The sequence below is a fragment of the Ctenopharyngodon idella genome, chromosome 7 (genome assembly GCF_019924925.1).
Source record: "Ctenopharyngodon idella isolate HZGC_01 chromosome 7, HZGC01, whole genome shotgun sequence".
NCBI classification, from domain to species: domain Eukaryota; kingdom Metazoa; phylum Chordata; class Actinopteri; order Cypriniformes; family Xenocyprididae; genus Ctenopharyngodon; species Ctenopharyngodon idella.
In genome coordinates, this window is record NC_067226.1 from 12,635,872 (window position 1) to 12,885,000 (window position 249,129).

The following is a 249,129-nucleotide window of genomic DNA, read 5'->3' on the forward strand; positions in this document are numbered from 1 at the left end:
AAAGTGCTGGAAAAAGCTCTGATCAGAGGTTTTACTGCTTGTTGATGAAATATTTATCATGAAGTGGTCTGATTCACTGAAATCACATGTTTTTTTTTCACAGAGACATCAGTAATCAACATATGAATCTCAACAATGGTGACAATCAATTAAGCTTTTTTTGTGACTTTTGTGAGTTGATCTGAATTTTTTATTTTTTTTGTCACCATTGTTGAGTTTCATACACTGATTCTTGATGTCTGTGTAAGTCTGCATGACCTTGACAAAACATTTTCTGCACCCAAAACATAACTATTAAGTGTCTAGCAAGGGACATTGGCAGTATGTAAAGTATTATACGATACTGTAAAGAAATCATGCCATCTGATGCACCAGGAAGTATCAAGTTTGGGGTAATATTAAATAGCTATTTTAATTTAAAAAATAGCACTAATCCATGAAATAACATGTTGAACAATAAAGTCAGAAATCAAGTAAGGGGCAATATTTGCCCTATTAAAAATTTACTTTCAGGGTCATTTTTTACCTTTATACATGCATTTTTTTTCTAGCTCTGTCACAAACGGTCTGGGAATGTTAGATTAACGTTAGAATAACGTTATGAGAACGTTAAATTAACTTTAGAATAATGTTATACAAACCAAAACATTCTGGGAACGTTAGATTAACAATAGAATAACGTTCTGGGAACCAAAAACTAACATTCTGGGAACGTTAGATTAACGATAGAATAACGTTCTGGGAACGTTAGATTAATGTTAGAATAACGTTATGCAAACCAAAAACGAACGTTCTGGGAATGTTAGATTAACATTATGAGAATGTTAGATTAACTTTAGAATAACGTTGAACAAACCAAAAACTAACGTTCTGGGAACGTTAGATTAACGTTAGAATAACGTTCTGGGAATGTTAGATTAACTTTAGAATAACGTTATACAAACGTTAGATTAAATGATTAAATTAAATTAAATCAGTACCAACAAATCTTTGCAACATAAAAGTGGTACAGAAGCTCTCATCTGAAGTGGCATTAGATGTAAGATTTGTGCAATTTCAATTGCAGTGTATGCCACCTCTGAGCTGTATTAAACAGTCCAGGTTGTTTAATACAGCTCAGAGGTGGCATACACTGCAATTGAAATTGCACAAATAATATAATATTTAAATATAAAATTGCTATATTTGCTGATAATGCTGATTCATTCAGAAACAATGAAACAAAAGATAATAATAACTGTGCCAGAGCAACCTACAGTAAACCTACTTTTTCCCTATACACTGATGGCCTATCAATATTATTTTTGCCAGAATATCGTTTACGCCATGTCAGAATTACCCCACGGGATTCCAAATTTTTAAAAAAAGTTCTTGTAGAACTTGTAATTACACTTTTCTGAGAGATGTTTTTTTTTTTTTTTTATCCTTACCTTTGTTTTATCTGTTAATAGTTTTTTAATGAATTGTTAATAAATTTACATTTCAAACTTTCGATAAAAATATTTGTAAAATGTTGTTTGTCAGTGTTATTGTCTTATGTTCAGATATTTGTATTATATACATATATATATATATATATATATATATATACTGTATATATATATACTGTATATATATACTGTTTATATATATATATTATCAGGATTAATGCTTCACAAATGAATTGTAGAAATGTGAAAAACACTTTAAACAATCATTACTCAGGAATTCAAAAAAAGATAACTAGATGTAGTATTACAATTAAAATTATTATTATAAGCATTACTTATGGAAATTTTGGGTAAAAGTGGGTAAAATTTACTTGAAAAAGAGTATTTTTAATTAAAGCCACCAAGAATTGTGTTTAGTCCTAAACACATTTACTTGAACCAACAGTTTTTTTTAGATAAGAATGCAGCAAATGACTGATGAAAAAAAGCTCAACACATACATGTGGCAGGACAAAAATATTGGAGTCACTGCCTGTCTTTTTTCATCTGATTGCTCTGATGTTGACCTGATAATAAAGGTTTCTTAAACTCAGTGGCCTAGTTAACATGGCTATAAATAGATTTATGTACTTTCTGCAAAGTCTCGCGATGAGTAAAAAAAGACTAACCATAATATCTTCTCTAACAGACATGCCATGTTTTGAAGAATAAAAGCGTATTATTATGACAATTACAAAGCAACTGTAAGGTTTATATGTAGTATGTGATCTAAATGTCTGCAGAATGTGCTGAGTGATATTCCTGTAATACATTTGGAGTTGCCACCTGTTTTATTGCTGAACACTGTTGCTAGAGAGCACAACAGGTGACAAAACACAGATTTCAGTGACAAAAGTGATAGTAAAGAATCAAATTAATTCTTAATTTCTGTAAGTTCTTGCACTTTAAATAAAGGCCTATAAGTGAAAGAGTTATATTTCTCTGCCTGTTTCAGGGACATGATTTAGTGAAAGATGTGTGTTTATGTCAGGTTTTGCATACTACATTGTTGGGACCAAATGTCCCCAAAAGGACAGGACACAAAACTGAAATCACCTACATTGTAGGGACCAATCAACATACAAAATTTATTTTAATTAAAATTATATTTCTGTGGTAGGTAGGTTGTGTAAGAGTGTAGAAAACATCATCAGTTCAATATAAAAACAATAAAACTTGATAGAAAGTCCACATTATAGAAAAACAAATGTGTGTGTGTGTGTGTTTATTTTGGGGGAGGGGAGGGGAGAGTCTCATTGGCTTAAGAAAATATCTGCTTCCTTAAAGAGAACAGAGAAGCTGTACGGGAAACCTATATAAACTCAACTAATGTTATAGACTGACACTCTTTCCCTCTAATTTCATTTGAACGTTCTGCTGCACACGGTAAGGTGAGTCTCTATCATTCTATCCATCTCTAGGGTTTAGCACTCTAACATTTGAGCATGCCATAGATCTTCAAAAGATCTCGCTCATGCTGAGCAGCCAGACACAGCCAAGAAATCAGAGCAATAAGCTCGATAATATGCTTGTGTACTGGAGGAAGGTCCTAGAGATAAAACTAACAGGCTAAGTGGCTTTTGCCTATGATATAATGCTGTTTTTGTTATTGTAGAGATTATGAATATGTTTTGATGTCTTCTTTATGGATGATCAATTTTAACTTTTTAAACCATTGTAATGTCAAATGCTAAAAAGTTTTTATTAGGCCCCTAATTTGATTTTTTATATAGTCTATATATCATTAAGCACATTTTTTTATACATTCAAAGCATACACTTTTAAAAATAAAGGTTATTTATTTGCATCTATGGTTCCATGAAGAAGCTTTAACATTCATGGAACCTTTCCATTACACAATAAGTTCTTTATAGTGGAAAAAGGTTCTTTAGATTTTTAAAATGTTCTTCACACTAAGAAAAAAAAAAACAGTAACACTTTAGTATGGGGAACACATATTCACTATTATGAATATAACTTTTCCCTCAGTAAGCTCCTAATTTACTGCTTATTTAATAGTTAGTAAGGTAGTTGTTGAAGTGGTTAAGTTCAGGTATTGGGTAGGATAAAGGGATGTAGAATATGGTCAAGCAGAATAAGGCATTAATATGTGCTTTATAAGTACTAACAAACAGCCAATGCACAGGCTAATAAGCAACTAGTTAAAAGTGATAATTGCTCCCCATACTGAAGTGTTACCTCTTTTCTTTTAAGAACTGAAAGGTTCTTTGCAGATCTAAAAATTGTTCTTCTATGCTTTTGGAACCTTTATTAGTGTATCACTAATAAAGTGTGAGTGTATCACCACATATTGCAGATTACCTTCATACATCTGATGATATATGCATGTATGGAGACCACAACTCATTTTAGAAAACAGAACGTCCTAACTGAGTCCACGTTCAATCCAAAATCTTTTTTTTTGGCAGGAAAAGTATAGAACTAATATAGTTCTTCAGACTAGCAGAAAGTATTTTTACAGTTGTGGAGGGTTTCAGCTGTTAGGTGTTGAAGCCGAGGAGATTCTTCAAGAGGCAGCAAGTTGACTGTCAGCTGTCTCATCTTCTGTTTTGGGTGCAGACCACTTCCTACAAAGGAACACTAAAAAAAGAGCACAAGACAACTGCTTCTCAAATTCAAACCCTTAAACACCTAACATTTCTGTGGGTACTGACACTTACACACACCCATGTACACCAGCCGTCTCTCTTTCACATTATCCCAAGACAAATTTAGACCTGCTACAGGAACAGTGACTGAATACAAATTGTTTCCATTAGATTGAAGGCAGCGACACCCCCTCCTGCCACCCACAGGCATCTTCACCTTCACAGGGGTCGCCACAAAGAGACCAGCAAGATGTCTGAGTATGTATTGAGTTACAACATCATGATGTTTGTGTGCTGTGAAAATGATTGTATCAATCAGTCATCGATCACTAAACTTATCAAATACATTTAGCGTCAAGCTCCAATCAAATGATCATTTTGTATTTATTATGATACACACTAGAATACATGCCTAAATAATACAATTATCAAAAGCACAGTGCTTTTTCTGGAGTTCCATCTCTCAGCCATAATCATCCCAGTCACTGAATGATTCTTTCTGTGCTCTCTGAAATTGTAAACATTTGCTTTCTGATAGGAAAAAGATGACGTCCAGCCGTAGGCACCATTTGAAGGTATGGTCATCTCTTTCTTCATGAGATCTGAGCTATATGAACTGTCAGTGACTCACTTGTTGATTACTGTCTATGCTTCTTCTCGGACTTTGTGCTTCAGAGCTTGTTGCTTCAGATCGCTCATGGGCTTTTGGAGGAAGAGGCAGCTGAGGCAGAACAAGAAAAACAACAATACATGGAAGAGAACTGCCCTGCTCTCTCACTGCCTGGAAGCATGCAGGAACTACAGGTACACACACACACACACCACCAGATGTGGTGTCATCGACCACAGAATCGACCAAGAATCACAAGATTACAGTACGTCACTTCTCAGACTTTCCACAATCCGTCAATTGAATATGTTCAGTCAGTGAATACAAGCACCAACCAATGGCAACAGATGTAGAATGGAGTAACACACTGATCCAAGAAATAAAATGTCAAAGTGTCACTACAAAGTTGCCATTAGACGGCTAATGTCGGTGCAGTGTGAATTGGCCTGACAATCACACCATCTTATTCTATTGCAGGTATTGCTGTGTGATGTGTAAATGTGCAAAAGTTCAGATGAATAGGCTATGTGTAAAAATGTGTGGAAAAATCTGCATGTATCTTTGTGTAAAGGAACTGTGTAGGAAGTTGCACCAGCAGATTGATGCCATTGATGAACAAAGATACGATATGGAGACCAAAGTGGCCAAGTCAAACAAGGAGGTACTTAATTGTTCTGTTCTACTTCTAGAAATGTATTTAACTTCTGTAACTTCTACAACCTAAACTTTTTTTTTGTTCTCTTGAGATTGATGATCTGAAGATAAAGGTTCAGGACCTGAAAGGTAAATTTAAGAAACCCGTTCTGAAGAAAGTGCGTATGTCTGCTGATGCCATGCTGCAGGCCCTGCTGGGCTCCAAACACAAAGTGTCTCTGGACCTGAGAGCCAACCTTAAACAGGTCAAGAAAGAGGTCAAGGAGGAGGTGAGCATTAAAAGCCTTTTAACAGAGACATTTTACAGCAAAGGTAGTCAGTTGTAAAACATGCAGTATAAGATAATGAATGACAAAGTAGAAAAATAAAATTTTCTGTATGCTAAAAGTTAAGAAAAAAGCTAATAACATGAGAAGGCTTGTAGTTTTGAAACATTGTACTTTTTCTGCTGCTGCAGGAGAAGGAGGCAGTGGGAGACTGGCGTAAAAACATCGAGGATAAGGCCGGTATGGATGGCAGGAAGAAGATGTTTGAGTCTGAGGCCTAAATCTATTTTTCTTCAACAATTTTACATTTCCATTCAATGATTTATTCGGTTAGGTTGTCTTAATTAGGCTGTCTTAATTCTTGTGGTCTTCAGGGTTTTGAGAGATAAAAGTGGTAATGTTACAGTATCTATTGTGTGACGTTATGTTACAGATGGTAAAAGTAATGTACCGTATGAAGGAGGTTTTGATGTATGTGATGGTTGGTTTTGCAGCTGAGGCTTTAAATTGGTAAAAATTTATAAACAATCTGATTTTGGCCCTTTGCAATTAGAATGTATAAATTGACTTTGGTCAGTAAAACGCATTTAAATACTCAAAACAGTATTGAGAGGAGCTGCTGTAAAAATAAAAATAAAGTACAAATCAAAGAATCAAAGTTTTACGTTCTGCTATTTTTATACCAAACATTATTTCATCTTCACCAGTCAAATGTACATTTACTGGCCCCTTTATTAGCTACACCTTGCTAGTACCAGGATGGACCCCCCTTTTGCCTTCCGAACTGCCTTAATTCTTCGTGACATAAATTCAACAAGGTGCTGGAAACATTCCTCAGAGATTTTGGTCCATATTGACATGATAGCATTAAGGAGCTCTAGTGGATTGAGAGCTGGTGACTGTGGTGTGGAGGCCATTTGAGTATAGTGAACTCATTATCATGCCCACAGATCTGCCACAGACCATTCTCTGTAAACCCTAGAGATGGTTGTGCATGAAAATCCCAGTAGATCAGCTGTTTCTGAAATACTCAGACCAGCCCCACTATGTCATGTTCAAAGTCACTTAAATCAAATTTCTTTCCATTCTGATGCACAGTTTCAACTTCAGCAAATCATCGTGACCATGTCTACATGTCTAAATGCACTGAGTTGCTGCCATCCATGTGATTGGCTGATTAGATGTACCTAATAAAGTGGCCAGTGAGTGTATGGCTCAGTGAGACTGAAGTACAACAGCAACCCATGACCCCTTGTGGTCACAAAGGAAAATGGCCAGACTATCATATCAGTAGTCTATCACTATAGACTATCACTATCAGTAATCACACTACTTTATATTTTCAAAAGATAAAAGTGTGTGCTTGCGATAGAGTATGTGTCTGATGAGTTAAACATACTGAATCCATAGTGTTTAAAGTAACTATTAAACTATCAATATTACATAAACTAGGTGTCCACCTATGATACTGCTGGAGTGTGATGTATAGACTACATCTGAACAATGGCATAATCTGATGACATCTTCACATCACACCCTCTAAAATATATACATTATTTTGACTCAGCGTGAAGTGGTAATTAAATTATTGTCATTATAATGATATAATTATTAGGCAGTTAGGCAGTTTAATTTGCAATTAAAACTGAGATTTATCTCCACTTATGTACTTAGCCAGGCTACCTGTATATTATCTTTAGGCAGGTAAACAAAGCATGTGGATATATTGGTTCTGAAAAGTGTCTGACAACACATGGACTATTAGTAGCCCTGTAATGCTATTGTTTAGGGGTGTGGATGTGTATGTGTGTGTGTGGTATCATCTTACTTTCCCAAGGGACCATCACATGACTGGTTAGCTTTCTGCTGATTGGAAGAGAGAACTGGAAAAGACAGGAGCCAGAGTTTCAAAGCTCTGAATGAAAAACACATGGAGAGAGACAGAGGAAGGGAGTGAGTGGAACAGAGAGAGAGAGAGAGAGAGAGATTGACTAAATCCTGCTCAGTAAAAGAGGGGGAGCACATTCACACCCTTTAGGGGACTCACAGGAAAGGAGAGAGAATCAGAGAAACACTCAGTCAAATATTGTCTTCAGTCAGTGAAACACATAAACATGTCCAGCTCAATCCTACGAAGACATTCCAGCAAAAGGGGATTGGAGAACCTCCAGAGGTGAGATGTTCTTCATTTGTATGCATGTGTGTGTGTGTGTGTGTGTGTTTGTTTGTTTGCGGCCATTTGGTTGGAGGTGTAGCCTTTGATCTACAGTCACACCGGTTTCTTTGCCTTTAAATGGAGTATGCTGCAGTTCATTAAATCCTGTTTCATGAATCTTGACTTTCATAACCTAAATCATGACTTTTAAACCATTATCATACTGATAGTGATTATCTGTTTTATCTAGAAATGCTGAGTAGCACCAGACATTGTCATTGGGACAGTTTATCAGGCAGAACAGAGGGGTCAAGAGGGGAAACACAGAGCATGAGTTGTTCAAGAGGACGGGTTAAAGTTCTTGTCTGTTGTTTTGTGGTCATTCTGTATTTCATACAAAGTCTATGGTCAAAGAATCCATGGATGTAGATGAAATGAGACCCAAATCATCAAGGCTTCCCAGGTGTTTTGAGGTTATAATTGTGTTGTTACATAGTTTTGAGTGATGTCATGAAATGATAGTGTGTCTGTCTTTGAGGATGTGTCTGTAGTTAAAGTAAAATCTGTCCCAAAGCCGTCCCACATGGCTGTTGTTCACACGGCACATGGTGAGTCAATTCATGACATCATATGAAATGGCAATGACAGGCTTCAATAGCTTCTTTTATTACTGGAATTTTCCTGAGGGTGGTGACATCATCAGATCACCCCCTGCTCAAAATCTGTTGGTTCTGTGATACAGAGCGGCCCCCTCCCACTCTGCCCTAAGGACCTGGAGATCCTCTAAACTGTGCTGGAAAATTTGAGCCGTTCCACCACCCAGCCACTCACACTGGTTTTATTAAACAAAGGAAAGAGTGCACTTATTATTGATGTTATTGATTTAGGCTGTACTTTAGTGCTTGCCATGTTCATTGACTCAATATGATATGTTTTGTAACAGAATCAGATGTGTAAGCAGAATTTGAGTGGTTGGACAATTTTACTAAGTAATCTGTTTTTAACCACAACAGTCTAGAGAGATTTATGTGTTTTTCTTCTTCTGTGTATCCATGTGTAACATAATGTGATCATGGAATTAAGATTTCCTAAACTACTGTTTACTTAGAGAAGGACATTGAGAATGTTTGTTTGATAAGCGCAGTAGAGTTAAAATATGTAAAGTTGCAATGAGTTGCAACACCTTAGTTGCTCATTTAGGACATGTTATTAGCAAACAGTGCATCATTTCCCAGAGGCCTGTGTAATGTGTATAGCGGGAGAGACTTTAGTAAAACTTGTGATTTAATGGATGATTGTGGAAACTACCTGGCAATCACCCACCTCTGCACAATTATTGTAAATATTTAGTAAAAGTTGTTGTTCCAGTTGTTTTGTTTAGTTCCTGTAATGTCAGCCCCCATAAAGGAAGCCAGTGAGCCATTTCCTGTCAGTGTGAACCCTGCACTTCCTGTTCATGTTTAACTTACTTCCTGTCCATCTTTGACCCTACCTTCTGTCAGATGACCCCTATCGCTGTCATAGTAATGATGATGCGCTGTTGTTCTTAAGATATATCTTGATTTAGTGATCTTAATTTTTTTTCTGGTTTACAATAAGGTTAATTAGTTAAACATTACTTAATGTATTAACTAACATGAACTAACCATGAGCAATACATTTGTTACTGTATTTACTAATCTTCGTTAACGTTAGTTAATGAAAATACAGTTGTTCATTGTTTGTTCATGTTAGTTCACAGTGCATTAACTAATGTTAACAAGATTTTAATAATGTATTAGTAAATGTTGAAATTAACATTAACAAAGATTAATAAATTCTGTATAAGTGCAGTTCATTATTAGTTCATGTTAAAGGATTAGTACACTTTGAAATTAACATTTCCTGATAATTTACTCACCCCCATGTCATCTAAGATGTCCATGTCCTTCTTTCTTCAGTCGAAAAGAAATGAAGGTTTTTGAGTAAAACATTCCAGGATTTTTCTCCATATAGTGGACTTCAATGGTCTCCAAACGGTTTAAGGTAAAAATTACAGTGCAGTGCAGCTTCAAAGGGCTTTAAACGATACCAGACGAGGAATAAGGGTCTTATTTAGCGAAACGATCGGTCATTTTCTAAAAACATACAAATGTATTTGCTTTATAAACACAAATGATCGCCTTGCACGTGCTTCCGCTTTCCGCATTCTTCAAAAAGCTTACGCTGTATGTCCTACGCCTTCCCAATTCTACTTACGGAAAAAACGGAACTGGCGCGCGTTCGTTCCGTAAGTTGAATAGGGAAGGTGTAGGACATGCAGCGTAAGCTTTTTGAAGAATGCGGAAGTGCGGTTTTGGCGATCATTTATTTATATAAAGCGCATACATTTAATTTTTTTTTAGAAAATGACCGATCGTTTCGCTAGATAAGACACTTATTAATCGTCTGGTATCGTTTAAAGCCATTTGAAGCTCCAATAAAACTGTAATTTTTACCTTTGAAGTCCACTATATGGAGAAAAATCCTGGAATGTTTTCCTCAAAAACCTTCATTTCTTTTCGACTGAAGAAAGAAATGCATAAGTATCTTGGATGACATGGGGGTGAGTAAATTATCATGAAATTTTAATTGGAAAGTAAACTAACTCTTAAATAATGTAGTTAACTAACGTTAACTAATGAACATTATTGTAAAGTGTTACTTTTTTCTTAAACAGATATTATGAATATTATACGGTTATCCCTCCAGCGTGAGGAAGATACATTTATATCCGCTCTGATGGATAGATCCGTTTAGATCCGCTCTGACGGACAACAAAAAACTCCCTGAAACTTCCTAACTCTTCCATCCAGATAGTGGTATTCTCTGTTTTTACTGTTGTTTTTATTTCTTACGCATTCCATTTTTATTCTTATGTATTTGGTTCTTCTTTATGTAAAGCACTTTGAATTACCATTGTGTATGAAATGTATACAAATAAAATTGCCTTGCCTCGCCTATTAATTTGTCATTATTCATTACATTAATTGCTTTTGTGTATACAGGATCACTGCTCAGCGCAGTCTGGAGGATGCAGAAGAAATAGAGAGAGAACGACGACGACGTGCAAGAGCCAGTACCTCTTCTGAGGCTTCTCAAGCTACTGGGACCCCACAGGACAGCCCTTGCACTGCACAGGCTCTGGACAACCAGTTAGTGTCAAAAACCTAAAAGCATACTCCAGTCTTCATCAAATACATAGAAGAAACTCTGTTGTGTGTATTTGTTTTGTTTCCATGGAATCTCAACCCCCAGATTGTGGCTCAAGCCAACTTTCTCTGTCTTACTCTTTGTGTTGTGTTAATCTGTTTGTGAGTTTGTGTGATATATGTGACAAGACCACACCTGTTCTTTTGATTCAGTTACAGAATATTCTATTCTATTCTATTCTATTATCGGACTCAACTGTTGTAAATAGACTAGGTATTCTTATATTGATATCTGAGTTATAGGCAATTCTGAAAGTGTTTCACTGTTTGTTAGGGGTCAGAATGATCTGGTTCCAAGCTGTCAATCCTCTTTGGAAGAGGACGAAGGCTTCAGTGATTGGACACATCTGAGCAGGCGCAAACAGGGACAAACGGAACATAAAGATATAGAAACACATCTCAACGGCTCTCGTCACTCAAAACTTCAGCTCTGTTCCAGCTCTGCTCAACATAGCATAAACATTGATGACAGCACCCCATTTATACAGACTCAACCCCCCTTTTCAAATCAGCAAAACCTGGATGAGGATGGTGATGATGAAGACTGGGGAGCCAGAGAGCGGGAAAGAAGGGCTAACATTAAGGCAGCAGAGAGGGAGGAAGGAGAGATCAGACGGTGGTGTGCAGAGGAGGACGATCCAAGAAGGATGAAAGGTCATGAATCATCTTTCTGGAAAAAACAAAATCAGAGGAGTGATATGGATGAGAAGGTACAATATTTAAGAAGGCATTTAATCTCAACTCAGTCATGCATCAAAGTCAGTCTTTCAAAGGTGCCATGCAGCGAATATACAAGCTTCTGAATCTGTTGTTTTCACAGAGAGAAAAGAAGGTAGCGATGAAGATATCCTACACCTCCACAGTCCTCCTCCAACAGAATGGGAGACAGCACAGCACAAATGGACAAGAGGGGAGGAGAATAAATGACAGGTACAGGCATAGACAGGCACACACTTCATAACAATACAGCTAAGAAAAAAAATGTAATTACTTTACTGTTTGTAAAAGACACTGCCGTTATTTTCAAAACTTTAGACACATGAATGTATTCTAGGTCATCCATGGTATGCAGTACTTCTTGAGCTTTTAAAACTCAAACTTTACACATACTTTAGAAAGTGAATATGTTTGTGTCATAGGCTGTTATTGTGTAAATATGCTATAAAAGGCTTTTAGAAATATGCTCAGCTCAAGTTTAAGCTATTAAACTTTATTCATTATACTTATAATTATTTACTGTTGTAGCCCTCTGTAAAAAATTGTGCTGTAAAATAACAGTAAAATACTGTTGATTTGCAGCTTATTACTCTTCAGCACTATGGTAACCCCCAAAACTCAGACAATAGAAACCCTTTTAAATTCCAACAGAAACGCTAACACTAACTTCTATATTATCTTGTACAAAAACATAAAATAACACTTCAGTTCAGCATTTACTCTCCTTATCAGTTATTGACTTCACATAACCTATTTCTGTTATCGTTCACTAATATTTCAGTGAAATTAACTTGTTCCGTTTATTGAATTTGACTGTTAGGTTTTACAGTACATTGCTGTTTTTTTCTTGATTTTACAGTAAACTACTGGCAACAGAGTTGTAGAGCTTTTCTACATGAAGACCAAACATATACTCCGAGAGTTGTCATGACAGAACTTGAAGTCATGACAACCAAGTCATGAATCATTTTTAAACTGAGCTCTAAATGACAGTTTGGGAGGAGCCTATTAATCTAATCCTGTCAATCACAATTTTAAAGCAATATGTGACTGCTTACCTCACTCATCACTCCTGTGACCATTTTGCCGGTATACCCTCTACCACCCAAACTCACCTGTTTTAATCTCTACTAGGTGGGCAAAAATATCTGTAGAAATGTGTGAACCAGCGTAGTTTGTTGATTATGCCAGTTTCCTGCACTGCTTTTCCTCTGTTGAATCTCAAGCCCCACAACAAAAGAAATAATATTTTACCTGATGTATAAATGCATTTTTAATTGATTGTTGTGATATTTAAAGACTGTTTATGAAATAAAGTCAAGAATACACGTCTTTAAGTCGAGTTGTCCTCTTGAGCAGCACAAAAATACAAATAAACACTTGAGATGTAATCCGATTGCCAACAAATGACTGTACTGAGCTGATTCTTTGAACAAATCGCTCAAAAAGAGCAATTCAGGAGTTTGAATCAGTATGACGAATCCTTCACTGAATTAACACAATAATTCAGAGAGGTTATGAAAAAAACATCTGACATGCACTATGGAGACATAACAATGCAGAAGAACAGTTTGAAATGTGCCAATGATTGGGCAGCAATAGAGTTTGTTGTCTGTGTTGAGAAATGACATGATAAAATCACATGAGTTTCACAACTTCCCCAGAACAAATATCCTTCCTGACTTCAACTCATTTAATCTTACTCAGAGAACTGAAGATACAGAGTAACATGGATTCAGCAGCTCTCAGCAGACCAGATAGGTAAAAACAAAACAAACAAAAAAACAAATGCATTTGCAGAAGAATACTTTGTTCATGAATCATTTCCCTTTCTCAATCTTGTTGTATTTAGTGTGTCAGAGGAAGTGTTTATAAACAACAGTGAGGAGAACCATCAGCACAGAGAAATGGGGGATCAGACTCATGAGGAGGTCCAGCACAGAGAAACAGAAGATCAGACTCATGAGGAGGTCCAGCACAGAGAAACGGGGGATCAGACTCATGAGGAGGTCCAGAGGATGAGAGAGGAGGAGAGAGAGAGGAAGAGGAGGGGTGTGATGGAGAAGTTAAAGAGGTTGAGCATATCCAGCGGAGATCCAGAGGAGCCCTTCAGTCCTCTCAGCCCCAGGAGCCCCTCCTACATGGTATGACATCATCACTATCAGACACCTCACACCTCAAAATCACATCATAATTAAAGATTTGTTACAATATGTCCACTCATGCTTGTTAAACAGTATTCAGATTAACATTAACACAGTTTTACTAATTAAATCCTGATGACCTGGCATCATTAACTAACTCACAATGTTGAGCTGCAAAACAAATGACAACATCTGGAATAATTTGTTTTATAGAGTGTCAGTGACGTGTACATAAATGCTTTTTCGCATGTGTTGGTCTAGTTAGTGGTGTCCTGCAGAGTTTAGCTCCAACCCTTATTAAACACCTGAACCAGCAAATCAAGGTCTTCAGGGCCCGTATTTATCAAGTTTCTCAAAGTGCCATTTTAGTTTTAAGTGCTGAGAATTCATGAAATTTACTCCTACTTTCAAACTTAAAGGGATAGTTCACCCAAAAATGAAAATTCTGTCATCATTTACTCACCCTCAAGTTGTTCCAAATCTGTATAAATTTCTTTGTTCTGCTGAACACAAAGGAAGATATTTTGAAGAACGTTTGTAACCAGGCCGCTTTGGGGCACCATTGACTTCCAAAAAAAAACTATGGAAGTCAATGGTGCCCCAAAACTGTTCAGTTTCCTACATTCTTCAAAATATCTTCCTTTGTGTTCAACAGAACTAAGAAATTTATACAGGTTTGGAACAACTTGAGGGTGTGTAAATGATGACAGAACTTTCATTTTTGGGTGAACTATCCCTTTAAGTATAAAATCAAGTTATCAAATTTCTTAAAGCTAAGAATCACTCTTACTCTCCCAGTTATTTAAGACAGCTCGAGAGGTCTCTCAAGTGGTTAGGAGTTGCCAGTAGGGGCTTGTGATAGCACTGAGGAGACAGAGACATGTGTGAATCTTTCAGGAGAGCAAGAATGTTTTTGAAATGTTTGACGACGAGCAGTTAATCAAACGGTATAATGGTTAATGTTGAGCTGAACTTGTTTGACTAATTCAGCAAGCAGTAGCTCTTCTTCCTCACACCAGTTCAGTTTTCTTTTGTAATCCATGGTGGCTGATTATATCATAAAATCTATTTATAGGCAGGTTAGTTAACAGCACACCGGTTTAAAATTTGCAATTAAGACATGGTGGAAAATGTGTTTATCTTTCATTTCCAATGTGTATATCATAATGTATTCTCTTGAAAATTCGTTATTGTCAAATGTGTGTTGAATGTAAACTCCTCTTAGAATTTGAAAGGAGTTTTGAATTTATCTGAGAATATTCTTAAATAAGGAAATCTGTTCAGTGATTGGTCCATGCCTATGTCGTCATCCAAAATCCCATTTGTGGAACAGCAAAGTGTCGTGAATCATCTCTAAGACTGACACTTAAGATTTAGTCCTACACTTCACTTAAATTATGACTGAGATGCTTGATAACTAACTTTTAAGTGCAGCTTTGAGCCAAGAATTGTTTTACTCTTAAGTCAGTTCTTAGCAGTGTTCTTGTGAGTAATTCTCAGAGGTTTGATAAATACGGGCCCAGATATGTATCTGATTTAAAACCAATATTGAAAATGAAAAACCTATATTTTAGGGATCTATTATGAGGAAATACATTGATGATAAAGACATGTTTGTAAAGGGAATAAATATTTGGCTCATTTGTTTGTTATAATGTGATAATTATGTGATGTGTGTATTTGTTTTTGCTCCTTAAACAATTGTTGCACATGAGATTGGGGGCGGGTCTATGTCTGGGCTTTTGGGGGGGGGGGTTACAGGAAAAGAGTTTTTTTTTTTTTTGCAGTACAGTTTTTTTGCTATACAGTTTGGTGGTGTTTGCAGTGCAGAAATGGCACAAATCACCTTATTAATAACAGATAATGGTTTGATAATGGTAGGTCCTAAGCCTGATACTATAAAACATGACATAGTGTACAAAACATGTGTTTTGTGTATTGTGCTCAGTGGTGTTTTCACTCTGTAATTGGATCTGGTATCTTCCATGTGCTGTTTTCGTGACTCTGACATCTTTCATGTGCTGTGTGTGGTTCTGATCTTTTCCTTGCAATGGTGGTGTGCTTTACATTGCTGAGGTGCTTTGTATGTGTGTGTTGTCTTTGCTTGCTGGTTTCAGGCTGAGGGTGAGGATTGGCAATCAGAAGGTACAAGCTCGGTGAGTTGCTTCCTACGTGCATGTGCATGACAGAATTGAATTACGTACATTAGAGTCTGCTAGTACTGTGCACCTTACGCTTGCTTTATAAAGTTGTGGTTATAATTGCTTTGCGTTTGTTCTGTTTATGTTTGTGATCATATTCCTTTCCATCTTACTTTTGCAATGTTCTGATAAAACTAATCCTGATTAAGTTTAGCATTAAGTGAACCATTTTTTCATGTAAGAACATTTATGATGACAAATATATCAGTGTGGAAGGCTTATTTTGAAGGCAACAGATCAGTTCTTAACAGCACATATGGTGATGACATTTTAAAAACACAGGAAATGGGTGGCAGGAAGACATTTTGGGAACGAAAATTGTGGAAGAAAGAAAGGGCAACCAGCTACAGGGATTTACAGTATCAACAAAGCCAGATACAAGGCCCCCAGCAAAGAAATTATGAAATATATCTGCTTACAACATAAATAGAGTGTGACAGAGTCAACAACATCTTGACAGAGTATGGTTTTAATTTTTGCAATCTTCATCTGTTACCCAATGAAGTTGCACTGCATTTCATTTGTTCCCTTTTGCCTGGACACGTTGCACAAAATATCATAAACGTTTTCATGCTTAGGACTGTAAAGATTCACATACTTTGAATCCATTTACAAATAAATGTTGCTTTACTGTTTAATCTACAGATTACTGAGAGGACTGAGTCTCTAAACCGCTCCATTAAAAAAAAGTAAGTAGACTTCAAACACACGTACACATTGAGATGAATGGATACAAGTGATTTACTATAGAATTGTAAAAAAAAATCCCCCTCATAATATGGAGTGTGAGAAGAAGCAGGGGCAGGATTGTTGTTTTTTTGTGCTGACATCATGGGTTCATCAGTATTTTCTGTTTAATCTAATCATGACATGAATGATTAATTCATGAATGAACAACTGTTTGAAACATGGTTCACCTTTCAGGCAGGCAGGCATACATGACATGACACGTTTCTCTCTGTATCCTTCTCCTATTCACTAAATATGAAATGATGAAAGATTGTTTAGTTGTTTTTCACATGTATCTCAGAAGCCTGGCTATTCTTTTCCACATTGTTTTGTCCTTTGTTTGTATCTCACAGTACTTTATCAGTCATGGTCCTCTTCATGTCACTTCTTGTTCTGACATGATGTTTCTTGGAAAAACAGTGGTGCTTTAGGTAATATTTCACCTGTTTGTGAAAACAGGAACAGCATAAAGAAGACCCAGCCTCCCACGATCATCTCGAAGTTAGATGGTAGATTGGAGCAGTACAACCATGCCATTGAGGTGAATTACCTTCACATGCGCTTGTATAATGTCAATTTAGGCTTTTTGCATATATTCCTGTAAATGCACCTGCACAGTTATACATGAATTTCTCTGCACATACAGCTCTTATTACCACAGCCAGTGCTTACGTACACCTGCTTTGATGTTTACCACTCTGATCTCACTGCCGGGGTGCTTTCGGACACCCTGCATGCCCAGGCACCTCATGCTGACTCACTCAAACATGTTCTTAGCTTAGGTCCTCTGTTTTCCTGTTACATGTCAGGAAATGTGTAAAAGCCCCATGGCAAATGTGTGTAATGTGGATCCAGGTGTTACTTTGCTTTTGTTGCTGAGAGTTAAACAGGTGTTTTCACATAGTCTCTGCTGTGAATCAGATATTCCGTAATATTTCCAGTCATATAGTGTGTTTTTGTGTGTGTACAGGAGTGCTATAAAGAGGGGAACGTAGTCAAGCCAATGGATGTCCCAACACCACCAGAGCCCGTATCTGCTAAGAAGACCCTCTTTGAGGCGGGAGAAGCCTGGAATCAGAATTCAGCGAAGGCTGTGTCCTCTAAGGTTCATATGGTCATAATCATCATCTAGTTTATCAACACATTATTATGTATATTGAGTTCACCCAAAATGAAAATTCTGTCACCATTTTCACACCCTCATGTTGTGCCAAACCTGTATAATTTTTGTTCTTCTGTGGAACATAAAAGAAGAAGATTTTGAACAATGTTTTATTTATTTATTTATAAATAAATAAATATTTATTTACCCCTACACAATGAAAGTCACAAGGGTTCAGTGTTGTTTTAGACCCCTCTGACTTTCACTGTATGGACAAAAACATTTTTTTATTATGTTCCACAAAAGACAGTCATATAGGTATAGAACAATGTGAGAGTAAATAATGACAAAATTTTCATTTTCTGCGAGAACAAGTGAGAAGTGCCAGTACGCAAAAAAAAAGAAAGAAAAAAAAAGTGATGGTAAGCTACAGATTAAAATATAGATGTTCCTACTGCGTACTGGTGCGTATCGGCCCATTTCGAGCACTGGATTTACTGCACATTCATCAGTCTGGCAGAGAGAGATCAACGCACTGCAAATGAAGAAAATACATGCAAATACAAAAAACACCAGCAAATTAAGAAAACATCAGTTTGACAACACATGTGCTGCAAATACAATGCAACCAAATACAGAAACACACTATAAATAGCACAAAGCTCAATGCGCTGCAACTGAAGAAAACACATGTAAATAGAAAAAACACCAGCAAATTAAGAAAATATCTTCATCAGTTTATCACGTGCTGCAAATGCTCACAACGCAACCAAATACAGAAATGCGCTGCAAATAGCACAGACCACAAAGGAAATGTTTCAAGAGGACCCAAAAAGTGATGAACCTGCACTGTAAAAAATTAAAGTTGAGAAAACTTAAAAGTTTAAGGCAACCAGCTAGAGGAGATTTTTGAGTTTTCTCAACTTGTTGTTGTATAACAAGTTCAATTTACAACAAATTGAGAAAACTCAAAAATCTCCTGCAGCTGGTTGCCTAAAACTTTTAAGTTTTCTCAACTTTTGATTTTTTAGAGTGTGGCTGAGATGACTGTTCAATGTCTACTCGTCAGTGGTGTTGTCGATGACCTGAAAGGTGATTTTTTTTGTTTTGTTTATTTTTTAACATACTCATACTCAATTTTTTAACAACGTGTTGTATTTATGAGCAGCACGTTTCTGTATTAGGTTGCGTTGTATTTGCAGCAATTGTGATGTCAAACTGATGAAGATGTTTTCTTAATTTGCTGTTTTTTTCTTCAGTTGCAGCACGCCGAGCTCTCTCGGCCACCATAGGTTTAATAAAAAGTGAGGGAGTGAGTAAATTAATGAATAAATAATTACTACTTACTTTGATTCAGGATACAGAGGGAATGAAGGTGGGCGTGGCAGATCTAATTAACCAGTGGGTGAAAGGAAACTCTGATGTTAACACCAAGAGCCCCTCCTCCAAAGCAGCTGTAAGTTTATATGGGTCTCTGAATTGCAGTTTCTTTACTAAATGCTGCTAATAGTTAATTTCCTTCTGAATCTTTTGTATCCTCTATGTTCCTTTTCTTCAACTTTAGTTCTCTTTCCACTTTTCTTATGTCTGCTGTTCTTCTCATCCTTTTCAAAAAGGTAAACAATTCCTATCTCTCTTTTTCTCCATACATACTTAATAGTTGAGTGGGTGGATTTAGGTGGTTTTTCACTCCTTCAAAATGTCAATGGGGTCCACTGGGTTAAAGTCCTGCAATGGCATTAAACTATTGTGAAAGAGCTTTAGAAGATGTCAGCAATTTTAAAATATCTGATGTCTGCTTTGTTTTGTGACCTTTTTTGTTTTGGACTCCTGCTGTGTATGTGTTTTCTGTATATAATTTTGTAAGGATAAAGTTCATGGTGTGGCACGTCATGTGATGAGAGAGATCCCTGAAACAAGCCTGTTGTTCAATGACGCCATCTAGTGGTTAAGGCTTGAACCAATGTTAAAAAAACAATCTTATCTCTGGCATTTCTTATCTTTCTTTGTGTCTTAGTGTCAAGATGTTAAGGCTGGTGAGGTGCGCAACATAAAATCCATGTGGGAGAATCTGGGAGATGCTTCTTCACAGGATAAACCATGCACAAAGGTACATCAAGACTCATGACACTAAACCATGACCAATCCTACAGAAACCTTCTTCTAAACTTCTGTTAGGTTTTAATTGGGTTCAAAAACAACCCATAAACAACAATCAACATCAGTTCTTTTATTTAAGGCCCAGTTTCACAGACAGGGCTTAGGATCAAGTCAGGATTAAGCCTTAGTTCAATTAGGACATTTAAGTAGCTTTTATAAATGGCCTTAGAAAACACATTACTGGTGTGCATCTTGAGACAAAACAATAGCACTGACATATTTTAAGAAATATCAGTGCAAGTTACTTTCATTTATAACATCTCAAACATGCATTTTAGTCTAAGACTAGCTTAAGCCTTGTCTGTGAAACCAGGGGTAAATGTGTCTGTTCACATTTGTAAAGTGCATTTGTATTTCTCTTGCATTTGTAAAGTGTTATTTTAGATTAAGCAGTACTTAAGTTCTCTTCAATTGGTTTTGGAGATGTAAAGGTTGTAATTTGATCTTTACCTTGTCAGGGATCGGCTGGCAAAAGGTACAAATTTGTTGAGAATGGGCACGGGAAGTATGAGAAGGTCTTCATTGATAACGACACAAACTAAGGATCAAGTAAGAAATTCTTTATTCAAATCTTTTATTTAAAATAACAAAATATAAATTCAGCATGTTCATTACTACATACATAGACATAATTCATGCTTTATTAAAATTATTGTACATTAGCTTGGTTGTATACCACTGGTTATCTACAGAAACAAACACACTTAGCAATATTAAAATAACTTATGGGTGTACAGGGTAGGGCGCATGTATAATGATTAATTGTTTAATTAAGTGTTTATTGTGGTTTCTCTCTGTTATCATGCGTACAATCTGTGATGGTTTTATTTGAAGTGTTTAGGATATATCTAATCCATTCTCTCCTGTTATGCAGAAGTAAGTCTCAGAATCATGCTGAAGCTGAACTATTATGTGCATGTGGAGTGAGTAAAGGGCATGACATTGCAGTCAGCTGGATTTTGCAACAGAGATCCCTGAAGTACAAGGGCTGCCATAATTACCAGCTTATTTTTTATATTTATTTATATATTTTTTCTTGCAGCCCTGGGTAGTATTCTGTAAATGTCACATGCCTGTTGTTACATCAGTCTAATGAATATTTGTGACACCGAACAACAAATGAATCCATAAGCATGAAATCACTTGCAACATTTCACTAGAAATGTGTAAGAAAACATTCAAAACTCAAATGGTTTTAAACTAAAAACAAAAGTGAAAAATAACACATCTGAAACTAGTTTTTAAGATCATATTTTATGATCAACAAATTGAGATTTTTTTTTTTTTTTTTTCAATTTCCATCCTTCATGTTCTAGTTATACCTTTCCACTTTCCCCTTTGACCTTTTTGAAATGAACAACACGGCCATAACTCATTCTGAGCAGGGCTCTTGACACCGTTTAGGACGTCACATTCTAAAACTCTCTATTCAAAACACGTCTGCTCACACCATCCAGCTCAGCTGATGTGAGCAAACTTAAACCCAGGATCCATCCACATTGCTCTCTGAGCCACTTTCCTTGTTTGATCATTCTCACCATTACATTTTCAGCCCTTGCTCACTTCCTCACTCACCACATCCCGAACAGCTGCACCCATCAGTCGCCCTTCTCAATGAAGGAATGCACTTGGCCTCAATTTCTGCTGACCAGCCCCCTACTGCACTGCTCAGAGCGGAGCGCAGTGCATAGTTTGTTTGTCTCGTCATTGATTTCATAAAGAAAAAGGAAGTTACATTTACAGCACTACAATACTACATAATTGGGTAATTTTGTAGTTGAAATCAACTTTGCACTGTACATTTGAAATTCAATCAAACATCTGCCATTTTTCCTGTAGATGTACCGAATCCTTTGGCTGTTCTGTTGAAGTCTTTCGGCTCTTCACCTTTCTGTTTGCGATTTAGCAGTCCTCTTTCAAAGGCTGTAGCTATTTTGTTGAGAGGTTTTGCAGCTGCCTCCTTCAGCTTCCGGGCATTGAAGCGGGGGCTGTACAGAAGGATGGGCAGACGGTGGACGAAGGATGGGACTAACTGGCCATCCTTCTCTATTTTTTTCCGCTCTTCCTCGGTTTTGTTGCCATGTATCTGCTTCATAATGTTCTCCTTTGTGGCAAACATATGAAAAAGTACAGCATCCCACATTTTTGTTACCCTGGGCTCATCTTTCTTTTTCACCATATCCTGCCCACTCGTTGACTCTTCTTTGGCCCTTGCAGACTTGTCTTCACCACTTATTTTTATATCTGCTTTCTGAGCATTTTTCTCTTCATCAGGCTCTGGAAAACTGGGGGCATCAGGTTCAACAACCATGTGCTTTTTCAGCCTTGTCCAGCCACTGAGTTTGGCCTTCAGGCCTTTGGGTTTCTGAGCACCCTTGGGTTCATTTAGTCTCTTCTGATCATCTGGTGTAGGTTCAGAGGAAGTCTCTTTGCTAAACTTGACATCTTCAGTGTCTTCAGCCTCATTTTGTCTTTCAGTGGCTAATGAATCTTTTGAACACTTTTGAGGTTTTGAGGTATCAGACTTTAACACTTGAACTTCAGCATCTTTGATGCAATCCTGAGCAGTTATAGGTTGCGCCTTTAAATCCATATTAGATGCTTTGGCTTCTGTCTGGGATTTAGCACAGTTTTCCTCAGATGAAGAGAGTGGTAGAGATTTGGCGGCCTTTAGAAGCATGGCAGCAAGACTATTTTCTGCACTTGGAGCTTTTTGAAAAGTCTTGACATTTGAACACGGTAAAGCCTTTTGAGTGTCAGATTTTAAGGATTTGGACTGTATGCTATCCATATTCGATTTGGTGTCTTGGTGTACGTTATTTGATGGTTTGATCGCTGCTTTTGAATTGCTTTGTAGTGCTGTTGGATTTATTGATTTAGATTCAACTTTAACTTTAGCTGCAGCTTTGAAATCAGTGTTGGTTTTATTGGAGTCCTGCATGGCTGATTCCAAATCTATAGATGGGTCTTTTATAACACCACTGAGGGGTATTAAGTCTTCATTGCCATTGTCTTGTTTAGAAGATTTATCCATTGCCAAGTGGGTGACTAGAGCCTCACTGTAAGGTGCAGGTGAAAATATCTGTACATCTGAGGGAATTTTGGATGATGTATTTGAAGGGCTTAGAATAGATTCCATGTTGTTGTCATGTTTCTGCATCGGCTGACCTTTGGTTTCTTCTCTGTTTTGGTTAATTTTAGTAGTGGATTTCAAGGAAGGAGGTGTTGAATTTGGGTTTAATAAAACTTCAGTTTTATTTGCTCCTGGTTTAGAGTAAACTGCATCTGATTTTAATGTATTTGCAAGTTGATATGCCTCTGGTTTAGAGGGACTTGCAGTTTTAAATATATCAGTTTTAGGGGGACTTGGACGGTTAAATATATCTGATTTGGGCAAAACTACAGGATTGGCTGCATTAGACATATATGAGGCTTCATGTCTGGTTATTTCTGTCTTTGATGGGGCTGTAAAGATAGATGAACCTAACCTTGAGTGAGCTGTAGATTCAGTTTCCTCTGGCTTTGAGAGGGCTGCAGGTTTAATATCTGGAGGGACTTTAGTGTAACTTCTGGTGTCTGCAGATGGCATTCTAGAGTCTGTGATATTGGTTGATTTTGTTGTGATTTTATTTACAGTAAAACCTTCATTGTTGGTGTTCATGATATTGAGTTGATTGCCTGTAATGATGGCACTAGAAGAATCACAGATGGCAGAATAAGTTTCTAAAGAACATTTGGAAAAACATGGGATTGTTTTCTGCTCTTGATTTGCAGAAACGTGTGACTGCATCATTTTCACTGATGCAGGATTAAAACTTTCTGTTGGATATATAGATCTGTGTGCATTCTCTGACTGCACTGTTTGCAGTGGGATATTTTGAACCGACAAGAAATTCTTTGTTAACAATCCGGTTATATTTGAGTTCGGAATATTTGATTGCACCAGGGGAAAAGGGTAAATAGGCATTTTTTTCCCCTCTGCTGCAAAAGGAGGGGTGGAGATGTCTGTAGATCCTGAATTTAGTTGTCTAGGAGCCTCTGCTACAGCAGTAGGGTTTACAACCATTCTTAAAGGTGTATTTTGAAGCCCATGGTACATTGCATCTTCAGGATTTAAAGCTAGAGGCCTTGGTTGTACTCCAGGCATTGTCTCATGCTCCTTTAAACTTGGATCTGCTATTTCCAAAGTGGGATTATTAATAGTTTCTATTTCAGCTTTGTCAGTTACTAGTACCTTTGCTTGGTTTGTCATTGCGATTTGCGAGGGCAGCACTGCCACTGAAGTTTGTAAAGGCTCTGAATCCGCAGAGGATTTCTCTGCATTGACATCAGATATAATGCTAAGCATTTCTTGAGATGTCTTGGTTGGAGTTTTGGACATGTAATTCTCATATGTCATGTTCTTTATATCTTCTGGTACTTCAGGCTTAGAGACAGATGGATCACCATGCGAATTCACCTTGATTCCGCCATAAGCAATATATTCAGCAGGTGTCAAACCGTAGTATGTTGACTTTCGTTTCGAGATGTTAGTTTCATTTTGCAATGGCTTCTGGTTGCCTACAAACCGTGCTGGTGGTCTTGGTGACCAGTATACAGGAGTACTGGGTGTTTGGTAGTTTCGGGAGGGTGCAGGCATGGATGTTTCCTGACTTACATCTGTTGGAACAGACTTGGCTGGTGTCATTATACAGGTTTCTGAAGTTTCAGTTTTAGTCATTGGATACTCCTGTGGAACTGTAGATGTCAGCACCTCACATGCTCTAGAGCTGGACTTACTAGCCTCAGCAAGGGTCTTAGATAAGGAAACTTCACATTTAGAAATCTTTGGTGTCAAGCATTCCTCAGAATAGGCATGAGAAATTAATGGTTTGAGTCCTGTGGCGAACACAACACCATTTGGAATGGAATTCATTATTTTATCCACAGCAATTTTTTTAAGGCCATCATCACGATCATCTGCTGCACTCTGAGCTTTTTCACTAAATGATGAGGGAGGTTGGAGCCAGTGATTTTGAGGTATGGGTCCCTGATGGTTTTCTGTAGAGACTGCTGCCTCCATTGTGGAGGATAATGTAGAGTTGAATGCAAACAAGTGTTGATTATCTGCAGAAGCTTTAAAAACATGTGTATTCATCTGACTAGAAGGTTTTTGAACTTCATATCTTGTCCCTGAATTTTGTTTAACATCTATCACTGGACGTTTTGCATTAGATGGTACTTCTCCTTGAAAAGCTGAACCACAAGCCCAGGAGTCTTGAATAGGTGGCTTTGATATCTCATAAAATGAAGTTTTTGGAGTATAAATCCTTGTTTGTGGAAAAGCAGCTATTTTCTCCATTGTGAAAGTCTTGAATTGTGACCCAGCTGTTTCCATGACGTGACTATTTGTGAGAGGTGTGTGAGTAATGAGTGCAGGTGCAACATTTTTATATCCTTCCACATTGGATTGGCTCACTGGAACTTGAGAGATTGATGGTTGTGTCTGGGATTCCGGTGCACAGGATGATGTCAAATTTGGAGCAGGAGGTCGAACTGGAGCCAAAGGGGGAGCTTGTATTTGCACTGAGTCTTGATAGGTCTGTTGTTCACCGAATGTGCCATGCGTCATCCTTACTCTTGAGGAACTGGACTGAAGCGTTTGACTAAAGGCTATCTCAAAGGATGTATCTGGGTCTGTGTCTGTGGCCTGCTCTGAGTCATCATCAAAAAGGATAGATGAGCATGTGTATAGAGGTGCTATCTGGTGCTCCAGCGATCGGGCAGGGTACGAGTACGACTGCGCAGACAGTGTAGGTGTGGAACTGTAGTATGAGCTGTTGGCAGGGTATAGGTATGGGGAGGGGGAGTGACTGCAGAAAGGGTTGCTGGAGGAATATCGAGACTCGAGGGTCTTGCTAAAGAGAGGGGTTTCTGGAGTCCTTGGAGGTGTAGAGTGGTCACTGTGCTCTAGGTCAGGGCTGGCCTCATTTACTGGTGACAGGTTTGACCGGAATGGGATGGGTGTCTGAGAGGAAGAGCCGACTTTCTTTTTGCCACTTTTCTTCAGGAGTTTCTGCAGACGGGCATTGTCTCGCCCTGGTTTTGGCAGTAAAGGGGGAGGGTACTGCTGTGGAAGCAGATTAGGCTGACTACCATAACTTAAAGCCATCAGCATTTCAACACCTGTATTAAAAACAAGCCACAAATACATGTCTGGTATTAAAAATAAAACTTCAATTCAGGCTGAATACTGACTTTAATACTGGTTTTAAACTTGATCTCTCTTTCTCCATATGAACTGTGAATTTCACTCCATCGTCATGTTTAATATATGCTTTAAAAATTCAAACACCTGGATTCCATTTTTTGGGATTACATACATTTGGGGCATATATACTGTAAAAAAAGTTTTTTTTTTTTTACAATAAGTTGTAAATAAAACAAATATTTTTAGAGTATGTTTTACAAGAAAATACTATTTCAGTCTTTCTACTTAATTTCAATTTCTGAGTGAAAATTGTTTCAAAGTCCTACACATATTTGTAGATAGCTTAGTTCATTAAAAAATGAAAATTTTGTCATTAATTACTCACCCTCATGTCGTTCCACACCCGTAAGACCTTCATTCATCTTCAGAACACAAATTAAGATATTTTTGGTGAAATCCGAGAGGTTTTTTTATCTGCCATATAGACAGCAATTTAACCACCACTAAAGACAACGTTAAAATAGTCCATGTGACTGCAGTGGTTCAAACTTAATTTTATGAGGCGACAAGAATACTTTATGTGCCCAAAAACAAAAAAATAAAGACTTTATCTTCTCTTCTATGTCATTCTCCTACATTGTTTACGTTCAGCACTTACGTCTTCTACGTCAGAACGCTGACTCAGTATTGGCCGGCTCCTACATCAGCATCACACGCATGCATTGTGCTGCTCACATAAGTAGCATCGGCCAATATTGAGCCAGCGTTCTGATGTAGAACACGGAAATGCTGAAAGTAAACAGCGTAGGACAATGACATAGAAGAGAAGATATTTTTGAATAAAGTTATTATTTTTGTTTTGTTTTTGCACACAAAAAGTGTTCTCGTCGCTTCATAAAATTAAGTTTGAACCACTGCATTCACGTAGACTATTTTAGTATTTTAGTTATTTTGTCTTTGGTACCTTTCTGGACTTGAAAGTGGTGGTTAAATTGCTGTCTATGGGGTATAAAAAACCTCTCTGATTTCATCAAAATATCTTAATTTGTGTTCTGAAGATGAACAAAGGTCTTTCGGGTGTGGAACGACATGAGGGTGAGTACTTAATGACTGAATTTTCATTTTTGGGTGGATTAACCCTTTAAATAACAATTTAATGAATTTGAAGCCCATTGTACCCAGAAGCTAATTTGATATTTGCATTTTTACTTGAGGGTTACTTGCAGGGTTTACTTATAACTCTTAAATCTATGGGATTTATGATTGAAGGAGTTGTGTGTTTGTATATATTTTCATTGTTGTGGTTAATGTAAAATAACTACCAACTCTAAAAGTTTTTAAACAAAAAGAAATTCTCTCTCTCTCTCTCTCTCTTTAGCTGGCTGCTAGAAACAAAGATGTCTGAAGACAGGATGCTGATGTGATCACCGTCCTTCAATTATTGCACTGTAAAAAAAAAAAAAAATTAAACCAACTAAAATAGAAAACTTTTACATTTTAATTGCTGCCTGTCTAATTTTACTTAAAATCAAAATGGTGCCAAGGCCACAATCACTTTGAGTGACTTTACTGATGAAGAAAATCAAGTTGAAACTTTAAAAACTTGTTTAATTGGGTAAAAGTTATTTTAACAAGTTCATATTATACATATTTACAGAATGTGTGTGTATATATATATATATATATATATATATATACACACACATACTTTTTGAATGATTTCTGATAAAAACTTTCTTTTGGTTTAATTAGCATTTTCATTCTAAGCATTCTTACTCTCGCCGTCCTGCTCTCATTTAATTTTCTTTCATCTCTCAAGATTGTTCTAGAATATTGTCTCCATATAAGTGAATAACATTCTGTTAAGTAGCCTTACACAGTCAACACATGTAAACCAATCTACCAAACAAGTGTAAGGTGTATTTGTCACAAATAAAACTTTCAGGTCAATTTTCAGGTGAATGTTTTGTCTCTTTGTCCATACTCTTATAAATCTGTCCTCTTCAATTCTATACTTTTATAAGAATATACATAGTAAGTACATGACCTTTACATGTGACAGAATTTATCAGATTGACCATTATACAGAATATCACTAAATTCTGATTAATACTGTAATATTCTTGCATGTACATACAGTCTGTGACTCCCTCTGTATCTGGGTTACTTTAGTATCTGTGTGTATTCTTGTGCCTGTGTGGCAGTAGTGTCCCTGAAATGTGATCATGAGCTGCCCTACGTTTTATTTTTGCTCACTGAGAGACTGCACATCCTGCAACGACAATAAGATAAACACCCCAGACTCAATTCTGACACAACAGCAACAGCACAGAGGTGGAAATGACACTAATAACTACTTTGATTAGAAAGCGTTTAATTATCTTAAATATTTAAGATAGATAATTATCTTTTTTATCTTGTATTACTCTGTATCTGGTTGTCAAACATGTTTACCTCAGTGACCTCAGTGAATTCCCTGTCTGATTAATGAACTGTTCTGAGGTCTGTTGTGAGTGTGTGCTTTCCTTAGACCTGTGTAAGATGTCTGAGTGCTGAAGACCTGAGACATGCCTGTTTGATTTAGCATAACGCCTCTGTTCCCTTTACAGACTTCATGCTAAACCATTGTACTGGTTGTTATTGTGTTTTCTAACCCATGCAACTGCAGTATTTTTAATTAAATACTTCCAGGTATGATGATAGTATTAAGAGCATTCATGAGACTTACAGTGAGGCCAGAAGAGAGAGATGATGCTGATCTGCAAGAGATGAACAGACAGATATGAAATTAATATCAGGTAATAAGTACTGCGAAATACAAATACAAGGTGCACAAATGCCACACACTGGCTATTCATATTATATATGCCAAACAAAGATGTTAAATGACAAAAGCAGCTTTCAGTGGTTTTAAAGCAGGCACTTTGACACTTGTAGTGCTAGTTAGCACAATAAGCAAAGGCCTATTGTCTCTCACAGTGCCATGCACCAGATACCCACTAACAGATCACAGTCAACTTGTCAATGAAAGCTAAACTGTGCGGATTTTGTTTTTACCTGTGCAAGTATTGCTGTGCAATTAAGTGTGCGTCTTGCAGGGTCCAACTCCGTGTGAGTGCGGTGGGGTAAGATTAGTAGAACAGAGCAACAGGACATGGTGACCTACCCCTTTTCCATGCCAAAAATAAAACTCCTCGCCCTGAATTCAAGCTGCGCTCTGACAGCCAGTGCAGGGGCTTTCCACTTCACCTGAAACTTATGCCGCGGCCCAGTGCATGTGTTAGGTTATCACAAGTCTTTCTCATTTGCTGTCGTTGCATAAGAGCTGCACCACTAATCGCTAAAAGATCGCGATCTCGATTCAAACACCCACAAGATCTAATTCTTAAATGACAACGATGTCGTCTGTCTATTAAACCTTTGACAAAATCACATCGGAGCATTCCGTATTAATCCGCGTTGGCGCTGCCGCTGCCTGAAAGAGCAGATGTCACGAATAGGTATGAACAGCTTCACAAACAGTTTTCAACCACACGGTATCATTATTTCTGTCTTACAAATACTCAAATTATCACAGAACTAATGTGATAAAAGTTTATAGTTTGGATATGAATTGATATCTACAGAAGAGATCAAAATAGAGCAGTCGTCGCTTCAAATCATGACTGTATTGATTACATCGACTAGGTGGCGACAAAGTGACGGTTAAAAAAAATATGTATTTGATTCGTTCAAAAACGCTGATTCATCCAGTAATGAAACAAGTATTTATGAGTGAGTCATTGAATCATTCATTTTTTAAAATAAGTCTTATTATCGGATTACGTCAAACCGTGCAAATTACTGTTATATTTTGTTCTCAAATTGTTAATGTTAACAACATTAGCATTGCGTGACTGTGTATTTAGTGTGTATTAGCGTTACCTGTAGATTTAAATTTCTGTAGCCACTCCGCAGTTCGAAGTCTTTTGCTTTTGACTACGGGTGAATCTCCAGTTGTCACTGATGATTGTCATTTGGATATTTCTAGATTACAGTCCGGCATCAAAATGATAAGTTTAATTATTTCAGCTGGCTGTGAGAAAAGTCTATTGCCACCTGCAGCATCCTCACATGCCATATAGCCTACTAGCTGGGACTCTTTCTTTATGTAAACAGACTGCATGGCTGCATGCTCGAATTTCCCGTGGAAACCCACCAGTACCATTTGAATTAGAAAACATTATTACAAGCTTACAGTTGTGAATGGAGATAGTTTTGAACACTGGCTGGTTATGTACTCGCTCAAAAATTGGAAAAAAGATAAGGACAGCAGCTTTGAACATTTTTAAATAGACGGCAACAATTAACATTTTGTCAGAACATTTAGTAAATTACTTGTTATTTGTTTACTTGTCTGTTCAGAATCGTGGGAGAATTGTGATCTCTATTTGAAACAAACAAACAAAAAATTGATTAGTGATGAGAGAAACTAAACTTTTCTAAGCTTTGAATCAATTTAACCAATTGCTTTGCAAAATGATTCTCTGTTTTGAAGCGTTCGAAACACCACATGCTGGTGATGCCTGCTGGTCAAAGCAGAGTAAATGCAACAAAAACTCAGGCCAAACATGCATAAAAGCAACATTTACAAACTTTATTGAAAGTATAATCTATCAAATGCAATTCAAATGCTAATCATCTGTATAATATGTGTCCTTTTATCAAGTTTCATGACGGGGCCATTTAGGATACTATATAGGATGGATAGTATGCGAATTGGAATGCAGCATGAGTTTTGTGTTCTATGGATGGCTCAGCTAAACAGGCCAATAAGAATATTAACTACTATTATTTCTCATCCTCTGAGGTCATTTTGACCAAAATTAATTTTTAATTTTTTTTAAAAAATTGAGTGTTCATCGAAGTGGTCCAAGACCTTAGGACTTTTGTTGCACTTGAACTTGGAATACACACAGAAAATTGACTGGATTCAAGGAGTTTATGTGGTTGTAATAAAAATAGTAACAATCCTTCCCCCATAGGAATGAAGAGAATGTGAGGATTTTTTTTTTTTAATTTGTCAAAAAAATATAAAAAATCTGGCACAATCCAGAACAAACACGCAAATGAACACATGAGACTATAGAACATCCCCAATGCAGAACACACTCACACACACACACACAGTCACGATCACCAGTGAGAGTGTCCATCATTGCCACCAGAGGGCACTCCATCCTGGACAACACACATCATTTGGACTCCATTTCCCATCTACCCTCATACCCTGGACTGATCACCCTGCACCTGCTACCCATTATACAATCACTCACTCACACACACACACATAAAAGACACTTGCACCCACACCTCCATGTGAAGTCTTGTTTAGCCCCGTCTGACATTTCTGAGCATTTCCCCTGGATTCTGTATTCTTGTGTTTGACCTTGGACTGTTACTCGTTTCTGATTCTCTGTTGCCTGCCTTGACCCTTGCCTGTTCCTGGATTGTGTATGTTTGCTGCCTGCCCTGATCTCTGCCTGCCTTGGGAATCTGATTGTTTGCTGCCTACCCAGATCACTGCCTGTCACTGTTTCTGCTACTGGCTCATCCTTACTATCATTGTGTCTATCAACTTAAATTCAATAAAAGCTGCAGATGGATCCTCATTCCGTTGACCCAATCATTACACACACACACACTTAGGAATTCCTGTTAAAATGAATGGAGGGTCATATAAGTTTTTTTTTTTTTTTTTTCTCAAATAAAAATCAAACAGTCACAATGCAGACTGCACACAGATATGAAGTGGTTAGATTTGAACACATTTAACATTGCAGAACAACCCAGCCGCCAGCCCAATCCCACAACCCTGACCCCACACAAATGCAAAATAGGCCTAAATGGTGAAATTATAACAACATTTTTTGAAGCTGTAACAGATTTTTTATTCTGAATTAAAATTCAAAATTCATTTTCAAAATATTTTTCAAGGTTTTACTATTTATTATTTTTTTCCCTGCTGTCCACCTTACCTTACTTGAATTATTACAAATAATCTTCAGTATATATAGAAAAACCTAAAAATGCTAAAACTTTACCAAAAATGATTTTATAATGCATACTGAAGAAAAAAACAGAAGAAAAATGACTTTAAGACCCAGGGCAAAGTTTATTTGCTAGTGGCAAGAATCATGAAATATTGTGTTTTATATATTTTTTCTCCACAAGATGTCGGCAGAGACACCCAATGTGAGACTGTTTTTTTTTTTTTTTTGACTTTTCGAGTTGTTTTAACAAGTTTGTGAAGAATGTGAAGAATGTGCTTAAATTATATTATTAAATTAAATTATTATTATTAAATAATATAATTTATTTAATTATAATAATATAATTTATTATTAAATTTAGATTTAAATAAAATAAAATATTAAATATCTCCAAAAAAATGCAATAAAAATAGAAAAAAAATATTATAAAAATGAAATGATGTAAGTTTTCTGGATAAAAAAAAAAATGAATACGTATAATTTTAGGGATTCTGGTCATTTTGACCCACGAGGGGAGGATTTGTTACATAAACGGGAGGAGAGGATGAGGGTATACAAATGCCTCATTCAAATGTCTACAAATTTATGAAACTTATAAGAGATCAGGTAAAAACCATAGACACTTGTTCAATGGTTCACCGCTAGGGGTGATCTCAGTGAATCCACATGATTCATGGGTTCATAGAGATTACCCCTCAGCAGTGAACCATTGAAATTCTGAAACATTTCGAAAGAGTTACGATGTAATGAAGCCTTGTTTACTGAAATCACATGACTTTAGTAGTTTGATACGTGCTCCGAACCACTGATTCGAAACAAAAGATTTGTAAATGTTTCATGAAACTGTGTTTCGAAAGTAGGAAGGCATCAAGGCATGTCTGAATCCAGTGTTCGCTTCACTTCCTGTCTTCTGTGATACTTTCATCTGATCGATTTTTGAAGGCAGCATAGACGTATCCTTCACTATACCCTCATTCACTATTCCCTATATTACTCCACTAATATAGTCCACTTGAAGGAGTGGATTAAAACGAGTGAATTCAGATACTGAGTGCACTGGAAGGGCTGCTGCTTTTACATAGTTTGTGCTTGCTGTTTAATAATCATTAGAAACTTAGCAAACTGGCAGCTCCAGTAGTAAGATGAAAATATTTATCTTGAACTCTGTCTTGGAAACCATATATAAACCTTAATTAATTTAGCAATCATTCAAAAATGAATTTATACCAGCTTGATATTACGCTGTAGCCACATTGGACCAGCGCAGTTTGGAAAATGGATGGATGAATGATTCAGCTGCGGGCGCCATCTTCTGGCGAGACGCAGGAATTCATTCGGCATGTGACTCTCACAGTGCATTATAGGTATTCTCTAGCCGTTGAGCGTGCATCAGTTGTACACTAGTTATTGCGGTGCATTGTGGGATTGAATGAGTGCACTCGATATCGTCCACTATGGTTTCGGACAGCACTAAAAATGGCTGTCCCCTCAAATAGTGCCCAATTTAAGGAAATAGGGGGCGATATCGGACACAGCCATGGTGTCTGAAAGTTGCTGTTTCTGGTCAGTTTGTGTTTAAATGTACGGCTTAGACCAACGTTTTACACTTCTGATGTCATTTCTAGTGAGAAATTACTACTAAGTAATTAAATATTTATTTAGTTCTCACCAAAGCTCGCACTATTTTGCTGTAGATCATTAAACTGTTACGCTGCCTCAGAAGTCTGTACGAAATCAGTTTTGTGAGGTGCCTTCGTGCGCAAACGCTGCCTGCAGTCATCGCCTATAAGGCAGCGAGGCAACAAGTCAGCGGCCTAAGTTTTCAGGATGCAACCATTGTCTCTTGTGCAGGAGTTGTAGTTATAGCCATTCCCCCAGGTTCACCATCTGTTCTGCTGATTCACTAATTGTTACCGGTAATAGTTTAACCCTCTACTGCACACATGTTGATGGCACATGAAAAAAAATATCATTTTTTGGTTCATTTGGGAACATTTTATTGATTTTTTTTTTTAACCCCCACACCAAAATATTTTTTCGTTGCCCTGTGCAACAATGGTACAGAATCATAGAGAAAATTATCATCAAAATCACATTTTTTTTTTTTTAATGTCAAGAAATCATTAAATAAAAAGGGAAAAACACTTGAAAGACATTGATATATTGAATTTGACAGATGCATAGGTCTGTATCATGTAGTGTGTCATGCCATATAATGTACTTCATGTAATAAGATTTCACTCCATTCGAAACTTCAAAAAGCACTTCTTCTCTGCTGTGAAATAGTGGTGTATGTTACAATTTTTGCACATCACTTTGGGTGTTCCTGCACACCCAGGAACCCTGCAGCTTCCCTTCTTATAACATTATGGCCAATGTGAGGTATTGTCCAAAACATCCTCGAAAAGTACCTCTTATCGCACAACGTTGCCCTAAGGCAACGAAAAGAAAAACTGAATTTCTAAACATGCAAAATAAAAAAAAATCATAAAACCTGACAAAAGTCTTCTCTACACCTTCATAAAACACACAAATTATTACATACAGTTCATGTCATTTTAAATAAGATTACTAAAGCAAATAATCTTGCCTTCTTCTCACACCATGTGCTCCTGTGACCATGTGTCAGAACAGGATGTCCCACCTTTAAATGGTGCTTGATATTGTGACTCCCACACCTTACTGCACTGTTCTTTGGTACTTTCTCGACCTTTCTAATTGGTTGTAATCATTTAAAGAAAAATTTACTAAACATAGGGCTTAAGAAAACTTTCCGTTGCCTGAGGGGAACGCTGTGCTGTAGAGAGTTAAGAATGTTTGAGTGAACAATGGATGTGCATCCTGAAGAGGGCTTTGTAGTCAAAACGCGTTGATCAAACTTTTTTATTGTTTTAATGAGTTAGCCCAGTGTATTAAAGGCTTTTTAGTTTAAACACGTGAGTGCCTTAGAATATTTTGTTGCATCAACTTTCAATGTATTGTTTGAACATTTTATTATATATATATAAATTTTCTTTCAAAACAAGAACAACTGAAGTGCTGTAACAAGCAAATTCACAATGTAGGTAAAAATCTGTATAGTTTGGTATTAAAATCTCCTACCAGTTATTTAAGGTCCACTTAGTAATTTTTTTACTCATTAAAGTTTCAAACATAAAAAAATACTAAATATTGATATTATTTTAAATATTTAATGTTAATGATCTGTTTAAAATTGTATACAATAACATGAGAATAGTCTAGTCAGTGGCCAAATATAAGCTGTTTTATTTGACATGGAGCCGGCCACCTCAAGGGGGCAGACATGTTGAGATCACATGACCAGCTGAATAATCCTACCTTTATTTTGGTCCCTCCTGTAATTGGACCCTTTCACTTGTGGAATAAATGAATTGTGCCTCACTGTGAATATCCCCTTTTTTTTTTTTTTTTTTTTACAATGGCATCATTTGCTTCAAACTTTTGTTATTGTGTGATGCTGCATCAGGCAAAACATTACTGCACCTTTAAACCCAAACCTACACTTTAGATAGTTGCTGGTCTTACCTTCTTTAAAAGCAGCTGCTCAGTTGGTACTTCAAAAACATACTTGACACTGAAGGATTAGTTAGTATTAGTTCAATAATTGATGAGTATTTTTTATTATAAAGAAAATGTACTTATTAACATGCTTCAAGTTTTAATTAACATTAAAGCTTAATAACATGCTTCAGAAGTTCACTGATTGGTGTGCACATTGTAGCTATTCACTTCAGGCAGCTTGTTTTACTGTATTACAGTGTATTCTTGCTGTGATCAAACTTGCCCTACAGTGAAACACAACAACGTGGGCGTGTACAATAATCATCTGCCTAAACATGGAGAAAGAATTCAACTTTTTTTTTAACATGTATTACCATCAATCCATTAAGTCAGTTTTCAGTTTGTGACGTCTACCCCATGCCCTGCTCCCAACAAAACCCACAAAGACATTTTGCGCCCCTCTGTTAACCACAGCCAGATTTCTAAAAGAGCATTAGGCATTCTCTCTTTCTTAACTTGGGCTTATTTTTGCTTGCCTTGTGCTATGACAGATATAGCGATTGGGTGCCTCAGCTTTCCAAATCTGATCGTCCTTTCATCCAGCACATTCTGTGGGTCTCCTTATGGTCCAGATTCCCTCCCCCCCAACATTAGCTCCCCAGCCAATGAGACTCCTTAGAAGATCAAGTATCAGTATAAGTCAAGGACTTAAGAAGTTTCAAGGTTTGCAGAACCTTACAGCCCGTCTTCGACATCAAGACACTCTCTTCTTTCGGCTTTTCTGAGGTAAGAGTTTAAAGATTTGGTATCTTCAGAAAATGTTCTCTCCCTCTGCTTACAGCAGATGGTGCTTTTTTCGTCATTCCATTATTTTCTGTCTCACATGTCGTAGTAAATTGTTGTAAATGATGAACTTTGGCTATGCTGAATGGGATATGCTAACAGATTTTACTTCAGTTGATGGCTTAAATGAATACAACTTAACCATTTGAGGGTGGGTGTTGGCACCTCTGTAGATGGGATGGTTCTGCCTCAGTGTGCCACTCTAGATAACACACTAAGGCTATTATCAACCAGCACAATGCAATTTAAGATTTACACATTGTTGGCTTCCTCTTTGTCCTATCCTGTAGATCATCACTAATGACACCACTATGACAATAGAGGCTTAACAAAGAACAGCTGTCAACAGATAATAGCACAAACAGGGTGGAAGTATTAGAACAATCCTCTAATGATTTCTCAAACGCTAACTAGATGGTTGTCATTTTGATGCTAATACAATGCATATCATAATCGTATACTATATTCATTCTGTTGTGATATTGCATTCATTTTTTGTTTCATGTCAGAAGAGAAACATAAATAATCCAGCATTCCTTTAATGGCTCATAATAATTTAAGCACACAGTCATGCCCACATAAGGCAGGGCTGACAGGACCAGAGACTCACTGTCAAAAAAGAGAGAGAGCTGATGCTGGGAAATATGATCATGTGTTAATCTCCAAACGCTTCTGCAGCTGTGCTAGTGATATGAGTCACAGCACACACACAGAGAGAGAGGGGGAGAGAGAGAGATTTTGAAGCGGTATTAGTGCAATAGTTTTTAAACTAAGATTGTAATATTTATTTTATCATACCTGAAAGCTAACCATTACAGAAACGAATTAACATTATTAGCCATTATTTATGTTGGTTTTCATCATGTTTTATTTGTGAAGACATTTTCATAAATATGGCGCTAACAAACACACACACACACACACACACACACTTTTCATTTACTATATCTGTTTTTATACTGAGCTAATATGGTAGATTTTTGATGCTTTTAGACATTACACATAAACTTAACCATCGCATTTTTAGAATGAGGACATTATTTAGCAGGTTTGCTATTCTTTTGAAGATGTGATCTAAGCTTTAATTCATGCCCTACTTTGATCATTAATTACATTATAATTTCTTTAAAGTGCTGAAGTCAGACATGTTCAGCATATCCAGCATATTCAAAGATACAGCTGTTTTTTATAGTTGACTAGATGAAAAGATGTCATAAAATGTTACAAGCTTCCTAAAATATTTTACATGGTGAGGTGCCTTTCACACCTGTCAAGTCTGCAGTTAACTCTGTCACAGTGGTACAAATAATCTCCCTGTCTGTTTCGTTCAGGTCTAAAGCTCTCTGTCATCATGTCCGACACAGAGGACGTGTAAGTATTCTGACATAATCTCCATTGTTCAGCATGCTAATTATTATTATACATTCTCTCAAGACAAAATAATGATAACTCTTCTTTCTCTCTCTTCATTCAGTGGGGTTGAGGGTAAGTACTAAATTTGAATTATTCTTTTTCTTCTTCTTATTATTATTATTATTGCAGTTGTTGTAGAAATGCCGAAGCCATGAATTCTGTTATATGTGTATTCAGTATATGTACACATTTTTCCACTCAATATCTATTTCTGTTTTTGTTTTTATTTATAAAAAAATATATATATGTATATATATTTCATTTTTTCAGTCAGCATCAATGTTTTCTTGGTATGTCAGCAGTTACTCTAATTACTTTATTTATAGAGAGCCTTGATGATATATCTGTGCAGGTTTGGCTTTGCTCTATCCAGCATTAAAATTTAATTGATAAAAAAAAAAAAAAAAAAAAAAAAAATACATCTTTCAAATATAAATATATATCCAATGCTAGAGTGGTGCCCTGAATTTGCCTGTAGTGACTGATATTGTGCCACCTGCTGTCTTGGCAGCTGTTTTATGAATCTCATGCCAGCAAACTGCTTTCTGCCACTGCCACGGAGAGCTTTTTTAGGAACATCTCTGGAGGCTGACATGTCAAACACATGCAGTGGTTGAAGGCAGTATTAATGATGCTCATGTTACTGGTGTTCTCTAAGGTGAATGCTCATGTGAGGCTAGAAAGGCCAGAGATCAGACCAAATTATTCATTTACTGGAATTCCTTATTGGCTACTGTGGCTCTGTACTGAACTGAAGAGCACTGACTTCACAGAACACCATAAAAAAGGCTCAGCATGTGTTTAATGTATGATGCAATTACAATGGTACCAAAAAAAAAAGAAAGAAAAGCATTTTGTAATTTATGTATTCCTTTACTGTTTTTTTTTCTGGCATATGAAGAGTACGAAGGAGAAGGTAAAATAAGCAACAATAAACAAACAAATAATTAAACACCATAACTACAACAAAACAAACCAAATGGATTTGAAAATTAACTAGTCTTTCAACATACTAATTCAACACAATTTCCCCTTATTCATTTAAAACTGCCTGACACTGTCTGCAGTAAGTCTGTAACTAAGTTAACTGAAAATAATTAACCGAAAGCAGAAAATGAAAATGATTTGCTTGAATAATTTTTGCCTAATTCAAGGTTCTTTCAAACGTCAACCTTTTCATTTAACTCATCATAAGGAAAAACAAAACAATACGCATATTAATCATGTTCATGCTAGGAAAACTTATGAGAGCTAACCAGCATGTGCTGCCACCCTCAGCTTGAAGGGTGCCATGACCTTTGATGACCTTTTAGGCAGAATCCATGAAAGGGATTGGAAATTTCCAGTATCTGGAAACCTGAAGTTCTAAATTGTGTTACTGTTGAAAAGGTCATTGAAGTAATGTGTTGTTTGATGCCTTGTCTTTGTTTAAGAGATGGTAGTATGTGAATTTTGTCAGTGCACAAGGTGTGAAATTTATTCTAGTTTATTTTCCTATCAAAAACAAAGTAGTTAGAGTTGACTTTAGATTATTTGAATTAATGGCTTTGGCAAACAGGGAAAAACAAAGGCATTTCGTGTTGGTATTTTATTCGGCATGGTGTCTCAAGGTCTCGTCATTTCACAACAGGTTCTCCCGCTATGTGCATCCTCTTAGCCACCTCCTATGCCATCCCTATTTTTATACATTTCACAAATGACTCTTTCTCTTTCTCTCTCACACTTTAACCAGTACTTAATCTCCCATTTCTGAATGCTCCCTCCTCTGCAACGCATTAACTGTTGACAACCTTCCTTCTCCTGGTTGCTTGCTGCATGTATTATTAGCTGAAGAGATAGTAGAGGTAGAGGTAGCTCCAGAGGCAGCTCCTGAACCGGAGCCTGAGCCTGAGCAAGAACCAGTGCCAGAGCCAGAACCACAGCCAGAGCCAGAAAAAGAGCCAGAGCCAGAGCCAGAGCCAGAACCAGAGCCAGAACCAGAGGTGCATGAGGAAGGTATGTGGCATGAATATTCATTCATCCTTCCCATTTTCACCAAAACAACTAAAAACAGGCAGCGCACTTCACTTACTACTTAAAAATCAGTCATATTAATGTAGCTGTAGTTCCCCAGTACTTCACCCCAACCCAACAAAACTTTAACAACTACTGGCGGTACCTCCTCTTCGTTCAGGCCCATTATGAGACTGGTGTAGCAACACCAGATGTTGACAGAGCTTCGATTCATGCCATTTCAGTCCCTTATGGTGCATTTGAATTATTTTTCAGAATTGGACAATTTCCCAATTTATAAACAAGGAATATTTTCCAATTCTAATTCACTTGCAGACCGATGGGGAGTGAACTGCAATGATTAAACTCTGACAGACATGGCGCTCATCACACCTAAAATGCAGCTTTCTTTAGAGTGGATGCAGGAGGCCTGCAGTGTTGGGAAGCAAATAAGATTAACAATGCTTCTAAAATATATTTCTTTATGTCAAAAGTCAATAATCAAACACACTTCCTAAATTGTCCTCCTTCTCATGTCGTTCAAACTGCTCCTGTAAATTAACCATGTAAATTTTTCATGCTAAACGATTCACAGATTCAGTAAATGATTGACAATAAAAGATTCATTAATTAAATAAATGATTCAGTATTTAGCTGTACTAAATACTGCTGTTCTTCACTGTTTTTGATTCAGTTAGGGTGTTTAAAAAAAACACTAACACTAGGTCCTCTAGTGTAGTTAGATCCTTTTAGGGTAGCCAGCTATTTAAAGTAGCTTGACTGTAGATGAACTACTGTACATCAGAAGTAGCTCGGCAAACAACAGTTTCAAAGTAGCTTCCCCAACACTGGTGGCCTGAGCTGATATTAAATCACATTCCAGCTCCTGCTCTTGCCAATTATGCTGCAGCAATGATGCTTATATCAGATTGTGACCGAAAACTCATTGCACTCTTCTGCATTCAGAACTGTCTCTGAGTTGCCGCCAGCATAATGCTACTCTAGGCTGCATCTTGAGGAAAAAATCGATTCTGTTGCATGTGTTTAATATAATTCTGCAACAAATGCAACTGTTTCGGTTGCTATGGTGTTTCATAATATTCATGTGATGCTGATATTAATGTATAAATTCCAATTCCACAATAAATGATCAGTATTTTTGATGAAATTTTCAAAGGGACAAAAAGGCCTACTGTTCATATGTTGTATAGTAACTTCTCTCTAATTTCACTGGCTTAACACTGGAAAGGCTCTCTTTGGCACATTGAACTATATTGATTATTGAATGTTAAAATTAAATATTACAGTCTAAATTGTAACTCTCCTTTAAGTTTAAATATTGAATTAAAAAGCAAAATGCTTTAAGTGTCAAACCAGATGCCATCCATTATTAAGATTCTTTTTGTCCACTTTGAAATACCAAGCAATGTTTTATGATAATATGTATGCTAATATAAATTGATCATCAATATAAATGTTGTTATATTTAGTTTGTTATATAGCTTGCTCATATTGAGGTGTCTCACTGAAAATGATAACCTAATTCATTCGTTCTTTTTTTATTGTGATTTTTTATGTTTAATTAATTTTTATGTTTACTTGATACAAACTGATACCTCAATTTGAGTGTCCGCTCAGCTGAATTCTGCATCTGAGCACGCAGCCCTGCTTGGGGCAGCAAAAAGCACACAAAGCAACATTAATGTTCTCTATTTTACTCTTGCTTTCAACGCTTGATGCATGCAGAGGCCTATGAAGAGGAAGGTATGTTTGTCATTTTCTTGTATTTGTTATTTCTGATTAGAAAAAAGGCATGGGGGAGGGGTTAATGCCTGCAAGGTGCACAGGGAAATCAGGTCCAAATCCTTACAACATAATATTCTGAATAGGGGGACACAGAAAACTGGCCTATAGTGTCGGGTGAAACTGACACTGGCTTACAATAAGTCAATAACAAGGGTGAAAGAATATGAAATGCTGACATTGCTCTGTGCTTTGCTTCTTTTTGCATGAATCTGCCACACCAGTAGAAGAAGGAGGACAAGATGGTAGTTTTTATTTCCTTCTGGAAAATGTCTGGACTGGGTGTGGCTTATTGCTTGTGTTTTTGGTGTGAAAGTCAAGCCAAATGGTTACAATAGATTGCATTGGCTCAAACATCTTATCTAGCCCACTTGCAGAGTCTAGTCAGAGGTCCATGATGACCAGAGATATAATAAACCCAGATTTAGATGCTATTAATCAAAAGAGATGGGAAAATGAATGAAGGATAAAAAGCTGAATCTTTTCCACAAGGCTTTTTTTGTTGTTGTGTTAATTCCTGGAAGATTGAGAATGGTCTACTTGTCAGGAGTTTTCTGTCTGTTTGTACTCATGTACTTATAAGCATCATATGATCTGATTTCTAATGCAATGATTCTTCTATATTTGTTTTGATCAACTATTTGTTTCACAACTTTCTAACTAACCCAGTTTATTAACATTACTGAAACGATTGAAATGAATGTATGTACTTAACTTCGTAAATATACTTTCAAAAGTTACATATATAATTCCTAAACCTTAGGTTAACAGAAACCAGCACTGAGTTGTTACTAAGAGTAACTTTAAACTGAAATTGAATTGAGTAACTCCATGTTCATGGATATGGCTAACAGAATTCCCACTGATTGTTGACTAAGCTTGTTTAAAACATCTCTAACCATGTTACATATCCCTCTCCCTTTTATTTTATTTTTCATAACAGAGGAGAAGCCCAAGTTCAAGTAAGTAGAATTGCCCACTAAGCACTTTTTTACAGCTGAGCAGCCCAATTCAATGCTGCGATGCAATACAACATAGTTTTCCTGAGGAGCTGGTGAAGTTATGAGATACCCAGACTGCCACTAAAACACATTTTGCTTTCATTACCTTCAGACCAAGTGCACCAAAGATCCCTGATGGGGAAAAGGTGGACTTTGATGTAAGCAAGTACTGCATATCACTGTTGGTTACATTGTGTTATGTATTAAACATTGCTTGAATACATGTTTGAGGTCATATTTACATTTGCAAACAGGATATCCAGAAGAAGCGTCAAAACAAGGATCTCGTTGAGCTGCAGGCCCTGATTGATGCCCACTTTGAGTGCAGGAAGAAGGAAGAGGAGGAGCTTATCGCTCTGAAAGAGAGAATTGTGAGTGTCGGTCGTCTGTTAGCTCCCTGATTACTCAACAATTAAATTCAATAAGTTTGTGGACTTTAAATATTGGTTTTGAGTTAAAATTAATTTATAGTCTTACCTGTATATTATCTTTAAGCTTCATTTAAGAAAAAAATAATCCATTACAATGTACAACACAATCAGCCATTCAAAAATTTTTCAGTAATATTAATACTGAAGTCCTGAGCTCATTTTCACTACAGCAGATGAATGATATATTACATATATATATAAATATATATAATAGCTAATTCAAAATATCAATAAATACTATAATAATATAAAATGATACTAAAATAACACTGACCTGGATAAGCAGAATGATACAGCATTGCCTTGGACAATGACAAATTTAAGGAAATGCTGTGACTGACCAATCGGAATTGAGTAATCTAAAGCGCTGTGTATCAGGATATTATAATGGACATATTTGATATCTGTGTGTGCAGGAGAAACGTAGGGCTGAGAGGGCAGATCAGCAGAGGATCCGCGCTGAGAAGGACAAGGAGCGTCAGGCAAGACGTGAGGAAGAGAGGCTGAGGAAGGAGGAGGCTGATGCTAAGAAGAAAGCAGATGAAGATGCCAAGAAGAAGTCTGCCCTGACCAGCATGGGCTCCCAGTACAGCAGCTACCTGCAGAAGGTGCAGAGTTTTCTATCAACCCCAACTCTGATTCTGTTCATCTTCACTCTGAGTACAGTATATGATTGTGAAATGTAAACAAGCCTAAGTTTTGTGTTTGTGTACTGATAAAAACAGGCTGACTCAAAGAGAGGAGGTAAGAAGCAAACTGAAAGGGAGAAGAAGAAGAAGATTCTGGCAGACAGACGCAAGCCTCTGAATATTGACCATCTGAATGAGGACAAGCTGAGGTCAGCACAAATACCTGACAACTCTAGGCCTGTACAGGCAGTGAGGCTTGTTCTTATGAAACATAGTTAGTGTCTGAATTCTAAATGTGTTTTGGTGTATATGTGTGTTTACAGGGAGAAAGCTAAAGAGCTGTGGGACTGGTTGTACTCCCTGGAGGCTGAGAAGTTTGAGCACATGGAGAAACTCAAGAGGCAGAAGTATGAGGTGAGGGAACAGTCTAATGACCATTTACACAATACAATTTCTATAAACTTATTTTATTTGACATATTTCATTATGACCTACATCTGTTTTACTAGGGCAGAATCACTACTTTGTCAGCTGCATCCTGGACACGCGATAAGCTTAAAGTGATAGTTGACCCAAAAATGAAAATCATTTATTGGCGTCTGTAATTCCATGATTACCCATTAACATCCATGGAACCTTTGCTTTGCACAAATGGTTCTTCGTAGCCGAAAAGGGTTTTTTAGTTTATTAAAATGCCCCTTAGACTAAGAAAAAACAAATGGTTCTTTTAAGATCTGTTCACTGAAAGGTTCTTTGGGCAACCCAAAATGGTTCTTCTATGGCATCTCTGCAAAAACACTCTTTTGGAACCGTTAATTTTTTACGGTGTATGTAAAAAAGATGCATTGAAAGTCATTGAGTCTCAGCCTCAGACGTCATGCCCATAAACCGCCCACACCCTGTTCATGTCTGATGCATACAGTATGCAACACAAAATTGGAAACAACTTTTGCGAAGGCAAATGTCTGAATCTGATTGGCTGACTTTGATTGGCACATTTTCCGGGAGCCTAGTGTGCAGAAAGCTTTAACGGTCCGACTTGAAAAAAAGCCAGATACTGCAGCAATGAACTGTATTCTGGATTTTAAAAAGTTTGCGGCATAGAAAACTTAAGACATTAAGCATTTTGTTTGAGGCACTTAGTTGAATTTAAAAGAGTTCACATGTTTACTGACAGAAATGGAAAAAGTATTATTTTCTGAGCTTGGCCAACCCATTTTATTAGTTGTGTGCCCTCTCACATCTATAATGGAAGATCAGGTGAAGTACGTTAAATATGAAAATATTGTCTGTTATTGTAGCGACCCACCCCTAAGCATGATGTTAAATGAGACAAAACGTTGATTGGTCACTTTACATGTCAGTCAGACATCCTCTTCCTGACTTTGTGGGCGGTACTTTGCAGTGTCTATAGAGCCCCAGACCTTATGCCGTTAGGCAAATGTGTGGCCATGTGAGTCTAATGGTGACTGAGACACTTATCCTGCCCCACACAGAAGAAAGTCAGTCTTACAGATTTGGAACAACATGACGATGAGTAAATGATGACTGAACTTTTATTTTTGGGTGAACTATCCATTTAATGAATAAGCATAATGTTAAAACAGTCCTTAAATTTGATTATGTTACATTGCTTTACAGACAGTCAATCTGTACATTAGTGGTGGGGATTTTTCAGTGATTCTTTCTATAGGTTTCATCAATACCGCTGTAGGTGGTGACAAGTGACTGTCTTTATAAGTGCATCATTAAATCGTTTATTCAACCAATTCTTTAAAAAAAGCTGATTCATTCAAATGAAATTAAATGAAAAGGAATTAAACAGCATTACTGTGAGACATGGCAAAATTTTTGGTGAATTTTTGCTGGTGAAATTCAGTCATTTCAATAGGAATCCACACAATCAGAAAATTTGTATGAGGGTAAAAGAGTTTCCACATAGATTTCACAAAGCATTCAAGTTGATGACGGAGACACCTGCATTGACCAACAGACAGCTGCTTGGTTTGAAAGTGACTTGTGTGTGATCTGTGCTACATACATCGCTACACTATTGACAATTGACACTGGACTTTTTTGCCCACTACATTGCGTTAATGTGACTGAAATACTGGAAAATCAGTGAAACTCCTAATCACGTGGATTCCTATTGAAATGAATGGATTTCGCCAGCAAAATTTTGCCAAGCAACCATACAGTAAATGAAACCAGACCTTTCATCTGAGAGTGAAAAAGTTCCCCATGCAGATTTTGCTCATGTTGAAGTTGGTCACGCAAATTCTCTGCACTGTTGACAATAGATAATGGACCAGTTTTTTCAGAACAAAATTTTGAAGAAGTCTTGTGAGCAAAAAAGTCCATTGTTTATATCACTGTATGTAGCACAGCTCAGAAAGAGGCCACTTTCAAAGCAAGCAGCTGTCTATTGGTCAACACAGTGAATTCAAGTGACCAACTTGAACCCGTTGCAAAACCTCATCTGTGTTGGGGAATTCTTCTTCTTCTCCTTTTGCCACTGAAATTATAAATGTGACTGTACCTTAAGTAACTGCCAATATACTGTTTAAAATGTAAGTAACTTAATATTAACATGCTGTTTATTATATAACTATTATATAAAAGCAATATCACATTCATTCATTTGCATAATTTGGCCAGCTTGACATTAAAAGAACAAAAAAATATCAGTCATAATATGTGAGAGCAGGTCTGAGTGTGTCTATACAGGTGATTCAGAGTATATGCGTGTGGTAGTTCAGGTCTCAGCTGTGTTCTGGTGTTCTGCAGGTAACAACTCAGCGTAAGAGAGTGGAGGAGCTCAGTAAATAGTGAGTAACTGGAAATATAGGAAGCTAAGCATCAGGCTTTGGTCAGCAAGAGGGACGTGACAGCATGGTCTGCATGCTTGAGACTGTCTGGTCTCCATGGCTTCTGGGAAACAGGTCGATTCAGACCACAGGTGAAAGGTCAATGTACTGTCACTCCTAAATAGAGAATATCTATGGCTAGAGCCTTCACAACAACTTGATCTCTTTACCACCAGCAGCTAAATCAGTCCACTATGCCGACAACCTAGATATTGTACAGTAGAGATGTGCTTCATGTTTAAATGAATATAACATGTAGGATCAGTAAGCATCTGATCTTACACATTCCAAGATGTTTTCTCTCGCAGGTAAGTGTGTGTGATTGTTCAAGCTCAATACCGTCTTGCTGAGGAAGAACACAAAACACACATGCCTGTGACATGTCCACACAATGCCGCTTTATACCAGCTCTTGACTTCAGCAAGTCCTGAGCATCAAGCCAGAATGATTTGTGTGTGTTTGTCAGCACTCGATGGTAGAGGACAGCTGTCACAATCCAGGATCCTGTGGTTAAGGTATGATCTGGCAGGTTTAAAATCGCTCATGTGTTGTTTTCAGGTCATCTCTCTCAGAAACCGCATTGATGAATTGCAGAAGCAGTGAGTAGCTCCTTGACACCACACAAACAGCGCACGGATGGACTGACTACTTAACTCTAATATTACTGACTGAATTATCTAATCATTTTCACACCCCATTAAAACTCTCAAAGACACTGTCACACACCAGCTGCCAGTCATATTGGATAAAACGTATATGACTGTCAATGGCAGCAAGACTTTACAAAACATGTCCTAAAACTTGATATAGGGCTATAGGCTTGAAGCTGTGGTAGAGATGGTAAGTATCTGGGACATTTTTGTAGTATTGTGACAGACCTACTGAAGTGTGAAACCTTTGAGAGTGAGTTTCTCTAGAGCTGTATGAGTTTTGTCCCCGCTAGTCAGACAGCGAACGCTCTCTGTAGTCTCCTCATACAAGCTTCTCTGAGTACATTTACATGCATTCAAGTTCGATTTCATTCGATTCGATTTCATCTATCGGATATCTCTCTCTTATAGATCATAGTTTCCTCCATGTTTCAAATCAACACGCCCCTTCCAGCGTCACAAATTGGCCGTGTATCATCTAGAATTCCGTTCAGACGATATGTCCGACTTCACTTGAAGGGCACATAAATCCTTAAAATATTGTGTGATGAAGTGTGTCATGTATACTTGGACAGACAGATAAAGACTGTAGCTCGATTATAATTGTGCATGTAAACGTACTTGATTTCTGAAATTATTTACAGACAATGAAAAATAAAGCTCACTCTTTTATCACTCAACACGCAATACATAGCATAGCCTAAGTGGCACTATGAAGCACAGATCTATTCCAGATCTGGCTTATTTTTCATTGGTGCCATTACATCTAAACTGTGATGAATGTGTTTGGTATACATGAGGTAATGAGTGATGTAAATGTGATGTGTATCAGCTGCTGCGGTGATAAACATTTAAGACTAAGACAGGCCTGTTTAACAAACTGACAGAGCTCAGAGAAAGAGCGGTAAGTCCTGCATGGTTTGAACTTGATTTCTGTTCCATGTGCATGTCAAACTCTGTGTGGACACGAGAAGCAGAGAGGAACATCCTGCAGGACCTGACTGAGAACTAGACTGGAAAACAATAGTAGGCTATTTAAAAGGGCTTTTTGTTAGTAAAAACAGCAGAATCATCCCTTAGTCTGGTGTACTTAAAATTAGAATTATATATATATGGAGCCCTGTCCTGTATGGTGTTGTTCTCAGTCTTCTACCAGCAGGTCAGTAAAGATCAGCACCACTAACTCGCTCTTTCTTTGTCTGATATTCAGCTCCAAGAAGGGTGCTGCTGCTCGCCGCAGAAAGTAAGCATTCATGGAGAAATCTACACTTGTGGTCAAGACATGCCTATTGTCTGCGTCTCCGAGCTCTGCCTTCATTCACCAGGCATCTCTGATCCCACCCACCGTTTGCATTTCACCAGCGGCTGTCAAAGGCAGTCTACAACCACCTGTGTGACATTAACACTGTCCGGTCTTAGCAGTAGTTGCATTAGGAACTTCCTCCTTTGCTCTGTCTTTAGGTTCTCACCTTCCGTTTTTGTAAATAATGTTTGGCTCGCCAGCTTTATCTGTTGCATCTGGCAGTTCAATAAAATTATTCTTCAAGACTGATATACTAGAATCGATCATGTTTCCTGATTATCCTGAGAAAGTCTAATGCCGAAACATTGAATCAAACTTAAATGAGCCTTCTTAGTTGACATGTTCATGATGAATCCGGGTTGACAAGTACAAGCCATTTCTATGGCAAACAAACAGATTCTGTTCTGTCTTTTCATGTGTTTTCATATTTGCAGATTGACCAATGATAATCCAGATACATCATCCACCCCCATCTCCAAAAAAAGGATAATTAATGAGAAATCTTAAAAAATTAGTTTAAAATAGTTCTCCATTTCCCCTAATTTTATGACATTTGCATCACAGTATGAGATGTTAAGGTAATAAGTAATAATTCTTATCTATAAACGGATCTAAATATCCTAATACACAGTTAAATTAGTCACATATACACCATGTATTATGCTGGAGCTTGGAAAATGATGTCATGACAGCACTGATTGGCTGATGGCAACACATAAAGGCCAGTAGACCCAAAATAAGCTTCCAAAAAAGAATCGGCACTGGAAAAAAATCTACTGCAATATTATGAAATATTAGTTGATGTTGGTTGCAAATGTGAGCCAGAAGGGCTGATGCAGGCCATGCCTACTAGCACAATGACTGAAACTGCAATTCCTACACAAGAATGCATGAAGTCTTACCGTTTTCTAAAGATTTTTATTGAAAATGAAAATATACATATAGTATGGTACAAAAAACTAAGCATATTATGAATGTTGCAATTCTCCAGCAGGTACAATGTTAAACCAAGAACCTAAAGAGGGCTCCACTCCATAAAACATTTCATTGAGTCTATACAGAGGTATTCATTATGACCGTCCATTTGCATTTTATAGATGCAACATTGCAATACTGTGGAAACAGATATAAAAACAGGAACTTCACATATTCAGTTTTATGTCAGTACTAAGTATTTCACAAAAAAATCTACAGCTGTTCTTAAAATGTGCCATAGTGTATAAAGCTAATTTATGTTGACTTCGCAATAATTTATATCAGATCACGAAGATAAAAATTTATTTAGCATCAGCTGAAGTGCTTCATAAATCAAAGCCACGCATAATTCATGTGTATAAAATCTTGTATTTTGAGTGAAGCATTTGTTCTTATATGGTAATAAATAAATAAAGTGCTCAAAATACAGCATAAGGTCAATTATTCAATAAACATGTGATTGTTATATAACTTGTCAAATCACATATATTCAGATCATTAAGAAGTAACATTTCCTGTAGAAAAGCATCTAAATACAATTAGAAAATCTTTATTTCAACGTTCTTTGTGGTAGAATTCCATATATACAGAAAAGGAGCACAAAGCTAGCATTATTACTGTTACCGTTGGATTCACGTGCTTCCACGTTACTTATATTTCAAACATACAGCCACGCAGTTTATACCATTTTCTGAAATATTTGAGAGTTTTTTGATAGAACAAAGAGAAAAGAAACTTTACAACACTATATTTAAATTTCAGATCTTAATGTTCAAGTTGAATGATAAGTAACACTTTCTGTTATTATGGTTTTGGGTTTATGACCACTGGCAGGAACAGTCCGTGGGTTCCTGTATGGTGTAACTGACCCATGTGGAGTTTCCACTGCAGTAGAGTTGGACTGAACGGCGCTGCAGTCCCATCTCTCTGCAGCACTTGCAAAATCGTGCATATGTGTTGATGTTGTAGTTATAAATACTAGCAGACGGACACTTTCCATCACATGACACTATGTTGACCTGTGAATGTGACAGACATAATGTGAGCCATTTTACAGCCAAATTAGAGCCAGATTATAATAGGTATATTCTGAAATGAACTCACCGGTCTGTTGCTACGGCAATCATTCTTTCTAATTGTCATCCTCACTGTCACTTTCTGACATGACTTCCCGTCCTCTTTACCTATAGCATGAGGAGTCAATGAATGATCTTTTTCATCCTGTGTAGAAGTTCTAGTTCATTCAATGAACAATAACTTCTGCTCTCCCTATGCAAGTTTTTTAAGAAACCCTTCAGGGGAAAAAAACCCTTCTCTAGTAGATTTTCATTTAATTGTTTGTTATATGCTTGATTTCCTGTTGCTAAGATTATGTTTAAACGATTTAAAGGGTTAGTTCACCCAAAAATGAAAATAATGTCATTTATTACTCACCCTCATGTCGTTCTACTCCCTTAAGACCTTCGTTCATCTTCGGAACACAAATTAAAATATTTTTGATTAAATACTTTTTGTGCGCCACAAAAACAAAATAACGACTTTTCAACAATATCTAGTGATGGGTGATTTCAAAACACTGCTTAATGAAGCTTCGAAGCTTTACAAATCTTTTGTTTCGAATCAGTGGTTCGGATCACGTAAACAAAGCCTCATTTACTGAAATCACGTGACTTTGGCTCCGAACCACTGATTCGAAACAAAAGATTCATAAAGCTTCGAAGCTTCATGAAGCAGTGTTTTGAAATCACCCATCACTAGATATTGCTGAAAAGTCATCATTTTGGGTTTTTTTGGCGCACAAAAAGTATTCTATCACTTCATAACATTAAGATAGAACCACTGTACTCACATGAACTGTTTTAAATAGGTCTTTAGTAGCTTTCTGGATCTTGAGAGATTCAGTGACACTGCTGGCAATGGAGGCCTCACTGAGCCATCGGATTTCATCAAAAATATCTTAATTTGTGTTCCAAAGATGAACGAAGGTCTTACGGGTGTGGAACGACATGAGGGTGAGTAATAAATTACATTAGTTTCATTTTTGGGTGAACTAACCATTTAATTGCTTACCGTCAGTTTGGGTGACGAAAAGTTATTGAAAACAGTGTATTTCTCAAGAAAATTGCTGGGATGCCACTTCAAGCAACATCACTGGATATAAAGTAATCTTTGCATTCAGCACGTTTTCTGTCTGAAAAGGATGAAGCTGAATAATATGTTCTTTAACGTGCATTGAGATGAATTCCAATGAGCTAGATAGCATCACAGTACATATAAAGCTATTATTTTAATCTGGTTCAAGACCACAGCTTACAGCAGGATAATTACATTCATTTTCCAATTCAATAAAAATGTATACTATGGATGGTAAACCAACTTTTTGGTAGATTTTACAATAATTAACCATTTCCATCCTTCTCTCAGATTAAAGGAGTTAACTTTGCAAGATTTTAATAACTGTTACTTGTATAACTGACAGTGGAAATACAATTCTTTCCCCACTTAGCTGATAAATAATCACTATAAAACTACTCATCTACTGAAAATATCGAAACAAATTAATTTGCTTATACTCAAGATCAATGTTTTTCCACCACCTCAAAAGCAAAAAAGAACAAAAAGACCCAAATGAGCCCCAATACTTAATTTTCCAATAAAAAAGTATAGATCAGTAGTGAGCAGAAGCTGTAATGGTTTGAGTAATGTGGCAAAAAAGGCGGCAAAACTGGAAGGAGATAAAGGATGTAGAAAGTGCTTTGTGTTGCTACTGTTGCCATATCACTCAAAACATTACTAAACACCCCATTACCACAAACTACACATACTATATGATTAAAGGCTACAGCCTAAGCACTGAATCATGCAGAGCTACAGAAACTCTCTACCTGGCCACTACCAACAGTACATTGTTGGCAATCAACAATGCACTGCCCGACAGAGCAAAATGGGGAAAGATTTAGCTGCTTCCAAGAAACATCTGGGAGAAAAGTAACTCGAAGTATAAATGACTTCAATGAGCCGTTATCTTCAAATCTGTTGAGAGTCCTGTATTGTTTGAACAGGGGGAGTACATTGTTGGAAATCAACAATGGTGATGGCGAGCCTTGAGGTCTGATGATAGTATCAGGTACCTTGTTCACAGTTTGTGCTAACTGTGGGTTTCAAAGGGCTAACAGAGAAGGGGAACAGGGAGTTCGCAGCGCCTGGAGAGATTGTTACAGAATGTTATACTGATGCAAGAAATGAACTTTTTGCTGTTGTATGCATGTCAGTGCTTTTACACAGTGCTTTTCTTGTCTGTTCAAGTGAATACTCGGAAGTGACACCTTTCTATACTGATATGTTTAGGTTTATGAATTTTGCTCTTTACCTTGCTGGTACTGAACAAAGTAGTATAAAAGTGTCATATCAATGGAGAACATGAATGAGGATGCGTGAGTATAGCTGTGGCACTGTTGTTTTCATTCGGTACATACTGAGTGCAAATGACTTGCGAAAGAAACAAAAGGAGCTTTAAAAATGGTAACGTTATCCATGTTTCTTGTTGTATTAAGAGTAGAGATGAACAAAAGAATGTAAACTCTGTACTCACATGTCTTGCAGCACCCATCCATGTAACTCACAATGGTGCCCCCGATCTAAGACAAGATGAACACTTTGAAAAATGTAGCCAGGGTCGAACAGAAGGGACCATTATTTGCTAGAAACATTTTGCATAATGACACATTTTATATCTTTTGGCACAACGGAAGAAGTTAGTGAAAATATGTGTAATCACGACCTCATGGTTATGTCTCAGAAATGTATTATGTATGAATTCTACAACCATGTAGTACATCTCTGTCACTTACATGTGTTAGTGTGTCCTACCTGTACTTTGTGTATTATTTAGGTTCATGTTTATTAAGGAGAGAGAATTCACCTTCATGCACTCAGTTTCGTTGAAGGGGGGGCAGCTGTAGGGGTGGGAGACGAGCACAGGTCCTGACAGAGTGTCTGTACAGTCATAGCGCATGCAGTCAGATACCCAGCTGCGCCCTGGCTGGAGAGGACAACAGCGAATACATTCACATCACAGCCATTACTCCAGTCTTCAGTGTCACATGGTCCTTCAGAAATCTTTCTAATATGCTGATTTGCTGCTCAGTTATTATCAATTATTATTGATGTTCGATTATTAAAGGGTTAGTTCACCCAAAAATGAAAATTCTGTCATTTATTACTCACCCTCATGCCGTTCCACACCCGTAAGACCTTCGTTCATCTTCGGAACGCAAATGAAGATATTTTTGTTTAAATCCGATGGCTCCGTGAGGCCTACATAGGGAGCAATGACATTTCCTCTCTCAAGATCCATAAAGGTACTAAAAACATATTTAAATCAGTTCATGTGAGTACAGTGGTTCAATATTAATATTATAAAGCGACGAGAATATTTTTGGTGCGGCAAAAAAAACAAAATAACGAATTATTTAGTGATGGCCGATTTCAAAACACTGCTTCAGGAAGCTTTGGATCGTAAAGAATCAGCGTGTCGAATCCGCAGTTCGGAGCGCCAAAGTCATGTGATTTCAGCAGTTTGGCAGTTTGACACGCGATTCGAATCATGATTCGACACACTGATTCATTATGCTCCGAATCTTCCTGAAGCAGTGTTTTGAAATCGGCCATCACTAAATAAGTCGTTATTTTTTTTTTTTTTTGGCGCACCAAAAATATTCTCGTCGTTTTATAATATTAATATTGAACCACTGTACTCACATGAACTGATTTAAATATGTTTTTAGTACCTTTATGGATCTTGAGAGAGGAAATGTCATTGCTCCCTATGTAGGCCTCACGGAGCCATCGGATTTAAACAAAAATATCTTCATTTGTGTTCCGAAGATCAACGAAGGTCTTACGGGTGTAAAACGGCACAAGGGTGAGTAATTAATGACAGAATTTTCATTTTTGGGTGAACTAACCCTTTAATAATTACTTGGGGTAATGGCTGCTGAAAATGCCATCACAGCAATAAATTACATTTTAAAATATATTAAAAAATAAAAAAGTTATTTTAAATTGTAAAAATATTCTACAATATTACTGTCTTTGTGTATTTTTGATCAAATAAATGCAGCCTTAGTGAACATAAGAGACTTCTTTCAAAAAATCTCAATTTTTCCCTTTTGACTAGGGCTACCCTCGACTAAAGATTTTTCCGGTCGACTAGTAGTCGTCATTTTAAGCAATTAGTCGACTAATCGCACATTTATTAATAAACCATATAAATCATAATAATGAGCCTTTAATGTCTACATAGCCTAATCAGTGGGCAGCCATTTTTTGCTGTGGCACCCAGGGAAAACATTTGCTGAACATCACCTTGTACATTGTTAGAGATCCATTTTCACTCCGGAGCAGGCAAGAAATGTTCTTACACATGCCACAGCAGCTGCTGGGGTCTTTAGGAGGGATGTATAACTGGTTCTGTTGAACACATAACCCAGTTAAGAGGTATTTTGAGATTGCGTGTGTGTGTATCTTTGTGCATTTAAAATACTCACAGGCTGGCAGCGTGCAGTGCAGTTAGTATCAGTGGCTTTGAGGACATAGAAACCTGTGGCAGGGTCCAGTGTGTGTGTGCACTGTGTGGTGTAACACACACCCTGATCACGGTGCTCCACCAGTGTCTGCCCCGGCCGCATCACTCCCCGTTCCCCATCCACACACACTGCCTCTCTCACTACAAATACACAGAGAAAAGCACACATGCAAAGATATTTTATTATGTATTTATATTTTATTTTCAGAGCATTTTAGACAGAGGTGTGTTCTCACCACACACAAATCTTTTGCAGGCACATCGGTTTTCCGGATCGGACAGAAACGCTCTGTCTAACTGCATACTCTCCCCCTACAACACAACACACCTGATATCAGATATGAACCAACTAGTCTAACAAAAGCCTGATCACACACATATAACAGAATAATAAATATAAGCAAATATACATGGTCATTTGGACATATTCATTTCTGGAGACTCACCAAAGAACATTTAGGACGAAGGATTTTCTCACATGCACATTCTAAGAGAGAGAGGAGCTTTAGTCTTTTTCACAAACACACACATTGTGTTTCTTTAGCAAAGTTTCACAGACACAGACAAGCAAAAAGGACACAAATGCAAATAGTGCTCAACCACATTGTTATTGAGTTGGTGGGCTTACCACATGTCTGTGATGGACAACACTGTTCTTGAATCCTTGTGGAAACTACTGCCATGCCAACTGGACATGTGACATCTAAGCAACGAGAGGTCTCACACACTGCAAGCATATACACACAACATAGTTACAATAGCACTTTACTGTTTCAGTTAAGGTGATGTTAGTTATTTTGTTTTGTGGAGCTTGAGGGCTGTTTAGGCTATATCTCCTGCGGATTTACTGTATAATGCATGTTAGTATTGGTATTTTCCTACTGTAACTGGCTTACCACAGCTAACTGCCTTTATTGGTTGAATTTACTACTGAGAATGAAAATGGTAGATGTCTGTATGTTTAATCATGTGTTTGTACTCACAGCAGTGATAAACTGGACAGCAGCGCTCTGTGCTGTTTGTGTCCACAATCAGCAGTTCTCCATCTTTACACACTGGAGCTGCCTCTGAACATTTGTCACACACTAACACAATAATAAACACAATTTTAAAAAAATTATTACATTACAAGCCTGTCAAATGTTACGTAGGCTGGAAAACTTCTGAAGATGTGGAATGTCAAAAGGACCACTATTGTACAATTTTTCATGTTTTGTCCCAAACATGAAATTGGACTGAGATGATGTTAACATTATTGGTAATGACTTACTGCAGATGTGTGCCAAACAGCAGCTGCCTTCAGCACGAGTGGCAATCAATGTCTGATCCTCACGACAAACAGGAATGTCCAAGACACATTGATCAGGATCACACTCTGAAAAAAGACAATAAACAAACATGCACTCATATGCATGCACAAGTACACAGATTCAAATACAAAACAAAATATGTCCAAACTCACCACATAAGTATTCTGGACAGCAGGAGTCCTGCCTATAATATGACACCAGCTTTTCCCCATATTGACAGTGCGTAGGAGCTGCTTCACACATACTCTGATTACAAACTGTCACAAAACAATTAAGCACGAATTAAACAACCTCATAAAGCATCTGAACTTATTAAGTAATAGTAAAATAATACATATACATTATATACATGTACAATGCATGTATATAATCTATTATTGGGTTGGGCAGTATGACAAATTTTGTGTTATAAATATTTGTTTTTTTTTTTGTTGAAAATCTAGTGACTTAAATCTAAAAAAAAGAAAGAGACTTTATCTTATTTTAACATAATTGATGTAAACAGTACAAGGTATATAGTATATACCATCATTCTGCCCAGCCCTTCTGTAGAAATGTGTGAAATAACTGTGTAACAGACCACAGGCTTTGTGAGGGCAGCAGCTGCTGTCATCTGCAAGGTTGACGGTAATCTCTCCTGTACGCGTACAGACTGGCTGAGGGATGTTACTGCAGTTATACTCCACCGGCACTATGCTGTCATTCTCACACTTATACATGCAGCAGCCATCCAGCGAGGCTTTCCATACTTCCCCAAGTGCACGTGGGGTTCCAAAACTATCAGTGCATGCTGCAAACACATATCATTCCACAAATTACTTAATAACAACAACTAAATGCCCTTAAATAGATACAGTAGAAGAGAAAGACAAGGGGCATACCACACTTGCTGGGTGGAATGCATAAGGCAGAATAGGGCCGATGTAATAGAGTTCCCTCTGGACATACACAGCCCTCTGAAAGGCCCGTACATTGTTCTGGGACAAACTCAAACTCTTGGTTTGGGCAGGATGGGGCAGTGCAGGTGGGCAGACATGCTTGGTACCGCAGATTTTCTGGGCACATGAATGCTACACAGAAAAACATGCTAACATTACCGTAGAATACAGACATAATACCAATAAATGGCTTTTTAACATCAGCTGTGGAAAATGTTGATATGCCTTGGTAACTACATACGGCAAAAATCAGAGCTCCTCCATTCCATGCAGATGTTGAATTTGTGGCAGGAAGCAGCATAAGCAGCCAAAGCAACACATGGATTATTCACATACTCCACATCTCTCACCCAAATCTCACAGAACACTGCTGGAGGGACCTGAGCACAGAGACCAGTTAGGAAATACAGTGCATAATCACATGTGGATGAATGTTTGGTATTGGTGGGATGTTCATGATGTGTGCCGTACATAAGGATGGCAGATGGTGAAGGTAAGGTTGCTCAGCATGCTAATGCACTGAGAGCAGTCGCTCGTGGTGCAGTTGACCTCCCTCCGTCTGCTGTGGCTGATATAGCTGGTGGTGTTGGGAATCTGCCAGCTATCGATGAACACAGCCGGATCCTCTTGCTCAGGCACAACTGTACCGTTAGACAGAGTCAGATCATTCAGAGGATTACCATCACAACTACCTGGATAGGGTGACAAAGAGAAACATGTCATTAAAATATGACATGACCATTTTTTACAGTCCATATAATCTGTGGTTAATGGATTCGTACCACACAAGCCCATTGTGGGGAGTCTGTTGCTATAGCTGTCCATCTCAATCACCATCATGCCTGTAGTGTGGAACCACTGGATCTTCAAACCAGCTGGACTTCGGATTAGATACATGTTTCCTGTGTCCAGAATCTCAAAACCAAACTTCTTAAAACGTGGCTTTGCATACCTGGAGTTCACATATAGCTGGAAAAACAACCCATTGGTCATGTAAATATGTCAGACTGGCACCACTTTCATCACCACTGAAAAAAAGTTGTAAGTTTTTCAAGAATTGCAAGCAGATGAATACTCACGCGTCTCTGCAGACGATTGATGAGTACTTCATTGGATTTGTGAGTGATGTTTAAAGCTGCCAGACACAAATTGGTAAAGTTCCACACAAGCTGGAATCAAACAGAATGATATCATGACTTTGATATTTTAAAAAAAGACACATATAGAGTTGCACTAAAAGGTTTTATATCACTATATTATTTATATCATTCACTTTATATCAAAAGAATCATGAAGTTGTGCATATCTTACGGTGTCATCTGGTCCAGAACACTCTTGTACCAGGATGCTGATGGTCTCATTGGGAAGCTGAGTCACCACATATAAAGCAGCTTTATAAATCGCAACACTTTTCCCATCAAATGTGATCAGATTAAGATCTGGAAACACTGAACAACGACCTACATGCCAAAATTAAAATATATTTTGATAAAACATCAACAAATGGCAGAACTAAAATGATTATAGTAATGTGTATAATATGCGTGTTCCTCACATGGGCAGTCCCATCGTGGACAACACTTATCACCATTGACCAGTACAGCAAAGCCAAGCAGACCACAGTTTGGGGGTGTAGGATCGTAAGGGCAGCTCTGAGACTTATTGAAGAGGACCAACTGGCCACTGACACAAATAAGCTTTGTACATTCATCCACTACCTCTGAATATGGAGACTACAGACACAAAAACATAATTTAATTTAACATGTAATTGCAGATTTTTGTAATCCAAAAATTACAAAGTGAACATTAAAAATATATATTTATATAAATATAAAAGCATTTTATAGTTGACTCACAGTGCATACTCTGCTTGGCTCGACAGCAGTAGTTTTTGGGACTACATGTGTCTGGCTCGTAATCCAGTGCTCTGTTTCTATGCTGTAGGGAAGACTGGTAACTGCAGAGGAACTCGGTGTGGCTCGGGCAGTGTCTGAGGCAGGTGGCATGGCTGTGACTGTGGTACGTTCATCCACCAGAGGGCGCTCAGTAGAGGGACTTGCACTGGTTACAGGACTACTCTCAGTGACAGAAGAGGAAGTAGGTGGCTGTTTTGAAATGGTGGTCTGAGTAACAACTGATGCCACACTTGGCATTGGAGTTGTTCCAGTTGATGATGGCAGTGCTGTGGTCGGACCAGATTCAGTTGTGTACTCTGTAAATCCAGAAGTGTATTCAGTGGTGTCAGGACTGTGTGTTGTAAGTGTGCTAGAAGAAGAAACAGGGATACTAGAGGTAGCTGTATATGTGGAAACAGTAGTCACTTTATCTGTAGAAATGGTAGAGAGTGTTGTCGATGTCGTCTCATTCCTAGTGGTAGGTGAAATGCTGGTTGTGGCCACAACTCGTGGCGTTTCTCGACGTGTGGTAGCCACAGCCACCCGTGTAGTCAGGACTGGTGTGACACGGGTTGTGAATTTTGGAGTCATTGTGGAAGGAAAGGTGCTGGAGGTCTCATGCACCAATGTTGACATCTGGGTTGTAGCAGTAGTTGATAGCACAGCTCTATCTGTGTCAGGAGAAACCCTAGTTGTCTCTGTGACAAAATGTATACTCAAAGGTCTAGTTGTGGATGTTTGAGTGGTGGAAACAATCTCCTTCTCAGCTGCAGTAGATGTCAGCAGAGGTATCCCAGAAGTGACAGTTGTTTCTGTGGTTTTTGTTGGTGCTTGAGATGCGGATGTTGCCAACGTAAGTATGGATGGCGAAGCTGGAGAAATCTCAGGCAGCGCAGGTGTGGTGGTCATAGTTGTCGTAGAATAAGGAGAACGAATTGGTGATGTGCTGACTTTGTCTGTAAGGAGAGCAGTGGTGGAAACTAAACTCCAGTGAGACACTGTTGGGCCCAATGTAGTAGAAGGCGAGACAACTCTAGAAGTTGTCTTGTCAGTGGGTGACACATGTGATGTGAGCAGTGTTGATATTTCTTCTGTAGGTGCTGAGGTGAATGGCATAGTGGTGTAGGTGGTAAGTGGAGTCTCTGCTGTGCTGACACTGGTTTGGGATGTTCCTGGTAATACTGATGGAGTTAATGTGGTTTGGATTATTCTCCAATCTGTCTGTAAAGTCCTATCAGTTGTTAGAACATCAGGATAAGTATACATAACAGATGTTGACTGATAGGTTGTTTTTGCTGTGGTTTCTGTTGGCATAAATGTAGGAGCTTGAGAGGACACTGTGGTGATGAGGGTTGCTGGAGCAGCCGTGGAGAAAGACAGTGTTGTTTTTGAAGTTTCGGGTTGCTCTGAGGTTGATGTTGAAGAAATAAAAGGTGTTGTTTGAGTTGAAGTTGGCATTTGAAAAGTGGAACTCGTGGATTTCACTGAAATGTGAGTCGTTGACGCTTCAATATCTGAAGGGGAAGTGGAAATGGTAGTGATGCCCAAAGGCTTCAGGGTTTCAGAGGGGCTCTCAGGGGTTTTCAGAGTGTGTGAAGACGTTGGAAAGGTCAATTTTGCTGTGGTGACAGAGGTACTCGATCCTAGTATAGGCGTTGTGGAGGTGAACTTTGTTGTGCTGATAGTTTCAGCAGGAAAGTGTGTGCCACCACTAGAAGTCACAGTGGGAGTTGTGGTCTTTTCAGTAGGTGTGAGGATCTCTGAGACTCTAGGAGTCTCGGTACTAGAGGTGAGGGGAAATGACACTTTGACAGTTGGAGAAGTGGCTTCTGTGGAGCTCATGCTGGTCGAGACTGGAAGCACAGGTAGAGTGCTTACTCTGGTCGGCTCTTTACTTGAGGTAGGCGACAGAGCAGGACTAGAAGTAGGTGGTAAGGGGCATAGTTGTTGTACGCGTGAGTAGTGTTGAAGACTCTGTTGGCCTGCTTGTTGTAGAGGTGCCTGAGAGAAATGCTGAGATATACACTGGGCTAGTGTGCAATGTGGAGGGGGAAGCATGAGTGACGGTTGATGCTTTAGTGGTTCTCTCAGTGGAAGCCAGTGGGCTTGGGGAGGAAGAGGATGTTATTAATGTGGTAATGGTTTCCACCACCTCAGGACTGATAGGGGAAGATGTAAGCATTGCAGTGCTTGGCATGTGTGCTGTAGGTATAATTGCAGTGGCGCTACTCTCTGACACTGTTGTAGATGTGAGTGATATAGAAACCGCCGGGCCACTCAAGGTGGAATGTTCTGAGGATGTTGATGGTATGGCAGTGCTGGTTGGTGTGAATGGAGGAACAACAGCAGGCTTAATGCCTAAGCATAAACACAATATTTATTAGACACTGCAAAAAAAGCTAAACTGACATAGCTAACTGTGTTATGTTAAGGTAGCTAAACTAGAGCTTGGATTTACTGGCAATAAAAACAAAATTATTTTTAAGTTGCTCCATTGACAACTAGTGGTCTGACTAGTGGTCTGTTTTACTCGAAGATTGTTAGCATTATAGTGCTAGCTGAAATAAGATTTACAAAGCTGTCACTATGTCATATGACAATGATTGCAGAAGTAAATCCTGAACTTAGCTATAGCATTAATCTCATTAAACTAAAAATAGTATTGACAGTGTTTTTATTTTACACCACATTCAGCAACAGAAGTAGCATAAATAGTAGCTTACAGTCCTCCATATAGACACATCTGTGAGTGACCTCATCCAGAACCATGTGACTTGGACACTGAGGCAGGCATCCCTCAACCCTATAGAAAGGTGCATGTCAGCCACATCACTTAACCTTACAATTAAACAATTTAGATACTTGTAGATATTTGCAGAAATCCAATGTGTGTGTGTGTTTGCATACATGAATATGTGTGCTCTTACTTCAGGATGCTGGTACAGCTCAGACCCGACGGGTCACTGCATGTCCTGAAGCATGGACTCACACATGATTCATACTGCCACTGGCATCGAGGACCCATTGGATAGTATGGTATGCTGCCTATAGTAAAAAATAATGTTTTTGGGGGAAAAAATGGGGTAAGCAAGTGATAATGTTTCTTTGTGATTTTGAGCAAGTTTGCAGATATGTTGCCACATGCTGACCTGTCAGTTTGAATAGAGTCGCTCGGCGGTACCGATCTGAGTGACTGTATTTCATGAGCTGAAGTCTGGACGGCATGAAATGCAGAAAAAACCCAGGCTTTGCCAGGGACTCCAGCGAATCAAAGCCGGAGATCCAGGTGTCTCTATGAAGAACAAATGTAGCTGCATCCCAGAATGCCTCAGTCTCTTCCCACTTCTCCAGTCTCAGCTGGCCACTGCGCTCTGCTTTTAAGAAGTAGTTGGGTCTGTCTGCTGCCTCAAATGACACCAGGGATGAGTCTGCAGCATTAACAACAATATAACAAATTTTAGAAAATCAACATATACACAGATGATGTAAAAAATATTTATGAATCATTTGTTTAAGAGAATAAGTAAGAGGTTTGTGTTATAATTTTTTTTAGATTTAATCTAAAATGTGCATGTTTTACAATATATTGTCACTTGAGCATTTTTATATGTTGATTGTGTGCTTTTGGCTGTCTGACTGACCATGTGGTCTGGCTTTGCTGATGCCTGGCGTCATCATGAACAGCGTCAGGATCCCATCAGTACTGGTCATTTCTCTTTTTGGGAACACCAGTCCAGTTGTCTTATTGGCTGCTAACATTGTTCCTCTCTCTCTGTAGGTCAAAAGCTTCAGTGGCCCTTTCCCTAAAGCTATGCACACGTGCATTCCCACACACATGCACAATTGTAAGAATTATAATAATATATAATTTATATAATATAATATATAATATATATCAGACATGTACGAATGTTATAATAATCAAAATATTACAGATGTACCTTTGTTGTAGTATTCACAGTCATAAGCTGTAAGAGGAAGAAGGCAGTATTACTCATTATAGCAAAAATTAAACCATATGATCAAAAACTGTAATATATATCTCGCTCAGTTCCGTATTCCTCTAGACCATCATTGTCTTTTAGAAGAATGTGTGTTCACTCTGCAGTTTATTCAGTTATTAGTTATTATTACAATGACCGATGCTAGGAATATCACTTACGGCAGACAGAAGGGGAGCGCCAATCAATGGTGACGCCCTTTTGGCAGCAGCGGTGAGCATATGCGGCAACACTTGTGCAGAAACACTCACAATCTCCTCCACGGTTGCAGCCACAGGTGTCCACCAGGCAGTTCATATAGAACCATGTGACATCTACCTATAGAGCATGAAAAGCCTTTAAACACAGAGACCCTCTCTCACTCGCATGTACATTTCGACTCGATGTGAATGTGAGCATTAATGTTTGTAATTGTTCAGAGGTGATCAACTTACCACAGGGTGGCAGACTTGGAACACCTCACTGAGCAAAATCCCACACTGTCTTTTTGCAAAGGGCTCTCGAAGAGGATTCAGATTGCAGGGGTGCCTTATATCGGGACTGTTCACACACTATGGGACATGCACACACAAGCAGACACAGTCATACTACAGTGTTTGATTTGTAGCTACCGCCATATTTGAGACATTCAGTAGGGCAAAATCAAATGTTTAGTCATCTACAAACGATGTGAATGAAATAAAAGTGAGTGCTCATGTTTTGCATAACACTACAAGTTAAAAGTTTGAAATACTTGAGATTTTTTTAATGTTTTTGAAAGACTTCTCTTACACTCACTAAGGCTGCATTTATGTATTTGATCAAAAACAGTAATATTGTGAAATATTATTAAAATTTTAAATAAATATTTTCTATTTTAATATATTTTAAAACTTAATTTACTCCTGTGATGACAAAGCTGAATTTTCAGGAGCCATTACTCCAGTCTTCAGTGTCACATGGTTCTTCAGAAACCTTTCTAATGCTAAAGAAACAATTTCTTATCAATGCTAAAAACAATTGTGCTTAATATTACTGCTTAATATTTTTGTGAAAACAATTTTACATTCTCATTTAAAAGTTTGGGGTAAGTAAGTTTTTTTTTTTTAATGAAATTAATACTTTTATTCAGCAAGGATGTATTTTAGAATGATTTCTGAAGGATCTGAAGTAATGGCTGCTGAAAATTCAGCTTTGCCATCAGGAATAAATTACATTTTAAAATATATTCAAATACAATAGTTTTTTCAAACTGTAATAATATTTCACAATATTACTGTTTTTACTCTCCTTTTTGATACAATGAATGCAGCCTTGATGAGCATTTCGAAAACATTTTTAAAAAATCATAATTATTCCAAACTTTTAACGGGTGTTGTATGTGTGTTTATCTGTTTGTCATGCCTCTGCTGCTGTCCAGCTGTTGCCAAACTCCTGTGGTGTTGACGAGTCGATGTTCTCTGGTGTTCTCATTTCATTCGCTGTCTTCTGATCAAAGTTCCCACAAAGACCAGTAAGCTTGCCCTAAAAATATCATGAACACACAAATACAAACTTGTAAGGTAATCAAAATTCTGCAAATGAATGATTTGCTACTCAAAACTACAAATTTACACTTGCTGCACAGCAGCCAGCAACACATTTGACCTCTTTGTGTGTGTTTTTACCTGCCAGCGTGGTCCAGCTTGTATATGTACAGTGGTTTTTCTGTCCCAGAGCACTGTGAGGTCTTCCCCAAGCAGATGCACAATGGTGTAGTATCCTGCTTGCCAGATATATACTTTCTTCCTGTCAATCACACTGGATGGATTCTGCACATGAACCATATCCGCAAATTATTAGCAACCAATGTTACCTTAAATCATTTCACACCAAACCAATGTTTCAGGAAACATAAGTTACAGATGCAACGCTATATCACCACTATGATGCAAAGTTCACTCACAGGTTTTCCGCTGTCATTATCAAACACAATGAAGGAGCGACCCGCAGAGATGAGGAGTGATTTCCTGCAGATCACACCACTCTCAAAGCAGTCAACATTTTCTGCTGTGACAGACATCATTGCATCTAACGAGCTCTAACACACACAGGAGCACACATTAGTAGTCAACAACTATACATATGCAAACACATGCAGTCATTTTGTTTTTTTATAAGAATGAGTTATTATGGGATTTCTGGATCTGTTGCTAAAAGCTCACCTTGACCAAGTACACCTTGCATGCACCAATATAATCAAACAGGAACCCATCAAACGTTCGGTAGTGTCGATCTCCATAAGTAGTGCACATTGACGGACATGGGCGAAACTCACACTGGAACGTGCCATGCTGACACACACTGCAAAACACTCACAATCAGATCCTAGAAACAGCTTCATTACACATTTCCTCTCTTAACTTCTCCCTCAGGAGACACAAAAGTGAATGTTTTTGTGCTGAGTTTTATGTCTGTAACAAAATTGGAAAATTACTGTTGTTTTCCTTGTATTCATAATCTAAAACTTTGAAGTTACCAACATTGTTGTGAATACATGATCTTTTATATAACATCTAATTTTTCTTATAGTATATGAAAATGTAGTATAGCAAACTGACTGATGTAAAGACATGAATGAAGTGCACAGAACTTGACAATGTAATCTCACCACTGATGGCATGGGGACGATACTCTGTCTCCTGGATAATATTCTTTCCCTTTCCACAAACACGGACATGCACGTGGCTCAAAACACTCATCACCATGCTTGAGGAGCCTGAAATACACACATGCACATGCTGAAACAGTGCACAGGATGCATGTGTGAATGCATCTGACTACATGTACTGTATGTGAGTCCAGAAGCCATGCAAGTATGATGTAGGAACTCTGAAGATTCTGCCTGAGACAAGAAAATTCGGATGGGTGGAGGGATGAAAGAAAAATCTCACTGGTCACATGAGAAAAGCAGCCGATTCTCATTCTCACAGATCCAAAGAGCTTCTCTCTTTCTCTCTCTCTGATAAAGATCTTGTAATATTGCAGTGAATCATTTCCATTGGCCTGAGGGTCTCTGAGAGTTCCCAGCACACTGTCTGTTAGAACTGAGTAAACTTACACCCCAGATAGACAGGCGTTAACAGCTCTCTTTATCCCACAGCCAGCACGCTGGATCACTTACTTCCATCAAAGAATGCATGATCACCTGCTCCTGTTCTGCATGCATTAATTAAGAGTCAGAGAGATGGATCCATAACTAAACAATCACGCACTCCATTGCTCAACAATTATCTTCATGCACCAGTGATGCTGTTCTCTCTCTGTACAAAGCAGACTCGAGAAAATAAAACCATGGCTCAATCAAAAACTCAGAGGGCTGAAATTACAGAAATACTGAAAAGAAGGTTTTGTATGCAAAATTATAATAATTGTTTTCAAATTAATTTTCTATTTTAAAAAAGCTATTGCGGGATGAGTAAACTCAAATGCCTTATGTTGGATTGAGCACAACTGATGGGGCAGAATTTCATATTTCATTAATACGTGTGGCTGTCATTAATGATTGTCAGCTCTTCTACTAGAATAAAAATTAGACAAAAGAGAAGCTGATTAGCTGATTAAATTCTTAAAACATATACCCCTGGTTTCACAGACAAGGCTTATGCCTAGTCCCAGACTAAAATGCATGTTTGAGCTGTCTTAACTGAAAGTGACGTGCACAGACATTTCTTAAAATATGTCAGTGCATTTTTTTGGCTCAAGATGCACACCAGTAATGTTTTTTTTTTTTTTTTTTTTTCTAAGGTACGTTTATAAAAGCTACTTAAATGTCATAACTGAACTAAGGCCTAATCCTGGCTTAATCTAAGCCCTGTCTGTGACACCAAACCTGAGCATTCTGAACGCAAACAGACATTTTGCCACATTAACAATCCGTCTATCATGTGTGGATCATGGACTTCAGCCAAGACAATATTCCCAGATTATATTCCCAGTTTCCTTTGATTAGCCTGTTCAGGTGTGTTTAATTAGGGCCCGAGCACCGATGGTGTGAGGACCCTATTGTAATTGCTCGGTCAATTATTCTTCTTCTCCGAAATGAATCACATTTTTGAGGGTCTAAACATGCTCGAAAACTCATGAAACTTTGCACACGCATCAGAAGTGTTGAAAATTTACGTCTGATATGGGTCTCAGAATTAGGTGTGGCAAAATGGCTCGATAGCGCCACCCACAAAATTTCAGTTAAGCGCCTTTCACACTACGTTTCACATACAGGTATGAAATTCAGTAGACACATCTAACAGCTCAATTCCTACAAAAAAGCCCCTGGGTGCAAAATCTGTAAACCCAACAGGAAGTGAGATATTTTGAATTTTCTCTGCAAAATTGTTGCAGTTTTTACCATTTCCACACGTTGTTCTTTAATGAACTCCTCCTAGAGCTTTAATCAGAAAAATGTCATATTTGGCATTTCCTGGCCTGAAGACATCTACATGCCAATATTCAGTTACAGTCATAGTGCCACCTGCAGGCAACAGGAAATGACATGTTTTACACTGTGATTAACTCCTCGTAGAGATTTAATCAGATCAAAATCATATTTTGTCAGTCTAATCTTAAGGCCTTAGCAATGTTACATTGCAAAGATCTTGAGTTTTTCGCTGAAGGGCGTGTCTGTGGTGGCCTGACAAAGTCGGATGTTTCGCCATGAAGGAGGAAGCTGTTGTAACTCAGTCATACAGTGTCCGATCTGCCCCAAACTTCACATGTTTGATAAAAGTCCTGGCCTGAAGACATCTCTATGCCAATATTTAGTTAGTCATAGCGCCACCTGCTGATAACAGGAAATGGCATGCTTTGCACAATAATTCACTCCCAGAAACACATTTAAATATGCCATGAAGTACCAAACATGCTAGAAACATGTTAAATCATGCAACACTTGGCTAAGTGCTAAAGTATGCGATTAATGCCACGAAATCAGATCACAAAATCTGTCTATGAAATGAAAACAAAAACTTACAATATTAAAGCAGATAATTCAGTTCAAGCAAGTTAAACGTCTGTGGTAAAACCTGAAGTACATGAATAGAAATGAAAGCAAAATCTCTGGGTGAACATACAATGAGCACCATGACCATCAAAAGGCTTCAGGGAGTTAAACACACTTTAGAGACTCAACTGTGGCATCATTTTCACTGTGAGAGCTCTAATCTCAGACCCAGTGAGATGCATTACACTTATGAAGACGTAGAGGTCATCTGCATTGAACCCTGACCTTAACCTTTAACCCTAAACCTGACTCTAACCCTAAGAGAGAAAACAATTGTTCAGAAAACATACGTATTCACACAAGCTAAAGGTCTGCAGCAGAGCACAGCAAGAGCACAGAAACATAAAGATGGCTTTCTTTTCTTGTAGTTTCCTTTCTTTCTTTTTGACTTGACAAATGAAATTGTGTTGATTTTGAAGTATGGACTACAGGAATGTCTTTAAGCAGCTTATCAGTTATTTGATCCAGCTGTGCACCTGTTTACTACATAAATAAGCATCGCTGCCATTAACCACTTTGCTTGAGGGGTGGAGGAGGGGGTAATTATTCCTTCTCATTAGTGCAGGAATTCCCCTGCTCACAAAAACAGTCCTATACCTGCTGCTCCCATGAGAGACAGGGGTATCAGCATCGCCCTTAGCTTAATGGACAGAGAGAAACAGAGTGAGAAGAAGTCAGACTATGCTGAAACATCTTCAACAAACTTTAAAGTAACAGAAAAAGTTCCACTCAGTGGCCAGTAACCAATCTGGTATGTGTTTCCTCAAAGCATCGTTAGCCAAATAAGGTCGCAAGTTCTGTTGTTACCAACATAGTTCAATGATTTGCCGTTTCCTGAAATCATAGTTCCATCGGCAAACAGCATCTCAATCTTATGTGGTTGGAACTACAGCTTTTGAGCTGTATTTAGAAGCATAGTTTCTTGTTAGAATGACATGTGGACTTAAATAGGTCATGCTCTTAAGCAACATCCAAGCTAACATCCATTATATTCTATATCTTTCATTCCATTAAAATATATATACATTTCAGTTCTATATATTTTAGCATGTCAACAATCAGCTGGGTTTTTAAAGTATGCGTATGTGTAAAAATGTGGGACCCTAGAGCATGGTGTAAGAGGGAAGCCGCAATGAATCAAGCTCCAGGGAATAAAAATACTAAAGTAGTCCTCAGATGCCATGTTTGTTACAGCAGCACCTCAGAGAAATTACTTTATGGAGAAAGCTGCTGTATAACAATAGACAGAAAGACAAAAAATCCTGTCTTCAGTAATTAGCGAACTCATTTTCTGGGCATGAACAGGTGCACTGAGGAATTCAGCCTGCATATAAGGTCTAGCTCACATATCAAACATACAACACACACACACACACACACACACACACACACACACACACATGTCTGGTTTACTATCTTTGTGGGGACTCTCCATAGACATAATGGTTTTTCATAATGGTTTTTCTATCCCCTTACACTAATCCTATCCCTAAACATACCCATCATAGAAAACTTTCTGCACTTTTACATTTTCAAAAAAAAAAAAAAAAAACTCATTCTGTATGATTTATAAGCTTGTTTCCTCATGGGAACCTCAATTTAGGTCCACAAAGTGACACCAGTCCCCACGAGTCTGTGTGCATTCAGATTTAAGTCCTCACCGTGATAGAAAAACATGTAGACACACACATGCACACACACATTGGGTTTTCATGTGTTATGGGGACATGCTATAGACATAATGATTTTTATACAGTACAAACTGTGTTTTCTATCCTCTAACCCTAAACCTACCCATCACAGAAAACTTTCTATGTTATTATATTTTCAAAAAACACCACTTAGTATGATTAGTTGTTTTCCTCATGGGGACCAAAAAGGACAAGGATTTCAGATTTCAGATATTGCCATCTTTGTGGGGACACCCCCACCCCCGCCCCCTGCTCTCTGAAGAAGACAGGCTGTGACTGTGCATGTATGTGTCGGTGTGTGGAAGAGTATGGCTTTTGGAAAGTCCCTGGAAAAGGTCTGGAGTGCTCATGACAATGTTCCAGCGGGCAAATAATCAAATGCTTTACATTCTGCCTTTTACAGTCACTTTAGGTGCTTTCAATGTATTAAAGCAGATTGATAATCAGCAATAAATTCCTTCTACATCTCTTTATCTCTTTTTAAGCTAATCTTTGCTAAATAGGTTGAAATATTCAATGGTTCACATTAACTTGAGACACAGAACAATAAGTATGTATTGTTTTAAAACCTCACTGAGGGGTTCAATTGGTAACTTACACCAAGGCTTTTGGAAGATTCAACAACAGTCCTGGGAGATAAAGGTAGCCTAAGGCTTAAATTCTGATATTTCAAAGTCCTATGGCCATATATTTACTATATATTACTAGTAATCTATGAAGTGTTGCTTCACTTAGTGAAAGAAACAACGGATAGCATAGAACCGTCGGGAACTGGCATAATGCTACAGCTGGTTGAAGGTTCGCTTACTTGTAGTTAACTTTAAGGACTGTAGTCCAAAACTACCAACAGCTTGCTTGCTAACATATTAGCCCCAATGTTATAAGTTCTGTTTTATTTTTCCTGTATCGGAGTCGGAGAATTTCACTCTCTGCTTGGGGTGGAGAAGGCGGCAGCTCTCACAAACACTGCAGCGTGATTGAGGGCTACGTCACTGCGCAGAAGTGTATGACATTTGTTCAGAAGCATGGTTTGATGCAGATAATAGCTGGGTTTCCATCCAACTTTGCATTAATGAAAATTCAGCTCAAGAATATGCGCATCTGTATACTTACACCAAGGTTTAACTAACAAAACATCTGCATGCGTAAGGTGACATTTGGCAGATATTTAAACTCATTTAATTTTGATACATTTTTCAGACAACAAAACTTTATATCTTAAGTCATTTATTATCTCTAGTAAATGTATCTTGATCTATAAATGTTTAGATATTTGTACTGGAAAACAAAGCAAAAGTACTGTGGAAGAAAATAATTTTTGCAGTGCAGATGGAAGGCTGGGTTGGACTGGACATCACCTTATGCATGCAGATTTTTTAACAGTAAATTAACAACATATTTTCATTTTTGGGTGAACTATCCCTTTAACTCATAAAGACAAGATTATTTTTTCTACCCCAATGACAGTTATTAATTTCGAAAGATTCTTTGTCATTTTGTTTCTCAAAATTTATCAAAGTAAATCCTGATTTAAAAATGTTGGAAAACAATACAAAAACATTGAGGAACAAATCTTTTTTTACAATGTAATATGATTTTGACACACCTGTTGTGGACATTCCCTTGCTAATATACATCCTGTAAATAACATCCTGCTGCTACTGTACTGCTCCACAAAAATGATGTTAGACCACAAGTATGGCGCATTTAGTCATTTACAGACTTATCAATAATCTCATCACTTCTTCTCATTGTGGCATAAGGGGCCTTTGTACCATATTTACACCAGCCCAGATGCCAAACTATCGAGTTGCGGGAATTTATTAAACACTCATGACAGAATCTCAGCCATGATATTTCCTTCCCATGATGCTCTTGTGTAATTGTTTTCTGTTTAAAAGGTCAATAAGTCAGAAGAATGTGAATCACACTCACTCACACACACTTAGCCATCTAAAATATCACATCCCCTCTGTGTGCAGCGGAAACTCTAGTTGCTCTCCAGATACATCCGTGACCTCACAGCCCTTTCACTACGTGACTGATGAATGTTCATGAGAGTTTTTCCTGTTGTATTGAGAGTATTAGATGGCCTTTGTAATTCAGAATTGGTGAGGTCTGAGCATTAACAAACCAAGTGTTATACTCATCCCAACTTCATAAACAAATCTAAAAATCTATAATAAAAAACTATAAAAAAAAATCTTAATCAAAACTAACACGAAAAAACACCTGTCAATTATATACATTAGGAATAAATTAATCTCAAAGATTAATAGTGGAATCCATTCAACACAAATATTTAGAAGAAAGTGTTCAGCAGACACTCCTATCTGCAAAAACCATATCAAATGTGTGTCGTGAACAAAATGTGAGCTGCTTAAGATCTCACAGATCAAAAGTCTTTCGCAAATAAACTAAAAAACCAGAACATGGCATATTCCCAGACTCTCTGTTGCTGGTTGTGGTGCTGGTAAGAGGATAACTTAGACAAGGTCTTATCATGCTGTTATGGCTGAGGATGGCTTTAGGAAGTTAAGCTTGTGATATGGCACTTAACCTCAGTTTGCTTGTGTAGACACTGGCATTAAATATATCAGATGACAAAAATCCATCTATAGAGCAAGAGTCGTGCTCTCTGAGGCCCCTTTAGTGGGAACGTGACGTGAGGGGGAGAAAAGAGGGGGAAGTGAAGTTGAGCTACAAAGAACTCTTTTCACCTGCTGTAGACAGCAGCAAAGGTTCCCACTGAGTCAGTGGAGACCCTTTAACTGATCTGTATCGACATCATCACCTGCTCCGGCAGACACCATCCGAGTGAGACCTCAACATGTAGAGCAAAATGTCATCTGGCCGTGAATGTGCGCCTGGGGGGTTTGTGTGCTTCTGCAAATTTACTTCTCTTGGTATGTATCTGCCAGTGAAAGGATGTTTGATTCAATATTTCAATGCAATAAGAACACTATTTGACCCAGATTAGCTAAAAATCTCAGCGTATGCATGTGTAATGGAAATGAGTAGTTCCTGACGCTACTCAGGCGATTCCACCCACTAAGCTTAGCCATGGATCACTGCCTCATCACACACGTAAATACACATACAGCCATTCACCTACTAAATCCTCCACATCACACAGAAACACGGAAACATCTAACCTTTAAATATATAAAAAAAATATACTGCCAAAACAAATGAGGAATAAACACACTCAGGTACTTTTAAAGAGACCTCAGGGCCTGTAAAAGTGTTTAAATTGGCTAAAATGCAATTTGCAGACATTGAATAGATGACACCAAAAGCAATCACATTAGAACTCAAATTCTGCCAGAAACATCTAGTTCAAGAAGAGATTACACCTGCTGCCTTCATGTGTTTTTACTGATTGGATAGCTATCTGATTTGTTAAAACGGTTCCATTTACACTTGGCCACATAAATGTGTCTCCACAAAACAAATATAAATCCGATCTTCAATTCCCAGGCTATACGTAAATTTTAATGGAGTTCACATCAACGAAAGCAACAGATATGCACTGCATTTCATTTATCATCAGCTAATTGCAAGATCAAAGACACAATAGGAGAGAGAGTGGCAACAACCGGATGCATTTACACTTGTCACCACCTGAAGTGGTTTGAGTGACCAGATTTAAATCCGTTTTGAAAGCATTTTGGAGGGCATGTACAAATGGTCTTTTCATGATCGGATAGCTATCCCATCAGAAAAAACACAGGACACGACCAGGTGTAAACAGGCCCTAAAATAGCTGAGTAGTGAATGGCACAATAGCAGCATCACAAAAAGTACCATGATAGTCCCATGTTTTTTGACATGGTACCATAATACCATGGTAAACTTGTGCGCCTTCAAATAAAATCAAAAGCACATATAGTATATATCAAATTGTATCAAATAACATGGTACACTTTTATTAATATAAATATGTGCATAAGACTCAATGGACACTGAAGCAAGTGTCCCACTGAAATAAGGAGTCTACTGCAGATACCTGCAAACAGTCATGTTGCTTAATATTTTTGTGGAAATTTTTTTCAGGATTCTTTGATGAATATGAACTGATTCCAAAGTTTTGAATGTCATAGTGTGAATGAACAGTGTATGTGACTGACAGCATTTGAAATTTAAATTTTGGAAACAGTTTAGCGTTTATAATCTTGTTTCTTGCCTTCTGCCATTAGTAAATATTGCAAAGCTCCAGTTGCCACTGGTATATGAATATGGTCCACCACAGTATGTTTTTGTTAGTAATAACAGACACCAAGATTGCAGACAGCAAAGACTCCACTCACCCTGCGGGACAAGCACAGCCAGGCACACACGGCTCATGAGTGGAGCAGGTGAGGTTCAGCAAATACGACTCGCAGGTCTGTTCACAGGCTAAACCTTTACTGGCCGAAGGGCCGTCTACTCGGTTCCCACAGTCCTCATAAATCTGCCCTGGTGGGCACAGGGTATCTGAGAGAAGAAAGAAAGAGAACACACACTGAACTCCAGCACTGTAGATATGCAAATTCAAACAAACCGCATACACTGCAGACATTCAATGAGTTTTACACGGGTAAACGACATCAGGATGCTGAAATACAACACTCACCAATAATTGAGCTCTGGGAAACGAGTTTTCCATCTTGGCAAATTCTGTTGATGTTAAAAAAAAATGTTAACTGATGTGAGGCAGTGAGTGTATTCTACTGGGCTGCTGTGATATACAGATATAAAACATTATGCCCTGACAAAACACTACTTTTTATGGAGAGTTTGGCAGTGTGGTGATGTTTAATATGAATGAATAAGGCAATCTTACTGTACACCTGATGATGTCATGATCACATCTCCAGGAGAGTAGTCAGCACCGAGAAAACTGCACGGACACTCACTCCTGTACCGCAGTATATAAAAAAGTATTCAACTCAGAACCAATATATGCAGTAACATATATAAGAAAAAACTGAACTGAAATTCTAGACAATTTAGTTAAATAACACACTGTCAAAAGTGACAATGCTGCATGACACAGCACAGCCAATCACAAGACATTGGATGTTTAATGAGTGAGGATGAACATAGTGATGATTCATCTTGTGTGACTTAAGCCAATACAATCTCTCTGAGCTGTTTAAAAGAGTTGAACTAGTATAGTAGTTGGGCTAGAGGTGAGAGACTACAGGCCTACTAAAGGCCTAAGTGCAGCGGTTGAGTCTATAGTGGAGAAAGAGTCCTTCTCTATCACATCCCTGACTTTCTCTCAGCCTCTGCCAGCGTGAGTGCTGTAACTCTAGTACACACTGAGTATGTGGCAGTGGGACACGGGACATTTAAGGGAAGTGAACCCATGTGAGGAGGCTAAAAGCGTTATACAACACCTGAGGTTGTCAGGTCCATAACATTTTACAGCCTGTTTGAACGAGGACTGCAAATAACTTTACTCTCACACACACTAAATAACTCAATCTAGGTCAAAGTCATAAAGATAATGTTTAAAAAATGAGGAGGGAGTTGAGTTAAACAATTTTGCTTATTTATTACTTTTTTTAAATTCTGTCATTTATTACTCACCCTCATGTCGTTCCAAACCCGTAAGACTTTCGTTCATCTTCAGAAGACAAATTCATTAAAAATATCTTCATTTGTGTTCTGAAGATGAATGAAAGTCTTACGGGTTTGGAACGACATGAGGGTGAGTAATAAATGACAGAATTTTCAGTTTTGGGTGACCTAACCCTTTAAATACATGAGGTCATATAATGAGTTACAGGTAAACAAGCTTGTCAGAGCTATAGCCTTGTGGATATACTGTACAGCGCAGTACTGCTTTGGGTTACTCGAGCTGTTTATATACCATTGTGTTGAGATTGGCAGAATTAGATGATCATTATTCTCATGAAGTTTCATTTGGAACTCCAATTCTAAATACTGTATTCAAATGTGATGGATCAACACTGTTTTAACAGCTGTAAAGGGATAGTTCATTAAAAAGGAAACTTCTGTCATCCAACTTCTGTCACCCAAAGAAGAATTATGAAGCAGTTCATAGTCAGAATATCTGTCAAGCTCCAAAGAAAGCACTATAAAGTACAATAAAGTAGTTCATTGGACTTTTACCGTGGCACACAGGTGTGTGTATGCATGTTGAAGTATGTTCCTTCCGGACACACGCAACCCTCCTCACACTCATCTCCACACGGCTGTGGGAGAGACAGAAACAGGCAGCGGCGCTGACATGAAGACACGCAGACTCCATACTCCATAGTAGACGGACACAAGATGGCTGCAAAAACATTTACACACAGACCAGACACATATAAATTTTATTCTCATGCACAATGGAAATGTGAATGCACTAGTGATTAGCACGGTAGTGAAGCTCATGTACACTACCATTTAAAAGTGTGGAGTGATATTTTTTCAGCAAGGATGCGTTAAATTTATCAAAAATAACAGACTGATTGATCAAAATGTTACATTGTTACAAAAAATTCTGTTTCAAATAAATACAATTTTTGAATTTTTAAACTTTTGAATGCAGCACAACTGTTGATAATAATAAGATAATAATATAATATTGATAAGATATTAATAAAAATAACGTTTCTTGAGCACCAAATCAGCATATTAGAATGATTTCTGAAGGATCACGTAACACTGAAGACTGGAGTAATGATGCTGAAAATTCAGCTTAGCCATCACAGGAATAAGTAAGTAATATTTAATATAAGTAATAATATTTCACAGCATTACAGTTTTTTAATCAAAAAAATGGTAGCGTATATACAGTACGAGTGTGTTAGACTCACCACACTCAGGCAGGTGTGAGCGGAACTCAATGATGACACCGTGTCTCCTGCAGGTGCGAGCGTAGTGAGCGAGGATGGAGCACAGGCACGGTGCTCCACATTTACAGACGTCTGCACGACACTGTAGCTGAAAACCCACTGGACTCACATACTCATGACAGGCAGAAAACACCTCTTGCGTCAGCACGTCACACTTCTCCACTGCATAAGAGGCTGAAATCACACAGAAAGACATTTAAGCCAAGCAGCCTAAAAAGGTACAAGGTTATGCATAACAAGGTGAATGTGTCACCTGCTTGCTGGTGTGTGTCACAAGGATCAAGTTGGGGTAAGCTGGGCCGTGGCACACATGCTGAAGACACACGCCATGCATTTCCAAACAAGAATGGCGTGCTTTCAATCATGCCAGAGGGTGCACTAGAGTAACGCATCAACAAAATTCACTCACAAATGTAGGAGAATAAGTTGAATATGAGCAAAAACAGACAGCAAGATAGGGAAAGTAAGCAGGAAGTAGAGTGAAACCCACAGGAAGTCATCCTGAATGTTGCCGTTAAAGGTTCCGCAGAGCCCCACAGTATCATCTCTCCACTGCTCTTCCAACTGCAGGTACAGCCTGAACTCCCTCCAGTTATACTGCAGCCGCAGACCCTGCGATGACTTCACCTGAACAAACATGGACGACAGCTCCTGGATCTGAAAGACATCTGAAAAGACATCAGTTTATTAAACACATGAAGGTCTATGAACAGACACACATACTTTTTTATTGTGGAATATAGTTTTTTTTATGTATATAGTTCACCCAAAAATGAAAATTCTGTCTTTATTTACTCTTTTCTTTCTTCTGTGGAATATAAATATTTTGAAGAATGTTGGGAACCAAATACTTTTGGTTACAAATGACTTCCATTGTACGTACAAAAAACATTGAGACGTATCTCAAAGTATCTTCTATTGTGTTCCACCGAAGAAAGAAAGTATTGGAATGACATGAGGATTGATTAAATAATGACATAATTTTTAAAAAATTACTTTAAAAGTAAAACATAAAACCAAACGTTATGGATGGACATCAGTGTGGCGGATATGTGTCTGTATGTAATCTGTAATCTGAAACACATTTAAAGTAAATAAAGTTTAAAACACAGAAATGCATCTACTAATAGAAGAGTTCCCATACAGAAAAGCATGAGGCTGAATCATGGTACAGTCATGGTATTACATGGTAATATTAGGACAAATGCATGGTATTTACATGGTATCCCAAAGTACTTTTGTCCTTGAAAAACCTATGGTAGTACTTATTGATACATTTTTGGAAGTGTTATAGCACATTTCCATGCCAACGCATATCCATCTCATTACAGAGCAGCTGTAGTTCATTACCATTTGAATACGGCAGTGAGATCCTGAACTGGCTGGCCAGAAAAACCTCTCCACTGTGGCTCATTGTGATCTCAGTACGTGGATCCTCATCCAGCACCAGGTTGACTGACTGAATACAAGCACCATCAAGATTCTGCAGACATAACAAAGCAAAACAAAATCAGAAAGTCAGAACGTCCCATTCCAGCACACATAATATCAGCAGCTATAGAACTACTGCATCAAACACAATGGATGAATGTCAGCACAGGGAAACAAACCTATCGGATCATCTGTTTCAATTTTGACTAATTCAGTAATCATGTTGTTTAGGAATTAAGCATTTATACTTGTGAATGAGTTACTGAGAGCTGTTCACAGGAGATAAACCACTCAGACTCTGAATCACTCCATTCAAGGAAATGATGGATGCTACCAACAGGTGCCTATGTGGGGATCTTTCAGCAGTCGCTTTACTGAAATACATCTCTCGCTCTCTCTCTTCTCTCTCTCTATCAGCAACTACAAAGTCTCTGGCTCTGTCATTCAGAGGCTCAGATAAGCAGAATAGCTTGTTCAGAGTCCAGACAGTGACACCATACACCAGACTGCTCTCTGTGTGTTGAGTTTTAGCATCAGCAGGTCTGGGCTTCAGGAAAAGAAGGCTTTGAGGGGGAGAATCTCTTCATGTTTTGTATCGTTTCATGTTTTATGTGTCAAAGCTAAAGCAGGGTCTAATCACGGCACAAGCTCATCTAAGACTTTGCTTTATCTCAACCCAAAAAACGAAACTTTATCCGAAAGAAAGGCTGTGCAATTATTTGTGCCTAATCTAGCTCTAATTTAACTAACACACTAACAAGTACAGCTACTCTAACTGCTAATATGCCAATAGCTTGACTAATCACACAAATCTAGAAGCTGTAATCTTAAGTCTGTCTACTGAAGCCGTGTTCCAGCCACCAGATTTCTCTTTAGATCACCACACTAGAGCAGTTCTGGAACATAATGAATAAAGGTTTGGCATGCTACATCTGGCATGCCTTAAGCCTTTTCTCTTTTGTGTGCTAATACTTGAGGTTTGTGTTGGTGCGGATAGCATGAAAGTGCAGAGGGACTTACGGCTCCACAGGGTGCATTCTGAATGGTCACAGTGAACCTGCCCGAGTTTCTGCTCTTGGCTAAAACGTACTGGCACGTAGCAGGAAATGTGTAAACACGGCCATCAAACGACTGGAAGAACATATCCCCTGTCACAGAGCACTCCCCTGTTAAAAAAAAAAAATATATATATATATTTATAAATAAATAGGGTACACTACAATTTAAAAGTTTTGGGTTGGATACGATTTTTTTATATTTAAAAAAAAATATATACTTTGGTCTTCAGTGTCACATGATCCTTCAGAAATCATTTTAATATGCATTCTAAACAGCATTTATTTTAAATAAAAATCTTTAACACTGTAAAAAGCCTTTACTGTCACTTTTAATCAATTTAATGCATCCTTGTAGAATAAGAGTTTTAATTTTCTAATTAATAATTAATTCTTACTTACTGTTTAGGGTTTATGCTATGTCAGAAGCCTTTTAATTAATATTATGTTCAGCTTACCAAAGTGAAATTTTGTAATGAGATATTAAAGAGAAGTAATTCCACTAGAATAAGGTCAATCATCAATAAACAAACAGTATATGAGGAAGGGTAAATCAGATTTGTTATATTTGGCTAAATGGATAAAATCTCTGGAATCACAAGGTAATTAAATGGTTAAAAAGATACATTTCAGGTAAATGAATGAAATGTAAAAAGGAATACACAATGAGGGTACAGTAAATATGAAAAAATTGAATAAAAAGAAAAACACCTGGGCAATTGTGCTCTGTGCAGTTCCATATGCCCCCAACACATGAGCTGAAAATAAAAATGCAGGAACAAAAATGGATCCATACTGTACATTCAGTACCACACAAACAAGCATTAATATTTCTTCGTGCATTCAAGCATGCAGTGCATAAGATAATATAGTGTCTGACCAGTTGTTGCAGTCTTCCTGTATGACATGTCCGGAGGGGTACAGCATCCCGTGGTGCTCACAAGGACAGTCTGATGCCTTAACACACACTCCATCCTCGTAGATCAAATCTAGAGACAGTAAAATGATTTTATTGTCTTCAAACATTCATAAAAGAACACACATATAAAGCTTGTGTTTAGTTCATTTAGTGTTACTACCATCAGGGCAGTAGCAGCCATCCAAACACTGTAGCTTGCTGTCTATACACATATGTTCAATCTTGCAGTGCACGGGACAGCAGGTAATACACTCTCTAAAAAGGAGCTCACCGGGGCAATCAACATCTACAACCAAGAACAACAGACACTCTCACAATATGTATCTCATGGCAAAAAAAAATTTCTAACACTTAAATGATCAAATGGCTAAAAGCACTGAAATATGCAGATGAAATAAACCATTAGATGAGCATTAGAGTGATTTTACAACTTAACATCATGCCTAACAACTGTGGTAAAATTACTGTAACACATGATCTTTTGCTTTTATAAAACGCAGGCAATAGCAAAATATAAATAAACTGTTAAAATTATTTTTTTACACTACCATTCAAACGTTTGGTGTCAGGAAGAATTTTCTGCAAAGAAATTAATACTTTTAATGCACAAAGATGCATTAAATTGATCAAAAGTGACAGTAAAGACATTTACTTTGTCACAAAAGATATCAAATAAATGCTGTTCTTTTGAATTTTCCATTCATTCAAAATCCATTTAACATTGATAATAATAAGAAATGTTACTTGAGCACCAAATCAGCATATTAGAATGATTTCTGAAGGATCATGTGATATACATTTTAAAGGTGTGTATATATTTGCTATTTTACATCTGAATACTCAGTCAGTCTGAAATATATGTTTTATAATATTAACAGTACATTTAACACCTTTATGAAATAAACTCAAATATCTTAGCAACATTTGTGTATTTGCAAGTAACTTACTGCAAACAGGAAAGTGTGCTCTCCAGTTATGCAGCGGGTGTTCAGCATGGGCACATGCTCTAGCATACTCTGTGAACACGTGGCACACCACATCACCATTGGGACCAGACCTGCACCAGGTGAAACAATTATACACACACAACAGTTATAAAGTGCAATAGCAGCAATAACATGAGTATGTTTAGGATAACACTTTGGAAAGTAATGTCAGTAGCTTTGCAATGCAGGTTTATAGCTTGTCAGTAATTCAGTTTTATGTCAGTACTTACAGACAGAGGTCATTGGAGCAACTGGCCATGTATGAATACGGACTGACAAACTCATGGCAAGACTGGAACGGTTCCTTCAGTAGGGTGGCACAAACTTCTTCCACTTTCTGCAGTGAAGAACCAGAGTCTTTATTAACCAGCTATAATTGTGTGTGTGTGTGTGTGTGTGTGTGTGTGTGTGAGAGAGAGAGAGAGAGAGAGAGAGAGAGAGAGAGAAAGAGAGAGTGAGTGTGTATGTGTATGCAGTACCAATAAGACATGAGGATCCTTCGTGGCACATGGTGAGGGGTAGAGAGAGGGAACGACAGGACATCTAGCCAGCTGTGGCTCCTCTTCTGCCCAGCTGTTTCCAAACATGGACAAATCCTGTGTGAAAACACCTGAAGCAAACAATGATAATGCATTTGAGTAGGTGATGCATTGTGTTCATGCACTTTTTTATAAATCAACAACAAGATTTTAAAATCACTTTTTTTAAAGGCAAATATTTTCTAAAACTACATGCATAATAATTATGAAAGAATGTATTATTATCAGTGTTGGGGATAACGCATTACAAGTAACACGAGTTACGTAATCAGATTACTTTTTCAAGTAACTAGTAAAGTAACACATTACTTTTAAATTTACAACAAAATATCTGAGTTTCTTTTTCAAACAAGTAACGCAAGTTACTTTGTTTTCCCAATTATTGACTGACATCTCTCCTGTCCCCATGTTGAGAGAAATCAGGAATAAGTGTAGAGGCGATGTGTGCGCTGTGTGACCATGATGGTTATTTTAGACTAGTTCTAGACTAAATGTGAGTGTACATTTACTCATTTACTTCTTCTCCTGCATCCTATTCTGTATTCCAGAATGGCAGCACAGCTGAAAGGTTTGTTTGAACTGCACCCTCTACTGTACAGGCATGAATTTGCATTTCCTTCAGCCCGAGGCTTATTCATTTCACTTTTGTTGTGAAAGGGCCTTTACATTTGCCAAAAGAACTTTTTTGGGGTTTTTTTTAGAACTTTTTTGTTGTTATAAAAACAAACAAACAAACAGCCCAGCCCAGATGAGAGAAAGTAACGCAAAAATAATGTAACACATTACTTTCCATAAAAAGTAACTAAGTAACCCAATTAGTTACTTTTTTAGGGAGTAACGCAATATTGTAATGCATTACTTTTAAAAGTAACTTTCCCCAGCACTGATTATTATGCACATAAAAATGCAGTTTAAAATAGTTGTATATGGAGTACAGCATGTCACACCACAGAACATTTTAACTTCCTATAAGTATTTAATGTCAACTACCCTTAGCTTCATCAAATATTACTTGTCTGACTGTCAAAAGCAAAGAAGTTGAGAGAAAAATGTTTAGGATTTAATTTTAATTACTATATGTATAATATTGTGTATCACCGGTATTGACAGGCATAATGTGAAAAAGCAAAGAACTAATTTGTTAAAAAAATAAAATAAGAGATTGTCAAATAAAATCTATACTTTCTAATCTTGATCTGTTATTGCTGATTATTTTTCCTTTCCATCACACAATTTTAATTCAAATGACACAATAAATTGAGTGAAACTTGCCATAGCTGGTCTTTAGGTCATCCTGAGTGTCGGCATTGAAATTGCCACAAAGTCCACAGGTGTGTCCAACAAACTCAGGACTCATCTTGATGTACACAGAGCCAGTGAACCCCTGCCAGGCCAGCGTGAAACCCTGTGGCTGTGACACTACGATGTAGTCAGAGATTTGCTCCAGCTCAACATCGTGGATGTGATGGGGCAGCTGCACACTACAGAGAGAGGATATTCAACTACAGTCAATACAACACACACTTAAACCATCACTGTACAGCTTCTTTAAAAGAATCTCTGAGATATCGTGTAGGTCAGGTTGAGGTTAAGTGACTTGTGTGTGGCTGAATGTGAATGTTCATTACCTTTGACCCTTGAAAGTAACACTGAAGTTCTGTAACCTAATCTCCCCCTCCCACGGCAGGAAGAGGCTGACTGAACGTGTGCAGGAGTATGGGAAAGAACTGCATTCTGGGTCATTATGCACCTGCAGATCAATAATTAATAATGAAGCATGATATAAGAATCTCGCCACATTAAAGTTACCATGAAATCAAAAGTGACTATTCTTATTTTTTTATGGAATATTGCAGTGTTTATTATTATACTCCCCCTCCCCCTGCAACGACATCTCTTATCTGATGACGGGTTTACCAGTGTGAGGGCGGGACATCCTGTCACTCACTTGAGATCACAGGAATAGCAAACCACAATGATCCAAACGATTCATTCAATTCCCAATGGACAAAATCGAGTTTCGCCCTACATTTCTTCTGTTTCACTTGGATATATGTCACAATAGGGAAGAGAAGACTACCGCAACTTCCGTTTCATGCCAACTTTAAAAAACCTCAAATTTGGGTTAAAAAGAATTCCAACTCTAAAATAAAGCGGAAGTAAACCACATTACCACTAGTATAAAGAGTCTGCAAACACAGCTCTTAAAAAGCTTCCACTACATCATCAAAGAGCGGAGTCTACTTATCCAGAGCACCCGGGCCAATCCTGCTTAAGTTCTGCATTACTGTCAGCCATCCTTTCAATTCATTGATAAATGATATTGGCACTTAAGCTAATGGCCTAAAAAAACTCCTGGCTGAGTTAGCTCACCTCCTCTGGATTCCCATCAGTGAGTCTGGGAGAACAAAGCCAATTCTGTTTTGGCCCTGGCTGTAATTACTGTATTAAACTGTAATGGGCATAAATGACCATAATAATGAGATCACTTTCTCTATGAATGCCAATAAATATCTTCCTCAGGCAACAGTTGTGCAGTACACACACACACACACATACTGTATATGGCATCTCTGATGCAAAGCAGAGAACAGTAGCCTGCTCAAACGAGCCACATCTGAAGCTAATAGCAGTCAAATGGCAAAAAAATCAACAAATCACCATCTGGTAAAGGACATATTTTCTACCACTAGAACATCAGTAAAACTACAAATGTATGCTGTAGTAAATTAGCATTTTTAAACATTATAAGAGATCACCTGTATATGTACACTTGACCGGGTGCTGTCTTCACAGTCTTTCAGTAACGTGTAGCTGCATTTTCCAGGGAAGTAGTAATAAAGTCCATCAAAGGTTTCATAGTTGTATTGTCCCCACGAGCGGCACGTCATCTCACGCTCAAAGCCTAGGTTGGGGACTGAAACATTTTATCTATTATTTCTCATGCCAAAACTCAGAGAGGAATCTCAAAGTGAGATTAAGTGTTGCACAGTACAGTACCTGTCTGACAGTGTGTTCCAGTGGCCTGGTATAAAGTGCAGTTACAGGAGTCTGGATGGACACACCAACCCCCATTCAGACAAGAAGATGTACACTCACCTGCACAACAGAAATAAAACACATTAAAATAGTGTGTGTTTCAGTGCGTTTAAGCGTGTGTTTGATCTGGTAACTGAAGTGGTCATTCAAGCATTAAGATGAATCCAGCTCTTGTGTGTAATGATGACACTCATCAGCCTATTGAACAGATGTCCACTGAAAGAGGAGGCAGTCCCTTTCTCACATTTCAAATGAGCATAACTCTTATTGTTTTCAGTTTCTCACAACAAAAATAAGGTTTATGCATCACAAACTTGCATAAATGTTATAATAGTTAGTAACACAAACAGTTATTAACAAGCAAATTCCAGTGCGTCCACAACATTGACACATTAACGAACAGTTCCTTAACAGATACACGTATGTGCAGGTGTAAACAAAAAGGCATGGAAGCTGAAATAAAACACACAAGGCAAAGCTCAATAGGGGGAAAAAAACACACACAAAGAGAGCACTGGGCATCCTCCTAAAGTATGGTAACATTCAGCTCAGGTCTTACCGGTGGCTCTGCGGGGTGATGGCTTCTGTGCTTCTGTTTGCTCTGCTGACGATGTGTTGCTCTCTAAGGATCTCTTTAGAGAATAAAATGATTGAAGTTAACACATAGTTTGTGTAACAGTGGTTATGTGACCGCTAGCGGGTCCACAGGGCTAGTCCAGGGAGTTTGCCAATTATTGTTTGATTTTAAACTACTACAAAAATTCAATATTTAGTTGATGTCAACCAGCTGAAGTTAAGAAGTTTAGTTCATCCCACATTCAAGTGTATTGAGTAAAATTAAAATGTAATGTGCATGACTCTGCAACTGATTATGTGCATAAAGATATGTAAGTACATTAATATTGTAGCATATGCATGTCATGCTTAAAACGAAACACTCAGGTTTATTATTATTATTATTTATATAGGCTACTATTATTATTATTTTAAATATGTAGCATGGGGGTCCCTACTCTGCCTCTCAATCCACCAAGAGGTCCTTGGCTTGGAAAGAATCCAGTAAAAGACTGAAAGAATGAATTCAATTGGCATAAAAGACACAGAACTCTTAAAATTTGAGGTTATTATACAAAGGCATTTTTGTTAGGCTACAAGTACATAAATATTGAGCTAATGTAACTCTAGCAGTTCAAATTAGTTGACTAATTAAACCTAAGTTCTGTCCTGCTGCTACATTCATTTGTTTTCATATATATCGGATTAATGAAGACCTCCATTTATCAGAAGAATAGAAGCAGGACGCCGCAGGGCAAATCTGAAATTCCAATCAAAGTTCTAATCTAATAAATCATTGTACCCTTGTACAAAATGTGCTGCGCGTAACATGGATAGGAGATTATTATTACCGCAGGAGGGGGTACATGAGAGCGATTAGCGATTCACTTCACTTCAGAACTAAATCATTTTCTTATCTGACCGAAACCGGCTCTATTCTGCCCGCTTCTCCCCATCACACCTGATATCTGAGAGTTCAATAATTTTATGTAGCTTACGAGGCTGTAACGGAGATGTATTCTGACATAATGAACGGGGCCAGTGTGTCTCAGTGAATAGCGGCTCTGGGGAGCAGCCGCTCCAGCTTTACCAATCCTGAGCGCACAGCGGACACCTGAAACCGCTTTACTGCCTCCGAAATGACGACTTTTGTCCCAAAGAGCTCAACAAAGCCAGCACTGGGGGATGTGTTTTCAGTGTGCGAATTAAACAATGAATTTCAGGAGGGTCAGATTCTTTAAAAAAAAAAAAAATTATAAGGAATTTTTCGGGGCGCAATCTGTCTCTTTTATAATTGTGCAACTGATTTTTGGGCGCACCAGATTAACCAAATGCCAAATAATACTTTTAAAACAAATAAACAAACAAAAAATCACTAGTTTTAAGTCGGACTACATGTAAATTTATAATAAAAATATAATGACGCAGTGTTAATGTTTGGTCAGACTCGGACTGCTCGAGCAGCGTGCGGTTGCTATGGTTAACTCTTCAGTCGAACAAACTGTCGTACAAGAAGAAATGAACCCTGATATCATATTCGTGCATTAGTCTTTTCTTCTTCAAATATTAAACACATGGAATTAGTGAAAAGTAGGCTAATGAAAAACAGTGATGGAAAAAATAATTCAATGAGCCAGGAGAGAAACGATAATCTTAGCTTTTGCTGGAACTGTGTAGAAATATGTATTAAGCTATAACGTTTAAAATTCCTTTATATTTTGTAATTTAAACCGCATTGAAATGTGTAATATTTCACTTTAATTTAGATCCTAATTAAATCAGATTCTCACCATAAGCTTGTTTAACAACCTCGATTTGCAAACTCGCTTTTACCTATCACAGATCAAGAAAACAGATATTTTGCAAACACCGTGTTTTCTGTAATGTTATGCATTTAACCTCATGGCACTGCATTTAGCGCAGGTTTCCTGTGCGCTCTCTCAATGCATCGCTTCAGCTCTCCTACCTGCTCCGTTTGGAAAGCGGGATCCCATTTCTCCAGCATTATCCTGCTGCTTTCGCTGCTGCTGGGACACACAGAGAACAAGGAGCGGTTTGTTCCTCACACACAGCTAATCAGCACTTGTGTTCGACAGAAAAGCCAGAGACTCACAGGCGTTTCGACTGAGCTTTGACGGCCTGTTTCACAACTATTACAGACCTGAAGACCTTTCAGGTGATTTCATCAAACATGCGTAAAATTAGCGCGAGTTAAGTCACGAGGCCGGATGTCTAAGTTTTAAGATGCTCAAAATGTGCAGAATGTTTACCATTATCATGTAAATAGGTGTAAAATTGTAATACAAAAGTTTTATTATTTTTATTTTATTTTTTTTCGGTTTCAATAAATACATGAATGAAAATAAAACATACAGCACGCAAATCGGCACAATGTAAATAATGTAGCCTAAATCGTAATACTTACTTTTCAAAATCATGCTGTTGTGTTAAATTCAGACTTTCAGTGCCCCACGTGATATGTGCTAAAAAGAAACAAATTATCATGTAAGTGCGACACTTTTAAACGTTTATGATTAGATTTTTTTTTTCACAGTCAGTGTAACGCTTTTCTGTATCAAACAATTTAATCAAACGTTTGTAAACTATGCATTATATGTTACAAATATAAATTATATTTTTATAAAAATGATTAAGACCATTATGTAACTCACTTTGATATATTAACATAAGGAATTTAGGCATATAGACCATTAACATTATATTACAGTTCTCCCTTCACTGCCAGAGGTAGTGTTTTCCTCCAAGTTAAAATCTGGTTCCTTTACAATAATGATATAAACTTATATAAACTAAATATTTTATACAGTTAAATTACCTAAATTTCATTTTCTTTAAAATAATAATCAGTATATTAGAGCATAAGTGAACACACCAGTCCATCGTCATGCTACTTACCTTGATATATTAGGATAAAGAATAATAAATAGAGTAAAAAAAGTTTCTTTCCGGGAGTTAAAATAGGATCCATTCGTGACTCATGCGAATCACTTGAAATGGAATGAGATTCTCCCCTCACAGTCCTACACCGATGGGCACTACCGACGCATATTCCCGTCTGCAGCAGCTCCTCGCTCTCTCTCTCTCTCTCTCTCTCCTGTGTGTCCACGCTCATCTCAGGTGCTGAAGATAACACCCGTTGCGCGCTCTCCGTCATTAGCATAATATATGCTAATGAACATCACTAATTCATAACCACAACTTCAGGGAGAGAACGGGAGGCCTGTTTACTGTTGCTGCAAGAAAATGCCAAAGTTTAGGCTTAACTGTTGATTTTTTTTTTTTTTTTTTCATGATACACTGACAATAAAAACCATTTTGTTCTTGTGACAGGTCCACTGAAGGTTTTAAAAGGATAGTTCAAATTAATAACAATAAAAAAAGACAATTCTGTCATCATTTACTCATCCTCGTGTTTTTTCACATCTGTATAAATACCTTGCTTGGTAAGCAGAATGAGAGTTCTCCATTCACTTTCATTATATGGAAAATAAAAAGATGCGATGAAAGCACAAGGTAACTGAGACTGTCAGTGCATTCTGCTTAAAGGGTTTGTTCATGCAAAAATGAAAAATTCTGTCATCATTTACTCACCCTTATGTCATTCCAAATCCTTAAGACTTCGTTCATCTTTAGAACACAAATGAAGATATTTTTAATGAAATCTGAGAGATTTCTGTCCCTCCATAGCAATTTAACCACCACTTTCAAGGTCCAGAAAGGTACTAAAGACATCGTTAAAATAGTCCACCTGACTGCAGTGGCTCAACCTTTATTTTATGAAGCAAGAATACTTTTTGTGCGCAAAAACAAAACAAAAATAACGACTTTATTCAACAATATCTTCTCTTCTGTGTCATTCTCATACGTTGTTTACGTTCAGCACTTCCAGGTTCTGCGTCAGAACGCCGACTCATTATTGGCCGGCTCCTGCGTCATCACGCATGCGTCGTGCTGCTCACGTGAACAAAGGTCTTATGGGTTTGGAACGACATGAGGGTGAGTAAATTATGACTGAATTGTTGTTTTTTGGGTGAACTAACCCTTTAACATCTGCCTAATATAGAACAATCTTGAACCCTATAGTGAAATTCAGAATAAAGTTCTGAATCTATATGCCAGCAGTGATGTGCACATAATCTGCAGCTGGATTTTTGTGAAACATGGAAAAGAGTGGACAGACAGAAGCCTTTCTCAGAAACAGAGCTGAAAGATCAATCAAAGTGAATAGAACAGATTTTAATGCAAATACAGTTGAGCTCAAAAGTTTACATACCCCTTGCAGAATCTCGAAAAATGTGAATCATTTTAACAAAATAAGAAGGATCATGAAAATTGCATGTTTTTTATTTAGTACTGTCCTGAATAAAGTATTTCACATAACAGTTGTTTACATAGAGTCCACAAGACAAAAAAATTGCTGAATTTATAAAAATGACCCTGTTCAAAAGTTTACATACCCTTGATTCTTAAAACTGTGTGTGGTTACCTGGATAATCCACAACTGTTTTTTTGTTTTGTGATGGTTGTTCATTGTTTGTTCTGAGCAGCTAAACTGAGCTCTGTTCTTCAGAAAAATTCTCCAGGTCCTGCAGATTCTTTGGTTTTCCAGCATCTTTTGCATATTTGAACCCTTTTCAGAAGTGACTGTATGATTCTGAGATCCATCTTTTCACACTGAGGACAACTGAGGGACTCAAACACAAGTATTAAACAAGGTTCAAACATTCACTGCTCCAGAAGGAAACATGACGCATTAAGAGTCGGGGATGTAAACTTTTTGAATTGGATGAACAGAATAAATTGTACTTTTTGTCTTCTGGGAAACATGTAAGTATCTTTTGTAGCTTCCAAAGGGCAGAACTAAATAAAAAAAAAAGTTATTTAAACAAAATAAAAAAAACTTGCACATCAACTTCTTGTTCAAAAGTTTTCACCCCTGACTCTTAACGCATTGTGTTTCCTTCTGGAGCATCAGTGAATGTTTGCAGCTTTTGTAATAGTTTTATCTGAGTCCCTCAGTTATCCTCAGTGTGAAAAGATGGATCTCAGAATCATACAGTCACTGCTGGAAAGGGTTCAAATATGCAAAAGATGCTGGAAAACCAAAGAATCTGTAGGACCTGGAGGATTTTTCTGAAGAACAGAGTTCAGTTTAACTGCTCAGAACAAACAAGGGACTCATGAACAACCATCACAAAACAAAAAAACAGTCATGGATCTTCCAGGTAACGACACACAGTATTAAGAATCAAGGGTATGTAAACTTTTGAATGGGGTCATTTTTATAAATTCTGCTATTTTTTTGTCTTGTGGACTTTATGTAAACAACTGTTATGTGAAATAGTTTATTAAGGACAGTACTAAATAAAAAATAGCATGCAATTTTCATGATCCTTCTTATTTTGGTAAAATGATTAACATATTTGCAGATTCTGCAAGGGGTATGTAATCTTTTGAGCTCAACTGTACATTTGAGTAGATTCAGATACAATGACATTGAAGGTGATTGTGGATTTTGAATTTTGTCCTTTTACATGACATCTGACTGCAACATCATTATAATGAGTAATTACTGTATAATCTGAAATTTGTCTAAACAAGTCTAACACCACATAGATAAAACCATACTGCATTGCTTTGTACTGGCCTACAGTAAACATTTACATGCCAGCTTCTTTTCAACATATGAAACTTCATAAAATCTATCCTGAGCTAACGTGTGATATAAAGAGGTGTGATTTGACAGTAACAAGATATTTTGCACGTCTGTAGCATTCACAAAACTAAGATCAGCTAGGTTAATTACTGGGACTAAATTCTTCCCCAGTGTGTGAGGAGGTAAGTTAAATGCCCATGGGTGTGTTGTAAACTGCCCTCTCTCACACTGTAATTTGGCCACAAACACAATACTCACAAACAACCCTTTTCATAATTTTTATAGTCTAAGTTTATGTTCTATGTGAGCGCCCTCCAGTAGCTAGCAGAAGGCTAAAGACAGCAGCATTGACGACACACTGGATGTATCCAAAGGAAGGTACACCGTATGTCTCATAGAGGAATCCTCCGATAGTTGGGCCCACAGTTCGCAAAAGAGACTGCACCGAAGCACACAGACCCAGCATGGTTCCTGAATACACCACACAAACACCACACAAAGTGCTTGAATTTTTTTCCTTTTGAATGATTAACTAGTTGATGATTAATTATAATAGTAAGAGCCTGATTTTTATAAAATATATTGTTAATATAAATGCATAAAGTATGAATTAAAGGTGCAGTAAGGGATTTCTGAGAAACGCTGTGGATCGGACCAAGTACCACAACCAAAGTCTCTTTCAAAGAAAGTCTGTTCACTGTTCACTATTTGCAACACCTCCGGGCAGCTATTTCTGGCATCCAAGAACAAGTCCTATCTGATTTAATCAGGGAATCATGAAATATCAAAAAAGCTGAACGCACAATTAAATATCATATTTCAAATCAGCAACAAAATCTGACATGATCTGTCACATAAATGTTGTTTCTTAGGCCCTGTGTCCACCAAAGTGTTTTTAGCCAGCTGAAAAAGTCATGCACTCTGCTGAAAACACCTAGCTGTGGGCGCTTGAGAGAGCTTCGGCAGCACAGTGTTTTTTTCAGTTGATACTGAATATCTGCGGAAGTGTTACTAGTATCTCATTTCACAGATAGTTTGTTTCTCTATTCTATATAAAAATGTCAATATAATGTAAATTATTTGCTCTGAGTCCGTTGGCTAAAACTCACATGGACACACGGCCTTACTATTGTACGAGCAGAATGTGGCGGTTGGTCGGTGTGGTATTTGCCCCTCCTCCACTGTGATTGGACAACTGGGTAAAAAGTAATTGTGATGAGTCACGCTGCTGGCGTTTTAAAAATGCGATACCCAATCTGACGGAAGACTCACCTCCTCGCGCTGTAACATGTAAAGTTCATTTTTACAACGTCTCCACGACTTCATCTAAACATTTTTCTTTTTTAGCAGTCCATACACTACAAGCACCATTTCTTCTTGCTGTCGTCCGCCGTGTTTGTCTACTTTAAAGTCAGGTTTGATGCGAGAAATTTTGTGAGATTTCCTGTGTGCACAGGCAGGACTCTTGTTGTTTGTGAATGGAATCTGTTAGTGTGTGGTGTGCTTGTGGTGAAAAATGCTGTTTTGGGACACGAGTGAATTACAAAGCATTGTTAACAACATAATAAATAATAGTTTAGCGTTCAAGTGTGAATATAGAAACATTTGGATTTGTGCCGAATGAGAGAGGAGCCCAACGCCAGTTTCAGTTTCAGTTTTGCTTTAAATAAATTTGTTCAGGCTTTAAAATAAATATTGTTTGTAATGAATGCCACTATAATGTATGTTTATTTTATACTTATATTTTCATTCTTGTTTTGTATTGAATACTGTTAAATTGAAAGGATTTGTTGTGGAAATAGCCTAAAATACATGTTTATAGCCTAATGTTTATAAACATTTCGTTTTTACCGGTATTTTACATTATTTTTGAATGTAATAATAAAATGTGACTGATACACCAATGCGATTTATCTGGGGGGTTTTCCTCTCAAACACTTAGGCTAAGTCTGACCCAGTGCATTTGACATCAATCAGGTGTGACTTATTTTCCATAAAATGAGGTAGGCTAAAATATAAAATTGTGCTTTATTATTTAAAAAGTGCATATTTACAAATGGGGATATACGCCAATAAAAACAGCCTAGATTGTGTTCATTACTCCCACCCACACTGACTTTGGGTTTAATCACTGTTATAGGCTAATTATGAGGGGTCCTTTTTAAACGCGGAAGTGTGATAAAGGCACTGATCTAGGCTATATAAATTCTTTATTATAGATCAGATAAAGGCATATTTTGACACATCACATACAAAATATGTAATTTTAACGAGTAAAATATGTTGTTTTAACAACATAGCATCTCGTTATTACGAGAAAAGTTGTCATTTTAACAACATATCTCGTTATTACAACATAATTGAATGGAAAAAATAATATGTATGTGGCAGCAATGCGCCACCTTACTGGAGAGACCCAAGCGGGAAGGCCTGAAAATATACACCGAGGTTGTGTTGTTTCTGCTCCATATGCGAGTAACATTGGTTTTGCTATGTTTCACAGAACCAAGATATGCTGTTGTTGTAATGTTAGCTAACAGGATAGTTTTGAGTGTCACTGTTTGTCTGGAGCTGGTGTACTCTTGCTTGTATATACTCTTGTGTACTGTATGTTTATTTTTTGTTCTTTCATGTCTTTTGTACGTCATTTTCACTTTATTTTTCATGAAGCATTTTTTTTTTTGCTTTGCTTTAGCTATGATAAAGAGACATCCACTCTTGCACTGCATGTCTGTGCATTTTGTGAGCGGAGCAATGAAGGGAGGGGTGTTGGTTTGGGTTAATTTCAAATATCAAGAGTGTTTCTCAGAAATTGCTTACTGAACCTTTACTAAAATAATTATTATTCTCATTAAAAAAAAAACTATCGTCATTTTCAAATGTATTGCAATTATGAAAACACTGAGTATATTTATATGTACTTATGCACAAGGGCATCTAGTTGAGTGCGTAGATTACCTGTGTCAGAGGGAGACACACTCTTGGTCAACATGCTATCTGTGATGACATTGAAGACACTTAGAGAAAACATCATCGGTATCACGATTAAACAAAACTGAAACACATTGGTCATCATAGCCTGAAAAACACAAAAAACACATATATTAAACATACATTCTTAAAGGAGATACACACATCACCAATTTGTTTCATAGTTAATGGACACAGCTGTTATGCAACTAACTAAAAATACCAACTAAAAATGGGTGATTTTGCAATATCAGTTTACCTGTGCAAGGCCCACTACACTGCTTATCCCAACAGACAGCAGCAGTAAAGAGTACTCTGTAAATCTAGATGTAAGACGCCCAATTACAGCACCTTGGATAACCTTTAACAGTAAGAGACCAGTGTCACTTATTACCAAAGAAAACCACCTCAGCACAGCAGTGCTTTAATCCAAAATTATTTATATGGCATATGATTGAGTTAAAGTGTGCATGTGCTTATACCATTTGAACTATGCCAAAGTAAGCCATCAGATAGCCATTCTGCTCTGCCTTCAGTTGGAAGAAATTCATGGCAATGATGGAGAACATTACTTGAAATATACCTGAAGCACAAAAGAAACAGAAATATATAAATATATAAAACACAAGAAAATGATGGACCGTCTGCATTGTGACATACATTGAGCAAAACAGATTATCAAAAAAGAAAAAAAAAACTATAGGGCAGGGACTTAGTTCTACCCATCGGTTGTTGATTGGATGGAAGAAGATCTGAAAGCAAGCTTGTACTAGATTGCAAGAAAGGGTGGGGGCTTAAGTGGACTAAATGACTGGAGAAGATGGTGAATTTTCATTTCATGTAAGTATGTTTCCACTGTGTTTCAATAAGTTTAAAGTCACAAACAGGAACAGTTAATATATGTGTTCACCTGATGGCAATCCAGACATAATCTTCACTGTAAATGTCTTTGCAACACCTGGAAACTTCATCAGTCTAGTGATCTCCCCCAGATTAAACACAGACTTTGATGATCCCTTCTCTAAACACAGACAAAAGTATTAATATACAAGATTTAAATAGAATTAATTTACTAAAGCATACAGCAAGAGTATTTCTTCTGTGTCTAGGTGAGTCTTGTGTGTTTGTCTGTTTATGTCATACTGTCACTCTCTGGCACAGTGTGTATTTTGGTCTGTTTAGGGATGAAGTTCAACACCAACAGCAAAGAAACAAAACTCCCGACAGCCGCAAAAGATGCTGCAAACTTTTCCCTGCAAAACACACAAAAAGCAAAATCACTGGTATTTAAATTGTGTTGTACTTTGTCAGTGCTGCCTTCATCTTATCTTTATGTAAGAGACAACATAATTTGATTTTCTTAGAATGCAGTTTTTCCAAAGTACAAATGGTAACGTTTTGTACTATTGGACAAAAAGCACACAAGTATCAGGGAGAACTTACATATTAACAAAAAACGTCATTTGAGAAGGTGTGCTGAATTTTAAGAGATGTTGGCTAGCATTTATATACTTGATATACTACTTGATTTAAAAAAAAAAAAAATTAATATGTTCATTCAGCAACGATGCATTAAACTGGTCAAAAGTGACAGCATAGTCTTTGTTTTGTTTTTTTTCAAATAAATCAAATAAACTTTCCATACATCAAAGAATCCTAAGAAAATGTATCACAGTTTCCAAAAAAAAAAATACTAAGAAGCACAACTGTTTCCAGCATTGATAATGATTATAAATGTTTTTTGAGTTTCTTGACCAAATCAGCATATGGGAATGATTTCTGAAGGATCATGTGACACCGAAGACATGTAATGGCTGCTGAAATTCAGCTTTGCCAACACAAGAATAAATTACATTTTAAAATATATTAAAATACAGTTCTTCAAAATTGTATTTTTGATCGAATAAATGCAGCAATGGTGATCATAGGAGACTTCTTTCAAAACCTTTAAAAAATTGACCGACCCAAAACTTTATAATGGTAGTGTAGGTGGTGTAGTGTGTCTTACCCAAAGCGTGTGCTGAGTGTCCCACCCAGTGTTGATCCTGCGATCATGCCAATGCCAAAGCAGAGGCCAAGTTTCCCAAGAGCATCTGCTCGCTTATCATTCTCTGACAGATCTGCTACCACCATTTGAGCGCCTACACACAGATACAAATGTACTCATGTACCTGTTTACAGTGTGTGTTTGAGTTACGTGTGTGTGTAAGAGCGCATGAGCACGTGTTACCTGGCAGTCCATGCATGAAAACAGCAGGTAGTTTGTGCACAAACAGCATAAAAGTGCTGTCTGCCACAGTCAATAGTAGGAAATAAACCACTGACGCCAAGCAAGACACAGAGAGAGCTGTGCGTGCTCCAAACACATCTGCAAACCTGAGAACAGACACAAGGACATGACACACATCACATCCAAGAATGCAAATAAAAGAAATCACTACTGTATACAATAAACTAAAGCAACTATATTCCTATAACTAAAGATAGACGTTAAATAATGAGATATTTTCATTATGCACACATAATTACAAAAATGTATTTATCAACACCATATACTACCATACACACAACACAGATCTGATTTCTTCTTACCTTCCATAAATAGGGCCTCCAAGCAGCTGAATCACTCCAACTGTGGTCTGAAGATACCCGAACCAAATAGTGTCGAACCCAAGCCTTTTCGCCAAATACTGTTTCACACAGAAGACAAAACTGAACATGCAATGCAACCCATCTGTTATAACTCCTTTCTTTCTGTCTGAATAGCTGAAAGAGCCTGGATTAGACTAGAATCGGCCAAACATCACGGGCCAGCTTTAATCTGCTATACAGCATTTATGATGCATTTACATTTAGTCATTTAGCAGCAGCTTTTATCCAAAGCGACTGAAGAAATTAAGAATACCACAAGGACATAATGCAGGTGAATAATAAATAAGTGCATATAAAAATATATAATGCATATTATAGAAATTATATAAAAAATTAATCATTTAAATTATGCTATGTACAAATATACATAGCCTATATAAAAATGTATATATAATTTAATATTGTTGTAGTGTTTAAAAAATAGTGTATTCAATTTAAAAAGGTACCAATACAAACTCCATTTTAATAATTTAAATTATATATATTTTATGTATATGATAGTTTATAATATAAATTATATAAAAAATACATAGGCATACAAAATGTAAGTGTAAAAACAATTAGTTCACATGATTTAACACAAGTCTTACATTTTATTTGCTGGAATGACATATAAAAATATCTCTAACGTTAAATAAAAGAACACAGCGCGCACAAACACAAAACTGCAGATATACATTCCAGAGTTCAGCTAAAGATTGACTCAAAGTGGTTTCATTTAGCATGATTCTGAAAAAGCAAGACGAACCGGTGTTATGGAGAACTGGAGGAAGAGCCAGGTGATGTCCAGAGCTGCGATGAGGTAGGTCACGTAAATCACTTTCTGCTTCGCTGCAGGTTCCATCGTCCAAATCACTTTATTAGATCTCAGCTCTAGGTTTTTATACCCCGACAGTTCTCCTTCCACTCGATCTCCTCCTCAGCCTGGTAAAATAAGAGCATCTGCTCCAACGTATTTGAATCTCTGACGACTTTACTGGTAACGTTACGAATCCCGCTGCAGAACAAGTGACAAAGCATAATTTAATGTGAGGGAAAGGTTAAACCCTCGGAGCTGAACTTTGAACAGTCTTCGGACTCTCAACAAGTTAAAGGCAATTTTAGTTTCGCTCACTTCGGTGGAAAAAGGGGAGTTCACGCGGGTTAAAAAATATAATATAAATTATTATTATTTATATAATAATAATAATAATAATAATAATATAAATACTTACTTATACAAATCTGCAGGCTTTTCATCTCCGTACAAGACCAACATAAGCCTGTGTTTATTTAGGCTTCCTTAGAAGCCTGTGTTTAAAGTGACCGAATACAAAGGCTGTAACAATTAACAAGTAACCGGATTTAGGCTAGTTATGAAAAATAAAAGTGTAAAATCTATAGAGATGAATGAAATGCTAAAAGAACATCATTAATACAAAATCCTCGCCATTTTGTTGTGGATAACGTCGAGGAAATTCCTCCTCCTCTCTGTGTCGTGAACACTGGAGGCGTGACTAGGTTAGCCGTCAACAAACCTACAGCAATCTGTTGTGACCAGTCACTACACGGAAATTGCAGATAAACTGACAACCCGAATTGTTGAACAAAATGCAAAATGTAACCTTTCCTGTTGTTGTCACAGAAAAGTAAAGTCTGCCTGCAGTTTTCCGCCACAATAAAAGCATAAACATAACTTTTCTAATTTACATTGCAGCACACTATTAATATATTTCTGTCTTTTAGAGATCATTATTATTATAGCCTAGTCAAATAGTTTGGTTTCCTAGAAATACCAGTGTGAATGAAATGAGACACTATCACAACTAAAAACAGTTTCAGTGTGACAATTTTTATTGTGATTCATTTGGTCACTGAAAAGGGGTCAGAGCTCTTAATTTCGCTTAATTTCAGATTGATGCATTTAACTTTAAAATGTGCAATATTTTCTTCCGGGGGAGCATGTTCCCATGTTCCCAGACCCCAGGGTCCGAGGTCCACCCACTATACAAAACCCTTTAGAAAGTAACACTGATTCCTCTACAGCAAAACAAAATAGGGTTATTTTAATGTCATAGGCCTACCATAAACCCGAATTAATCTCACCAGGACATTTTTAGAGCCCTGTAAACATTTGATCGAGGAAAGTGAGATTTAGTAGAAATCCTACCAAATGCATAGGCTAAATGTAAATGATGCCGTTCATCTAACAGTTGAAACCTGTTCCTCCTTGAGCTTCTTTTTACTAAATATACTTTAAATAAATCTACACTGGCTTTCAAAAGTTTGGGATCGGTAATATTTTTAATGTTTTTAAAGGAAGTCTCTTCTGATCACCAAGGCTGCATTTATTTGATTAAAAAAACAAACAAAACAAAAAAAAACAGTAATATTGTGAAGTATTTTTTAAATTTAAAAAATGTAAAAATTTGAATATATTTTAAAAATGTAATTTATTCCTGTGATGGTTAAGCTGAATTTTCAGCATCATTACTCCAGTCTTCAGTGTCACATGATCCTTCAGAAATCATTCTGATATGCTGATTTGCTACTCAAGAAACATTTATTATTATTATAAGTGTTGAAAACAGTTTTCAGGATTATTTGATGAATAGAAAGTTCAAAAGAACAGCATTTATCTGAAATTGAAAGCTTTTGTAACATTATACTCTACCGTTCAAAAGTTTGGGGTGAGTAAGATTTTTTTTTTTTTTTTTTGGAAAGAAATTAAAGAAATTAATACTTTTATTCAGCAAGAATGCATTAAATTGATCAAAAGTGACAGTAAAGACATTTATAATGTTACAAAATATTCTATTTCAAATAAATACTTTAATAAAAAATAAATTCTTTTGAACTTTCAACACTGATAATAATAATAAATATTTCTTGAGCATCAAATCAGCATATTAGAATGATTTCTGAAGAATCATGTGACACTGAAGACTGGAGTAATGATGCTGAAAATCCAGCGTTGCATCACAGGATTAAATTACATTTTAAGTGAAAAGTGAAAAGTGAAAGTGAAATGTGAAGGCCAAGTATGGTAACCCATACTCAGAATTAGTCTTCTGCATTTAGCCCATCCAAGTTAGTGCACACACATTAGGAGTAGTGAGTTGTGAACACACACACACAAACACACACACACACCAGGGGCAGTAGGCAGCCATTTTTCTGTGGCGCCCGGGAGCCTCAGTCATTTCTTGCCGGTAATGATAATCGAACCCTAAACCTTCGGGTTACCAGTCTGACTCTCTTAACCATTAGGCCACGACTGCCCCAAAATGTAAAAAAAATTAAAATATAAAACAGTTAATATAAATTGTAATAATTTTGCACAATATTACTGTTGTAGTTTGTTGTTGTTGTTGTTTTTGTATTTTTATTCCCAATCTTTTTTATTGGTTTTTAGGGACAGTACAGAATAGGGCATCATAAAAACAGTAAATAATAAAATGTTGTCCATTATTAATCCCTTACATGATCCCCTCCCCAAAATCAATGTCAAAAATAAATAAATAAAAAGAAATAAGTAAATATGTATGAAATTATACATAAATATACATATTATATATATATATATATATATATATATATATATATATATAATATATATATACACACACATACATACACACACACATATATATATACATACACATATACACATACATATACACACATACAAAATAAATAAAAAAATAAAAAAATTCTTAAAGTTCCTTCTAAAAAGATCCTTCTGATGAATGAAAATTATGTATCACTGCGAGTTACAGGTGTGCAAGGTAAACCCTTAATGTAATTTAAGAAGGGATCGCAGGTCTTGTGAAAAGTTTTAAGTGAACCAGAGAGTGAGCATCTTGTTTTTGTATTTTTAATTAAATAAATGCAAAGCCTTGGTGAGCATAAGAGAATTCTTTTAAAAACATTAAAAATCTTACCGATCCCAAACTTTTGAACGGCAGTGTAATTGCCTAACATCAGTTAGAGGATATTTGACAATTCTTCATGTTATTCATACTCGTTATGTTTTTCAATCCAACAATAGTGACTATGCACCCCTGTCAAGCTACTGTGCTAAAAGCATACATATGGCAACGTGCCAATCTTCTGAAGCCATACAATATTGAATGTGAAGCACAATCTTATCACTTTATGGTGTTAAAATACCCAGGAATAACAGCATATGTGGTTGCAATGACGTGAGGGCAAGTAAATGACAGAATTTTTTTTTTTTCGTGGTTAAACTGATTTTGGAATGGTTGCTGTTCTGTTTTCCTAGTCTTAAAATAGTCCTTTGTTATTTGATGGACTTCAGAGCACATTTTTTTATTCGTTATACTGTATGAAAATGTCTGTCTCTCTCTCTCTTTACACAGCCTTACTGTGAGTTTATAAATAATCATGTGAGTCAGGTGATGATTAAGAGGAACCCAAAAATGAAAATTCTCTCACTAAGCTTAAACTGTGCCTTTAATTCCTGTGGCATTGCAGGCACTAATGATAGAAAGCTTAGCAAAAGTTTAGATGAAATGAATAAAAAAAAGTAAGCATCAGTTTTGATAATTCTCTGCTGATGACAGAAGCTGGTGTCTCCTGCAGGTTCTCGTTTGGGTGCAGCAGGTCCAGGTGTTTGGGCTCTCACTGTCTTTCTCCTCATAAGCCTGATCTCTGCTGCAGCATTTATACTTTTATAGTATATGTTTAATAGGTTTGTCATTACTTCAGTTATTTCTATTTGTAAAATTCAATTAAATTAAAATTTTTAAATCATACAATTTTTTTTTTTTTTTTTTAAAGTAATTTTTAACATATTTAGAAGACTCACTTTTGCTGGTGGGTTATTAGGGGGGGAAAAAAGTATTACTCATGTATTACTTTTTTATTTTTTTCTGTACAATGCAAACAGTGTGGACTTATTACACCAGGTTGAACTGTCTTTTTAAACCTGTATATGCACACAGTTATTTAGTGATGTGCCATTTATGTTCACATTCATGAAGTTGAGAGGAAACGCTTGAGTGTTATTGATGAGACATCTTCCATTAACAGAAGTTTCAGCATCAGTTTAGTAAATAAAGTCAATACAAGAGTGACCAGGCCAAGAAGGCAGAAAAAAATATAAAAACAATTAACATATTAGCAAGACATAGTAATGTTTGTTTTTTGCAGGAATAAGATATATTTGCCTACATAATGGTACATTATCTAACCAACGACCTTGTAAAAGAGTTGATCATGTACATCGCACACCCTAATAATCTAATGATGATCCTGTATGTAAAAGCCCACCATAGAAGATCTAAAAGAGATCTGAACAGGTTCCCATCTTGCCACAACTGCACCACATACTGTTTGTGAAAGAATATGTGAATAAAAAACTTGCAATACTGACCAAATATGTCTTTGCATATATTTGGAATGTATTTACTAACTTTGATCAATTAATAAGAATTCAATGCTAAGTTTGATCAATGAAATATAGTTAATATTTGGACATATGCACATCATTTCCCGGGCTTTAAAAAGTGTACAATGTCAACCTTGCTATCTGACAAAATGTCTGTTAAAACTACTTTTGTTGAATTAAAAAAGAATCCACATATTAACTGTAAACCATATGTATAAACTTTTTTTTAATATTCAACATATTTATAGCAGTTAAAGTTCATCATAAAAACAATTACAGTGAGCAGCTCTCTCTAATGTCAAATGATAATGCTTTACTTCATATTAAATGTCATATCTGAAATCAAATCTGAAATTGGTTTTGAAAAGTTTTTTAAACTAATGTATGTTTTTCTTACAGCAAAAGTGTAGCGCGTTCAGTTTTTGCTACATCATGTGTGTAATGTATATGTATATGTTATGTGATTTAATAGGAAGTTGTACTTTACCTGACTCTGTCTCATTGTTCAGGCATGAAAGCTTTCTTGTCCTGTGAAAACAAGAACCATCTTTACATATATTGGGTTATTCCAGAAATGCGGTAAAAAATTGAAGTGATATAGTATTGGTCTGCAATGTGTACCAGTACCAGAATGATTTTTTCATTGAACACCAGTAATGAAAGTGAGTAATAAAAAATTTGATATAAAAATAAAAAAGAACTCAAACTTTTGTCTGTTCTTTTGTGTCATACTATTAATGACATATTAAGAACAAATTAATAATTATTAATAATATTTTGCATCATTGTGTTTCACTGAATTTCACTGAAATATGAAACAAACAAAACATTTAATGCCACAATTTATTTTTGAATGTGTGGTGATGTTTCCTTCTGGAGTTCTTATAGTCATTCTGGGGCAGGAACTGGAGCAGGAATCTCTGGGCATCTATGACAAACAGCTCTGCTACTGCTCTGGAACTGAGCAGCTCTGGGTCACGACAGAAACCCAAATTCCCTGTCGTCCATGAAGCCTCTGTGGCAGCAGTGAGCGTGAGGTCTGTGGAACATCTCTGGATTTCTGTGGAGGGAGCGGGGCAGCAGCAACAGGTACCTCTGGAGCATCCAGGGACCTCTAAGATCCTGTCAACTGACCGACTGGAGTCGCCATGACAAGAAGCTCTGGGACCCTGTGGGGTGTCTGTGAGCTCTAGGACCTGGTGAACCATGACAGGACCCTCTGGGGAGCACTGGGACTGGAGCAGGAGCAAGATGGAAATGGAGTGGGAAGGCCTTGGACACTGGGGTGTGCATGATAGGGAGCAAAATAATCAACAAAAAAAAAAGTGGCAAACAAACGAACTTCAAAAAATATTTACACATCCATCCCTAGGCAGCAATACCGCAAGACGCAAATACTGCTGCCTTGAGCCCCGGCGCCAGACGCTACCAGGGCTCACCAGCCTCGCAAGACGCAAAGGACTGGAGGGATGGAGAGGCCACTCGTGTCGGCCCGCCAGACGCTAAGCCGACTACAGAAGAGCACTTCCTGGCTGCTCTTGCCTCCATGACCTATGGGCTGATCTAAAACAAAAACAAACAAAATCATCTAAATACATCACAATTACATATACTTTTTACAAAATCTTTTTTAAAGATCTTAGGTACCTTAAACCAGTCATGGAGAAGGAGCCTGTCAAGATGTATCCTCTCCTCAGGCTCAGGATGCAGACAGGCATTAATCAAATGGCTGCATTCTGTGTGGAAAGACAGGAGAGACGTTTGACTATTACCTTAAACTTCTTTTACACCTGCTCTCTTTGATTATATTATTCGAGGCAGTACAACTCACCTTTTGTCAAGCTCGGCAGATACCACAGCCAGTCCTTGAGCTTGTCCTGATCGCTCTGGTCCGGGAAATAACCGCACACCATTGAGTACAAAAGTACCCCCAGTGAAAACACGGTTGCTGGTCGCCCGTAGTACTTGCCCGTCTTGAAATATTCGGGGGGGCAGTACTGCAATGTGCCTGGAGGAAAGAGATTTCTAAGTCTGAAATACTATCATAGATTTTTAAATGTACTCAATACTGTGTCATGTTCATTCATCAGCCTGTTTAGGATATGACATGACGTAACTCGTCACTACAGTTTAAGTCCCAAATAACAGCTATAAAAACATACCACTAAAGGTGTGGTAAGCCGTTTCATACAGCAGGTCCCCGCAGCCAAAATCAATGAGCGTCACGTCCAGTGTGTCCGTGTTCACTAATATGTTCTCCTCTTTTATGTCTCTGTGGAAAACACCTCGGATGCAGCAGCTGTTTGCAGCCTCAACCACCTGCCGCATCACATGGCGTGCAATCTCTTCTTTGAAGATGCCCCCACAGCTTTGCAAAAATTCAAAGAGATTGACACAGGGCGAGGGCCGCTGCAGGACCATGATATAATGGTTGGGGAGGTCCTGCCAGTCCACCAACTTAATGATGTGGGGTGTGCTGGGGCCCTTATTGGCAAGGACTGTCAGTCCGATTTCCAGGGGAACAGGTTTAGGATAATCAGGCTAGAAGAAAGACAATTATTCACGATGGTTAGATGGAGGTGATTTCCTAAATCAAGATTTAAGCCAGTCTTGGACAAAATGTTGTCAATGTTTTTCTAGTGAAAATAAGTTGAAGTCTATAATTAACATTGATATACAATTGAATATAAACATCAACATAGAAAGCTCAGCGTACTTACAATGTTGATATATTCCATGGCTTCCGGTTTTCGAGCAAGTTTCAGAGCAACCTGATCAACAAAACAAAGAATTGACATGTCATATCACTCAAGTCATTAATACTCAACAGACATGTACTGTAAAGTTCTGTGAATGTAAGAACCAATCATGAATTTACAACCATGTTGTAATGAGCATGATTGATCATTCTGATAGTTTAAACAGTTCAAGTTTTCTAAATCATGTATATTAAACAAAACATAGGACTATATCTTATACTATTTTGGGTTTCTCCAAAAAATTTTAATACACACACACATATTACATTTATCACACACATATATTTTTATATATATAAACATACCGGAAGGTTGTCCGTGAACCGAACTCCGGCATAAACGGCACCAAATCCTCCTTCCCCTAGTTTATTGCCGATGTCGTACTTTGAGCAGATTTCTATTAAAAGAGATACTGTAGTTGAGATACAATTTAAAGCAGTTGCAGATGTTTCTGCAGTGTTACATACTATTCTCAGTCTAAACAATATAATTATTATACAAGTAGTTTCAATGGTGACTCTATGTAATATTTGTACTTCAAAAAAATCAATATGTCACCCTGCTGGATTATTAAGGGAAATGGAAACAAAGATGATTAAATACTGTAAAAAGCTAAGCTTAATGTTACCGTTACATCACCTAAAACATAAAATTTCCTTATATGTAACTTAGCTCTAAAAAAATTTAATCTGTACTAAGTAGCCATAAAAATGTGTGTATGTTTTGGGTTATGACAAACTCACCCTCGATGCTCATGCTCACATCATCGTCCTGTTGTTCTGTTTGAGGGGACTGAATCTCACCTTCAGACAGAATAACTGGACTGTCTTGGACACGAGGTTGAAGGAGCTCCTGCATCTTCTGCTCCTCAGAAGATTCGAGGGCATCAGGGCTGCTGCTAGGAGGCTCCTGATGATCACAGTCCTCTACAGTACATGTGATGTGCTCTAGAGAAATCTGATCTAAAGAGTGGAATTTAATCAAAGGTTAAAGTGTGAATAAATTGAAAAAGTTCAACAAAATACAAAATTAGTATTGTAAAACCCAAAACAGAAAGACTTCAATACCATATCAAAACATTACAGAGACAATAAGAAGATTAAAGCTATAAACTATGCTAATATTTATTTATTTATTTATTTGTTTTAATTATTCATTGTTCTAAAGTTCTCCTAAGGTGTATTGATGAAGTGATTTTCTGGTGTACAGAGCTCCAATATACAAAAAGGTGATGTGATTTACCATCAGTTGACCTCCTAGAAGGTCCCGCCTCAGCCTCCTGCTCCTGATTCTCGCTCTGCTCCACTTTTTCACGCCGAGCTTTCTCACCCTTTCCAGCTCTTGAACGAGAGAAATGGAAGCAGAACAGCCTCCTCCAAAACCTCCTTTTCTTCCTCACCCTCTTCTCCTCTCTCTCCTCCCTTCCTCCTCCATCTACCTCAGCAATACTAGCGCGCCTCTCATCAAGCTGATGAGGATTTGGCGCGTCGGCGGTGGTTTGCAGTGGTGTACGTGGATGTGAGTTGTACACACACTCGCTACCTGTCGCTTTCTTCGCACGAGAAACTCGCTGACCCATGATAATAAAAATACAGTGCTCGCTAATTCTCTCCAAACCACCTACAAAAGTCATATCAGAACTTTCACTCCTTTATACATGAAACACAGTCACTGAACTCTTCGAATTCTTTGTGATGTCATAGGCGCTCGAGCGGAGCAACATCAAATCTAATGTCTAATGTTATTTGAATGCATCATTTCATTCATATCTAATGATACAAGTAAATTACTTAAAAATTAAGTTAATTACACAAAAAAGACCATCCTCATTAATTAGAAAAAGAAATGTATGGCTAAATAAATATTAAATAATATTTACATTATACATTAATATTATTAGCGTATTTATTGTTACATATAATAATCTTTTTCTCTTAATAAAATAGCATATCATGCATACTGGCTACTTGTGAATATGTATAAATAAAACGTTGATATACTTGCACTGCATACAACTTATATTGTTTTAAAACATACCAAGACTGAATTATTTGATGAAAAATCCTGACCCTCCCTCTCCCTCTCTCTTTCTCACACACACACACACACACACACACAAATCACCACGAAAGTGTGAAATAAAGTGCAGCTTTTTTTTAATCCTATATATAATACAAAGTTCATCTGTATGGTTCTTTACCGTGACCAGCAGAGTATCAATAAACAATAATTTAAAAAAAAAATACAGAATATTAAAACCACATAAGAAAAAAGTCCCTGGAACAACACTTTGTGAAAAAAGAATTTGAAAGTTCAGTTTGAACAAAATATATTATATACAAATATAACAATTTAAGTGCATTAACATGGTACAGAGTCACACTCTGTTAAAACCTTTTCATAATAAATTGTTAGTAGGCACATACAAAACTGACCTGATTCTAAAAGAAAAAACAAAAGAAAAAGACAGGTCAGCATGTATCTTTACTGAGAACAAGCAATTCCAGAAACAAACCAAAGACATTGCTACTACTCATTACTAACTTCTTGTCCTCATGGTCCATTTAAGCTCAACTTTAGAGCTGTGAAATCCAGAAATCACAGATATATTGAATCCAGAAATCACTGTCAACCATTTGCCAGCCTACTCACTCATATTGCTATGTTAAATCATAGAAAAGGTGTTTTGAAAACATCTTGTCTTTACTGCTGCTGCAGTGAAGTAGAAATGCAATGTTACTGCATTACATTATGATGAAGCTCTATGTGACGTTTTCATATTTACATTCTATATTTCTATTCATGATCATCTTCATTTCACCTGTCGCCTTGTCTGAGGAAATGCCACTTTTATGATGCCATATTACATCACTGAAACATTATCAACTTTATTCTATGAAAACTCTTACAAAACATCCCTGCAGCTACATTTCTGTATTTACATTTAAAATATTTCAGCATACTTATATACCTTTATGAACAAACTTCTTAATAAATATATATATTTTTTCCTCTTTAAATAAAACTCAATTTAAAAATGAAACAAAAGAGAAAAAAAAGTTTCATTCACAGCAGTGCAGCAAACTGTTCAAGGTAGATGGTCAGGCCTTATGGTAGCCATTTTTGGGTTTTTTCAAGGGCTCAAAGTTCTCATAAATAGTGAGTGCAGCTGTGTTCTGGTAGATCAAATCTACATTGTTTCCAGTCCGAGACTTGATGATGTCCATGGCGCACTGGTTAAGAAACACATACTGATCCTGCAGAAGTAGAGAAAGTAAAGGCCTGCACTGTTAGAGAATAAAATCCTGATTATGGCTTAAAAAAAAAAAAAACCTAGTTATTGAAATTCTGATATTTGATGATTATTTTTTTAAAGATATATCCACTTTATTTTTCAATGCAGAGGTAAGCTATTTTCTGTGATAATAATAAATTAAAATAATATGATAACAAGTGACAGTTTGCAATATCAAGCAGCATAATGGACAGTTTACAGTGTACAGCTAAAATAACTGGATGCTGAGGAGACCAGAAGTCTCGACACCTTTAAAGGGTTAGTTCACCCATAAATGAAAATTCTGTCATTAATTCCTCACCCTCATGTCGTTCCAAACCTGTAAGACTTGCGTTCATCTTTGGAACACAAATGAAGATCTTTTTGATGAAATCTGACAGCATTGAACTGTTCATAAAGTTCATAAAGAGATCGTAAAACTAACGTGCTGCGTAACCAGTGAGATTCATTCTCATGTGCTACGCAGCACGTTTGACCTTCCAGAAGAGGTTTGATCTTGTGCGTCAAGTTTGTTTGTTCGCTGATCAATGTTTATACGTGAATAAAAGCCTAAATTAAATCTGTTCATCATAAAAAGCGATTGTGTCAAAGTTCAAGTTGTGAAGGCAGTCTATGGAGGGACAGAATGCTGTCAGATTTCATCAAAAAGATTTTCATTTGTGTTCCGAAGATGAATGAAAGTCCTACGAGTTTGGAACGAAATGAGGGTGAGGAATCAATGACAGAATTTTCATTTTTGGGTGAACTAACCCTTTAAGTTACAATGACCGCACCCGTACTCTTACATTAAGAATAAGGTGGATAAAAGAACATACAATCAGCACAGAGAGATGAAAAAATGTATTAATGAATGTACCTCTGTTTGTACCATCAGTGGTCTGTGCATGCGTAAATTGTGAATGATCCCATATACATCCACTAAACCATCCCGCTCGATCTGAAAGATTAACCGATCAATGGCGATGAAGGTTCCCGTCCGGCCCACACCGGCACTGTATTATGAAAACAAAAAGTGCAGAAAATGATACATTTCTTTGTGGGAGTATAATAATAAAACAGTGCTGAGTAGACGTGTTTGTATATTCGAGAGCTCAGGAATTGTTCAAGCACCTGCAGTGCACAAGAGTGGGTGAATGTCTTGAGTACTGGTCCATGTGTTCTCGCACCAGGTGTCTGAAGTTGATGAGAAGCTCAGTGGTCTCAGGAACTCCATGGTCTGGCCATGCAGTGAAATGGAAGTGACGAACTGATCGAATCTCTGCTGTTTTCACCTGTCATGACAGGAATCGTTTATCCCAAAACTTTAACACAGTACTTTACACTACATGATGATGAGGCATAATGTTACAATTAAGACATAACATTAAGATATTACAAACATAATACCAATTAAGATAATTGTGACTTCCTAGAATCTGTGATGTACTTTGTTTGATTTATAATGTATTAAAATGTATGTGTATGTATGCATTACATATTTATGATGAAAAATTATCAAAGCACCAATGCAGTATAAAAAAATAAAACACTGTTGGTCATTTAGTGTTACAGAAGCATGGGTCTATCTCTAATATTAATATAGACTTACATTTTTCACTTCAAAGTCACGTAAAGTCCAGTCCTCCAGTGGGATCTCAGAAGTAGTCGTCACTGTCAGATTGTTAAAATGACTTACATCTGCTGGCCAGTATTCCTCACATTTTATCTGAGAGGGACAGTTAACATTATGGCAACATTTAGTTTAAGTAGAAGTTCAATACCTGAGACGAGAATCTGAATGAGGAAATGAACTTTGAATATGTAGTGGTCAAGCGATTTAGGCTTTTAAAGAAGATGCTGGTAAAGACATGTATCCTAATCTGACAATAAAATTGATTGAAACATGAGGAATGAAGGCAGGTGAGATCACTGATAAAGTGAAGCATGAATATATACTGTACCCGTCCCTGCTCATTGCATTTGGTGAGCATGACAATAGTCTGCACGTTTTTCTCCCAGATCAGTCGCCAGAAGTCATTGACAGTGCAGGGCAGTGGCCCTTGGGCTGCGATAAACTCCTTCTTTGATGTGTAACCCTGAAAATATCACACAGTTAGTGTGACAATTATGTGAAAAGCTAATGTTTTTTTGTAGTTTTTCCTACCGGCATGTAGCTGGCATTGATGTAGTCATCAAATGGGCTGCCGAGCACAGAGAGCTTGACACGAGATGAATCGTCTGTCGAGAAGACATGAACCATTATAAATATGTCCAGAACAGACTAGATGTGGAGGGAACTTGGTGTTGTGTAACTTCATGAAGCAAAACACACAGGTTCTTACATGGCAGCACATTGTTATAACGATTCTTGGCTTTGTTTTCAGGGGCCAGAGCAACAGTCTTCGGCTGATTTGTCCCAACCGGCCTTAGATCCTACAAACACACACATACATTTATTTAATCAAACATTTATTTTCTGTAACATTTGATTTTACTATATTTACACAAATAATTAAACATCTCTAATAAAGCATTTGTTTCTGGATGAGGAGAAACACAACATGGTCAAAGCAAACCAATCAGACATTGCTACTACAGTTTTTAGACCAAAAATAATGGTGACGTAATGGTGGTATGGAAATCTAGTTGCAATACTTGCAATGCCAGTCAGTCATTATTTATTATTAAAGTTGATCAGGTGTAAATCTACAAAGAAACCAAAGAAATAATCACCTCAAATTCTTCAGCAAATCCACAGAAGGAATCAGCCCTTTGCCTCTTGTAGTAAGCCTCATAATCCTCCACCTTAATTGGATCACTCCTGTGACACCATTAAATAAAATTTGATAGGAAATATGCATTTAAACTATACAAGACACCACAGAACGCTGTATTTAAACAGCATAATGCAGTATATTATATGCCAATACAGTAAAATCATGAATATTTGCACAAAAAAATGAGAGCTAACAAATATGTATGATCACTTACACTTTGTTTCTGCAAGAAAACAAACGGGAAAAAAAATACATAAAATTTAAAGGCTGTTTTGTCTATTGTTTGTTTCCATTTTTTATTATGTTGTTTTGAGGAGAACAGTATACTGACCTTAAAGAGTGGATAGGAATGCTAGTAGAAACAACTTTTCTTTGCTTCCTGTGATAGTGAGTGCATAAATGTGATTATCTATTTGCCACTGTCTATTAATACATAAAAACAGATTTGAAGAACATTCTATATCTATATCTATATCTATATCATTCTATATTCTATATGTAACTAGCAGTACATATCTTTACACACCAAAGTTTATCCAGTTTAAAGGCCCGTTTACACCAAGAATGATAACTATAAAGATAACTAACGTTATAACAATAACTATATTTGCTTCTACACCAACGAACGATAACGGTCTGTTTATTCTAAGCTCACGCGCTGAGGTTTCCGCATACGGCCCGCTGGACATTAGAAAAGCAAGTAGGCTAATGTAAAGATTGCGTTCAGATTATAATGTTAATACTAAATCAATCCAGGAGAGGTCGCTATTTCCAGCCGATCCCCGTATTAATAACAGCGCAGGATGTGCACGCTAATGTGAAAGTTTACTAAAATTAGAAAAAATAAATGAAAAATTGACAATAAAAATCGTGTTTTCACCATCCAATCAGGATGGTTAACGGATTATCTTTTTACCAAGTTCAAGGGGTCGCCCATATGTGTGGTTTGTTTACACCGCTGCACTGCTCACAAAATCCGCTTTCCACCGTCGGGCCGAACGGATGAATGGTAAGGAACAGTTCCAGTTGTATTTCCACTTGAGCCTGGTACGGCACGGCACGGCACGATTACAAACCGTTCCCGGCCCGGAATTAGCCAACCGTGCCGAACCGTTCTGCTAGAATGCGAGTAGTGACGTCGTCACTCAGGATCGGTCACTTCTCTGTTGCCTGGCTGCCAGTTTCTCCGTAGCTTGCTAAACGTGATATTTGAGCAACGTGAACACAAATTAATCATACAATTAAAATAAATAACTGATCCTAAATAACGCGGTCACGTATTTACATCGCATATCGTGTGTAAACTGCAACGACTGAAGAGCTCCGTTATCTGCCCCACGGTGGAAAACGAAACCATATCCATACCGGTCGGCTCGGATCAGATCTGCACGGAATGGAACAGTAAAGCAAAGAGAACGGTTTGCACCTGACGGAGGAAAAGCGGCTAACGAGAAGTATGAAAGATACATATGTGGGTCCGTGTAACGCCAGAGTTGCACTTGTCTTAGATTTCAAAGGTAAAATGCATATTCAACAAAACCATTTTTTGACAAATGAATGACAGAAATGTATGCACTTAATTATGTTCTTATACATTTAAAAAAAAAAAAAAAAAAAAAAAAAAAAAGTATTTTATGGTAATGCCATATGGAACAACTATTTTTTAAATAAGCACTTTTTAACGAGGCTGAGTTGAAAATGTTCTCTAGGCTTGTAATCAAAAATAGGACTGTACATTTGATTGTTGAAAATTTACAGATAATGCAATTGAGATGATTACATTTGCTTGTTGGGGTAATATTGCTTGTCATCTGAAAACAAAGTTTCCCATTTGTATTAGCAAAATTGCACAAGTTTAACAGTTCATAAAATCTTTTTTAAAAATTACATTAATTGTACATTGATTTCCCTTAATAAAAAGTAAATTGAGTAAGATGGTGTAAAAGGTGCAAGTGTGGATTAGTAATCTGGCCCCCTGGTATTAAGGAGGAAAAATGGCCCTCGTCACTATCGAAGTTGCCCTTCCCTGATCTAATCTAACAGTGTATTTAGCTGACAAAGTCAACATAGTGGAATAAAAACAACGCCTAGTCTTTTTCACTGCAGAGTCAAAGGAAGCAAGACAATGTTGTTGAAACTAGCGCTAGATATCGGAGGTAATTTTCATGTTTGCTAGCCTGGCATAATGATCTTATTGTTAATACTTCTCAACATTTATTCCGAGGGTATGACCGATTGTTTTCCATGTATCCGTTTTCTCTAAAGTATCATTGAAAAAGGGGTTTAATTGGCTTCTGGACCTCGGCGATTAACTTCTCCGCAATGTTGCCTGCCATTTTAAATGTGTGAGCCCTTAAATTAGAATGGATTCTGATTGGCTGTCAGTGTTTTATCGTTCAACAGCTGGGAAAAAATCGTTGTGAAAGTGATCCTAGCGATATCGTTTCTCTATATCGTTATCGTTATAGCTGTGGTGTGGCTATTCTTTTATATTTAGAACGATTTTTAGAATTACATCTTTATCGTTATCTTTATAGTTGTCGTTCTTAGTGTGAACGGGCCTTAAGTCAACTTAAATTCTTTCTTAAATCTATCATCTCTAACACAAACTCTAAATCAAACCATTAAAACACTCTAAACATCAAGAATCGTATGAGATGTGTAAAATGTCTTACCGTCTACAAACCACAACCCCGATGATGATTACAACCAGAAGAGCAGTAACACCAATTCCTGCTGCTGCTCCTAGAATTACCACTGAAGGATGGAGAAAGACTAATCAATTCAGTCAAATCAACAAAAATAAAACTGTATGGAATTGTTGATCAAATTTGATATAATTTATATATACACTCCAAAGGTTTTCAACTGTGGCTGTAGAGTTTCAGATGGAAAGACTATCCAAAATGATGGACCAAGTCCACTCACAATACAGGGTAAGTAACAAATCATTCGGGTGCACAGTCATTGGTACAGTTCTTGTTACTAAGTCAATTTAAAAAAAAATAAATAAAAAAAAACTAAATTGGAAAAGATTAAGTGTTGTTATTCTTAACAATGCAAGCTAAAAATAGGCCAGCCACCACAAAAATCTGAGAAGCCCAGCTGTAATCTCATCAAAATATTTGCCCTGAATGAAAATGTGCTTGTCATTTACACACATCAATACATTTAATGTGACATTAGCAGGGATGTGTTACTGAAAAATGCAGGTGCAATGTAGTAAGCGCTTTAAATATTGAGAGAAAGTCTCCCAGTGGTTACCTGGGTTCTGTGGCAGAGTGATGGGACTAAACTCAGATATGGAGTAGTATGAATTAGACACATCCACTAAAAGGTTATTTATCTCCAGATGAGTGAAAGTGATGACAGCAAAACTGCAAGAAATTCAAACACATGACAACATAATGCAGAAGACATAATAACGTTGTGTGATGAAACACAGTCCTTCAGAAAATGGAGGCAACATTAGGAAGCATTAGGAACATAGAGTAGTAGTTCAGTTTAGTTTAGCGATGGAAATATCCATAACACTGTTATAATGGGTTTTAATGTATGCAGCACTGAAGTTATTGCAAAGTATGGGAAGTATATTGATTTACTTGTAACTGCTTTTGGCATTTAGTTCTCCATTTTTGTAACTATTCCACATAGTTTCATCTCCAACTATGATTCTTCGGTCCTGCACACTTCTAGACTCTGTTGTGTTTTTGACAGCAGCCAGGAATGTGTTGCGCCGCTTTGCTTTCCAGTCCTCATAGGTGCTCGACAGGCATTGATCCAACTTAGTCTTGACCCTGCAATCTGCAGAAGGCAAAACTCATATTTAGTGCACCAAAGACACAATGATTACAATCCAACTCCTCTTTTTTATAATATACATGTATTTGCAAAAGCTGTTTTTAACTTTAATTTTTTACGTTTACCTTTAACCTTTTTTACTCCCCCATGTTATATTAAATGATATAGATATCATTATATTATTATTATATATTATTATTATTATTATTATTATATGATATATTATATTATATATTGACAAGCATATCATACATATAAAAAGAATAATAGTAGAGCAATAAAAAGGAAAATTAAGATCAAACACGTTTTGATAAAATATAATAAAATTATATGCACTACCGTTCAAAAGTTGTTTTTAAAGAAATTGAAACTTTTATTCAATAAGGATACAAAAGTGACAGTAATTACATTTATAATGTTACAAAAGATCCATTTTAAATAACCGCTGTTCTTTTGAACTTTCTATTCATCAAAGAATACACAAAAAAAAAATTGTATACAAAAATATTAAAACTATTTTCAACATTGATAATAATAAGAAGCAGCAAATGATCATATTAGAAAGATTTCTGAAGGATCATGTGACACTAGAGATTATGACAATGCTAAAAATTCAGCTTTGACATCATAGGAATGAATCATTTTAAAAATGTATTAAAATAGTAAACAATTATTTAAAATTGTAATTATAATTCTTATTATTATTATTAACAATATTACTGTTTTATTATATTTTATTATATATATATATATATAAAAAATTTAATTATATATATATATATTTTTTTTTTATTTTTTTTATTGTTTTATTATATTTATATAATATTGTGAATTACACAATATTATTCACAATATTAATATTACTCTAGTTTGATCAAATAAATGCAGCCTTGGTGAGCATAAGAAACTCCTTTCAAAAACATTTAAAAAATCCTACCGACCCCAAACTTTTGAACAGTCGCGTAAATTAGTATTTTTTCATTACCCGATAATTAAAGACACTAATACAGTAGTAAAATGTTACACATACAAAAGATAAGTTATAAATGAATTTTAGAGAATTACAAAAGAAGACACATAAAAGTCTCAGGTTTATTAGACATACCGTCTGTGACGGAGGAGACAAGCACACCATAATGGATCACAGAACCATTTGTGTCATTGAAGATGTCTTGATTAAGAATCACAGTAAACTTGTTGTATTGTACCTCAGTTACACTCACTGCTGTCATATTAGGTGTAACAGGTTCTAAAACACAGGAAAACAAGAAATATGTGATATGCACCCACATAAAAACAAAATACGAAACAGATATAACTCTCCTTACTTGTAAAACCGGTCCTACAGGAGATCTCCTTCACTGTGCTTTGCTTCCCACAACCCAGAGTCCAGAGCTTGGCATTGTACAGAGTGTTGTACTTGAGTCTATAGAAGTTATAATTTAGATTGGTGGTTTGATTGTTCTCTAACTCTTCAGAAAAGTTAAACAGCTTGATTTCAAATCTCTGGGTTTCACCAAGAGGACGGCTCCATGAGAGGGTGAGCATTGGTAAGGTTAAATTAGGACCCGTACAGGTCACCTCGTCCACTGGTGCTGCATCTGTACATAGCAAAACACACCAAAGACAATATTACTTTCCCTTTAATGAATCAAGACATTCAGAACCATGTCTAATGAACTTGACCAGACTAAGGAGTTTCTTGATTACTTATTTTAAATAATTTTGAAAGTGGACATGTTTGCGCAAGCTAAAAAACTACACATACAGTACAAGAGAACTCAATGCTAAATGCTGCAAATTTCATAGAGTCTAAGTTCTTTAGAACAGTATATATACAAAATATAACAGCTTATAGTGTGTTTGTACTAACCTGTGCATGGTTGCAGCCACACTGCATCTCCCTCTGTGTTGTCAGAAGTGCAGCTCTGCACACTGATGTTATAGAGCGTTGAAGGTTTCAGTATGTCAATCGTCACGTTGTTATCTAAACTGGTTATGTTGCTCTCTACCTTGCTATACCTGTACACCCTCACTACATATTTTGGGACCCCTTCCACTCTTGCCCAAACTAAAGAGATGGCATTTGTTGTTGTGGAATGAACTTGTAGGTTTTGGACAGGATCAGGCTCTGAAAATAGATGCAGAGAGAAGGATGAGGACTTGAGAGGAGATTTCAATGTACATATTAATGGTAGTTTTATGAAAATCTTATAAGCACAGTTAACCCCAAATTTGTCAATATTTACTCACCCTCACATTATTTCAAGCCTGAATGAATGTCTTTCTTATGTGGAACATAGAAGGTGACTTATTTATTTATTTATTTATTTAATATTTTTAAATATGTAATTTATTGCTGTGATGGCAAATCTGTATTTTCAGCAGCCATTACTCCAGTCATCAGTGTCACATGACCCTTCAGAAATTACTGATGGTAACACTTTACAATAAGGTTCATTTGTTAACAACAGTTATTGTATTAACTAACTAACCATGAGCAATACATTTGTTACAGTATTTATTCATCTTTGTTAATAAAAATACTGTCGTTCATTGTTTGTTCATGTTAGTTCACGGTGCATTAATTAATGTTAACAAATACAACATTTGATTTTAATAATGTATTAGTAAATGTTAAAATGAATAGTAACCAGGATTAATAAATTCTGTAGAAGTACTGTTATTCTTAATATTCTAAAATGTAGTTAACTAATGTAACCTTATTGTAAAGTATTACCACATTTTTTATTATTATTACAAATGTTGAAAACGGTTGTGCTTGCTGCTTAAAATTTTTATGGAAACAGTGATGCATTTTATTTTTCAGGATTCTTTGATTAATAGAACGTTCAAAAGAACAGCATTTATTTGAAATGGAAATCTTTAAGTCTTTAATCTTTAATCACACTTTTGATCATTTTAATGTGTCCTTGCTGAATGTTGTGGAATTACTTTTAGGAAAAACTTATTGAAATGTTTGCTGAACTTACTGGTGGTTACATGGTATGTGACAGAATCACTCTGGAAATCCATTGGCCCTACAGTAGCCACAGAAACATTATAGGATGTTCCAGATCGCAAGCCGTCCACAAGGAAAGTGTTATTAGAAGTGAGATATAGGCTGGTGTTATAGCTGGACCAGTAGGTCAGGCTGTAGTTGAAGCTGCCAGCTGTCATGTCCTGAGCTTCAGCCCATTGAAACAACACTGAATGATTGCTCTTTGACAAATTCTTAATCTCTCCTGGTCTGTTTGGATCTGCAACATACACAATCATAATCTATAAACACTATTATAGTCCAATATGGTGCATGATTATTTATAAAAGTCTGCCACATGAATTCCTGAAAATGGTTTGGGGTTGAATACTCACAAGTGGCCATCTTTACTGGAAGTGATGTTTCCCGAAAGGCTGCATTGACAGTCGTGAGTGTGACTGTGAAGACAGTTGCTGCTTTTAGTTGAGTGAAGGTATGATTGTGTTCAGTGTTATTGAGAACTGTATAGCTGCTCCATCCTTCACTGCTGATGTTCAGAATGTACAGGTCCAGCCCACCAACAGGATGATCCCACGTCACCAAGATTGAGTGATTAGAGCCTTGATTATCTAGTTTGGGAATCGATGTAGAGGGCTCTGTAGAGAGAAAGAGAGAGAATGAAGAAGTGTCCCTTCAAGAGCAATAATTACCCAGATTGTTTGGATCAAAGGGAGTATTTGTGTTTGATTCTCCTTATTGGAGTGTGTGTGGGAGTACGTACTTGTGAGGACAGAGGTGTTTGCTGGTTCTCCCAGAATGCCGCAGGCCAAACTATATACACTGAACTGACACAGGGTGCCAGGCTGCAAGTCTTGTACTATGATGTTTTCAGAGGAAGTAGACAAGTTCCTACTGTTTTCTGTGCAGTTGGACACCAATACTCGGTAGGAAAACCCATCGCCGTACTCCTGAGGACGGGACCAGTTCAGCCTCACAGCAGAAACATTCAGGACGTCCTTTCCCACATTGGAAACCGGAAATGGCTCTGGGAAACAAACATACAACTGACTGTAGCGCAGATGTGATAGCACAATATGTAGCAAGAATGTACGTAGTACTGTGTTGTCGTGCAGTGTAGTTACTTACTACTGCAGGCAGTTAGAAACTGGGGATCAGACTTGGTGCCGCCCGCCGTCTGCGTGATAATGCTGATGTTGTATTGACTAGCCGACCGCAGTGACAGTAGCTGCGCTGCAGTGTTATTTACAGTCTTCTGGTCAATTGTGCCATTGGGGTGTTTGAAGGTGAGCAGGTAGGAGTAACCGGATTGCTGAACATCACGTTGCTGCCAGCTCAGAGATAAACTGGTCTCGGTGTATCCATTCACTCTCACATCACTTACAGCAGTAGGATCTGAAAATCATTCACAAAAAACACACTTATCCTTCAGCAATGTTCAGTTCAAAAATGGGCTGTACAGGGCCGAGGGTCCTATTCAGTAACTAACTCCATTAACCATCAATGAAGCATACAATAACCACATTTTTATGTTCCTTTAAGGGATGGTTCACCCAAAAATTAAAATTGTCATCATTTAGTCACCCTCATGTCATTCCAAACCCACAAGACTTTAATTATTTTTTGGAACACAAATGGAGATATTTGAATTATTCTCTCATCGATTTTGTCTGTCCATTATAAGTCTTTTCACGCTTCAAGTTCATAAAAACATCTTAAAGTAAACCATATAAATTGAGTGGTCTAATCCAACTCTTCTGAAGAGACATGCTCACTTTAACAAATTTATTTAGGCTTTAATTCACATATAAACACTGATCAATGCACATACTTGGAGTACATATGGAAATATGGATAACTTAAGGTCAACTGTTCTAGCTTGACACGCTAGAAAAACATTTGTTCTTGTGTGCCAAGCAAGCACATTACTAAGTTAAATCTGTTAAAAATAAATAATAATAATAATAATAATAATATAAATAGTAAAAATTATTTTAATAAATGTTAATAAATATAAGTGTGCACCACCTCCTCCCACCATGCCCAGGTGCACAGACCAGACAAAAACTGAACTCTGAAAATGTCTTAGTTTATTCAGGGCAATACTTCAAATGTTTCTGCTGGGGTTTTCTTCCATATAAACATCACATTAATGCAAAGACAAAGAGCCATAAATATCTGCAATAATATCTGCAATAAATATCTATTATTACTTTTACAGAGACACTAACGACATCACAAGATTATATGTATAAAAAAAGAAAGAAAAAAAAAAAAGAGGAAGGGAAACCTGTATTTATATTTATAATGTATATATGATAAACACAATGTTGAAAGTTTTTCAGATTCTTGTGTCTATATGTATGTATGTATGTGTATATATATATACAGGTGCTGGTCATATAATTAGAATATCGTGAAAAAGTAAATTTTTTTATTGTAAATTATTTAAAAAAATTAAACTTTCATATATTCTAGATTCCCTACATGTAAAGTAAAACATTTCAAAAGTTTTTTTTTGTAAATTTGTTGATTAGAGCGTACAGCTAATGAAAGTCCAAAATCCAGTATCTCAAAATATTAGAATATTTACATTTGAGTTTCATTAAATGACCATCCCTACAGTATAAAATCCGGGTATCTTTTGTTTTTTGAAACCACACTAATGGGGAAGACTGCTGACTTGGCAATGGTCCAGGAGACAATCATTGACACCCTCCACAAAGAGAGTAAGTCACAGAAGGTCATTACTGAATGGGGTGGCTGTTTACAGAGTGATGTATCAAAGCATATTAAATGCAAAGTTGACTGGAAGGAAGAAATTGGGTAGGCAAAGGTGCACAAGCAACAGGGATGACCGCAAGCTTGAGAATACCGTCAAGTAAAGCCGATTCAAACACTTGGGAGAGCTTCACAATGAGTAGAATGAAGCCGGAGTCAGCGCATCAAGAGTCACCACACTCAGACATCTTCAGGAAAAGGACTACCAAGCCACTTCTGAACCAGAGACAACGTCAGAAGCATCTTACCTGGGCTAAGGAGAAAAAGAACTGGACAGTGAACAGTGGTCGAAAGTCCTCTTTTCAGATAAAAGTAAATTTTGCATTTCATGTTGAAATCATGGTCCCAGAGTCTGAAGGAAGACTGGAGAGGCACAGAATCCAAGCTGCTTGAAGTCTAGTGTGAAGTTTCTGAAGTCAATAATGATTTGGGGGGGCCGTGACGTCTGCTGGTGTTGGTCCATTGTGTTTTATCAAGTGCAAAGTCAATGCAGCCATCTTCCAGGAGATTTTGAAGCACTTTATGCTTCCATCTGCTGACAAGCTTTATGGAGATGCTGATTTCCTTTTCCAGCAGAACTTTAGCACCTGCCCACAGTGCAAAAAACACTTCCAAGTGGTTTGCTGACCATGATATTACTGTGCTTTATTGGCCAGCCAATATGCCTGACCTGAATCTATGGGATATTTTCAAGAGAAAGATGAGAAACAGTCGATTCAACAATATACAGATGATCTGAAGGCTCAATAGTGCCTCAGCAGTGCCACAGGCTGATCACTTCCATGCCACACTTCACTGATGCAGTAATTTGGTGCTAGGAGCAAGTCATTTGCTGTAATATGTCCTGCCGATCAAGTATTGAGTGCACAAAAGAACATACTTTAAAGAACTTTAACTTTTCTGTTTTGCAAATCCATTTTTTGATTGATTTTAGGAAATATTCTAATATTTTGAAATACTGGATTTTGGACTTTCATGAGCTGTACGCTCTAATCATCAAAATTAAAAAAAAAAACTTTTGAAATGTTTTACTTTACATGTAGGGAATCTAGAATATATGAAAGTTTCATTTTTAAAAATAATTTATAATAAAAAAATGAACTTTTTGATGATATTCTAATTATATGACCAGCACCTGTATATATATATATATATATATATATATATATATATATACACACATACACACACACACACACACACAATATCAAAATATTGTATTGTTGAAATCAAATTTTTAGTGAGAAAGTGTTCAAGCGGGTATATGTATTCATGTATTCAACTCGTGTGACTCACACATGAATAATTACAAATGTGCATTGCTTACTTGTATATGCAGTGAGGCTCTGAGGAGAACTCAAATATCCCAGTGCACCAACAGTCCTCACAGTGATGCTGTACGGGACACCTGCACTGAGTCCTGTCAGAGAGCTGTAGTTTTGGCTGCAGTTCACTGAGCTTGAAATGAGTGTGCTGTTGCTGTACTGCAAGAGGAAGTAGTGTGACACTGTGCTCATGTTAAGGGGCCAAGCCCAGCTGATGTACAGAAAGTTTGTGGTCCGCTCAGTCCTGAACTCGCCAGGAGGAGTAGGCACTGGAATGACAACAATATAGTCACAGATTTGATATACACACAGACCTAGAGCACCACCTACAGATCATCATATCACATTTTCCTAACCAAGTCATTTTATAAAAGTTATGAAACCTGTTAATGCTTTTATAAATGGTTGCAATAATTGTAACAAAAATATCTAATGATGACTATCTGTAAACTCAAACTTTAATCACATACAGCACTGTGAAAGTTTTTTTTTTTTTTTTTTTTTTAGAAAACTAGCACAATTTATCTAGAAACTGTACAGTGGTGTGAACAGTGTAATATCCTTTCTTGAAAAAGACATACTCTAATAGTACTTTCAGTTTGACATGCCTGGTTAGAACAGACTAGTCAGCTCTTTGTTTCTAAAAGCAAATGTCTTACTTCCTTTTCACACAAAGTTCATGCAAATGACAATACAATACAGCACAGATTGTGTTATATGTGAGTAGTTCTTCTAAGTGCTTGTACGTGAGCTATTCAGTGTTTATTTCACAATGTGTGAGGGGTCTTACAGGTGGCATTTAACACACTATCGCTGTCCTGCTTTATGGGTCCACTGATGCTTGTCACAATGACCAAGTAAGGAGTTCCAGGCAGCAGGTCTGAGAACACCACGGTAGTCTCATTCGTTCGGTTCTCAGTCTTTAAAACGGTTCCGTTCAGCAGGATTTTGACGTTGTAGAGACTCACAATACCAGCAGGTGGTCTCCACTCCACTCGCATACTCTGAGTAGTGCCTACAGCAGAAATATTGGATGCTTTACCAAGCTCTGACAACACAGAATAAGAGAGGAGGAGAAAGAGGGTTATTATTCATATAGACAGTGTCCTGTAGAAATGTGTGGTATAAATACATCTCTAGATACATCTAGTTGCTTTACTAGGTCCAAAACTGCCTTGTGGTGTGTAGTATAAAAAGAGATGTGTTTGAGTAATGTGTGAATTGTAATACCTGTAAATGCAGAGATGGCTACAGTTTCAGAGATCATGCCGTTTACTACAGCTTGCACAGTAAAAGTGTAGTTGTTCCCGGGGATCAGGTCAGAGACCTGTGTGGTATTAATGCTACTCTGTATCCATCGTTCCCCATTTACACTCACATTATACAGATATAAAGATTTGTTGTTCCTCTGATAAAACCAGGACAGGCGCATCTCAGTGGTGCCGACAGGAGAGGCGGTTAAATTAGTCACCGGCAGTGGCTCTGAAAGAGAATTCACACAATTATATTCTGCACTAGACATATTAATGTGCGTGAATTACACTAAGCAAAGACTAAAGACCTTAGAAGCCATATTGAATTTAACATGAATGAAAACAAGGCTCTGAGAGATGGATCACATGGAATTGTCACAACTCACAACTTTCAAAACTGTTTCAGGGAACTTTTGTCTACTGAAAGTCTTTTGAAATGGTATTTTGTCAGCTGAACAATTGACGGGTAGTTCAGTCCTTTGAACACACTGTACTTCTATCACTCACAGCCTCAATTTCATTTTTGTCAAAAATTATAAAATATGGCGCTAACTTGACTATAGTCTATTAGGTAGGTATGTGCAAATGTTAACAGTAACGTATAATGCAAAAAGCCCATTACTTGACTGAAAACCTCATTAGGACAGACAACATTATTTATTACACATTAGTAAAGTATTTAACACATTTTAGAGAGCGATGTGTAGTTTTAGACTCACTGGTATTACACTGTATGAACTGTGAGGGTCCAGATATGTTGGCAACTATTATGAGTGTTCTGATGCTGCAATTATATGGAGTCCCAGGCTGCAACTGAGTAATCTGATAATTGTTGGATGTGGTACTGAGAGTCTGATCGGGTGAAGAGATGCTAACACTGTAGGAGAACAGGTTGGAGTTCCCATCAGGGGGAAGCCACGTCAGATTGACTGAACTGGTGCTGACAGCAGAAACCACCAGATTTTGCACTGTATTAGGAACTGTAGAAACACAAACAACCACACACTCAGTAAAAATATACTGTAAACCTAATTGTGGCGTTAATTTTTAGTTTACACCATCAACAGCTTAGGTTAAATGCAGTGTGCTGTACAGTACCTGTATATGCAGTGAGATTTACAAGTGAGCTCCTGAGATCTTTTACTCCTATGGTGACCACAGCGATGTCATACTGACTGCCCGATAATAAATTTGTGAGCGTCGCATTTAAAGAGGTGGTTGGATTCAAAGTCAGGTTGACTCCTGACTGACTGGATCTATACGACACTTCATAGGACACGTTCAATCCATCCATTGATAAGGGTTTTGACCACAGCAAAGAAATAGATCCATTAGTCTGGCCGCTCACGCGGAGAGCTTCAGGCGGGTTAGGCTCTGAGGGGAAACATCACATACACACACTATAAATGGTCCTGCAGATGTAATAAATGCATTAAGATTTTGTTTGATGTTCTGATGATGAGATGGAGTTTGTGAAGCTTTTCTGACTCACTAGTGGCAAACTGCACTATGTTAGAGATGTTCTTCAGGACTCCACTGACGGAGGCGACTGTAATGCTGTAAACACGTCCTGCCGTGAGGTTACTGATTACTGAAGAGATGATGACGGTGATGGTCTTCGGCTCAGCACCGGACACGCTCACCTCATATGTGTCCACATGACCGAGAGGGGGTGTCCAGGCCAAGGTCAAACTGCTGTTAGTGGAATTCAGTAAAGTGATATTCTCCACTTGTGCTGGACCTGAACACGGGTAAACAGACCTTCATCAACATACATACACAACTGTTCAAAAGTTTGGGGTCAGTAGTAAGAAATTCATATATTTCTTCAGGAACAATGCATTGAATTGATCGAAAAATGACAGTAAAGACATTTATAATGTTACAGAAGATTTATTTTTCAAATAAATGCCATCTTTTGAACTTTCTATTCATCAAAGAATCCTGAATAAATGTCTCACGGTTTTCACAAAAATATTAAGCAGCACAACCATTTTCAACATTGATAATAATAATAATAATAATAAGAAGAAATGTTTCTTGACCACCAAACCAGCATGATTTCTGAAGGATCACTGGTGACTGTTGACTGAGTAATGGCTGATAATATAAAATAAAATATAAAAACACATTCAAAAAGAAAACAGTTATTTCAAATTATAATAATGTTTCCCAATATTACCATTTTACTGTATTTTTGATCAAATGAATGCAGCCTGGAAGAACATGAGAGACTTCTTTCAAAAACACTACAAAAAGTTTTCCAACCCCAAACTTTTGAATGGTAATGTAGAAATACATTTCACAGCCATTGGCATCCACACACAAACCTTGGATGGATTTACTCCACATTACAATAGAGACACCTTTAAACCCTTTACTCTCTTCTGCCTACAGTACTTACTTGTGTTTTGGGATATCTGAACAGTGCGCCCCTCAGTGCGGTTATCAGAGGCCACCGAGGTGACGTTGAAGGTGTATTTGGTGCCGGGTGCAAGTTGTGAGATTTGCATGGAGGTTTGGTAAGCGGTGAGCAGGTTTACATCCCAAGCTACTCTATAATATGGACTAATGCCATTTAGAAGTATCCAGCTCAGGTTCACTGAGCTCACAGTGATGGAGTTCACAGACAGGTTACTAACAGGCTCTGGGTCTGTCAGTGCAAGAAAGCGGACATGGACATGTGTGAGTGCAAGAAAGTCATTAAGGACACCCAAAAAATAACAGTTCTGTCATTATTTCCTCTCATGACAAAACAGATGTTTGGCAGACCATTCATCCTGCTTTTTGCCATACAATGAAAGTGGATGTGACCAAAAGGCTGTCAAGCTTCAAAAAGAAAAAGCTCTCCGTTAATTTGTGCATTTAATTTCAGTGATGTCACATGCAAGAACCAATAAATTTGGCATCAGTTATGTCATAACTGTCCTTCATGCACAATTTGTATATGCATATGTACAAATAAGATGTGAGAGCTGCAACAAAGGGGACATGTCCAGATTTCTAAAGTTTTCATTGAGTCCTCACACAAAGCCATCATACTGTATCATTTTAGAAGACTTGGGATACAGAGCCCTGAGTAATATGGTGCTTTTGTGTCCTTTCTAGAACTTGACAGACTGGTCATATGAGTCATATGAAGGAAAGTCGTATGAGTTTCCTTTCTGAACAACAGTAGCCTCATTGCTCAAAACCACTCAAAGCACTGAAAACGTTAATGTCTGATCAATTGTTATTTAGAAGTAGTAAAGACTTACAGGTGGAGAAGTTTCCACAGCACACATCTGAGCAGTTGATTTTGAAGAAATATGTGTTTCCAGGCTGCAGTTCAGTCACTATGATGCTATTCTGAGTTTTTGTAATGTTGTAGTTCTGCACACTACATGAGGAGTTGTTTCCTATAAATATAGTGATGTTTGATGTTGTGCGGTCAATCTTATATTGGCACGGTGAACCTAAATAAAGACACAAAATAAGTTTACAGTCGGTAAATGCCCCACATTATTTGATGTTGCATAACAGATATGTAGCTTAAAACTAAATATCAAAAAACTATAAATATTTATCCAGACTGTAAAATGATAGCAAAAGACACTACACACACAGTGTTGAGAAGAGATGTATATCTTGTTAATATTTTTAAAAGTAGCATGTAATTACTATTATTACTAATTACTTTTACTAGGCATTGGTATAAGCAGGGCTGGATAGAATGGATAGAAATTGTTAAAGAGGATCCGTTTCTAAAATAGTGAAAGAAATGGATTGAGTATGTAAACAATAATCAATGACTATATGTGAATCTATACTTGACTCAAAACAAATTGAATACCCCCCCACCCCCCACATATTGTTTTGTTTTTCCTCCTCTTTTTCCTGTTCACCTTTGATGCTATAAAACATTTTCTTGAAAAATCTTCAATAAAAAGAAAGTTAAAAAAGAAAGGGACATTAGGTGATTATACTTACAGTCAGAGTAAACATGAGGGATCTGGGAAGAAAACAACATTGTAACTTGTCAGACATATTACTTTTAAGAGGCTTAAGAAAGTTTCAAACTACAAAAGTACAACTTTACTGAATAAGCGCATTGTGAAATATCTATTTCAGACATAGATCTATTATGTGTACCAAAGTGATGTCAGCTGAGATCTATAAGAAACAAGAGGAAGCATGCACAAAGTAATAAAATGTTACCAAAATAAATAAATAACTAAAATAAAATCTGAAGTTAACTATACAGTAGAAAGAATATTAATACACATCCTGAGCTAATGCTGTTTGCTCAAGCAGGCCTGAAAATTTGGAAACACATGTATAAGCTATATTTACACAGACATCACTAGGCAAAAATTACAATTGACTGAATTTGTTTCTCATGACCTAAAAACCCTTTAAACTCAAGGTGTATACTGATATGTTTGAAATTAGTTTTGTAGAAAAACACAAATTTTTCCCATAAAAATGTTTATGAAAATAAAATATTATTTTTCTTAAGAGACAAATTGGGCTGCTTTTGATTAACACGTTTTGGTCACTACATGTTTCCCATACATTAATTTCTTATTTCACACAATGCTGATGGCTTTAGTATTAAATTAAAATGTAGAGAATTGTAATAATAAAGAACGAGCAGGTGTATTCACAATCTTGACTGGTAGAGTATATATAGACGTAATAGCAGATCATGCCAGGCACTTACATTTCTTTATTCTGCCTCTTTCCCTTTCTCAGCTCTTCTGAGCAATATTTTCATTGGCCCATTATGAAACTGACACCCACTGCCTGGTTATGATTGGTTGCTAATCGGGAAGATCTTTTTGTCAAATTTGTAAAGGAAATATGATCTCTTTTTCTGCACCGGCCACAACTTCCATATTGGTAACAATACTTTTCTACTCTTTTAACTCTCTGTGGTTAGATTTATTCCAGCCACTAACAAAAAAGTGAAACAATAAGTATGAATAAAAACAATAGATAAAACACATTTCATCTATATGCACTTATTCTAAAACTTTGGACAGCCTATTTTGTTGATCATAATGCAATCATTTGTTTGTTGACTGAAACCTTTTAACCAGCATGGATAACGTGCAACAGTCCTTATCTGAGTTCACACTTTGATGACTTAAAAAAAGTGCATATGCGGCTCTAGTTGCATTAAGTATTAATTAATTCATTCCAAGCAACACATTGACAATAAAGCTTTCCCAAATGTAAACAAGGTCCCCTGGAAAACAAAGTTCACAAACGAAAACAACAAAAACCTAGTTTTTTTTTTCCTTTTCTCTTTTTTTCCCCGGACTCGTCTCACCCCACTGGACACTTCCGGTCGACACTGTCACTTCAATCAAATCATTTGAATGCTTGGGTGTGAATGTGAATTTTTGAATCTTATTGTCATGTAAAATTAAAAAGCCTAAACTGCAAATTATCAAACCCAGTTTTGTTATATGAAAAGGAGCAACAATTATATTGTTGAACATGATCAATTGATATGAGAAAAAAAAAAAAAAAAAAAAAAAAAGACAAATGGGACACCTTACACTGGACTTTATGGACATGTATAAATGAAGTGCCAATTGGGAATATTAACTGAATGGTATCCGTATTTTTGGTAAACTAAGCTTTTTATAAGGGGTGACTTCAAACACTGCTGAAAGAGTCAGCAAGCACCTTATCAAGGCTTTTGTCAGATTTTATTTAATTCCTGGTAAAAGACATGCAGTATTATTGATTTCATGTTACAGCCATCTACAAGTAACAGATATGGCAAAAAGAAAATTAATTAAGATATGAATTCAGGAACGTATTGTATAAAATTTCAATTATAATAAGAATTGGGAACTTATGTGAAAATATCTAACTAGCTGTTGGAACTAAATAACCTCACGCCTGTAAAACAAACCCTTCAATCATTTTAACATTTCCTGGGTTCTCAGAAGTGGAAGTCATCATAGCTGGGTAAACTTCTATAGTGGTGAATGGAAACTATATCAAAAATAATTTCTGCACTCCCCATTTGATCCAATAGCAAAAGTTTAAATTAAAATATAAAATTTGCCATCACTCCCTCAGCCATTGTTTTAGAAACTCATACAGCAGCTTTAACACAAAGTATAGTCTTATAAATCAACATTAAATGTTTCATAAATGAAAATATATATTTAGAAAAAAAAGAAGAAAAAAAAAAACGTTGCTAGATTTACGATATTAATAACTGTGGAAAGTCAACTCAGTCTGTGAAAAGGGTCCATACAAGTCAGTTGTATTCAGTTGTATGTCTTTGGAAAGTCATTAACACTCAATTCTAAACAAATATTTTTAGAATTTTTTTTTTTAGTTCACCAAATAAATATACGTATACCCAATATGATTACCTAGTACCTGCAGCTTACAGCTGTACTAATGAAAAGGACCTAAACTCTGGAATTGGTAATGGCCTTTTAGTTCCATTTGGAAATCTTACTCGCACACTCGTTTTCTATGGACACTTCTTATCTGCAGCGCTACAGATCGGCCCTTCCACTGTCCGCAGGAAAGAGGCTTTACCCAGAAGAATGCCACTTCACTTCCCCTAATTCTAGCATATAATGCACTGGTCCAGATATTACAACATATTAAAGCAGATTAGGGGAAAAAAAGTAATTATACTAACAAACATACACCGAAAAAAAAAAACATACATAGTCTTTGTATGATATATGCTGCTGCTGCTACTACTACTATTAGTACCATTACCACAAAAGCACTAAATGTAGATTAATTTTTGTTGACATGTCAAATACACAGCATGTGTCTTTCTAAGCTTGTAATGTGCACAAAGCAGAGACCAAATGTAGTCTGATTAATGTCTATACATGCTGGACAACCACATTATGTAGCCCCGTTAGTCCTGTTTCAGTCAGACTAAACAGATGCAAGCCTATTTTCAAAAGTGCGAACTAAGTAAATACTGAATGGGGAAGTACCGAAAGCAGGCTGTAACATTCAGTCTTTGAGGTTCAATATGCTTCAGCAAATATCCTGGCGTCAAACTGAAGCTGTTCTCTGAGAATTTCCAATATGTGTCAGGCATCACTTTTAAAAAGAAAGCATCAAACTTCCTCATCTCAAATTTAGAAAGAGCTGTTTCTGCAACAAACCGTGCTGTGTTACATGACTGATCCCATATAAAGAGGGTCAGAGATATCAAAATGCACACTACACAGAGAGCTCATCATCACATCTGTCTGTATGTAGAAACACTGTAGGGTGTTATTAGAGTAGTCTTTAAAAAGAGGGTAGCATTACTGTAATACAGTAATGGGGTATGGTCACATGTACTGGGGTATCTACAAAAAACATTGTTTACTATATAAAATGTTTGTGCTCTTATGTTCCACACCACATCTATATCATTATAAACATCATATAACAGCTCTTCCAATTTTAGGCTATAAAAGTACATGCAAATACATAGTGGCAGACACAATATTTGCATGTTAGAGTTACTTCTCCATTTAGTCAATGTAGAGACAGACCCACAATCTTTCTCCTGCCATGATTAAAGACTACTCACACAACACACCTCTGAGTGGGTGTTTTAAATTTCGGTGTGTGTGTGTGTGTGTGTGTGTGCGCCTGAGAGACAGAGGAGCATGTTTGAACTTTTGTATAAATGTATAAAAACCTTTTACTATAGATTTAGTAAAACAGAGTTTTCCTTGACAGTGTTTTGGAAATGAAGGGCAAGGCATGTCATGTGCAAACAGTCATAAGCTGGGTTTCCATCCGAACGTGAAGCGAATCTTTTCAAAGTTCGAAAAAAAAAAGAAGAAAAAACTAATGTGAATTATGTGCGTTTCCATCAAGTTGTTCGAGCAGATGACGGTGGTATTGGTAACCTAGTACCAACAGTAAATAAAAACACTATCAGTGGAAACAGCTGATTAATCACGTGGGTTTAATGTTCGTTATGTCAGAATTTATTTGGCAAATCTCTTTTTCTCGCAAGTCAAAAAAATAGAAAAGAGTCTTTATAGTTGAAATACATGTAACATTAGTCTAATGACCAGTAATTGTACACAATATAAGTCACAGAGAATACTGACAATATTGTTGTAAACTAATTATCCATTGCTTAGCCTAATGGCTTTAATGGCATATTAGCATAAATGTCACAATACTGTTGTACAATTTTATGATGCCTGACATTTCAAGTTTGTGCGTATTTCAACTAGTCATGACATACAATTAACCATTGAATACTTTGAATGAATAGGCCAAAATTTACACTGAACACAGAACTGTGTAAGAATGTGTGCGTCTAATCTATTCCACCCCGGGATCGGCCAGAATCCTTCTACAACAGGGCATTATTAACTGGACACAAGCATTTCTGCAAATACACAGAGCCTAGCTTTATCTGACAGATGACTTAATTTCCAAACTTAGGGAAATGTACTGAATTTCCAAACTTTAGAAATGAAGTACATTTTCAAGTAAATTGCACAATTGTGGCCGGTGCTTCTCTTCCAAAAAATGTAAAACTTCAAGCTACATATCAAGTGTAATTATAGTAATGATAAATGCAGTACTTCATATTTTACATAAATATAAGTATTGTAGGCCTGTAATAACAAAACTCTAATTTGGTGTGTAAATAGGTAAATTGTTATTTATAGTGCATGTTTTATTTTAATGTTTTTCTTTTCTATACATTTTAGAGTTGCTTTGTCTTTACAGTATATAGTGTCACCCACTTATATCACCCACTTATATTAAGTCCACTATATATATATATATATATATACTAAAGAAAAACATTAAAATAAGACATTATGCACTATAAACAATATTAGCACATTAAAAAAAATATAATTTATAATAAAATTTGTTTCAGTTGTAAAAATATTGTTACAAACTTGAGTAACTGTGGCATTCACATGACACTGTACTATTTGAAATTTCGCAAAAAGTTCTGTGGCGGTGTCATAGTCCAGTGATGGTATCAGATGGTAATACCATAATTTGATCTATACCATGGTACAGAATGATTACCATATTTATGGTACTTTTAGGCCCGGTTTCACAGACAGGGCTTAGACTTAGCCAGTATTAGGCCTTAGTTCAATTAGAGCATTTACGTAGACATATTTTAAGATATGTCAGTGCAAGATGCTTTCTTTTAAAACGGCTACAATATGCATTTTAGTCTGGGACTAGCTTAAGCCTTGTATTTTTCCAAATGTATTTTTTTAAACCTAAATAATTTATTATAGTGCACACCAAATTCTGTGATAACATTTAATTTAATTAAAGTATAATTGAATATAGCAAACTATCCCTGCCCTCAGCCTGATGCTGGAAGGGGCTCTAGTATGGAAGATGAATAGATGAATACAGCAACTTATAAGTCTACTTTTATGTATTAATTTGTAATCCATATATGTAACTCAGCATATGTACAATATGCACATCAAGTTATCCACCCTTACAGGCAAAATGGCGTAGTGTGTGAAAAAAATAAATAAATAAATAAAACTCCTGCTGTAACAGAATTCTTCTTCAAATAGCAACACCACCCATAATAATGGTTATCGCAATAGATGGCTGCAGTGATTAGAATGAGAGGGGGATCGGTGGGGGTAAGAGGTGGGGATCTACACCGTTTTCTTTTCCCTGTTCCGCAGCTCTACGTCACAATTTCCCCTTTTCTCTTCTACTGCCCTCAGCGGTTTATTCTTCCTAATTGGGCTGGACATTATTTTCATAAGACATTCATGCAAAACACTGTACTTTCCTGATGGTGTTAATTGCTGCACATCAAGGATTAAAGGCACTCGGCACGCACATTTGCGCAAGAGGAGAGAACAGAGATTTCCTCTATATCAAGCCGTGGAATCATCATTTGGTTTCTTGTGAATCAGTGCAGTCCATTCCTTAAAATCACAGGCCTTATCTACGTTTGGACCAATCTGTCCATGACGTCTCCACCCAAGTTACACCAGTAGCTAATAAGATTGTTGGTATAACTTTAACAAGGCACTGCTTCTGTTTCAGAAGCAATAGGTATTAAAATGACAATACAAAATTCTTTTGAAACAACAGAAGTGAACTTCATATGTAAAAAGGCAATACCATATCACACCGTCACATCTTAACAGGAAGAAATAGGGTCAGAGTCCTGTATCTGGGTGAGGTTATTGAAAATAAGAGAAACAACTTAATTCATAAAGCACTGTCAGGACAAAAACTATCCCAGAAATTACTGCTGTCAGTTTGCCAGTCTCTATCTGTCACACCAATGCATACTGAGATGAGATGAACTTAAAAAATTTGCATAGATAATTGTTGCACTTCTGGTTAAACAGAACATCATGGAAAATCTTCCCACATATTTAAAATCACGATTAAGCATTAATGCTGAACCAATACACCTTGGAACGGTCATTTTCATTTAACAGATAGATGGAAATATTAGCTTACTAATCACTACTGTGCAGTAATGACTAATGTGCAGCAGTGGTCAAAAGTTTTGAGGAAGAGTTTGTAAAAGTTTAGGGGGAGAGTTTGAAAGTAGGAACAGAAGTTATTGACAACTTTCCATGAACCAACTGTTGAATCGGCTGGAAACAGAATGTCAATTTGCATAAATCTGCCTTGAAATCAACGGAATTAAACACTATTTTTCTTTTTGTTATCTCATAAAACGCAGTTTCGCGCATCACGTCAGATCGTTTCATTATATTTCAAAGTACAACAAAAGTAAATCGAAGTTCCAAAACAACGTTCAACATTAGTTTAAAACTCTTTAGAGAACTTCAGAAACTGACGAAGTTAAGTCACACAGGATGTCACAATGATTAACTTTAATAGAGGAACGAAAACCAGTAGATACAGCAAAGTATCAGACTGAAGAAGGGAGACGAACGCGAATCTAAAACATCAACACAAACACTTACCGAGACGACCACAGCAAACAAGACAGCTGCACGGAAGACACTGGCCTGGAGTAAATAATGCTGACCCATACTGGCAAAAAAGCTTATGTCATTTCATAATTTGGTTAATTTCTCAGTCTTTGTTGTCTAAAATAAACAGTATCTATCTATTGTGTACGATGAAAACGCTCCTGAGGCGCGATGCTGCTCATTCCTGCTTCAGGTGCTCTTGAACTTTTTTCATCTTGACTCTTTCTCTTCTCTGGGTGATGTGGGCGGGGCGAAAGGATTAGCCACGCCCCGGTATCTTTTTAGGCTTTATCCAGCACGGACTAGACATCAACATTTATAACAGTACGAGCGGACGTTCACCCTTAATAAAACCCTTTTGCTGGCGTCAGTTTAGGCAAGGGAAGGGAAATGCATCTCAAAAATGCACTCAAATGGAACGTAACAAAGAAACTGATATAGTTAACCTTTGCTTGAATCAGTTTACCCCCAAAAAGTGCAGAATTCAAATGAATACATATTTATTGTCGTCTTTTATAACGCTTTAGCAGAGGCACGTTTTAATGCATTTATGCATTTAATTTACATTTATGCATTTGGCAGACACTTTTATCCAAAGCGACGGCACTGAAGGCATACATTTTATCAGTGCATTGCAGAGAATCGACCCATGACCTTGGGTGAAGAGAAACTTTAAAACGTAGCCAAAATATTGATGAAATGTAAATGAATAAGGATCTCAAAACAAGTGAGACTGAACGACCATATATGGGGCTCTCTATTCATATGTAAATTTGTAAGCATATGACACTGCATAATTTCCGTTGATTTATTGACAAGTGTTGTGTTTGTTACCGCAGAGATTATAACATGTCATCAAGACTATTTTAGATATCAGAGCGTAATCATTTGTGTAGGTGAAAATGCAACCAAACTGACTCCAAATTTGTGTTGTCTCCATCAATATTCATTTATTTATCAGACTCCCCAAACAATTCCTTCATGTCTTTTAGAATGTGGCAATACCACAACACAAAGCCAACTTTGCATAAAACAGCAGGTTTAAAGAATCAGCATCCATAAGTCTTGCTAACCATCTTACGGTTAACTCTTTTTTTTTTAAATCTTCATTATACAAAAATAAATAAATAAATAAATTGTGTTTTGTTTGTAGTTTTTGTACACTGATTAGCAGTAATGTGAATTGTAACAGTAATTTTGTTGCTTAGTTCATTGCATTATTTGTGTCATTGTACTTAGCCCAGCATTTCTGCCTTCCTGTTTGTCAGTTAGGACTGTCGTGTTTCCGGCTTCTAAACACTAGATTGAAAGATTACTTTTCCATACAAATACTACTATAGAAGTATCTACAGTAAGTGGGTCTTTGAATTGCCCACACAGGTTTTTTTATTTTTTTATTGCCAATGTTGTAGAGGAATTTCAAAAAGAAAGCTTTATAACATGTTAAGATCTCCCCTTTTTAGGTCTAGGGATTAAAAGAAAATGTAACAAAAATGAGAGACCATGGGGAACTTCTCATCTCCAGGCCCAGCTCAAAGAAGAAACACTGCCAACCAAAGACCAAACTGAAGCGTAATTTATTAAAACAGAAAAGAAACGAAAGCTTCAGGAGGGAGCAAGGCCAAAATAATAAACAAAAAGATTTTTTTAAATAAATGTTAGTCTTCTAAATTACCTATAACAAAAAGAAAACAGCAACACTTCCCTGTCTCCCTGAGAAAAACAGGAGAAAACAATGAATTACAAAGAAAATGGCATCCACCTCCCTACAGGTTTCCAAATAACAGAATTAACAAAATGAACTGTCAGCAAAGAGTTATACCAAAGCACATAACTGGCAGAAACAATCCAACATTTTCAATTCAGTTAACACTTAAAATTACTCACTTAACACCAAAGGAAAACTAAAGAAAGACAACAACTGGCAACATGTCTGGGACAGAAGGGGGGGGGGGGGGGGGGGAAAGTCCACATGGGAAAAGAAACCTCCAAATCTCTCTACTTGCTGGTGTCTTTAGGCTGCTTTTATTGCTGGCCCTCTTCTTGCAGGAGCCATTGAATGGACTGCCAAATGACAATCAGCAAACGGGGTACAGGTGTTTGCAATCAGCACTTGAAGAGCATCAGCATAGAAAGAAAACAGAGAGGGAAATAGCAAAAGCAGCAAACACATCACCAAACATAATGCACAAGAGAAAAAAACAATACGTTACGGGACGTAACACATATCAATCCAAAGGCCCTTCCAAACATCAGATCACATTATAGGAGCTATTCATGCAGAAATCCAGATAATCACAACTGTAAGCTTTTATTTTTTTTCCTAAACAGTTTCGCAGCAGTCTTGATGATTTGGTACATCAGCCCCATAACACTGTTGCATTGTAAATGCTTGTGGTTGCAGTTTTCTCTCCTTTGTGTTTCACTGTTCTCTGTGTTGCAACAGTTTTTCTTTTTTCTTTTTTTTTTGAGGGGGGTGGGGGGCTGTCTCAGTCCTGTTCAGTGAGCTATGCAGTCTCATGGGTAACAGAAAGCAATAGTAGGGCAAATGCAGTGACTAAACAGGAAGTGGTCATACAGATCTCTGGTGGATGAAACAGTGAAACTCTTATCTCCCCGCTCACAATAGAAGCTTTTTTTTTTTTTTTAGACTGCACTGATCATAACACTAAACACTTCTGTTAGCTGTCATTTTATTTCCTTTGCTGAAAACTTTGTATATATATGAATAGTCTATGGTAGTTTGTATATGTATTTTGCAAGTCTAAGTGTAGAAAAAGTAAATTGTCTTTAACAAAGTAAAAATAGTGGTGCACAACTTGCCACCACAGTGGTGTTGTGGGTGGTTGCCAGAGCATTAGTATGTGAAGGGGTTCTTTCTTTCTTTCTTTCTTTCTTTCTTTCTTTCTTTCAAGAATCACTTGTTCACGTATCAGCAAAGAGTACATAACTGTAAAGTAAAAGGCCTTTTAGTATAATCCTAAAAACACCTCTCTTCAGGTCGTGGTACATGTGTCTTGTTGCTGTGAAATCTTTACTGATTTTTATAAATGTAACTTAAGAATAACTTTTATATTGTTAGTAATATTAGTAACTGAAGCAATAGGTTTACTTGATTATCCATAAATAATTTTTTTTTTCAGACAAACCATGTTAAAATGTATCAAATATGATACAGGATTTTGAGGAACATCATTATTGTATTGCATTACATTATATGTTTTGCCATGCACTTACAATAAAAGCTACAGAGCTTTGACCACAAAACTAAGCATTTAAATGTCATCTTACTGACAGTATTGGGAGATATAGAGTAACTGATATTTATATGCATTTTGTGTTAGTAGTGTGCTATTCTGTTATAACGATCTCATTGATTTACATTACAAATAATTATAAGAATTTCATCTCATTTTTGGCCATATATAAAATTGCCAAATTGCATTTTTGCTCAGTTTGGGTCTCTGATTAAAATTGAGGTGTTTTTTCCTCCTAAATATTTATAGAGTGTGACAACTAGCTCTATATGCAGTTATATGCACATAGGAATTCAGAGTCTCATAACCAAGGTGCCAAAAGTATATTGAGTTACCCAAGGTCTCCAAAACTCATGCTGCGTTTGCGTATGATGACCACGAGTGGCGCTGCTAACCTGGTCATCAATGCAGGCTATAGTTCAGCACCACTAGATGGAAGCAGTTACTTATGAAATATGAAGTCTGTGGGTTTCCAATAATAAGAAATGAGGAATAAGGGAAAAAGAAAGAAAGAAAGAAAGAAAGAAAGAAAGAAAGAAAGAAAGAAAGAAAGAAAGAAAGCCTGTTGTTAATTACCAATGTCATGGTATTGTAAAGAAAATATCTCATGATGACTCACAAAATGTAAAGACAGACCCTCATTCAGAGGTGCAAATCATCCAGTATCACATGGCAGTCAAAAATGAACCAATGTTTTTTTATTTAATATTTTGTAATTTTAGGGGATTTTATGGTACTAAATTATATTTATGGAATAGTTATGATCCATTTATTATCTGTTAATCACTTTTTGAGCATAGACCTGAAAATGAAATTTCCAACTTAAACTGTCGTAAATCTTGAATGCTTTGGAGCACAGACTTAAGTTTGGTGTCTTTTTAAAGACAGAAGACTTGGCAGATTATTGCTAAAGTGAATATTAGTTACTAAAGTGTATATTGTTTGTATACTTGGGTAGGGCGGAACAATAAGTTCATCAAAAACCACAAATCCCTTTACTCTAAGGCTATGTCACAATCAGCTGCTGGGTCATTACTTAGTAGAATGAAAGAACTACATGATGTTTCTCTGTGTCTGTCGTTCACTCTGATAAGCAGTTTAAATAAGTGCATTGACTGAGTGCAGACTGAAGAACACACTGAATAGCTTTTTTAGAGTAAAAAATGGCCTAGTGATTCCCCTGGTACCGGCAACATGTGAGAAATGCCAGTGTTTCCCCTGCCAGATTATTAGCCCCCTAGTATTGGTAGGTTTAGGATGTGGGGGAGGGGTTGGGATTAGGGGTGGGATTAAGATTAGGCAATCAGGCAGCAACTTCAACGAGGGGGTAATAATTTGGCAGGGGTCGAAATTCGGCACAACACCTGTACTCAAGAAAAAGTGAGGGTACGCTACAGCTTAAAATGTAGTGCCGTACCGGTGCGTATGGCCCACTTCGAGCACTGATGAAAAATGCATAAAAATACTATTTTTAAATTTTATTTGAAATATATATATATTTCCAAACATGTTTTACTCTAAAACTGTGAGAAAATCAAAGCCAAAAATCTAAATAAATTGTGTTCCAAATTTGAGGTTGATTTCTCAAAAAATTAGCTTTCAGTAAGATTTTGTTTGGGCGCAGTACCAAACGTTTCCACTAGATGAAGTGCGCTTCCCCTTCGTTTCCAGTGCTGTCATTTTTGACCGTGAACAGTAGGCCTACTGTTTTTTTCCATTACCATTTAACCTTTCGAATCATGTCGATTTTTTTTTTCACATAGCAAGTGCCAAAACCTTTACCAAGTTTCGTACCATTCAGATGAAAAAAAAAAAAAAAACGTAAAAATTTTCGGTCACGGCACCAGAGGATTAAGGAAATTACGCTGTTGCTAATGTGAGTGCTGAGGAGATTTCTATCATTTAAGTTTGTCACTGTTTTATTTTATATGTGTACAAAAATAAGACAATTTTTGTTTATTCAATGTAGCCCCTGACTGTAACTGTAATTATCTGAAACCGATTTTAAAAAAGACTGTAGAGAGAAGAGGGCACTAAAGCGCATCCACCCTCCACCCCATTCTACCCAGAGATACGTTGCCTAGGTTACACCTCTAGCTGCCACCTAAAGTGAAGCATCGCACCATCCGCCTCGCGAAAGACAATAGGCTACCTCACACGTCAACACCTATTGAAAACTATACAAAAGGGATCTCACGAAACAAAAATATACTCGGAAGAGAGAGATGAGAGTATATTGAGACACGCGCGCTTACGCACGCACGCTCGCTCGCGCGCGCGCACACTGCCACACACACACACACACACACACACACACAGAGAGAGAGAGAGAGACCCTCCTCATTTTGATTGTCAGTACAGAGAGGCGGGCTCATATGGAGGGCCGCTTTTCGGCTCTGCAGCGACTGCAGCTTCTCCCGCTGCCTGTCCTTCTTCCGCGCGCGTCTCCGCGAGCGCTGTGATGTGAATATTAATGATGCTGCGCGAATCTCCGCGCTCATTTCCATCGCTTTCACCGATCTGAGAGGTAAGAGCGCATCCGTATTTTTCCGTATACGGTGCGGTTTACATTATTATTCAGTGTCCATTTCATCCCGTGGAAGCGCGTGTCGTGTTTTTGAGGATGCTGAGACGCTCGGTCGACGCAGTGTTGTTCTCAATGAAGAGGCGAAGCGAGTCAGTGAGCGAGGCGTTTCAGTATGGTGATTGTACTCCTATTTATACTGGATGTTTCGTTCTTAAAAAACTAGCTACCGTTGGGATGTGTCATTCATGCTATCATAAGTAGGCTAAACGTTTGGTTGTCTTTGGTTGGTGAACACAATGACTGGTGGGAAATTGAAGTAAATGGTCTTGTGGTGATGAAAAACAGATTTACTTTATCAGTATGCTATAGATGCAGTGTATAATTTTACAAAGCACATTGGGTGGGTTTTGGAAGCTGGGGAGGATGAATTTGTGATCCTTAAAAGGCATTCAACAAGTGTAGACTATCTCATCCCTTCTGCTATGTGCCTGATATTCTCCAGATAGGCTGACATCCTGTATGTGGTTAACTGATGTGTGTATGGGGATGTGGGGGCTATATGCAGTCAGACTATTATATTTTCTGCTTTTTTGAGCATTTGTTTGAATAATTCAGACTTTGGATCAGTATAATGACTGTTTGTGCAGGAAATATTTTTAGAAAGGGATGTTAGCTTTTAGTCAATGCATTAAGCCAATGAGACTTATATTGCATGGGGAGGGAGACTGGTCTAAATAATCCCCTGCCCTTGATTTCACTCTTTCGTTTTCTCTCGCTCTTTCTCACAAATGATCTGTGGCCCTGTCTTTGTCGTTCATCTCTGAAATGTATACAACCAGTTAATCACATCAGCTATGCTTTTCAGAAATGGAGAGTGAGACGGAGAGGTGGGTTCTTTGGAAACCATGACAGCTTTCATTCATGGAAATCCAAAGGTGCAGCGCAATATTGGGCCCAGTATGCAGAACAAAAACACACCGATTTAACTCATCCAGTATAAAGCGTAATCCTCTCATACAAGCAAGCACAATAAAACACCGGCCCTATAGTGTAGGGCTGCTATTAAGCAGGTAATCTATCTCTCTCTCTCTCTCTCTCTCTCTCTCTCTCTCATGCTGTTCTCTTTCATTAAAACTATTAACATAGAAAAAAAATCAGTATAGCCATTAGCTAATTCTTTGCTGGGGAGAATTAAAAATGTTTCCTTTATGGATATAGACTTCTAATGTATCCAAAATGAAAATAAATAAGGCCATGCTGAATTGCCAACAGTTATTACCCTCCATTGTTGTTGTTAAAAGTATTGCTGACATATTAACTTTGTTTTAATCTCAGACTATAGTTCAGAATAGCGTGCAGGATGTAAAGTCTGCCTCATTGTACAGTGCGGAGGCCTGTGGAATATGTCTATGCTTAGTTTATGCTGTTAATACGTGTTTGTATGTATAGGTTAGGGTTGGTTATAGATTTTGGCTTTAAAAAGCCCTATATAATGAATTTGCATCTCATTAGAACTGTGGAAAGAGAAATGGATTTCATATTTGTTTCAAACACAAAAGGCAGGAAACGTCTATGCCAGATGGGAACTGTGTTTCTCCTTTTATTCCACTATGGATTGTGTCTGCTGCATGATCCCTTTGCGTGTCTGTATGTGTGGGTGTCAGAGAGTGTGTATCTTTGTGTGTGTGTGTGTGTGGAGGGGGGTGTTGATTGTGGTTCTATATAAACCGTTTGCTGCTGAGTGTATTTGTTTCCATGGTTACCCCCATGCCAATGTAGATCACGTCATCACCAGACCAGACCTCTGCGGCTATTGTTTACTGATCGTAGAGAAGACTGAGTGTGTGTTCGGGTTTTAGATACGTCCCCCACAGATCTTAAGTTCTTCATTGTTTTTAGTCCTTTTGTCTAGCCTGTCGCCTATACTGTGTTTGATTCCTGGATGTCTTGCTTGGATTAATCATATCTCCTGCTATATTTTGACCACCTGTCATTTTTCTGTGATAGACACACATGGAGGGCTATTTATTCGATACCGCTCAGTGACTCCATACTGTTGGTTGACTTGGCACGCAGTGTCTTATGCTTGTATCACCATCTGTAGCGCCCTGTACAGAGCTGCATGAGTAAGAATGATCATCTACTGCTATATACAGTAAATACTGCTATATAAATTGAGATTCTTAATGCAATGCATATACAAAATTTCTAATTTTCCTAATTTTCCTTCTCACTACTCCTAGTTTGTTTTAGGTCCTGAGAGAGGCATTTGTCACTGTCATGTGAGCCTAACTTTGCTTTTTTTATACAGTAAGTGCTCTATTTTTGATTCTTTATGAAGTATGTCTGTTCTTTCTCTCAAAGTAAATTATATTTTTGATTATTCTGTGATTTATGAAAGCCATGTGTGTTGTGAGTCTTTTTGTATACACACAACACTAGCTCACAAGGTTTTTTGTCTTAACAGAAATTAAATTTAAAGAATTAAGATAAATGTATAATATTTTTAAAAATAGAAATGGCTCTTTCAAGGCAACATAATAATGACATATAACTTAAATAAGTTCATAATTGATAAGTGCTATGTAGTTTAGTGAGAAATGAATTGAGTTTGTAATCTTAAATTCTGATGTTTTACAATCATGAAAATAAAGTTTTAACAGAAGTTATTAGTCAGAAAGTAAGCTGACTTTAATTCAATAATAAGTTTTAAGTGTTTGACTTGAGAGTTTAATTCAATATTAAGGTAAATTTATTTGTATACACATTAAGTTTATGGTCAGTAAGTTAATACTTTTATTTAGCTATACTATTGCCACAAAAATATTAAGCAGCACAACTGTTTTCATCATTGATAATAAATGTTTCTTGAGCACCAAATCAGCATATTAGAATGATTTCCGAAGGGAAGGATCATGTGACACTGAAGACTGGAGTAATGATGCTGAAAATTCAACTTTGCCATCACAACAATAAATTACATTTTAAAATATATTAAAATAGAATTCAGTTGTAAAAATTGTTATAAAATTGAAAATTGTAAATAATAAAATTTAAATATTGCAATTGAAAATTGTAATAATATTTCACAGTATTACTGTTTTATTGTATTTTTAAATATTCAATTTAAAGGGATAGTTCACCCCAAAATGAAGTTAAGTTCTGTCATTAATTACTCACCCTCATGTCTTTCTAAACCTGTAAGTCTTTCGTTCATCATCGGAACACAAATTAAGATCTTTTTGATGAAATCTAAGAGATGTCCATTGATCAGCGAACATTCTGACATGACGCACAGGAACAAACCTCTTCCGCACGTTTGAGCTTCCGGAGGAGGTTTGTTCTTGTGCGTCATTCAGGTTAGGTTGAGCTTCTGCTTATGTTCGCTGATCAATGTTTATATGCGAGTAAAAGCCTAAATTAAATCTGTTCATCATAAAAAGGGATCGAGTCTCTTAAATTTTGCACTAAACCGCTCGATTAATATGGATTAGTTTTCCGATCTCTTTATAAACTTTTTAAAGTGTCAGTTGCAAAGGCAGTCAATGGATGGACAGAAAGCTCTTAGATTTCATCAAAAAGGACTTTCAAAGATGCGTTTCATGCGTTTCAAAGATGAACACAAGTCTTACGAGATTGGAATGACAGTATTTTAATTTTGGGGTGAAAAAATCCTTTAAATGTACAAATAAATATGGTCTTGGTGAGCATAAGAGACTTCTTTGAAAAACATTTTAAAAAATTGTACCAACCACAACCTTTTGAATGTTCGGTAATGAATGCTGTGTATTTATCATTGACAAATGACATAGATGTTGTCAAATCTCTGAAGAAGAAAAACATATAGTTTCCCTTACTAAATAGTTTGTTTATGTCCCATTTAATCCTCGGTTTCATTCAGATACCTGCCTGCAGAGGCTGTTCTTTCTCCATCTCTCCCTGTCAGACAGTTTGTGGCTGGGAATTGAATGCTGATTAAGCAAGTGGCTTGAGATGATTATGCTTAGGTTTGATGAAAGACAATCTGAGAAGGGTGTGTACTTGAGTGTATACGTGTGTGTGTGCGTGCGAATCCTTCAACACAGCGATCTCTTCTCTTTATAACTCATTCTGATAATTCAAGAGCATCCAGCTGCAGCATGAATAGAGTACAGGGATAAATAAATTAATAATATTCATTACAGAGGAGAGGTAAAAAAAAGGGGGGGGGGGAGGCAAAGATGGATAAAGGTGAAATGGATAGAAGGAGACTATTCGCAGATGAGGGTCAGAGGTATTAAGAGAGAGGGGTAAACATTAAAGAAAGATGAAAGAGGAAAAGAATAGAGAATAGACAAAAGAAGAGAGGAAGGGAGAAATGCAGAGAAGAGAAGGGATGAGGTGAGGGTCAGAGGGAGATAAAGGAGTGAAAGAAAGGGGGGTGGGTGTATTTGTTGCTGAAGTGACTGTTTTTCTTGTAAATGCAGCCTCTGTGTGTGTGTGTGTGTGTGTGTGTGTGTGCATGTGTGCGTTTGTGTGTGTGTGTGTGGAGCTGGAGTATTGATCAGAGTGATCCACTCCAGCCCTGAGTGTTGACTCTGCACTAAAGGTGAGACAGCCTTCTCTGTCTGACTTTTTGCTTGTGTGTGTGTATATAATATATATATATATTAGAGATGCACCAATATATCGGCTAATAATCGGTATTGGCCGATAAAAGCACATTTTCACACCATCGGGCCATCGGCTATCAGCCAATGATTTGAAAACAGCCGATATATCCTGTCAATCAAGAGGGCAGGAAAATGCACTGAATTTGTGCTTTGCGTGAAGAAAATGCTAAGAAACCAGTTTGATGTTTAATATTATTTGTAATTACAGTATATGAATTAATAACATTCAGAAAGTTAAGAAATATTAATTTAATCTTCAGAATTTAGTTAATGTGTGTTAATATTAAATTGAGTAATGTGTTTGTTTATAACTGATACCAGTTACTCTGAAACAAGTTGATGAAATGGAGAGAATAAAGTTTTGCATTTCTTTCAAAATATAATAATTAAAAATACAATGGTTAATATACGGGATATATATATATATAAATAGAAATTTTTAAAAATTAAAGTATTTTTTAAATTCCTGCAAAGCAGTTTGAGTGACGACTGGAATAAATTGATGGCTAGGTTCCATCTTCATTTTTATTGATTTATGGATCATGGATTAAACAAAATTATATGGCTGGTTTATGTATGGTTGAAGTCGAAATATTAACTCTTGCTTATATTGCTTTAACTTTGACAAAGCAGCAATAGTGTACACCTTTAATGTTTTTGAATAGTGATAGTCACTGTCAGTACACAGTAAAGTGCTTAAATATTAAACACGGTGTGTCATAAGCATTTCTGCTTTGAAAAAAGTGATAAAAATTTGATCAGCAGTAGCCTACTCTCACATGATGTGGGAATATTTCAGTTTAAATTAGCTGAATTCAGCTCATGCCTTAACATGCTTTGAAACATATGATTCCTTAAATGGTCAATGGTTCTCATTTAATAAATAAAAAATAAAGCAGTAGACTAACAGTAAAAATGCAAAATTAGATGGTGAATGTAATGTAATTAGAAAAACCTTACTCACTGCTGCTCAAACATCTAATCTTTTCTTAATGCTAATCATTATGGATCTTGTGACAAGATTGCTACAGTGCTGTTCACACTGTATATGGCATAACACCCCATGTTAGCGTTATGTCCGCAGCACTGTCTCATTTGCATAGTCCACCTCTAAATGTGTCATTCCTCCCACAGGAATGCCATGAATTATGCGACTGTACTGCAGAAGCTGTAGTGTACTACTCTCCGATTACATTCAGCTGCATTCTTGCTCCTTTTTGCTCTAAATTAGCTGTTCATTTTGTTTTTGCTGTACATATTTACACACATCTTATTCTGCCTTTAGTAAATATGGTTTTCTCTGTGTCTGTTTCAGCTGTTTAAAGACAGGAAGTTTCGAGAGCAGCATGGCAGAAGCCCCTGTTGGAGAGGACGCACCCAAAGAGCAGGAGAGTGCCACCCCACCTACCCACGATCCCCTGTTAGGGGTTGGTGGTGCTCTGTGGGAAAGAGTTTTGAAAGCTAGTGTTACAGCTGGAGCTTTCCTCCTGCTGTACACACTGTCTCAACTCACAGTGAGTTCATGTACATTCTCTCAAATAATTAAGAAATAAATCCTTAATACATACATATCACACTTTATGCAGTGTGCACACCACTGACTGTCTATTGATTTTTATCGCTGTATGTATGAAAATATTTAGTTTATTTCCATGTTCTGGCTTTGTCTAAAAGTGACAAATTTGGCCTTTAGCTAAAATTAAACACTGAATAATGATGTTGTGTAGCTGAATAATTTTGACTTTTTGAAACCAGGAGTGTTTTAAATTTATAATGAAGGCTTTTGTCATGTAAATAGACAATAAAACAGTTGTTGTGGTGTCTGTATATCTGTGTGCTCGAATGTCCTTCTGTTTGAGTGTGTTTGTGCATAAGTATAGAAAGACAGGCTGTTCCAGGGTCTGCTGTGATCGACCCTGTAGTCAATAACTGCACCACATGCCTTCCTGTCTGACAAACCAGTAAACAGCTGTGTAAGACTTATATATATAAACTACCATTCTAAAGTTTGGGGTCACTTTTTTTTTCTTTTTTTTTTGAAAGAAATGAATACTTTTATTCAGAAGTATGCATTCAATTAATCAAAAGTGATTGTACAATGTTACAAAAGATTGCTGTTCTTTTGAACTTTCTGTTCATCAAAGAGTCCTGAAAAAATTTGTATCATGTTTCCACAAAATATTGAGCAGCACAAGTGTTTTCAATATTAATACTAAAAAGAAATGTTTCTTGAGCAGCCATTTAGCATATTAAAATGATTTCTGAAGGATCATGTGACACTGAAGACTGGAGTAACGATGCTGAAAATTCAGCTTTGCATCACAGGAATAAATCACATTTTAAAATATATGAAAAAATAGGGAAAAAAATTTATAATAATATTTCACAATTTTGCCTTGGTGAGCATTAGAGATTTCTTTCAAAAACATTTTGAACATCTTGCAGACCCCAAACTTTTGAACGGTAGTGTATTTACAAAACAATATTCATTTATTAATTTGACATTAAACTTACCAAAACGCAAACGACAGTTTCAGCCAAATTTTGTGATTCATATAAAAACATCTCATATCTTTCTTTGCCATCCCTAGTTATGTAGGTCACTTTTAACTTTTGAAGGGTTTGTGTGTGTGTGTGCATGTGTAAAAATAAATGTTTTGATGATGTGTTCAGGGTTTGTGGGTCCTTTACATGCTGAATGGATACAGGGCTTTTCCAGCAGCACATAAAGTTTTGGATCTCCTTCAGTACCTTCTCTCCACCAGTGATGCCTATGATCAACAGGTGACGGAGCTTGAACTGAAATGACTTCTATATCATTCAGTTTTTGAAGTGACAAAATAACAAAAAAACATATGAATGCTCTTGTCTACAGATGGAGATATGGAGGGTGGAGAGCATGTTGCCCCTCATAGCCACACTCTTCTTAGGTGTAGTCATCCTTGGTACTGGAGTGAGTATGTTCTGTATGTTTTTGCCTTTTGCTACTCAGAGCTTGATTCCCATCAAACTGCACTACAGCATGTGCTCAGTGTAAACAGAGTTGCAGCAGCTGATTTGAACCCTGCATTGTTTAGCATTCACTCATTCCATTGTATAAAGCTTGAACTTTCCATTTGCTGTCACAACAGACGCTGTTCTGCATTAAAACCCTGGTGCCTGGCAACCCATCTTGCTTCCCTGACGACCGTCGTCAGTCCATGAGCAGGCAGCCCTCCTTTACATATTCAGAATGGACAGACGCTAAACATGAGGATTTCTATGAGCTGGATGCTGTTCCGGAGACGCCCGTGTTCGATTGCTTTATGGACATGAAAACCGAAGCTGACCCTGCCACTCTCACTGTCAAACCTGTGGGCTTGCAGGAAAGGTAATAAAACGGGCCATTTTTTCTGGATGCTACACATTTGATGGATATTACATCTCATAAATAATTTGTTGTTGTTTGCTTTTAGAATATTCTATGATGGCTTTGTTAGTTTAGTGTTTAACGTGACAGTATGCTGAATATTTCAATGAGGAAAGAATAATAAATGCAGAAGTGGTGAGGATGGAAAAGTTATCCACTTGTGTCATAATTAAACATTAAAAAGCAATTGTTCAATATTTAAAAGGCAACTTTAAATAAATATTTTAACACCAGATGAATTCCCACTTCCCATTTTCATGCAGAATTTTATATCCTAAAGTGCACAAAACAGAAACATTTATAAAAAGAAAAGTAGTTGTGACCCATTCATACTGTTCTTACAAATAATAATAACTTTAACACTTGAAAAACTCAGTTGTGATCTGAATAATCGCATCGCACAAACTCTGTTGTGATTTTCAGGAGAGGTTCTAATGTGTCGCTGACATTGGACATGTGCACCCCTGGTACTACAGAGCCCTACGGTGCGCTGCTGTCCCCTAGAGAGCAGGGCACACAGGAATACCTGCAGAACGCGTCAAACCTGCTCACCCCCGAGCAGCTGCACAAGCGCGCACTGGATGACGCTGTACTGCAGGCGGAGTTCTATGTGAGTATTGTTCACAGTTACAAGCATATACACAACAAAACAGTGATCGTAACATGACGTCACTGTTCATCTTGGGATTCTGGTGGAAATAGGAGACACCCATGAACTTCGTGGACCCAAAAGAATATAATATTCCCGGCGTGGTGAGGAAGAATCGCTACAAAACTATACTACCAAGTGCGTATAAAACTTTATACACAGTTTTATGTGGAAACTTCTCATGATGTTTCTTCTTGATATTGGCATATCTTTGTATTTGTAAGATCTTATCTCTAAATTGCAGACACACATAGCAGAGTTTGCTTAAAAGCAAAAGAGGAAGGTGATTTTCTCAGCACCTACATCAATGCTAATTATTTGAAGGTGAGTCTGTGTTAGCATCAAATGCTAAATGTAACTTTGCTGGCTGATATAGTATTTAAGTTGTTTTAATAAAATTTCATAAAATGAACAAGTTTGTAGTGTAACAATAACATTTTTAGGGTTGTTAAAGGATTAGTCCACTTTTAAATTAAAATTTCTTGATAATTTACTCACCCCCATGTCATCTAAGATGTCCATGTCCTTCTTTCTTAAGTCGAAAAGAAATGAAGGTTTTTGAGGAAAACATTCAAGGATTTTTCTCCATATAGTGGACTTCAATGGTCTCCAAACAGTTGAAGGTAAAAATTACAGTTTCAGTGCAGCTTCAAAGGGCTTTAAACGATACCAGATGAGGAGTAAGGGTCTTATCTAGAGAAACCATCAGTCATTTTCTAAAAAAAAAAAAATTAAATATGTATACTTTATATAAACAAATGATCGCCTTCAAGTGGTTCCACCAAAACCGCACTTCCGTATTCATCAAAAAGCTTACGCTGTATGTCCTACGCCTTCCCTATTCTATTTTACGGAAAAAACGGAACTGGCACCACATTCGTTCCATAAGTTGAATAGGGAAGGTGTAGGACATACAGCGTAAGCTTTTTGAAGAATACAAAAGTGCGGTTTTGGCGGAACCACTTGAAGGCGATCATTTGTTTATATAAAGCGCATACATTTAAAACATTTTTAGAAAATGACCGACCGTTTCACTAGATAAGACCCTTATTCCTCGTCTGGTATCGTTTAAAGCCCTTTGAATAGGGGTCTTCGATTCCAGGTTTTTTGGAGTCGACTCCGACTCCCGACTCCCACTGTAGGAGTCGATGGAACACTACCTTTAAAGTTCCACTGAAACGGCAATTTTTACCCTCAACCGTTTGGAGACCATTGAAGTCCACTATATGGAGAAAAATCCTCGAATGTTTTCCTCAAAAACCTTCATTTCTTTTCGACTGAAGAAATAAATAAATAAACATCTTGGATGACGTGGGGATGGGTAAATTATCCTGAAATTTTAATTTGAAAGTGAACTAATCCTTTAATAGGGGTGTAACGATACCCTCATGTCATGATTCGATAAATATCACAATACTGAGCCATGATACGATATTATTGTGATACTCAAGACATATGGTTAAAGGATAACAAAAATGTTATGGTTTTATTTAGATTTTTAGCTGAGTTAGCTTTTAATGACATATTATACACCAGAAGTTGTGTGTGTGTGTGAGTGTGTGTGTGTAAAAAATAACCATTTTGCAGGTGTATGCACTATTTCAGATCACATAGAAATGCTATAGGCTAAAGAGTAAAGGCTTTATCTCTAAACATTTATTTAGAGTGCGGCTATGAGGGGCAACAAGTATTTAGACCATCTTTGTTTTTATCTAACGCTGTTTTAGGGCTATGGTGGGAAAGAAAAGGCATACATCGCCACACAGGGTCCGACTGTAAACACAGTGGGGGATTTCTGGAGGATGGTTTGGCAGGAGCGCTGTCCCATTATCGTCATGATCACCAATATTGAAGAAAAAAATGAGGTCTGGCTATATTTATGTTTGATATTTGATATTTTGACACTATTTGATACTAAGCACTAACTCAGGATAAAACCACATTCCCAAATGTTCACTTTGTAAATTTGTAACTTAAGCCATTTTGCAGTAGTCAAAAAGTTACTAAAGACACCTGTTTCAGGTGATGTTGACTCTCTAGAAATATTTTCACGAGTTCACACTTACAAATGATTAGATAGAGTAAAAGAGTATGTGTATTTGGCATGCTGTCCAGGGGAGGGCTCCGAGCTCGGAATGTTGCCCGAACCCAGAGTACTCCCCCGTATCTTTGGTTAGGATAGTAACCAGGCTAGTATGAGGAGACGGGGTGGTGGAGGGATGCAGAAAAAACTGTCGAGGAAGATAGGTGAGTCGGCAACGTGTTTATAGGCCTCCTCTTATGCTGATTGGATAGATCATTTGAACATGCTCCTCCCAAACGTTGTTAATAAAACATCATTAGGTGAATTTCAGTGAGTCATCAGTAATAGTTAATTGTTTTTTTGTTTTGTTTTTCTGAATGGGTTAAAATGAGCTGTGCTGGATTTCAATATGAATTAAATCAAACATATTTGTCTGTGTGACCCACAGAAATGCACAGAATACTGGCCAGAGGACAGTGTCATCTGTGAGGGTATCGAGATCACTGTCAAACAGGTCATCCAGGCAGATGACTACAGTCTAAGGATTTTCACTGTGAAGGTCTGTTTTGTGTTCTAGTGTGCTTTGGTAAAAATTTATTTATATTATTTTAAAGTGAACTAATAATTGATGGACTTTTAATGTATTAACTGACTTGACTAACAGTTATAATGTTTTATATTTTATTGGTTGCCGTACAACATGGTGTCTATTGTATTAGTTTTTTCTTCTTATGATTATTAAAGACATTTGGCACACTGATACCAACTAAAGAAATAGAATTTGCAAGGAAACAAAGTTAACAATGGCAACCCAAAACAGGAAGTATCAAGTATATCTTAAAAGAAACTTTTAACCTCTTAAAAGTTTGTGTGAAAGTGAAGTAGAAAGATGATACGGACAGAAAGTGAGAAGTCCAGGTTGAGCACAACATTTTTCTGCTTCTAAGTGTGTTTTCTACTGTTTCCTCTGGAGGCATTGCTGTCATGGCAACAAATATTCTTAGCAATGCAGTGTTTCACATAATTGAAGGAAATGTAGTTAATCACAAAAAGAAATCTTAAAGAGATAGGATATAAGGGGGGGCTAAAGGAAAAATGTGCTTTTCTCTGCTCCCAGTAGTGTATGATTGCAGAAAAAATATACATGTTTTTATTGAACATTGATGGAGCAACATATTTTGCGTGAAAATAAATCACAAAAGTGATTTGTTTGTTTAAAAATGTTATAATTGTATGAGGTGGCAAGGTAGACCTTTTACCCCGCACAGGGTAAAATGCTCACCAGCATGGGGAAAAAGGCACAATTTTTGTACAAATTATTTATCAGCCAGCTATTTATTATCATGTTAATTACTGTGCGTTTAGCCCCAACAGCAGGGGCACCTTTTACCCCAAATACCATACTTTTTTACATATTCTTCTGTTGCTGAAAAACTGTTGCTTTAATTACCTTGAACAAAACTGAAAACCATTAACAAGGCCTTTGCCCTCAAAATATAGGCTGTTTCTCAATATGCATTCTTAAGCGATCTTGCGTCCTTGTGTTCTTGCTCTACGTCATCATCAACCGTCGAAGTTCAATTCCAATACTCAAGAACGCAAGAACAGAGGATGCATGAAAGTAACCAGATGTGTTCTTGATATTGAGGATGCATCGAATGCAGACTTGAGACAATCAAACAGTTAAAAATCCCAGAAGACCCTGCGGGAGGTCAACGTACGGAAGCCTGCAAGCTTTAAAGTTCTCGTTCTCACTTATGAGATTCCCGCTACAAGCTCGCAAATACGTGACGGCTCGTGAAAGTAAACATTTGTCTGTTTGTTTTGCTTAATTTTAATTAAGTGATAACCTGAAGAAAGCCTGCAGTATTTTTATTGGAATATAAAAAAGAATCTTAACATTGACAAAGCATGTAACACAAAGGCTAGCCTACTCATTTTCATAAATACTTGCGGTAAAACAAAAAGATATAAAATTATATGAAAACAATGTCTATAATAATATAAAAGAAATCTTTTAATAGGTTATGACATTTGTTTGTGATGTTATGTTGCATTTATTGTGTATTAGCCGCTACTTATAATATGCTGGGACGGTCAGTTGAGCAACAAGATCGCAGCACATCTCAATTCTCAAATGATGCGTTCTGTGTCCTCGCGTCCTTCCGAGTTCGTTCTTTCAAGGTCGCCTGGCAAGACCGGACTCCACGAGAACGCAAGTCTGTTCTCTGTGTTCTTGGAATTGAGAAACAGCCATAGTCAATAACACATGGGCAACACACGAAGCAGCTCTTTATTGCATGTGCAGTTTGTGAGGGAACAACACACTCTGTACTGCAATGTCTACAGTGGTGGTCAGAATTATTGGCACCCTTGGTAAATATGATCAAAGATGACTGTAAAAATAAATCTGCATTGTTTATCCTTTTGATCTTTAATTCATAAAATTAGCAAAAATCTAACCTTCAATTGAAGGAAAAGAATTGAAAGTGGGGGGGAAATCACATTATGAAATAAATGTTTTTCTCCAAAACACATTGGCCACAATTATTGGCACCCCTAGAATTTTTTATGAGTAAAATATCTCTGAAGTATATTCCCATTCATATTTACATTTTTTTTAGCACACCAGGGTAATCATGAACATGAAATTGTCCAGCCATGACTTCCTGTTCCACAGTAGTATAAACATGAGGAAACACAAAGGCCAAATTCCCTTAATCATTCATCACAATGAGAAAAACCAAAGAATATAATTCTGATGTTCAGCAAAAGATTGTTGAGCTTCACAAAATAGAAAGTGACTGTAAGAAAATAGCTAAAGCATTGAAAATCCCCATTTCCACTATCAGGGCAATAATTAAGAAGTTCAACTAAAGATGTTACAAATCTGCCTGGAAGAGGACGTGTGTCTAAATCGTCCTAATGCGCTGTGAGGAGGAAAGTTTGAGTGGACAAAGACTCTCCAAGGATCGCAGCTGGAGAATTGCAGAAATTAGTTGAGTCTTGAGTCTCAGAAAGCCTAAAAAAATGATCAAACAGCACCTACATCACCACAAGTTGTTCGAGAGGGTTTCAAGAAAAATCCTCTGCTCTCATCCAGAAACAATCTCCAGCATATTCAGTTGTCAGACAAGACTGGAACTTCAAACGGGACCGGCTTCTATGGTCAGAGGAAACTAAAAAAAGAGCTTTTTGGCAGCAAACCCACCAGATGGGTTTGGTGCACACATGGAAAAAAAGTACCCCATGCCCACGGTTAAATATACTGCTGGATCTTTAATGTTGTGGGCCTGTTTTTCTGCTGGAGGTCCTGGACATCTTGTTCAGATACATGGCATCATGGATTATATCAAATACCAACAGATAAAAAATTAAAACCTGACCGCTTCTGCTAGAAATCTTATAATGAGCTGTGGTTGGATCTGCCATCAGGACAATGATCCAAAACAAACATCAAAACCAACACAAAAATGTGTCACTAAGCACAAAATGAAGCTTCTGCCATGGCCATCCCAGTCCCCTGACCTGAACCCTAAAGAAAATGAGTGGGGTGAACTGAAGAGAAGAAGCACCAACATGGAGCTGGGAATCTGAAGGATCTGTAGAGATTCTGTATGGAGGAATCGTCTCTGATCTCTTGTCAGGTGTTCTCCAAACTCATCAGGCATTATAAAAGAACACTCAGAGCTGTTATCTTGGGAAAAGGATGTTGCAAAAAGTATTGAATAAAAGGGTGCCAATAATTGTGGCCAATGTGTTTTGGAGAAAAACATTTATTTCATAATGTGATTTTCCCCCCACTTTCAATTCTTTTCCTTCAATGAAAGGTTAGATTTTTGCTAATTTTATGAATTAAAGATCAAAAGGATAAACAATGCAGATTTATTTTTACAGTCATCTTTGATCATATTTACCAAGGGTGCCAATAATTCTGACCACCACTGTATATATCTAAAAAAGTAACAAAAAATAAATGCCAATTCACAACATACTGACAGACAGCAACAGGCACTTTGTTTGGTTTTGTTGGATCAGTGTGTTACCCCTGTCAGAGTCTGTTGGCATGTGTCGGAGCTTGTTTTCGCTGACTGAACATGCTGAATCGGAATTACAATGGCTAGAAACACTCTTGTGTATACATGTGTGCCAACAAAATACAAATGTGCATTAACATGTTGGTGAATGTTTGTGTGTGTAGAGTGAGGGTGAGGAGCGCACTCTCAGACAGTACTGGTACACATCCTGGCCAGATCAAAAAACTCCAGACAAGGCCCCGCCTCTCCTGGAGTTGGTTCAGGAAGTGGAGGAAGCGAGGAAACAGGCCCCACCCAACAGTGGCCCTGTCATTGTCCACTGCAGGTAACACAGACTTTTCATCTTTCAGCGTGTTAAAGGTAGGGCAGGCACTCTCACTTCAGAGCGTCTCCAAAGCCACGCCTCCTCCAAAACACATGAATGCGCACAGCCAGAGCAAAGTCTGCAAAGCGTCACGAGAGACGGCGTTAAATTAGCACATGTCTCAAAGCACGTAACATTACAATAAACGTAAACAACTTACAGAGCTCTTACTTGTATCACCTGACTGCTGCAGATTCATTTCGGTGTTGATAGTGGTGACATGACATAGAAACACAAAAATCAGAGTCCAAGAAGGTGAACAGCTCTGGGTGGAACGTCCCAGGTAGAACGTTGCCATCTTGTAATTACAGTAAAGACATGGCATGAACGCAGAATAAGTTCGTTGTTTTGGCTCAGAAGGAATTGTAAAAGGCAGCTGCTGTTTGCTTTTGGCGTTCGTTCAGTGAGTGTCTGTCTACAACTCTGCATAGCCTTATGGAACGCGCTGATGAAGTTTGATGTCTGCGCAAGCAGGGCGCATGGAGGTATGGAAATACATATGTTGACAGGCAGGAAGAACACATCGTATAATGAATGAACAAATGTTTTTTTGGTCCTGAGACTTCCACAAAAGATAAATGTACATATTTTAATATTTAGACCACTTCTATTATTGATTGCTATCAGGATGTGAAGAGTTTCTATCAGTCTAACAAAAAGTGTTTATAAAAAATTGCCTACCCTAACTTTAAGGATTACAAAACAGTTACTAAAAGAAAAAAGCTTATATATTATAACCTGTAAAACTAAAAAAATTAAAATATTTTTAACCTATACCATCATCCTGCAACTTTCTATTGGACTGTTTCTCCTTTCTTACTTTGGCTTTAGCCAGTATATATGTATGGATATATATGAATGTATTTATTTTTTCTCTACTTTTAGTGCAGGGATTGGACGCACTGGCTGTTTCATTGCTACCTCCATCTTGTGCCAGCAGCTAAGCATTGAAGGGGTGGTTGACATCCTGAAGACCACTAGCCAGCTACGCTTGGACAGGTAAAATTCACTGTATGTTCTGTTAATCATGAGTGTCAGAATATTAGCTGTTTGGCCTCAGTGGTAGCCGGGCCAACCTAAAGTCATAGATAAAAACACTTGCAAGACTTACGGTGTAATATTAGTCTCTTGTGAAGTGCTATAAAGGTGGACTGCTAGATGCTATTCTGTGGATGAAGTATATTATGAGTTGGTCTCATGCTGTTGTTAATGTTGTTGTGTGTTCAGAGGTGGGATGATCCAAACAGCGGAGCAGTATCAGTTTGTTCATCATGTACTCAGCCTGTACGAAAGACAGCTTCGAAAGACCTCAGAAGAGTAAAGCCTCCATGAGCGCACAACCTTCACATCACTCCTCACAGAGGAGTTGACCTTCATCCAAACACATGGGGCAGGGACTGACCCTCAGTTCCTCAAGTCTCATGTCTTCAAACACAACAGACGTTTAGGTTGAACCATCCTTTTACAAGCAGACCTTTAGCTGACTCCAATCTCCAATACCTAAATCCAACATCAAGACACCAATCAGTATTTAAATATACTTTTTTTCTTTATTCCTTACCATAACAGTAACAGACTTAAAGCGATCAGATATATCATAACACAAGTTCTGCCCTCGTAATAACGTTCAGCAGGCCATCAGTGCTCAAACACGACAATATTTCTATGCGTGTGTACTTCATATCTAGTGGGATGAACACAATAACAAGCAGACACCAAGGCCTCCATTTATGATGTACATTTAGCATTAGGTTTAGGGACCTCTTCAATTTCTGAGCCTACAAACACAGCAATTTTCCTTTTACTGCTAAGACGTTTTTACAGGATTTATAACTCAATGTAACAATGAGAAGTGTGCGTGTACATAAATGGGTCTCACATGTTGAAAGATCAACCTCTTGGCAATCTGAACTGTCAGTATATGTGTGTGCGTGTGTGTGTGTGTGTGTGTGTGTGTGTAAGAGAGAAAGATAGTGTCGCAGAACCAGAAGGAGAGAGAGAGAGAGAGATAATGTTTACTATGTGTTACAATGATTATCAGACTTTAATTCCGGATGTGTGGTTGGTCTCTAGAAGAGGTTAGCCTACTACATTTAATACAAAATGGCCTTAATATGTGTCTTTCTGTTTGTACTGGGGTCCGTATGGTTGTATGTAGATGTTGTCAGGCAGATCTAAACGCAGCGTGGTGTTAAGCCTGTCATAGTCTCATTCAGTAAGACTGAGAGAGGCTGCTCTCCGTACAGAATGATGTACATTTTCCCTCAGCATACCTTTGCCTTCTCGGTTTGCGTGTTGTTGGACGCTATATCATGCAAAATGGTTTAGTTGGACTCTAAAAAGCATTGATGCTGCACCTCAAGGTTTTATGTATCAAAATGCCGAAACACTGTATCCAACTAATGTTAAATTTGTAAATCACAGCTTGCATCGATAGCAGAAATCATGACAATGGGACATATATAGTTGTGATGTTTTTTGCTAATTTCTATTTATTTATTTTATGAGCTTGTTTTACTCTGGTTACATTTAACATAGTTTATATGTGGGTCTGCGTATCTGATTAGTTAAGATGTATAATCAGTATTTGCCCAAGTTGGCAGCTCGTACAGCTTTGCTGAGACTTGCAGTTTGCATGAGCAAGTACATTTTGAACTTCTTTTTAATTATGAGCAAGGAAATGTTTAAATTACAAGCAGACATCTGTGTGTGATTATGTGCAAAAGCTTCTGATACGGCAGAGTCTCTCTCTGCTGTTGGAATAAGCATCTTCAATCAATGATCTCATGTGATCCAGCTGGAAGTACCAATGCTCTGAATTTCTTTAGACAGTACTGCTACCACCCTAATTGTCTCCAGTTGTTCTCGAACTAGTCATATGTCCTCAAAATGATGTTTCCTTCCAGGCAGCTTTGAGATGAAATTAGGAAATTTACAGAAGCTTGAAAACACCTCCTTCTTACACAAGAGATTGTACCTGTTTCTTTTAAGTGTTGTTAGTTCAAAGCCTCATGATAGTTTGCAAGAAATGAGAATGACTTTCATTCACACGCTTTAATTGCTGCTGTTACAGTCTTTTTATTATTGCAGAACTGCTTTCGTGTTTTAGTTGGTACTGAGTAAGTGAATTTTATTATTTATTTTTGATGAACTTACATATTCGTCATATTTATTGAAAGAGTTTTGTCTCTGTTTTTGTGCTGTTATTATACTGCCAAAGACTGTAGTGATTGGTCCATAACGCAAAACCTGAACAATGCTAATTCTATATTTACAATCTTCTATATTTACAACCTTAACCAGTTTTAGCACCAACATGTGGAATTGTGTACATGTATGAAACCAGCATATTTATATATTTTTAATTGGTTTTAAAGTGAAGAATCTAAATTTCCACAGTAAAACCTGTTCTCTCACTTACCCAGCCTTTCTTTAAACATTTTAGCTTCTTTTACATTATTCATTCATGCTGATGTAGTATTTTGTGACATTGTTTCCTTTGCAGAGTGCTGTTGACACTAAATCTTCATAAGATTGTAAAATAATTAAAGTAAATTGGAAATACTGTGATTTGCAAAAGATTTAATCTCTATTATTTTTAGATTTCAATTTAAATCTAGATTTAGGTGTAGCTTTATAGATTTTATCATTGTTTTTTTTTTTATATTATACATTACCATACATTTAATGTTTTTGATAGAAGTCTCTTATGCTCACTGAGGATGTATTTATTTTATCAGAAATACAGTAAAAACAGTAATATTGTGAAATAATGTTACAATTTAACAGTTTTCTATTTTAATATATTTTAAAATGTAATTTATTCATGTGATGACAAAGCTGAATTTTCAGCATCCAGTCTTCAGTGTCACATGATCCTTCAGAAATCATTCTAGTATGATGATTTGGTGCTCAAAAACATTTCTTATTATTATCAATGTTGAAAACAGTTGTGCTGTTTAATATTTTTGTGGAAACCATGATACATAATTCTTTGATGATTAGAACAGAAAGATTATGATTTTTTTAAAATAGAAATCTGATCTTGCAAGGTACAAGTGAGTGAGAAAACAGGTTTTTTTTTATCCACAATGATAAATTAATTAACTTAATGGAATGTAAATACAGGTTCTATCTACAGCATTTGTCATTTATCAAAAATCACTAAAAACAGAAGAAAAAAAACTGAAAAATCATAGTTTTTTTGTAAATCATAGACTAGTGTAACAAAATCGTTTACTGACAATCTTTCAGTGACTGGTACAACCTGTAAACTCATTGACTTTCAAATGTTACATGTAAGCATGGAGCAAACTCAACTCTTGGCATAAACAAAACTAGAAAAGAATTTTCTGTGTTGATCACTATAATGGTGCAAATGCTGTGGACAGTGCATAAATGTATTCAAATCAAAACATTCCTTTGAGGAATAATTTTTAAAATGTTGAACCAAATCTCTGTGTGTCTGTTACAAGCTGTTTGTCACCCTGATGGCCATTTACTGGTTTTGTACATTGTTTACCATGCAGGACAACTTTGCTGAACGTTTCCAAAGTCATCAAATTTGTCATTTTCAGGACTGTACTGTTTTAGGACAGTTGTTATTCAGTGAATTTATCCACTTTGAGGAAATTCTATTAAAAAAAAAAAAAAGTTGTGTGTGTAAAGAAGGCCGTTAGTACACAATCAGTGATCACACAAATAAATCTTGTTTTCATTGGGTTTACCAATTTATTATTCTGATGCATTCAACAAAAGCGATCAGGGTCAAATAACATGATTTCATGTTAGCTGAATAATCTTTTAAATCAATGTTATAGTTCAGACTGAGAGAAGGGCCAATATTGCAGTTTAGTGAAGTCCTACCCCTCCCCCAACTCACTGCCCACTCACTATCAGTCGGACCCCACTTCCTACAGAACACTCCATCTGTCAGACCTGTCTGTGTTGCCAGAGAAGAGTAACAGACACACAGGCACCAGCAAATGAGTATATCATTATATCATACACACAAATTAGATCCTGGGCCAAACTAGCTTGGATTATATCCACATAACCGTGATTTTAATATATTTAAAAGAGAGTGTGCTGTTTTATGTTTAAATGGATATTAATTTAATCATCATGAACGACTCACTACCAGCATAGTATGTCTTTATGCACTACTGTACAAAGCTAAAACAAGCACAAAGATGAAATACTGATTTTTGAATGTGAATGCAGAGGCCTGAGCCTCGGCTGTCTTAATTGCTCAAATATTTCAATGCCATCTGAGTATTTGACCTTTTGCTTCTTCATTTCACTCAAATATTTTCAAGATTTTATTTTATTTTTTCAAGAAACCATGCGTTGATCAGTGTTTTGATATTTTATGCTTATTTATTGTCCTGTGATTTTGGTTGAAATGTTTGGCACAGACCCTTCAATCTCAAAAAATAACTGTTTTGGTTTCATTTTTATCCTGTTCTATAGTGAAATAGATGTTGTTTAAAAAAAATACAATTTGCCTCATTGCTTTCGTATTGTTCCTCTGCTGTTGAAATCCAAATAGAATGTAACATGACTAAGTTTACAATATCATGGCTTGTATTATTGGTATAAGCTTTAATTTTTAAATAAAAATATTCTTCTGTTAATCAGGACTATGGGGTGATTGGACTTTGATTGACATGGAGACAAGGTGCCATTTTTGAAAGTCTACTTTAACCAGGTTTTGCCCAGTGATCATCATCTCAAACAAATATTTAATATTGACCTGTACATAAAAGAAAGAAGTGAGTGAGTTGTGATTTGAGTGACTACAGTATGCTTGGAATAGCTTGCGTAAATACAAGCCTGCTGTAAAAGTTGACTTCATCAGAATTATAGAAGTACAGCATACAAGTTCAAGCTACATTTTTTGAAAAAATGAATATATATATTTTTATCATATAGTTTTTTTCATATAGATCATATATTTACAGTGTCATGGTCTTCCTGTCAGTCACCCAGTACTCGGATCACACTCACTGCACTCTGCACTCACATCGAATCAAGATATTTAGTTCATAGACATTAGGTTATGAATAAAAGCATATGTGCATAATCACAGCACATTAGTGCAATCACAGCTCTGAGCTTCTGATAGTATGATCTGCAGTGTTGGGGGGTAATGCATTACAATTACGTTACGTAATCAGATTACTTTTTCAAATAACTAGTAAAGTAACACATTACTTTTTCAATTTACAACAAGATATCTAAGTTACTTTTTCAAATAAGTCCTCTCCTGTCCCCATGTTGAAAGAAATAAAGTGAAGAGGTGTTGTGTGTGTGATGTGTGAACATGGTTATTGTAGTTCTAGACTAAATGTGAGCATACATTTACTCATCTCACTTGCAAGAAAACATTCAGTATTCCTCAAAATGAATAAAAACAGTGAAATGCAATCTCAGAATTTTATGCAAACTATATTAAATTACACAAATATGTATTTAATCTCACTTTATTAACCAATGACCTTCAATGATCTAATTCAACCATACTAATAAGCAAAAATTACTTTAGATTAGATTTAGAAATAAGAGTGTTGAACTTCCTCCTCCTGTATCATATTCTACTTTAATCCAGATTCCAGAATGGCAGCACAGCTGAAAGGTTTGTTAGAGCTGCGCCCTCTACTGTACAGGCGTAAATATGCATTTCCTTCAGCCTGACGCCGTGTCTACACCAGACGCGAGAGGCGCATCGCATCAAAAGACAATAGAACCCATTATAATCAGTGATATCATCTACACTGGATGCAGCGCGGCTTTTTTTGTTGTTTTTAAAAACAAATGAGCAAGCCCAGCCCAGGTGAGAAAAAGTAACACAAAAGTAATGTAACGCATTTCTTTTCATAAAAAGTAACTAACGCAATTAGTTACTTTTTTAGGGAGTAATGCAATATTGTAATGTATTACTGTCAGAAGCACGCCACCAAAGAAAGGTGTCCATTCGGCTATCCTTTAGGTGGCCCCCTGACGTCAGTTTGTGGATGGTGCGCACTGGACCCCCAAAAAATTTTTGTGTGAGGTACGACGCCATCCGCCTCGCCGACCTGGACCCACAGTGAGGACTGAGGAGGATCATTTGTCCATTTCCTATCCAAGTCAGCATGCTGCCCACTGCTGACCATTATATGGCCCCGCCCCCTGTCCCACGAACCTACTATTTGTCCACTTCCCTACTAAATTTACAGATTGACCCCTTGACCACAACTGACCACTTCCCCGCCCACGGGACCCACCCCCTGTCCCATGAACCTAATATTTGTCCACTTACCTACTAAAGTGACAGAATGACCACTTGACCACTGCCCTGACCCGCCCATGGGACCCGCCCCCCTGTCCCACAAACCTACTATTTGTCAGCAAACCGATCCCATTCAATAAATTGCATTTGGGATATGTGTCCATTTGCAACTTATTGAGTGGGATTTAAGGGTTTTAAGCCTTTCATGATGAAATATTTTGACAACACCTATTTATCAGCACTCAGCAGGCCCCCTCACCAAGTTTGGTGCCAAGATTCCACTGTCCACCAACCTTCTATTTTGTGTAATGGAATAGGTTGCACATGGGATCTCCAGATCTCAGCTCTGGAAAGCTCTAGAGAGTCATGACTTGAGCTCTTCTCTTAATCTAAGTCTCCTCTATCAGCAGAGTGAATCTGAAGTCATTTGGAGAAACTTGAAATTTCGGCTTTTCATTTTTTTGGGCCAGAGAATATGAAAGCACATGTGTAGCAATATTCAAATTAAAATGTAATATGCAAAATGGCAATGCAATATGTAAAATGACAATGCATTTCTGTATTTAAATTTACATTTTCCATACTATATGTGCAATGTTTGGAGCAAAATAATCATTCAAATTCAAAAGTGATTTACATTTGCTGTTTCCTACACTAGTTTTAACATATAATTTAAACATATATTTTAATGCTTTATAAGTTGCAAAATTAAAATGAAAATGTATTACAGAAATGATTATATGTATTTAAAATGTTCAAGCAAAAATTATAGCAAAATGACCATTTAAATGTTTTTTTTTAATTGCAATTTGACCTCACAGTTAAGACACTTGTGATTGCATTTTCATTAAATGTCCTGCAATGAATGTAGATTGTAGAATGTAAATTGTTTCATAGAAGAAGAAAAAAAAAACATTTTAAAAGAAGAAAAAGAAATAGGCCTATGTAATCCATTGCTGTGACCCAGAAGAATGACCCTATAGCTACTCTGTGTAGCTGTCCAAAATATTTCTAAAATAGAGAAGAGAGAAATTTCAACATCACCAGAGTCAATTTTATAAGCATTAGAGATGGGCTGGATGGGGTGCTTTCTAATGTTTGAAAGAGGTTTAAACATCATTATTTTTGGGAATAGAAATTATTATAATAATTATTATAATATAAATAACACTCATTAGCATACAGATGGACTACATGTCGTTTTATATAAATTATTTATAAACAATAATCAGAACGATAAAAAGAGAAAAACATACAACCATACTGATAGAGCAAGCAATAATCTCGGACAGCTTGTCTAAGATTATTTCTATGAGTAAGTAACCTGTTGTAAAGCACTGCTCACTCGACGCGTATGTTTCAGCACTTTTACAGACACGCGAGCGCGCTCACCTCACGATAAGGTGCACGAGCACCAGGCACGTTCTCTACGAGTCGTCCTAACCATAAATATCTATGCTTCTAATAACGTACTGGTTCTATGACTGACGGACGCGCATAATCTTCAGGAACACTGACATTTCTCTGTTCTTGCTCAGCTTCATCTGCCAGTTCATGCATCGCTCTTCTTAGCTCTGCTGCCGCCATGTTTTCAACACCTGGCCCCGCCTTGACGCAATGATTGACAGGGCGGGGCGGAGACATGACCGGCTCAGAATGCATTTTCAAATCCACATTGAATTTTGCTACATTCATTGCAGGACATTTAATGAAAATGCAATCGCTAGTGTCTTAACTGTGAGGTCAAATTGCAATTAAAAAAATAACATTTAAATGGTCATTTTGCTACAATTTTTGCTTGAACATTTTAAACATATATAATCATTTATGTAATACATTTTCATTTTAATTTTGCAACTTGTAAAGCATTAAAATATATATTTAAATTATATGTTAAAACTAGTGTAGGAAATAGCAAATGTAAATTATATTATTGAATTTTGCTCCAAACATTGCACATATAGTACGGAAAATGTTAATTTAAATACAGAAATGCATTGCCATTTTACATATTGCATTGCCATTTTGCATATTACATTTTAAATTGAATATTGCTACACGTGTGTTTCCATAGGAAAAAAAAAGTTAAGCATTCGATAAAGAAAATCATCAAAAATATTCATGAAAAAAACAGACATGTGCTCGCCACTTTTTCTGACCTTTTGACCCCTAAACGAGGTCGTAGGACCACCAAACTTTTCCGCGCTGTCGAGGGGGTCCCCTTGAGACAAAGATTTCGAATTCAGCTTGATCGGACCTTTGTAAGCCGTGTCCAGGAAATTACTATGGTAAACCCATTCAAATAGGTTGAGAGTGGGATTTTTTTAGAAGGGCCCCAAATTTTGCGCCGTGGCCCCTGGGGGTCCCCCGAGCGACATACCGAGGTCCCCGGGTCCTAAAGCGAAAGGAATTTTTTGGGGGGTTTCGACAGCTGTATATTTGCTGTCGAATTCTATTCCCCCCTCCCCATGATGTTCTAAAAAGGCAAAAATTAAACATTTAAACTGATGCTGGTTAAACTCCATCCACACACAGGATAGAATCAGCATCTTTTAAGTCACTGCATCAACATCTCTCATCATATGGGGGTGGGGGGGTGGGGGTTGGGTATATTTGCTGTATATTTGCTGTTGAATTCTGTCCCCCTCCCCATGAGGTCTAATATTTATCAAACTGGCTCATATTTGCACTTGCTGGTGGCTTTGTGGACAGTGTGCTAACATCTGGTGCAATTGTGTACAAAGAATCCTAGGTTCGAGTCCAGGCTCGTGGAATTTTCCGGATCCTGTCTGCCTTCTCTCACCAATTTATATAATGGCAAAATGGCAGAAAATGAACATTTAAACTGATGCTGGTTAAAGTCCATCCACACACAGGAGAGAATCATCATCTTTTAAGTCACTGCATCAACATCTCTCATCATATGGGGGGGGAATCCTTCATGAGAGCATAAAGTAAATGTTGAACAGGGCAAGCAGTAGCTATACCTAAAACAAAATCTTAATCTTGGTGAATTTGAAGGGGAAATATTTACATTCCGTTAAATGTTGTATTTTTCAAATAGTTCCAAAATCCCCATGATTAAACTACCACTTTTCACCTGTAAGTAATGTGTAGAAATTAGTTAGAAAAGTGTCACGTAACATTGATGGGAGTGGTTGGAGGAAGTAAATATAATGTGATTAAAGGGTTAGTTCACCCAAAAATGAAAATTCTGTCATTAATTACTCACCCTTGTGTCGTTTACACCCATAAGACCTTCGTTGATCTTCGGAACACAAATTAAGATATTTTTGTTGAAATCTGATGACTCAGTGAGGCCTCCATAGCCAGCAATGACATTTCCTCTCTCAAGATCCATTAAGGTACTAAAAACATATTTAAATCAGTTCATGTGAGTACAGTGGTTCAATATTAATATTATAAAGAGACGAGAATATTTTTGGTGCGCCAAAAAAAAAAAAAAAAAAAATTAGTGATGGCCGATTTCAAAACACTGCTTCAGGAAGATTCAGAGCATAATGAATTAAAAGTGTTATATAGCCCACTGAATCATTCTCAGACTTAATGCTGACAACAATGGAACCACTTGGGAGAGAACTGTCAGGAGACTTATTTCTTAGCACAAAAGAGGACAGTTGTACAAGAGGATTACCAAATCATTGTTTTAAGTGTGAAAATATAGCAAAAAATAACACAGAAATTCAAAAACAATGGACTTGTGACAAGGCCCTGAAATAATTAGGCCTTCATTTTAAACTTTCATTTAGTGATGAGGGATTTTTTTGCTAGACAAAGAGCAGGAGAAATACCAAATGAGTGTCTCAGAGCCAGCAAAAGCTATGAAAAGAGTGACTGTTTATCTCACAGAGTAAGATGCAGCCTGCAGAAATGACATGCATGGTTGTTGTTCTCACTGGAACTACCTACTGTAGCCAAAGCACAATAAAGTCAGTTAGCCATTCCCAAAGCCCATATTTACAAAATATAGATTCTGGGAATCAATACTCTGGTCTCATGAGACCAAATCAATCATTTTGGATCTAACAGCATCCAAAATGTTATGGCGTTGCTAGAGGAGGAGTACAGTGAGAAGTGCCAATTCCCACAGTAAAGTTCAGTGGTAGTAAAGCTCTTATATAGGGATGTATGAGTGCTGAAGGTGTGAGGGAGTTGTGCTTTATCAATGCTGTCATGAATTCACACACCACTGTGTAATTTAATGCACAAACTTGAAACAGAAGATGTTACCCTTTCCTCATTCCCTGCATTGTTGTGCATTTTTTCAACATGACAATGAGGATATGCAAGGCGAAAAACCTTCTGTGGACATGTATTTCACTCAATCTTAACATTCTTGAGCACCTGTGGGGGATTCTGTAGAGATGAGTTGAGCAACACTCCCCATTAAAGATCAGGGCATTTAAGGAGCTCATCATCCAGGAGTTAAACAGGACAGATGTGACAATTTGTCATGAACTTGTACACTCTGTGCCAAGAAGGGTCAGAGCAGTATATTCAAAATTACGGAGGGCATACTAAGTGAATTAAATCTAGGGTGTACTCATTTCTGCAATCCTTAATTTTAACAAAATTGGCTAATTTACTTATTTTATGGCTATTAATAACATATATTTCTCAGTTTTTATTATGTATATGTTTAATACATTTTAGTTTTGCCATCTTTCCATTAATTGAATTAGAGATCATAAAGAAAATACATCTTTTGTATTTGTTCAGAGGGGGTGTGCTCATTTATGCTGTGCACTGTAAATCTAGAGCAAAATATTTACCTAATGTGTATTAACACCCCAGCTGTTGAGCTAAACCAGTGATAATGAACGTGCTAAAATTTGTTTTCCTGAGACAATATGGTTTACCTAATCTACTTTACCCTTTTTAGTTTTTAACATAGGCCTAAATATGCCATGTTTTAACATAGCCTACACAAATGTAATAGTTTTTTTGTTTTTGTTTACATTTACAACACAATAGGTCTAACACAGTAGTGTGTCTCTCATATATATACAGAATCATGAAAGTGTTAGAACAGTATTAGTTGCTATTATTGATATATTTGAATATATATTGAATATTTGATATACAGGTGCTGGTCATATAATTAGAATATCATCAAAAAGTTCATTTTTTTATTATAAATTATTTTTAAAAATGAAACTTTCATATATTCTAGATTCCCTACATGTAAAGTAAAACATTTCAAAAGTTTTTTTTTAAATTTTGATGATTAGAGCGTACAGCTCATGAAAGTCCAAAATCCAGTATTTTAAAACATTACAATATTTCCTAAGATCAATCAAAAAATGGATTTGCAAAACAGAAAAGTTCAAGTTCTTTAAAGTATGTTCTTTTGTGCACTCAATACTTGATTGGCAGGACATATTACAGCAAATGACTTGCTCCTAGCACAAATTACTGCATCAGTGAAGTGTGGCATGGAAGTGATCAGCCTGTGGCACTGCTGAGGCACTATTGAGCCTTCAGATCATCTGTATATTGTTGGATCGACTGTTTCTCATCTTTCTCTTGAAAATATCCCATAGATTCAGGTCAGGCATGTTGGCTGGCCAATAAAGCACAGTAATATCATGGTCAGCAAACCACTTGGAAGTGGTTTTTGCACTGTGGGCAGATGCTAAAGTCCTGCTGGAAAAGGAAATCAGCATCTCCATAAAGCTTGTCAGCAGATGGAAGCATAAAGTGCTCCAAAATCTCCTGGAAGATGGCTGCATTGACTTTGCACTTGATAAAACACAATGGACCAACACTAGCAGACGTCACGGCCCCCCCAAATCATTATTGACTTCAGAAACTTCACACTAGACTTCAAGCAGCTTGGATTCTGTGCCTCTCCAGTCTTCCTTCAGACTCTGGGACCATGATTTCAACATGAAATGCAAAATTTACTTTTATCTGAAAAGAGGACTTTCGACCACTGTTCACTGTCCAGTTCTTTTTCTCCTTAGCCCAGGTAAGATGCTTCTGACGTTGTCTCTGGTTCAGAAGTGGCTTGGTAGTCCTTTTCCTGAAGATGTCTGAGTGTGGTGACTCTTGATGTGCTGACTCCGGCTTCATTCTACTCATTGTGAAGCTCTCCCAAGTGTTTGAATCGGCTTTACTTGACAGTATTCTCAAGCTTGCGGTCATCCCTGTTGCTTGTGCACCTTTGCCTACCCAATTTCTTTCTTCCAGTCAACTTTGCATTTAATATGCTTTGACACATCACTCTGTAAACAGCCACCCCATTCAGTAATGACCTTCTGTGACTTACTCTCTTTGTGAAGGGTGTCAATGATTGTCTCCTGGACCATTGCCAAGTCAGCAGTCTTCCCCATTAGTGTGGTTTCAAAGAACAAGAGATACCCGGAATTTATACTGTAGGGATGGTCATTTAATGAAACTCAAATGTAAATATTCTAATATTTTGAGATACTGAATTTTGGACTTTCATTAGCTGTACGCTCTAATCAACAAATTAAAAAAAAAAAACTTTTGAAATGTTTTACTTTACATGTAGGGAATCTAGAATATATGAAATTTTCATTTTTTAAAATAATTTACAATAAAAAAATGAACTTTTTCACGATATTCTAATTATATGACCAGCACCTGTATATTGGTGCACAATATTGAAGGCACATCCATTTAGTTCTCAGATAAACTAGACGATGCCGCTAGGGGGCTCCAGTCGTCCTTAGCGTCGAATCCGTGTCATGACAGGGAGCTCGTATGGTGGGCTGCAGCCCAATGAACGGAGGCTAACTGTACAGCAACAGAGATGCTTGACGATACTTAATGGGGGAGAAAAAAACTTTTTGTTGGATCTTAATATTACAGAGTACGGTGATGGTAAAATATGAGAATTGAGGAAAAATTATTTTTTAATCGGATTTGTCATATTTTTTCTGAATGCTCTAGGAATGCCATATTTCCAGCAAACAGCACATGCGTTGCTATTTTCAGTTACCAGTGACGTACAGAAGAAGTGACTGTATACACACGACATCTAATTATACTCAGTGTAAGCGCACTAAATGAGGATTGTAGCTAAGATGTTGCAATCTAACTATAATCTAAGCGATGACAATAGAATTATATGGAATTTTTAACAATTTAATTAATTTAATTGTACAGCAATTTTGAACATCTGCTTTTTATAGGAAACAGACTTAACGGTGGAATGTAACTGCTGTACACTTTATTAAATGGCTGCTAACCTCAGTAAAAAATAATTTAACTGTGAAGACCGACAAGAACTCCGTCGTTCTGATGCAAGCTCTCGCGGAGGGATATCAGCCATGGCGACACATTTGTAATCTGTCTTGTTGCCTGGAGATAAGTAAAATGGAGTCGGAAATCGCCTTTAAAGTCCTTCCCTGTCAGCCATGTTGGCTCAACCTGAACTGTCATATGATGTTTGGAGACATATGATGCAGGTCCACCTTGATCCAAAATGTCGTCAGCTGCGTCCTAACCCGAGTTAAGGACGTAACATACTTTACCCCGCGCCTGATATCTGTGACGCTATTGCGGCGGACCATAGAGCTCGAGCTCGGAACGGCAGCGGGAGAGAAGTCATCGCTTCTCCTGCTGCTATTTAGCACACTGCGTAGGGTTACAGCAGGTAAGATTATTTCACCATGTTAAACTGCGTTTCGATAAGTTACATGTTACACATGTTGGTAATGCTCCACATTTACGACTTGAATTGAAAGCTGATGTTTTAGACCGTCTTGTCAAGTATTACAAGCGTTTGTAGCCAGGGAAATCAGCCGCGCCTCCTCCTCCCCGGTTTAGCTACAACGGTGCACTAGCCTAGCTCAACGCTACCTCGTATTATTTGGGTTACAGCCGTCCCTTTTCCCATTTTAGACATATTTACTTTTGAATTGAATTCACGAAGCACGCATTTGGACCGTTTTATGGCGGTTGTTGTGAAGCAAAATTATTTACGTTGCCTGTAGTTTTCGAGGAAGTGATAAACCGGGACTAGCGTTTCACTCTTGCGTAAAATGGTGTCCGAGTTAGCCAGCCGACGACACTGTATGAGCGGTCATCTGTTTACATCTCGAATGCTTCAGAATGACACTTTAGACGGCAATAACATTGGTTTTGTCCACATAAAGCCAAATCATGCGTTTCACAACATGAAAAGGAGGCGTATTGTGCATTGTGAGGAAATCGTTGTTAGGAATCATTTTATAACTTGGGCTGGTTAAGGAGCAGAGCGGCAGACCTACTTTGCGCAAGATTATGCCTTGCACTTTTCTCAGTATCAAGCCGAACAACATTAATGTTAGCTGAATCATGCTGAGTAAGTGAAAGTGGTTTGTGGTTCGTCTGTTGCGCTCATAGACGGTGGCCTGTGGAGAGAGATCTTTATTGAAATAATAAACTTTCCTAATTAATTTATTCTGTCTTTCGGCTTACTGAAATGATAGTAAGATATAAACGTGACTTAGTTATTCAGCACTCAAGTATTCAGCTTTCTGGTCACTTGCTAGAGTCAGCTGATAGTTAGCTCGTAGCTAGTCAGCTGGCGTCCTGTCATTCCGCTGTTCTCCTGTCATTGTCAAACAATTAGTATTATTTTGATGTCGTCAACATTCTTTAAACAGACATTATAGAGACATCAGGGGCGGTGTCGCCTTCAGGTGGTCGTTTAATACAGGACTATAACTAATCGTAAAGCTTGCATTTTAACGTGATTAACTTAAGCCATATGAAGGGGCAAACGTCAAGGGCATAGTATTTCACACTGATTTCCCACGCAAGTTTACACTGATCCGTTACGGTAGCGCAAAAGAAAGAAAAAGTGCATGATCTGAATTGTTCTACAGAATATGTTGGTGTGCAATCTTGGCAGACTTTTAAAGGTTTTTAAAGAGACATTTTTATGACATCTGTGACCATTTCAGATGATTAAAATAGTCGTAATATGAATGTTAATATCAACCCCTGTTACTAGTGAGAGCTGAAAGCTAAGCTAAAGTATATTTCTGGTCAGTGACAGTCAATGAAAGCCCTGTTCAATACACTGACACACAGCACTCGCTGTAAATGACGAGGAGTGACGACAGAAAATGGGCGTGGCGGACCTTTAAACAATTTTTTAGTTTCAACTTTGAGAGGAAACAAATGTCTTGTCTACTCCAACACAACAAAGTTATTATGTCAGACAGGGAGAGTTTTTTTTTTTTTTTTTTTTTTAAACTTCCCGTTGTTTCTTATTATAATGCCCACATTCAGTTGTAGCATATCCAAGCATGGATTTTCTGATTATGGTGAGAATGAAATGCTGGGATCATGTTTTGGGAACAGATTACGTCTTGGGTGAAAGTGCATTGATAATTACAGTGATTGTGTTTTTTCTTGGCATGCAAGAAAAACATGTATAAGGCAAGGCATGTAGAGTTTGCCTTAAATAGAAAGCTAGAGTATTCTTGTCTGTGCATATACTAACTGTGTGTAGAAGGTATAAACCTTGTTTTAAAGGGTTAGTTCACCAAAAAATGAACTCGCCCTCATGTCGTCCCAAACCCGTAAGACCTTCGTTCATCTTCGGAACACAAATTAAGATATTTTTGGTGAAATCTGAGGGTTTTTTAACCACACTTAGGCAGCAACGTCACTGCACCTTTTGAGGTCCAGAAAGGTATTAAAGACATCATTAAAATAGTCAATGTGACTAGAGTGGTTTAACCTTAATGTTATGAAGCGACAAGAATACTTTTTGTGCGCAAAAACAAAACAAAAATAATGACTTTATTCAATAATTTCTTCTCTCCCCTGTCATTCTCCTACGCTGTTAACATATGCTTGTAATGCTGACACAGGAGCTGGCCAATAATGAGTCGGCGTTCTGAGGTAGAAGAACGTTCTCACGTATTTTTGTTTTGTTTTTTCGCATAAAAAGTATTCTCGATGCTTCATAACATTAAGGTAGAACCACTGTAGACACGTTGACTATTTTAACAATGTCTTTAATACCTTTCTAGACGTCAAAAGGTGCAATGACGTTGCTGCCTATGTGTGGTTCAGAAACCCTTGGATTTCATCAAAAATATCTTAATTTGTGTTCCGAAAATGAATGAAGGTCTTACGGGTTTGGGATGACATGAGGGTGTGTAATTAATGGAAGAAATTAATTCTTCCAGTTTTGTGTGAATTAAGCCTTTAAGTTAGGTTGTGGGGCATAATTAGCATTTGATAATTGTCTCAATGCTCATCACACAGAGTCATGACATGTAGTCATGACATGTAGGACCTGTTTCTTTGAAACTCATGTATTGTGTTGCATAACAAGAAGAGCAGAAAAAACTTATAATTAAAGTGGCATTCCAGACATGCTGATCTTTCTGCTCATACTGTGGCACTGTCAAAATGGTTCACTCAGAAATGAAAATTGTAATCTTCGTATGCTCATGTTTTTAGTTCTTTAGTTAAACACAAAAAAGGGAGATTTTGAAGAGCTGCCATTTTTCATACAATGACAGAAGATTCTGATTTTTGCTTATCCTTGCATCTTGACGAAAAATATCATAATTAGGACTGGAACTAGGTTTTTTTTTTTTTGGTTTTTTTCCAATCGATTAATCTATTGTTTTTATTTTTTTCTGTCTCTCTCGATTAATCAAATAATCTAATTATTATTTTTCCCAGTTAATCTGTTGTTTATTTTCTGAATAGTTGATTAATCCTTTGGTTAATTTACCAATAAATAATAACTGTAACTAATCTATGTATAAACTTTTACCTAATGATGCCATTTATGACAAAATGCTTATGCAGTGTAGGCCTAATTAAGTGTGTTCTATGGCTGCGTTCATAGTCACTTTTTGGGATTTACAGCAGCAGTTGCTTACAAGTGTGAATCCTTGTTAATTCAGGAGATTAAAGTAGCTGCTTGAATATGTTCATTCAGCTGTTTGATCAAACAGCTGAAGTCACAATCGCATTCTAACCATTAACCATAGCGGTAACCATAGAGACAGTATCAAACATGGCGATGTCCATAATACGATTGACAGTGCATTATTAAATAAATGAGTCCAATCGAGGCATGAGTTCATCATAGATATTTTAAATAACCATCAAAAGTGTTAAATGCTTTGTAAGTACGTTTGAGCCACACGCTCGCAGCCTCGCACCCACTGCAGTTTGTATAAAACTGAATTCTGTATGAACGCAGCCGCATTAAGCACAAAACACAGGACTGACAACCATATACTATTGCTGTGTACAAAATGCACTATAATAGTCCAAATACTTTGCTGTATTGTTGTTTTGAGGTAGGAGAGTCTTGGTATGTTTTTGTTTCAGATGCTCCTGCATAGAAGTTGTGCTGCTGTGGTTAGGTGCCATTTCAGTTTAAAGGGATAGTTCACCCAAAAATGAAAATTTGATGTTTATCTGCTTACCCCCAGGGCATCCAAGATGTAGGCGACTTTGTTTCTTCAGTAGAACACAAACGATGATTTTTAATTCCAACTGTTGCGGTCTGTCAGTCGTATAATTCATGGCAATGGTAACAAAATCTATGAGAGTAAAAAAAACATGCACAGACAAATCCAAATTAAACCCTGCGGCTCGTGACGACACATTGATGTCCTAAGACACGAAACGATCGGTTTGTGTGAGAAACCGAACAGTATTTATATCATTTTTATCTCTAATACCAGAAGTCATTTGTGAGTTTTAAAATGAGGAAACTATTCATTTGTTTTACAAAACAGAAAGCACATCTTAGTAATTACAAAACGCGTATTTCCTTTTTCTTTTCTTTTTTTTTTTTTTTAAATGAAAATTCAAAGTTAAAATGATAAATAAGCAGATAAATAGGTACTGCCATAAGAGCTTGTTACTTCCGTTTGACAGTTTCCCCTTTTTCAGTCTCATTTAAAATCATTGGTGAATCTTCACTCACAATACATGAAGGCATTGTTTATAATGTTGGAGTTACATATGAGCTCAGGTTCAATGTGCTTTTGAATCGGGAGACAACCATGTTCAGGAAAAGGTAGATAAAAAAAAATGAGATTCACACAAACTGATTCACAAACAGAATTCTCTTCAGTGTTCATTTGTAGAATCACATGCATTTATTTATGGACCTCTTGTAGGGCTGCACGATACATAATTTTAGCATCGATATTGTGATGTGCGCATCCGAGATGTCACATCGCATAATATGCGATGTCAAGTATAGGGATCGTAGTTGATACGTGGTCTGTACGGACCAAGCACCAAGGTTCAAAAGCCGCCTGATTCTTAATTGCAAAGTTTAATAAAAGTTTATCATTTGGACATGTTTTAGGTGGTGGTTTAAAATAGCTTGAATGTTTAAACTGACCTAAATGTTTAAACTTGAATGTTTAAACGTTTAGACTTGAATGTTTAAACGTTTAGGTCCGTGTAAACATTTAAGCGATTTTAAACTATTTAAGTGCACAAAGGGGCGAAAGAGAACTGAATTTGTAACTCGCACGCTGTTTTCTTTGTGCACACACAGAGCTGCACAGACAGTACTTGAACACCGAATTCCGTGCTTTCTCGTCTATTTGTGCTTGAACAGTTACATGCATGCAAAATTGTCAATGCCCATTCCGGTGAGTATCCTCATAAACAGTCACTTTTGACTTACGTGAATGTAAACAATTGAGAAAGAAAACGGATGCGTATCATTATATTGGATCTGTGCATTAGCTCTTAAAGTGAAAGCAGCCAGACATACCCACTTCTGTCCAAGTTATGTTAATCAAGCAACAAAATACAAAGAGAAAATCACTTTTATAGTTTTTAACAAAGATTAATTATATTTAATTTATATAGTGAAGACTATGCAGTGTTTTTACATTTGATTATTCAATTTCTGTACCTGAATACTGTTAGACTTACCTGAAAAACATAAAGCACTGTTTATTTCATTTGTATCTTTGTTCTATTGTATTTATCTATACTTAATTTTATTATTTTCTATGCAGATTCACTCACCCACAAAATCACTCCAATCATTCTAGAATGATTCATTCTTTCCAAGCTATTCATCTAGTAAAATGGTTTTCATATCACAATATATATATATATATATATATATATATATATATAATATATAATATAGCAGAAAAACAAAATACTGCAATCAAATGTCCATTTTTTTTTTTTTTTTCCAGTATTGTGCAGCCCCTAACCTCTTGTGATTTGTACCCTTTAGGAGAATGTATTCATAATATAACACAGCCTCTCATACCTTTTTGCTTAATCATAACTGGTTTTGATTCCAACTGCATTAAATTCCAGTATTCCACATATTATTCATACCAAACTATATTAAAGGGTTAGTTCACCCAAAAATGAAAATTCTGTCATTTATTACTCACCCTCGTGTCTTTTTACACCCGTAAGACCTTCGTTGATCTTCGGAACACAAATTGAGATATTTTTGTTTAAATCCGAAGGCTCCGTGAGGCCTACATAGGGAGCAATGACATTTCCTCTCAAGATCCATAAAGGTACTAAAAACATATTTAAATCAGTACAGTGTACAGTACAGTGTACAGTGGTTCAATATTAAAATTATAAAGCGATGAGAATATTTTTGGTGCGTCAAAAAACCCCCAAAATAACGACATATATAGTGATGGCCGATTTCAAAACACTGCTTCAGGAAGCTTTGGAGCGTTATAAATCAGCGTGTCGAATCATGATTCGGATCGTGTGTCAAACCGCCAAACTGCTGAAATCACGTGACTTTGGAGCTCCGAACTGCGGATTCGACACGCTGATTCATAACACTCCGAAGCTTCCTGAAGCAGTGTTTTGAAATTGGCCATCACTAAATAATTCATTATTTTGTTTTTTTTGGCGCACCAAAAATATTCTCGTCACTTTATAATATTAATATTGAACCACTGTACTCGCATGAACTGATTTAAATATGTTTTTAGTACCTTTATGGATCTTGAGAGAGGAAATGTCATTGCTCCCTATGTAGGCCTCATGGAGCCATCGGATTTAAAGAAAAATATCTCAATTTGCATTCCGAAGATTAACGAAGGTCTTACGGGTCTGGAACGGCATGAGCGTGAGTAATAAATGACAGAATTTTCATTTTTGGGTGAACTAACCCTTTAAGTCTCACCTTAAAAAACAATACTGACTAATCTCAAAACTTTGTTGTTGTAGCACTTGTAATAGTGATTAAAGGTGCAGATACAAACTGTACTTTTATTTTACTTTTCCAAAACCAAACCTTGGGAACTGTATAATACAGATTAAATTATGTGTCTGACCTGGATCCCAAATGAATTTGAACATCTGGGAACATCAAGGACACATTTGTTGCTAGGTAAATGTAATCGCACTGTTTTTATACTTATTAAATTATAGCAGTGTTGTTTTGACTCTGATAAGCAATTACTACAATTCTGAAAGCAAACTTCATTTTTTTTTTTTCCCGATTTCATGTTTTGAATGTAGCCTTCAAAAGCATACTGGTGCCTTTTGGTGAGAAATGGCTTTACTTTAAATATCGACCTAATCAAATGCATTAAAAGTCTCAAAATATCCACATTCATTATTATTATTTTGTTTTAATTATTTGTATTTTTGAATGCTCTAGCACACTTAGTTTCAGAAAGGGCTCTCAGTGTACTTTCATAACAACTAAACAGTTTTGGTCTGCCCCAAAATCTATACTATTTAAAAAAAAAACAAAAAAAAAAACATTTAATATGAAACTAAATGCTGTTGTTTTTTTTTTTCTCTCAGGTTGAGCCTGGAACCAGCTGTCCTCCAAGATGAACCCGTATGAGTGAACATGAGCCTATTCAGTAAGCTGTTAGCTTCCAGTGGTCAAAGCCATGCCTGAAGATTAGATTCTCCTCTTGCTTACAGCAAAACAAATATACAGAAGAATCTACATGACTCTTCATGTAGACCTTCCTGTGTTTGTCCTGCTGGATTGAGTCCTTCCTCCCCTACTATAATATCAGCTCTGTCCTTTTCATACCACTCCGTCTTGCACTTTCATGTCCACCTGGGAACATGCAGCTGCATTTGAGAATAGCTCCAACCTAGTCTCATGCGTCCAATGAGTGGAGAGTCAGACGGCCCCGCTCCTGAAAGAGTCTCACAGGCCTTCCCTTTGTCAGGCCCTGTGTCCTCCTCAGAGATGTCCTCACTGCAGTCACTAGGGCCAGTGCAGAGCTGGCTGGGTCAGGAGTTGGAGAAATGTGGCATAGATGCAATGATCTACACCCGCTATGTCCTTAGTCTGCTGCTGCACGACAGCTATGACTATGACCTGCAGGACCAGGTATAGTGGAAATGTTTCAGAAAAGTTCTGTTTTTTTTTGTTTTTAATGTTTTAAGTGGCTTGTTTCTGTTTTGTATTTTAAAGATTTTGTTTTATAAACAATTTTTGTTATTGGTTGAAACTCTCTTCACATCCTGATTGCAATCAATAACAGAAGTGGTCTAAATATTAAAACATATACATAATATCTTCTGTGGAAGTCTTGGGACCAAAAAAACGTCTAATCATTGCATTCACACCCTGCTCGCGCAGGCATCACACATCATCAGCACGTTCCGTAAGACTATGCAGAGTTGTAGACAGACAGCCACCTGAAGAAATTTGGAAGAAATTTAATGACAAAATAATGTTTTTGAAATAAAAAAGCTTGAATTGCACTAATTGAAAAAAATGTTGCATTAACCATGCTTGCATTCTAATGCATTGTATTTTCAGGGCTTGCGTTTTTATGGGCTGAAATTGAACATGGTTGTATATTTAAGCAATGAATATTTCACTTCAAAATATTTCTTGCACACTTTTATTATAAAAAATTCAATAAGCCATATTCACCTTTCAGATTTCACTTCCAAAATATTCGGTCTGAAAATATACAACCTGTAATATTCGACAGGCAATTTTCAGTCCATTTTATTTCGATTTACAAATCCGCTTGCACAAATTCAGTGGTTCAATTTGACAAATTCAGTGTTGCACATCCGGGAACTTGCAGGAATAGCAGTAGCTTGCTGATGCATGATGTCCATCTGCTGTTAGTCGTCCTCACCAGCAGGTGCCGCAAGCAGCTGTTAACGAAGACCAGACCAACGGCTAGAGAGAGTAATTTATTAAAAAAGCAGCCTTCTCTACCAAAATTGAGATTACATCTGAAGAATTACATCTCAGTTGCTCTCGGTTTTCTTAACCTATGTTATAGCTTGTGCTAAGCTATAGCTTGTGCTGTAACACTAGGGTTGCCTTCTGAAACGTCATACTCCAGGATTCCCCAACAATGCTTAACGTTAATAGACTAATACAAGACCAAACTCAGTATAAGCATTATTGGTGATGCAAGCAGATGAGCCTAGACTAGAGGAATGCAACTCGCTGCACTGCACGCTAAGCATTTTCTTTATAATGTGTTTTCAATGGGAGAAAAACGCACATTGCGTTAATATTCTGGGTTCACCTGCTTAACTGTACATAGTATTTTATACTGAATTTGGTCTTTTATCATCACAACAAACCACGTAAAGCTTTTTCTTTATTTGAAAAAGCATATTCGCTTATTTAGGGACCATTTCTAAAGTTACATAAGACATTGGTATACACATTTCTAACTTATAGCATTTGAAGAGAATGACTCTAGTCATAAAACCATGTTTAGGGGTGTGAAAATGTAAAAAGTCCCTACAATAACAGACTGGCATTCATCTAATAAATTATTCATTCAAGAATGTTGTGCAAGTTTACTGCAACAATGGAGCCGCGAACTTCACATACTTTTGAAAATCCAGCGTTTAGTTGATCCTGGTAAGCACTCCTTGTCACAGTTGTAAACACAACGGCATTCTTCTTCCACGAGGGGGTTTGGTGTCACGGCATTTCTTTCCAGGTGTATCATTAACGAACGCGACACGCACGTCTGTAGAATTCAACCAACCAGATGATGACTTTGAAAATCCTGAAGTGTTTCCAGTTAAGTGTGCCATATGCATCACACGTTCAGCCAACAGTCCGTGGGCGTGACGCCTGAGGCTGAGAATACTGTAACCAATGAAATTAGCTGCATTAGCTGGAAATTAGCTGGGTTTCTGGTGAAGTGGTTTGGGGGGGAAAATATTGTGCTTATCCTCAATAACTTTGAACATCAAGAAGATTTAACTCTCACACCTAATTCTTTATCATTTACTTATTATATTTGTCTTTTTTGACAGACCGCACTGAAAACCACCTAAAACCTACCCTTATACCTGAAACACTCAAAATGTACCATTACGCTTAAACCTACATACAACAAATAGGGGTTTCTGGGGCGACACGGGGATGGGGAGTCATCATATATCATGTCACGGGATGAACGAACGACTCCGATCGGGAGGTGAGGTAAACTAACAGACTGCATAGCCTGAAGACCCAGCTAAGCAATGAATTAATCGTTTGTTTCTTATAATTTGGCCTTGCACTGCAGGGTTTTTTTCTTTTTCTAAATGTTCTAAATGTGATAAATGTTGTGTAGGTTTATGTGTTGGGGAGTTTGGGTAGTTATTATCATGTAACATTTTAATTATATTCTGCTGAAATGAATGAAATGACTTGAAAAAAGGTTTGTTTATTTTGATGAATGAGAGTCAGCAAAATTATCTGAACTTCCCATCACAGGGAGACACTTGGGCATTCTGATGTCACACTTGGATGTGGGCGGAGTTGGATGTCCACCTCAGGCAGCAGCGAGCCCTACTTGGAATGTGCAATGTTGAATTTTATGTTGAATTTGAACCACTTAATTTGTAGAAGAGAATTTGTAAAGTGAAACAAAATGGACTGAAAATTGCCTGTCGAATATTATAGGTTGTATTTTTAAACAGACTGAATATTTTGGAAGTGAAATCTGAAAGGTGAAAGGATCATTGAATTTTTTTATTAATGAAAATGTGTGTGAAATGTTTTTAATTGAAATATTTGCAGCTTAAATATACGACCTTGTTGAATTTCAGCCCATTAAAATGCAAGCACGGTTAATGCAATGCATATTTTTTTAAATTGGTGCAGTTCAGCAAGCTTTTTTATTTCAAAAACATTTGTCATTAATTTAATTCCATACACCGAGCGCCAAAAACAAACAGCGTCCGCCTTACAGTTCCTCCTGAGCCAAAACAACGAGTTTATGCTGCGTTCACGCCATGTCATAACTGTAATTACGAGATGGCAACCCGTGATGTTATCTTCAGAGCTGTTCATGTCCTCCGACTCAGATTTTTTTTTGCGTTTCAGCGGCAAAATGAATCTGCAACAGTCAGGTGGTACAAGTAAGAGCTCTGTAAGTTGTTTAATGCTATCTCTTGACGCTTTGCAGAATCTGCTGTGCGTTCATGTGTTTTGAAGGAGGCGTGGCTTTGGAGAGTGCTCTAAAGGGAGGGTGGGATCTCATGCTTTCAAAGCTAACTTGCTGTTACTAGACTCTTCGCCTAATCCAGGGGTTTCCAAACATTCCTGGAGCCTCCCCAGCATTGCACATTTTGCATGTCTCCTTTGTCTGACACACCCATTTTAGGTCTTGGAGTCTTGACTAATGAGCTGATGATCTGAATCAGGTGTGTTTTTATTAAGGAGACATGGAAAACATGCAGTGTTGGGGAGGCTCCAGTAATGTGTTTGGGAACCCCTGGCCTAATCTACCTTTAAGTGACTGTACAAAACTAATAAAACATCTTAAAGCAATAGTTCCCCAAAAATTGTATAAGTGTACGACAGGTGTGCTGTAAGTTTTATAAAGTCATACAATAGATTTTTTTTTTTTAATTATTATTATTTTTTTATTTTTTTTATTTTATTTTTTTTAATGTAAACCACCTTTAGTGAAATCATTCTTTAGTGAAAATTATTTTGATACTTGATTAATCTGTAGATTATTTTTGCAATTAATCAGATTTTAAAAAACACCAAACAACTTGTATACTAAGCAATCAATACAACTTTCCTTGTGCACAGGAAAATGACATCTTCCTGGGCTGGGAGAAGGGAACAGGGAAGAAATGGGGGAAGAGCAAGAAGAAGGGAGGGACTGACCTTAGTCTTGAAGAGATGAAAAAACAAGCTGCTGTGCAATGTTTGCGTTCAGCATCTGATGAAGTAAGACCTTTACTTTAAGGAATTTTATCAAATGTGGTGTTTTGTATTCCCACAACCATTTTCACAGCTAAACTGCGATTAGTGTACTTTATTTAATCATCTGCAGACATGATAGCCCAGGGTTGGTCACAATACTGTTGAGTTTGTGTTGTGGGATTAGTGGAGCAAAGATTGGTTAAACAAACAAGAATAGCACTCCTCATTAAGACTGTGAAAAATGCCACTTAGGGCTCTAGTGATGTGGATTTGCCTTTGCCACAAAGCTTTTTACTGTGCTTATTTCTGTAAAATTGACCAGATAGTTCAGAAATTACATTACACAGTGGGCATTTTTTGTGGTTAATGTTTTCATTTTGTGTATATTTGGAGCTTTCAAATCAAAGGGAGTCATTTTTAAAACATTTTATATCTAATTCCTATTTTTTGATAAACTATTCCTTTTTCTGTTTATCACAGAACTGTGATTGTATAATTTCCCCAAAAACTGCAAGTTTAAATTATTGTTTTGTTCTCCTTCAGAATTCTGGAATTGAAAGCTTGGTCGAGGAGCTTTGCTCTAAACTCAAGGATATTCAAAACAAACAGAAAGGTTGGTTTGCATGTTTTCTGTCTCATGCAGGTTAAGCAAAAATTGCATTGTCCTACAGTTGTAATAGTTTATGGCAAGGATTCAGTTGTATTGCTTTGCTATGATTGTCTTGCAGAAAAAGATAAGCAAGGAAATAAAAAATCTGATATATCTCAGTCTCCTGAACCAGATGAATCACTTTCTTCTAAGGACCAGGTTGAGATGTAAGTAACTGAACTTTACAGTCTGTAATGTAATAATGTGGATTGTTGTACAACTGGTGTTATGATCTACAGGTGCTGGTCATATAATTAGAATATCATCAAAAAGTTGGTTTATTTCACTAATTCCATTCAAAAAGTGAAACTTGTATATTATATTCATTCATTACACACAGACTGATATATTTCAAATGTTTATTTCTTTTAATTTTGATGATTATAACTGACAACTAAGGAAAATCCCAAATTCAGTATCTCAGAAAATTAGAATATTACTTAAGACCAATACAAAGAAAGGATTTTTTAGAAATCTTGGCCAACTGAAAAGTATGAACATGAAAAGTATGAGCATGTACAGCACTCAATACTTATTTGGGGCTCCTTTTGCCTGAATTACTGCAGCAATGCGGCGTGGCATGGAGTCGATCAGTCTGTGGCACTGCTCAGGTGTTATAAGAGCCCAGGTTGCTGTGATAGTGGCCTTCAGCTCTTCTGCATTGTTGGGTCTGGCATATCGCATCTTCCTCTTCACAATATCCCATAGATTTTCTATGGGGTTAAGGTCAGGCGAGTTTGCTGGCCAATTAAGAACAGGGATACCATGGTCCTTAAAGTGCTCTAAAACTTCCTGGTATACAGCTGCGTTGACCTTGGACCTCAGAAAACACAGTGGACCAACACCAGCAGATGACATGGCACCCCAAACCATCACTGACTGTGGAAACTTTACACTGGACCTCAAGCAACTGCGATTGTGTGCCTCTCCTCTCTTCCTCCAGACTCTGGGACCCTGATTTCTAAAGGAAATGCAAAATTTACTTTCATCAGAGAACATAACTTTGGACCACTCAGCAGCATTCCAGTCCTTTTTGTCTTTAGCCCAGGTGAGACGCTTCTGACGCTGTCTGTTCAAGAGTGGCTTGACACAAGGAATGTGACAGCTGAAACCCATGTCTTGCATATGTCTGTGCGTAGTGGTTCTTGAAGCACTGACTCCAGCTGCAGTCCACTCTTTGTGAATCTCCCCCACATTTTTGAATGGGTTTTGTTTCACAATCCTCTCCAGGGTGCGGTTATCCCTATTGCTTGTACACTTTTTTTCTACCACATCTTTTCCTTCCCTTCGCCTCTCTATTAATGTGCTTGGACACAGAGCTCTGTGAACAGCCAGCCTCTTTTGCAATGACCTTTTGTGTCTTGCCCTCCTTGTGCAAGGTATCAATGGTCGTCTTTTGGACAACTGTCAAGTCAGCAGTCTTCCCCATGATTGTGTATCCTACAGAACTAGACTGAGAGACTATTTAAAGGCCTTTGCAGGTGTTTTGAGTTAATTAGCTGATTAGAGTGTGGCACCAGGTGTCTTCAATATTGAACCTTTTCACAATATTCTAATTTTCTGAGATACTGAATTTGGGATTTTCCTTAGTTGTCAGTTATAATCATCAAAATTAAAAGAAATAAACATTTGAAATATATCAGTCTGTGTGTAATGAATGAATATAATATACAAGTTTCACTTTTTGAATGGAATTAGTGAAATAAATCAACTTTTTGATGATATTCTAATTATATGACCAGCACCTGTATATGTACATAATTAGCAGTAGGACTTTTACAGCGATGTAGCCTTTATTAAACCAGAAAAGGCTGTGATTAAATATATGCTTGCTTCAAAGTGAATGGGCAGGGTTTTGAGAGCCTAGTGAGTGTACTAGCATAACATAATAAATGGAGATGAGAGAATTTTTGCTGTATGATTACAACAGTAGTCTCAAATAGTAACATTAAGATGACCTTATGCAGCATTTGATCTTATTGCTCCTTTAATTTTCTTATGATTTACAGTAAAATTATTATATTATTATTATTATTATTATTTTTCCCCTTAGGTACTATGAAGCCTTTCCACCTCTATCAGAAAAACCTGTTTGTCTCCAAGAAATTATGACTGTGTGGAACAAAGCTAAAGCCTGCACATATTCCAGCTCATCATCATCTGCTGTCCCTCAAACAAGCACAGACACATCCTCTCCAAAAGACTGCACCAGCGAAGGTGAAGCCTTTAAAGACCGAACAGTTGATGCACCCAGTTCCACCACCACAACCAGCGAGAGGGCCCAGCAGCGACGCACTAAGAGGGAGAAGGAAAACCGATTCCATGGAACCGCAACAGGAGTGCCTGATGATCAGGTTGCTCCTCATAGTAAGAGGCAGGCCAGACACCGATCTGAGGGAAGGTTCCGTCCCAGATCGTGGTCCTCTGGCTCGAGTGAGGCTGGCTCAAGCTCTAGTGGTAATCAGGGTGACCAGACCCTTAGTTGCAAAGCAGTCCGCATAAGACACAAGTCTCGAGAGGTCAGCAGCAGAAACAAAAGAGGCCGAAGTGGCAGCGGACAGGTCAAACTGGCCCTTAAAGTCATCGACAAAGAGGAGCGGAAAAATGCACGTGGCAACATCAGTACCACTGGAGGCCCACCTAAGCAGCACCACTACATGAAAAAAGGCAAGAGACCTCTGAGGGAGATCCGCAAAGATGCTAATCTAGTTGAGGCACAGGAGTCAGGAGGAGCGGCCAATAAAAAGGAATATATGGAGGAGCCTCTTTGGTACACTGAGCCTATCTCTGAGTACTTTGTCCCTCTCAGTAGAAGTAAATTGGAGACAAAGTATCGGAGTAAAGAAGACTCTTCCAATGACTTAGCTATGTCCATTGATGTGGACTGTCTATCGGAGAGAATTCAAGGAATCTGCATTGCAAATTCTTGTTTTCAAAGGGCATACCTTGCAGCAGGCACTTTTGTGGATGGCCACTTCATTGAAGTGCCTGGTGAAGGTGATGAAGAGGCTCCTGAACTGAATGGGATTCCAAGCTGCCATCCTCCTGAAGATGGTCAAGATTTAGATGATGAGCATCTGTCTGAATTCACTCACTTCTATGAAGTTGATCTTTATCAATCCATATTGGATCCTAGTGCCTCAGATGCGGTACAAGAAAGTCGAATCCTGAACATGATTCGACAAAAGAGCATTGAGCGAAAACACTTTGAAGCAGGATGTGTAGTTTTAGATGGCCTTGAGCTGCAAGGGGAAAGTGCAATAAGGGTTGATTCTCTGGGAGCCTCAGAAGCAGATGTTTCCATCACTCAAAATATTGCCCAAGTCTGGGAGTGCTGTTCATCATCTAGCTTGGAGGATTTGGAGGGAGAAAGTTGTCCAGGTGACTCTCCAGTCAGACTCTCCCCAGTGTTGGACAGTGTTCCGTTTAGCAAAATATCTGGAGCTTTTGTAGGGCATCATCTCCAAGAAGCCAGTGGTAGCATCTCTGACCTAAACTCCTGCTTTTCTCTTTTTGAGTTGCAGTACGATAGCCCTTCCTTTTCTTTTCCCTGCGACTCACTCACGGGGGGTCAGGACAATGTAGATTCAAGTAGCTGTTTAGATCCACAAAGAAACAAACAATCCCGTTTGCTAATTTGGACCAAAAACAGTGCCTTTGATGAAACAGAACACTGCTCTAACTTATCAACGAGGACCTGCAGTCCATGGTCCCACTCAGAGGAGACACGGTCGGATAGTGAACAGATCAATGCTCCGGCAGATGAATCTGTTCAGTTTGGCAATGAAGAGGTCAGCTGTATCTCCCTTATCCCACCTTTATGCCTAGAGGAGGAGCTTTTAGATTTTTTTCAAGAAAACTCAAGTCACCAGCAGGAAGAAACAAGTGTAGGCGCAGAGTCCAACCAGCCCTTCAATAAGAAATCGAAATTGGAGTCTGTTTGTGGCATAGCATTAGAGCAGGATGAGAGTAAACTCTATAATGCTGTTGTGTTTTCAGATGTCTCAAATCAACAAAGTGATGAATACACCTCAGGGATAATAAAAGACATTTGGATGGCTATTGGAGACAGAGACTGTGTCTTAACACTTGGGGTAAAGAATACAGGGGAGCACTTGTTTTCAGAGGAGGCTACTGGCTACCAATGCAGCTGTCTTGACAAGGATGTAAAAGGTGAAATTCAAAAGAAAGCTGTGCAGTGTTCGGAATATCATCTTTGGGATGGACAGAAAGAGGATGAGGGACTTCATAAAAACAAGCTCTCTAAAATGAATGATGGGGATTACACAACACCGGCCAAGCCCTGGAATTGTAATTCACAGGATAGCACCTCATTTATCCTCGGTGGGGTTTATGGAGAACTGAAGACTCTAAGTGGTGACAGAGAATGGGCTATGGTTCCACCTGGTGATGCTTGTGGCAGTTTGTTGCAGTGTGCAGCAGCCACATCTTCTGACATGGTAACCATTGCAGGAGCAGATGTGTTCATGAACACGAGCAGTCGCTTTGCTCCTGGCCACAAGCCATTGTGGAGACCTCTTGTGTCCCTTGGTCAAAATGAGCAGGCTTCCAAGGGACCAGGGGATGGTTTGAATAAGGGATTTTCTGTTGTCTTCCATGAAGATTTACTGGGATCATGCGGAGGCTTCCGTGGAGAAGAGTCGGGACTGGATTACCCATTTTCATCCTTTGATTTAAACAACCCTTTTTCCCAGGTCCTGCATGTGGAGTGCTCCTTTGAGCCAGAGGATATGGCCTCGTTCAGCCCGGGATTCAAGCCAAAATCCATATTATGCTCAGACAATGAGCCCTTTTGCCCATGGTTATATGGCATCAACCGGACTCAGTATCGGGCCATTCGAATTTCCCCAAGGACTCATTTCCGGCCAATATCTGCCTCTGAACTGTCTCCAGGTGGGTGCAGTGAGTCAGATGTAGAGTCTGAGAAAGAGGAAGCGAGTCTTCCAGTTGGTCAAGCAGACCTCTTTGATGACCCACAGGCTGACCTCAAGCCTCTCGAGGAGGACGCAGAGTGTGAGGGCCCTTACTATGGGAAATCTGAGTTGGAGTCTGGGAAGTTCCTACCCAGATTAAAGAAGTCTGGCATGGAGAAGAGTGCCCAGACGTCACTCGATTCACAGGAGGGTGGGAGCACCCTTCTGCCGATTACTGAACAAGAGATTTGCGTACATTGTGAGACGGCAGTGGTTTCGACACCATGTTCTCATGTGCAGACCTCTGTTCTTCAACAAGAAGAATGCAGCAGAGAGACAGAGTCTTGCAAATGTGATGCAACTGATCAGATTCCTACAACTGGGAAGTCATTTGATGTTGCTCAAGATATGCATGAGGTAAGTGACTACAGAGCCAGTTTATGACCAAACTGTCACTTTCAGAAACATGCATATGGACAATTGTACAATAGATTAGCATGTCTTTTGCAGTTGACATCGGTATCACCTGCACTTCACAATGTACTGAATTCACATATGCCATGACTGTACTTGATATTCTCTCTTCTGCCTCTCTTTGTCTCCTTACTTCAACAGTTTCCTCTGTTGAATTTTGGAGAACAGTGCTTAACTAATATGCAGCAAGAAGAGTGCTGGTGGCAGAGTACTCTATGCTCTCCTTTATTTCCAGGTTCTCAGTGCGGAGGTAAGAAGAGTACACAATTTAACAGTTTTAGATACTAGGAAGTGAGTTGTACACTGCATTGACAAACCCATTGACCTATAAATAGAGAATAATCATAATGAATTTGAATGTCAAATTGCAGTTACTACGTTGGATGGAGTTTGCATATTATTAAATGTTTTACTCTTCTTTGCATCTAGGAAGCAGTAATGTATGAATCTTCTGCTTAATGTGGAGACATACCAATGCTATTTTCCTCCTATCACTTACAACCATAACCCAGAGGAGGGATAGGAGGACCCTTACAAGAACAGTGAGCCCTGGGCCCGCAGTGGGCACTTAATTAACCACCCTGTCCTAAGCCCTGTTATTCCTCAGTTCATCTAAAATGGCGTATCAGCAAGCTGAAAACGGAGAGAGAGAGGGGAAAACATGGCAATAGGTTGAACGTACAATTAGATGATTCTGGTCAACAGCATTTATTATAGATCTGTTTTCAGTCTGTTAATTCCAAGGTTGATCAATTTTGAAAAGAATAAAAAGGCATAGTTAAGCATTAAGATTGTTCTTTATTTACCCCTTATAGATTTTAGCTTCACTTTTACGTTTGATCAAGGATACACTATAACTGTGGTCCTACTGATTGTGCATGTGCTTGTGAACCTAGTCTCAGTCCTTCTAATAGTCTAAGTTTCTGTGACCGAACTATGAATACTCAGAAGTCAGGTTGAAAGCACTACGATTGCAACACCCCCTTCCCCTGCCAGATAATTTTGCTTTTTGTCTTATTTTTTATCTTCTAAATGACTTATAGAAGATAGTTGTGTGAGGTTTGGTGTGTTGAAAGAAAAAGTGCTTTTGTCCCCTACCATGCTGCTTTGAAAGCATCTTAAAGAAATAAGGCAGGGTAATATATTGAAAGTGTAATAATACAATAAGCAAACTAAAAAACAGATAATTAAAACAGAAGGTTATTGAAGAAACAGAGCTTTGCCCTTGAAATTAAAAGTTGCTTTCTTTGCTTGAGTTTCTCTTTTAATTTAGCCATTTTGATAAAGGTTTAACAATTTGATTGGTTATTTTATTCACTTCAGCTTTAAAATTTTTTTTTTTTTTTTTTTTTAATTTGTCAGGTGGTTTGATTTGTGAAGTTACCTTTCATAAAAGTTAATTTTGGACAGAGTTGTGGTGTCAAAGAATAGTTGTTTACATTTTCCTGAATACAAGTATGGTAAGCTATCTGGAAAACTTGTAAAATATAAGTGCTGCAGATAAAGGAAAAATGAAACATTTGGGGGAAAATAGTTAACATAATATTTTGACCCAAATATACAATTTCATATAAGTCTTTAAAAAAACTATTACACCTTACAGTTGATAGTGTATATCAGTTGCAGTTTGGTATTGTAGCCATAACTTTATGTATTGTTTCTTTAAGCTTAGTGTAAAGTTTGAGGCTTTTCAGTGAAATTTCTTCCCATTTCTTTAATCAACAAAATTGTGACTACTGATTATTCATAATATGGCTTGATTTATTTTGTTTTTTGTTTTTAACAAGAAGAATATTGAGTTTTTCCAGTAACAGCATTTGATTGCTTAAATGTTGTTTAATTTCATTTACTTTTCCTCCTACTTGTTTCAGAAATCTGTGGCTGTTTCAGTGTGTACTGATGCATCATACTCGTGGCATGGGCAGTGCCTATAGCAAGATCTAAAATGAAGAGGGGTTTATAAAAGCAATATCGTATTTTGGCACGCAGTAACTCTACAACCTTATGATATTGATCTATTTTTGTGTAAAGTCTAAGAGGAACATTCATAGGGTTTATTTGTGACATATGTTGCTTTAATTTAGTCTCATTCTCCTTGCGTTTCCTATGAATAAGGCCTAAATTACTTTTCCTTCAAAGTTTGAAAGGTCGCTTGCCTATGTAATTTTTCATGGCTGTGGAATGAAAGGTGGTAGGGGGTACGGTGTAACCCTTTTATGTTCATAATGCAAAAAAACAGTCCATCCTAAATTTAATTTATTATCTAATACCGTATTTTACACCTGTGTGTTATCCATTCCCTTTCATCTGCTTCTTGACCTTAACAGATCATACATGTCTAGCCTGACATCTACTAGCTTTAATATAGCCTGGATGTTTTTTTTTTTCTTTTTTTTTCCCCCATTTGATTCAGTTTTGTTACAAATGTTATGAGTGAGAAATGACTACATGTATGCTACATCAGCAGAGTGTTAAGTGTGAATTTAATGACATTTTGACATTTTAAAAGCACCCTTTATTTTTTATTTTTTTTTTTTTGGGGTCAAAAATGTTAGTGTGCTTTTTTTCTTTCTGTTTTCTGTACCAATGTGGGAAACTTTTTAAAGCATTACTTGTTAAATATTTTCAGGGGGAATTTGAATGTGACAATGAAAATAATAATGCCCCATTCAGCATTGACCAAAAATCCTTTGAAAAACGATTCCTTAATTTGGCACAAGGATTTAAGTTTCTAAACTTGCTTTGGCATCAAATGTCCAAAAGAAAAAAAAAAAAAGCCCCTTTGCAAGTGAGTTTATTTTGTTGACCTGTTCTGAGATGCACTTTGGGTTAAATTGCAAAAAATAGTCTTGATAGTAAAATCTATAGAGTATTTTATATATCGGTGCTAACATTCATACACCATGTCTAAGTTGTAATTTTCAGATGTGTATAAGAAAAATGTCTACACACTTAGTTCTTCTAAAAGATTTGTGCTTGTTTTAACAAAAATGGGTCTAAGGTTTGAAGTGTATGATCCTAGACTGTATGGAAGTGGCTGTAGACCATAACTTTGGAAAGATGATTTTTGTATGACCCAGAGTTTATAACAGCTTGTGTGTTTGTGTTTCCCCACATTATTTCCTCATTGTGGTTATGGGAGTGTGATTATTGTTTTACAAAGATCATAAATATCCAGTTCATAGAAATTTATAGTGGTAGAAAAATGAGTGTGATGGCACAAACTGTATGGTATAACTGGGTAGAGCAGCACCTGGATGCCTTTATTGGATTATTTAGTTGACAATTAACATGTTACAATTCACTTTATTTTTTACAATTTAAAATACTGTCAGAGATTCCAAAATGCAATTACACGTTTTTGGCATCACTTTCTCTAATCAAAATCTAAATTCTTGTTCTGTTGAGCACTTTGAGTGAAATGTTGCCGTCCTCCAAAGTTGTTGCTGGTTTTATTTGGACTTATGTTCATTAGTGGGTGACAGAGGACAAAAGCATTTTTCAAATTTAAGCATTTTGAGAAAATGGATAAATATTATAGTGAATATGTGTGACAGTCAAATATAACAGAACAGCATAGACGGATTATTTACAGTTAAAGAAACTTGAATCAGTTCCTCTTTTAGTTTGATCAGACTCATTTTAAAATGAAAAAAGTGACACTTTTTTTTTGTTATCTCTCAAGTCTAGCTCTGTGTGAGGTGGTATGGTTGCTGGAAAAAGACTGGAGTACTCATGTCTGTGGGAGAAATTGCATTATTTGCATTCTTATGTTTTGGTTTGGTCAATACATTTGGAGAGGATGACTTTCAAGTCTGTACTTAGAGTTTTAAGTTTTATTTGCAATGTTGTATAACTTTTAAAGCAGAACTCTCTCCATTTCATCTTTGTGATGCTTCTTAATTGGAGCTCAACCCTGTATTTTTCCTCTGAATACCTGATGAAAGTCACCAAACCTCAACACAGACAAAGTTGGTTGCATTGTTCTAATGCCATGTACATCTGAGTACATCATTTTGTTTCCATTGTGAAGTTTCTAAACCTTTAATAAACATCAAAACAGTTCATAGTTGTTTTGTTTCTTAGTGACAGCAGGAGAGAGCCTTTCTTAAATATTCTGAAACTCAGTAACTAGGTAGCTAAATGTTGAATTGGCCTGGTTTTCTAGGTACACGTTAAGCTTTGACCCTGAGCCAACCTGGTTAGGACACAATCAGGCCAAGGGAAGTGCTTAATCTGTTAGTGGATCCCTGACCTTAAAGACTTTCCAACAACTTTTCACAGAAAATGACCTTACAAATACTGTAATTTGCCTTTTAAATTATATTCTTACTATTTTCTGTCAGTTCTTGAGTAGACCTAACAAAATGTTATAGCCAGGGCTGTACATTAACTTTTTTTTTTTTTTTCCCCACGTAGCACTGGTGCTACAGAGGTTGAAAGTTTTATAACACAGGCCACACTATTGTAGCACAAGTATTAAACATCTGTTCCCATCTTTGAAAACAACCACAAGTAGTGCAGTTCATCACTTAAACAGGCATGTGACTGACAAAAGACATTAATGTTCTATACAGGGCACACAAAATCCAAACCTTAACAAGAAATGTTTTTAGGCAAACATTGACTGACTGGCAGACTGCAGGAACATAATACTCTTGCTTAACATCAAGTCAGTTTTGTTTATATATAGCCCAATATCACTAATCACAATCCAAACAATCCATACTTTTTGGTTGAGGTATTGCTTTTTCCTATAAATCATCAGAAAGGTCTAAAGTTATATTTTTAAAAAATGATTTAAATAAATGTGATGTTAATTTCTTAATTTTTGTCAAGAAATCTTGTGCCTCCACTGAGAGAAAAAAAAAAAAACTCCTGCACACTTCTCTACACTGGAGAAAAACTTTTGCACATGTTTACGTCAAATTTCTTGAGAGAAGTAGTGAAGAGTGGGGTAAGATGAGCCACTCCCTGTATCTCGGCAACTCTACACTTTTATTGTCATGTGACCATATATTTTGTAACCACCCATCACTTCTGCCAGACTGAAAAGAAGCACATGGGATGAATGGAAGGTACCCATTTTACTTTAAAAACTGTTTTGGGCTTGTCAAAGTAAAATTTTAGCATAACATGTAATGGCTGTTACATCAAAGCAAATTTATTTATTTATGAAATTTATACATTTATTTACGATGCATATTGGTGATTTAGCAACATATAAAAACCATGCAAATCTTTAAGCTAAATATTAGCCTGAATTGGTAAGCTAGCTATTTATTTTTTTCCAAAATGGCAGCTATGGGGCAAAGTGAGCCAGCATTTTAACTTACCCCACCATAAGCCACTGAAGTTAAATCTCAAGTATAAACTGGTATAATTTCAATGAAATATTATACAAATGGTTGAATGTACCTTTTTTGTTGTTGTTTTTGTTTGAGTTTATTTGATGGGAACAGTGTACAAGTACACCAAATCCTTCTCTGATACGAACTAGAAGACTCTCAATCATATCTTTCCACCTGTAGTCCCTAACAGCCAAACATGGTCGACAGTGGAGAAAAATTTAGTTTTTATTTAATTTTACTCAACAAATTCTCTGTTTAGTCTGTTTTTGGGAAGGTTACAACTTTGATGTTCAACATATTGTTTCAGAAATGCAAAAAAAAAAAGAAATATCAACTTCATTTGGTTTGTTTTATGTTGTTTAAGTTAGCTTTAAGATAAGAAATATGATTATTTGTAAAAGAAAATTTGATTATTAAATTAACTTTTAAAAGAGGTAAATTATGTTTACAATTTCACATAGGTTTGATTCAGATTCAGATAGATGGTCAGTTTACACCCAGATGGTGCAACTTACCCACTGACTCGGATCAACTTACTCCTAACCTGGGGTAAATTGAGCCACAGGAACACTCGAAGCTCAACAGCTGCTGGCTGGATTGAGCAGCCAGCGAAGCGTCAGTAAGCATCGGGATCATGCCTATCTGACTGTTTTAATTACGAAAAAATTCTCTAAAACACAAATAATGTAAAAGAACATAATCATATCAACAGATGCACAATAATAAATTCATGTAATTCGCCAAAGCCAGAGAGGCAGGAAAAACAAACCCAAAATCTGCCAAAAATTAATATTTGCTGAAACTCGCCAAGGTGGACATGTGACCTGCCAGAATCAGACTGCCAGCTGCCACCAGCCACTGACAGGTCACATGACTTGTCAGTGGCAGCTCCTGCCAGCCAGCTGAAGATTGAACACCTACTGTGGGATCGTTTGCCAAATTGCCAAAAAATGATCCTAGACCAGCAGTTATTGCAACTATTCATTCTAAAAGCAATCAGAAGCAGCATCGGGCAGTGGTTTGACTGGGACAATTCCACAATGCTAGTGTCAGGTTCGCCTATGATTTATCTTAGTTTATTTTTCTTATTCTGTTAATTGTAATCAGTAGCTCAAGCATCAAGTGCTGAGCCTGAGATCCCATAGATTTTCATAGGCCTTTTTATTAGGGGTTCAAGCGCATAGCACTGAAACCCTTTTGTAATTGTTAAAACTTCCAAAGATCAGCATTCTCCCCAAAAAGCGATCAGGCCAAACCGTAATAGAGACTCGAAACTTTGAGGGATGGTAGTACCCACCCCATCTACATGGCTCAATGACTCATAATGCCTAAACTCTTAGTCACAGGCTCATGTGTCTTGTATCTTTGGAATTTTCAGGTATTTTTGGATTTTTAGAAAAAAAAAAAACTTTTGCTAGGTTTTTTTGCTCAACCTCGATAACTGTTAAAAAGCTTTAAAACATACATTTCCTTAGTAAATTGCCTGTTTTGGCTGTAAATGGTCTTTGGTCTGTAATGGTCCACTCATTTTAAAATGTCTGGCCTAGCCACTGTCGCACTATACAGCCCTGGTTTTAGTGTACGCTCACACTGTACCAGCCACAATAAAATCCGGCTTGCGTGTCCAAATGCATTAATACTTTGTCACCTGGTAGTGGTGAAATGAAAAAATGTAAGGTCTGTCAGTAACATGACATTTACACACATTACACATATGGCATTTACACACAGACAGGGGCTCCTAATATACTGTTAATTCTTTCTGAGGTAACTGTATTTTAGATACAGTATGTAGACAGTGCAACTGATGAAATACTATTTTAACCCAGTGGTCAGGCGTTTTCATTGTAAAGATGGTGTGAGGAATGAGGGACGTTCACTTTAATCAGCCTGATGCAGGTTTTGGGGGTTGTTTTAGTTACTATAGCAACAGTCTGTCTAATGGATACTGATAAAACACCACCTACGGTTTTATTACTTGGATTTATTTAAACTAGCAATAAACCGTTATCTACGCATAAACAAACTTTAACTTCACGCGAGGCGACAAAACCATAATCAATCATGGAACATTACTATATGACACTGTATGCAGCTGCGTATTAGATGGGAGCGTTGTAGTTGTATCGCGTCGCGCAGTGTGTGCAGTGTTGACAGGGCACTGAAGGTCACTTCCTGATTTACTGAGAGTCGGTACTATGTCCTAACACTTTCAAAACGCTCTGCCTCTCTTTAAATGACGTTTCGTGTGCCTGAAACGCGACTTTACCACTACAGGTGGAAATAGCAAGTTTTCTTACTTTATTTTAGGCAGACCAGCACCTCATTCAGTCGTAGGACAGGTGAATTTATCGATTCGTATGCTTTCCTGGCACGTTTATATTGGCGAGGATGTTTTAAAATGGCGGTGGCAGCGTCACAACAGGTAAGATACTTTTCATTCGCTTTTATCGCGCTGTTAGCGTTAACTTGCTTGCGCGCAGAAGTTTGAATATATTTTGAGCTCTTTGCAGTCAGTCACTTGACGTACCTAATGTAAAAATAGAACGTCTCCTGAACCGAGGAAGTGTTAAGTGCACCAGCAATGAGAAAAGTTGTGGGATTTGAGTTAAGTTTAGAGCTTAGATGCTAAATTAAATGTAAAAGTGTTCGTAAAAGCGGGCCGTGTGATGTTATAATCGTAATAATAATAGTATTTAATGTATTGTTTCTTGGAGGGTCTGGACTCTGTAGTGAAGGTAAGGTGATGGACGCACACACATCCTTCCACCTGCAGCAGGAACATGGCAGAAGCAGAGCACACGTCCAATGAAAGCAACACAAACTGTCAGAACAACGATGGTGAGTTGATTGTATGTTGATTTAGGGTCTTGGATGTCAAAATGTAGCAGAATTAGTATTATTACACTTATGTTGTGCATCACTGGTTCTTGAGACACAAGACAAAACAGGCAACAAAACTGGAGAAAAAAAAAAGTTTAAGTATATCAGAATTATTTTTGATGTTCAGATGTGTATTCAACTGTTTGAGAATAATCAGATATAAAGCATCAAAAAATGTTTTGTCAAATTAATAAATGTAGCATGCACTTCAATGAATGAATGAAATGAGACTACAAGATAGTTTCAAATTGATTTTCAAAGCCATCTATTGAAATGTAACCAGACAAATAGAAAACTTTGTAATATTTACAAATATTGCATATCAGCGATTACAAATGTATTAAATGCAGTGACTATTTTGTATTTCTGCTGTTCTGCTTGCATTTACATTTAGTCATTTAGCAGACGCTTTTCTCCAAAGCGACTTCCAAATGAGAATAGTAGAAGCAATCAAATCAACATGAGTACAACAGTATGTAAGTGCTTTCCACTTCCAGCAGCTTTGGTTCCAGAAGTGTTTTTCCCCATAGGGACTTTCAAAAAAGTCTTAGTTTGAGTCATGAACCACAACAACCAGCTAGCAGGACACTAGTTTTTTCATTGTTCTAGAAATGTTTTAGCCTGATGTTAACTTTTGTAAGCATGTAATCTGTCATGCAATTGCAATTCCTTAAAAAGGAAGTTTGTTTTTGGTGCTTTTGAGAAATTTAAAGGATGCTGATTGCCTTATGAAGGATTGCATCAGAGAGCAACTGTCTCAAAGTACTTTGCAAGCATTAACAGCTAACGGCACACAAACATGACATTCGGTATGTACCTCGGTATTGAAGTTACGGTTCGGTACAGCAGGGGGGAGAAATCTAAACATAAAATTGCTTCTTTTTTTCTTCATTTTTTATTAAACAGTGGTTTATTTAACAAATTGTATCTCTTTCTTTAAATAAATTCAATTATAATTAACATTTTCGTAAGGATAAAAAGGTCTATCTATATATATGCTATATATATATAGCTATATACAGGGAGCCCTTTCTCGCACATTACTATAACATTAAAGGTTACAATTAACAACAGAGGCCAAACTATTAAATTCAGTTGCTATTTATTTTTAGATAATAATCAACACTCAAATAAAACATAAAAACATGTAAACTGCACATAAGGCAGGTTTTGCATTAACTTCTAAATCTAATTATAAAATTATTTTCAATTGTTTTTCTACTCCAATTCATTTTTGAAATATAATCATTTACACAGTTACTGTCATAACATGTTTTCATGACAAATTTACTTAAACATATTAAGCAATTAAGACATTACTAACAAAGTGAAAGTAATGAATATATTAGCTAATATAGTGCATATACTTAGTGAAATGCTCCCCTCTTGAGTTCATTTCTCTAGTGAACTAACATGCTGGGACAGCAAATGACTTGCCTGAGGTAAATGTAATGCTACATGAGATATTATTCCCAAGCTGTTTTATTATGTCTTTCCATGGTTGAAATACTGGTTGAGAGATTATACGCAGATATAGATCATCTATTCTTCTTCTGTGCTTTTTCCTGTTGTGGCGGTTAGCAAACAGCCTTGCATTACCGCGCGCACCCCCTTCTGGACTGGCTGTATTTGTCGTCTACCTGCAACCAAACTATGATATCTGTACCGTACGTTTTGGGATGAATACATGTACTGTTACACCCCTATTAACAGCACTTGAGCTACTTCATTGCTCTATGAGCTGTAGCACTGTATGATTTTAGTTGAAAGAGCTAATTATTCACTTGTAAAAATGTAATTAAAATCAGTTAGCTATTTCTCTGTGACTGCAGGAACAGAGAAACCTTAACTCAAAGACCAAAAATAATTCTTTAAATTTGAGAAATGCTGTGGGCTGGGTCACTTTTGAAATGTTGAAAGCGTTGTTATTGTTTAAGGCGTGTATTGTTGGGCAGTTAAACTATTATTGTCCTGTCAAATGCAGCAGTTACTTTCAGTTCAACTGAAGATTTCACAGCTTTGTTAAGGCATGTTCTGTCCACAATAGAGAATTGGCTTTTAGGTTATATGCACTTGTACATGTGACACATACTGAACCATATTCAATTAGGGAAGAAGAACCAGTAGAGCTTGTATTATTCGTTGCCTCTCCCATTGTATATTTTGCATCCTTGTTAGGCACAATTTAAACATTTTGTTTGTCATTCTGAGCTGATATTGCTCTATTTTCCACTTTTTTTATGTGCTACTGTGCTGTCCTCAGGCCCTCCGCTCTCCAATCATTCATCTTCTATCCTCATTAAATCAAAGAGCTATTTTGGTCCAATTTTGATGGAAGATATTGTCTGGTAGATTATCAAGGACGTTTAAGGACAGCTGTCTTGTAGTTTGAGTGTTGATATGATGTTACCTCCGGTCTTTGGGTCACATTTTTAGTTAGTTTTCTTGTTGCTTTCTCTACTTCTGGACAGTTTTCATGTCACTCTATTATAAGCTGGTCAATGGTGTGTTGTAACTAAAGAAAGATAAAGGTTGCTGTTGTTTTACTCAAGGAAGACTCAGAAAAGTGTTTACCCAGCCACGCACATTCAGTCTTATCACTCTTCAGGGTGTGTTTACCTGGAACATTGACATGTGGGGAATATAGTGAGGGCTGAGAGCACAGACCTGACACCCAATGTTAAATCTACAGTACAAAAGTACGTAAAAATAGGGTCCAATGTACTGTGGTAATATGAAGGAATTTTCCAGATTGATTGTTTTACCTGTATTTTGAATTATGCATTGCATTACTTTGTGTTTCAGGGTTGAAGGAAATGTCTGTAAAATTTCCTGGCTGAAAATTACCAGTACTTTTTCTGTTTTTCTATGGATTTTTTTCCTTGTGAGTTTGATGATGGATTATTTCTGTCCATTTGACCCTGAAATATATGATGACAGCTAAAGTCAAAAGTAGAGATGGTATTTATTGCAAAAACTGTCTCTCTAACCCTAACCCTATGCATAAAATGCTTTTTATAAAAATTATCCTGATCAAGACAAAGGAGTCAGCCATTTTCTTCATCATTGTCATGTCCACCACAGAATGCTATCAAACACTATACTGAATATAATTGGACATGGTGGAAATGACTGTTGGTTCAGAAAAAATGTCAGTTTGTTTTCTAAAAGGGAAGAAACTCCCATATGACTTACAGCTATTAGATTTTTTACTTGTAAGGACTAATCAACATTTGTAATTTGCCTTTCTAGATTCCCAAGTCTCATCAATCAGCAAGTCTTCACAGTGTTTGCAGAGTGTTTCCAAGCCTCTCACCCAAAACCATGTCAACCATTTTATGCCCTCAGACTCTCAGCCCCCACATGGCTCCCTCAGCTGCAAATTATTTACTCCATTTAACGGCGCATGTGATGAGGATCGCAGTAGCCTGGCCTCTCAGGACTCTGGTATCCCCACCCTTGAGATCAACCCACCTGAGCACATTCATGCTCGAGTCACCACTGCTGAGCTGGTGGTTCCACCTCCACATGATGATAATCCAGCAACACTAAACTTGGATATTTCAGATAGCTCCTTACTCAAGTCTTCCACCTTCCCCCGTTGTGATTTTGATTTGGTACGTCTCTACGGTGCAAGTGGGCTTTCCAGTGCGGCAGGCAAGGGTACATTGAACCGCAGTGATGATATTTCAGTGTGCAGTGTGTCCAGTTTAAGTACTGAGTTTTCTGCCACATTGTCAGTCAGTAATGAGGACTTCCTAGACTTCATGGTTACATCCGAGTCCAGCGCCGTTGTTACATTTGAGAATGATGATGTCTTGCACCGTTCTGACAATTCACTCTCACCCCCTACTGACCTACACGGCAAGCTAAGCAGCCCACAACGGCAACCATTGGGGGTCTCTACACCTCATGAGGCTAGGACCAAAAGACTGGGACCACTCGCCAACTTCTTCCACAGGTATTTTAGCATTTGCATTTGTAATGTTGTTAAACTCAGACCAAGAAATCACTGCCTGCTTTGTTCAGTAGTATCGTGATATGCTTGTGTTTGTGGAAGTTTATCAGAATTTTGCCTTTTAAAATAATGTTGCATTAATATTATTCAACAAGCTTCAAGCTTTTTTCTAATTTATAGTTTTTGATTTCATATTGTTTTTCCATGTGTGCATCTTTCTTGGGTACTTTTGGATATTTTTGAAGATCTTACAATACTCTTGGCAATCAATAAGATTTTTCGATATAGTTTATCTGTATGTAAATATATCCGTACACCACAGGACTGCTTAAACACGACAGAGAAGCACAGAAACATGGATGAAAGAGAAGAAAGAGCGGGACGTGTTTGGTCTTAAAGTGACAGCAGCCTCATATAGGCCTGTCATTAATGTTAATTAAACAATAAAAAATATTTCACTGCTCTTGATCTTTCATAGCTTTATTAAGAATCTGTGTAATTCACATAGTGCTGTTCACACTATGCAGTTTATGTTGTCTTAGAAGGGAGGCCCACTATCTTTGACTTTAAAAACCTTTGATCTTAACTCTTTTTGTCACGGGCTAGCATTCTAAAAGTAGTAGTTTTTTTTTTTGTTTTTTTGTTTTGCTTGCTGCATTTGCTGCAAGTGGTGTTTCCTTAAGACTGGAATACACACAAATTTTCAAATCTGAACAGATTTTAAAACTAGGCGTCATTCACTTGCTGACTTTGTAAATGGTTATAGAGAGAAAACTGGGCATCATACACTAAAGTTGTTCCAAATACAACAAACTTGTGCAGAAGCATGTGCCTTATTGCACAAAAACAAAACAAAAAATCTGGTTTAAAATATGTTTGAAACATGTTTGATATCCTCTGACTGGATGGAATCATACAGTAGTCTGAAGTTAAACTATGTATGTCCATCATACAGCGCACGGTTTTCTATGAAATCTGGCAACGCAAATCTACAGACCGGCTCTGACTTTCAGCAACTAGAGTCGACTCATTCAGACTAATTGAGGCAAAAGTCCTGTAGTGTATTCTAGCTTTTAGTGGAACTGCAACAAAAACACTTTCTCAGTGTACTTATGTGTACATGCCAAGTTCTTGTTTCATCAGTAGTATTTTATCTAAACTTTCCTTTCTATTTGAACTTCCGAATATAGAGTATGCTGGTGCTTCTCATCATCACCAGTGATTTGATTTTTTTTTTTTTTTTTTTTTTTTTTTGAAATCTCTTGCTGCCTCAACCCAGTGGTTGTTTATCTATAGCTGCTTTTCCACCGTCAGGCCGAACAGTTCTTAGAATAGCAAGGAACGGTTCCAGTTGTGTTTCCACTTGAGCCTGGTTCGGCACGGTACGATTACAAACCATTCTCAGCCGGGAATTTTTGGCACGGGTGTCTAACCGTGCTGAATCGTGCTGGTAGAATGTGTGTAGTGACGTCGCCACTCAGGATTGGTCACTTGTCTATTGCCTGGCCACCAGTTTCTCTGTAGCTGGCTAAGTGCTCTATTTTAGTGACATAAACACAAATTAATAATAAAATTAAAAGAAATATCTGATCATCCTCCATAATTCGGTCATTATTTACATCTCATATCGTCAGTAAACCATTGCGTTACCAAGACAATGACTGATGCTCTTGTATTACATTCCAAAGAGTGGCTGTTATCAGCCCCACAGTGGAAAATGAAACTGTAACCGTACAAGCTGGCCCGGATCGGCACAGAATGGAACTGTTGCAATGAGAACCGTTCGGCCCTACGGTGGAAAAGTGGCTTATGATATCCTGGCCCCACCATATTCCATATCACCATCATCCATTATATCACTCAGTTTCAGTGCTGCTGAAAAGCTCATGTATTTGTATTGCAATCAATCACAGACCAAAAGTGTTGAGAAGTCACTGAATAGTATGGAGTAAAGGGCTCTCAAAATCTTAAGTGGCTTAGGTTTTTCATACTTAATAAAGCTTGATCACTAACTGGACCTCAGCTTGCTCTCTAAGATCAAAAACTGTCCTCTATGTCCCCATAACAAGACTCTGCACTGTGGGCGATAGCTCTCATCTTGTGGCCCATGTCTCAGAATTACCTGCCCTTTCATCACTGTGATGTGCACCATCTTGAAGCTCTCAAGAGAGATCTTAAAACAGCTCAAATATTTTTCCTTCTGCCTCACTCTCCACTATAGTGCAGTGTTCTTTTAAATTTCTCCCTCTGTTCTGAGTATTCAACAAAAAGTGCTATAATAATAAATAAGTCTTGTTTTGTGGAGTTCATATCGCTTAAAATAGAGCACAGACATAAAATGGAGAAGTGAAATTTGGGGCAGTTGTGGCCTAATGGTTAGAGAGTCGCAGCAAAAATGGCTGCTCACTGCTCCAGCTGTGTGTTCACGGTGTGTGGGTGTGTGTGTGTGTTCAATACTCACTGCTCTGTGTGTGAACTTGGATGGGTGAAATGCAGAGACAAATTACAAGTATGGGACACCATACTTGGCTACACGTCACGTCACTTTCAGTCACTTCACTTTAATTTTTAGTAGAACTAGCACTCTGACTCAGTTCTGTTATTTCATTTCTGTATTTGTAAGGAGTCTTTTTGCTAGGAGGATGAAGGACACAGGTGCACTGGAAGGACAGCGAGAGCCTGGGTGGAAGCTGTTTGGTATAGTTCCACATAAAGAACTTTCAACCAAAGACTCCAGGAAAATACAAAAGGTACGTTACACACCTGCACACTACATTGCTACTGTTACAGTATGAGATTCCTTTACAAAGTCTCATGTCACACACTGTACACCCTGAATAGAAATCTGTGCTATCTTGCAGTGCATCCATCTTTAAATTCTCTGATTTGGTCTATAATCAGTGCCAGACCTAAAAAAAAAAAAAAAAGAGACAAAAATGCAGTGTACCGCTTTTTAAGTGGTTTTGTATGTAGTAAGATTGAGCTGTAATTATAAAAAAAAAAAAAAAAAAATCTGAATTCAGTGCTGACTTCAACTCTATTTGTAAAAAGTACCCTACATTGAGCATGGCTTTTGAATAAATGTTAGTATCTCTTAGTGTTAAGTAAGTCATATGAGGTGCTGCTTTAAATCGAAAGGCTGGAATACACAACACAATTTTTTTGCATTTGCGATTTGCGGTCTCGAGAAGTCAACATTTAGATGCTGAAATTCAGATCCAATCTGCAGATATTTTAGCTTCAGACTATGATTGCATCCAATCGGAGGACATCAGACTTGTTTCACATTTATTTTGAGTCCATTTTAGAACACATTTTTTTCATTTGTCAAACTTATCCTGGCATCATTGATGTTAAGCTGATGTTAAAAATGTTCAGGGTAACATTTTTGTCCCATGGCTGCTGCAAATATAAAATTAGATATTAACCAAGAAATAGCACATATAAGTACTAAAATATTAATAGGCATCCCATAAAGCAATTATTAACTGTCAAGCTATGCTTTAGAATATGTGAAGTTGCCACTTTACCCAGGAAAATATTAGAATTTTTAATTGAGGATTTCTGTTTTTAATGTATGAAAGGAAAGTATTTAACAATTTCTTGATAAATTCTTTACAATAGCTTACAATAATTTAACAATTAGATCATATAGTGCTACAAATACAATGTTTAAGTTAAATCAAAGGGAGGTTTCTAAATTTTTTATTTATGCACATTTATGAACTATGTGAAATCATGTCAAGAAGTAGTGTTCATACTTTGTCATTTCTCAGTGTTAATTATTGTTCATGTTTAAACAGACTTGCAAAATTAATGAAACTGATTTCCCAAATGCTTCCCCATAGGTTTGGGGTGGGACCAGCTGTAGTCCTGCCCCAAACCAACACCATTGGTTGAGCTGTTTTAGGGATATCAATATGTGAATTGTTACCTTAAAGTCACCATAAAAATTCACTCTCCATCAAAATTGACCGTTCTTAGTTTTTAATGGAATATTTAATATATTTATTATTTTATTATAAATTATTAGTTCACTTTTCTTACTAATGTGGCATTGTAGTCTTTACTCAAAAACTTTACCTTCTTCTCACCCTCACAGCAAATTTAAAATCCTTAAAAATCATGTTTAAGGATTTTTTTTTATATTAGTTTTTTTTTATTTTTTTTTTTTTTTTTTTAGATTTTTCTTTTTTTAATCATTACAGATGAATCAATCAAATGGCTTTATATTGCAGTCTTGTTATGACATTGTTGTGAATAGGGCTTTGTTTCCTATGTACAGCGAGACAACAGGCCTGCAGTGTGCTTTAGGTAATTTGAACCCCCTGATTCAGCCTCCCTGTGTCCATCTAGATTTCACCCACCTCCAACTCCTGCCTTTATCTCTCTTTTTTGTTCTCTGCAGTTGTAATGGAAGATTGAGGTATTGGGTGACCGGTTTAGAGTTGCTGTTTTATTTAGGCTTTGTAGCAGTGGCTTGTAGGAAGTGATGAGTTAAAATGAACTTAATATTATGTTCTTCTGTCCTGCATCAGTGCTTTTGACTTTAAACATTGCAGTATTCTACCTACTGCAATTGCTTGTTTCAGTTGTAAAGTCTTAATGGACTAAACATTTGTGGGATTGTCTGACAGTGTGTTTAGAATGTTTTTCTTAATATTTTATTTTAATCAGTGGAAGCTCATGAGAACCAATGACACAAAGGCCACGTAAAACAGATTATTCATCATCTTTGTACATGACTCAGGCATGCACAGCGGAACACAGAGCGCACTGATCGCATGAAACTGCAGTGCAGAGAGCCTTGTGCTCCTAATAGCTGGAATCAATTAATATGGCTGTCTGTAAATCATGGATCCTCTCTCAGCACTGTGATGATGACGAGTAACACACACACATATGGACACAGCAGGAGCAAGGGACAAGATCGGATCCTCTGCATCCCTCTGATGTAGGACCTCCCAGTTTGGTGCATGTTTGTTAGGACGGAGTTATAGAGAGAAAGAGGGCAAGGAAAAACAGTGTCAAGTAACTTAGCAGGAGTGAGACAGCAATAACAGCAGAGGAGCAGGAGCACAGTAGTATCATGCTACTGTTACTCAGGGTGTGTCCCATATTCCTTGCGGTCTTCCTCTGCTGCTGTGCCTTGCCTCTCTGTCTACAAGGCACTTAAGCTTATAGTTGTGAAAAAACAGCAATGGTAGAGTGTGGTGTCTGAAACGCTGGATTCTGAATGTCTCAACAGCACTGCAGCGTTCATGGTGAGTTCATGTCTTATTCTTTTTTTTTTTTTCTTTTCCCCTCATTGTTTTCTGTCAGATAAATAAGAAAAGGTGAGGTGATCGAGAAGAAAGAGGAAAAACAAGAATTTGTGGGGAGGAAATGACGTGAAGCGAGAGGGATTCTGTCATAGCAGGTGTACCTGGTGTTCATGTGTGAGCACATTTGTGTTGAAATTATATATTTTTTTAATAGATTTTTTTTTTTTTTTAGGTGGCTGTCCCACATTTACTTTTAAAACTAATTAAGAGTTCCTCGTCTAATCTTATTTAACGTAATTTTCTTATACGTATTTGTCTCATAGTTGGAATATAGGTCATTTTGTCTAGTTTTATCTTTGAGAGAGTGCAGTGTGGGGGCAAATTAAATATTTATATTCACTCAGTTCATTGTGCAATAGTGTGTGCTTTCTGACTGCATAAATACAACAAAACATTCATATTATAATCTTGCTTGAATATACAGATCAGACTGATTATAGACCAAATCAGAGAATTTAAAGATGGATGCAGTGCAAGAAAGCACAGATTTCTATTCAGGGTGTACAGTGTGTGACATGAGACTTTGTAAAGGAATCTCATACTGTAACAGTAGGAAGTTGTTCTGATTTTATTTGGGCCCATCGTGACATATCGAGTCCATTACTATTCTCAGTTCTCAGTTCCTGCTGGTTTGAGAACTTCTGCTTCCATTTGTGCAGGTTGTGAAGAATGTATTGTGTGGCAAACATTCTAACATGTTTAAGCATGAGTTCCATCAAGTTGTGAAGCCTAAAGCCTTGAAATGTATTATTTAATTATAATTTTATGACAATTAAGCCTTATTACCATAATTCAAAAACACTCAATACCCCAATGTAATATATATATATATATATAATATATATATATATTTGTATATTTGTGTATATATAATTATATTATTTAATAATATCTTAATTGTAACATGTTATTTATCATGGTAGTATTTGTTGTATTGCTTTTCTTTATGCAAATTTCAATCAAATATAAAAAAAGTTAAATTAATCAGTTACATTAAGCAGACTGAGACTTTTTATTGAGAATAATGAGAATCTAGAATTACAACTCAATAATCCAGTAATGACAATTTGGTGGAAATGTGCATTAATGACATAGAAATAATGTCATTGCAAAATAATAACATTGCAAAAAAAAAAAAAAATGCAAGAGACCTCAAAATAGCCTTGATTGACATGCATTGTCAAAATATAATTACTGGGTTGAAAAGTGACCCAGAATTTTTTTGTGTGATTCATCCAACTGGCCTTTACCAATTTTGAGGAATACCATTCAAGAATTTGTGTGTTGCTATTCTTTTGACTAATTGCTGGTGAATGCCAGATGTACAGTATCTCAGAGAAGCGAGTACACCCAGTGGCGTAACTTTGTTTTAAAAAGTGGGTGGGACAGGAATGTGTGTGCCGGGGGGGAGGGTGGTGTATTGTAATTGTATCATTACAATAATAAATGCACAAAATTCGACATAGACCTCATGTTTAATATGATAGTTTCGTCCTTACATCTACTATAATACGATATTTTGTTAGTCTCGAAAGTATTTACATTAGCCAATAAATCCGCAATTAGTATTGAATTGTCCTGATGGGCGAGGGGTAAAATTTATGTTTCATCGTGCCAGAGGTTCTGGGTTCTAATCCGCCCTCATGTTATTTATTTTATTTTTTTCTCATTAAAACTAAAGATGTTCATCAGTGATTGTATATCAAGAGCAGGGACACGTTTATGTGCATTTTGTTTTGTGATTTCACCGGAACGAATAGAATCTACGGCCGATAGATTGAAGCGCTCGTCCGTGTGAACACTGTGCACTGTGCACGAGCGCAAAGAGAACACTGTTGCACCACTGATAACAGCGGCAACGAGCACTCAACATGATTTCAAAAATAACACATCCCAGTGTCAGATCGCCTATTATTTAACACAGCGAACAAATTGCTAATCAACTGGAGATGTTTCTTTTGTATTAGTATACATCCGTGCCGCGAGATGTTTCAAAAAGTGGTGGGGACATGTCCCACCCGCAAATTACGCCTATGAGTACACCCCTCACGTTTTTGTAAATATTTTATTATATCTTTTAATGTGACAACACTGAAGAAATGACACTTTGCTACAATGTAAAGTAGTGAGTGTACAGCTTGTATAACAGTGTAAATTTGCTGTCCCTTTTTCACCTAGGGATGTACTTACTTTTGTGGCCAGCGGTTTAGACATTAATGGCTGTGTGTTGAGTTATTTTGAGGGGACAGCAAATTTACACTGTTATACATGCTGTACACTTATTACTTTACATTGTAGCAAAGTGTCATTTCTTAAGTGTTGTCACATGAAAAGATATAATAAAATATTTACAAAAATGTGAGGGGTGTACTCTCACTTCTGTGAGATACTGTGTATACATATGTACAGTATGGGTTTTTGCTGCTGACTGAAATGTGTTAACAAAAATGTTTTAAATAATTTTAAAACTTTTTACAGGAATATGAAAGAAGGAGTGAACACACAAGCAATTCCACATCTCCCAAGAAGAATGTAAGAAAGAGCCTGGACTTCGAGCCACTTTCAACCACAGCTCTTATACTGGAGAACCGTCCAGCGTGAGTGTTTTTGTGTGTGCATTTGTCTCTGTAAATGTGTTATATTTATCTCCTCCTATCCTCAAACTTCTCATTCCTGTATTATGGGTAAAAGAAAAAAAATTGTGGTACCATAGCACTCTCCTAAAACAAAAACAGGAAAAAACCTCTATCTTGCATGCAACGTTATACCATTCACAGACAGGAGCACAGCAAATGTTGCATACTAGTATGTATTAAAGCATAGGGATAATTAAGATCAATAAATGAGTTATAGATGTAAAGTTTTACAGAATGTGTTCTCTCACAGGCAGTAATGTAAATGTGTATTGACAGTTATTTTGTACCTATTGTTTAGGAATCTTCCTGCAAAGCCTGAGGAAGAAGCCCAGAAACACAGACAAGAATATGAGGAGATGGTGGCTCAGGCCAAAAAGAGAGGTGACTTACTTTTCATGCATTTGTTTGTTGTTGTATATGGGAGCGCAGTTAATATGCGTGCAACAACACATCTGGAAGTAAAAATAAGCTTTGACGAGTGTATAGGAATAATATAAAAAATACCGTTTCATGGCCAATAAGAAATATGTCCAGTAAATATTCTCAGTTCATCATTGGCAGATGTTGCAAATAATTGGATCCTATTTGAACTTGACGGTTTGTTTGTTGATGTGTTTAGTTTTGTGTGCTTTAGAGGGCGCTGTTGTTTAGATTAAATCTAATCCTTTTGACATAGATTTCCATTTCACTGCCATTCTCTCTCTCTTTCACACTGTGTGTGTTTCTGTGCAGAGCTGAAAGAGGCCCAGAAACGGAAAAAACAGCTAGAGGACAGGTGTAAACTAGAGGAAAGCATCGGCAATGCTGCTCTCATCTGGACTCAGGAGATATTACCCAACTGGCAAAGCATGTGAGTCAGCACACAAAAATCATTGACACAGTATATAGCCACACAAACAAATGTCACTTCTTGATATTCCATATACTTTACAGTCAATAGATAAGAGTAGCCAAAAAAACTTCTACAAATAGTAATATTTGGCAAGAGATGTATTGACCAATGTAAGATTAGTGAGAGACATGGACTAGAAGTTGCATGTGTTCTGATATTTTGAGCCTAGGTGCTCATGCAAGCTATGCAAGTTTGAATTTGGCTTGCAACATTTTCAGCTCCTGTTCTTATTCTTATTAAATCCTATCATCTCTCTTCTGTCCCTATAAATAAAACATAAAAAACGGCTAAAAGTCCAAAAATGAAATAATGTAAGAATTAAAAATGTGCTCAGAGAAACACAGTCACAATATATACACACAAATATCTGAACAGAAATAACTTGATTCACTCTGTCTTTCTCTTCGCCATTTCAGGTGTTCATCTAAGCGGGTGAGAGATTTATGGTGGCAGGGTCTGCCACCCAGTGTGAGGGGCAAAGTCTGGAGTCTAGCGATAGGAAATGACCTGAACATCACAGATGGTATGAATGTGTGTTTTGTATGCTTTATCACACAAACCTCATCCGTACGCGTATAAGCATATACAGGAAAAGACTATAAATACAATATTTGGACAATGTTTATTTTTAAATCCAAATTCATGAATGAAAAAGAATGCTAAATATAAGTGTTTTTTTTTTATTATTTGTATTTTGTGGGGTAATTACAATGCTCAGCGTAAATGAGTACACCCCCTTTGAAAAGTAACATTTTAAACAATATCTCAATGAACACAAAAACAATTTCCAAAATGTTGACAAGACTAAGTTTTATATAACATCTGTTTAACTTATAACATGAAAGTAAGGTTAATAATATAACTTAGAGAACAAAATTTTCAGTTTTACTCAAATTAGGGTGATGCAAAAACGAGTACACCCCACTGAAAGTCTCTGGAGCAAAGCTAAATTTTAGACTACAGATGTCTAATTTAACAAGAATTCAACCACAGGTGAATCTAATTATTCATTACACTTTGACTATAAAAGGGTGTTAAAACTTCTTCCCTTTTCATGCTGTCAGCAATGGCACCACATGGAAGAGAAATGTCACAAGACCTGAGAAAGAAAATCATTTCTTTACACCAGAAAGATGAAGGCTACAAGAAGATCAGCAAAGCTTTATTTATCAGTCAGAATACTGTAGCAAAAGTGGTACAAAAATTTTAAAAAGATGGAACTGCAACCATCTCACAGACGTTCAGGTCGTCCACAGAAGTTAACAGGAGCGTCTTCTGATGAGAAGGGTTGAAGAAAATTAGCATGCAAGTTCACTGCAGTTATCTAAAGAAGTAGAAAGCCAAACTGGGGTGACTATTTTCCGTGACACAATATGGTACACTGCAGAGGAATGACATGCATGGGTGCCGTCCACGAAAGAAGCCTCTCCTAAAGCCCAGGCACAAAAAAGCCAGCCTAGAGTTTGCCAGGGCCCATGCTGAGAAAGATGAAGACTACTGGGACTCTATACTCTGGAGTGATGAGACCAAGATAAATGTTTTTGGAACTGATGGCTTCAAAACTGTATGGCATCGCAAAGGTAAGGAATACAAAGAAAAATGCATGATGCCTACAGTGAAACATGGTGGTGGCAGTGTCTTTATGTGGGGCTGCATGAGTGCTGCTGGTGTCGGGGAGCTTCATTTCATTGATGGCATCATGAATTCACAGATGTACTGCTCTATACCGAAAGAGAAGATGCTAACATCACTCCGTGCCCTTGGTCGTCGTGCACTTTTCCAACATGACAATGATCCTAAACACACATCTAAGGCCACTGTGGGATTTCTGAAGAAGAACAGGGTGAAAGTGATTCAGTGGCTCATGATCTGAACCCAATCAAACACCTATGGGGAATTCTGAAGAGACAAGTTGAGCATCACTCTCCATCCAGCATCCAGTCTCTAAAAGAGGTCATTCTTGAAGAATGGGAAAAGATAGATGTTGCAAAATGTCACCAACTTGTTCATTTCATGCCTAGTAGACTTGGTGCTGTCACTAAAAATCATGGAGGCCATACAAAGTACTAGATGTAGTAGTTTTTGTTGTGGGGTGTACTAATTTTTGCATCACCCTAATTTGAGTAAAACTGAAAAATGTGTAATCTAAGTTATATTATTAACCTTACTTTCATGTTATAAGTTAAACAGATGTTATATTAAACTTAATTTTTGAGATATTGTTTAAAATGTTACTTTTCAAAGGGGGTGTACTCGTTTACGCTGAGCACTGTATATAAATTGCTCTGTATTAGGGCTGCACGATATATTGAAATTATTGAAATATCGCAAATGTATGTATCACAATATGCATATCGCAATTGCTTATGATAACTGAATAATTTTAATAGTTCAAAAGATTATGAAAAGTCTACATTTTAGGTTGATGCAGACAGCAGAGAATAGACTGGACACATGACTGTTACATACGTGTGACATGCTTAATGTTATTAGGCACAGTAAGCGAAGTACTCACACGCACAGGAAGCCACCTCTCGGACTGTGCGTGATCCTGAATTCACTTTTCTTCCGGAGCTTATATGGCCAAATACACACAAAATTATGTCAAAATGGCCGTCTTGGTGAGTATTCATGTAAACACAGTCAGTTATGTCTTAAGTGAAGTAAACAGTTGAGAAAAAAAGCACGCTTGTAACAATATATTGGATCCGTGCAGCTTTTAAAGTGACAGAAGCCTAATAAACCTGCTTCCTATCTGTATGCTTAATGGTAATCAAACAACAAAAGACAAAGAGAAAATCACTCTCTCATTTAAGAACGTTCAAGTTTACAGCAACAATGGAGCCGCGAACTTCACATAATTTTGAAAATCCAGTGTTTCGTTGATCCTGGTAAGCGCTCATTGTCGCAGTTGTAAACATGACAGCGTTCTTCTTCTATGAGGGGGTTTGGCGTCACGGCATTTGTTTCCAGGCATTTTTTTTTTTTTTTTAAACGCAACACACACATCTTTTGGACATCCTGGTGAATTCAAAAAACCAGATGACGACTTCGAAACTCCTGAAGTGTTTCCAGATAAGTGTGCCTTATGCATCAGACTTTCAGCCAACGGTCCGTGGGTGTGATGTCAGAGGCTGAGACTAGTTGTTAAATAACCTAATATAGGCCTACCTGAAAACCTAAACCCCCCTGGTTTACACTGACGTTAAAATGACACTTATTTTATGTAGTGCTACAGTAAAACACTGCTGTTCACTTTCAGAAGTTGTAAAGATACTTGCTTCTCACAAAAAGAATGTGGAAAATGCATGTTGGTTATATCCTTTTTTTTTTTTTTCTTTTTTTTTTTTTTATATAATTCTAAATATTTTATACACTTAAAGTATTATTGTATCGCATATCGAATATCGCATTCTTTAAAGAGTTATTGCATATCACATTTTTCTTCAGTATCATGCAGCCCTACTTTGTATTGTTGTTTTGTTTTCTTCATGGTATTTCACAAGCAGTGTCCTGTGGTTTCATTTTAAACTTTTCTCCAACTTTACAAGTGCCCAGTAAACAAAAACCCATTGCATGCATAATTTATACCATAAATTGGCAAAACAATTTATTTGAATGCTGCATTGACGTCATATGGTAATCAAATGCTTTTGTGGGCGTTCACTGTGAGAACTCTACACTGAAATTTGTGTTGTGGTTTTAATGTTTTTTTCAACATTCATCTGTTGTAATCATGAGTGTAGAAATAAAGAAACTTTAGGTGCAAGAATGTTGAATAGAAAACTATTCTTGATGAGACAGACAGGTTTACAAGCTGGGTAATTATATTATGAGAACTTAGTTTTACATTATTGTTTATACATTCCCTGTATTTAAAGATTATGCACTTATTTTTTTTTAATATTTAGTCAATAAACACTCAAACACAAATCAGAAACACTCTTCAAGCCTTTTAGATTTCTAAGAGCAAATTTCATTCACAAAAAGTTACACGTAATAACCTTACTGTATCACTAGGGGGTCTAATTACAAAGCAAATAATGATTTCATATTTACATTAACATTTAAATAACACATTATTTTTTTCTGTATGTGTTTTAAATAGAGCTGTACAACATCTGTTTGGCTAGAGCCAAGGAGAAGTGGAATGCTTTTGTAGCCCCAACGGCTGCTGCAGAAACAGAGAGTGAAGGTGATTGTTATGCATTTTTCTTTTTCAGTTTTCCATTATTTTAGCTTTGTTTCTCTCCTCACACTTTTTGCCAGAATTGCTTCTTTAATCTCATATAAAGCATTCTTTATTATTGGCAACACTTTAGGGTAACACTTGACTTTAGTATGGGAACAATTTTCACTTTTAACTAGTTGCTTATTAGCTTGCATATTGGCTGTTTATTAGTACTTATAAAGCACATATTAATGCCTTATTCTGCGTGACCATATTCTACATCCCTTAATCCTGCCCAATACCTGAACTTAAATGCTACAGCATCTACCTTACTATTAATAAGCAGTAAATTAGGAATTTGAGGCAAACGTCATAGTTAACAGTGAATATGTGTTGCCCATACTAAAGTGTTACCTTATTATCCTCTTTTATGTTATTTTCTCCATTATGTTTCTTTATTTCTCCTCCTTTATCACAGTCTCTCCTTTCTGTTAAACTTCTTTGCTTTCATGTCCTTTTGTAACTAATAATTGCTTAATTTTCAGATACAGGCTTGTCTAATGCTGATCGAGAGGCCAGTCTAGAACTGATCAAGTTAGATATTTCCAGAACCTTTCCCAGTCTCTGTATATTCCAACAGGTAGGGTGCATTGCTGTTTTTGGTGTTTTATATCACCTGCTGACAAATGTGTTATCATTGTTTTTTTATTTATTTATTTATTACGTTTCCTTTCAGGGAGGCCCATACCATGATGTATTGCACAGCATTCTGGGAGCTTACACTTGCTATCGTCCCGATGTGGGATATGTAAGTACCCCGTCTTGTTTACTCAAGCGATGTCTATTTTTTAAAAATGTTCTCTGCACCACTACACTGTTAACCCATGTTAACCTCAGTTAGCTTGAGTATTGACTCATATGAAGAGATGTTTACTGAGTAAAACAGGAACTGACATAGATGTGTTGTACAGCTGGTTTGCTGGGGTATGATGAGAAGTAATGTTCCAGCATTTACGCACATTATATGCAGAGCCCTAACCTTATTCTGCTGCACATTTGAGAACACCACAGCAATGTGTGCTGCACAACCCTCTTACATCCTGCTCACAGACCACAATATCACCAAAGAGCCCTTGCACTAACAGCTCCACATAGACACTGGCTATGAAGGTCATATTGTAAGGAGAAGTTCAAAAATTACCAGATAAATTAAGAACAGCTTTACTGTTGTTCTATCACACTCCCAAAAACACCTCCACTGTTATGATGCAACAATTTAAATAATATTTCTAATATAATTTAGCTGCCTAGTTTATTAAATTTGCTTTAAAAATCTTTTGAGGAAAAAAAAACTTAGTTTGAATATAGAAAGGTGGCACTGATCTGACAAAGCGTGTTGTTTTAGGGTTAAGAGTAGATGAATTTTGAGTTGATAAACATCGCTTGTTTATCATAACCTTTCAGCAAGCTACAACAATCCAATCAACTCCTAATGGACAAAAGAGACAAAGTCTCAACCTAAATTTGTTTTTCTTGTTTGAGAAGCCACTTGGATATACGTCACAATAGCGAAGAAAAGACTATTCCATTTCATGTCGACTTTAAAGATAAATCCTCAAACATGTCTCTGTTATGTGTTTGTCTTATTTCCTCCTCCTGTTTTCTTGTGTAGGTGCAGGGAATGTCCTTTATAGCAGCAGTGTTGATCCTCAACATGGACACTGTTGATGCCTTCATTGCATTTGCCAATTTGTTGAACAAGCCTTGTCAAATGGCTTTCTACAGAGTAGACCACAGCCTTGTGAGTTTTGTGAAAAGTCTTGAAGTCTTTTAAGTTGTGCAATTAGTAAGATCATAATTAGACAAGACTCTTCACATGCTCCTGTTTTTTTTTCTTCACTAGATGTTGACATACTTTGGAGCATTTGAAGTGTTCTTTGAAGAGAATCTACCAAAGCTTTTTGCACATTTCAAAAATAACAACCTGTCCTCTGATATTTATTTAATTGACTGGTGAGTTGCTTTCTTGATAAGTTCAGTTCATAAACGTACCCCTAAGTCTTGAGAAGTATAGATTTATTTATCAGAGGTTTTTGTCTGTGTAGGATCTTCGCCTTGTACAGTAAATCGCTCCCACTGGACATTGCGTGTCGTGTGTGGGACGTGTTTTGTCGTGATGGTGAGGAATTTCTCTTCCGCACTGCACTGGGTATCCTGCGTCTTTACGAGGACATCCTCACACACATGGACTTCATCCACATCGCTCAGTTCCTGACACGCCTGCCGGACTACATCTCTGCTGAGGAGATCTTCTCCAGCATAACCAACATCAACATGAACAGCAAGAACAAGAAATGGCCACAAGTGCGCATCTTTTTCTAAACAGTCACACATAAACACATCAAATGCATTGAAATGAATAGGTATACCATTTAAGACCAGGATTGAAAACCACTTGGCTAGAACATATACCTCTGGTCTCACAGACAAGGCTTAAGCATAGTCCCAGACTAAAATGCGTGTTTGAGCTGTCTTTACTGAAAGTAACTTGCACTGATGTGTCAAATGTTAGTACCATTGTTTTGTCTCAAGATGCACACCAGTAATGTTTTTTTTCCTAAGGCAGGTTTAAAAAAAGCTACTTAAATGTCCTAATTGAACTAAGGCCTAATCCTGACTTCTAGGCCCTGTCTGTGAAACCAGGCCAAACTGTGGAAAAATGAAAGGGTCTGAATACTTTCTGAAGTATATTTTTGTTTTCATCTTATGGGACTTTACTAGTCTTTTTTTTTTCCTCCTCTTTTGTACCTCTAGGTTCTTCAGGCTTTGCAGAAAGGACAAGACCGGGGCAGTCCACTACTGAAACGCTAAGGATGCATTCTCGTGTCTTCTCTTCCACCTTACAGAGACTAAGAGAGAAACTCATGTTGACTGTGCATGGGTACTCCTTCATACCTCTGGTACCTCATCAGAGATTATCAGCTCAAGTGGCCACTGTATGTGTCCTCTTCCATACAAACTGATGCATGGGAATACAAACTGAGCTCACAGGCCTGGAACGGAGGCAACACGTCACATGAATGTACACTCCATCAATTAGGTGTGGCAATGTGAGTTTGTGAAGCTCTAAACTATTTCATGTCTGTCCACTATTTTCACCTTCACTTTATCTCTTTGGCTTTATCCTTTTGTCTCCCTCACCTTAAACATGGCATTTTCGTTTAAGCGAAATAAAGTAATATATATATTTTGCTGTGGTTTCTGAGATTTTTATTTGTTTGCTCAAGTTGTTTTTAATATGTTTGGAAGTATATTGGCTTCAAATGTCCTTCAAAATCTTGGAATCTCAAAGGGAATTTTATGTTTTTAAAAAACTGAAAGTGTGCAAATCCTGAGGATATTTTGTTTGCTACAATGCAATGTCATTGAATTCCACCACTGTTTGTAATACTTTTTGCACACTTTTTAATCTAAGTTTCTTATCAAGAACTGTTATTTATTCTACCTCTTAATCCTTGTGTCTGCATTCTGTTTTTCTGTCTGCTGTCACAGATGTCTTTATTCAGAGATTTGAGTGGACACTGAAAGATTTTGGTGTATTTGTAGTACTTTTACTGGATTCTTTCTCCCTTTTCTTGCTTTTTTTTTCTTTTTATTGAAAATCTTCTGAAAACCAAACATGCTGGAATACTAGCGTTTCTGAAGTTCGGCTTCAGTTCATGCCTACACAACAGGATTTTAGTATAATGAATGTGGCTTTAACATTGTGGTGCAAGTTGGATCTCATAGTGGTTTAAGTGTTAAGAAGAGAGTAGATGAAAGATTACGTTCGACTACCTGTTCAGAGATGATGGTGGTTTTGTGTCGCACAGCTCATCTTAACATTTTTGTTTGACATATTGTCTTTGTTAATAACAAAGAAACTGCTGTAAATTATTAATGCTGAGATTAAAATCAGGCACAACTTATTATACAAAATGTAAGAATTTGATTTTTAACAAATGCCATGTTATAGTACTTCATAGCCTTTGCTTGTTTCATGTAAATAACATGCACCAAAGCGGCCTAATTTATAGGACCACAGTGTAACAGCAATAACATTTTTCACTTTTTTTTTTTTAAGTTTGTCATTTTGGAGAATATTTTTCACTGAGAATTTTATGGAGAAATTTTTGGCACTAAAACGTTAAACATCCAGATGCTTATTTATTATATTGATTAGAATTTTTTTTTTTTAATTTCATATCATTAAAAATCGTGTGCATGTGTTTACATATGTGCACATAACAATATGTAAAAAGCTATGAAGGCACTGTAAAGAATATTGGACGGCACGTGTTATCTTGCACACTCTGTAGTAAGTTTATGTTTAGGTATTATCAAGATAATGTGGTGAGATTTTGCTGCTTTTTGATGACTGTGATCGAAGGAAAACCTCCCACCTTTTTTGTGGTTTAAACCACACTTCTGCAATAAGCTGCTTTGCACTTTCTTTTTTTTTCTTTTTCATAGATTTTCATAATCGTCTTTACTGTGCTCTCTGCTGATTCATGTTTTGTTTCTTGTTCATTACCATATACGAAACCCAGGAATTCATTCTGTGTTAATGTTGGCTGTTTGCATTATCATCCATCTGATTATTCATTGCCCTCAATTTAAAATAGAATTTATGTATAACAATTTAAAAAAAAAAAAACTATTTAAAACAACTTGTATATCTGGGGTCAAGCACCAGAAATTGATGGCTTTATGTTAGTGGCTTTCCATTGTTTTTGTCTCAAGTCCAAAACTTTGAAGTAACTTATGAAAATATACACATAACTCAAAAAAGAATTCAAAAGACTTCATGTGTATCCGGTTGTGCATTCAGCTCCTTATGACTTCATGTACAATAAAAAAAAAAGTCATTACATCCTTTATTGATTGTACAGAGCTGACTTGTGTGTATAAACAACTTCATGTTATGTTGTGAGTACTTGCGTGTGCACATCATCATAAGCGATTCATGTTGTTCAGAAGAGCATAGAGCATCCAGGAAGACGGGAAATGTTAATAATGAAGTGCAATAATGTATTGTGCATTGTATTTGTTATGCTAGTGTTTTGTTTGTGTGGGAATTGACCGAATCGGGTGATTCGGTCAATATGACCGAACCTAAGATGAAGGCAGTAGGGTGTTCAGTGTATCTGTGCCTATGTATGAATAACTGTCCAGTCAAAACTATTTAATGTTAGCTTTTTTATTCTTACATATCAGCACTGTATGAGCGTTCAAATGCAGACTGTGTGCATGCAACCCCACACTTGAAGCTTTCAGAAGTTATTTGAGCATGCATTTATGCAGCTCACACAACACGCTTTGACCATGTCCTTGTTCTTATGTTTGTCCTTTTGTCATATAATGCTGCCTTTGTTTTTGTTGTGTCGATATAGAAATAAATAAACTTGCATATATTCATGGTCCATTGTCTCATCACCTCATTAATGTTCACATTGAGACAAAGATTAAGATGGTGAGTTGCAGTTTTGCTACATGAAATAACCGCATAACTGTTTCCTGTAAGACTTATGAGCGTACTTTTGTTCAGTTATGATTCGCAGTGGAACTTTTTCTCACCTATAACCTGCCCCCTTACCAAAACCACACTCGCCCCCTCCCCTTCTACCTTTAAAGTCCACGGTAAAGTTTATAGGGCATTATCCTGTTGTTATCAGTATTATCTTGAAGCAAAATCTGCAGCCATGCGTCAATATTGTCTTTGTCTTTTTATTGGACTTTTGGCCGTTGCATTCCTCCAGTCTGGTGTACTGGCCAACAGTAAGTCAAACTAAACCTTCATTATTTATTTGTTAATTGGTATGAATTAATTTATATCAACAAACATTTATTTATCAATGATGTGATATAATGTTTACACCGTTTATCTGTTAATTTTTAAATGTTAAATGTTACAATGTTTTATGATAAATCGATTCATTTTTATAAAAAAAATGACATTTTTCAGATGCCAATTCGCCAGACGAATGCTGTTTTAAGTATTATGCGAGGAAAAATCCCCATCGCTAAAATTACTTCCTACATGGAAACAAGAATGGATTGCGCTAAGGCTGGAATCATGTGAGTTTTGCCATTGCCAGTTTTAATTTCCATTCTTATTTCTGTAAATAGAATGATTGATTGTATTAAACTTCTAAAATGTGTAATTTGTCATCATAAAGATTTCAGAATGGTAATTCATTATATTGTGTATGTTTGTAAGATTTCTGTGTTGAGTAACTGATCTTTTCCTTCTAACAGTCTTGTCACACAGAAGAGTCTTCGTATCTGTGTGAACCCTGAGCTGAGCTGGGTGAAGAGTGCCATTAAAATGATCGATGATCGTGATTTTTAGTGATGCAGTTGTGGCGATGATCTGCATACTCAAAGGAGTGATTTAACTTGTTTCCTAACTGAAGAATTAGCTCAGTAACCTTCCTCCTATGATCTGTCAGTTTTTTTTTTTTTTTTCATCATTATCATGTGAGGCATCATGACAAGTAACTGAATGATGTTTTCTGTTTGAGTTAAGCATTTCTTTAACATTTGTCTTTTAAATATAAAAATGTTCTATCTTTCTACTGTAATGTTACTTTTACTGGAAAGCAATACATGTAAAAAGACAACATGATTTATGATTGTTTCAATTTTTAACATGTAGGCTGAAGAAAGAAATTTGCTTTGACAATAGTTGTCTTATATGATGCTCTTAATTCTAATAAAATATAACAGAAGACAAAACCCCTTAAGATGAATCTCCTTGTAAAATTCCCCAGCATAGCAGAGCTTAATCAAAACAAGAAAAGAAGTCAAAGCCAGTGTTGGAAAAAAAGTCAATAAAAGCAATAAAATGGTGACACAGAACCCAAAAACAAACAAACAAAATATATGAATAAATAAACTTCAGGTTCTGTTAAGGCAACTCTTTACAGCATTTATATTTACTGTATATTTAGTAATGAATGAAAAAAACGTTCTTGGTGTCATTTATTGTTAGGTGTATTAATGCATGTATTCATGTTATCAGTTTAAGTGTCAGTAATTATTGACCTCTTCTCTGTGTTCATTAAAAAAACCAAATGAATTTTACTGTTTTGCACTCAAGTACAATTAATTCAACAAGATCATTTAAAGTAGAGAGGACAGTAGGCACCATACATTACAGACAGCAGAGACAATAAGTGTAGTGTGACTAAAGCATATAAAAATACTGCAGTTTAGATGAACAATGGGGAAAAGCTTTGGGCTGGAGTTCCAGTGTTTAGGATTGCAAAATGAATGTATTGTTGCCACCTGAAGTCTTTCAGTCAAAAAACCTAATTAAACAGCCATTCTAAGCCAGCTTGGTCTAAACTGTTAATACTAGTAAGAGGTGTAAGTTAAAGACAGAACTAAATATCTGAATACAATCATTAGCATGACGCAGATGCAAGGGACACGATGTAAAGAGTTAGTAGACTTTAAATTGCTCCCTATTTGAAGTTACTGTGACATCAGCATTGAATATTTTTCACATAAAGTAATAATAAATTATACTAAAGGCAAGATCGTTCAAAATAATAATTATAATAATAATGATATTGATATTCATGCTACTACAGTAGGAGAACCTTCTGTTAATGTGAGTTCCGAAGTGAAAATCCTACATGATTATTAAAGGGCCTCAAGCAAGGCAGACTAATCAAATGAAATACTGAAAGGGTGACCCGCGAGCATTATTAACTTCATTTTGGACTTTGAAATTATTAAAAGAACAGCACTGTATTGCATAACAGATTTTTTGGTGGAATGTATTGGTGGAGTTGTCTTATAATAGCACCAGTTTCTCACCTACATACAAAGTGTCACTAGATGATAACACCTCAGAGTTGTTAGCGGAACACGGGAGTTTGTGGTTGGAGGCTTATGCCCAAGACCCCTATCACCTCCAACTGCATATCCTGTCAGAGGCCATATACAGCACATGTTTTGAAAATAGATGTATAAAAAAAACAAAACACCTATTGTGTTAAATGGAAACACCTTTCTTAAGAAATGGAATCAGTCAGTAGTTAGTCTTGTAAAGAGTCTTTGAATGTTCTAGCATGAACTTGCTGCAACAAGCAACAGCAGGGAAAATACAGCTGAAGCATGTTTCCCCTCTGACACCGCAAAAGACATGTGGTTAAACTAAAACATTATTTGTTTGCTGAGCACTGACCACTGACCACTATAAGAACTTGTTTGATGCAAATAGACTCACAATGCCAGCGGAGTAAAATCGATTTCTTTGTAAGACATGTTTTAAAGAGACAGAACTGGTCAGCTGAATGCCGGCCATCTGCAGGCACTGTGACAAACACACTTAGAAAAGAAAACTGATATAAACCTTTGAACTGTTTGAGAGAACAAAGTCTGTATTTTATTTCCAGTTTTCCTTTATTTCTTTGATTTGTACAACAAATAGCTTTTGTATAAATTTGAATTCTTTACATAAGGATGCTTTGTCAAGTTACACTCTGACATGTGCACAGCACATCATCATAAAAAAATCATATTGTTCAGAAGAGCATTGTCAGGGAACACCAGACTCAGAGACAGAGATATGTTTAAACCCAAACAGGGTATTTATTGACAGTGATGAATTTAACAGCAAGCAGGTGAGTAATGGAGTATCTTTTCCTCTACCAAGGTGATAGTGGAGCAATGATGACTGGATTGGGAGTGTAGAGAGAGTACACACCTCTTCACAGGAGTATGGTGAGCAGACAAGGTTTTGCTGGAGTATCACAGGGGGATCATTGGAGATTTACAAGGAGATCACTGGAGAATCATTAGAAGAACACTGGAGTATCACAGGGAGATCCAAAAGGCAAGTAGCGCAGGTAAGTAATTTGTTGTCCATAGTTGAGACCAGACAAAGAGTAACTGTGAGGTGTGCGCACTTATCCTGGTGCAGATTGGAGCTCTGATTGGACACAGGCGAGGGTGATGGCAGAGTGAGTGCAGGTGAGGGGCAGGAAGGAAATGTAGTTTCTGATTAGATGACTGGTCTGTTAAAGATGGGCTGATGGAGAGCATACGTGACATTACCCCAAGGGCCAATGATGGCCAATGATGTCTTCATCCACTTCGCCTACTGTGAGGGCAGAGTACATATTCATCATATCATTCCTGGGTACAGGTGGTAGTTCTCGCTGGTAGCTGTTTGAAGAGATGATCATCCAACCCACTCCCACTGTTTTTATTTCAGCATCGATAATTGAACAAATCTGTTGAGTCAAAGATTCAATGACTTATTCATAAACAACTGCCTCATTCTGCCTCAGCTGTTTAAATGAATCATTTGAATGAATGACTCAATGACACACTTATTAAGACTGTCACTTGCCGCCACCTACTGGCGGTTTAGTTTAATGTTTAAAAGTATCCCCCCCCCCCCCCCCCAACATTTCTTATTTGTATTTTCAAATATTTTTTTTAAAAAATCCCATAACATTATTTAATGCAGTTGTAATTCAGTGTAAATTATTTAATTTGATTGGTAACAGCCCTATAGTGTCTTATTCAAATTTCATTAATAGAACAATTTTTTAAGAATTTAAAATGAGAGATGAATCGTACATTTAATGAGATTAGGGGAAATAACGCCCTTTATAAAGGTTTAAAAAATGTCCTCGGGGTTAATATCACAAATATGCAGATTTAAATATGTCAAAGCTGCAACATTCTGAAGAATAAATTATATTTACACGACAAAAAAATCCTATTTTTTCTGGTCAAGCAACTTTTTTACTCAGACAAGTGAATGGCTGATTTACTTGTCCAAAGAACAAGCACATGACAAGGCTTAATGTCGAGCCCTGCAGGGCATCCATTAGATCATGTTCGTGGGCAGCCACAGGCAAGGGGGAGGGACATGTTGATAATGAAGTACAATAATGTACTGTGCTTTATGTTTGTTAGTTTTGCTTATGTGGGATTTTTAGGCAGTGGGATGTTTAATATATCTGTGCCCAAGTATGAATAATTGACCACAGTGACCAGACTACATAACAACACCCCCCCCCCCCCCCCCCCCCCCCCCGCCTTTTTTTTAATTAATCTATATTAGCACTGTATGAGCATTTAAATACGGACATAAAATCCCTAAATTGATGCTTTCAGAGTTATTAGAGCATGCACTGATGCAGGTTGCTCAGCTCAAGTTATACACATTGAAATAAAATCTTTTCTGACCATGTCTGTGTTCTTACAGTATGTTTTTTTCTTTTGTCAAATAATGCTGCCTTTGTCAATTATTGATACAGTAAGTTAGATCAGAAAGGCCATTTAAATTACTTTTACTTCGCACTAAATAAAAAATTCAACAGCATCCTTTAAAGTGGTCAGTAGTTACTCTAGCAAAATAAAGCTGAAGCCTCTAAAACTGTATAAGTCATGTTCATAAACCAAAACTGGTGTTCTTTGTTTGTTGAGGGCTAACCGTTATTAAGCACTTGTTTAATTTAAATAGGCTTAAATATCAACAGATGCCAAAATATCATGGGGTGATATCAGATTTCTGTATAGAACACATAAGACAGTAGAATAATTAGCTGCCAAGTTGAGACTTAAGAAATATCGCCATCTGCTGGCACTGTGACAATCACAATAAGAAAACAAGCAAGATATAAACTTTGAATGCTAAGATGACAAATTTGATGACAAGTATTATTTCTCACCAGATATTTTTTATTTTTGTATAAACTTTAATAGTTTGCAAAAGATGATCTTTGTCAAGTTACACATTACATTTGACAGAAACAATTTACTGAAGGGGATGCAAGTGCACATGTGATGTTACTGGCACTCGGGTTTGCTTTGCTCAATCTTCTGCTTCACTCCAGCACACTTCAGTATGAGCTCAGCATGACGTCTCTTTAACATCTCCAGTCTCTGCTGTAGGCATTCAGAGGTGTCTACCTTCTCCTCAAAGTCCCGCAGTAGTGCGGTGTTTCCCAGAAGGCCACAGCGCTGCTGCAGCTTAAGACTGTCTACGCGTAGGGAGTCACGAACCTGTCGGGTACGTGTCAGCACTTCACGTTTAAGAGCCACCAATGTGTCTGCCTTGGCAAGTTGAGTGTGTTTGGCCTTATTCTCTATCTGCATGAAATGCAGCTTCTCTTTCATATGAGAAATCCCCTAAAGTTGAGGGACAAAAACATTTGTAAAAATTAATAATTTCTAAAACAATATAGTTTGCTACAATAATTACTATGAATAGCAACATTTCAAAAGACATCTTATGTGTACAGTTGTGCAGCTGCTTATGTTGGCTATTTTAAATTATATATTATTTATTTTTATTATATATAATTAATTAAATATATTAATAAATAATTATTTTTGACATTTAACATCCTGATGACCACAAAACTAATTTCACTCCTTAAAAAAGAAAGAAAGAAAGAAAGAAAGTTCATTTCTGAGATGTTTCGGTGATGTTTTCAGGAATTAAACAAAGTGATTTACCTGCACAGAGCAGGCAACCTTCTGTTTCAGATCAATTAGCTCCTCGTTGCGCTCATTCATGTTTTGGCTCAATGTCTTGTTCTCTGTTTTGAGCTGCTCAAAGTCCATCAACAGCAAGCCATCAGCCAGCTCCCGTTTGGATCTAAGTGCCATCTCAATTTGACATATCTTGTTCTTGAGCTTGATACTGTTGAGACGCACGCATGCCAGCTTGTCTTCCTGCTTCAGTCCTTCTGCCTGCAGCTGCTCTATCTTTGCCACTGCTGCCTGTTTGCCCATCTTCCCAGTCAGTGCTGTGCTTGCAGCCTCATATTTCATTGCAGCAAAGGATCTCAACTCATGCTTCACCTGGTTCAGTTTCTCTAAGCTCTGCTGGCGGAGCTCCTTAGTCTGCTGTTGGTGGAGCTCTGAGCAACGGTGTTGCTGCACTTTCAGGTCCTCCATGAGCTCCATGTACTTTTGGTACTGCTCCTGTCCTGAGATATCTCCTTCCAGTTTGGCACCTGTCTTCTTACTGAGATATTCCGCTATTTTGGTCTGCAGCTGACCATTTAGCTTGGTGAGCTTTTCATTCTCAGCCTGTAGTTCATGTAGCAGGTCCATATGTTCCTTATTATTGATGCTTAGGCCAAACTCTTCCTCTTCTCCAGGAACCAGTGATTCATTAGAAGGGCTGGTCCTCTCATTTTCTGGGTCAGGAGTTGGAAGTTTATTCTCTTCCTCCTCTTCCTCCTCAGTGTCCTCACGCGATAGAAGATCATCAATGAAATGTCCTATTTTAGGACCATCAGTGTCCTCCAAGTTCTCATTTATAAGTTCTATTCCATCCTCCTCTTCTGTTATCATACCCTGCATAGACTCGGTTTCGTCCCTCTGTGGTCCACTTGTCTCAGCAATGGACATGTCTTCTGTCAGGACGCCCAATGAGAGCTGTGAACCCTGCTTGACCACATCATCCTCAACTGCTTCTGAGATATTAGGAGGTTCAATTTCTTCTGGTTCCTTCTCCCCAACTTGTGCACTTGTTGCCTCTGTTAGATCCTCAAACGTTTCAGTGTTTTCCACCAGTGTGTTATTTTCTAAAACAGTGCTTTCTTCATGATTTAACTCTATCTCTTCCATTTTATAGGGTTGAATTTACAAAAGATTCTTTTAAAATTATTTTTTGAAAAAACCTAAGAAAAAATTACATATAATTTCTCTAAAATAACCAACGTTTAGCTCATGAAACAGCGCTTGCCTCAACTATTTTGTGTCTGTATGGAAGTGCGTGTGTGTTGCCATGGACACCCAGAGCGAGAGCCAATCACAAGCATCGCTGTGTTACTATTAATATTAATGAGACGCAGCGGCGTGACCAGTGATACTCCACTGCGCATGCCCTGTCCCGCGCCACTGCTGCTTCCAACAACAAGCGGTAGTAAGCAATATGGCCGACCTAGGGAAGAAGTACTGCGTGAACTGCCTTGCAGATGTTACGAATTTGCGGATTCGCTGTGCCGAATGTCAAGATATTGAACTTTGTCCGGAGTGCTTCTCTGCGGGTGCCGAAATCGGCAACCATAGACGGTGGCATGGCTATCAGCAAGTTGACGGCGGGCGCTTTTCGCTCTGGGGTCCCGAAGCAGAGGGAGGATGGACTAGCAGGGAAGAACAGTCGCTGCTCGATGCCATCGAGCAATATGGATTTGGTAACTGGGTACGATTCTCAATTGAGTCCATATTGACGTGAATAAACATCTTCTGCATTGCCAAATGTGCACCTCAACACAAACTGGTCATGTTTAGTCTGCAGCAAATGATGCATTGCTTAATGAAGAAACTTAAAGAAAGTAGTTTTTTAAAGAAACCAGCAGATTCCTTGGTGCATTACAGTGTTGCTCATTCATAAGAACTTATAGCACAATATATAGTTTACATATAGAGAACAAACAGTACTGTGCACTTGTACTGAAAGCAGGTGCATTTGCATGAACTTAATTTATTAAGTAATATTATTTATGTTTGGGTTTCACATTATTATGACCTGTATTATGACTGATAGTTCTCCCAAAAATGAAAATTTTGTAAATTATTATTATTCCAAACCCGTAAAACCTTTTTCATCTTCAAAACACAAATTAAGTTATTTTTAATGAAACTTGAGAGATTTTTGTCGATCCATTGAAAGTCCATGTCATCAAAACATTTATTAAAAATGATGTAAATGTATTCCACATGATTCGTGCTGTTTAATCGAAGTCTTCTGAAAAGACACAGTCACCTCATCTTCATTTATGTTTTGAAGATGAACAAAAGTCTTGTGAATTTGTACCAGCATGAGGGTGAGTAAATAATGACAGAATTTTCATTTGTAGATGAACTAACCCTGTATCTTTGATTATTTCTGTGTATTAGGAGGACATGGCAGCCCATGTTGGTGCATCACGCACCCCTCAGGAGGTCATGGACCATTATGTGAGCATGTATATCCATGGGAATCTGGGCAAAGCCTGCATCCCTGACAGCATCCCCAACCGCGTGACAGACCACACTTGCCCAAGTGGAGGTCCGCTGTCTCCTAGTTTGACTACCCCGTTACCCCCACTAGACATATCTGTGGCGGAGCAGCAGCAGCTTGGATACATGCCGCTTCGTGACGACTATGAGATCGAATATGACCAAGAGGCAGAGAAACTCATCAGTGGCCTGTCTGTAAACTACGACGATGAAGATATTGAAATTGAGATGAAGAGAGCCCATGTGGACATGTACGTGCGGAAGCTGCGGGAGCGCCAGCGCCGCAAAAACATTGCTCGTGACTACAATTTAGTGCCAGCCTTTCTGGGACGGGACAAAAAAGATAAAGAGCGAGAACGACCAGGTGGAACAGGAGGGGTTGGGGGTGCAGGTGGAGCTCTTGGATTGGGGGGCGTTACCACCATCATTCCGACAGGGTCGCTGGGCTCCTCTGCAGCAGCAACGCCGAAACGCAAAATCACCAAGGAAGAGAAGGAGCAACGGACAAAACTACGTGCCCTTTGCCAGTTCATGCCACAGCGTGAGTTTGAAGAATTCTTCGATAACATGCACAAAGAGCGCATGCTACGGGCGAAGGTTCGGGAGCTTCAGCGTTATCGGCGAAATGGCATCACGAGACTCGACGAGTCGGCTGAGTATGAGGCGGCACGCCACAAACGGGAAAAACGGAAAGAGAACAAAAGTGTTGCTGGCTCAAAGAGAGGTAGCAGTGGAGGAGGAGGAGTGGCCGGGCTTGGAGGAGGGGTTGGAGCAGGAGGTGGGCTTGGTGGTGGTGGAGGAGTCAGTACCATTAAAGAGGAGGGGAAGGACAGTGAGTTCTCAGCCATCGAGAACCTGTCTGGTTTTGAGCTGCTGTCGGATCGGGAGAAGGTACTGTGCAACTCTATGAACCTTAGTCCTACGCGCTATCTGACTGTCAAGACTATCATCATCAAAGATCACTTACAGAAACGGCAGGGCATTCCTTCGAAAAGCCGCCTACCCAGCTACCTGGACAAGGTGCTAAAAAAACGGATTCTGAATTTTCTGTCGGAGAGTGGCTGGATATCCCGAGAAGCTTCTTAACGACACTGTCCAAAGATTTGGCTGTATGAATAATGACTGTAAATATATTTTTCTACTGTTTTATAATGGACCTCAGAAAATCCTGTGAGAACAAAATGACTGTAGGTGCCACACTGGTACATAATCAGTATTCATCATAGGGAACTTTCAGTATGTTGTCCTGTGTAATACATCAGGATATAACACAAAAAAACCCCATTGCCCCATGTTAAAATGCCTCCGTTTTGAATGTGATTTTGAGTGGCACTCGAATGTTCCCTGCCAATAGAGTATCAACACAATGCTTAATGTTGTACAAAGCAGATATTTGGTTCTGAGTTTCTTGTTTTGTCATAAGAAGGAATTTAGGACAGATCCTTGTTCTGCTTGCCAAAAGTCTCATGCTAACCTGAATTTGCTTGTTTTATTTGGATATATTTTGTTATGTCAATTGTGGGAATGTGAGACACGTGAAGCATGCTCAATATTATCTAAACATCCGATGTTTATGTTTGATTCGGAATTTTTGTTTTTGTTTTCTGGAGTTGACCTTTGTGAGGTTGTTACTATAGCTTTTTATTGAGCATGTTTCAGAAGCTCAAGTTAAATGGCACACAACCAGGCTATATAAAGTGTTAGCTTGATGATTAAAGAGTTAAGCTCTGAGTGAGAATATTTACCATAATCGTCCTGTTTCAGGAGGGTATTGTTCTCATTTGTCAGGTAATGTGATGGATAAAGCTTAATACAGCATCAAGGGTTCTCATCTCAAAGTGTACAACTACATTTCTAAGCTGAGACTGTGTTACAACTACATACTAAAGGTTTTTGTCTTTTCAAATGCCTTGACAAAATCTTCTTGCAATACCAAATCATAGATTACAACTGAGACATATTTTTCCATGATTTGTAATATTATTACCTGCTCTTGTCTACCCCAAAGCTGTAGAAAGCTAAGAAAAGCACTGTTCACGGAGGCAAATGCAAAGGTTTAATTTTTTTTACATAGTTTTGAAATTAATATATTGCGAGTCAAATAGGATAGGTACAGTGTAACTTTTAGCCATTGTTTTTTTTTTTTTTTTTTTTTTTATGTATACGGTATTGGAAATAACTGTTTAGTGTAAATCCGTTGTAAAGGCCAAGGTGGTCATCCACATTTGTTTTTATACCTTGTCATTTTTAGCCCAAGACATTGGTACATATAAAGTCCCATAAACAGTCATTCATGTTTGAGTATGCTCATGTTGTGTGCCTTGAAGCATATTTGCCCTGGTTGATGGTTTTTATTCTTTTCCCTTGAAATATTATATTTTAATCTTAAATTGTACCACATCAAAAATGTACAAAAGGTTGAGGTTTATTTTAGGTGTCTGTTTTTTCTTTACATTTCTATGCTAGACATAACTGCCCCACACAAGATTCATGTCTTTTTATGACTAAAGCCATTAAAAGTAGATGTGCACAGTTGTACTGGGAGAGAAACTCGCCCAAGGCACATATGAGATATGTAAATTGGCTGTGTAACCATTTGGTAAATATAAATGATGAATGTAGTTATGAGGAGGACACTGTGAGTAGGAATAAGGAAATTATGGGGCAAATGTGGAGGGGTTCTTTTTTTTTCTCTGTGGTGTTTTCTGTCACAGCCTTTTTATTTTATTTGTATTGAGGTGTTTACATTTTTACACAAGGTTAGTCTTCAGGTTGTGCTTCATGGTTATAGGAAATAGGATCTTTGGTCATCTTTTGGTTCCCAAGCCATTCTTCAAAACTAGTAGTGTCATGCTCACCAACATTCACTTGTTGAGGAAGAAAAAATTGACTGGTTCATTTAAAACTTACTATTTTCACTTTAATACTCATTCAATATGCTATTTCAGAGAGTATAATTATTTTTCTAACGCACCTAAAATTGAGAGGGGATATGATATTGAAAATGACATCACAAAAAGACACTATCTTAAGTATGTTTTTATAGTTTTTTTTAAAGAAAATGTGACATTTACCACTTTTTTTCTGCTCGGTTGTGACACAAATGTTCTCTGGTAAAAGTCAATTTTTGAAGGATCATATTTGTCAAAATATTGAGTATGTGGAAAGTATTTTATTGCATATGTCATGTTCTTTCCTACTTTGTATTAAAGTGTTGAAATATATAAACAATTGTCTATTATTAAGTGAAAATAATGCCCTTGCTTACATTTCAAGACTGAAATTTCAGAAGGCATTATCTAAATAACATCTGTAAGAAAATGGCAATTTCTAGTCATTTTAAAATAATAATGGTTTTTATTAGTATGAAATGCCATTTAAAAGAAGAAATATGCTCCCATATATACACTATATTCTTTTATCCAAATAACAGAAATACAGGACTTACATAATCAAATAGTATTAAATGTACCTTTTTTTGAACTTTTGTTTTATGATGAAAATTTCACAAATGAACAACAGACCTATGGAAGTTGTAATAATCACAGATCTACTTTTGAAAATGGTACATGCTTTATTTGACAATTGTCTGCTTGTTCACTTGGATGGAAAAGTTGAATCCAGATGTAAACCTTTAAATCTGATGTTCACATCTCTCCATCATTCTATCCATATAACAACCACCATTTCTAATGACTTCATAGGACACAGATCTCTCAGTGTGCTCACCCGTTCCTCTCCCGAAAACATCTCTCCAAAAAATCAGTTATTACAATTTCTGTTGACTGAGGTGTGAGATTTCATCAGGTCTGCACACTATGAAAACAGTAGTGAAAGTTAGGAAGTACAACTGCTGGTAATTAAATAATTATAAAATTATACATTTCTTTTTTAATTTTTGAATAAAATGTTACTCCAAGTCCTGTAAAGAAGACTAATTATTCTCTTACAAATTGAAAAACCTGCATAGCACAAGTGGAATCTAACAACTGCTGTCAACACATCATCATACATGGTGGTGCCAAATTGGTAACATTCTTCAGTACAGTAATTAATATAAGATCAAATACGTATAATAAGAAAAGATGTTCAATGGTATAATGTGCTGCAATGTTTCTTGAAAGGGCTTTCTGAGCAAGAATATTCACTTTTTGTATTGCAGAAGCCCCTGGAATGGTGGTGATTCTCAAAGGAATAATGCTGCATCCAATCAAAGACTCTACTGCATATGCACTCAGCTCTTATAATATACCCAAGAACTATTGTTTTAATATTGACTATTATTAATACATAACTCAAAGACTAGTCTGGCATTGTCCTTCAGTTGTCAACATATTGGATTTGCCTCCCAGAGGCACCTTTAACGAAAAAAAAAAAAAACAGTGGAACCTAAGACCAGGTAATGACCCATGATAGTGTGTACGAGTAGTTAGGGGGCCTTGACTACACCCACCAGAGCTGGCCGGAGGGTGCGGCCATGCAGCTTGTAACCTACTTTGGTAACTACGGCTATGGTACCTGGCTCCTTACCCTCCACAGGTGCATGAAAGACAGCCTCATGCTCATAAGGATCAAATTTATGACCATCAGGGTTAAGCTTAACAAGGCCGTGTTTTTTGAACACCTTTTGGATCTGCACCTCAGTCATTACAAGGCCATCGTAAAGATTTTTCAGGTGAGGATTTGCAGCAGATACTTCTGTTTTTGGTACACTTTCTGTTGCCTTCTCTAAGATGTCAGCCACCTCCAAGAGATCTTTACAGAAGCCCTGGATTCCTGGGAAAAAAAACAAAAACATGAGTGAAAACAATAAACAAACTGACAAGATGCGGGAATGTCTGTTTATAAAACAGCTTATAAACTAATTATAATAACTTACCATATAGTTTAGCATCATCAATCATCTTTTGACTTCTTTGCCTAAGGTTCTCAGTGTCTGCTAGTGCCCGCTTGTATTTATCCTGCAGCAAAAGGCAATTAAAAATTATCAGAAAAAAACCTACAAACAGCATGCTGAGTTTTCTAATCAAATTACACACAATATATAAACTGCTCCTATCAAAAACACTTATGTTTGACAAATGACAAAACCTCATGAATTATTTGCAATGCTTCTGTAAATATCTGCAATATTGTTTGTTCATTTTCTAAAAACTCAGCAGATTTATGTTGCAACACCACCATTTACAATGTGCTGGATTTACTGTATTGATTAATCTGAATGCTTCAATGTAAAGAAAGGACCAAGCTGAGGCTGACACAGACACATTCTGATTAAGTTTGAGACACTTTACAGCTGATTTACATGCAAGTAAATCCTCTGAACATCACTAATCTGTAACATGACCAGCTCCAGTTTCTAAGAAACAGCATTTGATTAAACAATTATAAGACAAATGGATAGAAGTGTCCTTGGGGTGTCCTTGAACTACAAGGGCAACTGAAGGTCAGGCTGTGCAAGAGAAAATGATGTGATTTTGTGAACTGCAAGAAAAACATTTACTGTCGGTGCATTTCAATCTCTGTTTAAGAAAATTTTTGACTGGAACTTTTATACTAGGGTTGTGCCAATAGATGATGATATTGTGTATCAATGATAGTCAGCAATAGCACCGATGCTATTGCTGATGCCTTTGACGATATCAACACGATTATTGGCTCATTTTCCCATTAACGTATTAAATTATTATTATTTTCAGGCTAGTATTATCATCAAATTGATATTAGAACATACATTCATTTGCCTTCCCTAATTTCATAACGACATCACACTTGTGACACGACAAGCATATAAGGATTGAGGACTCTTCAATGAAAACATTTTTAAAACAGACTAGAAAACTACATCCCACATCAAAATTGAATTGCAAGGTGATCTATTCACAATTTGTCAGGAGTGCTTGTTATAAAAGAGACACATCATTCTTATACAGTCCTTGTTTAAAGGTGTGGTTGATTATGATTTCACTTTTTAACTTTAGTTAGTGAGTAATGTTGCTGTTAGAGCATAAACAACGTCTGCAAAGTTACGACGCTCAAAGTTCAAGGACTACAACAAACGGCTGGTAGGGACTACAACAAGCTTCTTCCCAGGATAGTGACATCACTAACCCTAAAATTTACATAAACCCTGCCCCCGGGAATACGCAACAAAGGGGGTGAGGCCATGTTGGGCTGCTTTAGAGAAGAGGGAGAGTTGTTGTAGTAGAGTGTTGTTGCCATGCTGTCATTTTACACCGGACTGCTTCAAAACGAGGGTCAATTCAATGGTGGATTTGCACAAAAGATTAACATGACGGCACATGCTAGTCAATGAGTTAAATCAACTCCACAGCAACTACATAAATTTATGGATCAGAAACATCCAGATGCATTCTAAAAGTTGTAACTTCTTCCTGAGTCTCCCCATCAGTGTCTGACTCCGGTTTGAACAATGTAAGGCTGAACACTGTTACTGACAATCGTCTGTTTGGCTGAGTGAGATTCTCCAGCTTTGTTGTTGTTGAGCAACCGAAGCGAGAGCTGTTAAAGCTCCGCCCTCTTGAAAAGCGGGCCGGGAGCAGCAACTCATTTGCATTTAAAAGGGACACAAAAATGGTGTGTTTTTGCTCACACCCAAATAGGGGCAAATTTGACAAGCTGTAAAATTATCTGTGGGGTATTTTGAGCTGAAACTGCACAGACGCATTCTGGGGACACCAGAGACTTATATTACATCTTGTAAAAGGGGCATTATAGGTCCCCTTTAAGCCAAGGATAAAACGGCATTGTTGTTGATCAGCATTTTGTTTTGTTTCCAAGCACATTAACAAAACTTTTTAATGATGCTAATAACACTAATAACAATACAATTACAAATTATTATTGTTATTAATAATAATAATAATAATATTATTTCTACAATTATACAGGCCTAATAGCAGTCTTTAGGTCCGAACACAGCACAATAATCAGTTATTGATGAAAATCAAAAGCAGCTTTAAACACCGACCTTAAAAACAAAACAAATCCTGTTCAACAAGAAATACTGATTCTTCAATTTTTTCCCACTATCATTAATGTATGCTCCACAAGAGGAATATTAAGCCAAAAAATTAAGATAGTTATTAAACATCTACATTTTCTATATCCAATTATCAGAAAAGATCGCACCCCTGCGATAATATTGTGCATCCGCAATCTCATTGGCTGACAACAGGACGATATGATTATGGAGCACATCGCCCAACACTATTCTATGCAACAAATGTCAAGGCTGAAAATACTGCATTACCGTAACATCTTTCAGCTGTTCTTCCAGTTGCATCTTTTCTTCTGTGAAGGCTTTCTCAGCTGCACCGGGTTCTGGTTTCTGAGCCCCATTCTCCTCTTCGGTTCCAGTTCCTGGGCTTTTCTGTTGGGCTGCTGTGCAAAGGAGACGTGGGGTCGCCCTGAAACGTTAAAAGATGGGAAAATTCACCAATACAGCCTTTGCAGGTTGTTCACTGAAAAATAATCTGTCATATTTTTTTCAAAAGGAGGTTTACATAATACCAGCAGAATGTCATTCTTTAGCATTCTCATTGATCTAAATGGCACTTGCTTGGCTGGCGAAGCTACTGAAGTATACAGCCTGAAATCTTTATCTTTACTCATCAATGGGATTTTTGTGTATTTTATCCTTATGGAACTTTAAGTCAATTGTCAATAATATGAATGATCACTGTATGGAAAGACAAGTTCAATAAACTAGTTGATTTAAGATAACTGCTCCTTTATAGTTAGCAGTCAACACTTAACGGGGGATGAATGTTTTACTTACTTATCCAAGCATGTAAAGAATAAAAAAATAATATAGCTTTATTATCTTAAACTAGTTAATTCTTTGTGTAACATAATATTTCAATGACATGGGATTCTAGATACATTGACATAACAAAATAGTTAAGAGTCCAGTCTGCAACTTGTTAAGAGATAGTCTAAACCAAGGGTGTCCAATCCTGCTCCTGGAGGGCCACTGTCCTGCAGAGTTTAGCTGCAACCCCAATTAAACACACCTGAACCAGCTAATCAAGGTTTTTAGGCATACAGGAAACTTCCAGGCAGGTGTGTTGAGGTAAGCTGGAGTTAAACTCTGCAGGACAGTGGCCATCCAGGACCGAATTTGGACACCCCTGGTCTAAACCAATCATGAGGTGAAACAGAGGCGGTACGATTAGCCTAAACTTCAGTAAGTCTTGTGAACTAGCTTTGACACTAACACGTGTCGGAAATGAGTCTGTCATTGCCATGCCAACATGCGGACACTATTTTTAAAGGCTTAAGGAGATTGAAACAAACATCCTGAACTCAATAAAACATGTTCTGTATGTAACGATATATAATAATATGGTAAAGACCTGTAAGCAAATTTCACTAAGAAGCATCGATGATCACACGTAACTAATCTGCAGAGTTATTATAATGTATCCGACAGGACAACAACAAACCTGTCTAAATACTGTCACCTGAAGACATTAAGTGAGGGTCCTAAGGACATCAGCGTGAATCAGTCATTTCTAAACAGCTTACGCAACAGAAAGATTAATTTTCGTAAAAGCAAAATATTTAACCAAGCTTGGACATGAACTACACACACTAACACTGCTCAGAAAACCTACCTTACAAGCGAAGGAGACGCTATAATAGAAGAGGTCTGTCTGATCACGCGCACACACCAGTTCGCCATCTTCACTCACTGACGTCCACGCTGAGAGACATGCAGAAAGAGCAAGTCTCATTCAACCAATCACAGCTTCTGTTCTTACACGGTTGTCTTACATGACCAATCCTCGCCATAGTCAAAACTGACGCAATTCTGTAGTTTGGTTGAGAGAAAGGTCGAAACATTTTGCACGTGATAAAGGACGGCGTCTTTCCTTGGCCAAATGAAGGTTACCACACACTTTTATTACTCAACTAACGTTACGCCGAACTTTTACATCATTCCAGGTTCACCAAGTCAGACAACACACACGAATGAATTTAAAATATTTTGTCTAAATTGCATTTAACCCTTATCTGAAGACTCATATTGGATTATTGCCTTGAGTACAGTAGTCAGAGTTCACTGACATGAGTGATGGAAATTCTCTATAGGCTTATTTAAAAAAAAAAAAAAAAAGTATAATTATCGCAATTTTAACTTTGCTGTTATCAGTTTATAATATATTCAGAATAAAAGTAGGCCTATGAAATGTGTTTGTGATTTATTTTATTTTTTTATTTTTTTATTTTTTTCCCCCTCAGGTTTTAAAGCAGACAGCTGACAATGCTTCGGCTACTCTTTAAATTTAGTCCAGTAATCCTCTGTCGACTCTCAGTCAGCCTAGTCTGTCTCTCGGACATCATTTGAGAGATTGAGGTGAGGAAATCCTAAATTGTTTCTTGAGGCTCAGAAACAGCTCCTGCTTGCATAAGGATTTTTCCACAAAAGTTTTTGACCCATAATAAAGGGTCTTTGTTAAGCCTGTTGTCTGACCTGACGAAAACCTTTTCTGGGAGGTGTGTAAATTTAGCCTTTGAGCAATCCTGTCAGCATACACCTTTCAAAAGTTTGGGTTCAGTCATTTTTAAAGGAGTTAATACTTTTTTTCAACAAGGATGCATTAAGTTGATCAAAAGTGAGAGTAAAGGCACATATGTTACAGAAGATTTCTATTTCCAATAAATGCTTTCTTGTGAACATTCTATTTGTAAAGAATCTTAAAAATATGTATCACATGTATCACAGTTTCCACAAAAATATTAAGCAGCACAACTGTATTCAACATTGATGATAATAAGAAATGTTACATTAAAATGATTTCTAAGGATCATGTGACACTGAAGACTAGTAAATACTGCTGAAAATGATCACATTTTAAAATATATTAAAATAGAGAACAGTTCTTTTAAATTGTAGTAATATTTCACAATATTACTGATTTATCTGTATTTGTGATCAAATAAATGCAGCCTGTGTTAGCATAAGAGAGTTTTAAAACTATTTAAATAAGAGTAGGCTACTGACCCCAAAATATATGAACAGTGTAGACTAGTCTAGCTAGTCTTTAGTGCTCCCCTGTGTTTTAGAATTCTTAACATATAATATTTTTAAGGTGTTAAATCAATTGAAGAAAAAAAAGTTCTTGTTGAGTGTCGCTTGTTTGAAGAATGATCTGAAAATGAAAAACTGCCTTTTATTTCAGAGGTGTAAAGAGTACCTGAAAAGCATACTTGAGTAAAAGTACTGATACCTTACATCGAATATGACTCCATTACAAGTTACAAGTAACCAATTCCAATATGACTTGAGTAAAAGTCTTAAAGTATCTGATTTTAACAGTACTTAAGTATTTTACTCATGCTGAATGTAGGCTCAGAGATGCACTAGTCCTGAGAGACATACCTGTGAAAATAAGAAACAATTGATTTGAGAGAAATCAAGTTTATTTTCTAAAATCAAAACAAAACTGAACACCTCAATGTTGCAATAAATCAAGGTCGACACAACAACCTTTTAAATGTCTACAGCTCAAGTGCACAGAAAGGCCATAAGTAAACCAATATCCTTCAAAACGGTCTTGTCAATATAGCGGATAAATAAAACAATGTTAAGTAAAATTAAATAGTCAAAGTCTACTGTATGTGCTGGTTTGAGCCTCATCACCAGCTGCAGTCATTTCCTCATCTAATAAATAAAACATCTGCGATTAGCATCTACCTGCTAATGCACTCACATTCACGTAAAGTGTCCTTGTTGACAAGTTTTGGGTGAGTAAAGGGAAAATAAGATATAAGTACCTTCAATGCCCTTAGATGGCGATATCGCTTCTTTATATCAGAAACAAACTGCTGCAGAAAAAGTTAGCTGCCATGAAAAATGTAATTTGTAATTGCAACTCATCACAAATGTAGTGGAGTAAAAAGTACATTTACTTGCTCAAAAAACGTAGTCAAGAGTAAAAGTTGCCAATATCTTTGATACTCAGTACAACTACAAAGTAGCGAAAAAGATACTTAAGTACAGTAACTAGTTACATTTACTCAAGTACTTTACACCTCTGCTTTATTTATTAGAATATTTGGACAGTCTAATTAAGTGGCCACATCAGCTCACTAGAATGTTGTAACCAGTGACTTGAAATACTTTGCTATGCATCTAATTTCATGCTTTGTCTTCTGAAATGATTGATTTGAGGTGGAATTTAACTGTCAGCTTATTAATAGGCAAATGAGATTGAATAATTGGTCCACGTTGTTCTAAGATATAGGGAGAAAGAATTACAAGTTTAGAGAAACAAAATACAAACAAACAAACAAAATACAAGCACATGGTATCATAAAAAATTTAAAAAGTGCATAGGTTTTGTCTATTCAACAACAAGGAATTAAAGCATTTAGATTTAATTTTCCCCATGCAGGAGCCCAGCTAAAGTGATTTGCATGCCTTCTTTAAAACAGTTTCAGAGAAGTTTGAAAGTGTGTGTGTAGTACCAGTTACAATTGTTAATGAAACAGAGTCAAAACTGCTTGAAGGCAATCGTGGGGAAAAAGAATTGATAATCCAAAAATAAATCCTTAATAATAATACCTTAATAATACTTTAACATTAGGCCATTAAAATATTATATATGTATATCAAATATAGTAATTGTATTTGTAGTAGGCCTACGTTTACATGCATCCGGCACTGGTCATGTGACTATTTACACTAGCAATGTAAAAAAAGTTCCAAGACAGTCTGTAATTTTATATAGCATATAGTTGACACAAAGACACAGCCTATTAATTTAAATAACTTATGAATGAATTAATAAAATACATCAACACTTTTAGACCCTTCAAACTACAAAAAAATAAAATAAAAAACAGAAAGTTTTGGTTTAAATTTTGGTCACAAATGTTATGTGGGATTAAATGGGGATTAAATTAAATTTACTGGATCTTAGAAATCTAAGAAATCTAGATCTAAGAAATTAACTTTTGTTGCATTATTTGATATGTGATGTTAGTACAAACTTAAAGGGATAGCCTACCCAAAAATAAAAATTCTATCATTTACTCACCCTCAAGTTGTTCCAAATCTGTATAAATTTCTTTGTTCTGTTGAACACAAAGGAAGATATTTTGACGAAAGTTTTGTAACCAGGCCATTTTGGGGCACCATTGACTTCCATTTAGGAAAAAAACTACTATGGAAGTCAATGGTGCCCCAAAACCATTCAGTTTAACATATTCTTCAAAATATATTCCTTTGTGTTCAACAAAACAAAGAAAATTATACAGATTTTGAACAACTTGAGGGTGAGTAAATGATGATAGAATTTTCATTTTTGGGTGAACTATACCTTTAAACTTTTCTAAAATAGTTTTGGATAAAAAACAAACAAACAAACAAACAAACACTTGACGCATAGCTCCACTAGGTGGCAGGCGAATACGGCTGATCTTCTCAGCGGTCTCGGCTCGGCTGTCTAGTATACAACACATGAGCGCGCTCGGTACGTAGCTTTGCTTTCCCCACCCTCTTCCCCTCTCTCTCCCTTTCTCTCTTTCTCTCCCTCCCTCTCTCTTACATTAGAGCTTTCCATCTTTCGCTTGCATCGCACTCGCTTTGACAGTGTTAAATGAAGACGCTCATCATGGCAGTTTTTGCGCACCTGTACCCAGCTGTATTTTTCGCTTGCGCGTGGATGTCACTTTTCGGACCGATTTCATGTCACAGCAGCGTTATACACCAGAGAAACGAACAGGACCGAGAGCTTGACAGCCGCGGTGGGCATGTCATTGGCAGAGATGAAACGCTTATCTCAGCGCACAGCCGCGGAGATTACAGCGGTGACCCGGGCGGACCGGCCATGGGAGTTCCCCGAGTCCGGAGGGCATCGACTCCGGAGAAAGTCTCTCCACTCAGCAGCTCTTTCGTCCTTAAAGGGGATGCCACCCACAACCAGGCAATGGTCCACTGGACGGGTGAAAACAGCAGCGTGAGTACACCCCTTCTCCTGTTATCCGTTGTAATTGTCCCAAAAACTCATAAGATTGAACGTTGAGTTGTTTATCCTGTCAAGTCCCGTCATAAGGCTCGTAGATGCTCTATTGATTTATTTCGGGTTTGAGAAACAGGTAATGAATATGAAGCATGCATGCGTAATGTTTGTACGGCAGGTGGATGTATAGCGCCCAGCATTCATCATCACACAAAACATCTGCGGTGTGCATTGAGAGGTTTAGGTTCACTGTTTACCAAACCGTCGCGCATGTAATGTGAGCCAGAATGACAGCTGATGCCGAAACGCACCGACAATGTTCCATGCACCTGCACGCGCCTAGCAGATAGAAGTTCACTGAAAGTCTTCGTTAGTATAAAGCTGGGTGACGCAAAGTTTGAAGTTTGGCTATGTTTACTTAGGCTTGCTCAGTCATATAAACGATACAATATAGGCTAGTTATTACAAAGCGACCAAACGAAGCAGCGACTCTTTGAGCGCTTGCTGCGCGGATGCGCTCTGAACAAACGCGCGCTTGTCTGTGTAATAGTTTGGTCAATTGTATCTGCAGGAGACGTCCCTCATTCACAAAGCTGCCAAAACAACTCATTAGCCGTTTACATAAAATAAAAGCGATCTGATAACTTTTGAATACCTGTTAGAAGTATTCTGTGCTCGGCTTCATTTGCCTTTAACTAAAGTTAAACGTTTAGGACTGAGAAGGATTATTGCTCAGATCTTTCATAATTTTAGTTGAAGTTTTAACTTTGTCTCGGATGTTTTTCCTAAAATTGTTGCCAATACAGTAAGAGTGTTAAATGTGGATGGCGTAGTTCAGGTAAGTTGGTTTTTGATGAATTTGATGAGAATGTTTTTTTTTTTTTTTTTTAGAATTGAAGACTTCAGATGCAAAAGCCTCTACATGCCATCTGAAATTTTCTTTTAAAATGAGCATTTTTATGAAGCTCATATGTTTAGGTTCAGTAATTTCACTTGAATGGAAATTAATAGGTCCTTTTCATTGCCATTAAAGTGAAATAACTGAACATAAACATACAAGCTTGATAAAAATGCTCATTTTATAAGAAAGTTTCAGATGGCATGTAGAGGCTTTTGCATCTGAAGTCTTCAGTTGTATTCTCTGACTTTTGATTGGAGACCTTGGTATCTTGGTGGATTTGAGGGCAGTTTGAAACATTGAGTTGTCTCTTGTGAGAAAGGAACACACTTTAGCATACTTGTTTTCAGACAATTAACTGCACATTAATTGCAATTAAATGAAAATACATTACTTTAAATGTATGTTAAAGGCAATTAGCTGAACTTTAGAGTGATTTTTTTTTTCTTTTCTTTTTTTGACTGACTTAAGTTGGACATAAGTACATATTTATATTTAATTTTCAAAGGTAAACTAAAATATACTTAAATGTCATTTCTATTGAAACTTGCATGTATTTACACATTTAAAGTTGCAATTTAACCTAGTACATTTAAATTATATTAACTTTAATTGTAATGTTGAATAACACACTAGAGTTTGTTATAATCAACATTAGAACAATATAATCAAGTACTTTACATGTGTTTTACTATTAGTCAACACATTAAAAAAGTGTATCTTTAAAGTACAAAAAAATGTAAGTGTAAAAAAAGTGTACTAAAGTAGCCTTTAAGTAGGCTTTATTTCATTATATTATCTGCTGGTAGTTTTTTAAAAATATATTTTTAAGATTTGAAGTGCACTCTAAGTACACATTCAATACAATTATGTGCACTTCTTTTTTCACAAGGGGTCTTCTGAAAGTCTCACAAAGATGAGAAGCAGGAGACAAGTGAAAAGTCTCATACTTGCCATTTAATATTATTGATCTGTAGAAACAATTGAGATATTAAAAAGTTCTCATTTGATTTATATATATATATATATAAAATAACAATACTTATAGTTCTTGTTTCTTGTGAAGGTTTTACAACATCACTGAAAACAACTCCCACGCAGTGAGCAGTGATTCCCTTTGTGTAATCTAGTGCATTTCCTCTTAATCACGGATCCGCTGCTTTTCCAAAAGATCTAGAAAAAAATACAAACAAAGAAGCCATTTTGAGAGGCATGGAATTGGCATGAAACTGCTTTATCCTGTGCGTATTGGAGATGGAGATGTACGTGTCTGTGATCTTGTTGTTTCTTTTAATTACTTAAGGACCTTAAAGCAGTAGATGTATGAATTATGCAGGTTGTGGCTTCTATGTCAGATGTCCGAAGAGAGCTGTAACCTCATCTGAGCTGAGCAACAACAGACAAGTACTGGATAAGCACAGAGATCAACAAGCACTGATACGCCTGCATATGGTCGTTTGCTAGATTTGTTACGAGACTGCAAAGCGTTTTACCAGAAGCACTGCTAAAGATCTTTGTCTTTTATATCAAGTCCACAGATCTCCAGTCCATTCACAACAGGGTTACTTGACCATTTAGTGATTGTTCAAAATAGATTGACTGCTATGTGGGAAAGATGACACAAAAAGGAACTGACGGCAGCAAATATTCTCTATTGTGAGAGTGTGGTAATGTGAGACTGTTTATGGGACTTCTTCTTGAAATTGTCTTCAACCTGTGACATAAATGCAGAAGTCACTTGTTTTTCCATATAGATTCACCTTACTGACCTACATGAAAATAATCAACTCTTTAAAAAGTAAAGGTTCCAAAAAGGGTGTTTTTGCAGCAATGTCATAGAAGAACCATTTTCGGTTCCCCAAAGATCTTTTCAATGAAAAGTACTAGAGAACCATTTTCTTCTAAAAGTGAAGAACATTTTAATAATCTAAAAAAACTTTTTTCACTATAAAGAACCTTTTGTGGAATGGAAAGGTTCCATGGACGTTTAAGTTTTTTCATGCAACCAACAATGCCAGTAAAGAACCTTTATTTTTAAGAGTGAAGGCAATCCAGTGCAGACTTGTGTACAGATTTAAATTATTTACACTATCATCTGCTGTTGTAATAGGAGCACGAAGAATCTATGTTCGATATCATTTCAACTGCATAAACAAATAAGAGGAACAAAAATTTCAACATGACACAATTCCTCATGCTGTGTGAAGATTTATAATTAAGGATCATACATGTGTTTTGTTAAAGTCCAATTTTAGTTTTAGAAAACATTTCACAAATGAAGAGAGGCAAGTATTTCCTGTGCTTCAGGTGATGTGTAGAATAGACTGTTAACAAAGGAAGGACAATCCATCATTAACTCCAGAAACTATAGTTGTGAGTTCCTTAAGGCTCTAGTCCTGTAGATTGATACAAGACTCCTAACATAAAGCCAGCATTAGAGCCCTTTTATCTGCTGAATGGGTGCGCCTTGTGTTTTCCGTTCTATCTCTCTTTTTCTCCCTCACTTTCTCTGGGGAGTGCGACCATCTTGACTCATTTATTTTGCCCTCCTGCACTTCTGACGACAAATCTCTTTTCTGTAAATATGAGGAGATATAGTCATCTATCTAGTATTTAGCAGCAGTCTCTCTGCTGTTGTTTGTGTTTGCAATGTTGTCAGAAACCATCCATCTGTTTGCCTGCTGATAGCTGTTTAGTTAAGACAGAGAGAGAGAGGAGGGGAAAACGATACAGAAAACTATAAGATACTGCATTTGAGAAAGAGATAGATAGACAGATAGACATTTTTTTTTATTGATTCCCAAAGGGATATTCAGAATAGAGATACAATGAAAAGGAGTCCAAGGGAGTAATGGTAGAAAGATTGCTATAACAGTCTCAGTCTCATTTAGCTCAAAGTGTGTGCATGTTGTTCTCTTGCCTTCATGCTATTAGAAAATCTGATAAAATGAAAGACACATGGCTCACTGACATGTGCGCTTCCCTCACGAGTCATCATTTTCTTGTTTTCCAAAGCCAGTAGTTTTTCCAATTTTAAAGTTTTAGGGGGGATCGTAATTTAAAGTTCCTGTGAAGTCAATTCTGAGAATTGTTTCTAAACACATTATAAATGTTACCAATGTATTGCTGAAACACATTACAAAGACTGAACTACGTAGTACTGTGGAGGATTTTTTTTTTTTGGGCGGGGCTAAAACGGTGGCTCGTTGACGCACTGGAGCCACTGAGAATGGCCCCGCCCCTAACTCTATAATAACTAAAGCGTATTAGCGTCAGTAGTTCGCCCGCTCAATCGGGAGGTACTGTCATGCCGTTACTACAGCCTATTTGCTAGCTATGCCTTCGTCACGCAAATACATATTACCTGGTTGCGATAATATACAAAACAGCTCGGACTCCTTATTTAAATTTCCTAAAAATGATGATATGAAGAAGAGGTGGATTAATTTTGTGAGGAGCCATCTTGATGGAGAGCTGACAGTCACCATCAACACCCGCCTCTGCAGTGATAATTTTACACTGGATAGTTTTACAAACTTTCATTAGAGACAACTGGGATTCACTGATAATCCACTGTTATTGGTGAACGGGGCTGAACGGGCCTGAATCTCTCCCCTCGGCCTTCATCCTCCCGCCCGGCCAACAACCAATGATATGGGGCCGGACCGACTATCTCCCGTCCCGGCCTTCATCCTCCCGTCTCGCGGTGCCGACATTCGTCAGTACGTGCACATCTATGAGTGTAAGTTGCCTTGTGTGCTTATGTTATTATAATTAGTAGGTAGTCCACAGTAACTCTACTAAATTTTGCAATTTTTTGCGAGTTCAGAGAGACAGCATCTTTCTCGAGAGTGGGCGTGGTTTCAGCGCCGACAGCGTTTGAGAGCAGAGAATACTGCTTTTTTTTTTTCCCCAAGATTTTGATAACTTATTTCATTTACTTGGCGTTTTTTTAATCATTCAAATTTGGCTGGGTGGTTAATAACATTTTTCTGTGATGTGACAAACTCATTTTCATATTGCTTTACAGGGACTTTAAATAAATAAAAAAATTAAAAAATGTATACTCATACATAACATGATTATTATATTACAATGATGAGCTCTAATAGATCAGATCCTGTACAAATTTGGCTCTCTAACATTTCTCAAATACTTCCCATTTTGTGATGTGGTACATGATTTTTGCTTCGTGGAAATTAAATGGCCAAATGTTTTATACAGTATATTATCTACGCATGCAAATACAAACACCCACCAACCCTTTTTCAGTTCACCAAAATATGTGTTCAAGTGCAAAAGATGGATGAGCCATTTAAGGTAGTCTCTGGCAGCAAATGGTTAATTAAAATATGCCTTTCTTTGCATGTAATTTGGGAATAGAGTGTAAAAATTTGCTATTAATATTCATAGCATGTCCGCATTATTTCTCTCTCCTTGTCACATCCTCTGGAAAGCTTACTTCATGAAATAGGCATTCATTCATGGGTTATATACTTAACAGACAGTTAATTTGGCCCCTCCTATTGCATGAGCAAAATTGTTAGCACATGTCTTGTCTGTCTAAATCAATATTCCCTATTGTTTCTGAATGTTTCTGTTTTGCAATGAGTCAGATTTGGCTTGCAAACATGTGGCAGAGTGGACAAAAGTGTTTTCCATCCACATTTTTAAACCCTCTCCAAATCCATTTTCCCATTCCAATCTTCTTTTAAATATCAGTACTAATTACTGGCATGCCATTGGTGGTTTTGCTCTTCTCAGCCCTGAGACTTTAGTTTCTCTACTTCTATTAGCCCAACTTATTAGAGGCTTACTTGTGGTCCTTTTTCCTTCCGCTCCCAATGAGGATTTCTTCCTTTGTTTCCTGGGAGACCTCATCAGAATCTGGAGGGACAGCTCAGGCAGAGAGTTCATGTGCAGCATGCAGAATGTGTTTTTGTGCATTGGCCTTAGACCTGCATGTCATATTGCCCCTACAATGGTGTTTTTAAGGAATAGTTAAACATAATAATAAAAAATGGATTTTTAACCACACTCATCCCTAGTGAAAAAAATACTAATATGTATTTGAAATACATTTATTTTGTGCTAAATATACTACAAATACATTTATATATGTATGTTCTAAATAAAAATACTCTGCAGTTGTACTTTCGGTATACTAAACAAGTATACTTAAAGTCTGCTAAATTGGAACAACTAATTTTGTACTTAATGCACTTAAATGGTGCAGAAATAGTCCTGAGGTCCAAATAGAGATATACTTAAGTATATTTGATTGTGCTAAAGTGGAGCTATTGCAAGTAAACTTCAGGTACGCTTTAAATATCTTGCATTTAAAGACTGATATTATACAAAGATCATACAACCCTTATTGGTGATATTAAAACACTTTTTAGGCATAATATTAAGAAATGTGCATTGTGCAATAAATAAATACTCCAAATAAAGTTTAAGTATAATTTTATATCAGTAAGTCTTAAGTGATATGTCAATAAGATATTTAGCATGAAATAATTTTTTAATAGATTTTGGTATAGGTCTTTTTTTTTTTTTTAATTATTTATTTTTTTATGTCATTCCAACTTTGTACTGTTTTCTTTTTTCTATGAAAAACAAAATGAGGTGAATGTCTGAGCTGTTCTGTTATTAGATCGTGATTTATGCTGAAAGTAGCATTGGACTGATACCAAGCTATGGTATATTGATGCATAAAGGCATTAACTAAACAGCCTTGGATGATTATTAAAAACATAAAATTGCAAGTTATTTGTAGAGGAACTTAATGAATATGATGTTTTGACCTGTGGTTGCCTGTGAACACCATATCAGAGTGGATTTGACAGACTACACTGATTCATTTACATTCATGAGCACAAGTATTGTATTTTGGCTTTGAAAGCAGGTGCTTTTGTACTCACCAGTGGGCTTCAGCAGACAACGTGAATAAGTGAGGTGATGAATGTTCATTGTGAAACTGATGCATTTATACACCCCTAACAGCTTTAACATCTCATGTCACAGTTCTAAACTTTGCTGAATAACACACAACTACAATTTACAAATGTGTCTTTTCGCCGTGGTACACTGTGCAACGTCCAAGCTCCAGAATGTCCCAAATAGCACCATAAAGATGCCATGAAAGTAGTCCATTCGCTTTGTGCAGTTTAGTCCAAGCCCAAGTCTGAAGCTATATGATAGCTTTGTGTGTGGAGGAGAGTGAATTTTAAGCCGTTATTTACTGATAATTGACTCCATACGAGAGCCCTCAAATCGTCCATGTATGGAAAGCAGCTAAGACGTTCTGCCAATCATCTTCTTTTATATTTCACAAAAGAAAGAAAACCGCATTAGAGATTAGAACAATATGGGGTGAGAAAATGATGACAAAGCTTTTTAGGTGAACTATTACTTAAAAAAAAAAAAAAAAAAAAGAAAACAGAGATATGGACTTGCTATATGGACTCATTAAACCAGCAGCTATGAATAACAGTAGCTGTTGATGTCAGATGTGTTCATCATTCTAGATCCGTATCACTAATGGTTTTGACAGAGAGTTCTTCCTGTTTCTGCCAGGTCATACTAGCTATTCATGTCTGTAGATTCTAGTCATTTCATCCTTACACTGTGCAGTGTATGAGACCACAGAAGAATGCAGAGAGAATGGTGGGTGAGAACTAAATTAGCTCTGAACGCAGAAGTGATGATGCCTAGTTGATAAGCTTGTGAGACAGTCATAATAAAGCTTGTGCTTTCGAAACTTTCCTCAAAGCCATGAAACAGCAGATGATTAGCCTGATCCATCTACTGTCCAAAATCTGGTTAATAAAATAAATTTTGTTGTCAGCAGTCACACAACATTAAATATAATATCAGAACAAACAATGCCTGTTGTTCTGAGGTGACTACAGCTGGTATTATCAGAATTGATGTTTGTGTATCTTAAGGATGACTGTAATGATAACTAGAGTCCACACCAATGCACAATATTGTTCTGTTTATAATAAGCATGTGCTCCTGTTATATCATCTGCCGCTTTAAATGCTCAATCTCTTTAAAGGAGATTGGATATGGATAAATATGGATTCTGATTGGCTGTCAATGTTTTTATCAAAAAACGTTCTGAAAGTAATTCCAACAATATCATTTCTCTGTGCCATTATCATTATAGTTGTAGTGTGGACTCTGCAAATCCTTTAATATGTAAAAAGATTTTCGAACTCTTTATTATTATCGCCCTTGGTGCAAACGTGCCTTTATTCTGATTGCCCTGATGAGAACATTGTTTCTGAAATGAGGCATGATGTATAAAACAAGCAAACGTTTGCAGTTGGTTTGTGGGCTATAGCGGTTAAAATGTTTGCATCCCCTTGTTCTGTTTCTTTTGCCATACATACACATCTCCTGATTGTTTTGTGCCACTTCATGCAGTGACTCATGTTATTTGTACATATACACAGTGTAGGTTTACCTTAACATTCCTTTCTTCTTGAGGTTCGACTGACAGTTGCTGTCTGTATTACAGCGTAGGGTAGCTTAACAGAGCCCGAGAAAGCGTGAGAGTTATGAATACACCTCTAGTAAACAGAAATGTCTTGGAGCCAAGGACATTTTTGTCTTTTCTTTGTCAGCTGCTGTGATACTCATTCATTCTTTCATTTTTTTTCCCCTTTGGATGGATGATTTGTGCATTAATAGACATAAGAATTCAAAAATTGTTTGTAACTTGTATGTCCATATAGAGCTCAGTCAAGCAGACATCTGCCATGAGTCATGACATTGTTCTAATGTCACAGCTTTATCTGTACGCTAAATAGAACTACTGGTAATAAGACATCTTTATTGCTTTAGTCCTCTAAACCTTAAATGGACCTTGTAGGGGAAATTACTCTGAGAATTAAATAATTGGTATGATGGTACTGAAGCATGTTTTCTCTGTTAGAGTGCATCTGTTTCATGATGAATCCTGTATACATTCTCTTAAATCTCTCTCTCTCTCTCTTCCTCTCTCTCTCTCTCTCTTAATCAGTGTGACTGTGCTTTAATGAAGTCTGTTCCTAGTGCCTAATGACTCTCTGTCCTCATCTCTCTAACCTTCAGCTCATACACACACAAATGTAAAGGGTGATGTCTTTCATATGTAATTTTCAGCAGGACTGACAAGTACCATGATGAAGGTTCTATGAGCTCCATCAATTTTAATTACAGAGGCACTCAGATAGTTATTGGGATCGTTCAGGTCAGCCAGGATGGCAATAAAAATTCACACATGGGATGTCAGTCACTATATACCTCACACTTTTTAATCTTGGTCATTTTAAATACTAATATAAATTGAATATAGACGGCGTGTTTGATTTATTGCCTACCGTCTGGATAGACATATGAAATGTGAGTGTTGTAAAGAATTTTGCATAAAGATCAAACTGACCAAGGAGGACCTGGCAGAGGAGACCAAAAACACAATCTTG

The 249,129-nt window shown here is 37.0% G+C and overlaps 15 protein-coding genes and 1 long non-coding RNA gene across 46 annotated transcripts in view; 9 read left to right on the forward strand and 7 right to left on the reverse strand.

Moving 5' to 3' along the window:
* Window positions 1–2,721: 2,721 nt before the first annotated feature.
* Window positions 2,722–6,260, forward strand: LOC127515841 (troponin I, fast skeletal muscle-like). 3 transcript variants are annotated; one of them, XM_051899934.1, is made up of 7 exons: window positions 2,722–2,860; window positions 4,250–4,336; window positions 4,617–4,653; window positions 4,754–4,882; window positions 5,260–5,349; window positions 5,435–5,611; window positions 5,800–6,260. In XM_051899934.1, exons 2-7 carry the CDS (start codon window positions 4,329–4,331, stop codon window positions 5,887–5,889), a joined length of 531 nt encoding a protein of 176 aa, XP_051755894.1. In that variant the 5' UTR covers window positions 2,722–2,860; window positions 4,250–4,328; the 3' UTR covers window positions 5,890–6,260. The 3 variants fall into 3 exon arrangements, with proteins under 3 accessions (XP_051755894.1, XP_051755895.1, XP_051755896.1); XM_051899935.1 differs by having other exon boundaries at window positions 2,755–2,855; XM_051899936.1 differs by lacking the exon at window positions 2,722–2,860 and adding an exon at window positions 3,860–4,132.
* Window positions 6,261–7,517: 1,257 nt separating this feature from the next.
* lsp1b (lymphocyte specific protein 1 b) lies at window positions 7,518–36,487 on the forward strand. Of its 5 annotated transcripts, XM_051901759.1 has the most exons (15): window positions 7,518–7,781; window positions 10,790–10,936; window positions 11,268–11,703; window positions 11,814–11,923; window positions 13,418–13,471; window positions 13,563–13,680; window positions 13,720–13,854; window positions 15,972–16,010; window positions 16,701–16,744; window positions 17,244–17,325; window positions 17,755–17,889; window positions 19,244–19,342; window positions 19,904–19,996; window positions 20,505–20,595; window positions 27,615–28,192. In XM_051901759.1, the coding sequence occupies exons 1-14, from the start codon at window positions 7,723–7,725 to the stop codon at window positions 20,586–20,588; spliced, it is 1,635 nt and encodes a 544-aa protein (XP_051757719.1). In that variant the 5' UTR covers window positions 7,518–7,722; the 3' UTR covers window positions 20,589–20,595; window positions 27,615–28,192. The 5 variants fall into 5 exon arrangements, with proteins under 5 accessions (XP_051757719.1, XP_051757716.1, XP_051757720.1 ...); XM_051901756.1 differs by lacking the exon at window positions 27,615–28,192 and adding an exon at window positions 36,342–36,487 and having other exon boundaries at window positions 13,563–13,854; XM_051901760.1 differs by lacking the exon at window positions 15,972–16,010.
* A 1,482-nt stretch (window positions 36,488–37,969) lies between these two features.
* On the forward strand, window positions 37,970–48,971 carry tnnt3b (troponin T type 3b (skeletal, fast)). Of its 6 annotated transcripts, XM_051901766.1 has the most exons (13): window positions 37,970–38,004; window positions 38,108–38,118; window positions 39,874–40,041; window positions 41,785–41,802; window positions 42,066–42,086; window positions 42,785–42,803; window positions 42,955–43,000; window positions 43,097–43,213; window positions 43,690–43,881; window positions 43,999–44,111; window positions 44,226–44,316; window positions 46,690–46,730; window positions 48,630–48,971. In XM_051901766.1, exons 1-13 carry the CDS (start codon window positions 37,985–37,987, stop codon window positions 48,664–48,666), a joined length of 894 nt encoding a protein of 297 aa, XP_051757726.1. In that variant the 5' UTR covers window positions 37,970–37,984; the 3' UTR covers window positions 48,667–48,971. The 6 variants fall into 6 exon arrangements, with proteins under 6 accessions (XP_051757726.1, XP_051757722.1, XP_051757723.1 ...); XM_051901762.1 differs by lacking the exons at window positions 37,970–38,004; window positions 38,108–38,118 and adding an exon at window positions 38,854–38,962; XM_051901763.1 differs by lacking the exons at window positions 37,970–38,004; window positions 38,108–38,118 and adding an exon at window positions 38,854–38,962 and having other exon boundaries at window positions 42,069–42,086.
* Window positions 48,972–49,620: 649 nt separating this feature from the next.
* Window positions 49,621–61,344, reverse strand: LOC127516825 (otogelin-like). Its single transcript, XM_051901754.1, has 21 exons — window positions 59,391–61,344; window positions 59,088–59,265; window positions 58,844–58,992; window positions 58,612–58,701; window positions 58,315–58,501; window positions 58,004–58,224; window positions 57,774–57,912; window positions 57,476–57,664; window positions 57,175–57,384; window positions 56,747–56,851; window positions 56,555–56,659; window positions 56,268–56,369; window positions 55,913–56,011; window positions 55,731–55,771; window positions 55,521–55,596; window positions 55,247–55,425; window positions 55,065–55,169; window positions 53,620–53,739; window positions 53,290–53,335; window positions 50,802–50,881; window positions 49,621–50,716 (listed from the first exon to the last, which is right to left on the reverse strand). The coding sequence occupies exons 1-21, from the start codon at window positions 61,269–61,271 to the stop codon at window positions 50,516–50,518; spliced, it is 4,503 nt and encodes a 1,500-aa protein (XP_051757714.1). The 5' UTR covers window positions 61,272–61,344; the 3' UTR covers window positions 49,621–50,515.
* LOC127516824 (otogelin-like) lies at window positions 61,344–89,897 on the reverse strand. Of its 6 annotated transcripts, none has more exons than XM_051901749.1 (36): window positions 88,433–89,896; window positions 87,942–87,999; window positions 87,483–87,540; window positions 85,521–85,593; window positions 84,923–85,021; window positions 84,682–84,839; window positions 83,551–83,672; window positions 83,195–83,403; window positions 81,863–81,993; window positions 81,614–81,720; window positions 81,345–81,454; window positions 80,558–80,683; window positions 80,359–80,467; window positions 80,190–80,236; window positions 79,444–79,589; window positions 78,343–78,475; window positions 77,483–77,660; window positions 77,246–77,370; window positions 76,954–77,166; window positions 76,262–76,427; window positions 74,964–75,038; window positions 74,754–74,797; window positions 74,449–74,614; window positions 66,060–66,167; window positions 65,614–65,752; window positions 65,355–65,489; window positions 65,077–65,220; window positions 64,814–64,933; window positions 63,865–63,981; window positions 63,592–63,748; window positions 63,371–63,397; window positions 63,071–63,238; window positions 62,579–62,857; window positions 62,357–62,474; window positions 62,153–62,232; window positions 61,344–61,787 (listed from the first exon to the last, which is right to left on the reverse strand). In XM_051901749.1, exons 1-36 carry the CDS (start codon window positions 88,695–88,697, stop codon window positions 61,348–61,350), a joined length of 4,950 nt encoding a protein of 1,649 aa, XP_051757709.1. In that variant the 5' UTR covers window positions 88,698–89,896; the 3' UTR covers window positions 61,344–61,347. The 6 variants fall into 6 exon arrangements, with proteins under 6 accessions (XP_051757709.1, XP_051757708.1, XP_051757710.1 ...); XM_051901748.1 differs by having other exon boundaries at window positions 87,483–87,543; XM_051901750.1 differs by lacking the exon at window positions 66,060–66,167 and having other exon boundaries at window positions 87,483–87,543; window positions 88,433–89,897.
* Window positions 62,106–62,687, forward strand: LOC127516830 (uncharacterized). The gene is made up of 3 exons (XR_007931095.1): window positions 62,106–62,242; window positions 62,362–62,465; window positions 62,552–62,687. It is a non-coding gene; the product is annotated as an uncharacterized LOC127516830 (long non-coding RNA).
* Window positions 89,898–91,458: 1,561 nt separating the features above from the next.
* Window positions 91,459–98,299, reverse strand: slc22a18 (solute carrier family 22 member 18). The gene is made up of 11 exons (XM_051901761.1): window positions 98,030–98,299; window positions 97,564–97,812; window positions 96,756–96,853; window positions 96,394–96,539; window positions 96,172–96,304; window positions 95,307–95,416; window positions 95,074–95,184; window positions 94,646–94,746; window positions 94,423–94,524; window positions 94,152–94,272; window positions 91,459–91,664 (listed from the first exon to the last, which is right to left on the reverse strand). Exons 2-11 carry the CDS (start codon window positions 97,657–97,659, stop codon window positions 91,486–91,488), a joined length of 1,197 nt encoding a protein of 398 aa, XP_051757721.1. The 5' UTR covers window positions 97,660–97,812; window positions 98,030–98,299; the 3' UTR covers window positions 91,459–91,485.
* Window positions 98,300–103,036: 4,737 nt separating this feature from the next.
* Window positions 103,037–105,467, reverse strand: LOC127516768 (serine/threonine-protein kinase pim-1-like). Its single transcript, XM_051901627.1, has 6 exons — window positions 105,272–105,467; window positions 104,928–104,978; window positions 104,370–104,748; window positions 104,039–104,215; window positions 103,855–103,943; window positions 103,037–103,770 (listed from the first exon to the last, which is right to left on the reverse strand). The coding sequence occupies exons 2-6, from the start codon at window positions 104,943–104,945 to the stop codon at window positions 103,759–103,761; spliced, it is 675 nt and encodes a 224-aa protein (XP_051757587.1). The 5' UTR covers window positions 104,946–104,978; window positions 105,272–105,467; the 3' UTR covers window positions 103,037–103,758.
* A 1,638-nt stretch (window positions 105,468–107,105) lies between these two features.
* Window positions 107,106–134,366, reverse strand: ptprja (protein tyrosine phosphatase receptor type Ja). Of its 5 annotated transcripts, XM_051899946.1 has the most exons (30): window positions 134,122–134,366; window positions 127,145–127,166; window positions 126,433–126,630; window positions 125,580–125,828; window positions 124,668–124,916; window positions 124,274–124,549; window positions 123,895–124,155; window positions 123,153–123,404; window positions 122,713–122,970; window positions 121,925–122,191; window positions 118,945–119,211; window positions 118,580–118,843; window positions 118,194–118,454; window positions 117,812–118,078; window positions 116,692–116,949; window positions 116,147–116,419; window positions 115,924–116,067; window positions 114,620–114,821; window positions 114,282–114,394; window positions 113,693–113,774; window positions 111,349–111,396; window positions 111,232–111,240; window positions 110,974–111,061; window positions 110,583–110,673; window positions 110,405–110,478; window positions 110,202–110,336; window positions 109,850–109,966; window positions 109,372–109,532; window positions 109,118–109,253; window positions 107,106–108,223 (listed from the first exon to the last, which is right to left on the reverse strand). In XM_051899946.1, exons 1-30 carry the CDS (start codon window positions 134,188–134,190, stop codon window positions 108,068–108,070), a joined length of 5,247 nt encoding a protein of 1,748 aa, XP_051755906.1. In that variant the 5' UTR covers window positions 134,191–134,366; the 3' UTR covers window positions 107,106–108,067. The 5 variants fall into 5 exon arrangements, with proteins under 5 accessions (XP_051755906.1, XP_051755909.1, XP_051755907.1 ...); XM_051899949.1 differs by lacking the exon at window positions 125,580–125,828; XM_051899947.1 differs by lacking the exon at window positions 111,232–111,240.
* A 5,252-nt stretch (window positions 134,367–139,618) lies between these two features.
* On the forward strand, window positions 139,619–160,690 carry ptpn5 (protein tyrosine phosphatase non-receptor type 5). Of its 4 annotated transcripts, none has more exons than XM_051900866.1 (15): window positions 139,619–139,914; window positions 141,922–142,069; window positions 142,158–142,224; window positions 145,882–146,080; window positions 147,240–147,350; window positions 147,442–147,519; window positions 147,698–147,936; window positions 148,399–148,585; window positions 148,678–148,762; window positions 148,869–148,948; window positions 150,352–150,489; window positions 151,096–151,206; window positions 154,849–155,009; window positions 155,934–156,047; window positions 156,276–160,690. In XM_051900866.1, the coding sequence occupies exons 4-15, from the start codon at window positions 145,913–145,915 to the stop codon at window positions 156,367–156,369; spliced, it is 1,566 nt and encodes a 521-aa protein (XP_051756826.1). In that variant the 5' UTR covers window positions 139,619–139,914; window positions 141,922–142,069; window positions 142,158–142,224; window positions 145,882–145,912; the 3' UTR covers window positions 156,370–160,690. The 4 variants fall into 4 exon arrangements, with proteins under 4 accessions (XP_051756826.1, XP_051756827.1, XP_051756824.1 ...); XM_051900864.1 differs by having other exon boundaries at window positions 139,620–139,914; window positions 141,922–142,040; XM_051900867.1 differs by lacking the exon at window positions 141,922–142,069.
* Window positions 160,691–169,632: 8,942 nt separating this feature from the next.
* Window positions 169,633–191,587, forward strand: kiaa0232 (KIAA0232 ortholog). 2 transcript variants are annotated; one of them, XM_051898374.1, is made up of 8 exons: window positions 169,633–169,966; window positions 177,112–177,658; window positions 181,349–181,489; window positions 182,009–182,078; window positions 182,194–182,281; window positions 184,168–187,465; window positions 187,664–187,772; window positions 187,952–191,587. In XM_051898374.1, the coding sequence occupies exons 2-8, from the start codon at window positions 177,425–177,427 to the stop codon at window positions 187,966–187,968; spliced, it is 3,957 nt and encodes a 1,318-aa protein (XP_051754334.1). In that variant the 5' UTR covers window positions 169,633–169,966; window positions 177,112–177,424; the 3' UTR covers window positions 187,969–191,587. The 2 variants fall into 2 exon arrangements, with proteins under 2 accessions (XP_051754334.1, XP_051754335.1); XM_051898375.1 differs by lacking the exon at window positions 169,633–169,966 and adding an exon at window positions 180,632–180,677 and having other exon boundaries at window positions 177,552–177,658.
* A 3,247-nt stretch (window positions 191,588–194,834) lies between these two features.
* On the forward strand, window positions 194,835–219,862 carry tbc1d14 (TBC1 domain family, member 14). 3 transcript variants are annotated; one of them, XM_051898376.1, is made up of 17 exons: window positions 194,835–195,298; window positions 195,591–195,714; window positions 199,009–199,717; window positions 202,338–202,464; window positions 207,517–207,635; window positions 207,973–208,055; window positions 208,407–208,524; window positions 208,983–209,089; window positions 212,675–212,761; window positions 213,283–213,377; window positions 213,474–213,545; window positions 214,410–214,538; window positions 214,641–214,750; window positions 214,843–215,101; window positions 215,552–218,554; window positions 218,742–218,854; window positions 219,035–219,862. In XM_051898376.1, exons 2-15 carry the CDS (start codon window positions 195,657–195,659, stop codon window positions 215,606–215,608), a joined length of 2,130 nt encoding a protein of 709 aa, XP_051754336.1. In that variant the 5' UTR covers window positions 194,835–195,298; window positions 195,591–195,656; the 3' UTR covers window positions 215,609–218,554; window positions 218,742–218,854; window positions 219,035–219,862. The 3 variants fall into 3 exon arrangements, with proteins under 3 accessions (XP_051754336.1, XP_051754337.1, XP_051754338.1); XM_051898377.1 differs by having other exon boundaries at window positions 194,869–195,298; window positions 202,353–202,464; XM_051898378.1 differs by lacking the exons at window positions 194,835–195,298; window positions 195,591–195,714; window positions 199,009–199,717; window positions 202,338–202,464 and adding an exon at window positions 204,598–204,978.
* Window positions 219,863–223,465: 3,603 nt separating this feature from the next.
* Window positions 223,466–225,388, reverse strand: ccdc96 (coiled-coil domain containing 96). Its single transcript, XM_051901016.1, has 2 exons — window positions 224,267–225,388; window positions 223,466–223,936 (listed from the first exon to the last, which is right to left on the reverse strand). Exons 1-2 carry the CDS (start codon window positions 225,386–225,388, stop codon window positions 223,595–223,597), a joined length of 1,464 nt encoding a protein of 487 aa, XP_051756976.1. The 3' UTR covers window positions 223,466–223,594.
* A 274-nt stretch (window positions 225,389–225,662) lies between these two features.
* Window positions 225,663–229,996, forward strand: tada2b (transcriptional adaptor 2B). Its single transcript, XM_051901017.1, has 2 exons — window positions 225,663–225,965; window positions 226,664–229,996. Exons 1-2 carry the CDS (start codon window positions 225,696–225,698, stop codon window positions 227,849–227,851), a joined length of 1,458 nt encoding a protein of 485 aa, XP_051756977.1. The 5' UTR covers window positions 225,663–225,695; the 3' UTR covers window positions 227,852–229,996.
* Window positions 229,997–230,319: 323 nt separating this feature from the next.
* Window positions 230,320–235,570, reverse strand: grpel1 (GrpE-like 1, mitochondrial). Its single transcript, XM_051901019.1, has 4 exons — window positions 235,405–235,570; window positions 234,039–234,195; window positions 231,645–231,726; window positions 230,320–231,541 (listed from the first exon to the last, which is right to left on the reverse strand). Exons 1-4 carry the CDS (start codon window positions 235,470–235,472, stop codon window positions 231,195–231,197), a joined length of 654 nt encoding a protein of 217 aa, XP_051756979.1. The 5' UTR covers window positions 235,473–235,570; the 3' UTR covers window positions 230,320–231,194.
* Window positions 234,278–249,129, forward strand: part of sorcs2 (sortilin-related VPS10 domain containing receptor 2) — a 188,057-nt gene continuing 173,205 nt past the window's right edge. The window contains exons 1-2 of one of the 5 annotated variants that reach the window (XM_051901010.1): window positions 234,278–234,974; window positions 236,033–236,147. Coding sequence is in view for 3 of the 5 variants with exons in the window: in XM_051901006.1 (XP_051756966.1) it covers window positions 239,395–239,754 (360 nt within the window). In the remaining 2 variants the exon portion in view is untranslated. Of the gene's footprint in view, window positions 234,975–235,601; window positions 235,678–236,032; window positions 236,148–239,295; window positions 239,755–249,129 lie in introns of those variants that run through there. The other 4 variants (XM_051901009.1, XM_051901006.1, XM_051901007.1 and 1 more) reach the window with 4 other exon arrangements.

Bases quoted from the DNA above. Each gene is read 5' to 3' on its own strand.
- LOC127516768 (XM_051901627.1), bottom strand. The intron at 104,216-104,369 runs GTATGTTTTTAT...TCTTTCCTCCAG, and splicing joins GGCTTACCACACCTTTAGTG to GCACATTGCAGTACTGCCCC. The intron at 103,944-104,038 runs GTGAGTTGTACT...CTTTCCACACAG, and splicing joins TCTGCCGAGCTTGACAAAAG to AATGCAGCCATTTGATTAAT.
- grpel1 (XM_051901019.1), bottom strand. From the start codon at position 235,472: ATGGCGAACTGGTGTGTGCGCGTGATCAGACAGACCTCTTCTATTATA. The intron at 231,727-234,038 runs GTAATGCAGTAT...CTTTTGCTGCAG, and splicing joins AACAGCTGAAAGATGTTACG to GATAAATACAAGCGGGCACT. The intron at 231,542-231,644 runs GTAAGTTATTAT...TTTTTTTCCCAG, and splicing joins TGATGATGCTAAACTATATG to GAATCCAGGGCTTCTGTAAA.
- LOC127516824 (XM_051901748.1), bottom strand. From the start codon at position 88,697: ATGCTAATGACGGAGAGCGCGCAACGGGTGTTATCTTCAGCACCTGAG. The intron at 81,455-81,613 runs GTAAGTACTGAC...CACCTGGTGCAG, and splicing joins TGCTCCAATGACCTCTGTCT to GTCTGGTCCCAATGGTGATG. The intron at 64,934-65,076 runs GTAAAAACACAC...TGATATTTTTAG, and splicing joins AAGCTGGACCACGCTGGCAG to GGCAAGCTTACTGGTCTTTG.
- tada2b (XM_051901017.1), top strand. From the start codon at position 225,696: ATGGCCGACCTAGGGAAGAAGTACTGCGTGAACTGCCTTGCAGATGTT. The intron at 225,966-226,663 runs GTACGATTCTCA...TCTGTGTATTAG, and splicing joins AATATGGATTTGGTAACTGG to GAGGACATGGCAGCCCATGT.
- tbc1d14 (XM_051898376.1), top strand. From the start codon at position 195,657: ATGGCAGAAGCAGAGCACACGTCCAATGAAAGCAACACAAACTGTCAG. The intron at 212,762-213,282 runs GTGATTGTTATG...CTTAATTTTCAG, and splicing joins TGCAGAAACAGAGAGTGAAG to ATACAGGCTTGTCTAATGCT. The intron at 214,539-214,640 runs GTGAGTTTTGTG...TTTCTTCACTAG, and splicing joins ACAGAGTAGACCACAGCCTT to ATGTTGACATACTTTGGAGC.
- LOC127516825 (XM_051901754.1), bottom strand. From the start codon at position 61,271: ATGAGCTCCACAGAAGCCACTTCTCCAACTGTCAAAGTGTCATTTCCC. The intron at 56,012-56,267 runs GTGAGTACAAAC...ATATGCTTGCAG, and splicing joins CTGTCCAGTTTATCACTGCT to TGTGTGAGACCTCTCGTTGC. The intron at 55,426-55,520 runs GTGAGAACACAC...GTGTATTTGTAG, and splicing joins CTGCAAAAGATTTGTGTGTG to TGAGAGAGGCAGTGTGTGTG.
- kiaa0232 (XM_051898374.1), top strand. From the start codon at position 177,425: ATGCGTCCAATGAGTGGAGAGTCAGACGGCCCCGCTCCTGAAAGAGTC. The intron at 182,282-184,167 runs GTAAGTAACTGA...TTTTCCCCTTAG, and splicing joins TCTAAGGACCAGGTTGAGAT to GTACTATGAAGCCTTTCCAC. The intron at 187,466-187,663 runs GTAAGTGACTAC...TTACTTCAACAG, and splicing joins TTGCTCAAGATATGCATGAG to TTTCCTCTGTTGAATTTTGG.
- ptpn5 (XM_051900866.1), top strand. From the start codon at position 145,913: ATGGCAGAAGCCCCTGTTGGAGAGGACGCACCCAAAGAGCAGGAGAGT. The intron at 147,351-147,441 runs GTGACGGAGCTT...TCTTGTCTACAG, and splicing joins GTGATGCCTATGATCAACAG to ATGGAGATATGGAGGGTGGA. The intron at 147,520-147,697 runs GTGAGTATGTTC...CTGTCACAACAG, and splicing joins TAGTCATCCTTGGTACTGGA to ACGCTGTTCTGCATTAAAAC.
- ccdc96 (XM_051901016.1), bottom strand. From the start codon at position 225,388: ATGGAAGAGATAGAGTTAAATCATGAAGAAAGCACTGTTTTAGAAAAT. The intron at 223,937-224,266 runs GTAAATCACTTT...CCTCAACTTTAG, and splicing joins AGGTTGCCTGCTCTGTGCAG to GGGATTTCTCATATGAAAGA.
- ptprja (XM_051899946.1), bottom strand. From the start codon at position 134,190: ATGGGTCAGCATTATTTACTCCAGGCCAGTGTCTTCCGTGCAGCTGTC. The intron at 124,550-124,667 runs GTGAGTCAGAAA...GTTTCCCCTCAG, and splicing joins CATAGTGCAGTTTGCCACTA to AGCCTAACCCGCCTGAAGCT. The intron at 116,950-117,811 runs GTAAGTTCAGCA...ATCTATTTTCAG, and splicing joins CACATACCATGTAACCACCA to AGCCTGATCCTGTCCAAAAC.
- tnnt3b (XM_051901762.1), top strand. From the start codon at position 38,869: ATGGTACCAAAAAAAAAAGAAAGAAAAGCATTTTGTAATTTATGTATT. The intron at 44,317-46,689 runs GTGAGGGAACAG...GGTGTTCTGCAG, and splicing joins TCAAGAGGCAGAAGTATGAG to GTAACAACTCAGCGTAAGAG. The intron at 46,731-48,629 runs GTGAGTAACTGG...TCTGATATTCAG, and splicing joins GTGGAGGAGCTCAGTAAATA to CTCCAAGAAGGGTGCTGCTG.
- lsp1b (XM_051901756.1), top strand. From the start codon at position 7,723: ATGTCCAGCTCAATCCTACGAAGACATTCCAGCAAAAGGGGATTGGAG. The intron at 11,704-11,813 runs GTACAATATTTA...TTGTTTTCACAG, and splicing joins GGAGTGATATGGATGAGAAG to AGAGAAAAGAAGGTAGCGAT. The intron at 16,011-16,700 runs GTGAGTTGCTTC...TTTAATCTACAG, and splicing joins AATCAGAAGGTACAAGCTCG to ATTACTGAGAGGACTGAGTC.
- slc22a18 (XM_051901761.1), bottom strand. From the start codon at position 97,659: ATGGAACCTGCAGCGAAGCAGAAAGTGATTTACGTGACCTACCTCATC. The intron at 96,540-96,755 runs GTAAGAAGAAAT...GTCTGTTCTCAG, and splicing joins GGAGGCCCTATTTATGGAAG to GTTTGCAGATGTGTTTGGAG. The intron at 96,305-96,393 runs GTAACACGTGCT...ATCTGTGTGTAG, and splicing joins TTTCATGCATGGACTGCCAG to GCGCTCAAATGGTGGTAGCA.
- LOC127515841 (XM_051899934.1), top strand. The intron at 4,654-4,753 runs GTATGGTCATCT...TTTGTGCTTCAG, and splicing joins GCCGTAGGCACCATTTGAAG to AGCTTGTTGCTTCAGATCGC. The intron at 4,883-5,259 runs GTACACACACAC...CTTTGTGTAAAG, and splicing joins GAAGCATGCAGGAACTACAG to GAACTGTGTAGGAAGTTGCA.